The 288,358-nt window shown below is 44.1% G+C and overlaps 1 protein-coding gene across 1 annotated transcript; it reads left to right on the top strand.

Annotated features, from left to right (window-relative positions):
• Positions 1–56,028: 56,028 nt before the first annotated feature.
• On the top strand, positions 56,029–187,354 carry CLVS2 (clavesin 2). The gene is made up of 5 exons (XM_069726127.1): positions 56,029–57,306; positions 133,192–133,366; positions 151,178–151,288; positions 168,895–169,118; positions 182,855–187,354. Exons 1-5 carry the CDS (start codon positions 56,918–56,920, stop codon positions 182,943–182,945), a joined length of 990 nt encoding a protein of 329 aa, XP_069582228.1. The 5' UTR covers positions 56,029–56,917; the 3' UTR covers positions 182,946–187,354.
• The last annotated feature ends 101,004 nt before the right edge of the window (positions 187,355–288,358 follow it).

Genomic DNA, 288,358 nt, shown 5'->3' with positions numbered 1-288,358 from the left:
CAACTTTTAACCCTTATAACTCCCTAACAAAAAAAAATTTTGTTTCCAAAATTGTGCTGATGTAAAGTAGACATGTGGGAAATGTTATTTATTAACTATTTTTCGTGACATATCTCTCTGATTTAAGGGCATAAAAATACAAAGTTTGAAAATTGCAAAATTTTAAAAATTTTCGCCATATTTCCGTTTTTTTCATAAATAATCGCAAGTAATATCGAAGAAATGTTACCACTAACATAGTTAGTTAAAATAGTCTCAGAATCAGCGGGATCCGTTGAAGCGTTCCAGAGTTATAACCTCATAAAGTGACAGTGGTCAGAATTGCAAAAATTGGCCTGGTCATTAAGTACCAAATTGGCTCTGTCACTAAGGGGTTAAGGTACACAAATGTGAAGTGTTTGTCATCAAGGATGTGGTTTCACCAATGGGGAGTAACTTTTTTAAAAATATACTATTGCCATGACAGCCCCCCCTGCCCAAACTTCACGGGCCTATAACAGTACAAAGCATGTTCACCCAGGTCATGTCATCGGATATAAGGAAGAGACATTGCAGGAGACAGAATTAAGAATTAGGGCCAATGTAGTGGTGTGGGTCTCTGAGACTTGTAATGCAGTGCATGATCTGCCAAACAATTCCCCTATGGGGGCACCTTTTTTAAAAATACACTAGTGCCATCGCATGCCCCTAGCCCAAACTTCAACGGCCTATAACAGTACTGAGCACGTCACCCTGGTGATCTAGGGGCAGGTACATTTTAGATTGCAGGAGACCAAGTTAAGAAGTCGGCCCAATGGAATGTCATGCCCAATTCCCCAATTTGGGATCCTTTTTTTTAAAAAATAAAAGAGTGCCATCACATCCCCCTTAACTAACATGCACCGTACAGAGCACGTTCACCATGGTGATCTACTGGCAGGTACAGGACAGATTGCAGGCGACCGAGTTAAGAAGTAGGCCCAATGTAATGTCATGCCCAATTCCCCAATGTGTTGTCCCTTTTTTAAAAAAAGAGTGCCATCACAGCACCCTTGGTCAAAATGCACCTTACAGACCACGTTCACCCTGGTGATATAGTGGTTCTGGATGAGGAGGATGAGAATAAGGAGGAAGATAAGAACAAACAGACCAAATCTGGAAGCGTATACCCATTTGTGGTTGTGAAGAGGTGCATGAGAATACACCTCCCCAAAAGCGAAATAGTGCTGTATAGAATTTGAGTATCACACAGCCAAAAAATAAGTACACCGGCCTACAATGTCCAAACTTGGAGCAGAGATATATGAGGACTCTCACAGAAATACCACACTGGCAAATCTATGGCCTATCAATTTTTTTATGCTAAATAGCGCTGTATAGAATTTAAGTATCACAAAGCCAAAAAATAAGTACACCGGCCTCCAATGCCCAAACTTGGAGCACAGAGATATATGACGGCTGTAATGGAAATACCACACTAGCAAATCTGTGGCATTTGAATTTCTTTTATGCAAAATAGTGCTGCATAGAATTTGAGTATCACACAGCCAAAAATAAGTCCACCGGCCTCCAATGACCAAACTTGGAGCACGCAGATATATGAGGCCTTTTTCAGTGAATTTAAAATGCCAAAAAAAAAGGGGCACAAGGGTAGCACACACAACTATGCTACGTATGCCTGACAAACTATAACTTTTCAACTGGCCTCAGTCTGACAGAAAAGACTGTATTTTTTTTGCGGGGTGGGGGGGAATGTATATAGACAGTAAATAAGCTGCAGCAGCAGGCAGTTATGGAGCTTTGGGAAGGATGCAGTGGGACCAATGGACGCACATACAGTGCCTGCAGGCCTTGCACTGATCTGGATATGCTGTGCCCTGCCTACCTAGAGCTGCAATCTCAGGACCCACGAATTAGCCCTAAAAAGGACTTTTGGTTTCTGAGGAGTTGTGGATGTAAGAGTTGCAGACCTACAACTAACTCTAAAACCACGATTCTGACCCTATCTCAGCAGTAGCTCTCCCTACTCTCGCTAAAACAGGAACAGAATGCGGCGAGCAGGGCAGCGCCAGGTCTCTTACTCGAGATGATGCTGTACGGCCCAGCCAATCACTGCACAACCACAACAAAGATGGCTGCACCATTTCATGGCCTGGCAGACAATCCCTGCACTGTGATTGGGTCTCTAAAGTCTGCCAAAACTGCTGGGTGGAGACTGCAGTTACCGCCGAATAACGCCGGAAATGCTCGCTGCTCGCCAAGTACGCCGAGCATAGCGATACTCAGGAGAGTAACGAGTAGTCGCGAGCACGTTCGCTCATCACTAGTTAAATCATGATCTAACTTAACAAACTTGCTAATGCCGGGTCACCATGGCAACGACTTGACCAATTCAGGGGCAGAGGGGCATTTTTCCCTCTGCTTGCTGGCTAAATGATGTGATTGGAACAATTGCAGTATTTAGGGGTTAAAGTGTCAGGAGCGGTACTGAGACCCGGGTGTTAGCTGCGCGCAAAATCACCATGATGTAACCATAAGTCCAAGATCGTTAAATGCCATGCTACCTGGATGTATAAATAAGTATGAAATCATAAAGGGGTTAAAATTGTTAATTTTGAAAATGAAAATTCACTTGTGGAGTTCAAATATTTGGTTTTAAAAATTTTAAACAATTGCCTAAACAGTAGAAACTCCCCACAAGTGTTCCCATTTTGTAAACTATACCTCTCAAGGAATTTACCTGTTGCAATCTCCTTGAGATCCCAGGTTCTTCACAGAATTTTATAACGCTGATCCATGGAAATGAAAAAATAAATTTTTCCCACAAAAATTTACATCTAGTCCCAAATTTTTCATTTTCACAAGGATAACAGGAGAAAATGGTCCATTCAATTTGTGGCGTAAATTCTCCTGAGTATGCCAATACCCAATATGTGGTGGAAAACTACTATTTGAGCGCACGGTAGGACTCAGAAGGAAAGGAGCGCTATTTACACCATGTTGCATTTGCGGGGTCCCTGATGCTTCTAAACAGTGGAACCTCCCACAAGTGACTCCACTTGGGAGGAAATTACACAATCAAACATTAGACCATGAAAATTAAAAATTACATTTCTTCCCCAGAAATGTTGTTTTAGCTCTTTGGTTGTTCAAGGTACTCTGACCTTTACCGCCTGTGTTGTCAGATGGAAATTTTTTTAATAATTCCTCAACTAGGGCCTCCTGGTACTGCAACATTTTATTAGACCTCTCCAACATGGGAAGAAGAGATAGAAAGTTCTTCTTGTCGCATGGGTCTAGAAGGGTGACCATCTTGTAGTTAGTGTTGGCCATAATGAGTACAATTCTAGGGTCATGGGAAAAGCAGAACATAAACTCAGGCAAGTGTGCCAGATTGCCAACTGGCAAGACTTCCTTGTCTCCACTAATAGGACCACAGTCCATCTTCTCCTTGTCCTTGCCCTCCTCCTTGTCCTCCCTCTCCTTCTTGACGTTATGCCCTTCACGCTGAACAGACGGGATGCAGCTGTAGCTGACTTGCTACGGCAGACTTTCACAAATAGCTCAGGCAGATCTAGATAGGTTTTGAGAAACCTCTGAACCACTAAGTTGAGCACGTGGGCCAGGCATCATACGAGTGCGAGGTTGTTTCTGTCATGATTCATTTTTGGATTCATGGCAGCTCTGGTTCCACTATGATATAAATGTAGCTTATTTCCTTTTAGGCCAGCAAGGGTTAATGCTAGTTTCCTTGCTGGCAGCTGACTTATTGCTAGTCAGCTGATGTGAGTGTTGATCACATCCACCATCCTGTAAAAAGTCACATGACCCATTAGCTGACTGTCAGTGATAGAGTAATCTATGATGACAAGCCTGGAGTAAAGAGCCCTCTGGTTTCAGTGGTGAATCTGATGTTTTCATGGAGTTTGCGGTCCTGGTGCCTTATCCTCTGCTGTGTGGTGCTTTACAGCAGGGACAGTTAAGTACTATTTCCCCTTTTTCTGTCCGTCTTGTTGTTATCCCTCTCCCTATGTTTTTCACCATTTACAGTGGTGTGGGGTTAGTTCCCTTGCCAGCCAGTGCACTAGCCAGGGAATAGTGAGGAGACAATCAGGGACTTGGCACATGATGGTGGTGGGGGAATGACATGCTTAGGGTTTTAGGGGAGTTTAGAGACAGGCACAGGTTGGTGTTCAGGAGGTGCCCCATCCCTCGTTTCCTACGGTTAGAGCCTTCCCCATCCCATTCTATCCCATTGTTGGCATATGATGTGTCATCCGCTTGACTTAACTGTGTTGGTCATGACAGTTTCAGAGTCGCCACCAGGTTACAGCCATACACACACGACCATGCCTGATTGTAGGTTAAGGGGCAGCAGCCACATATCAGTCTGCTCTGTTAGACATTTTAACTAGAGATGGGCGGACACTTGGATGTTCGGATCCTGCGGGTTTGGCTGAAAAGTTATAAAAAGTTTGGGTTCGGGTACCAGAACAGTACCCAGACATAAACCCGAACATGGATCCATTTCACTTGAATGGGGACCCAAACATCCAGTATTTGTCACGCTGTCATGTGCATGACAGTGCGGTCAACTTCTGATCGGTGGTAAAATCATCACCACAGCTGAGCATGAGCACAGCTGTGATCAGAGGTATAAAGTTTACCTCCAGTCACTGCTGTCAGCTGATGAGACTACTGCTCCCATCAGCTGACATCTGCTGCCACTAATAACAGTGAAAGTAGGAGTACCTGATGGAAGTATTCATCAACCAGCATCTGCACTATAAATAAATAATTTAAAAAAAACGCAGTTTATCGGGAGAATTTCACTGCGGTGAACTCGCATCTGCTGCTTGAGACTTTCTCACGGTGCTAGAGGGGATCTCACCGAGGTCACTGAAGTTCAGCCCAGCTGGGAATACAGCCTCAGTGACCTGTGGTAACCTTGATGACATCACCACCAGTCACTAAGGCTTCACTTGCAGCAGTTCAGCCACCAGTGGTTCTTAGCATGGATGGTCGCATCTCGGCACCGTCCACTTTGAAACATTTTTATACCGCTGATCCATGGATTACAGTGTGGGAAAGAATGACAGATAGGTGAGGGATATTTTTGTTTTTTTATTTTTGTTTTATTATAGGAGAAGAGGGATTCAGAGGAATTAGGCGTTAGATGAGTATAACTCTTTTTGTTATTTTTAAATAAAAAAGTAAAAGTGTTTTGATTTATATAAATAAAAGACTTTATTCAGACTGTGTCTTTGTTTACCATATAACTATAGGATAAGTAATGGACAGATGTCTTATAGGTGCCTCTCCATTACTAAACCATGGGCTTGATGTCACTTGACAATACAAAGGACATCAACCCCATAAATATGAACCCCACTTGCCACCGCTACACGGCAAGTGGGAAGAGCATGGAAAAGTGCCAGAATTGGTGCATCTAATAGATGTGCCTTTTGTGGGTGGCTGCAGGTAGCAATCTTTAAGCTGGGGGGGGCAATATCCATAGTGTCTTACCAGCCTGAGAATTCCAGCCCCCAGCTGTGTGCTTAAGCAAGTTTGGTTGTCGAAAATGCGAGGACTCCACATCAATTTTTTTTACTTTTAAATAATAAAAAAATACAGCTCTCTATTCTTGATAACTAGCATTACTGAAGATAACAGCTGAGTGTTGCAACCCCCAACTTTGAGTTTTGCTTGGCTGATTATCAAAAATACAGGGGAACCCATGCCTTTTTTAAATGTATTTACAGTGCAGGAGCCAACTGATGAATTCTTCCATTAGCCGCTCATGCTCTCATTGTTATTAGAGGCAGCAGGCGTTGGCTGATGGGAGCAATAGTCCCATCAGCTGACAACAGTGACCAGATGTAAACTTTATACCTTCGATCACAGTCATTTGACAGCATGGGAACTGCAGCTGTCTGATCAGCGGTGATGATTTTACCACCATGACAGCAACACCCAGTTTACAGGGTCCTGAACTCGAACAGTAACAAGGACTTCCTGGAGAAGTCCGTGTTCAGTGTCCGTGCCCGAACAGTAAGCATTCGGTATGGACGCCGATCTTTACTGTTTGAGTTTGCCCATCTCTAATTTTAACAACTCTCTGGCAGTGTGTGGTTTGTCACCTACGCAGACTAGCTACAGCAAAGCTTGTTGCTAATTGGCCCAGGCAGTGTTGCAGTGCTTCCAGCTTGTGACTGATGTTAACGTTTCTGAGATGGAGAGTGATGAGGAGGAGTAGGAGGTTCAGGAACTGCTGTAGAAAGTGGTGGAAACCCTTACTGAACCAGGACCCGCAACTTGCGATATCGGTAAAACGTATTCCGTCCCAGGGTCTGACTGGGTCCCGGCTTCCACAATGTACACACAATGTTAGGAAAATTTAGCATCCCTGACCACAATCACTTGTCCATGTCTCCGTAGATAAGTAGACCTTCGCAGCAACAGTGTTGTTCAGGGCACAGCGAGTGTTGCGAGTGTACAACGACAGGTGAAGGGTAGGAGACATCTTTGCCTGCATCATGGACAGATGATTGGCATGCACATAGAACAGCAGAAGAGGCAGTAATGTCACATGCAGACACTATTTCTGGCGTTCTGCCCAACTAGTTGGGTGCTTTGCTGTTATGTGTCTTAGCAATCTGGTGGTGTTCAGGCTGGTAGTAGTGCAGCCCCTGCTGATGCTGGCATGGCAAATGTTGCAAATAGTCTTTTTGGGTTAACTGGCTTGTCTTTAAAAAAGCACCAGACTTGGGAACACCTATCCCTTGCCTGGCAACTTCACCAGTGTTGACGCTCTGGGTAGCAGTTGCCTGCCATGTGTCTCTAGCAACCCCACAGCCTCTTCCTACCTGTTTTGGTGCTGCAGATACCTCCCCATCTGCACTACTGTCCTCGCTCTGCATGTCACCTTCCCTGGTTGGGTCAGTAACTTCATCATCCACCACCTTGTCTTCCACTTGCACACCCTGGTCATCCTCCTGACTTAACATCACTTGTTGACAATTGTGTCTCATGGTCATCCAACTCTTCTGACAGTAATTGCATTTTACCACCGTCGTCTTCTTGTGAGTGTGGCTGCTCAAATATTTGGACATCCCTATATGCAATCTTCACATGTCCTACTCGAAGCGGATCAGGGCTTGAGGCCAGAATCTTTAAATGGAAATGTGAACAGCTCCATGTGTGGGATCACTTGTTTCCAGGCACTCGGCATGGTGGGAGGAAGGAGAATCACGGTGAGGATTATGTGGTCCAGAATCACAGCTACTGAGACTGGACCTTGCGGAAGATGGTGGTGCTGGCAAAATAACTGGAAGCATTATCTGATATCCATCCAAAACCCTTTTCACACTGGTCTGGCTTCAAGAGTGGTGTTCCATGCCCCAGGAAGCTAGGTCGACGTGATGTGTGTGTTTGTTGTGCTCCCGCAGCAGGCACAGTTTCACCTTGCCCACGGCCTCGGCCTCTGCGCACACCATCACCATCATCATATAGACCTAATGATGCTATGAGGCCAGCCAATTACAGTAATGCCACAACCAATATGGCAGTGGTATTATAGTGACTGGCAGGCAATCCCCACATATTTATTGACTGTCTATCAAGTGCCAAACAGGAGGGGCAAGGAATCGAGCTTGCGTGCGAGCATTAAAAAATGATCACCGAATAACGAACATCTTGAGCACAATGATGCTAGAACGAATAACAATCACTGATGAGCACACTTGCTCATCACTAATAATTTTCTTTACACATCAGAAACACTTGTTACTTTGTGTGTTGGTATACCACATAAAATTGAAATAAAATACATTTAAGTTTGTATATGTAATGTGAAAAAATGTGGCAAAGTTCAAGGGTATGAATCCTTTTTGAAGGCACTGTAGGCTTTGTAAATTTCATTGAAAAAAATGGAAACTTGATGCTTTTAACCCATTTAACAACCAAACAAATAAAAACATATTTAAAGAAAGATCCTGTTTAGGGATGAGCGCGCACTAAAATGCTTGGGTGCTCCTTGCGCAAACCGAGCAATTCTTAGTAACTGCATGCTCGTTTCGAGTAACGAGTATAATGGGAGTCAATGGGAAAGTCAAGCTTTTTTTCCAGCAGACCCTAAAAGAAGTCTGGGGGCAGTGAAAATGTTCAAATGGATGGGAAAAGTGCTGAATAGAAGGAGAACAGCACTAGTCACCAGAAAAAAGAAATGGGGTATGCAAACTTTGATCAGGGTCATTTGGATGTTTTGGGTTGTCATTAGTGTTGAGCGATACCTTCCGATATCGGAAAGTATCGGTATCGGATTAGATCGGCCGATATTCAAAAAATATCAGATATTGCCGATACCGATACCCGATACCAACGCAAGTCAATGGGATGAAAATATCGGAATTAAAATAAACCCTTTCTTTCCTTGTAGGTTCATTCTACATGAAGGAAAACAACTAAGATTAATGTAGGATGTATTGGGGGAGGTGGTGGAGACATTAAAGGCATAGAGATTTAGCCAAATCAAATAGAATAGCAGGAATTTTTTTTTAAGACGTTCGGAGTTACAAAGATATTGACTATGTTAGGATTTTTTTTATTTTGTCAGATATTGTTGTTTCACTACTTCCACGCCCTTCACCTTTTTTTTACTTCTCCCACACTTTCTTCCTCATCATCATCAGCATCTTTGACATCAACTTCTTCTTCACCTTATTCATCTTCTTCTTCATCTTCTACCTATTTTTTTTTTTGTTACATTCTTCATATTCTTTTTATTCAACTATTATTCTTCTTTATTCTACTTCTTCATCATATTCTTATTTGTGACAGGTATTCCTGTAGTTGTTATCTATAAAAGTTTGAAGATTACTGTTACAGAACCCCCAACACCAAGAATATGTTATGGAGTATATATTATGTATAATAGGTTCCATGTGAAATGCATCAGTCCACAGGCTGCGCCCATGGGCAGAGGGGACACGATATTCCCCTTTGTCCTCCCCCACCTTTGTAATTCCCACAGTAAATATCAGCAGGCTCCGGCCCCCTGCGGCTATTGTAATGTATGTCTGGCCTGCTTTTTCTATTGGCCTGCCCTGTGTATCTGTGTTATATATTCTGTGTGCTGAAAATAAAGTGTGTTCTTTTAGACTGGAAATACCTGGAGTAGCAGTCAGCTTTTTTATGCTCTCACGTAATCAAGGAATTCCAGCCAGCGTCCTTCATTCAGAATCCAGCAAAAGTGGACCTCCTGAAACACGGGGTGGTACTGAAAGAGGTAACCCAGCTTGGTAGACCCCGTTACACTGGTGGCAGACAGCGGGATGTGATATCCCTTCTACAGGAGGAAAGGAATGAATGGAAGACAACTACCAGAAGTTAAAGAGGACTACATTAAAAGATCTGGTGGAAGCCCGAGGCTTAATCGCCAGCAACACAACAAAAGCGGATTTGATAGCAGCCATCATGGAACATGACAGTGCAGCGCCCCCCAATGTGAACGTGGAGAAGACTGAATTCCAGAGGGAGGTAAAGAACAGACTGGCGTTCTATGGCCCAAACCCTGCAGTAGAGATCATACGAGAGGTGATGGCTGATGTGCGTACTGATCTGAAGGAAAAGATGGCCGAGCGGACCATGATAGAGCTAGCCAAGATGGAGATGGCAGAGCGGACGAAAGAGGAGCTTGCCAACATGGAGATGGCAGAGTGGAGAGAGGAGAGTCAGCGAGCAAGGGGAGCTCTGGCCTCCGCCCAGGTACCTTCAACAGTAAGCCACAAAAAGATCCAGTATAATGCCTTCCGACAGTTGGGGGAGGCAGAGGAAGACATTGATGGCTTTCTGCAGGACTTTGAGCGGCAGTGTGCCCTTCATCAAGTGAAGCCGGAGGAACGGGTTTAGATTCTGGCCAGCAAGCTGACAGGCCGGGCAGCAGACGCCTATCGCACGGTACCTGATGAGGACTGTATGGACTATGAGCAGATCAAAGATAGCAGATAAAACGAGTAACCGATACCCACGCTGAATGGGCCTGTAAATTACGGCGGTCACTGCTACAGTGGGTACAAGGCAGCCAAGCAACCACTAAGGAGGATGTCCTCCAGCTCTTCTTGTTAGAATGATTCTTTAATGGACTAAACCCCGAGACACAGGAATGGCTTTGGGACAGGCGGCCAATGACTCTTGAGGAAGCCGCTCATCTGGCCGATGAACATCATGATGCCAGGAGGCCTCAGTTGTCCGGATCAAAGATGGTCACTAGGGGTCCTCCCATGGACCTGGAGGGCCCCAAACCACCGAAGATTGTAGGGGGACCAGCTAGAAACCCGGCCTACCACAGTTTCCCTGGGGCGCGATGCCACACCTGCCGTCAGCTGGGCCACCTGCAAAGACAATGTCCCAACCGGACTCAGCATACCCAGTGACCAAAGGCGGGAACAGCTACCTTCCGCCGGGCCGCTGTACACTGCTACCAAGGCGAAGCTGACCCAGCATTGGGGGCTACAACTAACCAAGGGGTGGAAGACATGGAGGAAGTGCTGCATGAAGTAGACCCCGTGCAGGCAGCCCGGGCAGATAATCGACAACAGCATCGACAGGTTGTGTGGGTTAATGGGAAACGTATGCAGGGACTAAGAGATTCCGGAGCAACTTTGACCAACCAACTGTGGAAGCTGTGCGGCGTAAAGTCCATTAAAAGTGCCCGTACCACCCGCAAACCAATGGGTTGTGTGAACGCTTTAACGGGACGTTAAAACAACTCATTGGGACTTTTACCAGGACCTACAGGGACTGGGAGAAATTCTTGCCTCACCTCCTGTTTGCGGAGAGGTGCCCCATTCGAACTGGTATACGGGAGACGGGTAAGGGGACCCCTACACTTAGTGCTAGAACACTGGGAAGGGGAGGGCATCATAGAAGGGGTACCTATTGTACCCTATGTGCTGGAATTCTGGGACCGCCTACAGGAGCTGACCCAGGCTGTACGTGGGTACATGCAGGTGGCCCAGCGGCGCCAGCGCGTAAGTTACGATCGGAGGGCCAGAGAGTGCAACTTGGAAATATGGCAGAAGGTCCTGGTGTTAGAGCCCGCTAGGCAGAACAAGTTCCAAGCTGCATGGCAGGGGCCCTACCAGGTAGTGGGGAAAATAGCTGACACCACCTATAATGTCGCTGATTGTGACGACCCCAGGGTTATCCGCATGTTCCACGTGAATATGCTGAAGCCCTACCGGGAGCGCCCGGAAGAGGTAGTGGCCATCTGTGCACCTGAAGCAGAGGAATTAGCCGGACTTCCCTTGCCTGATGTCTTAGGGGAGAAGACTCAGTCTAAAACATGGGACCAGATACACTGGGGTGAAGACTTAGGTCCCCGGGAGAGACAGCAGGCGCAGAAGTTGTTGAGGCAGCGACAGAGGATGTTTTCGGGGAAACCCGGGTACACTCACCTGGCACAACACAAGGTTGAGACCCAGGATCAGACCCCCCTGCGACAACCTCCCTTCCGCATCCCTGAGTCTGTACGAGAAGGGATGCGACAAGAGATACAAGAGATGTTGCGTTTAGGGGTCATTGAAGAGTCAGATAGTCTCTGGGCATCCTCCGTAGTGTTAGTGCCCAAGAAGGATGGGACTACACGGTTTTGCATAGACTATTGTAAGCTCAATGAGAAAACAGTGACGGATGCGTATCCCACGCCACGTGTGGATGACTTGTTAGACCGGCTGGCAGGGGCAAAGTATTTGACCACCATCGATCTATGCAAAGGCTACTGGCAGATTCCCCTTAGTCCTGATGCTATTCCCAAGTCGGCATTTGTCACCCCGTTTGGCTTATTCCAGTTTTGAGTTATGCCAAACAAGTGTCACGTGGGCAAAGCAGAGGTTCAGTATTTAGGGCATTGGGTGGGAAGTGGGAAACAGAGACCAGAAGCAGCCAAGATTGAGGCCATAGCCAAATGGCCCACCCCACGCACTAAAACCCAGGTCATGGCGTTTCTAGGGACAGAGGGGTATTATAGGAAATTCGTTCCCAATTACAGCAGCGTGGCCAAGCCGCTCACTGATCTGACCCGTAAGAACCAACCCCGCCAGGTAACCTGGACCCCAGAGTGTGAGGAAGCCTTCCACCAGCTAAAGGACGTCCTCACCAATACCCCTGTATTGGCCGCACCCGATCCAACTAAACGTTTCCTTGTTCACACAGACGCTTCTATGTTTGGATTGGGGGCAGTACTAAGCCAAGTCGGGCCGGACGGCCAAGAACACCCGGTAGCTTAACTGAGTCGGAAACTACTGGCCCATGAAGTGAGCTATGCGGCCCATCGAGAAGGAGTGCCTGGAAATAATATGTTGGTGGAACTCGGATACCCAGAAGGAGGCACCTAAGCCAAAGGCTCTGCCCGGAACCAGCTGACGGTACTGGAACCAGGATGGGGAGCAGAAGGTACAAGAGCAAAAGACACTGCCGAGAACCAGCTGACGGTACTGGAACCCGGATGGGTAGCCGAAGGTCCAAGAGCCAATGGAACTACCAAGGACCAGCTGACGATACTGGAACCCGGTTACTAAGCAGGAGGTACCCGTGCCTGAAAGCACTACCAAGGACCACATGACATTGGTGGAACTCGGATACCCAGAAGGAGGCACCTAAGCCAAAGGCTCTACCCGGAACCAGCTGACGGTACTGGAACCAGGATGGGGACCTATTCAAGATTGTCTTCCTAGAGCCCCAACTAGTGGTCTTGGAGCAAAGGGTCAGCAGGGGGAGCAGAGTGTAGGCCGAAGCCTGCACTGGAGGCAGCTTTGTGTCTGCGTGGCGTTTGCAGGACACGGTGCCATCTACACAGCAGAGGAACAGCTGGCATTGCTGAACCCTACTGACACATTGGCGGGTGTTTTTCTCTGTGCAGCCAGCACTTCCGGGCACCAACTGGCAGTGTTAGAGCCCAGGGTCAGCAGTACGAGCAGAGGAGCAGAGTGTAGGCCGAAGCCTGCACTGGCGGCAGCTTTGTGTCTGCGTGGCGTTTGCAGGACACATTGCCGGCTACACTGCAGGGGAACAGGTGGCATTGGTGAACCCCAATGACACATTGGCTGGTGTTTTTCTCTGTGCAGCTGGCACTTCCGGGCACCAACTGGTGGTGTTAGAGCCCAGGGTCAGCAGGAGGAGCAGAGGGAGCAGAGTGTAGGCCGAAGCCTGCACTGGAGGCAGTTTTAGGTCTGTTGTGTCTGCGTGGCGTTTGCAGGACACGATGCTAGCTACACAGCAGGGGAACAGCTGGCATTGCTGAACCCCACTGACACATTGGCTGGTGTGTTTCTCTGTGCAGCCAGCACTTCCGGGCACCAACTGGTGGTGTTAAAGCCCAGGGTCAGCAGGAGGAGCAGAGGAGCAGAGTGTAGGCCGAAGCCTGCACTGGCGGCAGTTTTGTGTCTGCGTGGCATTTGCGGGACACGTTGCCGGCTACACAGCAGGGGAACAGCTGGCGTTGCTGAACCCCACTGACACATTGGCGGGTGTTTTTCTCTGTGCAGCCAGCACTTCCGGGCACCAACTGGTGGTGTTAGAGGCCAGCGTCTGCAGGAGGAGCAGAGTGTAGGCCGAAGCCTAATTGAACCAATTTTAAAGGGAACCGTTAACCCCTTTACCCCCAAGGGTGGTTTGCACGTCAATGACCAGGCCAATTTTTACAATTCTGACCACTGTCCCTTTATGAGGTTATAACTCTGGAACGCTTCAACAGATCCTGGTGATTCTGACATGTTTTTCTCGTGACATATTGTACTTCATGATAGTGGTAAAATTTCTTTGATAGTACCTGCGTTTATTTGTGAAAAAAACGGAAATTTGGCGAAAATTTTGAAAATTTAGCAATTTTCAAACTTTGAATTTTTATGCAATTAAATCACAGAGATATGTCACACAAAATACTTAATAAGTAACATTTTCCACATGTCTACTTTACATCAGCATAATTTTGGAACCAAATTTTTTTTTTGTTAGGGAGTTATAAGGGTTAAAATTTGACCAGCAATTTCTCATTTTTACAACACCATTTTTTTTTTAGGGACCACATCTCATTTGAAGTCATTTTGAGGGGTCTATATGATAGAAAATACCCAAGTGTGACACCATTCTAAAAACTGCACCCCTCAAGGTGCTCAAAACCACATTCAAGAAGTTTATTAACCCTTCAGGTGTTTCATAGGAATTTTTAGAATGTTTAAATAAAAATGAACATTTAACTTTTTTTCACAAAAAATTTACTTCAGCTCCAATTTGTTTTATTTTACCAAGGGTAACAGGAGAAAATGGACCCCAAAAGTTGTTGTACAATTTGTCCTGAGTACGCCGATACCCCATATGTGGGGGTAAACCACTGTTTGGGTGCATGACAGAGCTTGGAAGCGAAGGAGGGCAATTTGACTTTTCAATGCAAAATTGACAGGAATTGAGATGGGACACCATGTTGCGTTTGGAGAGCCACTGATGTGCCTAAACACTGAAACCCCCCACAAGTTACACCATTTTGGAAAGTAGACCCCCTACGGAACTTATCTAGAGGTGTGGTGAGCACTTTGACCCACCAAGTGCTTCACAGAAGTTTATAATGCAGAACCGTAAAAATAAAAAATCATATTTTTTCACAAAAATTATCTTTTCGCCCCCAATTTTTTATTTTCCGAAGGGTAAGAGAAGAAATTGGACACCATAAGTTGTTGTCCAATTTGTCCTGAGTATGCTGATACCCCATATGTGGCGATAAACCACTGTTTGGGCGCATGGGAGAGCTCGGAAGTAAAGGAGCGCCGTTTGACTTTTCAATGCAAAATTGACAGAAATTGAGATGGGACTCCATGTTGCGTTTGGAGAGCCACTGATGTGCCTAAACATTGAAACCCCCCACAAGTGACACCATTTTGGAAAGTAAACCCCCTAAGGAACTTATCTAGAGGTGTGGTGAGCACTTTGACCCACCAAGTGCTTCACAGAAGTTTATAATGCAGAGCCATAAAAATAAAACAATTTTTTTCCCACAAAAATTATTTTTTAGCCCCCAGTTTTGTATTTTCCCTAGGGTACCAGGAGAAATTGGACCCCAAATGTTGTTGTCCAATTTGTCCTGAGTACGCTGATACCCCATATGTGGGGGGGGAACCACCGTTTGGGCGCATGCGATGGCTCGGAAGGGAAGGAGCGCCATTTGGAATGCAGACTTAGATGGAATGGTCTGCAGGCGTCACATTGCGTTTGCCGAGCCCCTAATGTACCTAAACAGTAGATACCCCCCACAAGTGACAACATTTTGGAAAGTAAACCCCCTAAGGAACTCATCTAGATGTGTTGTGACAGCTTTGAACCCCCAAGTATTTCACTACAGTTTATAACGCAGAGCCGTGCAAATAAAAAATATTTTTTTCCACAAAAATTATATTTTAGCCCCCAATTTTGTATTTTTCCGAGGGTAGCAGAAGAAATTGTACCCTAAATGTTGTTGTCCAATTTGTCCTGAGTACGCTGATACCCGATATGTGGGGAGGAACCACCGTTTGGGCGCATGGGAGGGCTCGGAAGGGAAGGAGCATCATTTGGAATGCAGACTTAGATGGATTGGTCTGCAGGCATCACATTGCATTTGCAGAGCCCCTAATGTACCTAAACAGTAGAAACCCCCCACAAGTGACCCCATACTGGAAACTAGACCCCCCCACAAACTTATCTAGATGTGTTGTGAGAACTTTGAACCCCCAAGTGTTTCACTACAGTTTATAACGCAGAGCCGTGAAAATAAAAAATCTTTTTGTTTTCCCACAAAAATTATTTTTTAGCCCCCAGATTTGTATTTTCCCAAGGGTAACAGGAGAAATTGGACCCCAAAAGTTGTTAGAGCAAAAAAAGGGGAGAAGCCAGCGCAGCCTAAGGTTAAGACGCAATACATTAAGTGCAAATGCACATAATAATTTCTAACTGTATTTTCAAAATGAGACATTTAGCAAACAATTGATCAATTCTTTGAGCCACCCCGCCTCTTCACGGCAATCTCATATTGGGGCAGTCCTACACTACGTTTTTTATATTCGCTGTGCGATAAAGGCCTCCTAAATGAACTAAATGCAAGACCACATTAAAAACATGCTGTACCTGGAGCATATACTGAGTCACCCCCATGGCGCCAGAGTAGGCAAGCGAGGATAAAGGTTGACCAGGTCCAGACAGACATTTCGGATCCAACCTCCACACTGCCCATCCAGAGCCACAGATGAAGAGTGAAACAGGCTGAGGCACAGGTGCATAATTAAACAAAGCCTGAGGCAGGGCCATGGGGGTGACTCAGTATATGTTCCAGGTACAGCATGAGTGGTACTTCGGCTGGTTCTGTCTATGAGCTTCCTCTGGTGGATGTGAGTGGGGCTGCGGCTTCTGAGTTTCCTTCCTCAGGTGACGAGGTTAAGTCGTTAGGTGCTGCTCTATTTAACTCCACCTAGTTCTTTGTTCCTGGCCTCCAGTCAATGTTCCAGTGTTGGTCTTGTTCTCTCCTGGATCGTTCTTGTGGCCTGTCTACCCTGCATAACCTAAGTTTTGCTGGTGTTATTTTTGTTTGCTATTTTTTCTGTCCAGCTTGCTATATTGGTTTTTCTTGCTTGCTGGAAGCTCTGAGACGCAGAGGGAGCACCTCCGTACCGTTAGTCGGTGCGGAGGGTCATTTTGCGCCCTCTGCGTGGTTGTTTGTAGGTTTTTGTGCTGACTGCAAAGCTATCTTTCCTATCCTCGGTCTATTCAGTAAGTCGGGCCTCACTTTGCTAAAATCTATTTCATCTCTGTGTTTGTATTTTCATCTTTACTCACAGTCATTATATGTGGGGGGCTGCCTTTTCCTTTGGGGAATTTCTCTGAGGCAAGGTAGGCTTATCTTTCTATCTTCAGGGCTAGCTAGTTTCTCAGGCTGTGCCCGAGGCGCCTAGGACTGGTCAGGAGCGCTCCACGGCTACCTCTAGTGTGGTATGATAGGATTAGGGATTGCGGTCAGCAGAGTTCCCACGTCTCAGAGCTCGTCCTATGTTATTAGTAACTATCAGGTCACCTTGTGTGCTCTTAACCACTAGGTCCATTGTGGTTCTGAATCACCAGTTCATAACAGTACTGGAGGCCCAAAGTAATAATGCTTCTCAATAGAGGGAAAAGAGAAGTTCTGAGACCATTTTTTTTTCTCTGCACTGTGTTTTGTCTTTCTTTTCCCCTAGACATTTGGGTGGTTCAGGACACAGGTGTAGTGATGGACATTAAAGGTCTGTCTTCTTGTGTGGATCATCTCACCTCAAGAGTACAAAATATTCAAGACTTTGTGGTTCAGAATTCTATGTTAGAACCAAGAATTCCTATTCCTGATTTGTTTTCTGGAGATAGAGCTAAGTTTCTGAGTTTTAAAAATAATTGTAAACTGTTTCTGGCTTTGAAACCCCACTCCTCTGGTGACCCAGTTCAACAAGTTAAGATCATTATTTCTTTATTACGTGGCGACCCTCAGGACTGGGCATTTTCCCTTGCGCCAGGAGATCCTGCATTATGTAATATTGATGCGTTTTTTCTGGCGCTCGGACTGCTTTATGATGAACCTAATTCAGTGGATCAGGCAGAGAAAAATTTGCTGGCTCTGTGTCAGGGTCAGGATGAGGTAGAGATATATTGTCAGAAGTTTAGGAAGTGGTCTGTGCTCACTCAATGGAATGAATGTGCGCTGGCAGCAATTTTCAGAAAGGGTCTCTCTGAAGCCCTTAAGGATGTCATTGTGGGATTTCCTATGCCTGCTGGTTTGAATGAGTCTATGTCTTTGGCCATTCAGATCGGTCGACGCTTGCGTGAACGTAAAACTGTGCACCATTTGGCGGTATTATCTGAGCATAAACCTGAGCCTATGCAGTGCGATAGGACTTTGACCAGAGCTGAACGGCAAGAACACAGACGTCAGAATGGGCTGTGTTTCTACTGTGGTGATTCCACTCATGCTATCTCCGATTGTCCTAAGCGCACTAAGCGGTTCGCTAGGTCTGCCACCATTGGTACGGTACAGTCGAAATTTCTTTTGTCTGTTACTTTGATCTGCTCTTTGTCATCCTATTCTCTCATGGCATTTGTGGATTCAGGCGCTGCCCTGAATTTGATGGACTTGGAGTATGCTAGGCGCTGTGGGTTTTTCTTGGAGCCCTTGCAGTATCCTATTCCATTGAGAGGAATTGATGCTACGCCTTTGGCCAAGAATAAGCCTCAGTACTGGACCCAGCTGACCATGTGCATGGCTCCTGCGCATCAGGAGGATATTCGCTTTTTGGTGTTGCATAATCTGCATGATGTGGTCGTGTTGGGGTTGCCATGGCTACAAGTCCATAACCCGGTATTGGATTGGAAATCAATGTCTGTGTCCAGCTGGGGTTGTCAGGGGGTACATGGTGATGTTCCATTTCTGTCTATTTCATCATCCACCCCTTCTGAGGTCCCAGAGTTCTTGTCGGATTACCGGGATGTATTTGATGAGCCCAAGTCCAGTGCCCTACCTCCGCATAGGGATTGCGATTGTGCTATCGATTTGATTCCTGGTAGTAAGTTTCCTAAAGGTCGACTGTTTAATTTGTATGTGCCTGAGCACGCCGCTATGCGGAGTTACGTAAAGGAATCCTTGGAGAAGGGTCATATTCGCCCGTCGTCGTCGCCATTGGGAGCAGGGTTCTTTTTTGTGGCCAAGAAGGATGGTTCGCTGAGACCTTGTATTGACTACCGCCTTCTAAATAAAATCACGGTCAAATTTCAGTACCCCTTGCTGCTGCTGTCTGATTTGTTTGCTCGGATTAAGGGGGCTAGTTGGTTCACCAAGATAGATCTTCGTGGTGCGTATAATCTTGTGCGTATTAAACGGGGCGATGAGTGGAAAACAGCATTTAATACGCCCAAGGGCCATTTTGAGTACCTGGTTATGCCATTCGGGATTTCAAATGCTCCATCAGTGTTTCAGTCCTTTATGCATGACATCTTCCGAGAGTACCTGGATAAATTCCTGATTGTATACTTGGATGATATTTTGGTCTTCTCGGATGATTGGGAGTCTCACGTGAAGCAGGTCAGAATGGTGTTCCAGGTCCTGCGTGCGAATTCTTTGTTTGTGAAGGGGTCAAAGTGTCTCTTTGGTGTTCAGAAGGTTTCATTTTTGGGTTTCATTTTTTCCCCTTCTACTATCGAGATGGACCCTGTTAAATTTCAGGCCATTTATGATTGGACTCAGCCGACATCTCTGAAGAGTCTGCAAAAGTTCCTGGGCTTTGCTAATTTTTATCGTCGCTTCATCAATAATTTTTCTAGTATTGCTAAACCGTTGACTGATTTAACCAAGAGGGGTGCTGATGTGGTCAATTGGTCTTCTGCTGCTGTGGAGGCTTTTCAAGAGTTGAAGCTTCGTTTTTCTTCTGCCCCTGTGTTGTGCCAGCCGGATGTTTTGCTCCCGTTCCGAGTCGAGGTTGATGCTTCTGAGATTGGAGCAGGGGCTGTTTTGTCGCAAAGAAGTTCTGATGGCTCGGTGATGAAACCATGCGCCTTCTTTTCCAGGAAGTTTTCGCCTGCTGAGCGTAATTATGATGTTGGCAATCAAGAGTTGCTGGCCATGAAGTGGGCATTCGAGGAGTGGCGTCATTGGCTTGAAGGCGCTAAGCATCGCGTGGTGGTCTTGACTGATCACAAGAACTTGACTTATCTCGAGTTTGCCAAACGGTTGAATTCTAGACAGGCTCGTTGGTCGCTGTTTTTCTCCCGTTTTGACTTTGTGGTTTCGTACCTTCCGGGCTCTAAAAATGTGAAGGCGGATGCCCTGTCTAGGAGTTTTGTGCCCGACTCTCCGGGTTTGCCTGAGCCGGCGGGTATTCTCAAAGAGGAGGTAATTTTGTCTGCCATCTCCCCTGATTTGCGGCGGGTGCTGCAAAAATTTCAGGCTAATAGACCTGACCGTTGCCCAGCGGAGAAACTGTTTGTCCCTGATAAATGGACGAGTAGAGTTATCTCTGAGGTTCATTGTTCGGTGTTGGCTGGTCATCCTGGAATCTTTGGTACCAGAGATTTGGTGGCTAGATCCTTTTGGTCGCGGGATGTGCGTTCGTTTGTGCAGTCCTGTGGGATTTGTGCTCGGGCTAAGCCCTGCTGTTCTCGTGCCAGTGGGTTGCTTTTGCCCTTGCCAGTCCCGAAGAGGCCCTGGACACATATCTCTATGGATTTTATTTCGGATCTCCCCGTCTCTCAAAAAATTTCGGTCATTTGGGTGGTTTGTGATGGCTTCTCTAAGATGGTCCATTTGGTACCCTTGTCTAAATTGCCTTCCTCCTCTGATTTGGTACCATTGTTCTTCCAGCATGTGGTTCGTTTACATGACATTCCGGAGAACATCGTTTCTGACAGAGGTTCCCAGTTTGTTTCGAGGTTTTGGCGAGCCTTTTGTGCTAGGATGGGCATTGATTTGTCTTTTTCCTCGGCTTTCCATCCTCAGACAAATGGCCAGACTGAACGAACCAATCAGACCTTGGAAACATATCTAAGATGTTTTGTTTCTGCTGATCAGGATGATTGGGTGTCCTTTTTGCCTTTGGCTGAGTTCGCCCTTAATAATCGGGCCAGCTCGGCTACTTTGGTTTCGCCGTTTTTCTGCAATTCTGGTTTCCATCCTCGTTTCTCTTCAGGGCAGGTTGAGTCTTCAGACTGTCCTGGTGTGGATACTGTGGTGGATAGGTTGCAGGAGATTTGGACTCATGTAGTGGACAATTTGACATTGTCCCAGGAGAAGGCTCAACGTTTTGCTAACCGCAGGCGCTGTGTGGGTCCCCGACTTCGTGTTGGGGATTTGGTTTGGTTGTCATCTCGTTATATTCCTATGAAAGTTTCCTCTCCTAAGTTTAAGCCTCGTTTCATTGGTCCGTATAGGATTTCTGAGGTTCTTAATCCTGTGTCTTTTCGTTTGACCCTTCCAGCTTCTTTTTCCATCCATAACGTATTCCATAGGTCATTGTTGCGGAGATACGTGGCACCTGTGGTTCCATCCGTTGATCCTCCTGCCCCGGTTTTGGTTGAGGGGGAGTTGGAGTATATAGTGGAGAAGATTTTGGATTCTCGTATTTCGAGACGGAAACTCCAGTACCTGGTTAATTGGAAGGGTTATGGTCAGGAAGATAATTCCTGGGTCTTTGCCTATGATGTTCATGCTGCCGATCTGGTTCGTGCCTTTCATTTGGCTCGTCCTGGTCGGCCTGGGGGCTCTGGTGAGGGTTCGGTGACCCCTCCTCAAGGGGGGGGGGTACTGTTGTGAATTCTGTGGTCAAGCTCCCTCCTGTGGTCATTAGTGGTACTTCGGCTGGTTTTGTCTATGAGCTTCCTCTGGAGGATGTGAGTGGGGCTGCGGCTTCTGAGTGTCCTTCCTCAGGTGACGAAGTTAAGTCGTTAGGTGCTGCTCTATTTAACTCCACCTAGTTCTTTGTTCTTGGCCTCCAGTCAATGTTCCAGTGTTGGTCTTGTTCTCTCCTGGATCGTTCTTGTGGCCTGTCTACCCTGCATAAGCTAAGTTTTGCTGGTGTTATTTTTGTTTGCTATTTTTTCTGTCCAGCTTGCTATATTGGTTTTTCTTGCTTGTTGGAAGCTCTGAGACGCAGAGGGAGCACCTCCGTATCGTTAGTCGGTGCGGAGGGTCTTTTTGCGCCCTCTGCGTGGTTGTTTGTAGGTTTTTGTGCTGACTGCAAAGCTATCTTTCCTATCCTCGGTCTATTCTGTAAGTCGGGCCTCACTTTGCTAAAATCTATTTCATCTCTGTGTTTGTATTTTCATCTTTACTCACAGTCATTATATGTGGGGGGCTGCCTTTTCCTTTGGGGAATTTCTCTGAGGCAAGGTAGGCTTATCTTTCTATCTTCAGGGCTAGCTAGTTTCTCAGGCTGTGCCCGAGGCGCCTAGGTCTGGTCAGGAGCGCTCCACGGCTACCTCTAGTGTGGTATGATAGGATTAGGGATTGCGGTCAGCAGAGTTCCCACGTCTCAGAGCTCGTCCTATGTTATTAGTAACTATCAGGTCACCTTGTGTGCTCTTAACCACTAGGTCCATTGTGGTTCTGAATCACCAGTTCATAACAGCAGCCCTGCCCTGCCTCAGGCTTTGTTTAATTATGCACCTGTGCCTCAGCCTGTTTCACTCTTCATCTGTGGCTCTGGATGGGCAGTGTGGAGGTTGGATCCGAAATGTCTGTCTGGACCTGGTCAACCTTTATCCTCGCTTGCCTACTTGTTTTTAATGTGGTCTTGCATTTAGTTCATTTAGGAGGCCTTTATCGCACAGCGAATATAAAAAACGTAGTGTAGGACTGCCCCAATATGAGATTGCCGTGAAGAGGCGGGGTGGCTCAAAGAATTGATCAGTTGTTTGCTAAATGTCTCATTTTGAAAATACAGTTAGAAATTAATATGTGCATTTGCACTTTATGTATTGCGTCTTAACCTTAGGCTGCGCTGGCTTCTCCCCTTTTTTTGCCCAAAAGTTGTTGTCCTATTTGTCCTGAGTACGCTGATACCCCATATGTTGGGGTAAACCCCTGTTTGAGCACACGGGAGAGCTCGAAAGGGAAGGAGCACTGTTTTACTTTTTCAACGCAGAATTGGCTGGAATTGAGATCGGGCGCCATGTCGTGTTTGGAGAGCCCCTGATGTGCCTAAACAGTGGAAACCCCCCAATTATAACTGAAACCCTAATCCAAACACACCCCTAACCCTAATTCCAACAGTAACCCTAACCACACCTCTAACCCTGACACACCCCTAACCCTAATCCCAACCCTATTCCCAACTGTAAATGTAATCTAAACCCTAACCCTAACTTTAGCCCCAACCCTAACTGTAGCCCCAAACCTAGCCCTAACCCTAACCCTAGCCCTAACCCTAGCCCTAACCCTAGCCCTAGCCCTAACCCTAACCCTAGCCCTAACCCTAGCCCTAACCCTAACCCTAGCCCTAATCCTAACCCTAGCCCTATCCCTAGCCTTAATCCTAGCCCTAACCCTAACCCTAACCCTAGCCCTAACCCTAGCCCTAACCCTAGCCCTAATGGGAAAATGGAAATAAATACATTTTTTTTATTTTTCCCTAACTAAGGAGGTGATGAAGGGGGGGTTGATTTACTTTTATAGCCAGTTTTTTAGCGGATTTTTATGATTGGCAGCCGTTACACACTGAAAGACGTTTTTTATTGCAAAAAATATTTTTTGCGTTACCACATTTTGAGAGCTATAATTTTCCCATATTTTGGTCCACAGAGTCATGTGAGGTCTTGTTTTTTGCAGGACGAGTTGACGTTTTTATTGGTAACATTTCCGGGCACGTGACATTTTTTGATCGCTTTTTATTCCGATTTTTGTGAGGAAGAATGACCAAAAACCAGCTATTCATGAATTTCTTTTGGGGGAGGCGTTTATACCGTTCCGCGTTTGGTAAAATTGATAAAGCAGTTTTATTCTTCGGGTCAGTACGATTACAGCGACACCTCATTTATATCATTTTTTTATGTTTTGGCGCTTTTATACGATAAAAACTATTTTACAGAAAAAATAATTATTTTTGCATCGCTTTATTCTCAGGACTATAACTTTTTTAATTTTTTGCTGATGATGCTGTATGGTGGTTCATTTTTTGCGGGACAAGATGACGCTTTCAGCGGTACCATGGTTATTTATATCTGTCTTTTTGATTGCGTGTTATTCCACTTTTTGTTTGGCAGTATGATAATAAAGCGTTGTTTTTTGCCTCGTTTTTTTTTTTTTTCCTTACGGTGTTTACTGAAGGGGTTAACTAGTGGGCCAGTTTTATAGGTCGGGTCGTTACGGATGCGGCGATACTAAATATGTGCACTTTTATTGGTTTTTTTTTATTTAGATGAAGAAATGTATTTATGGGAATAATATTTTTTTTTTTTTTTCATTATTTAGGAATATTTTTTTTAATTTTTTTTTTACACATTTGGAAATTTTTTTTTAAACTTTTTTACTTTGTCCTATAGGGGGACATCACAGATCGGTGATCTGACAGTTTGCACAGCACTCTGTCAGATCACTGATCTGACATGCAGCGCTGCAGCCTTCACAGTGCCTGCTCTGAGCAGGCTCTGTGAAGCCACCTCCCTCCCTGCAGGACCCGGATCCGTGGCCATCTTGGATCCGGGCCTGGAGCAGGGAGGGAGGGAGGTAAGACCCTCGCAGCAACGCGATCACATCGCGTTGCTGCGGGGGGCTCAGGGAAGCCCGCAGGGAGCCCCCTCCCTGCGCGGTGCTTCCCTGCACTGCCGGCACATCGCGATCATCTTTGATCGCGGTGTGCCGGGGGTTAATGTGCCGGGGGCGGTCCGTGACCGCTCCTGGCACATAGTGCCGGATGTCAGCTGCTATAAGCAGCTGACACCCGGCCGCGATCGGCGGCGCTCCCCCCCCGTGAGCGCTGCCGATCGCTATGACGTACTATCCCGTCCAGGGTCAGATAGGCCCGGGGCACCTCGATGGGATAGTACGTCTAAAGTCACAGAGGGGTTAAACCCCCCTCAGGTGTTACAAACTAGAAGAGCCACCTTGTGCAGCAGTAATGATGCACAAGTCAAAGGTTGCTCTTTTAATTTTGTTCCTTGCACACGCTGAATGAAACACGTACAAAATTTAGCCCTTTATACAGTCAAACTGTCTTGGAGGCGGGAGTCTCCTTCTTAATGAGACGCAGCACAGCTGTCAAAAATACCACCTTGGTGCTGGGCGCGGCCTCCTGAGCGTTGCTTTTTGCTGTACAGGAGTCTGAGCTGTTGTGTTATACCTTGGCCATGCGCTGTTAGCGCTGCCTGTCTTCATTTGATTTTGGCCGGTGCGGTTCGCGATGCCCATGAATCCCAGCCCCGCAGTGTCTTTTCATTTATTCACACTGCGGGGCTGGGATTCATGGCCTTGCGCAGTAAATATGTTCGCCTCTCACTCATGTCCTTACACCTGCTTCAGACTGTGCGGCGTCAGCTGATTCCTTATCGCATGCCATGGCCATAAAGCCGCACAGTCTGAAGAAGGTGGAAGGAGATGAGTGACAGTCGAAGATATGCACTGCTCATGCCCATCAATCACACCCTCACAGTCCAAATAAATAAGACACTGAGGGGCGTTGTGTCGGGCAGGGCAGCCGCAGAGGCGCAGCCAGCCAACCAATGATGTCAGAAGACGAGCAGCGCTACTAAGGGGGTTGCTGCATGTCATTACAAAGGAAAGTCACACCTCAGAGACGGTTTAATGGTCTCAGGGGACACATTTTATACGTGTTGAGTTCGACGTGTGCAAGGAGAATAACTTAATGAGCCACCTTGTACAAATGCAGCATTACTGCTGTACAAGGTGGCTGTTATACATACAAACGCCTGGGGGGGATAGGTTCCTTTTAATATCAGTTGTTGTGTCTGCGTGGCGTTTGCAGGACACGATGCCGGCTACACAGCAGGGGAACAGCTGGCATTGCTGAACCCTACTGGCTGGTGTTTTTCTCTGTGCAGCTAGCACTTCTGGGCACCAACTGGCAGTGTTAGAGCCCAGGGTCAGCAGGAGGAGAAGAGGGAGCAGAGTGTAGACCGAAGCCTGCACTGGAGGCAGTTTTAGGTCTGTTGTGTCTGCGTGGCGTTTGCAGGACACAATGCCGGCTACACAGCAGGGGAACAGCTGGCATTGCTGAACCCCACTGGCTGGTGTTTTTCTCTGTGCAGCTAGCACTTCCGGGCACCAACTGGCAGTGTTAGAGCCCAGGGTCAGCAGGAGGAGCAGAGGAGCAGAGTGTAGGCTGAAGCCTGCACTGGCGGCAGCTTTGTGTCTGCGTGGCATTTGCAGGACACATTGCCAGCTACACAGCAGGGGAACAGCTGGCATTGCTGAACCCCACTGACACATTGGCGGGTGTTTTTCTCTGTGCAGCTAGCACTTCCGGGCACCAACTGGCGGTGTTAGAGCCCAGGGTCTGCAGGAGGAGCAGAGTGTAGGCCAAAGCCTACTTTGAGCAAGTTGAAAGGGAACCTTTAACCCCCCCAGGCGTTTGTTGCTGAAAGAACCAAATTGTGCATCACAAATGCTGCGAAAAGAAAAGATGGCTGTTTTAATTATGCTCCTTGCAAATGCGGAACTAAACACTTATAAAATGTGTCCCCTCATACCGTGAAATCGGCCCGGAGGTGGGACTTTCCTTCGTGGTGGGGCGCAGCACCGACGTTCTTCCTACCCCCTTGGCGGCGTGCGCAGCATCCTCAGCGTTGTTGGAATCTGTCACCGAGCCGGCGCTATTATGCTCAACCTCGGTCATGCGCAGTTAGCGCTGCCCGTCTTCTGACATCACTTGGTGTCAGGCGGGCTGTGCCTGTGCGGTCGCGCTGCCCGTGATCCCACCTTGCTGTGTCATCTAATGTAATCCCATTGCGGGCCTGGGATCCATGGGCATGCGCAGTGCATAGCCTCGTCTCACACTCTCCTCCTTCCGGCTTCTTTAGACTGTGCGGCGTCATGGCCATGGCATGCTATTAGGGATCAGCTGACGCCGCACATTCTGAAGAAGCTGGAAGGAGGGGAGTGTGAGGCGAGGATATGCACTGCGCATGCCCATTAGGGATCAGCTGACGGTGCACAGTCTGAAGAAGGCGGAGGGAGATGAGTGAGAGCCTGAGGTGAAGATATGCACTGTGCATGCCCATGGATCCCAGGCACGCAGTGTGATTAAATCAGAAGACACTGCGAGGCGGGATCTCGGCCAGCGTGGCCGCACAGGCGCAGCCAGCCTTACACCAAATGATGTCAGAAGACGGACAGCGCTAAGCGTGCATGGCCAAGGGATAACATAACAGCACAGGCTCCGGGACAGATTCAAATAACAGTGAGGAGGCGGCGCACGGCACCAAGGGGGTAGGAATGACGGCTGTGCTGCGTCCCATTACGAAGGAAAGTCCCTCCTCCGGGACGGTTTTACTGTATCGGTGGACACATTTTATAAGTGTTAAGTTCTGTGTGTGCAAAGAGCTAAACTAAAAGAGCTAGCTTTTCCTTGTGCAGCATTACTGCTGAATAGAGTTGAGCGAAACGGGTCGTTCATTTTCAAAAGTCGCCGACTTTTGGCAAAGTCGGGTTTCATGAAACCCGATCCGACCCCTGTGCGGGGTCGGCTATGCGGTACGCGACTTTCGCGCCAAAGTCGCGTTTCAATGACGCGAAAAGCGCCATTTCTCAGCCAATGAAGGTAAACGCAGAGTGTGGGCAGCGTGATGACATAGGTCCTGGTCCCCACCATCTTAGAGAAGGGCATTGCAGTGATTGGCTTGCTGTCTGCGGCGTCACAGGGGCTATAAAGGGGCGTTCCCGCCGACCGCCATCTTACTGCTGCTGATCTGAGCTTAGGGAGAGGTTGCTGCCGCTTCGTCAGAAGCAGGGATAGCGTTAGGCAGGGTCCATTAACCACCAAACCGCTTGTGCTGTAGCGATTTGCACTGTCCAACACCACCTTCGGTGTGCAGGGACAGTGGAAGCTACATTTTTTTTTTTCCTCAGCGCTGTAGCTCATTGGGCTGCCCTAGAAGGCTCCCTGATAGCTGCATTGCTGTGTGTACGCCACTGTGCAAACCAACTGCTTTTTTCAAAGCACAAATCCTCTTGTTCCTTCCTTTCTGCACAGCTATCTTGTTTGTTTGTCCACACTTTTTATTTAATTTGTGCATCAGTCCACTCCTTATTGCTGCCTGCCATACCTGGCTGAGATTACTGCAGGGAGATAGTAATTGAAAAACAGTTCCTTTTTTTTTTTTTTTTTTTTTTGTGGGAGATTAAGATTGGCATTTCTGCTAGAGTGCCATCCCTGTCTGTGCCATCTCTCAGTCAGTGGGCCATAGAAAGCCTATTTATTTTTTTTGCTTGATTTGGGTTCCAAAATCTACCTGAAAAAATCACTACATCAATCAGTGGGAGAAAAATATTGGCCTCAGGGCTTGTGTGCCACTCCTGACTCCTGTGTGCATCATCACTCACTCAGTGGGCCATAGAAAGCCTATTTTTTTTTTTGCTTTATTTGGGTTCTAAATTCTACCTGAAAAAATCAATAAATCAATCAGTGGGAGATTAATATTGGCCTTTGGGCTTGTGTGCCAGTCTTGACTCATGGGTGTGCCATCTCTCTCTCTCTCTCCAATTGTGGGCCATAGAAAGCCTATTATTTTTTTAGCTTGATTTGGGTTCCAAAATCTACCTGAAAAAATCACTACATCAATCATTGGGAGAACAATATTGGCCTCTGGGCTTGTGTGCCACTCCTGACTCCTGTGTGCGTCATCTCTCACTCAGTGGGCCATAGAAAGCCTATTTTTTGTTTTATTTGTTTTCTAAATTCTCCCTGAAGAAATCATTTTATTTTATTTGGTTTCTAAATTCTTCCTGAAAAAATCATTTTATTCTATTATTTTTTTTTTCTAAAGTCTCCCTGAAAAAAAAAACAAAATCAGTGGGAGATTAATATTGCCCTTTCTGCTTGTGTGCCAGTCTTGACTCCTGGGTGTGCCATCTCTCTCTCTCTCTCCAATTGTGGGCCATAGAAAGCCTATTATTTTTTTTGCTTGATTTGGGTTCCAAAATCTACCTGAAAAAATCACTAAATCAATCAGTGGGAGATAAATATTGGCCTCTGGGCTTGTGTGCCACTCCTGACTCCTGTGTGCGTCATCTCTCACTCAGTGGGCCATAGAAAGCCTATTTTTTGTTTTATTTGTTTTCTAAATTCTCCCTGAAAAAATCATTTTATTTTATTTGGTTTCTAAATTCTTCCTGAAAAAATCATTTTTTTTTATTATTTTTTTTTCTAAAGTCTCCCTGAAAAAAAAAAAAATCAAATCAGTGGGAGATTAATATTGCCCTTTCTGCTTGTGTGCCAGTCTTGACTTATGGGTGTGCCATCTCTCTCTCTCTCTCTCTCTCCAATTGTGGGCCATAGAAAGCCTATTATTTTTTTTAGCTTGATTTGGGTTCCAAAATCTACCTGAAAAAATCACTACATCAATCATTGGGAGAACAATATTGGCCTCTGGGCTTTTGTGCCACTCCTGACTCCTGTGTGCGTCATCTCTCACTCAGTGGGGCATAGAAAGCCTATTTTTTGTTTTATTTGTTTTCTAAATTCTCCCTGAAGAAATCATTTTATTTTATTTGGTTTCTAAATTCTTCCTGAAAAAATCATTTTATTCTATTATTTTTTTTTTCTAAAGTCTCCCTGAAAAAAAAAATCAGTGGGAGATTAATATTGCCCTTTCTGCTTGTGTGCCAGTCTTGACTCCTGGGTGTGCCATCTCTCTCTCTCTCTCCAATTGTGGGCCATAGAAAGCCTATTATTTTGTTTGCTTGATTTGGGTTCCAAAATCTACCTGAAAAAATCACTACATCAATCATTGGGAGAAAAATATTGGCCTCGGCTTGTTTGCCACTCCTGACTCCTATGTGTGGCATCTCTCACTCAGTGGGGCATAGAAAGCCTTTTTTTTTTTTTTTTTTGGTTTCAAAATTGTCATTGGAAAAATCATTTTATGTTATTTGGTTTCTAAATTCTTCCTGAAAAAATCATTTTATTTTATTTTGTTTCTAAAGTCTCCCTGAAAAAAAAAAAAAAAAAAAAAAAAACAGTGGGAGATTAATATTTACATTTGTGCTTCAGTGACAGTCCTGCGTGTGTGGCATCTCTCTCATTTGGTGCCACCAAAAACAGAGTGTGTAACATTGTGCCTGATTTTCGTTGTGGTCTCACCCACCTGTAAAGGGGTAGCTAAATCATACTGAAGTTATAGCTCACCGTGTAAGTTGTGTGACAGCAACAAATACCGTTAGTTTGGTTACGTTTTTAAAACAATGAGGAAGTCTGGTGGAAGAGGTCGTGGCCGGGGGCGTTCATTGTCAGCTGGTAATGAGGGTAGTGGTAGTGGTGGAGCATCAGGTGGTCGTGGGAAAAAAATATTGCACCTAAGTCTGGAGCTGTGGAGCCAGGTTCGTCGTCTGGCTACACAAGGCCTTGAACGCTCCTTTTTCTGGGAGTAGGAAAACCGCTTTTAAAGCCGGAGCAGCAAGAGCAAGTTTTGGCTTATCTTGCTGACTCAGCCTCTAGCTCTTTTGCCTCCTCTCGTGAAACTGGTAAATGTAAAAGCAGCGCGTCGTTAGTGGATGTTCACGGTCAGGGACAAGTCGCTTCCTTGTCCTCTTCAGCAAAAACAACAACAGAGAAGAATGCAGCAGGCGACACAACGGGTTACTCCATGGAGCTCTTTACACATACCGTCCCTGGCTTAGAAAGTGAAGCAGTTAACAGTCCATGCCCATTACAAGTTGAATCTGACATGGAGTGCACTGATGCACAGCCACAGCTAGACTACTATGCTGGTCCATTGACTCAGACCACAACATTGCCCTCGCAGGGTAATGATCAAGAATCAGACCCTGATGAGACTATGTTGCCCCATCACGAACGCTATACCACCGACCGACACGGTGACACAGACGAAGTTGCACACGAGCTACAAGAAGAGGTAATAGATGACCCAGTTCTTGACCCCGATTGGCAGCCATTGGGGGAACAGGGTGCAGGCAGCAGCAGTTCTGAAGCGGAGGAGGAGGGGCCGCAGCAGGCATCAACATCGCAACAGGTTCCATCTGCCGGGCCCGTATCTTGCCCAAAACGCGTGGCAAAGCCAAAACCTGTTGGAGGACAGCGTGGCCATCCGGTTAAAGCTCAGTCTGCAATGCCTGAAAAGGTATCCGATGCTAGAAAGAGTGCAGTCTGGCATTTTTTTAAACAACATCCAATTGATCAGCGCAAAGTCATCTGTCAAAAATGTTCAACTACCTTAAGCAGAGGGCAGAATCTGAAAAGTCTCAATACAAGTTGCATGCATAGACATTTAACCACCATGCATTTGCAAGCTTGGACTAACTACCAAACGTCCCTTAAGGTTGTAGCACCCTCGGCCAATGAAGCTAGTCATCAACGCAACATCCCTTCCGGCAGTGTAGGGCCACCATTTTCCGCACCACCTGCAGTATCTGTGCAGGTTTCTTTGCCAGGCCAAAGCAGTCAGGGTCAGGGAATCACCAGTTTCGTAGTAGGAAACACTGCATCTAGGGCACCGGCGGCAACAATACCATCTCCCACCGTCTCTCAGTCTGCCATGTCCACCGGCACCCCCGCTAGTTCCACGATCTCCAGCTCTCCAGTCCAGCTCACCCTACATGAGACTATGGTTAGATAAAGGAAGTACTTAGCCTCGCATCCGCGTACACAGGGTTTGAACGTCCACATAGCTAGACTAATCTCGTTAGAGATGATGCCCTACCGGTTAGTTGAAAGCGAAGCTTTCAAAGCCCTGATGGACTACGCTGTACCACGCTACGAGCTACCCAGTCGACACTTTTTTTCCAGAAAAGCCATCCCAGCCCTCCAGCAGCATGTTAAAGAGCGCATCGTCCATGCACTCAGGCAATCTGTGAGCACAAAGGTGCACCTGACAACAGATGCATGGACCAGTAGGCATGGCCAGGGATGTTACGTGTCCATCACGGCACACTGGGTGAATGTTGTGGATGCAGGGTCCACAGGGGACAGCAAGTTTGGGACAGTTCTGCCTAGCCCACGGTCTAGGAAACAGTTGGCTGTAGCCGTTCGCACCCCCTCCTCCTCCTCGTCCTCCTGCAGAAGCGAGAGCTCGTCCACAGACTGCAGTCGCACAACCACTCCATCCGCAGCTGCCACTGTTGCACACCAGGTCTCCCATTATGGGGCAGCTACTGGCAAACGTCAGCAGGCTGTATTGGCTATGAAGTGTTTGGGCGACAACAGACACACCGCGGAAGTTCTGTCTGAGTTCTTGCAGAAAGAAACGCAGTCGTGGCTGGGCACTGTAGATCATGAGGCAGGCAAGGTAGTGAGTGATAACGGAAGGAATTTCATGGCTGCCATCTCCCTTTCCCAACTGAAACACATTCCTTGCCTGGCTCACACCTTAAACCTGGTGGTGCAGTGCTTCCTGAAAAGTTATCCGGGGTTATCCGACCTGCTCCTCAAAGTGAGTGGACTTTGCTCACATATCCGCCGTTCGCCCGTACACTCCAGCCGTATGCAGACCTATCAGCGTTCTTTGAACCTTCCCCAGCATCGCCTAATCATAGACGTTGCAACAAGGTGGAACTCAACACTGCACATGCTTCAGAGACTGTGTGAACAGAGGCGGGCTGTTATGTTTTTGTGGGAGGATACACATACACGGGCAGGCAGTAGGATGGCAGACATGGAGTTGTCAGGTGTGCAGTGGTCGAAGATTCAAGACATGTGTCAAGTCCTTCAGTGTTTTGAGGAATGCACACGGCTGGTTAGTGCAGACAACGCCATAATAAGCATGAGCATCCCCCTAATGCGTCTGCTGATGCAAAGTTTGACGCACATAAAGGATCAGGCGTCTACAGCTGAGGAAGAGGAAAGCCTTGATGAAAGTCAGCCATTGTCTGGCCAGGGCAGTGTACAGGACGAGGTAGCGGGCGAAGAGGAGGAGGAGGACGAGGAGGATGATGGGGATGATTATATTTTTAATGAGGAAGCTTTTCCGGGGCCACTGGAAATTGTTGGCGCGGCAAGGCCGGGTTCTGGTTTTTGGAGGGACACAAGTGACGTGGATTTGCCTGAAACTGCCCCTCAACCAAGCACAACCGCAGATTTGAGAACTGGAACTTTGGCCCACATGGCGGATTATGCCTTACGTATCCTCAAAAGGGACACACGCATTACTAAAATGATGAACGATGACGATTACTGGTTGGCCTGCCTCCTTGATCCTCGCTATAAAGGCAAATTGCAAAATATAATGCCACATGACAACTTGGAAATAATATTAGCAACCAAACAATCAACTCTTGTTGACCGTTTGCTTCTGGCATTCCCTGCACACAGCGCCCGTGATCGTTCTCACACGAGCTGCAGGGGCCAGCAGACCAGAGGTGTTAGAGGGGCAGAAATCAGAAGTGGCGTTGGCCAGAGAGGTTTTCTGACCAGGTTGTGGAGTGATTTTGCTATGACCGCAGACAGGACAGGTACTGCAGAATCAATTCAAAGTGACAGGAGACAACATTTGTCCAGTATGGTTACAAACTATTTTTCATCCCTTATCGACGTTCTCCCTCAACCGTCATTCCCATTTGATTACTGGGCATCCAAATTAGACACCTGGCCAGAATTGGCAGAAAATGCATTGCAGGAGCTTGCTTGCCCGGCAGCTAGTGTCCTATCAGAAAGAGTATTCAGTGCTGCAGGTTCAATACTAACAGAAAAAAGGACTCGTCTGGCTACCCAAAATGTAGATGATCTAACCTTCATTAAAATGAACCACAACTGGATTTCGAAATCTTTTGCCCCACCTTGCCCGGCTGACACCTAGCTTTCCTATGAAAAGGTCTTGCCTGTGGACTATTCTGAATGACTTTTCCAATCTCGTAATTTTCTGCACCTGATTGTCCAGCATACGACATGTTTACACCTCACTAAATGGCCAAACTCCCCACACGGGGCCGTGGTATCGCCACTTGGCGCCAGCACCTGTGAGAGTGCTGTTTGTCTGAAGAGGTGGGTGTGCCCGCTTTTGGTCGACGGCACTGCCACTGGGTCCCTCATAGTACAATAAAGTGTCTCTGGCGGTGGTGGTGCGCACCCAACGTCAGACACACCGTTGTAATATGAGGGGCCCTGGGCCTGTACCGCCGGCCACAAGACAGTTCCCCCCCCAGCTCAAACAGTGCTCTACCACTTGCAAAATTATCTCTCACAGCTCCACCAATGTTTAGTCTATGCGCTGACATCCTTCAATGCCTGGCACTGACAATACCATTGTATTGACATTTTTGTTATGTTAGGCCTTCGAAGCCTGTCTGCGGTCCCTCCTTCCACTAGGCCTCCACTGACCATTGTACTGCTGCCCGTGTACCCCTGGAACCAATTTTAAATTGCCAACAGCCCTATTTTGTTATGTTAGGCCTTCGAAGCCTGTCTGCGGTCCCTCCTTCCACTAAGCCTCCACTGACCACACCACTGCTGCCCGTGTACCCCTGGAACCAATTTAAAATTGCCTACAGCCATCTGTTATTATGTTAGGCCTTCGATGCCTGTCTGCGGTCACTCCTTCCACTAGGCCTCCACTGACCACACCACTGCAGCCCGTGTACCCCTGGAACCAATTTAAAATTGCCTACAGCCAGCCCAATTTTATTATGTTAGGCCTTCGAAGCCTGACTGTGGTCCGTTCTTTCTACTACTACTACACTGACCAGGCCACTGCTGCCCGTGTTCCCCTGGAACCAATTTAAAATTGCCTACAGCCATCTGTTATTATGTTAGGCCTTCGATGCCTGTTTGCGGTCACTCCTTCCACTAGGCCTCCACTGACCACACCACTGCTGCCCGTGTACCCCTGGAACCAATTTAAAATTGCCTACAGCCAGCCCAATTTTTTTATGTTATGCCTTCGAAGCCTGTCTGTGGTCCGTTCTTTCTACTACTACTACACTGACCAGGCCACTGCTGCCCGTGTTCCCCTGGAACCAATTTAAAATTGCCTACAGCCATCTGTTATTATGTTAGGCCTTCGATGCCTGTTTGCGGTCCCTCCTTCCACTAGGCCTCCACTGACCATTGTACTGCTGCCCGTGTACCCCTAGAACCAATTTTAAATTGCCAACAGCCCTATTTTGTTATGTTAGGCCTTCGAAGCCTGTCTGCGGTCCCTCCTTCCACTAAGCCTCCACTGACCACACCACTGCTGCCCGTGTACCCCTGGAACCAATTTAAAATTGCCTACAGCCATGTGTTATTATGTTAGGCCTTCGATGCCTGTCTGCGGTCACTCCTTCCACTAGGCCTCCACTGACCACACCACTGCTGCCCGTGTACCCCTGGAACCAATTTAAAATTGCCTACAGCCATCTGTTATTATGTTAGGCCTTCGAAGCCTGTCTGCGGTCCTTCCTTCCAATAGTTCTCCACTGACCAGACCAATGCTGGCCGTGTACCCCTGGAACCAAGCTGAAAGTGCATGTAGCCTCCTTTTTTTCTTTGTTTTATATTTAGAAAGCCCAGATGAACTACGCTGTGCAACGGTTCAAGCTACCCAGTCGACATTTCTTTTGCGAGAAAAGCCATCCCAGCCCTCCAGCGGCATGAAAAAGTCTGCATTGTCATAGCACTCAGGCAATCAAACAGTAGAAAGGTGCACCTGACAAGAGACGCATGGACCAGTAGTAATGTCCACAAAAAGTTGCGTGTCCATTACGGCGCACTGGGTTAATGTGTTGGATGCATGGTCCACAGGGGACAGCCTACAAAGTCTGTCTGCAGTCCCTAATTCCAATTTTCCTCCGCTGACCACACCACTGCTGCCCGTGTACCCCTGGAACCAATTTTACAGTGTCTACAGCCTAATTTTGTTATGTTAGGCCTACTACGCCTGTCTGCGGTCCCTCCTTCCAATACTCGTCCACTGACCACACCACTGCTGCCCGTGGACCCCTGGAACCTATTTTTAATTGCATAGAGCATCCTTTTTTTAAGAGTAGGCGTACAAAGTCTGTCTGCGGTCCACTATTGAAATTGTCCTCCACTGCCCAGAGCACTGCTGCTTGTGTACCCCTGTAACTTTTTTAAGCTGCAGTGAGCCACATTTTTGGTTTAAGTCCTACTACCTGTGTCTGTCTGCGCCACTCAATTCAGCTGTGTTCCTTTGAAAAAAGCTGAGCGTCAATAGTCTTGTTTTCAGCCTCTAGGAATTTTAAAACTGCATTGGGGGTACAACTTTGGTAGGGCCTACTAACGGTGTCTGCCTCCCCAAGGTGTGCCCCAGGTTTCCTCGCCATTGCTTCGATCTTAATGCTCTCGTTTAGTAGTTGTTGGAAACTACACTGCATTAGGCCTACAAATTGGGTATGGGGTGTAGAGAGATGGTGTGTTCCACTCCAAGGTGTTCCCCAGGTTTCCTCTCCATTGCTTCGATCTTCATGCTCTCGTTTAGTAGTTGTTGTAAACTACGCTGCATTAGGCCTACAAATTGGGTATGGGGTGTAGAGAGATGGTGTGTTCCACTCCAAGGTGTTCTCCAGGTTGCCTTTCCTGAGCTTCGATCTTCATGCTCTCGTTTAGTAGTTGTTGGAAACTACACTGCATTAGGCCTACAAATTGGGTATGGGGTGTAGAGAGATGGTGTGTTCCACTCCAAGGTGTTCCCCAGGTTTCCTCGCCAATGCTTCGATCTTCATGCTCTCGTTTAGTAGTTGTTGGAAACTACACTGCATTAGGCCTACAAATTGGGTATGGGGTATAGAGAGATGGTGTGTTCCACTCCAAGGTGTTCTCCAGGTTGCCTTTCCTGAGCTTCGATCTTCTGGCTCTCGTTTAGTAGTTGTTGGAAACTACACTGCATTAGCCCTACAAATTGGGTATGGGGTGTAGAGAGATGGTGTGTTCCACTCCAAGGTGTTCCCCAGGTTTCCTCTCCATTGCTTCGAGCTTCATGCTCTCGTTTAGTAGTTGTTGGAAACTACACTGCATTAGGCCTACAAATTGGGTATGGGGTGTAGAGAGATGGTGTGTTCCACTCCAAGGTGTTCCCCAGGTTTCCTCGCCAATGCTTCGATCTTCATGCTCTCGTTTAGTAGTTGTTGGAAACTACGCTGCATTAGGCCTACAAATTGGGTATGGGGTGTAGAGAGATGGTGTGTTCCACTCCAAGGTGTTCACCAGGTTTCCTCTCCATTGCTTCGATCTTCATGCTCTCGTTTAGTAGTTGTTGGAAACTACGCTGCATTAGGCCTACAAATTGGGTATGGGGTGTAGAGAGATGGTGTGTTCCACTCCAAGGTGTTCCCCAGGTTTCCTCTCCATTGCTTCGATCTTCATGCTCTCGTTTAGTAGTTGTTGGAAACTACGCTGCATTAGGCCTACAAATTGGGTATGGGGTGTAGAGAGATGGTGTGTTCCACTCCAAGGTGTTCCCCAGGTTTCCTCTCCATTGCTTCGATCTTCATGCTCTCGTTTAGTAGTTGTTGGAAACTACGCTGCATTAGGCCTACAAATTGGGTATGGGGTGTAGAGAGATGGTGTGTTCCACTCCAAGGTGTTCCCCAGGTTTCCTCTCAATTGCTTCGATCTTCATGCTCTCGTTTAGTAGTTGTTGGAAACTACGCTGCATTAGGCCTACAAATTGGGTATGGGGTGTAGAGAGATGGTGTGTTCCACTCCAAGGTGTTCCCCAGGTTTCGTCCACATTGCTTCGGTCTTCCGACTCTCGTTTAGTAGTTGTAGAAAACTACACTGCATTAGGCCTACAAATTGGGTATGGGGTGTAGAGAGATGGTGTGTTCCACTCCAAGGTGTTCCCCAGGTTTCCTCTCCATTGCTTCGATCTTCATGCTCTCGTTTAGTAGTTGTTGGAAACTATGCTGCATTAGGCTTACAAATTGGGTATGGGGTGTAGAGAGATGGTGTGTTCCACTCCAAGGTGTTCCCCAGGTTTCCTCTCCATTGCTTCGATCTTCATGCTCTCGTTTAGTAGTTGTTGGAAACTACGCTGCATTAGGCCTACAAATTGGGTATGGGGTGTAGAGAGATGGTGTGTTCCACTCCAAGGTGTTCACCAGGTTTCCTCTCCATTGCTTCGATCTTCATGCTCTCGTTTAGTAGTTGTTGGAAACTACGCTGCATTAGGCCTACAAATTGGGTATGGGGTGTAGAGAGATGGTGTGTTCCACTCCAAGGTGTTCCCCAGGTTTCCTCTCCATTGCTTCGATCTTCATGCTCTCGTTTAGTAGTTGTTGGAAACTACGCTGCATTAGGCCTACAAATTGGGTATGGGGTGTAGAGAGATGGTGTGTTCCACTCCAAGGTGTTCCCCAGGTTTCCTCTCCATTGCTTCGATCTTCATGCTCTCGTTTAGTAGTTGTTGGAAACTACGCTGCATTAGGCCTACAAATTGGGTATGGGGTGTAGAGAGATGGTGTGTTCCACTCCAAGGTGTTCCCCAGGTTTCGTCCACATTGCTTCGGTCTTCTGACTCTCGTTTAGTAGTTGTAGAAAACTACACTGCATTAGGCCTACAAATTGGGCATGGGGTGTAGAGAGATGGTGTGTTCCACTCCAAGGTGTTCCCCAGGTTTCCTCTCCATTGCTTCGATCTTCATGCTCTCGTTTAGTAGTTGTTGGAAACTACGCTGCATTAGGCCTACAAATTGGGTATGGGGTGTAGAGAGATGGTGTGTTCCACTCCAAGGTGTTCCCCAGGTATCCTCTCCATTGCTTCGATCTTCATGCTCTCGTTTAGTAGTTGTTGGAAACTACACTGCATTAGGCCTACAAATTGGGTATGGGGTGTAGAGAGATGGTGTGTTCCACTCCAAGGTGTTCCCCAGGTTTCCTCTCCATTGCTTCGATCTTCCTACTCTCGTTTAGTAGTTGTTGGAAACTACGCTGCATTAGGCCTACAAATTGGGTATGGGGTGTAGAGAGATGGTGTGTTCCACTCCAAGGTGTTCCCCAGGTTTCCTCTCCATTGCTTCGATCTTCATGCTCTCGTTTAGTAGTTGTTGTAAACTACGCTGCATTAGGCCTACAAATTGGGTATGGGGTGTAGAGAGATGGTGTGTTACACTCCAAGGTGTTCTCCAGGTTGCCTTTCCTGAGCTTCTATCTTCAGGCTCTCATTAAATTGTAGTTAAATGGAACAACTGCATTTGGCGTACTAGTTGGTTTGGGGCCTACTATCGGTGTCTGCCACTCCTTGCTGTTCTCCTGGTTCCCTGTCCTGAAATTCCATTTTCAGGCTCTCGTTAAGTAGTTGTTAATGTTAGACTGCATTTGGCCTACTAGTTGGGTTGGGGCCTACTATCGGTGTCTGCCACTTCTTGCTGTTCTCCTCCACTGAACAAAGCTGTGCCGCCTGTTTACTACGGTTGCCAATTTTGAACTGCATTTCGACTACTTACTGATTTGGGCCTACTCTCTGTGTCAGCCTCTCATTCCAGTTGTCCTCCACTGCAATGCCCCCTGGTTAGTCCTGTGTTACCAATTTTGAACTGCATTTAGCCAACTTTATTCTTTGGGCCTATATCTGTGTTTCCTCCTCATCCTGCCCATTGCCCAGCCAGTGATAGATGAGTCTGCTGGTACATTGACCCATAACGCAAAATTCCCCGTGCACGCTACACAGCAAGATTGTGACCCTGCTGAAAGTCAGGTTCCTCTTCCCGCATACCATACCACCTTACACGGGGACAAAGAGGAAGGTGCAGATGAAAGTGCAGGTTCCTTCATCAGGTGGGGGGAGGAATACTAGTTGGCGACGTCACTGGCACAGGGCCTCTCATAGTACGCAAAAGTGTTGCTGCCGGTGGGAGGCGCCCCCGCCGTGCAAACACACCGCTGTACTTTGAGGGGCCCTGTGCCAGTGCCAATGCCAACGAGTGGGCCCCCCCTGCTTGCTCAGGATCACAGCACTTGCAAAGTTGAAATACTTACCTCTCCCTGCTCCACTGCCGTGACGTGGTCCAGATTTACTGCGCCCACTAATTACTTGAACCAGCCCTACCCCCCACAACTTTAGCCAAATGACCCCCAATTTCAAATGCCTTCCAATTGTTATAAGCTAAATTACGATTGACAAGCTTCTGTAACAAGAATGGATGTTTTTGCCATTAAAATGGGCAGTGTAGGTGTTTTCCTGGCCTCCACTCACTGCCGACTATGCTCCCCCATTGACTTGCATTGGGTTTCGTGTTTCGGGCGATACCCGACTTTTCGCCATAATCGGCCGATTCCACTCGACTCGACTTCTAAGATAGTCGGGTTTCGCGAAACACGACTCGACTCTAAAAAGGTCAAGGTCGCTCAACCCTACTGCTGAACAAGGTGGCTCTTTCAGTAACAAACGCCTGGGGGAGGACAGGTTCCCTTAAATTTCAGTTGTTGTGTCATCGTGGCGGTCACAGGACACATTGCCGACTACACAGCTGGGGATCAGCTGACGTTACTGAAACCCAATAACACTGGGTCGTATGTTTTGACTGTGCAGACGGCACTTCTGAGCTTCAAATGGCGGTGTTAGAGCCCAGGAATTACAGTTCAGGTGGTAGAAAATTGAATACAACAGGAGACCTGGATACTGTAGACACCCAATTATTTAATCAGGAAGAGGAGTGGCAAATTCCTGCGAGATCCAGGCCTGGTTCATTTTCAGAAAAGTAAGCCGGTCAACGTTATCGGAGGATAGTCGCATGCGACGGTCTGTTAGTACACCACTTGCGGCACTAAAGACGATAATACACTAGCCGCAGGGCAAGCCAGCACCTCCAATGCATACTGGCTTAGCTCTGGCCATGTATCCAGCTTAGAGACCCAAAACTTGAAAGGGGAAGAGCCGTCTGGGAGTACAGTAAGAGGGCAAGACATGTAGTCTGTCACCATCTGACGGAACCGTTGCCTCCTACTGAATGGAGCCGCTGGTGATGGTGTAGACATTTGGGGCGGGCACACAAAAGTTTGCCACAGTTGTGCCATACTGGTCTTGCCTTGGGCAGAGGCTCTGCTTCTGCTCCCTCTTTGTGCAGAGCCTCCTCCACTGCCTTGACGCACTGAGCTGCTTTGTAAAGCACTAGCAGCACTGCTCTCAGTTGGACTCAGTTGGAAGATGATGGAATTCACAAGTGTGTCTTGGTACTCCCGCATTTTACACTTTCGGGTCAATGGTGTGATGAGATTTTGTGCGTTGTCCCGGTAGCGAGGATCGAGGAGGGTGTACACCCAATAATCAGCCATGTTGAGAATGTGGGCGATGCGGCGGTCGTTTCTCAGGCACTGCATGCATGTAATCAACCATGTGCTGCAGACTGCCAACTGGCCAAGAAACGCTGTCCCCTGCTTGAGGCGTGATCTCTGCCCACTCTTCATCACCCCACCCTCGCTGTACACACTGACTACTGGACAATTGTGTAACTCTCTCCTCTGGACAGATGTCTTCCTCCTCCATTGACTCCTCCTCATCCTCCTCACAAAGTGTCCCCTGCCCAAGCCTTTGTGAGGAACCACGTGGCGCTGACTGTCCAGAAGCTGATGAAAATGGTGACTCCTCATCCTCCACCTCTTCCACAACATCATCCCTTAGCGCTTGCAGTGTTTGTTGAAGCAAGCAGATAAGGGGGACTGTTGTGAGTTCTGTTTTTGGGCTCCCTCTGGTGGTTACTGATGGTACTGGGTGACTTGTCTTTCCTGGGTCTCTGGGTTCCACCTGTTCCATCAGGATATGGGAGTTTCCTATTTAACCTGGCTTTGCTGGCATTTCCTCGCCGGTTATCAATGTATCCAGTGTGTCTTGTTACCTCTGCTCCCTGCTCCTAGAACCTTCTGGTCAAGCTAAGTTTGGATTTTCCTGTTTTGGTGTTTTGCTTTATTTGGTTTTTAGTCCAGCCTGCAGATATGTGATTCTTGCTGCTGGTTGCTCTAGTGGGCTGAAATTGCTCCTCATGTACCATGAGTTGGCACATGAGTTCAAGTAATTTCAGGATGGTTTTTTGAAGGGTTTTTCGCTGACCGCGCAGTTCACTTTTGTATCCTCTGCTATCTAGCTTTAGCGGGCCTCATTTTGCTGAAACTGTTTTCATACTGCGTATGTGCTTTCCTCTCATTTCACCGTCATTATATGTGGGGGGCTGCTATTTCTGTGGGGGATTTCTCTGGAGGCAAGAGAGGTCTGTGTTTCTTCTAATAGGGGAAGTTAGATCTTCGGCTGGAGCGAGACGTCTAGGATCATCGTAGGCACGTTCCCCGGCTACTTTTATTTGTGTGTTAGGTTCAGGGTCGCGGTCAGCTCAGGTTCCATCGCCCTAGAGCTTGTTTGTATCTGTGCTTGTCCTTTAGTGATCCCCTGCCATTGGGATCATGACACTATAACCGGCCCACAAAGTGTTAATTGTATTGGCTGAAGTAGGAGGATAAGTAGTCTGAGGAAGTTTTTTTTTTTTTTTTTTTTTCTTTTTCCCTCAGAGTTCGCTGCCTAGCCTTATTGCAGCCTGGCTACTTCCTCCTCCTCTTAATCTTTGAATGGCTCTGATCCCAGCTGTTTATCATGGACGTCCAGAGTTTGGCTTCCAGCCTGAATAATCTTGCCACTAAGGTTCAAAATATACAGGATTTTGTTGTACATGCTCCTATGTCTGAACCTAGAATTCCTGTCCCAGAGTTTTTTTCTGGAGATAGATCTCGTTTTCTGAATTTTAGGAACAATTGCAAGTTGTTTCTTTCTTTGAAATCTCGCTCCTCTGGAGACCCTGCTCATCAAGTCAAGATAATTATATCTTTCCTGCGGGGTGACCCTCAGGATTGGGCATTTGCATTGGCACCAGGGGACCCTGCGTTGCTTAATGCGGATGCGTTTTTTCTGGCATTGGGTTTGCTCTATGAGGAACCTAACCAAGAGATTCAGGCTGAAAAAGCTTTGTTGGCCCTCTCTCAGGGGCAAGATGAAGCAGAAATTTATTGTCAAAAATTTCGGAAGTGGTCGGTGCTTACTCAGTGGAATGAGTGCGCTCTGGCTGCAAAGTTCAGAGATGGCCTTTCTGAGGCCATTAAAGATGTTATGGTGGGGTTCCCTGCGCCTGCTGGTCTGAATGAGTCTATGACTATGGCTGTTCAGATTGATCGGCGTTTACGGGAGCGCAAACCTGTGCATCATTTGGCGGTGTCGTCTGAACCGTCACCTGAGATAATGCAATGTGATAGAATTCAGTCCAGAAGTGAACGGCAAAAGTATAGGCGGAAAAAAGAGTTGTGCTTTTATTGTGGTGATTCAGCTCATGTTATATCAGCATGCTCTAAACGCACAAAAAAGGTTGATAAGCCTGTTGCCATTAGTACTTTACAGTCTAAGTTCATTCTGTCTGTGACTCTGATTTGTTCATTATCATCCATTTCCGTCGATGCCTATGTGGATTCAGGCGCTGCCCTGAGTCTTATGGATTGGTCATTTGCCAATCGCTGTGGGTTTAGTCTGGAGCCTCTGGAAGTCCCTATTCCTTTGAAGGGAATTGACTCTACACCTTTGGCTATGAATAAACCTCAGTACTGGACACAAGTGACCATGCGTATGACTCCCGTTCATCAGGAGGTGATTCGCTTCCTGGTACTGTATAATTTGCATGATGTTCTAGTACTTGGTCTGCCATGGTTACAAACTCATAATCCAGTCCCTGACTGGAAATCAATGTCTGTGTTAAGCTGGGGTTGTCAGGGGGTTCATGATGATGCACCTCCGATTTCTATCGCTTCATCTACTCCTTCTGAGATTCCTGTGTTTTTGTCTGACTATCGGGATGTTTTTGAGGAGCCTAAGCTCAGTTCGCTTCCTCCTCACAGGGATTGCGATTGTGCTATAAATTTAATTCCAGGCAGTAAATTTCCTAAAGGTCGTTTGTTCAATCTGTCAGTGCCAGAGCATACTGCTATGCGGGATTATGTTAAGGAGTCCTTGGAAAAGGGACATATCCGTCCATCTTTGTCCCCTTTGGGAGCAGGTTTTTTTTTCGTGGCCAAAAAAGATGGTTCCTTGAGGCCTTGTATAGATTATCGTCTTTTGAATAAGATTACCGTAAAATATCAGTATCCTTTGCCATTGTTGACTGATTTGTTTGCTCGCATTAAGGGGGCTAAATGGTTCACTAAGATTGATCTTCGGGGTGCGTATAATCTTATACGAATAAAGCAAGGTGATGAGTGGAAAACCGCATTTAATACGCCTGAGGGCCATTTTGAGTATTTGGTAATGCCTTTTGGACTTTCTAATGCTCCTTCAGTCTTCCAGTCCTTTATGCACGATATTTTCCGTGAATATCTGGATAAATTTATGATTGTGTATTTGGATGATATTTTGTTTTTTTCTGATGACTGGGAGTCTCATGTTCAGCAGGTCAGGAAGGTGTTTCAGGTCCTGCGGGCCAATTCCTTGTTTGTAAAAGGCTCAAAGTGTCTCTTTGGAGTCCAGAAGATTTCTTTCTTGGGGTATATTTTTTCCCCTTCTACTATTGAGATGGATCCCGTCAAGGTTCAGGCTATTTGTGACTGGACGCAGCCTACATCTCTTAAGAGTCTACAGAAGTTCTTGGGCTTTGCTAATTTCTATCGTCGTTTTATAACTAATTTTTCTAGTGTTGTTAAGCCTTTGACGGATTTGACTAAGAAGGGTGCTGATGTTGCTAATTGGTCTCCTGCGGCTGTGGAGGCCTTTCAGGAACTTAAGCGCCGGTTTTCTTCTGCTCCTGTGTTGCGTCAGCCAGATGTTTCGCTCCCTTTTCAGGTTGAGGTTGATGCTTCCGAGATTGGAGCGGGGGCGGTTTTGTCACAGAGAAGCTCCGATGGCTCAGTGATGAAGCCATGCGCGTTTTTTTCTAGAAAGTTTTCGCCGGCTGAGCGGAATTATGATGTTGGTAATCGGGAACTTTTGGCCATGAAGTGGGCATTTGAGGAGTGGCGTCATTGGCTAGAGGGTGCTAGACATCGTGTGGTGGTCTTGACTGATCACAAAAATTTGATTTACCTTGAGTCTGACAGGCGTCTGAATCCTAGACAGGCTCGTTGGTCACTGTTTTTCTCTCGTTTCAATTTTGTGGTTTCATACCTGCCAGGTTCAAAGAATGTGAAGGCGGATGCTCTTTCTAGGAGTTTTGTGCCTGACTCCCTTGGAAATTCTGAGCCCTCTGGTATCCTTAGGGATGGGGTGATTTTGTCGGCTGTCTCCCCAGACTTGCGACGTGCGTTGCAGGAGTTTCAGGCGGGTAAACCTGATCGTTGTCCGCCTGAGAGACTGTTTGTTCCGGATAATTGGACCAGTAGAGTCATCTCCGAGGTCCATTCTTCTGCGTTGGCAGGTCATCCTGGAATATTTGGTACTAGAGACTTGGTGGCCAGGTCTTTTTGGTGGCCTTCCTTGTCGAGGGATGTGCGTTCTTTTGTGCAGTCTTGTGAGGTTTGTGCTCGGGCTAAGCCTTGCTGTTCTCGGGCCAGTGGATTGTTGTCACCTTTGCCTATCCCGAAGAGGCCTTGGACGCACATTTCCATGGACTTTATTTCGGATCTCCCTGTCTCTCAAAAAATGTCCGTCATCTGGGTTGTGTGTGATCGCTTTTCTAAAATGGTTCATCTGGTACCCTTGCCTAAGTTGCCTTCCTCCTCTGAGTTGGTCCCTCTGTTTTTTCAGAATGTGGTTCGTTTGCATGGGATTCCTGAGAACATCGTTTCTGACAGGGGATCCCAGTTTGTGTCTAGATTTTGGCGGACGTTCTGTGCTAAGATGGGCATTGATTTGTCCTTTTCGTCTGCATTCCATCCTCAGACGAATGGCCAGACTGAACGAACTAATCAGACCTTGGAAACTTATTTAAGGTGTTTTGTTTCTGCTGATCAGGATGACTGGGTTACCTTTTTGCCGCTGGCCGACTTTGCCCTTAATAATCGGGCTAGTTCTGCTACCTTGGTTTCTCCTTTCTTTTGTAATTCGGGGTTTCATCCTCGTTTTTCCTCTGGTCAGGTGGAACCTTCTGATTGTCCTGGAGTGGACATGGTGGTGGATAGGTTGCATCGGATTTGGAGTCATGTGGTGGACAATTTGAAGTTGTCCCAGGAGAAGGCTCAGCAGTTTGCTAATCGCCGTCGCCGCGTGGGTCCTCGACTTCTTGTTGGTGACTTGGTGTGGTTGTCTTCTCGTTTTGTTCCTATGAAGGTCTCTTCTCCTAAGTTCAAGCCTCGGTTCATCGGTCCCTATAGGATCTTGGAAATTCTTAACCCTGTGTCGTTTCGTTTGGATCTCCCGGCATCGTTTGCTATTCATAATGTGTTCCATCGGTCGTTGTTGCGGAAGTATGAGGTACCTGTTGTTCCTTCGCTTGAGCCTCCTGCTCCAGTGCTGGTGGAGGGAGAATTGGAGTATGTTGTGGAGAAGATCTTGGATTCTCGTGTTTCCAGACGGAAACTCCAGTATTTGGTCAAGTGGAAGGGTTATGGTCAGGAGGATAATTCTTGGGTGGTTGCCTCGGATGTTCATGCTGATGATTTGGTTCGCACTTTTCATAGGGCTCATCCTGGTCGCCCTGGTGGTTCTCGTGAGGGTTCGGTGACCCCTCCTCAAGGGGGGGGTACTGTTGTGAGTTCTGTTTTTGGGCTCCCTCTGGTGGTTACTGATGGTACTGGGTGACTTGTCTTTCCTGGGTCTCTGGGTTCCACCTGTTCCATCAGGATATGGGAGTTTCCTATTTAACCTGGCTTTGCTGGCATTTCCTCGCCGGTTATCAATGTATCCAGTGTGTCTTGTTACCTCTGCTCCCTGCTCCTAGAACCTTCTGGTCAAGCTAAGTTTGGATTTTCCTGTTTTGGTGTTTTGCTTTATTTGGTTTTTAGTCCAGCCTGCAGATATGTGATTCTTGCTGCTGGTTGCTCTAGTGGGCATGTACCATGAGTTGGCACATGAGTTCAAGTAATTTCAGGATGGTTTTTTGAAGGGTTTTTCGCTGACCGCGCAGTTCACTTTTGTATCCTCTGCTATCTAGCTTTAGCAGGCCTCATTTTGCTGAAACTGTTTTCATACTGCGTATGTGCTTTCCTCTCATTTCACCGTCATTATATGTGGGGGGCTGCTATTTCTGTGGGGGATTTCTCTGGAGGCAAGAGAGGTCTGTGCTTCTTCTAATAGGGGAAGTTAGATCTTCGGCTGGAGCGAGACGTCTAGGATCATCGTAGGCACGTTCCCCGGCTACTTTTATTTGTGTGTTAGGTTCAGGGTCGCGGTCAGCTCAGGTTCCATCGCCCTAGAGCTTGTTTGTATCTGTGCTTGTCCTTTAGTGATCCCCTGCCATTGGGATCATGACAGGGGACAGTCACGCTGACTAGTGCATCATCTGCACTCGCCATCCGCATGGAATAATCGAAGGGACGCAAAACCTGGCAGACGTCCTTCATAGTGGCCCACTCTGTGGTTTTGAAGTCTGAACGGCGCGGAGTGCGACTTCTTTGCGCCTGATGCAGCTGGTACTCCATTACTGCTTGCTGCTGCTCACACAACCGCTCCAACATATGTAACGTGGAATTCCACCTGGTAGGTAGGTCACATATCATGCGATGTTCCGGAAGGCGGAATCGGCGCTGCAGAGCTGCAATGTGCGATCTTGCCGTGCTGGAACGCCTCAAGAGAGCACACTCTAGGCGGACCTTGTGCAGCAGTGCATCAAGATCCGGATAGTCCCTCAGAAAACTCTGCACAACCAAATTGAGCACATGTGCCAGACATGGGATGTGAGTGAGGTTGCCAAGGGCCAAAGCTGCCACCAGATTTCGGCCATTGTCACACACTACCATGCCTGGCTGGAGATTTGCTGGCACAAAACACACATCGCTCTCTGTTATGACCTGGTGGTTAGGACAATAATGGACCTGGTGGTTAAGAGCACACGGAAAGACCTGATAGTTACAATAACACAGGACAAGCTCTGGGACGTGGGAACTCTGCTGACCGCAATCCCTAATCCTATCACACACACTAGAAATAGCTGTGGATTGCTCCTAACGCTCTCTATGCAACTCGTCACAGCCTCAGAACTAGCTAGCCCTAAAGATTGAAAAATAAGCCTACCTTGCCTCAGAGAAATTCCCCAAAGGAAAAGGCAGCCCCCCACATATAATGTCTGTGAGTTAAGATGAAAATCACAAACACAGAGATGAAATAGATTTTAGCAAAGAGAGGCCCAACTTACTGAACAGACAGAGGATAGGAAAGGTAACTTTGCGGTCAGCATAAAAACTACAAAAAACCACGCAGAGGGCGCAAAAAGACCCTCCGCACCGATTCACGGTGCGGAGGCGCCCCTCTGCATCCCAGAGCTTTCAGCAAGCAAGACAAAAATCAAAATACCAAGCTGGACAGAAAAATAGCAAACAAGAGAAAAACAAGCAGGAACTTAGCTTCTGCTGGAGAAGACAGGTCACCAGAACGATCCAGGAGCGAACAGACCAATACTAGAACATTGACAGGTGGCATGGAGCAATGATCTAAGTGGAGTTAAATAGAGCAGCCAGCTAACGAATTAACCTCGTCACCTGTGGAAGGAAACTCAGAAGCCACAGCCCCACTCACAACCACCAGAGGAAGCCCGTGGACAGAAACAGCCGAAGTACCATTCATGACCACAGGAGGGAGCTTGACAACAGAATTCACAACAGCTCTCCTGCTTGATGGCATTCCAGAGCTCCTGCGCTGTGTGGCTTTGATTCCCCAAAGAAATTACTTTCAAGACGGCCTATTGACGTTTGGCCACGGCTGTGCTCATGTCGGTCGTATCAGGTAAACATTCACGGGTCCATGTGGAGGTTGACTGTGACGGCTCCTGCAGCGATGATTCTGAGGAACTTGTGTATGAGGAGGAGTCCATGCGTACAGACTGGATTCCTGCAATCCTTGGAGTGGGCAGGACACGTCCTGCGCCACTCGCATGATCTGTACCCGGCTCAACAACATTAACCCAAAAGGCAGTGAGGGAAAAGTATCGCCCCTGTCCATGTTGACTGGTCCACGCATCGGTGGTGAGGTGGACCTTGCTACTGACGGTGTTCAGTAGCGCGTGTTTTATGTATCCCTCCACATGCTTGTACAGGGCAGGGACGGCTTGCTTGCTCAAATAAAAGCAGCTGGGCACATTGTACTGTGGGACTGCCAATGCCATCAAGTCAGGAAGCTGTCAGTCTCCACCAGCCTGAATGAGAGCATTTCAAGGGACAGTAATTTTGCAATGCCAGCATTCAGAGCCTGTGCTCGGGGGTGGTTTGCCAAGAATGGCCACCTTTTCTCCCATGCCTGTACTACCGATGGCTGTAGACTGGGCTGGGAGTGTGAGGATGACTGGGAACGGGGTGCTGTGGGTGGAATTACAGTGGGTCTCTGGACAACAGTGCCAGAGGTTCTTCCATGGCGATCCTGGGAGGAAGCCGAATCAGCTGTGTGTGAGCTGGAGGAAGAGGCAACACGAGCTGAAGAGGTGGTAGCTGCCGCTGTTGGTTGGCCTAGGTCTTCAGTGTGTTTTTGTAACTCCACCGTGTGCCTGTTCCGCACATGTTTCCACATATTTGTGGTATTGAGGTTGCTGACACTTTTCCCTCTTTTGACTTTCTGATTACACAGCTTGCATTTGACAAAGCAAATGCCATCTGCAACTGTGTCAAAAAAGGACCAGGCACTGCAAGTCTTGGGAGCTCCCTTTTTGGCTTTTGGAAGAGACATGCTCCTAACGGGTGCCAAAGTGGAGGCTACAGGCTCCGCAGTCTTCCCCCTCCCTCTCCCTCTTTGGCCCGTTCGGGGAATCTCTTCCTCAGAGCTGCTCCCACCACCTTCCTGTACCTCATGCCACGATGGGTCAAGGACCTCATCATCTACACTACCCTCTGCCACCAACTGCTCCTCCTGGGTAGTCTCGGCAGCACAGTACGAACCAGAAAATGGCACCTGAGTCTCATCATCAGATGCGTACTGCGGTGTGGTGACCGGAGGCACTGGCCCACCCGCCTCTTCAGAGTCAGAGAGACAAAGCTGTCGGGCATCACTGCACACTGCCTCTTCTTCCATTTCTCCAATGCTGCTTGGCTGGCCCCCTGTTTCCAAGCCAAGAGATTCAGAGAACAGAAGTAGAGACGGCTCCTGTCCTGGGCTCTCTGACTGCCTGGGCAAGTGGTGTAGAGACAGATGGGTGCTCTCCAGTGCTCTGTGCCTGAGAGGAGGTGGCACTAATTGAAGTCAATGCGTTAGCTGCCAGCCATCCATCCGTCAACGGCTTCAATTTGATCTTCACGCAGCAGCGGTGTACGGCGCTCTCCTACAAAGCTGCGCATGAAGGACTGTTCCCTGCTGAAACTGGGTGATGATGAGTCACCGGTGCCCGCAGCAGGCACAGAATCACCACATCCCCTCCCTGCTCCATGCCCATGCCCACGTGCCTTACTCCCTGCCCTCTTCATCTTGGTTGACTGATAAAGATAAGCAGAAAAGTACTAAGGGCTTAGTGTGCTTATTCCTGAATAGCTCCTAACAGGTATAAGAAACATTAATTTTCTAAAGTGTGGACTAGACTTTAATATGAGCTTATGTGGCCTACACAACTGTAAAGTGGTGTGTTTGGTAAACTTTATTATTTTAATTTTTTGGGGGGCAGGTCTGACTACAGGGCGAGCTGCACTCACATGGAGATCGTGCAGACAGCCGTAAACGGCGCTGCAAGGCCCCAAAAACCTCCTCTATGTTATCCTATGTAGTGTTTTTCCACAATTTAGCTGGATACGGGTGGAAAGCCACTAATAGGAAATTTTTGAAAAAATGTGCAGCAGGCTGCACTATTAGCAAAAAAGGACAATGTTTTTTTCGGTATGAGTCAGTAACGCACCCTGAGCTGAATAGAACTGACTGTGGCTGCACACAGACTACAGGGCGAGCTGCACTCACACGGAGACCGTGGAGACAGCCGTATGTAGTGTTTTTCCACTATTTAGCTGGATACGGGTGGAAAGCCACTAATAGGAAATATTTGAAAAAAATGTGCAGCAGGCTGCACTAATAGCAAAAAAGGACAATGGATAGAACAGTATGAGGCAGTGTGAACCACCCTGAGCTGAATACATCCGGCTGTGGCTGCACACAGACTACAGAGTGAGCTGCACTCACACACACACACACACACACAGAGACCTTGCAGACCGCTGTGAAAACAGCGCTGCAAGGCAAAAGCAAGGTTCTCACGCAGCGGTTGCTAAATTAGCCTGGGAAAAGCGCAATGAAGCAAATCGCTATCTCAACTGGCCCTCAGTCAGAACACAGCGTCCTGTCCCTAACTTAAATCACAGCAGAGTGAGCCCAAAATGGCGGCAGCGTTTTTTTATAGTGCATCATGACATCATTTCAGCAGCCAATCACAGCCTTGCCAGTAGTTACGTGCCCACCATGCTGAACAGGATGTGCCCACACTTGTAATCATTCCTCATTGGCTGAATTCGTGCAGTTTGAATTTTGGGAACTTCCGATTCCGGTGTCCGATAGGCGGTAAATATCGGAACTCGGTATCGGAATTCCGATACCGCAAATATCGGCCGATACCCGATACTTGCGGTATCGGAATGCTCAACATTAGTTGTCATTATGATTCAAAAAGAGAAAACACTGTAGTTTGACAATAAATGGCTTCACCCAACCACTAACCATAAATGGAGTAAAAGCTTGGGTGTAATCATTCATATTCTCTGAAAAAAGGCCAAAAATGAAAAGGTTCTGCCGGGTATGTAAACTTTTGAGCACTACTGTACATGTCTGTTCACAAATTGTTAGTTAGATAGGGCATACATATTCATTAGCACTTTACATTGTACAGTGCTGGATAAAGACCATTGTTGTCTACTCAAGGCTCCTAAATGAGCCTTATGTCTCTTTATTAAACTGTCGCTTCCCTTATATTTTCTAAATTTGTGTCCTTACAAAAAAGTGGTGGTGGGGTGTTGGCCAATTTCTGTACATTTTAAACACATCTAAGAGACTGGGTTAATACGCTCCACAGACCTATTCAGGCTGCAGCCTTACATATATTGGAACATGGTCATTGCCATGCTAAGGCCTTTACCTGAGCTCTGTAGCACTGCCTGTCACCTGAGTAATACACTCTGCTCAAAACCATGCAAAAGATGCATTCTGCCTGGTTGTTTAATTTCCAGAAGAAGTGCATAGGCACATGCAGACAGGTCAATGGCACTCCTGTCTCTTTACCTTGAGGAGACTGATCCAAGTAAAATTATGCTTGTACATGTTCCTGACATAGGTTTCAGGCCTGACAGACTGACTACAATACAGGCCCTCGCTTGCATGCACTGTATTCAGAATTTAATTCTAATGCTTTTGGTGTCTGGTAGAATCCAATTTACTGACATTGATCATACAGCTCCTCCAGCTCCTGTATTATATTCACCTTACAGCGGCTTCACCTGCTATGACAGTGGTTCCATTGGAATTCGGTGGCAAAAATGAACTGTTGAGCTTACAAAAAGCAGGTTTCACAGCACCTGCTGGCTCTCTGAAAATATGAAGCAGAGGCCGCATAGTGAGATTGCGGTGGACATGGTGGTGGTGGTGGCCGGTGAAGCCCAAAATTCAAATGGGCATGTTTGAAATGGCATTGTAAAAGGATGGGGAATACGTATTCCATTATCTTGCTATTTGGCATGAGGGAGGGATCTCCCAAATGTAGGAGTGAGAGACCTCACAAATGTTAAAGGAAAAACTAAAGCCAAAATGCTACCTATGAATATATGCTAAAGGTGAGATATCATTTTTTGGGGGGATGATGATTTTTATTTTGCGTTCTATATATGTAATTCTGAAAGAAAAAAAGTTTCTCAGCATTTTTCCTTTAGAAAAAATGTTGGTTTGGTTGTTTTTTAAAAATCCATAAAACCGGCGCAATAGTCTGACGACATTATTCATAGATACCATATGTGAGTCAGAAAGGCATGCAGGCTTCTTCTTAATTTAGTTTTAGCTCTTTCCCGTCCATTTCAGCTTTTTTCCTATGCCCCCAGACCTGTTTGCGGCTTTCCCATTGATTTGCATTGGATTTGTTATTCGGTACGAATACACAGATATTAGAAATTATCTGTGCCTATTTTCCCGTATCCGAATATTTCACTATTCGATCATCACTGTAGATCAGTTATTTGACTCCCACTGTGTTAGGGACTGGCGGAACGCACCAAGAATCAGATGTTATGGTATTAGGTGCGTTCGCAGTCCGAGGTCCACCGTGCAGGTAAAAGACCCTGCTGCTAGTAAGACGGACTATATGGCGGTACTAAGCATACACACATGGGTTAACTTCACCCTGCGTGAAGGAAGCGATCCTGTTGCGTCACAGGACCGCAGTACCGCACATAAAGCGCGAGCAAGAAGTCAGCGGACTCAACCCCTACACAGGATTGAAGTCCGATTAGACACTTGCTGGCACAACACCGCAACTGGGTGTGTCAGAGGAACATAAATAATAATATTAAGGCACAAGAGTGCGTGCGGTGCCGCACTGACGGACGCCACTAACCACCCAGGCTTGGGTCAGGAAAGCACAGAGCAAGCGCACAGCGCCGTACTGGCGGACACAGCAACTGGTAGCTGTAATGTGTGTTTCGTGCTGTTGGATAAGTCAGGCGCTAGACAGCAAACATACACCTTCCGCGAACAGACATTCAATAGGGAGGGTTATTTAAAGAGTGACTTTCACTCACAACACACACACATATTTACAAGACAATACTAGCGCATGGCCGTGCGGTCATGCGCAGTTTATATAGCTGCAGCACAGGAAACAGCTACAGCAGTTTTGCCCTTTCAGGATCTGCCAAAAGGACCAATGGGATGTGCTGCAGTACCTGAGCATGTGACCCTCGATCTCCAACGGGAGATCCTGCCCTGGACATGCTCAGACAGAGAAAAGCAGGACTTAGATCCAGAAACGTCCACTCGCCGCTGCCCAGCACTGGCTTCAATGGCAGAAGCAGGAAAAGCAGCAGTAACTCTTTGCACAGAGTCAGACTGAGCGAGACGCTGGGATCAACGTCCCTGCTGAGCAGACTCCACTGCGACTGGAGAAGAATGGGAGACTGCAGCGGAGACGGATCGAGATTCAACCTGTGCAGCAGAGGAAACTCGACTCCTAACACACTGAACCTGTAATAATGACCTATACGATTATTAGGGCATTAGAATAAGTGCTCCTTCACATGACCATATTTTTGGTTAATCACTCATCTGCCCTACCTCATTGAAAAACAGTGCAGTGCATTTTTTTTTCATATATAGCACTCAGACCATAGTTTACAGTGACAGAGAGAGGCCAGAAAACAGCAGTGTCTGATTTCAGTTACTCCATTAGAAGCACTTCACCATCTTATTAAACATGCAGGTTTCTGTAAGCAGCGCATGGGTTATTCTGTTCAGTTGAGAGCTCCTGGTGCTTTCCTGCTTTGATGTGCTCAGCTGTTCAGTGTTGGCCACTCTCCTCTGCTATATTTAGTCCCCTCTGGCAATCAGTGATTCATTCTTATTCATATTTTCATACTACTTTGGTCATGAGTTGGAGGTGTTGGTTGTTTGATGAGGTGTTTGGAGTGTTGTGCATATCCTTATCCTCCCATATTTGTTTTTATCCTTCCTTTACTTCCTGGTGTTCTACTCTGTTGTTCTGTTGTTTATGAGTGTATTTTTGTATGTTTGGTATTTTCATTTATCCCTTTACGTCTTCCCTTGTTCGTCTAGTTTGTGTATTCTTATACACTAAATATCCCCACTACCCTGGGTGGGAAAGGGGACAGATAATTGCTGATTTAGAAGTAATTGGGGCAACAGGGATAACTAGGATGGCCCTAGTTTTAGGACAGAGAAAGAGCCCCTAACCCCAGAATATCCTGCAACAGTGCCATGACATATTGCTATTCAATGAGGAAGGGCAAATTTGTTTTTCTCTCTGACAGAATCTGTGTGTGAAAAAAAATCACAACTTGCTCTAATTTCATCCATAAATTAGATGAGACACGTATTCAAGTCTATGGCTGCGCAAAATAAATTGGATGCCACACGGAGCCACAGTATAGCACCCGATTTTTATGGATACATTGCAATTTTGTAACATGGGAAACTGTAAATGGTACTGTAAATAATTAATAGCTGCTGCTGTAAAAAACAGATTGTATACAGACTACACAGGGATGACAAGGGAGAAAAAAATCATCCCAATTTTCTGTAGGAAACTGTGACCCATCTTTTGTACGCTTGTGTGTACCTGTCCTCACGGCTTTCACATGACCATATTTTCAGTCCGAGTGCTATTTTTCTTTGATTGAATATTTGTGTGGAAAAAATCATAGTATGCACTAGTTTCTTCTGATAATTGGATTAGTCTTGGCCAATGGCCATTCAAATCTATACATGCGCAAAAAAAAATCAGATTTATTTTTATACGGTCATGTGAACCTAAACTAACACCAGTGGACAACCTCTGTAATAGAGATGCAATGCCACTGTTGCTAATACAAATTACATTTGTGGTTTTCGTCTTCACAGACATTTTTCAGAAAATCAATGCTTTTTGTACCCTTTCTTCCAGGTTTTTTTTTTTTAGCTTTTTGCTAATAACGAAAAAAAAAAACTTTGGTTACATGTTAGGTGGAAGTTAGTAGAAAAATAAAAAATGCATTTATGAGCTATTGTTGCTTATATTTGGTTCATTTGTTGTGTCCATTGTTTCATCAAAATGTAGCATAAGCTATTTATGGTGTTTTTTTCCCTATAGGGTTTCTAAAAAAAAAAGTTTGCAATTAATAATAATAATCTTGTAAAATTGCATTGAAATTACCATTTTTTATGCAAGCATAAAAAATGCTGCGATAACGAGGTATGAAGAGATTGTAGCTTTGCAGTTAATGCAATTTCACCATCAATCTTCATAGCCTACAAATGTGTGCAATTATAAATTGAGATACGCTGCAAGATTTCTTCAATTCAGGGAAAGAAAAGGCATCGCGAACAGCTAAAATGAGTTTGTATATTTTGGGCTCGACTGTATGTATTTCTCCGAGATACCAGGGGCATCTTGCAAGTCGTTCTCTGAGTCTTCACACATGCTGTAACCTCATGGTGGGCTTGAAACAGTGCAAGGAGGGGCTGTTCAGTGAGTGGGACCACAAAGAAAAAGACAGCAGGTGCAGGATTCAATAGAGATCTCTAACAAAGAATTGTGAGTGGCATGTTGGGGGGAGATAAGAGCAGGGAGGATGCTGCATCCTGCTCCTAGCTGCATAGGACTGGCTGGGCCAAGGCTGACGTCACCCAGCTTCCAGCAGCAGCAGGACCACAAGTGATTGAATGCACAAAACAGACTGGCAACCTCTCATCTCATTTCCATCCAGCCCACAGCAGCTGCAGCCCAGGAGCAGAAGCTATGGAGGCAGGCTGGTCACTGGTGATGGGAGCTGGTTTCTGAGGAGCAGGAGCATATGATCCAAGGTGGTGTGACAAATAAGGAGGAAGTGGAGCTACTGGACCAGCCCTTATACAGAACCCTATTGCATGGGAAGGGACTGTCATCCAGATCAGCTGCAGTGATCCACATGTCCAGGAGCCTCCAGCCTCCTCCTTGATGTTCTGCTGGAGAAGGCTTGTCTCAGGTACTGCAGGTGGGCGCATCCTTCATACCATGAGATGTGTACAGCCATCTATTTGTAGAGGATGGGATTTATGTAACCATTGAACATGCACAAAACCCCCCCTGCTGGGTGTCTGTCAGGGTTTATGGTACATAATCACTAAGATAACAGAGCACATTGGATATCTGCATGCACAGATCCAAAGAGATTTCATCAGGAAGAGGAGATGCTATTGGTTTGGGATAAATACACTTACAAATCATGGGCAAAATGCTGAGGATACTCAATGCTTTTGAATGTTAGTGCCGCCTGGGGGCACTCTACTCATCTGTTCAATTGTTATCCTCCAGCCTGGAAGATAAAGCAACAAGGGCTTACATTTGCTATTGCTTCATTCCTAATGCTGGGGAAAAAAGCAAGGATTCAGTGATTTTACAGAGCTGTAAAGGAGATCTTTATACAATTTTTTCTTGTGTTTGAATTATTCATACAAAGCTGTGTTGTGCATTTTTTTTTGCTGGGCACAACTTGCATTCTGGGCCTCTCAGGAACATAAGGAGAACTGTGCTTGCCCAGTCAATATGACTCACTTACAGGCTGGCCTGTCTCCTGAGACTCTGGAGAAGGCTCGATTAGAGCTGAATGAGAACCCAAATACCCTGCATCAGGATATCCAGGAGGTAAGAGACATGGTTATTACTCGACCAGATATTGGTTTCCTCAGGACAGATGATGCCTTCATCTTGAGGTTCTTGAGGGCAAGGAAATTTAACCATTTTGAAGCCTTCCGCTTGTTGGCCCAATACTTTGAGTACAGACAACAAAACCTGGATATGTTCAAGAACTTCAAGGCCACTGATCCAGGTATAAAACAAGGGCTCAAGGATGGATTCCCAGGAGTACTCTCTAATCTTGACCACTTTGGCAGGAAGATACTGGTATTATTTGCTGCTAACTGGGACCAGAGCAGGTAAATGTGGCATGCTAACAATAATGGATTTACATGAATTTAACAAGTGTTGCGATGATTGCTTTTACATGGTACATAGATTGGATGCAGCTTTTCTGGTTCTGATAATGCCATATATATTAATTTCTGGCTTTGCTAACACCATACAGTATTTTTAGGTTTTGGTGGGAGTATTGAATTGTTACTCCGTAGACGTTTCATATCTATTACATTTTCAAGTCAATGGGCAAGTTTTGAGCATGGTTCATATTTAGAATCAGTAATCTACGGCACACTATGTGCAGTGTTTCACATATAATGTAAAACTGTAAGAAAAGCGGAAAAATGGTGTAAAGATCCACTTCTATTGTTCGAATAGGTCGGTATTCTTTTGATTTATTATTGCATCTCATTAACATGCAGATCTTAGTTTTTTGTGTTACCAAACAACCAGCAGATATTGATTTTTGCGGCAGGTACGCGACAGTCGGTTTTGATGCTGTCTCAATATTTTGATGCAGAATTTCTATTACAATAATGGTGCATTAACAATTTATTTGTTGTACAGCGTGTGTGACATTCATTACATTTCTCCTCCCGTGCTCTGAAGATATACTGGCAGTACACTGTATACTGGGCATGTGTGCACATTGCTTCCATGTCAACAGATGGCTTTGCTCTAGAGTGTTCTGGTGAATTAGGTGGTTTTGGTATATATTATGTTTTTACATCCACTTAGCAGATTGTGTTCTTTGATACCCAGTACATCATTTTTTCTACTTGGAGGAAACAGAAAAGATATATTTTGGTAAGTCAACATTTACTAACAATAGGTCCAAATAGAATGTAGCAAGTTAGAGTCTTTTCAAGTTGTATCTTCAGGAGCACACCGCTACTGGTCCTATGTTTGGTCAGGGGCAGTACGCTCCTGAAGATTGGCAGAGTGGAGCAGCGACTTAGAATCATAAAATGTAAGAGTTGTAAGAGACCTCCAGGGTCATCATGTCCAACCCCCTGCTCAATGCACGATTCACTCCACCATCTCTGACAGATATCTGTCCAGCCTCTGTTTGAAGACTTCCATTGAAGGAGAACTCGCCATCTCTCGTGGCAGCCTGGTCCACTCATTGATCACCCTCATTGTCAAAAAGTTTTTTCTAATATCTAATCTGATATTAGATCTTGCTTGGTGTTTTTGTATGAACTGTGCTCCCTCCCAGGCTGCGCTAGCATGGGAGAAGCCCAGGCGCACTAAGGCTAGTCTGATCACGCAATCTGGTCCACTTGAATGGGCATATAGTCTGCTTACGCCTTGTGCACCATATATAGGTTACTAGACAGCGTGGGATTGCAGGGTGGTCGGTTACTTAGGCAATGAACTGTACATTATAGAAATAAAAATGCCTCTGTTCTTGAGAATGGGGAGGATTTTTAACCTGAAGTAAATTGGTTTGTTTTTAAAAAACACTTTGCAATTTTGCTTGCTTACGAACTCCCTTTAAGTGGCCTAAAGTTATAGTGGTGTGAGAATTTTCAGTGAAGGGCTTTATAATTGTTTAAGGAATGGAGCATATAATGAACAGCTGAGAGGTACAAATTTTTTTTTTTAAGGAAGACAAAAGGTCAACATTTGGAGAAATGGTGCCGTCACAGTTGAAGCCATCTGCTTTATACTGTAGGTCTTCAGCAAGAGACAGATTGGCAGTGCCTTGAAGGGTTTGGCACACTAATAGGGGTCATTTAGAGAAACAGTCTGCTGCATCTTCTCCATTTTTTTTCTAAATTTCATAATTTATTTTTTTTTTTATTGGAAACTATTTTGCTCTACACCAAGACTCAATTTCCAGAGATCCATGTAAGATTTAGGCTACATTCCCACGATGAACTTTTGGTGAGTTTTTGATGTTGCAGATTTTATGCACCATTTTTGTACCTATTAAGTAAAAAAGGGTACTTGCATTTTTTTCTAAAACTGCAACATAAAAACGCACCAACTTCTCATCTTGGGAACGTAGCCTAAATGTTAGACACGTAATGCGTGGGAGGTTTGGACAGTTTGAACAGCAGTTAACCAAGTTTCAAGATCTGAGAATATCATATTTCTTTTTAGAACAGATATAAGATTAATCTCCCCTCCAGTTGTCTTTCATTGTTGCACATGAATAAGCACATTTTACATCAAATTAACTCTCCAAATTATACCGAGCATTTGCTTGCACTAGATGTTAATGTCTATTAGTTGCAATGCAGCTGGGTAATTTGGTCTTTGCTGGTTTATGTGCTTGCACATTTTCTGTTTCCATGCTTGCTGAATAGGGTGGGTGCTGCCTGGTGCGAAGTGAGAGGTGCAATATATACTCTGAGCCAGTCACGTGTATCCCTTTGCCATTCCACTCCCCTCATGCTGTTTTTATATAATGTAAATAGATTTGTCTTTAGCAACAGGAAATTTCTGTACATTTATCGAGAGTATGCAGACAGTGAAAATAAGACATCAGTCTACTCTAGGTATGAAAGATGGCACTTTTCTGAACCTACAGAAGATGATTACATACACAATATATGCTATCAATATACTTTATTTTTCAAAAAAATCAGGGTATACATGACAAAAATTATACATTAAAGAAGTGGTCCATTTTTCCAAAATACCAAAGAAGATATTAGGAGGGATAGAATTAATATACCTAAGCTATGTAGATTACATACATCTGGACATTAATCTTTATTAAAGTGTATTGTTATTTTCAAAATAGTTGTAACTTATCAACTCTATAATTCTACAATTGTGTGCCGACAAATGATCTTTTAAGGGTAAGTTCACACTGGGCATTTTGCTGCATTTTTTTTCTGCAGCAAAACCTGATTTTTTTGGCAGGGAAGAAGCTGCGGCAAAAACGCATGTTTTTTATGCATTTTTTGGTGCATTTTTGTTTGCATTTTTGTTGCGGTTTTGGTGGGTTTTTCATGCGGTTTTGGGGATAACTTGAGTCTCTTTCTGCATGCTAATAAACTTGAGTGCCCCCAGAGAAAATAAAACTACTTCCTGTAGAACCATACGTCTAGATCCTTTGAAAAGCCAGTATTTCATGTGTCGCTCATTCTGCCCATTCTGAAAATTCAGAGTGGCGATCTGAGTCATTCTCGTTGAGATGCTGCAGCAGCTGGATTTTGTAATGGTGCCATTTGTGAGTAGCTAATATCCGTCGAAAGGATATTCAACTGATGCCAGATCGGGGCGCTGAATTTGCAGAATGGGCAAAACAAAAATTGGAACAGGACCCTCACATGTTCAGTGATGAGGCAAACTTTTTTGGGTGGGCCATTTATATGGATACACCTAAATAAAATGGGAATATTGACAGTTTTCTTGGGTAGGGTGTCTTGCATTGAAATCTGCTGCAATGACACGGGTATTGCATTCACCAGACATCAACACAATTTCTATCCGCTCCTCACGTTAACCTCTGCACATGTCAATGGCTGTAAACAAAGAGAAACTTGTAAACAACTCATGAAAGAATAAAGTTACCTTAAAACAAAGCACACCATTGTTTTTCTTGAGAAATTCTCAATAAGTTTGATGTATCACATGACCCTCTTCCCACTGGAAAAAAAATCAAATTGCATCCAAAATGGCTGAATTCAAAATGGCCACCATGATCACCACCCATCATGAAAAGTTTTCCCCTCCCATATACTACTATGCCATAAACAGGAAGTTAATATCACCAACCATTCCCATTTTCTTTAGGTGTATCCATATACATGGCCTACCCAGGTCTATCTACTGTATATAAATGGCCCACCCTATATATACAGCTCTGGCAAAAATGAAGAGACCACTGCAAAATGTTCAGTTTGTCTGATTTTTCTCTTTATAGGTATATTTTTGAGTAAAAAGGAGAAATGGTCAAAATTAAAAAAAAAAAAGCCAGTGCTTTCAGACCTCAAATAATGCAAAGAAATTTATAACCATTTAGAAACAATACTAATGTTTTAACTCAGGAAGAGTTCAGAAATCAATATTTTGTGGAATGACAATGATTTTTAATCACAGCTTTCATGCGTCTTGGCATTCATTCCCCCAGTCTTTCACACTGCTTCCTGTGCAAAAATCTAAGCAATTCTTCTTTGTTTGATGGCTTGTGAGTGACTATCCATCATCCTCTTGATTACATTCCAGAGGTTTTCAATGGGGTTCAGACCTGGGGATTGGGCTGCCCATGACAGGGTTTTGATGTGGTTGTCTCTTAATTTTTGCCAGAGCTGTATATGTATATACACTGTATATATACTGTATATATACAGTGGGTAAAAAAAATATTTAGTCAGCCACCAATTGTGCAAGTTCTTCCGCTGAAAAAGATAAGAGAGGCATGCAATTGACATCATAGGTAGACCACAACTATGAGAGTCAAAATAAGGAAACAAATCCAGAAAATCACCTTGTCTGATATGGCAAGGTTTATTTTGCAAATTATGGTGGAAAATAAGCATTTGGTCACCTAAAATCATGCAAGATTTCTGGCTCTCACACACCTGTAACTTCTTCTTCAAGGGGCTCCTCTGTCCTCCACTCATTACCTGTAGTAATGGTACCTGTTTGAACTTGTTATCAGTATAAAAGTCAACTGTGCACAACCTCAAACAGTCACACTCCAAACTCCACTATGGTGAAGACCAAAGAGCTGTTGAAGGACACCAGAAACAAAATTGTAGCCCTGCACCAGGCTGGGAAGACTGAATCTGCAATAGGCAAGCAGCCTGGTGTGATGAAATCAACTATGGGAGCAATAATAAGAAAAAAGAAGACTTACAAGCCCCCTGATAATCTCCCTCGATCTGGGGCTCCACCCAAGATCTCACCCCGTGGGGTCAAAATGATCACAAGAACGGAGAGCAAAAATCCTAGAACCACACAGGGGAAACTAGTGAATGACCTGCAGAGATGGGACCACCATAACAAAGGCTACCATCAGTAACACACTATGTCGCCAGGGACTCAGATCCTGCAGTGCCAGACGTGTCACTCTGCTTCAGCCAGTACATATCTGGGCCCGTCTGGAGTTTGCTAGAAAGCTTTTGGATTATCCAGAAGAGTATTGGGAGAATGTCATATGGTCTGATGAAACCAATATGGAACTGTTTGGTAGAAACAAAACTCATTGTGTTTGGAGGAGACAGAATGCTAAGTTGCATCCAAAGAACACCACACCTACTGTGAAGCATGGGAGGCAGCAACATCATGCTTTGGGGCTGTTTCTCTGCAAAGGGACCAGGACGACTCACCCATGTACATGAAGGAATGAATGTGGCTATGTATTGTGAAATTTTGAGTGCAAACCTCCCTCCATCAGCAAGGGCATTGAAGATGAAGCGTGGATAGGTCTTTCAGCATGATAATGATCACAAGAACACTGCCAGGGCAATGAAGGAATGGCTTTGTAGGAAGCATATGAAGGTCCTGGAGTGGCCTAGGCAGTCTCCAGATCTCAACCTCATAGAAAACATTTGGAGGGAGTTCAAACTCTGTGTTGCCCAGCGACAAGCCCAAAACATCACTGCTCTAGAGGAGATCAGCATGGAGGAATGGGCCAACATACCACCAACAGTGTGTGCCAACCTTGTGAAGACTTACAGAAAACGTTTGACCTCTGTTATTGCCAACAAAGGATATATAACAAAATATTGAGATGAACTTTGGTTGATGAGGCCTCTCTCATCTTTTTAAGTGGGAGAACTTGCCCAATTGGTGGCTGACTAAATACTTTTTTTCCCTACTGTATATACAATATATATATATATATATATATATATATATATATATATATATATATATATATATACACACACGCACACACACACACATATACAGCTCTGGCAAGAGTTAAGAGACCACCACATCAAAACCCTGTCATGGGCAGCCCAATCTCCAGACCTGAACCCCATTGAAAACCTCTGGAATGTAATCAAGAGGATGATGGATAGTCACAAGCCATCAAGGAACTGCTTAATTTTTTGTGTGAGAAGCAGTGTGAAAGACTGGAGGAAAGCATGCCAAGAAGCATGAAAGCTGTGATTAAAAATCATGGTTATTCCACAAAATATAGATTTCTGAACTCATCCTCAGTTAAAACATTAGTATTGTTGTTTATATATAATTATGAACTTGTTTTCTTTGCATTATTTGAGGTCTCAAAGCACTGTTTTTTTATTTTGACCATTTTTCTTTGTCAGAAAAAAAAATACAAAATTTATTGCCTGGAAATTTGGAGACATGTCAGAAGTTTATAGACTAAAAGAACAATTTACATTTTACTCAAAAATATGCCTGTAAAGACAAAAATCAGACAAACTAAACAATTTGCAGTGGTCTCTTAATTTTTTGCCAGAGCTGTATATATATATATTACATAGCACTCCATAGACTTTAAGTGAAAAAAATGGGATTTTATTCAGACCCACATGGCATGACAACGGTTCGGCTCACACTGAGGCTTTTTCAAGGCTTGAAAAAGTGAAATTTTCTGGGTGAGATTCTCCCAGTGAACTCGACTGCACCATGCGACTTTCTCATGGTAGTAGCGGGGATCTCACCAAGGTCACCGCAATTCAGCCCAGCTGGGAATGGACCCTCAGTGATGTCACCGCTAGTCACTGAGGCTGCGGTTGCAGCATCTCATTCACTAGTGGTTCTCAGCCTGGATGGTCGCATCTTGGCACCATCCAGGTTGAAAACTAATTATCCCCCAGACATGGCTTACGGGACAGAACGACAGACAGGTATGGTATATTGTTGTTTCTTTATTTTAGATTTACTACAGGATATCGAGGGCTTCAGTGGAATTAGGTGAGGTCGTAAGTATGGTTTAATTGAGATTATTAAAGGAGTTTGTGTTATTTTTTCAATTAAAGGACTTTATTCTGGCCGTGACTTTATTTACTATCATGATCCAGGCGGGGGTTTGTTTTTTGTTATTCTTTCCCCTGTCTGGTCATGCAGAGGTTAACCTTCTCTGCCTCATTTTCGATTCTGTGTGGCTATTTCTGTCTGTTGTGGCCTGCAGACCAATGTCAGGCCAGTCTCACACGTCCAGATAATTCCGGTACCGGAAAAATCGGTACCGGAGTTATCCGTGTCCGTGAGCTCACGTAGGCCATCCGTGTGGCACACGAGCGGCACACTTGTGCCGCCCATGTGCCGACTGGGTACCACACGGATCGTACAGGAGACAGCGCTATAGATAAGCGCTGTCCCCTGCATCTGGTGCTGAAGCCGCCATTCATATCTTCCCTCCAGCAGCGTTCCTTTTTTTTTTTTTCGTGTTTAAAATAAAGATCCCTGTCCCCACCCCCTCCCACCCCCTATGCCCCCCCCTCGCTGTTAATAAAATACTCACCCAGCTCCCTCGCAGCATCCTGCCCTCGCCGAACCTTCTCCTGTATGAGCGGTCACGTGGGGCTGCTGATTACAGTCATAAATATGCGGCTCCACCCCTATGGGTGGAAATTCATGGGGATATTTAGCACACTGTTGCTTTACGTTTTAAATGCAATATTGGAGATTTTTTGCAAAAAAAAAACGTGTGTGCATGAGATTTCTGAAATCTCATAGGCTTTGCTGGTACTATAAAAAGGAGCTCAAAATTAGCATACAAAAATGCAGCAAAAATGTCCAGTGTGAACTTACCCTTCCTTGATAAGAAAAAAAAATGCCTAAAAAGACTGTCTAGAGGGTAACTGATACTTAGTGCATAGAGAGAGATATTAATGCGTTGCTGATGTAACAACTATACATGACCATCAATTTTTAAGTTACACAAAGGTTTATATCAATATACAGTGTAAATAAATCTAAAATGCTGAGTGCAAAACACCATATAGGTTGGTTCAGTACTCCCCAAAACACAAATTGTGTCCTGCACAGTCAGTATATACAGTATATATATAAATACTAGATGGTTGCCCGATTCTATCGCAGCGGGTATTCTAGAATATGTATGTCCACGTAGTATATTGCCCAGCCATGTAGTATATTGCCCAGCCACGTAGTATATTGCCCAGTCACGTAGTATATTGCCCAGCCACGTAGTATATTGCCCAGCCACGTAGTATATTGCCCAGCCACGTAGTATATTGCCCAGTCACGTAGTATATTGCCCAGCCACGTAGTATATTGCCCAGTCACGTAGTATATTGCCCAGCCACGTAGTATATTGCCCAGCCACGTAGTATATTGCCCAGTCACGTAGTATATTGCCCAGTTACATTGTATATTGCCCAGTGACGTAGTATATTGCCCAGTGACATAGTATACAGCAGAGCCACAAAGTATATTGCACAGCCCATGTAGTATATTGCCCAGCTATGTAGTATATTGCCCAGCCATGTATGACACAGGTTAAAAAAATAAAAAATAAACATATACTCACCTTCCGCAGGCACGTTGTAGCACTGTCGCCTGTGTGGGGTGCAGTCGGCATCTTCCGGTCCCAGGGTGTGCTGACGTCGCGGTCACGTGACCGTGTCGCGGTCACATGACCGTGAAGTCACGGCAGGTTCTTTCCGCGCAGGCGCGCAGGACTTGTGATGACGTCGCGGTCACATGACCGTGACGTCATGGCAGGTCCTTCTGCCAGACCATCCGTGCGACCGGAACGTGCCGGTTGCATCGCAAGGAGCCGGAAAGGCGGCGTAGGTGAGTATATAATCATTTTTTAGTTTTTTTATTATTCTTAACATTCGATCTTTTTACTATTGGCGCTGCATAGGCTGTGTCAATAGTAAAAAACTTGGTCACACAGGGTTAATAGCAGCGGTAACGGACTGCATTACACCGCGGCATAACGTGGTCCGTTACCGCTGCCATTAACCCTGTGTGAGGGCAGACTGGAGGGGTGTATGCGGGAGCCGGGCAGTGAGTGCAGGGAGTAAGGAGCAGCCATTTTCTTCTGGACTGTGCGCGTCGCTGATTGGTCGCGGCAGCCAAAACAGGCAGCTGCCGAGACCAATCAGCGAACGAATAACCGTTACAGACAGAAGGACAGACGGAAGTACCTTAGACAATTATATAGTGTTAAGGACTGGCGGAACGCACCAAGTATAGATGATATGAAACTAGGTGCGTTCGCAGTCCGAGGTCCACCGTGCAGGTAAAAACCCTGCTGCTAGTAAGACGGACTATATGGCGGTACTATAAGTATACACGCACGGGTTAACTTCACCCTGCGTGAAGGAAGCGATCCTGTTGAGTCACAGGACCGCGGTACCGCACATAGAGCGCGAGTAAGAAGTCAGCGAACACAACCCCAACACAGGATTGAAGTCCGATTAGACCACTTGCTGGCACAACACCGCAACTGGGTGTGTAAGGAAACTATTAAAATAGTATATAAAGGCACGAGAGTGCATGCAGTGCCGCACTGACGGACGCCACTAACCACCCAGGCTTGGGTAAGGAAAGCGCAGAGGAAGCGCATGGCGCCGTACAGGCAGTCACAGCAACTAGACGCTGTTATGTGTGTAACGTGCTGTTGGATAAGTCGGGCGCTAGATAGCAAACATACACCTTCCGCGAACAGTCAACCAATAGGGAGGGTATTTTAAAGAGCGACTTTCACTCACAACACACACATATATTATCAAGACAATACTAGCGCATGGCCGTGCGGTCATGCGCAGTTTATATAGTTGCAGCACAGGAAGCTACTACCGAAGTTTTGCCCTTTCAGGACCTTCCTGGAGGACCAATGGAATGTGCTGCAGTACCTGAGCATGTGACCCTTGATCTCCAACGGGAGATCTTGCCCTGGGCATGCTCAGTGTGTGAAAATAAGGACTTAGTCCCAGAGAAGCCTGCTCGCCGCAGATCAGTGCAGGGTACAACAGGAGAGCCAGAAAAGGCAGTAGTAACCTTCTGCACAGAATCAGTCCCAGCAAGACGCTGGGAGCGACGCCTCCGCTGAGCAGACCCCACTGCGGCCGATGCAGAATGGGAGACCGCAGCAGACACGGATCGAGATTCCTCCTGTGCAGCAGAGGAAACTCGACTCCTAACATTACCCCCCCCCTCCTAGGGCCCCCCCTTGAGCCTCACTACGCTCAAAAGCTGCAATAAGCAGCGGAGCCCGAATGTGCTCTACAGGCTCCCAGGTTCTTTCCTCTGGGCCGTGACCCTTCCAGTCCACCAGATAAAATTTCTTGCCACGTACCACCTTGCACCCCACAATAGCATTCACCTCAAACTCATCCATGGATGAACCCGATGTCCCAGCAGATGACTCAGAAAACCGGGATAAACGAATGGGCTTTAAGAGGGAAACGTGAAAAGTATCGGTGATACCAAGGTGTGGAGGAATAGCCAAACGGTAGACCACAGGGTTGACCTGTTCCAGAACCTTAAACGGGCCAATGTAGCGAGGAGCAAACTTAGTGGACTCAACTCGCAGCCTGATGTTACGGGCAGAGAGCCACACTAAGTCGCCAGGAGCAAAGACCGGAGCGGGGCACCGGTGTGTATCAGCCAAAACCCTCATTCTCTCCTTGGAGGCCCGGATGGCATCCTGTGTGCGGTCCCAGATGTCACGTGCCTCCACCGCCCAGTCTGCCACCCTAGAATCGGTGGATGACACGGGCATGGGCACAGGGACACGCGGATGCTGGCCGTAATTAAGGAGAAAAGGAGTCTGACCAGTGGAATCAGCTACGGCGTTGTTCAAGGCAAATTCCGCCCAAGGTAGCAAAGATGCCCAGTTGTCCTGCCTAGCAGAGATGAAATGACGCAAATATGTCACCAGAGTCTGGTTGGTTCTCTCCACCAGCCCATTCGTCTCGGGATGGTATGCAGAGGAGAGGTTTAACTCTATGCTGAGTAAACGGCAGAGCTCTCTCCAAAACCGAGACGCGAACTGGGGACCCCGATCGCTGACAATCTTATCAGGCATACCATGCAATCGGAAAACGTGCTTAATGAACAACACCACCAAGGCCCGTGCTGAAGGTAACCGAGGAAGCGGCACCAAATGCACCATCTTAGAGAAATGGTCGGTGACAACCCAAATAATGGAGCAGCCACGCGACTTGGGTAAGCCCACCACAAAGTCCATCCCGACCATCTCTCAGGGCCTGTCTGCCACCGGTAGAGGGTAAAGCAACCCAGCAGGCTGTTGCCGAGGAGACCGATTCTGGGCGCAGGAAACACACGCCTGAATATAGTCCCTGACATCCAGGGCCATATGCGGCGACCAGTATGTTCTCGCCAAAAGCTCAGATGTCCTCTTGGTCCCAAAATGCCCACCGACTCTGGAGGAGTGAGCCCAAGAGAGAACCTCCGGTCGCAAGTTAGCTGGCACGAAAGTCTTGCCCGGGGGCACAGACTCTGGCGAAACCGGAGCTACAGTTCTCAGGCTCTCAGAAGGGACAATAAGCCGAGTGTTATGAATTCTGTGGCCAAGCTCCCTCCTGTGGTCGTGAGTGGTACTGCGGCTGGTTCTGTCTATAAGCTTCCTTTGGTGGATGAGAGTGGTACTGCGGCTTCTGAGTTTCCTTCCTCAGGTGATGAGGTTAAGTCATTAGGTGCTGCTCTATTTAACTCCACCTGGTGCTTTGATCCTGGCCTCCAGTCAATGTTCTAGTATTGGTCTTGCTTCCTCCTGGATCGTTCCTGTGGCCTCTCTATCCTGCATAAGCTAAGTTCTGCTTGTGTTATTTTTGTGTGCTGTATTTTCTGTCCAGCTTGCTATTTTGGTTTTTCCTTGCTTGCTGGAAGCTCTGAGACGCAGAGGGAGCACCTCCGTACCGTTAGTCGGTGCGGAGGGTCTTTTTGCCCCTCTGCGTGGTTGTTTGTAGGTTATTGTGTTGACCGCAAAGCTATCTTTCCTATCCTCGGTCTATTCAGTAAGTCGGGCCTCACTTTGCTAAATCTATTTCATCTCTGTGTTTGTATTTCATCTTTACTCACAGTCATTATATGTGGGGGGCTGCCTTTTCCTTTGGGGAATTTCTCTGAGGCAAGGTAGGCTTATTTTTCTATCTTCAGGGCTAGCTAGTTTCTCAGGCTGTGCCGAGTTGCATAGGGAGCGTTAGGCGCAATCCACGGCTACCTCTAGTGTGGTGTGTTAGGATTAGGGATTGCGGTCAGCAGAGTTTCCACGTCTCAGAGCTTGTCCTATGTTTTTGGTAAATGTCAGGTCACCTTGTGTGCTCTGAACTTCAAGGTCCATTGTGGTTCTGAATTATCATGGGATCATGGGGTGCATTAAAAGAGGTCTGGATACACATGATGAGAGCATTATACTGCCTCTGTACAAATCCCTAGTTAGACCGCACATGGAGTACTGTGTCCAGTTTTGGGCACCGGTGCTCAGGAAGGATATAATGGAACTAGAGAGAGTACAAAGGAGGGCAACAAAATTAATAAAGGGGATGGGAGAACTACAATACCCAGATAGATTAGCGAAATTAGGATTATTTAGTCTAGAAAAAAGACGACTGAGGGGCGATCTAATAACCATGTATAAGTATATAAGGGGACAATACAAATATCTCGCTGAGGATCTGTTTATACCAAGGAAGGTGACGGGCACAAGGGGGCATTCTTTGCGTCTGGAGGAGAGAAGGTTTTTCCACCAACATAGAAGAGGATTCTTTACTGTTAGGGCAGTGAGAATCTGGAATTGCTTGCCTGAGGAGGTGGTGATGGCGAACTCAGTCGAGGGGTTCAAGAGAGGCCTGGATGTCTTCCTGGAGCAGAACAATATTGTATCATACAATTATTAGGTTCTGTAGAAGGACGTAGATCTGGGTATTTATTATAATGGAATATAGGCTGAACTGGATGGACAAATGTCTTTTTTCGGCCTTACTAACTATGTTACTATGTTACTATGTTACCTGTTCATAACAGTACTGGAGGCCCAAAGTACTAATGCTTCTCAATAGAGGGAAAAGAGAAGTTCTGAGACCATTTTTTTTCCTTTGCACTGTGTTCTGTCTTTCTTTTCCCCTTTACATCAGGGTGGTTCAGAACACAGGTGTGGACATGGATATTCAGGGTCTGTCCTCTTTGATGGATAATCTCACTATAAGAGTACAGAACATTCAAGATTTAGTGGTTCAGAATTTTATGTTAGAACCTAAAATTCCTATTCCTGAGTTATTTTCTGGAGATGGAGCTAAGTTTTTGAATTTTAAAAATAATTGTAAACTGTTTCTGGCTTTGAAACCCCGCTCCTCTGGTGACCCAGTTCAACAAGTTAAAATCATTATTTCTTTATTACGTGGCGACCCTCAAGACTGGGCATTTTCCCTTGCGCCAGGAGATCCTGCATTATGTAATATTGATGCGTTTTTTCTGGCGCTCGGATTGCTGTACAACGAACCTAATTCAGTGGATCAGGCAGAGAAAAATTTGCTGGCTCTGTGTCAGGGTCAGGATGAGATAGAGATTTATTGTCAGAAGTTTAGAAAGTGGTCCGTGCTCACTCAATGGAATGAACGTGCGCTGGCAGCTATTTTCAGAAAGGGTCTCTCTGAAGCCCTTAAGGATGTTATGGTGGGATTTCCTATGCCTGCTGGTCTGAATGAGTCTATGTCTTTGGCCATTCAGATCGGTCGACGCTTGCGCGAGCATAAATCTGTGCACCATTTGGCGGCATTATCTGAGCATAAACCTGAGCCTATGCAGTGCGATAGGACTTTGACCAGAGCTGAAAGGCAAGAACACAGACGTCAGAATGGGCTGTGTTTCTACTGTGGTGATTCCACTCATGCTATCTCCGATTGTCCTAAGCGCACTAAGCGGTTCGCTAGGTCTGCCACCATTGGTACGGTACAGTCGAAATTTCTTTTGTCCGTTACTTTGATCTGCTCTTTGTCTTCCTATTCTGTCATGGCATTTGTGGATTCAGGCGCTGCCCTGAATTTGATGGACTTGGAGTATGCTAGGCGCTGTGGGTTTGTCTTGGAGCCCTTGCAGTGTCCTATTCCATTGAGAGGAATTGATGCTACGCCTTTGGCCAAGAATAAGCCTCAGTATTGGACCCAGCTGACCATGTGCATGGCTCCTGCGCACCAGGAGGATATTCGCTTTCTGGTGTTGCATAATCTGCATGATGTGGTTGTGTTGGGGTTGCCATGGCTACAAGTCCATAACCCAGTATTAGATTGGAAATCTATGTCTGTGTCCAGCTGGGGTTGTCAGGGGGTACATGGTGATGTTCCATTTCTGTCTATCTCATCATCCACCCCTTCTGAGGTCCCAGAGTTCTTGTCTGATTACCGGGATGTATTCGATGAGCCCAAGTCCAATGCCCTACCTCCGCATAGGGATTGTGATTGTGCTATCGATTTGATTCCTGGTAGTAAGTTTCCTAAGGGTCGACTGTTTAATTTAGCTGTACCTGAGCATGCCGCTATGCGGAGTTACGTGAAGGAGTCTTTGGAGAAGGGTCATATTCGCCCGTCATCGTCGCCATTGGGAGCGGGTTTCTTTTTTGTGGCCAAGAAGGATGGTTCGCTGAGACCTTGTATTGATTACCACCTTCTAAATAAAATTACGGTCAAATTTCAGTACCCCTTGCCGCTGCTGTCTGATTTGTTTGCTCGGATTAAGAGGGCTAGTTGGTTCACCAAGATAGATCTTCGTGGTGCGTATAATCTTGTGCGTATCAAACGGGGCGATGAATGGAAAACAGCATTTAATACGCCCGAAGGCCATTTTGAGTACCTGGTTATGCCATTCGGACTTTCTAATGCTCCATCAGTGTTTCAGTCCTTTATGCATGACATCTTCCGAGAGTACCTGGATAAATTCCTGATTGTATACTTGGATGATATTTTGGTCTTCTCGGATGATTGGGAGTCTCATGTGAAGCAGGTCAGAATGGTGTTCCAGGTCCTGCGTGCTAATTCTTTGTGAAGGGGTCAAAGTGTCTCTTTGGTGTTCAGAAGATTTCATTTTTGGGGTTCATTTTTTCTCCTTCTACTATCGAGATGGACCCTGTTAAAGTTCAGGCCATTTATGATTGGACTCAGCCAACATCTCTGATGAGTCTGCAGAAGTTCCTGGGCTTTGCTAATTTTTATCGTCGCTTCATCGCTAATTTTTCTAGCATTGCTAAACCATTGACTGATTTGACCAAGAAGGGTGCTGATGTGGTCAATTGGTCTTCTGCTGCTGTGGAAGCTTTTCAGGAGTTGAAGCGTCGTTTTTCTTCTGCCCCTGTGTTGTGCCAACCAGATGTTTCGCTTCCGTTCCAGGTCGAGGTTGATGCTTCCGAAATTGGAGCAGGGGCTGTTTTGTCGCAGAGAAGTTCTGATTGCTCGGTGATGAAACCATGCGCCTTCTTTTCCAGGAAATTTTCGCCTGCTGAGCGAAATTATGATGTTGGCAATCGAGAGTTGCTAGCCATGAAGTGGGCATTCGAGGAGTGGCGTCATTGGCTTGAAGGAGCTAAGCATCGCGTGGTGGTCTTGACTGATCACAAAAACTTGACTTATCTCGAGTCTGCCAAATGGTTGAATCCTAGACAGGCTCGTTGGTCGCTGTTTTTCTCCCGTTTTGACTTTGTGGTTTCGTACCTTCCGGGCTCTAAAAATGTGAAGGCGGATGCCCTGTCTAGGAGTTTTGTGCCCGATTCTCCGGGTTTGTCTGAGCCGGCGGGTATTCTCAAAGAGGGGGTAATTTTGTCTGCCATCTCCCCTGATTTGCGGCGGGTGCTGCAAAAATTTCAGGCTAATAGACCTGACCGTTGCCCAGCGGAGAAACTGTTTGTCCCTGATAGGTGGACGAATAAAGTTATCTCTGAGGTTCATTGTTCGGTGTTGGCTGGTCATCCTGGGATCTTTGGTACCAGAGATTTGGTGGCTAGATCCTTTTGGTGGCCGTCTCTGTCGCGGGATGTGCGTTCTTTTGTGCAGTCCTGTGGGATTTGTGCTCGGGCGAAGCCCTGCTGTTCTCGTGCCAGTGGGTTGCTTTTGCCCTTGCCGGTCCCGAGGAGGCCTTGGACACATGTCTCTATGGATTTTATTTCGGATCTCCCCGTCTCTCAAAGAATGTCGGTCATTTGGGTGGTTTGTGATCGCTTCTCTAAGATGGTCCATTTGGTGCCCTTGTCTAAATTGCCTTCCTCCTCTGATTTGGTGCCATTGTTTTTTCAGCATGTGGTTCGTTTACATGGCATTCCAGAGAACATCGTTTCTGACAGAGGTTCCCAGTTTGTTTCGAGGTTTTGGCGAGCCTTTTGTGCTAGGATGGGCATTGATTTGTCTTTTTCCTCTGCTTTTTATCCTCAGACAAATGGCCAGACTGAACGAACCAATCAGACCTTGGAAACATATCTGAGATGTTTTGTTTCTGCTGATCAGGATGATTGGGTGTCCTTTTTGCCTTTGGCTGAGTTCGCCCTTAATAATCGGGCCAGCTCGGCTACTTTGGTTTCGCCGTTTTTCTGCAATTCTGGGTTCCACCCTCGTTTCTCTTCAGGGCAGGTTGAGTCTTCGGACTGTCCTGGTGTGGATACTGTGGTTGATAGGTTGCAGCAGATTTGGACTCATGTAGTGGACAATTTGACTTTGTCCCAGGAGAAGGCTCAACGTTTCGCTAACCGCAGGCGCTGTGTGGGTCCTCGACTTCGTGTTGGGGATTTGGTTTGGTTGTCATCTCGTTATATTCCTATGAAGGTTTCCTCTCCTAAATTTAAGCCTCGTTTCATTGGTCCATATAGGATTTCTGAGGTTCTTAATCCTGTGTCTTTTCGTTTGACTCTTCTGGCTTCTTTTTATCCATCCATAACGTGTTCCATAGGTCATTGTTGCGGAGATACGTGGCACCTGTGGTTCCATCTATTGATCCTCCTGCTCCGGTTTTGGTTGAAGGGGAATTTGAGTATATTGTGGAGAAGATTTTGGATTCTCGTGTTTCGAGACGGAAACTCCAGTATTTGGTTAAGTGGAAAGGTTATGGTCAGGAAGATAATTCCTGGGTCTTTGCCTCTGATGTCCATGCTGCCGATCTGGTTCGTGCCTTTCATGTGGCTCATCCTGGTCGGCCTGGGGGCTCTGGTGAGGGTTCAGTGACCCCTCCTCAAGGGGGGGTACTATTGTGAATTCTGTGGCCAAGCTCCCTCCTGTGGTCGTGAGTGGTACTGCGGCTGGTTCTGTCTATAAGCTTCCTTTGGTGGATGAGAGTGGTACTGTGGCTTCTGAGTTTCCTTCCTCAGGTGATGAGGTTAAGTCATTAGGTGTTGCTCTATTTAACTCCACCTGGTGCTTTGATCCTGGCCTCCAGTCAATGTTCTAGTGTTGGTCTTGCTTCCTCCTGGATCGTTCCTGTGGCCTCTCTATCCTGCATAAGCTAAGTTCTGCTTGTGTTATTTTTGTTTGCTGTATTTTCTGTCCAGCTTGCTATTTTGGTTTTTTCTTGCTTGCTGGAAGCTCTGAGACGCAGAGGGAGCACCTCCGTACCGTTAGTCGGTGCGGAGGGTCTTTTTGCCCCTCTGCGTGGTTGTTTGTAGGTTTTTGTGTTGACCGCAAAGCTATCTTTCCTATCCTCGGTCTATTCAGTAAGTCGGGCCTCACTTTGCTAAATCTATTTCATCTCTGTGTTTGTATTTCATCTTTACTCACAGTCATTATATGTGGGGGAGAGTAAATGGAGAGTAAAATGGAACCGGGAGAAGAACAGGGACTATCTAGCCTGGCGAGAATTCAGCCGCTGGGCCGTTTGTAGATATACCAAGTTCTTGTGGTCAGTGAAGACTTGGAAGGGAAAGCGAGCTCCCTCCAAGAGATGTCTCCACTCTGAAAAAGCCAACTTCATGGCTAGCAACTCCCTGTCCCCGATGGAATAATTCCTCTCCGCTGGTGTGAAGGTCTTAGAGAAGAAGAAGCAAGGATGCTTCCGACCTTGAGCATCCTTTTGGAAAAGGACTGCTCCAGCACCAACAGATGAGGCATCCACCTCCAAGATAAATGGTTTATCAACATCGGGGCGATGTAGGATGGGAGCGCTAGCGAAATGAGACTTGATCGAGAGAAAGGCTTTGGAGACCTCCTCTGACCGCAACTTGGGATTTGCTCCCTTTTTGGTGAGGGCAACCAAGGGAGCTACCAAAGTTGAGAAGTGTGGAATGAACTGGCGATAGTAATTAATGAACCCCATAAAGCGCTGCACCGCATTAAGAGAATGGGGTTCCTGCCAGTCCATTACAGCCTGTAGCTTGGCAGGATCCATAGCCAAACCCTGGGCAGAGATGATATAACCAAGGAATGGCAAGGACTCCTGCTCAAACACACACTTCTCCAACTTGGCGTAGAGGGAGTTTGCCCGTAAGAGGTCGAAGACTTTGCGAACATCTCTCCGATGGGAGTCAATATCTGGAGAGAAGATCAGAATATCATCCAGATAGACTACGACCGAGGTGGTGAGCATATCTCAGAAGATGTCGTTCACAAAGTCTTGGAAAACGGCTGGGGCATTACAGAGCCCGAAGGGCATCACCAGATATTCATAGTGCCCATCCCTGGTGCTAAAAGCCGTCTTCCATTCATCCCCCTCACGGATGCGAATCAGGTTGTAAGCACCCCGCAGATCTAAATTTGTAAATACCCTCACTCCCCGTAGCCTATCAAACAGCTCAGATATCAGGGGTAATGGGTATTTGTTCTTAACGGTGATGGTGTTAAGACCCCTGTAGTCTATGCATGGACGTAAGTCTCCAGTCTTCTGGAGTACGAAGAAGAACCCAGCCCCTGCCGGTGACACTGACTTCCTAATGAATCCTCTTGCCAGATTCTCTTGGATATACTGAGGCATTGCCTCCGTCTTCGGGAGAGATAACGGATAGACTCGACCCCGGGGAGGCTCAGCACCAGGCAAGAGGTCAATAGGACAGTCATAGGGGCGGTGAGGCAGAAGGGTCTCCGCAGCTCTTTTGGAGAACACGTCTGCATAGGGCCAATAGTGCTTGGGGAGAGAGGAAAGATCTGCGGGTACCTGTGTAGTAGCAACCTGAACGCACTCCCTCTGACATCTACCCTCGCAGGATTTACTCCATCCCAAAATTCTCCCAGAGGACCACTCAATATGAGGAGAATGGTAGCGAAGCCATGGTATTCCCAACAGGACCTCATCAATTCCCTCAGGAATGACTAATAGGGAGATTATCTCCTGATGTGATGGAGACACAGAAAGCGTGAAATGAATGGTTTGGTGGGTAATCTGTGAGGGTAGTGTTGACCCATTTACCACCCCAACGGTTACTGGCTTGGCGAGCATCGCCAAGGGTATTGCGTGACGCTGGGCAAAAGCGGAAGACATAAAGTTACCCTCTGCCCCAGAATCCACGCATAGCTCGACCATAAGAGTGGATGGGCCTATGGTAATTGTCCCCTTGAAGGACAACTTTGAGGCAAACGTCGCCGTGTCTAGTGTACCTCCTCCAACTGCCACTAGACGCTGACGTTTCCCCGACCGCTGAGGACCCTTGGAGGCAAGATGTCCTGACTGCTGGCAAACATGACGGACCTTATGTGCACGGGTGGACAGAGATTTGGATCCCGCTCGTGTCACCTCTAAGGCCTCATGTGATTTGGATGCCTGGATTGGAGATTCCAAAGGTTTGGCGAAGGTGGGAGCCAGCTGAAACCTCTGCCTACACTGGGCTCGCTCTAACCTCCGCTCGTTAAAACGGAGGTCAATACGAGTAGAGACAGTTATTAATTCCTCCAGTGTGGCAGGAATCTCCCTAGTGGCCAGAGCGTCCTTAAAGTGATCAGCCAGGCCCCTCCAAAATATGGGGATAAGGGCCTTATCCGACCACTCCAGCTCGGAAGCTAAAGTACGGAAGCGGACGGAAAAATGGCTGACCAAGGACTCACCCTGAGTTAAAGCCAGTAGTTGGAGCGCTGTGTCATGGGTGACTTGAGGTCCTAAAAAGACCTTTTTCAGAGTGCTCAGGAACAACGGAGCACTCTGCACCACATGATCACCACGCTCCCACAGCGGCGTAGCCCACTCCAACGCCCTGTCCGACAAGAGAGAGACAATAAATCCCACCTTAGCCCGCTCTGTAGGAAAACATGCAGCCAGGAGCTCGAGATGGATAGAGCACTAACTCACGAATCCCCTATAAGTTTTGCAATCTCCAGAAAATTTCTCTGGCAACGGGAGGCGGGATAATGTCGGAACTGGGGTGGCAGTGGACAAGGTTGCTGCAGCCACGCTAGCAGCCTGTACAGCAACTGCGGCAACATCCACAGCTGAGGTTGAGCTCTCGAGAGCCGTCAACCTACCCTCCAGCTGCTGGATATACCGCAAAGATTGCTGAATGTCCGCCATTTACTAGCCAGACCTTGGCTCTAGTATTAAGTTAAGGACTGGCGGAACGCACCAAGTATAGATGATATGAAACTAGGTGCGTTCGCAGTCCGAGGTCCACCGTGCAGGTAAAAACCCTGCTGCTAGTAAGACGGACTATATGGCGGTACTATAAGTATACACGCACGGGTTAACTTCACCCTGCGTGAAGGAAGCGATCCTGTTGAGTCACAGGACCGCGGTACCGCACATAGAGCATGAGCAAGAAGTCAGCGAACACAACCCCAACACAGGATTGAAGTCCAATTAGACCACTTGCTGGCACAACACCGCAACTGGGTGTGTAAGAAAACTATTAAAATAGTATATAAAGGCACGAGAGTGCATGCAGTGCCGCACTGACGGACGCCACTAACCACCCAGGCTTGGGTAAGGAAAGCGCAGAGGAAGCGCATGGCGCCGTACAGGCGGTCACAGCAACTAGACGCTGTTATGTGTGTAACGTGCTGTTGGATAAGTAGGGCACTAGATAGCAAACATACACCTTCCGTGAACAGTCATCCAATAGGGAGGGTATTTTAAAGAGCGACTTTCACTCACAACACACACACATATTATCAAGACAATACTAGCGCATGGCCGTGCGGTCATGCGCAGTTTATATAGTTGCAGCACAGGAAGCTGCTACCGAAGTTTTGCCCTTTCAGGACCTTTCTTAGAGGAACAATGGAATGTGCTGCAGTACCTGAGCATGTGACCCTTGATCTCCAACGGGAGATCTTGCCCTGGGCATGCTCAGTGTGTGAAAATAAGGACTTAGTCCCAGAGAAGCCTGCTCGCCGCAGATCAGTGCAGGGTACAACAGGAGAGCCAGAAAAGGCAGTAGTAACCTTCTGCACAGAATCAGTCCCAGCAAGATTCTGGGAGCGACGCCTCCGCTGAGCAGACCCCACTGCGGCCGATGCAGAATGGGAAACCGCAGCAGACACGGATCGAGATACCTCCTGTGCAGCAGAGGAAACTCGACTCCTAACATATAGTAGATAATATGTATAATTATAGATAAACTTTCACTAGAAAGCCTAAAATTTTACTTTTATTATTAACAGTGTTAAAAATTAACTAAAGGGTATAAAGATATATCCCTATTCAGCCTAAATCTGTTTAAATTAAATTCTTCATTGCTCTCTTTCTTATGCATAATGAGTAGCACCCCGGGGAGCCAACCCTTATCTGGCAGAATGGGACATAGACAATTAGAGCACTTGTCCCCCCAACATGTTTCACCGCATTTGCGGCGTCATCAGGGTATGGACACTAGTTCATTAAAGCATGTTTATTTTGGCTGTCTAACAGTCATGAAACATGTGGGACGGAGACTTGAACATGTCACTCGAGCATCCGTCATACTTGGTGCATACCCGAGCACCCGATGCAAACTCGACTAGCGAGCACTTGCGTTCAACGCTAATGACAACATATTCAATATGATTACCTAATGTTATCAAATTCCGTGTGGTACCTTTTGATTCAATATCCTCACTATTTTGATCCTTACTATACCCATGAACAAAATCCTTGAGTTTACGAAATGGGGTCACTTGTGGGGAGTTTAAAAAATTCAAAAGGTGTTCTTTCACTTCTGAGCCTTGACATGCAGTCAAACAGTAGTGTGGTTTTCTCCCACAAACAGATTATCAGCGTACTCAGGAGAAGTTGCACAACAAAATTTTTTTTTTTTTCTCCTGTTACCCTTTTGAAAGTAAAAAATGTGGAACTAAAATAAAGTTTTTCTATAAAATGTGTATTTTTTTCCCACATTCCATTAATTCCTGTGAACCACCTGAAGGGTTAATAAATTTCTTGAATGTGGTTTTCAGCACCTTGAGGGGTGCAGTTTTTAGAATCTTGCCACTTTTGGGTATTTTCTGTCATATAGTCTCCCCAAAGTCTCTTCAAATATGACGTGGTATAATTATCTGATTTAAACGCATAAATACTTAACCACTTACCTACCCTAACCTACTGTTTTCTCACCCATCCCTTGTAGATTGTGAGCCTTCGCGGGCAGGGTCCTCATTCCTCCTGTACCAGTTATGACTTGTATTGTTTAAGATTATTGTACTTGTTTTCATTATGTATACCCCTCCTCACATGTAAAGCGCCATGGAATAAATGGCGCTATAACGATAAATAATAATAATAATAATAACCACTTAACGACCGCCGATACGCCTTTTAGCGGCGACAGTTAAGGAGCCTTATTCCTCAGCGCCTGAGAAATAAGGGTATGACTCCCCCCCTGCATTGGAAAATCACCGCAGTCTTGGCTATCAGGGGTAGTTGATACCCTGGAGAACATGATTAGGGCTGGTTTTTACCGTCCCCAAGGTTGTGATAGTTATTATTCACTGAATAAAGGCATCTGAAAAAAAGTCAGATTTCCCATTTATTTTTCTTTCCTCTGATATGATCTAGCATAGCAGAGGAGAGAGATATGGGGTCCCTTGAGTCCCTCCAATACCTCCAGCATCTCCGGACCCTCCGGCTCAGTCCCGAGGCCCTTCACGTCATCTTCCTAGAAGAAAATGGCGAGCGCATGCGCTGTGCCCCAGCCGAGGTCAGTCAGCCGGCACCTGGCAACAATAGGAGATTTTACCTATTGGTTCATTTTGATCACTGTGATAGACCATGTCACAGTGATCAAAATAAAAAAATGTAACTGAAACCCCCCATTATCATCCCCTTAGTTAGGCAAAAATACTAAAATTTAAAAAATGCAAAAAAATGTGTTCCCATTTTTCCATTAGGGTTAGGGTTGTGATTAGAGCTAATAGTAGGGTTGGGCTAGGGTTAGGGTTGGGGCAAGGGTTAGAGCTAGGGTTAGGGGTGTGCTAGGGTTAGGGTTGAGGCTAGGTTTAGAGCTAGGGTTAGGGTTTGGCTAGGGTTATGGTTGGGGCTAGGGTTAGGGTTGGGACTAAGGTTAGGGTTGGAGTTAGGGTTGGAATAAGGGTTGCGTTGGGGTTAGGGTTGTGGTGATGGGGTTAAGGTGGTGTTGGGGTTAGGATTGTGGTTAGGGTTATGGTTGTGGTTATGGTTGGGATTACGGTTAAGGTTGGAATTAGGGTTAGAGTTGTGTTGGGTTTAGGGTTGTGGTTAGGGTTATGGTTAAGGCTGGGATAAAGGTTAGGGCTGTGTTAGGGTTGGAGTTAAAATTGTGTGGTTTTGAGCACCCTGAGGGGTGCAGTTTTTAGAATGGTGTAACTTTAGGTTATTTTCAGTCATATTGACCCCCCCAAAACTCACTTAAAATGTGAGGTGGTCCCTAAAAAAATGCTTTTGCAAATTTTTGGGGAAAAATTAGAAATTGCTGGTTAACTTTTAACCCTTTTAACATCCTAAAAGATAAAATTTTGTTTTCAGAATTGTGCTGATGTAAAGCTAACATGTGGGAAATGTTCATTATTAACTATTTTGTGTGACATGACTCTCTGATTTAAGGGCAATATAATTAAAAGTTTGAAAATCGCAACATTTTCAAAATTTTTGCCAAATTTCCATTTTTTTCATAAATGAATGCAACTCATATCAAATACATTTTACCACTAACATCAAGTACAATATGTTGCAAAGGAATATTCTCAGAATCAGTGGAATCCATTAAAGCATTCCAGAGCTATAACCTCATAGTGACAGTGGTCAGAATTGTAAAAATTGGCTTGGTCATAAAGTACAAAATTGACTCAGTCACTAAATGGTTAACCCCTTTCCAACATCAGGCATAACAGTTCGCTGATGTTGGACTCCCTTTGATGTGGGCTCTGGCAATGAGCCCACATCGTTCCTGGCACATGTCAGCTGTTTTGAACAGCTGACATTTGCCTGGAACAGCTGCGGGTGGAATCACGATCCACTCGTGGCTATTAACCCATCGTGTGGAAATCCGCTCATCACGTGATCGCAGGTCACCGATGGGTTGGCATGACAACCAGAAGTCTTCTGCAGACCTCTATGGTGTCACTGCCAGATTGCTAACAGCGCCATCCGGTGGTTGGCGCTCATAGCAAGTGAGTAATTCTGCTGCTACATACAAGCGATTTGATCATCGCCTGTATCTAATGGAGGTGATCGTGTTCTGGCAGCTTCTACTCTCCCTTGGAGACTGTTGTCAAAAGTAAAAAAAATGTTTTTAAAAGTATAAAAAAAGAAAAAAGTATAAAAGTACATATCACCCCCTTTCACCTCATTAAAAAAACAATAAAAAGAAAATCCAACATACATATATTTGGTATCGCCGCTTTCAGAATTGCCCGCTCTATAAAAAAAAAGGATTAACCTGATCACTAAACAGCGTAAAGAGAAAAAACATAAAAACACTAGAATTATGTATTTTTGGTCCCCGCAACATTGCATTAAAATACAGTAATGAGCGATCAAAATATTGTATTTTTTTAATATTAACTAGGTAAATACCACTGTCAAATGTTGACAGTAGCATTTAAATGGTGCTTTCGGTAATCGCCCCAGAAATACGCACACCGGTGACCCGTGTCACGTGATCACGGTTCACCGATGTGTCAGCATGACAAAACGAGGTCTCCTGGAGACCTCTATGGTTGTCACTGTCGGATTGCTGGGAGCGCCTCCCAAAAAAAGTGTTTAAAAATATATATTAAAAAATATAAAAAAGTTCGAATCACCCCCTTTTCGCCCCATTCAAAATTAAAAAAAAGTAAAAAAAAAAATCAAACATACACATATTTGGTATCGCCGAGTTCAGAATCTCCCTATCTATCAATAACAAAAGGATTAACCTGATTGCTATATGGCGTAGCGAGAAAAAAGTCAAAACGCCAGAATTATATTTTTTTGGTCGCCGCGACATTGCATTAAAATGCAATAACGAGTGATCAAAAGATCGTATGCCAATCGATATGGTATCATTAAAAATGTCAGCTTGGCACGCAAAAAATAAGCCCTCACCCAACTCGAGATCACGAAAAATGAAGTTGCTAAGGGTATCGGAATGTGGCACAATTTTTTAAAAAAATGTAGCGAAGTTTGGAATTTTTTTTTCACCTCTTAGATAAAAAAGAACCTAGACATGCTTGGTGTTTATGAACTCGTAATGACCTGCAGAATCATAATGTCAGGTCAGTTTTAGCATTTAGTGAACCTAGCAAAATAGCCAAACAAAAAACAAGTGTGGGTTGCACTTTTTCTGCAATTTCACCGCACTTGGAATTTTTTCCCGTTTTCTATTACACAACATTGTAAAAATGGTGTCATTCAAAAGTAAAACTTGTCCCGCACAAAACATGCCCTCTGACGGCCATATTGACAGAAAAATAAAAAAGTTAGGGTTATGGGAAGGAGGGGATAGAAAAACAAAAACACAAAACCGAAAAGAGCTCCGGTCATGAAGGGGTAAATACAAACCGATGTGTTCACTTTTAACTATTCTTGAACAGCATAGTTATCAAATTTGTAAAGCAACTATTTAAGACAATCTTGGGCCATATAATAAAAAGTAAACCCTATGACTGATAGATGTAATTTTGGATGGCTATTCAGGTCAAAACTTTTTTCTGTTTCAATCACTTCTTTCTCTGTGTCATAGGATATGTGGGGTTATACATAAAATTAGGAAGAACACATCTGTGCAATAAATATCTGTGGCTGCCAACAGGAGATACCCTTGTATACACCAGTATATGGTGAGATATGAAATAGAGATGGTCAGATCAATTTGCAGGACTTCGGTCCATCGACGAGGTCAGTCGTCAATGGCCAATGGAAGGGAGAGTTGCAAATCTCTTCCATCCCCGGAATGATGCACGGATAACTTCGCACTATCCTGGCTAATCAAAAGCTCTTGGGATCCCGGAAAGTAAGAGATTTCTGAGCCTCCCATCTAGTGGCTGATGTACAGGAGTCTTGGGAAGAGATCCATCTCAAAGAGATGTTTTTTTCTGCTTTCTCCCTCAGAACCTTTCTTTCTATTTAGCCTTGAAGCCATTTACCACTATAAATCTAAGACTGTTTTGCAACAGGTCATAGAGTACATTTGTTCCAAACACTGGCAGACCATCCACACTAGATATCCTCAATATCTGCCATACTAGTCAATGATTCAGTTTATAGTGAGATATTTATTGTTTAATTTTATTCTAATAACCATATAAGCAATTTTGTGGGGTGTTGGTGTTCTAAATTTCTACAATTAAAAGGGTTGTCGACTTTTTCTATCAACAAATTTATGTTTAAATTTACTTTAAAGGGAATGTCAGTGTTCTCCTATATGAGCACTTGTATTGAGCGAGGCCTCTCCCACCAGATGGATTCTAACCGGGAGTATGAATATCACATACTTGACCGCCGTTTCGGGAGTAGACATCAGCGCTTGGAGGATTTACAAGTCTGCAGTCACATAATAGGGACTAAAGACTTTTTATTCTAGACCAGACAACCCCTTTAAGGCAATCAGATAATCAGATAATTATTTATTTTTTGCCCTAAAGCTCTGCTTTTCACGATTATACCACTAGATGGTGCTGCAGCTGCTCTAGCACCATCTAATGGTATAGAGTTGGAAAAAAACACAGCTTTAATCCTTTCTATGGCTGCAGAAATCGCTAGTTTAAGGCTATGTGCACACGTCCGGAATTCCCGTGGAATTGGCATGCGTTTACCCTCTAAACACTAGCGTTTTGCTAGCGTAATAAGCTTGTAGAATGCTAGCGTTTTCCAAGCGATCTGTAGCATCGCTTGGAAAACTGATTGACACGTTGGTCACACTTGCTAAACATAGTGCTTGACAAGTGTGACCAACTTCTTACTATTGATGCTGCCTATGCAGCATTAAAAGTGAAAAGATATAATGTTAAAAATATAATCAAAACCCCTGATCTCAGCGGTGCACGTGGCGGCTTCCGTTCCCATGGATGCTTTGCGTGAAGGACCTTTGTGACATCACGTGACCGCGACGTCATCCCAGGTCCTTCGCACAAAGCATCCATGGGAACGGAAGCCGCCGCATACACCACTGAAAGGCGGGAGGACTCCAGGGGCCATTGGAAGGTAAGTATATCACTATTTTTTATTTTAATTCTTTTTTTTAACAATTATATGGTTCTCAGGGCCTGGAGGAGAGTCTCTTCTCCTCCACACCCGGGTACCATCCGCACATGATCTGCTTACTTCCTGCATGGTAGGCATAGCTCCATGCGGGAAGTAAGCGGATCAATGCATTCCTATGTGTGCGGAATCCCCGCGATTCTGCAAAATTAATGAACATGATGCGCTTTTTTCCGGAATGCGTTTCCGCTCCTGAAAAAAACGCAGCATGTTCACAAAAATTGTGGATTGCATTCTAATAATAGGATGCTTAATGTATGCTTTTTTTTATAGCGAAAAAAACGCGAAAAATCCGGAAAGTGTGCACACAGCCTAACAATGTAATTTCCTATTATGTACTTATTCAATTTGTTCGGAAACGCAAGCAGCAGTTACAGCCAAACTGTGAGGCCACATACATAATTTGAGATTACTTTGCATTTCCCATTCTGCAAATCACTGGTTTGAAAATCTGCAACAAATACGTTTGTTCATTGTTCTGGATTTAGCTTTCATCCATGTTTGTCTGGTGTCTCCATTTTTATCATCTGTGTAACATCCCCTTTTCTTGCATGGAAATAAAAAAATAAAAGAAAAAACCCATATAAAAGGATATGCTTTTTTGATAATGGTTAAAAGTAAAAGAAAAAAACACAAATATTTCCAATACAATATACCACTTGTTGGTAAAGATGGTCATAATTGATTTGCTCCAATTCACCAAAACGAGATAACAGGGTAACGTAAAAGGAGGTAGTGGTACAAAAAAGGGGGGAGACAAAAAAATGATATCACTATTTACTCTTTATGTCATAATCCCTATTGATAACCCTGTTTAACTGGGGAGGTTGGCACCCTGGATTAACACCCAAGATAGGCACCCCCACTCATCTTAGTCTTACCTTAGGAGACCCTATGGTCCCCTATTGTAAACTAACCCATGTATATGGTAAACCTCCCCTGATGTAAAGAACACAGAACAATATCCATTAAATATGGATCAAAAATGACTACCCCTTAATGTTGCAAATCCAACAATAAAAAACATAAAGTGCCATCAGAGCAAAAGTCAAATAAAAAACATACATAAAGTGCTGTAAGTGCTCAATAATTACTTTCTTAGACCAAGATTGGTGTACAAATTATTCAACTGGATCAGTAAAAAAAGCTATGATTGAAACGCAAAGTTAGGTATATCACTAATAAGAAATTAGAGGGGTCATCATATAGCCACCAATCCACTACAACCTCAACACATTTCCCTATCATTGTTACTAGTTTAGTAGGCTCAAAAGGTGGTCCATCAAATGAAGCTTGTGGGAATCATGTCCTTTATTTTTTGTTAGTCCAAAAAAATGAATACATAAATTGTCAAAGTTTCTCCTACCCAATGAACAGAAACTCGGATGACATATGGAAAATATCCTTATGCTTCCAAATTTTTTCATAAACCAATTCCATTTCATAGATGAGTTTGATTTGCCAATTTGATAAAAAAATTAAATTGTCTACGTTTCTCTTCTTCTTGCAAAGAATTGGTACACACACAAGAAAAGAAAACAATGGACATGTGAACAAGTCCATAGGCTATAATGTTGTAACTGAGAAAAACACAGAATACATGCAGTATGTGAAATGTGGACATCTGAATTAGGCAAAAGCGGGTTTAAAACTCCCCTTGACATGTAGCAAATTTTTGCATCACAGATTTAAAGATTTTAAATAGAGAGATTACAGACACTCAACACTATTACAGTCCTAATGGTGTCATAAAAAAACTCACAGACCATCGGTTTTGCATTAATGCTAACACTTAAGATGCTATTTTATAAATACCCTATATATCCAGTCTAGGATAATATAACCATACTCTGAGTGTCCTCCCCAAAACTTTACATTTGCATCTTATGTACAGTTGTGCTTAAAAGCTTACATACTTCGGCAGAATTTTTGTTTTCTTGGCCTTTTTTTTCAGAGAATATGAATGATAACTAGTGTTGAGCATTCCGATACCGCAAGTATCGGGTATCGGCCGATACTTGCGGTATCGGAATTCCGATACCGAGATCCGATACTTTTGTGGTATCGGGTATCGGTATCGGATCAATAGGGATGTGTAAAATAAAGAATTAAAATAAAAAATATTGATATGCTCACCTCTCCGGCGGCCCCTGGACATCACGCTGGTAACCGGCCGGCTTCAATGTTTAAAATGAGCGCCTTCAAGACCTGCGAATGACGTTGCGGCTTCTGATTGGTCGCGTGCCGCCCATGTGACCGGCACGCGACCAATCAGAAGCCGCGATGTCATTCTCATTCACAAAACTCCTAATTCTAGGAATTAAGGACCTGCGAATGACGTCGCGGCTTCTGATTGGTCGCGTGCCGGTCACATGGGCGGCACGCGACCAATCAGAAGCCGTGACGTCATTCGCAGGTCCTGAAGGCGCTCATTTTAAACAAAGAAGCCAGCCGGTTACCAGCGTGATGTCCAGGGGCCGCCGGAGAGGTGAGCATATCAATATTTTTTATTTTAATTCTTTATTTTACACATCCCTATGGATCCCAGGGCATGAAGGAGAGTTTCCTCTCCTTCAGACCCTGGGAACCATGAGAATACCTTCCGATACTTGATGTCCCATTGACTTGTATTGGTATCGGATATCGGTATCGGCGATATCCGATATTTTTCGGGTATCGGCCGATACTATCCGATACCGATACTTTCAAGTATCGGACGGTATCGCTCAACACTAATGATAACACCAAAACTTTTTCTCCACTCATGGTTAGTGGTTGGCTGAAGCTAATTATTGTGAAACTACTGTTTTCTCTTTTTAAATCATAATGACAACCCAAAACATCCAAATGATTCTGATCAAAAGTTCACATACCCCATTTCTTAATACCGTGTATTGCCCCCTTTAACATTAATGTCAGCTTGAAGTCTTTTGTGGTAGTTGTGGATGAGGTTCTTTATTTTCTCAGATGGTAAAGCTGCCCACTCTTCTTGGCAAAAAGCCTCCAGTTCCTGTAAATTTCTGGGCTGTCTAGCATGAACTGCACTCTTGAGATCTCAACAGAGTGGCTCAACTATATTGAGGTCAGGAGACTGAGATGGCTACTCCAGAATATTCACTTTGTTCAGCTGTAGCCAATGACAGGTCGACTTGGCCTTGAGTTTTGGATGAAAAATAGGCCAAGAAAACAAAAATTCTGCCGGGGTATGTAAACTTTTGGGCACAACTGTATAATATTGTGGATTTTCACATTAAACTTCACCCTTTGCATTGCAAAATTGAAGCAAATTCCACAGTACACTTAGCATTTAGAACATTTTGAAGATTACACAGTTGTTTAATTACAGATTTTTATTCTATTTGTTATTTTTTGGACAGTAAACTTCTTTTTTTCTTCAGTCACCTGTCACCGTGTAAAGAAAGATCCATGTAAGATCTACTGTAAGTCAGGCTGTTACGATAATGAAAATATTTGTAGGCTTAGGAAAAAGAAGGGTGTCAGTAAGGGGTTAAAAAATAGAATTGCTTGTTAAAAAAATCATGATGAGTAAAGTGAAGCTGACTGGCTATGACATGACTGACATTTGACAGATCATATTTGCTGGTATAAAACAAACCTATGAGATTACCAGAAGACACAGAAAAGCCTCCAGTTATCCTGCTGTAAGTTATAATTAAAGAAAATATGATTTATATCAGGTCACACTACATTGAGATCTCTTCTGAAAATAGTACGTTTATATGTATAGTACAGAACAATGGCAGTCATTCAAATGGATATGTAGAATTATGAATAAGACAAGTTGGAAATTTCATATTGCCGAGAAAGAAGCGGTCCTACTAACCCCTTCACGCCAAAGCCAGATTTCATCTTCCTGACCAGGCTACATTTTACAATTGTGACCAATGTTACTTATGTGTGGTAATAACATTGGAAAGCTTCAACATATCCCAGTGATTCTGAGACTGAGATTTTCAGAATATATTGTACTTTATGTTACTGGTAAATTTATTTGAAATTTGACAACAATGTTGAAAAAATAGCAATTTTTAATTTTGGAATTTTTAAAAAAAGTAATTTAAAATAGTTTTTAAATAACTTTTATCATGTGTCTAGTTTACATTAGTATAAGCTTTTGAAACTTCTTTTTATTTTCTTAGGATGTTAGAAAGGTTAATAGTTTATCAGCATGTTTTCATTATTTTCAACAAACTTTATAAAAACCTGTTTTTTAGTGACTACTTCACTTTCAGTGACTTTGAGGGGCTATATTTCAGAAACCCCCCAATCAAGACCACATTTTAAAAACTGTACCCCACACAGAATGCAAAGTCACATTCAGGAACTTTGTTAACTTTTCAGGTGCTTCATAACAATTAAAGCAGTGTTAAGTGAAAAACAATTATAAAAGTTATTTTTTTTCTGCTAAATTCTCTTTGGTATCTTAGCACCAGATTTTTCATTTACATAAGAGATAATAGGTGAAAATGTACCACAAAATTATTCAATTCATCCCAAATGTTGCAATGCCTTATATGTGGTAGTAAACTACTGTTTGAACTTGTAAGGAAAAAGCTCTATTTGGCTTTTGAAACATAGATTTTCCTGGATAAGTTTGTGAGTGCCATTGGCAGATCTCTTAATTGACAGAACATTACGCGAATGAAGGTAACTATAGGTCATTGACCTACATTACCTTAATTCGCTGGGGTTTACAGCCACAAGCACAGCTGCATTAGCAGAGCTTGTGGCTGTAAAATATTTTAACCCCTTCAGATGGATTTACAATGTGGGACGTTACAGATCTACGGAAGGTATGGATATTGTTGGTTTATTATTTTTTATTTGTTACAGAGCGAGGGTCTTCAGTGAGTGGATTGAGCGTACATTAAAATATTAAAACAACCTGTGTTTTTATTTCATTAAAATACTTTTGAATAATGTGTGTGTTTTTTTTTAACCAGTTAATGCAAATGGATTAATAATGGATAGGTGTCAGAATTGACACCTCTCCATTATTAATCTGGCTTAATGTCACCTTACAATAGCAAGGTGGCATAAACCCTTCATTACCCCATATCCCACCGCTACACGGGAATGGGAAGAGAGTGGCCAAGTGCCAGAATAGGCGCATCTTACAGATGTGCCTTTTCTGGGGTGGCTGGGGGCAGATGTTTTTAGCCAGGGGGGGGCCAAAAACTGTGGACCTCTCTAGGCTATTAATATCTGCCCTCAGTCACTGGCTTTACTACTCTGGTGAGGAAAATTGTGCGGGAGCCCACGCCAATTTTTTCCGTGATTTAACCCTTAAATTTAATAGCTAGAGCACCGAAATTTTGCATATACACACTACTAACAGTAGTGTGGAATATGCAAAAAAAAGGGGGCTATGACATGGTTTACTGTATGTAAACCATGTCTCAAATCATGTCGGGTTTTGGCAGGAGAAATGAAAAGCCGGTAATTGAATTACCGGCTTTTCTGCTATATCACCCTGAAGGAAATGTAAAAAAAAACAAAAACCCCCATGGACTTACATTGGGTTTCGAGTTTCGGCTGATCCCCGACCTCGACTTTTCAATAGGATCGGCCGATTTCACTCGACCCGACTTTTGAGAAAGTCGGGTTTCGTGAAACCCGACTCGACCCTGAAAAACTAAAAGTCACTCAACCCTACTTCCAACTATAGTAATGCCATACATGTGGGGACTAAAGTGAAGAAATTTCAGCATACTATGAAGCTCAGAAGGGAGGGGGCCATTTGGCCTGGGGAGCATGAATTTTGTCTTTGAGACAACTTAGAAAATTCTTATATTTCTGTTGACTGATGATGGACCTGAGCAGGAAGTTGAAGCTTTTATTGGTAGCATTTTGTGGTAAATAACTTGTTTGATCACATTTAAGGCTATGGTCACAGTTATCCTTGTGTTTTACAATGAGCACTTGATCAGGGGTTTATGTAATTCAGATTAAATTTCTGATATAGCCATAGAATGTACTAAGGCTACTTAAAGTCATTCTTCATGACCTCTTTGCCTGGAGTGTTCATCTTTATATAGTTGTACAAAAGCATGTTCGAATACACTTTTGTGTATGCCAAAAAAAAATAATGCAAATAGTCGTCACTCCATACTGTGGTGGTGTGTTGTGAATTCTGTGGCTGAATTCACTCCTGTGGTCACAAGTGGTACTGCAGCTTCTGAGCTTCCTCCCTCAGGTGTTCTGGTGAGCTCGTTAACTGCTTCATTACTTAACTCCGCCTGATGCTGCTATCCTTGCTCCTTGTCAATGTTTCAGTGTTGGATCTGAGCTTCTCCTGATTGTTCCTGTGACCTGCTGCTCTGTATAGCTAAGTGCTTTTTGCTTTTTTGTTGCTTTTTTTCTGTCCAGCTTGTCTTTTGTTTTGCTGGAAGCTCTGAGACGCAAAGGGTGTACCGCCGTGCCGTTAGTTCGGCACGGTGGGTTTTTTTTGCCCCCTTTGCGTGGTTTTGCTTTAGGGTTTTTTGTAGACTGCAAAGTTCGCTTTACTGTCCTCGCTCTGTCCTAGAATATCGGGCCCCACTTTGCTGAATCTATTTCATCCCTACGTTTTGTCTTTTCATTTTACTCACAGTCATTATATGTGGGGGGCTGCCTTTTCCTTTGGGGAATTTCTCTGGGGCAAGTCAGGCCTATTTTTCTATCTTCAGGCTAGCTAGTTTCTTAGGCTGTGCCGAGTTGCCTAGGTAGTTGTTAGGCGCAATCCACAGCCGCTTTTAGTTGTGTTTAGGATAGGATCAGGTGTGCAGTCTACAGAGTTTCCACGTCTCAGAGCTCGTTCTTGTATTTTTGGGTATTTGTCAGATCACTGTGTGCGCTCTGATCGCTAAGCACACTGTGTTTCTGGATTGCCTTCATAACACCTGTCATTAGCAAACATAACAGTACAAGGAGCCAAAACTAATGATTCTCAATAGAGGGAAAGAAAAAGTTCTGACATCATTTTTTTTTTTTTCCTGCTCTGTGTTCACTTTTTTTTTTTCCCCTAGACATTTGGGTGATTCTGGACACAGGTGTGGACATGGATATTCAGGGTCTGTGCTCTTCAATGGATAATCTCGTTATAAATGTACAAAAAATTCAAGATACTATTGATCAGAAATCTATGTTAGAACCAAGAATTCCTATTCCTGATTTGTTTTTTGGAGATAGAACTAAGTTTCTAAGTTTCAAAAATAATTGTAAGCTATTTCTGGCCTTGAAACCTCATTCTTCTGGTAATCCTATTCAACGGGTTTTGATTATTATTTCTTTTTTGCGCGGCGACCCTCAAGACTGGGCATTTTCTTTTGCGCCAGGAGACTCTGCATTGAGTAGTGTCGATGCGTTTTTCCTGGCGCTCGGATTGCTGTACGATGAGCCTAATTCAGTGGATCAGGCTGAGAAAAATTTGCTGGCTTTGTGCCAGGGTCAGGATGATATAGAAGTATATTGTCAGAAATTTAGGAAATGGTCAGTACTCACTCAGTGGAATGAATCTGCGCTGGCAGCTTTGTTCAGAAGGGGTCTCTCTGAGGCTCTTAAGGATGTCATGGAGGGATTTCCTATGCCTGCTGGTTTGAATGAGTCTTTGTCTTTGGCCATTCAGATCGGTCGACGCTTGCGCGAGCGTAAATCTGTGCACCATTTGGCGGTACTGCCTGAGGTTAAACCTGAGCCTATGCAGTGCGATAGGACTATGACTAGAGTTGAACGGCAGGAATACAGACGTCTGAATGGTCTGTGTTTCTACTGTGGTGATTCCACTCATGCTATTTCTGATTGTCCTAAGCGCACTAAGCGGTCCGCTAGGTCTGCCGTCATTGGTACTGTACAGTCCAAATTCCTTCTGTCCATTACCTTGATATGCTCTTTGTCGTCGTTTTCTGTCATGGCGTTTGTGGATTCGGGCGCTGCCCTGAATCTGATGGATTTGGATTATGCTAAACGTTGTGGGTTTTTCTTGGAGCCTTTGCGGTGTCCTATTCCATTGAGAGGAATTGATGCTACACCTTTGGCCAAGAATAAACCTCAATACTGGGCCCAGCTGACCATGTGCATGGCTCCTGCACATCAGGAAGTTATTCGCTTTCTGGTGTTGCATAATCTGCATGATGTGGTCGTGTTGCGGTTGCCATGGCTACAAACCCATAATCCAGTATTGGATTGGAATTCCATGTCGGTATCCAGCTGGGGTTGTCAGGGGGTACATGGTGATGTTCCATTTTTGTCGATTTCGTCATCCACCCCTTCTGAGGTCCCAGAGTTCTTGTCTGATTATCAGGATGTATTTGAAGAGCCCAAGTCCGATGCTCTACCTCCGCATAGGGATTGTGATTGTGCTATCAATTTGATTCCTGGTAGTAAATTCCCTAAAGGTCGATTATTTAATTTATCCGTGCCCGAACACGCCGCTATGCGCAGTTATGTGAAGGAATCCCTGGAGAAGGGACATATTCGCCCATCGTCATCACCACTGGGAGCAGGGTTCTTCTTTGTAGCCAAGAAGGATGGTTCGCTGAGACCGTGTATTGATTACCGCCTTCTTAATAAGATCACTGTTAAATTTCAGTATCCCTTGCCATTGTTATCTGACTTGTTTGCTCGGATTAAGGGGGCTAGTTGGTTCACTAAGATAGATCTTCGTGGTGCGTATAATCTGGTGAGAATCAGGCAAGGAGATGAATGGAAAACTGCATTCAATACGCCCGAGGGTCATTTTGAGTATCTAGTGATGCCGTTCGGACTTGCCAATGCTCCATCTGTGTTTCAGTCTTTTATGCATGACATCTTCCGTGAGTATCTGGATAAATTCCTGATTGTTTACTTGGATGACATTTTGATCTTCTCAGATGATTGGGAGTCTCATGTGAAGCAGGTCAGAATGGTTTTTCAGGTCCTGCGTGCTAACTCTTTGTTTGTGAAGGGATCAAAGTGTCTCTTCGGTGTGCAGAAAGTTTCATTTTTGGGGTTCATCTTTACCCCTTCTACTATCGAGATGGATCCAGTTAAGGTCCAAGCCATCCAGGATTGGATTCAGCTGACATCTCTGAAAAGTCTGCAAAAGTTCCTGGGCTTTGCTAATTTTTATCGTCGCTTCATCTGTAATTTTTCTAGCATTGCCAAACCATTGACCGATTTGACCAAGAAGGGTGCTGATTTGGTTAATTGGTCTTCTGCTGCTGTGGAAGCTTTTCAGGAGTTGAAGCATCGTTTTTGTTCTGCCCCTGTGTTGTGTCAGCCAGATGTTTCTCTTCCGTTCCAGGTCGAGGTTGATGCTTCTGAGATTGGAGCAGGGGCGGTTTTGTCACAGAGAGGTTCTGATTGCTCAGTGATGAAACCATGTGCTTTCTTTTCCAGGAACTTTTCGCCCGCTGAGCGTAATTATGATGTGGGCAATCGAGAGTTGCTGGCCATGAAGTGGGCATTCGAGGAGTGGCGTCATTGGCTTGAAGGAGCTAAGCATCGCGTGGTGGTATTGACTGATCATAAGAACTTGACTTATCTTGAGTCTGCCAAGCGCTTGAATCCTAGACAGGCCCGTTGGTCGTTATTTTTTGCCCGCTTCGACTTTGTGATTTCGTACCTTCCGGGCTCTAAAAATGTGAAGGCGGATGCTCTGTCTAGGAGTTTTGTGCCCGACTCTCCGGGTTTATCTGAGCCAGCGGGTATCCTCAAGGAAGGAGTCATTGTGTCTGCCATCTCCCCTGATTTGCGGCGGGTGCTGCAAAAATTTCAGGCGAATAAACCTGATCGTTGTCCAGCAGAGAAACTGTTTGTCCCTGATAGGTGGATGAATAGAGTTATCTCTGAACTTCATTGTTCGGTGTTGGCTGGTCATCCTGGAATCTTTGGTACCAGAGAGTTAGTGGCTAGATCCTTCTGGTGGCCATCTCTGTCACGGGATGTACGTACTTTTGTGCAGTCCTGTGGGATTTGTGCTAGGGCTAAGCCCTGCTGTTCTCGTGCCAGTGGGTTGCTTTTGCCCTTGCCGGTCCCAAAGAGGCCTTGGACACATATTTCGATGGATTTCATTTCTGACCTTCCCGTTTCTCAAAAGATGTCAGTCATTTGGGTGGTCTGTGATCGCTTTTCTAAAATGGTCCATCTGGTGCCCTTGGCTAAATTGCCTTCCTCCTCTGATTTGGTACCTTTGTTCTTTCAGCATGTGGTTCGGTTGCATGGCATTCCTGAGAATATTGTTTCTGACAGAGGTTCCCAGTTTGTTTCAAGGTTCTGGCGAGCTTTTTGTGGTAGGATGGGCATTGACCTATCCTTTTCCTCGGCTTTCCATCCGCAGACTAATGGCCAGACCGAACGAACCAATCAGACCTTGGAAACATATCTGAGATGTTTTGTTTCTGCAGACCAGGATGATTGGGTGTCCTTTTTGCCGTTGGCTGAGTTCGCCCTTAATAATCGGGCCAGCTCGGCTACCTTGGTTTCTCCATTTTTTTGCAATTCTGGGTTCCATCCTCGTTTCTCTTCAGGACAGGTTGAGTCTTCGGACTGTCCTGGTGTGGATTCTGTGGTGGATAGGTGTTGTGAATTCTGTGGCTGAATTCACTCCTGTGGTCACAAGTGGTACTGCAGCTTCTGAGCTTCCTTCCTCAGGTGTTCCGGTGAGCTCATTAGCTGCTTCGTTACTTAACTCCACCTGATGCTGCTATCCTTGCTCCTAGTCAATGTTCCAGTGTTGGATCTGAGCTTCTCCTGATTGTTCCTGTGACCTGCTGCTCTGTATAGCTAAGTGCTTTTTTGCTATTTTGTTGCCTTTTTTCTGTCCAGCTTGTCTTTTGTTTTGCTGGAAGCTCTGAGACGCAAAGGGTGTACCGCCGTGCCGTTAGTTCGGCACGGTGGGTCTTTTTGTCCCCCTTTGCGTGGGTTTTGCTTTAGGGTTTTTTGTAGACTGCAAAGATCGCTTTACTTTCCTCGCTCTGTCTAAGAATATCGGGCCCCACTTTGCTGAATCTATTTCATCCCTACGTTTTGTCTTTTCATCTTACTCACAGTCATTATATGTGGGGGGCTGCCTTTTCCTTTGGGGTATTTCTCTGGGGGCAAGTCAGGCCTATTTTTCTATCTTCAGGCTAGCTAGTTTCTTAGGCTGTGCCGAGTTGCATAGGTAGTGGTTAGGCGCAATCCACAGCCACTTTTAGTTGTGTTTAGGATAGGATCAGGTGTGCAGTCTACAGAGTTTCCACGTCTCAGAGCTCGTTCTTTTGTTTTTGGGTATTTGTCAGATCACTGTGTGCGCTCTGATCGCTAGGCACACTGTGTCTCTGGATTGCCTTCATTACACCTTTCATTAGCAGACATAACAGATAGATTGCAGCAGATCTGGACTCAGGTAGTGGACAATTTGATCTTGTCCCAGGAGAAAGCTCAACTTTTCTCTAATCGCAGATGCCGTGTGGGTCCCCAACTTCGTGTTGGGGATCTGGTTTGGTTATCTTCTCGTCATATTCCTATGAAGGTTTCCTCTCCTAAATTTAAACCTCGTTTTATTGGTCCGTATAGGATTTCTGAGGTTCTCAATCCTGTGTCTTTTCGTTTGACCCTCCCAGACTCCTTTTCCATACATAATGTATTCCATAGGTCGTTGTTGCGGAGATACGTGGCACCTATGGTTCCATCTGTTGAGCCTCCTGCCCCGGTTTTGGTGGAGGGGGAATTGGAGTATATTGTGGAGAAGATTTTGGATTCTCGTGTTTCTAGACGGAAACTCCAGTATCTGGTTAAATGGAAGGGTTATGCTCAGGAAGATAATTCCTGGGTTTTTGCCTCTGATGTTCATGCTTCCGATCTTGTTCGTGCCTTTCATGCGGCTCATCCTGGTCGGCCTGGGGGCTCTGGTGAGGGTTCGGTGACCCCTCCTCAAGGGGGGGGTACTGTTGTGAATTCTGTGGCTGAATTCACTCCTGTGGTCACAAGTGGTACTGCAGCTTCTGAGCTTCCTCCCTCAGGTGTTCTGGTGAGCTCGTTAACTGCTTCATTACTTAACTCCGCCTGATGCTGCTATCCTTGCTCCTTGTCAATGTTTCAGTGTTGGATCTGAGCTTCTCCTGATTGTTCCTGTGACCTGCTGCTCTGTATAGCTAAGTGCTTTTTGCTTTTTTGTTGCTTTTTTTCTGTCCAGCTTGTCTTTTGTTTTGCTGGAAGCTCTGAGACGCAAAGGGTGTACCGCCGTGCCGTTAGTTCGGCACGGTGGGTTTTTTCTGCCCCCTTTGCGTGGTTTTGCTTTAGGGTTTTTTGTAGACTGCAAAGTTCGCTTTACTGTCCTCGCTCTGTCCTAGAATATCGGGCCCCACTTTGCTGAATCTATTTCATCCCTACGTTTTGTCTTTTCATCTTACTCACAGTCATTATATGTGGGGGGCTGCCTTTTCCTTTGGGGAATTTCTCTGGGGCAAGTCAGGCCTATTTTTCTATCTTCAGGCTAGCTAGTTTCTTAGGCTGTGCCGAGTTGCCTAGGTAGTTGTTAGGCGCAATCCACAGCCGCTTTTAGTTGTGTTTAGGATAGGATCAGGTGTGCAGTCTACAGAGTTTCCACGTCTCAGAGCTCGTTCTTGTATTTTTGGGTATTTGTCAGATCACTGTGTACGCTCTGATCGCTAAGCACACTGTGTTTCTGGATTGCCTTCATAACACCTGTCATTAGCAAACATAACAGTGGTGCACGTGGGGAAATGATAGAAGACAAAAAGAAAAGTCCCGGCACCAATGTGTTGGTTATTGCCTCATTTAATCGAAAACCACACAAGACGTTTCGGCCCATCCCATGCTTTGTCAATTGACAAAAGGCTGGGACCGGCTGAAATGTCTTGTGTGGTTTACGATTAAATGAAGCAATAACCAGCATGTGAGTGCCGGGACTTTTCTTTTTGTCTTGTGCCAAAGCAGAGGCCAGATACAGTTCAAAGTGAGTAATATCACCTGAATTTAACCATGAAAGGTTTTGACAGGAGATTCATCTGAATACTGTTTATCAGAACTCTACATGGAAAACATGAACTTAGATTTAGGCTTGAGTCAAATAACTGTAATGCAACTGCGGAGCAGTTGCGCTCAGCCACCACCAGAGGGTGATGTTACGGGGAAAAAAGGTTGCACTTACTGTGTAGCACTTCGGTGCACAAGTGCAGGCCACCACTGGGAGGCGGCAGAGTAGTCAGACAGGCCAAAGTCAGTAACAAACAGGGAGATGAAGTACCTGAGGTAACAGCAAAGCACAAGGTCAGAGACGAGCCAAAAGTCAGGGCCAGATGGGAGCGCGATATCCAAAACGTCAGGCGAAAAGATTAGTCAAGGTACAAGCCAGAGGGTCAATAGCCAGTTGGGGAATGCAGTGCCAGAGACAGAAAAAACGGATGCAGAGTTCAGAGTTCAAGCCGAGTCATACACTGTAGGGAAATCAAACATACACTGAGTCAGGGATAGGAAGCAGGTTGGACACACACGCAGGAAGTCAGAGGCAGAAGGATCACTAGGGTATACTGATCAGCTGTTCTAGCCTGGAAGCATGAACTATCACTGACAAAGGCTACCTAAAATAGCACAATAGCCACCCAAGAACCAAAGAGAGGCAGGAAAAGTTAACCCTTCAATGAACAGGCCAGGGAAAGAAAAGCAAGAAGCAAACTCCGACCTGTATCATGACAATAACCATTTCTCTCTGGTTCACTGTTTTACTACTTTTATACATTAAAAAATATTTTTTATTTACCATTAAAATGTATTTCACATTTTGAGAGCAATACATTATTCTACCAACTAAGCTGTATGAGCACTTGCTTTTTTGTGGAATGAGTCTAAGTTTATATTGGTATTGTTTTGGGTACAAATATTGTTTGAGATTGTCTTACAAGGCAGAATAAAAAAAACAGAGATTCAGAAATTGTCTTTATATAATATTTTAATGCCATTCACCATTCGGTAACATAAGACAGCTGATAAATCAGCTTTTTATATGTCAGTGCAATTTTTTTTTCACGAAGTCCACCTTAGGGGTTAAATAATGTGAGTTTTATAGCTCTGTTCATTAGAGACATGTCAATACCAACTATATGTACACTTTTTATTTTTTGTGTTCACATAAAAAAATGTACTTTTAACCCATTCACCCCCAAGCCCAATTTCACCTTCATGACCCAGCCAAATTTTAAAATTCTGACCAGTGTTACTTTATGGGGTAATAATAACTCTAGAAGGTTTCAACGGATCCCACTGATTCTGAAATTGTTCTTTCGCGACATATTGTACTTCATGATAGTGGTAAAATTTGTTCAATAAGACTTGGAAATTTGGCAAAAAGTTAGCAATTTTCAAACTTTTAATTTTTATGCCACTAAATCACAGTTATGTGACACAAAATAGTTAATTATTTACATTTCCCATATGTCTACTTTACATCTGCATCCGTTTTAAACATAATTTTTTTTGTTAGGAAGTTAGAAGAGTTAAAAGATGATCTGTAATTTCTAATTTTTGTAACAAAATATATTTTTTTAAACGGCATTCATCAAAGTACTCAAAACCACATTAAAAAAAAAAAGTTTAACCCTTGAGGGACTTCACAGAAATTAAAATTATTTAGAAGGAAAAAATTAACATTTTACCTTTTTTCACAAAAAAAACACATGTTCCTCATGAAAATTTATACCATTGGGTGGAGAAGAAAGAATAATTACATTTTTACCACTGAAATGTTGTTTTAGCCCAAATTTTTAATTTTTATAAGGGCTATATGGAAAAAATTAAACTCAGTTTGTTACGCCAATACCCTGCATGTAATCGGGAACTACGTTTGAAACACAGTGCAAAACTCAGAAGGGAAGGAGCACCGTAATATATTGTTATGGCTTGTGGGTACTATGACTTACTGGGAGAGCCCCTGATCTTCCGGAAGAGCAGAACCCCCCATAAGTGACCCCATTTTACAAACTATACCTCTCAATGAATTCATCTAGGGGTGCAGTGATCATATTAACATTATGTGTGTGTCAGAGAATTTTATGACATTGGACAGTGTAGAAAAATAATTAAATTTTTACCACGAAAATTTTGCTTTAGCCCAGATTTTACATTTTCACAAGGGAAAATGGGTAAAATGGCACCAAAATTTGTCCCACAATTTCTGCTGAAAGTAGAAATACCCTATATACAGGTATGGATGTTGCCATGTGAAAATTGCAAATTTGCTATTGTAGTGCTTGTACATTGTAGTGTTTAGTATGTTGTAGTGACCAGTACATTATGCCCAGCTCATGCTTCTGGAGACATGCACCAGTAAATTTAGCGGGCTCTCATTGATATAGAAATGCACATCATGTGGACGCTAAATGTGAGTTAGGCACACTGTGGGGCTTGGAAGAAAGGGGGGCATTTGGATTTGGGAGTTTGGAATTTTCTAGATTTCTTTTGGGGATGGTCAGCCATAATTTTTTTCCAGATATTTTGTACGATTAAAAATCAAAAAAATGCGTTAAACCGCACCTTACACCCATACGGCCTTAATAGGCTTAGTGGCGCACGTCACTGCCAGGGGGTCAGCCCAGCTACAAAGTCCAATCCATAACAAAGAAGAAGACAGCGCCACACCGGTCAGTGAAAAATGACTTACAGATTTAATCTGCCATCTGCGGCGACGTTTCGGTACAATGACCTTTATCAAGCACAGTCTGACACATGTTCCAACCACCATTATATACTACTAGCACCACCCCTCATTACATAATCCACCAATAGGAGTATAGCACCATAAAGGTAAACACAAATGAATACACATAAATACATTTACATATATAGAAAATACATTACAAACACATAGAAACAATGCTGCATCATCTAACAAAGACATACTAGCCCTGATTGCCAAAAATCCAAAGAACCAGCCCACTACAATGTAATCCAGACCCCCCACATGGTGATATAAACAAACTGCAGTCCTCCAATAGATCAGTAGCATGCCCCGTAGCGCCCCTATGTTTGACATGGGGGACGCGTGGGTTTTTTTGTTTTTTTTTGCATTTTCCGACGCGTGCGTCGTTTCCGGCGCTAGCGTCGGACGCGGGAAGGTGCAACAAGTTGCATTTTTCGTGCGTCCGATTTTCGTCGAGGGGCGTCGCGCGCGTCGCAGGGCGCAGCGTTTTTGCGTGCGTTTGCGCGCTTTTTTTGTGCGTCGTGCGTTGCGTCGCCGGCGCAGCGGCGCGCAGCGCTAATGTGGACGTGGCCTAAGGGATTTGTGTTATGTTATATATAGCTGCTTTTTTCCTAATTATCTCATGAGTCTCAGCTTTGAATCAATAGACTTTTTTATATTGGCGGATTGCCATATATTATGGAGAAGTATCTACAATCGTCAGCGCATGGAAGTCTTGTGGGACATGGATGTCACTGCCCCTGTATGGCTGATCAAGCAACCGCTGTTGGAAGATGGTGAATCTGCACAGTGCTGTTACATCTGCGGACTTCTTCTTGGAATTTGTCTGTGTTATACGCAGGAGAGATCAGATTGGACTTACATGGCTATTGTTTTTACCCCTGCGATCATGTGAAGGACGTTCGAGTATTTGATTGGACGACGGTTACCATGGCTTCATTCTGGGGGTGGAGTTATGTCCTGGAGTTTGTGGCCGTCATGCTCAGTGGGGTTTTATTGCAGGAATGAACTGGACTTGCGCAGCAATCTTATCCACCCCTGTGTTCACATGACTCTTGATCGACTTCCAATTGGACTATGGCCGTGATGACATCATTCGGAGGGTTGACCTGTATCCTAGCTACGGGGCATGCTACTGATCTATTGGAGGACTGCGGTTTGTTTATATCACCATGTGGGGGATCTGGATTACATTGTAGTGGGCTGGTTCTTTGGATTTTTGGCAATCAGGGCTAGTATGTCTTTGTTAGATGATGCAGCATTGTTTCTATGTGTTTGTAATGTATTTTCTATATATGTAAATGTATTTATGTGTATTCATTTGTGTTTACCTTTATGGTGCTATACTCCTATTGGTGGATTATGTAATGAGGGGTGGTGCTAGTAGTATATAATGGTGGTTGGAACATGTGTCAGACTGTGCTTGATAAAGGTCATTGTACCGAAACGTTGCCGCAGATGGCAGATTAAATCTGTAAGTCATTTTTCACTGACCGGTGTGGCGCTGTCTTCTTCTTTGTTATGGATTGGATTTTGTACGGTTAGTTACGTGGAAGCCCCCTATATATCAGTTAACAAATAGCGGACCTGAGTGGGGAATTGCTTTTTTGTGGATTCAGTTGAAGCTTTTATTGGTAGTATTTTACAAACCGTTTGGGATCACATTTATTCTGCTCTATACGCTGAACACTTACAGCTTTGCTTCCATTTAAATCTCCAAATGATGTGATTCAGATGACATCCCTGAGGGGTTCATTCAGTATAATAAGGCTGCAGGGTTACTCTGGACCCTGTGTGTCCAGTGTTTAGTGGCGGTCTTGTTTTCAAATGTGCACAAAACTGTGGCTGCCTCATTATAGGGAATCTTCGTTCATTGATCAGACAACTTTATTCTTCGGGCCGGTGCGATCACAGATACATCATATTTGTATTATTTTTTATGTTTTGCTGATGCTGTGACACGCTATAAGACCTTTGTTCTTTTTTTCAAAAACAATTTGCATCGTTATACTTGAAAGCTTTAATTTTTCCATTTTTTTTTGCCAACAGTCATGTGACAGCTTGTTTTTTGCAGAATGAGTTGATGTTTTAATTGGCACCATTTTTGGGAACAAGACATTTTTTAATCGCTTTCTATAATGATTTTTGGGAGGCAGAATAAGCAAAAGCCAGCAATTCAGGAACTGTTTTTTCTGGGTTTTGTTATGCCGTTCCACGTGTAGTAAAATTGGTAAGGCAGCTTTATATTTTTGCACTTTTACACAATAAAAACTATTTTATAAAAAAAAGGAATTATTTTTGCATTGCTATATTCTGAGAGCTATAACTTTTTTTTATTTTTCTGCTGATGGAGCTAATTTCAGCTTGTTTTTTTGGAGGAAAATATGACGTTTCAGCTATACCATTTTTATTTACATTCATCTTTTTTAATGTGTTTTATTCCACTTTTTGTTCGGCAGTATGGCGAAAAATATTGTTTTTGCCTTGTTTTTTATTTTTTTTGTACCAAATGTGTATACGTTTTTGGTTTATTTTTTTCACAAAAACACATTCATTAGTTTACCATATTTTTTTTTACTTTTTTACTTAGTACCTCTATGAGACGTTCACTTTTTGCAGTCTGATCGCAATTATAAAGCATTGCAATGCACCAATATTGCAATGCTTAATAACTTTCAGTGCTGCACTGACAGAAGCTGGTTAGACCATGCACTGCGCATGGTTTAACCCCTTCATGACATGACCATTACTAGTACGGCGCATGTCGTGTCTCCCCCTTTGATATGGGCTCCGGCGCTGAGCCCACATCAAAGTCGCGACATGTCAGCTGTTTTGTACAGCTGACATGTGCACGCAATAGCGGCAGGTGGAATCGCGATCCAACCACCGCTATTAACTAGCTAAATGCCGCTGTCAAACGCTGACAGCGGCATTTAACTACCACTTCCTGCCATCGGGCCGGAAATGCGCGCATCACCGACCCCGGTCATGTAATCAGGGCTCAGTGATGCGTCAGCATGACACCCTGAGGTCTCCTTGAGACCTCTATGGTTGTTGATGCCAGCTTGCTGTGAGCGCCACCCTGTGGACGGCGCTCATAGCAAGTCTCTAATTCAGCTGCATAGGAGCGATCTCATGATTGCTTTTACATAGCAGAGCCGATCCAGTTGTGCCAGCTTCTAGCCTCCCATGGAGGCTATTGAAGCATGGCGAAAGTGAAAAAAAAGTTTTAAAAAAATATGAAAAAATTTTTAAAAAAAGTTTAAATCACCCCCCTTTCGCCTCATTCAAAATAAAACAATAAAATAAGAATCAAACATACACATATTTGATATATTTGGTTTTTTTTGTTCTTTATTTTGTGGTTTTATATTTTTAGTAACTTTTGGAAACTTATTTTTCCTTTTTATTTAGTTTCTATATGAGCCTTGAACACTTTTATCACTGGTCTAATGCAGTGCAACAAGCCACCATACCTGACAGATCCAAAGGAAATAGTTATCATTGCAACCGGAGGTTAAACAATGAGCACCCTCATAGCATACATAATTTTAACCCCTTTACCCCCAAGGGTGGTTTGCACGTTAATGACCGGGCCAATTTTTACAATTCTGACCACTGTCCCTTTATGAGGTTATAACTCTGGAACGCTTCAATGGATCCTGGTGATTCTGACATTGTTTTCTCGTGACACATTGTACTTCATGAAAATGGTAAAAATTATTTGATAGTACCTGCGTTTATTTGTGAAAAAAACGGAAATTTGGCGAAAATTATGAAAATTTCGCAATTTTCCAACTTTGAATTTTTATGCAATTAAATGACAGAGATATGTCACACAAAATACTTAATAAGTAACATTTCCCACATGTCTACTTTACATCAGCACAATTTTGGAACCAAAATTTTTTTTTGTTAGGGAGTTATAAGGGTTAAAAGTTGACCAGCAATTTCTCATTTCTACAACACCATTTTATTTTAGGGACCACATCTCATTTGAAGTCATTTTGAGGGGTCTATATGATAGAAAATACCCAAGTGTGACACCATTCTAAAAACTACACCCCTCAAGGTGCTCAAAACCATATTCAAGAAGTTTATTAACCCTTCTGGTGCTTCACAGGAATTTTTTGAATGTTTAAATAAAAATGAACATTTAACTTTTTTTCACAAAAAATTTAATTCAGCTCCAATTTGTTTTATTTTACCAAGGGTAACAGGAGAAAATGGACCCCAAACATTGTTGTACAATTTGTCCTGAGTATGCCAATACCCCACATGTGGGGGTAAACCACTGTTTGGGCGCATGGCAGAGCTCGGAAGCGAAGGAGTGCCATTTGACTTTTCAATGCAAAATTGACTGGAATTGAGATGGGACGCCATGTTTCGTTTGGAGAGCCCCTGATGTGGCTAAACATTGAAACCCCCCACAAGTGACACCATTTTGGAAAGTAGACCCCCGAAGGAACTTATCTAGAGGTGTGGTGAGCACTTTGACCCAACAAGTGCTTCACAGAAGTTTATAATGTAGAACCGTAAAAATAAAAAATCATATTTTTTCACAAAAATTATCTTTTCGCCCCCAATTTTTAATTTTCCCAAGGGTAAGAGAAGAAATTGGACCCCAAAAGTTGTTGTACAATTTGTCCTGAGTACGCTGATAGCCCATATGTGGGGGTAAACCACTGTTTGGGCGGATGGGAGAGCTCGGAAGGGAAGGAGCGCCGTTTGACTTTTCAATGCAAAATTGACAGGAATTGAGATGGGACGTCATGTTGCGTTTGAAGAGCCACTGATGTGCCTAAACATTGAAACCCCCCACAAGTGACACCATTTTGGAAAGTAGACCCCCTAAGGAACTTATCTAGAGGTGTGGTAAGCACTTTGACCCACCAAGTGCTTCACAGAAGTTTATAATGTAGAACCGTAAAAATAAAACAAAATTTTTTTCCCACAAAAATTATTTTTTTAGCCCCCAGTTTTGTATTTTCCTGAGGGTAACAGGAGAAATTCGACCCCAAAAGTTGTTGTCCAATTTGTCCTGAGTACGCTGATACCCCGTATGTTGGGGGAAACCAACGTTTGAGCGCATGGCAGAGCTCGGAAGGGAAGGAGCGCCATTTGGAATGCAGACTTAGATGGAATGGTCTGCAGACGTCACATTGCGTTTGCAGAACCCCTAATGTACCTAAACAGTAGAAACCCCCCACAAGTGACCCCATATTGGAAACTAGACCCCCCAGGGAACTAATCTAGATGTGTTGTGAGAACTTTGAACCCCCAAGTGTTTCACTACAGTTTATAACGCAGAGCCGTGAAAATAAAAAATCTTTTTTTTTCCCACAAAAAATGTTTTAGCCCCGAGTTTTGTATTTTCCCAAGGGTAGCAGGAGAAATTGGACCCCAAAAGTTGTTGTCCTATTTGTCCTGAGTACGCTGATACCCCATATGTTGGGGTAAACCCCTGTTTGGGCACACGGGAGAGCTCGGAAGGGAAGAAGCACTGTTTTACTTTTTCAACGCAGAATTGGCTGGAATTGAGATCGGACGCCATGTCGCGTTTGGAGAGCCCCTGATGTGCCTAAACAGTGGAAACCCCCCAATTATAACTGAAACCCTAATCCAAACACATCCCTAACCCTAATCCCAACAGTAACCCTAACCACACCTCTAACCCTGACACACCCCTAACCCTAATCCCAACCCTATTCCCAACCGTAAATGTAATCTAAACCCTAACTGTAACTTTAGCCCCAACCCAAACTGTAGCCCTAACCCTAATCCTAACCCTAGCCCTAGCCCTAACCCTAACCCTAACCCTAGCCCTAGCCCTAGCCCTAGCCCTAGCCCTAACCCTAACCCTAACCCTAGCCCTAACTCTAACCCTAGCCCTAATGGGAAAATGGAAATAAATACATTTTTTTAATTTTTCCCTAACTAAGGGGGTGATGAAGGGGGGTTTGATTTACTTTTATAGCGGGTTCTTTAGCGGATTTTTATGATTGGCAGCCGTCACACACTGAAAGACGCTTTTTATTGCAAAAAATATTTTTTGTGTTACCACATTTTGAGAGCTATAATTTTTCTATATTTTGGTCCACAGAGTCATGTGAGGTCTTGTTTTTTGCGGGACGAGTTGATGTTTTTATTGGTAACATTTTCGGGCACGTGACATTTTTTGATCGCTTTTTATTCCGATTTTTGTGAGGCAGAATGACCAAAAACCAGCTATTCATGAATTTCTTTTGGGGGAGGCGTTTATACCGTTCCGCGTTTGGTAAAATTGATGAAGCAGTTTTATTCTTCGGGTCAGTACGATTACAGCGACACCTCATGTATATCATTTTTTTATGTTTTGGCGCTTTTATACGATAAAAACTATTTTATAGAAAAAATAATTATTTTTGCATCGCTTTATTCTCAGGACTATAACTTTTTTATTTTTTTGCTGATGATGCTGTATGGCGGCTCGTTTTTTGCGGGACAATATGACGCTTTCAGCGGTACCATGGTTAGTTATATCTGTCTTTTTGATCGCGTGTTATTCCACTTTTTGTTCGGCGGTATGATAATAAAGCGTTGTTTTTTGCCTCATTTTTTTTTTTTTTTTCTTACGGTGTTTACTGAAGGGGTTAACTAGTGGGCCAGTTTTATAGGTCGGGCCGTTACGGACGCGGCGATACTTAATATGTGTACTTTTATTGTTTTGTTTTTTTTATTTAGATAAAGAAATGTATTTATGGGAATAATATTTTTATTTTTTTTTTCATTATTTTGGAATATTTTTTTTTATTTTTTTTTACACATTTGAAATTTTTTTTTTTTACTTTGTCCCAGGGGGGACATCACAGATCAGTGATCTGACAGTTTGCACAGCACTCTGTCAGATCACTGATCTGACATGCAGCGCTGCAGCCTTCACAGTGCCTGCTCTGAGCAGGCTCTGTGAAGCCACCTCCCTCCCTGCAGGACCCGGATCCGCGGCCATCTTGGATCCGGGGCTGGAGGGAGCAGGGAGGGAGGTGAGCCCCTCGCAGCAACGCGATCACATCGCGTTGCTGCGGGGGGCTCAGGGAAGCTCGCAGGGAGCCCCCTCCCTGCGCGGTGCTTCCCTGCACCACCGGCACATCGCGATCATCTTTGATCGCGGTGTGCCGGGGGTTAATGTGCCGGGGGCGGTCCGTGACCGCTCCTGGCACATAGTGCCGGATGTCAGCTGCGATAAACAGCTGACACCCGGCCGCGATCGGCGGCGCTCCCCCCGTGAGCGCTGCCGATCGCATATGACGTACTGTTGCGTCCTTGGGAAGTAAAGCCCACCCCACATGGACGCAATAGTACGTCTAATGGCAGAAAGGGGTTAAACAACCACAATCTCTGCTGGTATGGACCCTGGCTGCTGTTAGTTTACCTGAACTCCTGCGGGGATCGCATCATCCTAAGTTCATGTTCCCACACAATCACCTGTGTGTAATAGTGCATTAATAAGGAACACCTATCAAAATTGGCAGTGTTATTAAGAGGTATATATACAGTGTATACACACATGCAAATATATACAGTGGAAGAAATAATTATTTGATCCCCTGCTGATTTTGTAAGTTTGGGCAGCACGGTGGCGCAGTGGTTAGCACAGCAGCCTTGCAGCGCTGGAGTCCTGGGTTCAAGCCCCACCAAGGACAACATCTGCAAAGAGTTTGTATGTTCTCTCCGTGTTTGCGTGGGTTTCCTCCGGGCACTCCAGTTTCCTCCCACATTCCAAAGACATACTGATAGGGAATTTAGATTGTGAGCCCCATCGGGACAGTGATGATAATGTGTGCAAACTCTAAAGCGCTGTGGAATATGTTAGCGCTATATAAAAATAAAGATTATTATTATTAAGTTTGCCCACTGACAAAGACATGAACAATCTATAATATTAAGGGTAGGTTAATTTTAACATTGAGAGATAGAATATCAAAAATAAAATCCAGAAAATAATTTTGTATAAATTAAATAAATTTATTTGCATTTTGCAGTGAGAAATAAGTATTTGATCCCTCTGGCAAACAAGGCTTAATACTTGGTGGCACAACCCTTGTTGGCAAGCAGAGTAGTCAGACGTTTTGTAGTTGATGATGAGGTTTGCGCACATGTCAGGAGGAATTCTCGTCCACTCCTCTTTGCAGATAATCTCTAAATCATTAAGATTTTGAGGCTGTCGCTTGGCAACTCAAAGCTTCAACCCCTTCCATAAATTTTTAATGGGATTAAGGTCTGGAGACTGGCAAGGCCACTTCATGACCTTAATGTGTTTTTTTATAAACACTCCTTTGTTGCCTTGGCTGTAAGTTTTGGGTCATTGTCTTGCTGGAATACTGAGTCACGACCCATTTTTAACCCCTTCCCGACCTTTGACGCCATGTAGGCATCATGAAAGTTGGTGCCAATCCGACATGTGACGCCTATGTGGCGTCATGGAGGGATCGCGACCCTGCAAATTGGGTGAAAGGGTTAACTCCAATTTCACCCGACCTGCAGGGACAGGGGGAGTGGTACTACAGCCCAGGGGGGTGGCTTCGCCCCCCCCCCCCGTGGCTACGATTGCTCTGATTGGCTGTTTCACTTTCAACAGCCAATTAAAGCAATCTGTAATATTTCACCTATGAAAATTGGTGAAATATTACAATCCAGCCATGGCCGATGCTGCAATAGCATCAGCCATGGCTGTAGACCCCGATCTGGCCCCCCACGACTGACGGCAGCGATCTGCAGCCGACGTCAGTGTTCCGTACCCCTCCGTCCTGTCCTAAGTGCCTTCCTCTCCCCTCCGACCCTCCCCCGTCCTCCTCTCCGCCCCCCTGCTGTCCGATCGCACCCCCCATACTTACCTAGTCCCGGTGTCCCTCCCGGTGTCCACGGTCTTCTTGCATGGGCGCTGCCATCTTGGAAAATGGCGGGCGCATGCGCAGTGCGCCCGCCGAATCTGCCAGCCAGATTCGTTCCCTGTACATTTTGATCGCTGTGATAGGTTCTTTCACAGCGATCAAAATAAAAAAAATAGTAAATAAACCCCCCTTTATCCCCCCCATAGGTAGGGAAAATAATAAAATACAGAAAATATATTTATTTTTGTTTTTCCGTTAGGGTTAGGGGTAGGGTTAGGGTTGCACTTAGGGTTAGGGTTGCACTTAATGTTGCACTTAGGGTTAGGGTTGCACTTAGGGTTAGGGTTGCAAGTAGGGATAGGGTTGCACTTAGGGATAGGGTTGCACTTAGGGTTAGGGTTGCACTTAATGTTGCACTTAGGGCTAGGTTTGCACTTAGGGCTAGGTTTGCACTTAGGGTTAGGGTTGCACTTAGGGTTAGGGTTGCACTTAGGGTTAGGGTTGCACTTAGGGATATCGTGGCACTTAGGGTTGCACTTAGGGTTGGGGTTGCACTTAGGGTTAGTGTTGCACTTAGGGCTAGGGTTGCACTTAGGGTTAGGGTTGCACTTAGGGATATCGTTGCATTTTGGTTTGCACTTAGGGTTGGGGTTGCACTTAGGGTTAGTGTTGCACTTAGGGCAAGGGTTGCACTTAGGGCTAGGGTTAGTTTTTAAACGCATGCATTTCAATAGAAAAACACAAGAATACACACTGATAAGCCACCCCCCAACCCTAACCCTAACCCTAACCCTAGGGTTCCTAACCCTAACCCTAACACTAGGGATCCTAACCCTAACCCTAACGCTAGGGATTCTAACCCTAACACTAACCCTAAGGGTTAGGATCCTAACCCTAACCCTAGCTCAGTACAGCTGTCCTCCATTGAACAAAGATAAGCCGCCTGTTTACTCCTGTTACCAATTTTGAACAGCTTTGAGCCTACTTTTTTATTTTAGGCCTACTAAGTCTGCACCACTCATTACAGTTGTCCTCCACTGAACAAAGCTATGCCTCCTGTTTAGTCCTGTTACCAATTTTGAACTGCTTTGAGCCTACTTTTTTATTTTAGGCCTACTAAGTCTGTCTGCGCCACTCATTACAGCTGTCCTCCATTGAACAAAGTTATGTCGCCTGTGTACTTCAGTTACCAATTTTGAACTGCATTTAGCCTACTTACTTATTTAGGCCTACTAACTGTCTGCCTCTCATTACAGTTGTCCTCCACTGAACAAAGCTGAGCCGCCAGTTTACTCCTGTTTCAAATATTAAACTGCATTTGGCCTACTTGTTTGGTTGGGCCTACTAACGGTGTCTGCTGCTGCTTGTTCTTCTCCACTGAACAAAGCTGAGCCTCAATTTTCATCCTGTTTCAGATATGAAACTGCATTTGGCCTACTTGTTTGGTTTGGCCTACTAACGGTGTCTGCCGCTGCTTGTTGTTCTCCTCCACTGAACAAAGCTGAGCCTCAATTTTCATTCTGTTTCGGATATTAAACTGCATTTGGCCTACTTGTTTGGTTGGGCCTCCTAACGGTGTCTGCCGCTGCTTGTTGTTCTCCTCCAATGAACAAAGATAAGCCTCAATTTTCATCCTGTTTGGGATATTAAACTGCATTTGGCCTACTTGTTTGGTTGGGCCAACTAATGGTGTCTGCCACTGTTTGTTGTTCTCCTTCAAGTGTACAAAGCTGAGCCTCAATTTTCATCCTGTTTCGGATATTAAACTACATTTGGCCTACTTGTTTGGTTGGGCCTACTAACAGTGTCTGCCGCTGCTTGTTGTTCTCCTTCAACTGAACAAAGCTGAGCCTCAATTTTCATCCTGCTTCAGATATTAAACTGCATTTGGCCTACTTGTTTGGTTGGGCCTACTAACGGTGTCTGCCGATGCTTGTTGTTCTCCTCCACTATACAAAGAGCAAGGATAGAGAGGGGCGCACCAATATATATTATGTCACAGTAACCATGAAGGGGTGCAATACCTAGTCTACATGTGAGAACATGACAAAAGAAGAGAGAAAGAGTAGACTAAACTGGTATGCACAACCCTAAATATAAAGACAGTTTATAATTCCATATAACAAAACACCTTTATTAAACACCTCAAAAACATATTAAAAACATTTAAAATCGAATATCAAGATCCACACACCCACCATATCCCACAATAAATGACAGTGCCATAATACAATTAGTTGTAGGTAAAGATATACTGCCCTAAATGCACCTAATCGGATGTACTGTCCTGCAAAACATGCCCATGCAGGCTGCAAAAGACCTAACCTCAATATGTCGGTATCCACCGCTAATAGCCTGAAGATGAAACGTCCATGCTGTACATAGTCCTAAGATCAAAGTGTGGTGGCATGCTAGGTAATAGCCGTGGATACAACCTGTCCTGAATAGAGTCTGGTACGTGAAGATGCAGTAGAAGCGAGTAGCACAGGGCTATACCGCAGGGGTTAAATCCCCATAGAGCCAGGGTACAAAAGAGCCCAAAATAGCCCTGAGATAAGAGGAGGATATGGTGGGAGCGCACCCCACGCGTATCGCTGCCGCAGCAGCTTCGTCAGGGGAAATGAAGACAAAGGTGCAACAGTGTGTTATAAATAATGAAACCAATGAAGTAGATTACATACCGCTGTGGGAGAAGGAGATGGCGGTAGAGGCCGGGAGGCGCCAGCCGCGAATTAGCAGCAGCCGCACAGTGAGCGGCGATCATGGAGCGTCCAGTGGGTCACATGCGCATGCGCAAACCGCGGTATCCGATAGGACCACGTTGCGCACGCGCAGTGCCAGCCGGCTAGGTTGACGCGTCATAGAGAACAGGGCAGCAGTACGAGATGGGGAATGGAGAGGGCGGGATTAAGTCAGAGGGCCGACGTCAGCTCAAGGAAGGGGGGAGGAGAAAGAGAAGGAGGGGGAGGAGAGAACACAGTACAAAGAACCCGGGAGGCAAAACATATATAAACCAGCAGGGTGCCAGGAAATGTCCCAAACATGAATATGCTAATGACTCACAGAGAAACCCCCAAAAGAGCCAAAAGAGCCAAAGGGCAATGCGTGTAGATCCACCCAGAACGTCTAAAGGGGAGGAAAAAATTGTTATTATTGTTGATAAGTGCACAAAAATAAGTGCACATAAATACCCATGCAACAGCCATATGCGGTATACAACAACATAGAGCAAGGAGCACATATATAAATATATACGGGCAAATGCCCATTGAGTCCGTGAGCATATGTAAGAGTTTTCTTTAGGTGCCGCTATATGAATTCCTATCGTCCCGAACTTATAGTCCCATAATCGATGAAGCAGACACCATCCAGATCCATGCGAAAGGAAAGGCTCTTCATCACGGAGCCCCTATCCAACTTGCCAAAGCATGTCAAATGCGCATCCAAGCCCACAATCCATAATAGGAGTTTGCCATAAAGTCCGCATTGTGGCTGTAAGAGAAAGATTTCTTCCACATAAGATGTCCTTCCGTTCGCTGTAATGGCATTCCCCACATCCACCTTCCAAGGTCCGCTCCATTATCTGATGTGTCAAGGCGACATGCGCCCATGTTGACCCCCACAATGAGCCCGTAGTTTCCATATCAAAATTCCCAGGGATAAGCATCACCCATTTGGGTGCGTCCTCGGCCTTCCTGAATAGAAACAAATGCAGAATTAGATATGAAAGACAATCGAAGGGAGCCAAATCAGATGTCCAGGAAACTAAAAATACCCCAATGAGTCCACATGCCATCTACCCCAGGAACCCCGTAAAGAGCAGTTCTTCATTAAGGCCCATAGGTGCGACCACCTGAAGATCGAAAATCCATCTGGACTCCGCACGCAAAAGATGGCTAGATATATCGCCACCCCTTTCGCCACAGAACACCCTCTGTACCCCCACAACTTGCAGATTAGTGGGCGAACCCCTATGTTTCAGCAAAAAATGCGCCGCCACGGGAGTCAGGATTTTACCTTTGCCTTGATCCGTGGCTGCCAGGCGTATGGTTGATACATGTTTTTGAAACCTCTTGCGTAGTTCTTGGGATGTTTGCCCTACGTAAATCATGTTACAAGGGCAAATTAACACATAGATGACATTTCTAGTCCTGCAATTAATGTAGGCCTTTAACGCATGTCTGCTAGAGTTCGTGGAGTGTACAAATGTGTCCCGGGTAGGTATCATGATGGGGCAAACATTACATTCCCCACAAGGGAATGATCCCTTAAGGACAATACCCCTATTTAGTTTAATCGTGGGCCTAGAGAAATGGCTCCTGGTCAACAGCTGCCTCAGGTTCGGGGCTCATCTAGATGTTAAAAGCGGCCTATTACTGATAATTTGCGTGGTTTGCATATCTGTTTGCAGTATCGGCTAATGTCTGGTAAGAATATGTCTTACCTGCCCCCAGTTGTCATTATAGTCTGTAATAAATCTCGTCTGCGATTCTCGGGAACGTCCCACAGGGATCAAGAGTGAAGCCTGATCACGTTGTCTTGCTCGCTGGAAAGCAGTGGCAACCACCCGTTTGGGATAACTCCTCTGTCTGAAGCGGTCCGTCAGATCCCGAGCTCGCATCAGAAAATCTTGATCCAGGTTGCAATTACGTCTGATGCGTAAAAATTGTCCCGTCGGGACGCCCACCTTTGTATGCCAGGGGTGAAAACTGTTGAACTCCAAAAGGGCATTGGTGGCGGTGGGCTTCCGGAAGAGATCCGTCGCCAGCCGGTTCCCTTGCACGAAGACTCTCAAATCCAAAAAACTGATCGAACTGTTGGAAATAGAGTGGGTTAAAAAGATGTTGTGGGGGTTGGAATTGAGGCTGTGGATGAAATCAATACAACCCTCCCTGGTACCCGACCAAATAAAGAATACGTCATCGATAAATCGATGCCAATTCCGGACCTGATGTTGAAATGTCAGGGATGGGTACACAAACACCTCCTCCCACCAACCTAAAAAGATGTTTGCATAGGTCGGTGCGCATTTCGCCCCCATTGCCCCTCCCCCTGTCGGTAAATAAAATGTTCTATCAAACAGAAAAAAGTTGTGATGGAGAACAAATTTGAGCAGATCCAACAGAAAAGAATCATGCCCCCGATCTGAGTGTGAAAGTCTGTCTAGAAAAAAAGTCACCGCATTCAGGCCATCGCTATGCTTGATGTTGGAGTACAAAGACTCCACATCACAAGTCACCAGGTAGAATTCTCCCGGCAACTCTATCCGTCCACAAACCTCAATGAAATGGGCAGAATCTCTTATGAAGGAGGGCAAAGCCGTGACTATTGGCTGGAAGAAGAAGTCTAAATACTCACTTGCCCGCTCACAGATGCTGCCGATACTAGAGACAATCGGCCTTCCTGGTGGTTTCTTCTCGTCCTTATGTATCTTCGGCAACATATAAAATGTTGCCGTGAACGGATGTTCCACCCATAGATATTTTTTCTCTTGGGGCGAGATGATGCCAAAACGTAGCGTCCTGCAGAGTAAAGAGTCAAATTTAGATGCAAAAATTTCTGTAGGATCCGAAGGTAGTTTTTGGTAGCACCTGGGGTTAGTGAGCTGTCTATTGGCCTCCTCCAAGTATGCTTCTACTGACCACAGCACAACGTTGCCCCCCTTGTCCGCCTCTTTGATCACAAATTCCTTGTTATTTTGTAAATCCCGCAAGGCCCGTTTTTCAGCAAGATTGATGTTAGAAGATCTACCCACCTGTATTGGCATTGCCAGAATATCTCGTTTAACCAGCTCAAAAAATATCTTGATTGCGGGTACCAAGGAAAAGGAAGGCGTTTTGAGGGATCGATTTCTGCCCGGGAATCTTCTTCTGGTACACCCCGATTAGTTTTCCTCCAATAGGGCTAGTAGATCTGGAAAAGCTTGGCGCTCATCCTCGGGTATTGATTGCAGGATGTCCGGTTTTTTGTAGATAACCTGAAATGTGAGGTTCCTACAAAACAAATAGAGCTCCTTGACCAGAGTAAATTTGTCAGCCATATGCGTGGGAGCAAAAGTTAAACCCCTCTTCAAAACAGCAAGTTCCACAGCAGTGAGTTCATGTTTGGAAATATTTATTACCTGGAGGGTGGATGTGGAGGCTCCAGAGGTCTGTTCCATACCAGGGGGGGAGAATGCTTGATTTATTTCCGTCTGGTTGAGTACTTGTGGGGATAGGTCGGATTGCGGTCCCTGTAGCGTGTTATACGTTTTCTTGTTCCCCCCCCCGTCTCCTCCCACGCCTGGTCCGTGGTCTACCTCGCTTCCGTTGGAAGATAAAAAATCGTCACTGGAGCTCTCTTCACCACGAGGTAGAGTGGTGGATGTTGTGGCTGAAGGTGCATTTAGGGCAGTATATGTTTACCTACAACTGATTGTATTATGGGACTGTCATTTATTGTGGGATATGGTGGGTGTGTGGATCTTGATATTCGGTTTTAAATGTTTTTAATATGTTTTTGAGGTGTTTAATAAAGGTGTTTTGTTATATGGAATTATAAACTGTCTTTATATTTAGGGTTGTGCATACCAGTTTAGTCTACTTTTTCTCTCTTCTTTTGTCATCTCCACTATACAAAGCTGAGCCTCAATTTTCATCCTGTTTCGGATATTAAACTGCATTTGGCCTACTTGTTTCGTTGGGCCTACTAACGGTGTCTGCCACTGCTTGTTGTTCTCCACTGAACAAAGCTAAGCCTCAATTTTCATCCTGTTTCAGATATTAAACTGCCTACTTGTTTGGTTGGGCCTACTAACTGTGTCTGCTACTCATTACAGTTTTCCTCCACTGAGCAAAGCAATGCCGCCTGTTTAGTCCTGTTACCACTTTTGAACTGCATTTAGCCTACTTTATTATTTGGGCCTATATCTGTGTTTCCTCCTCATCCTGCCCATTGGCCAGCCACTGCTAGATGAGTCTGCTGGTACATTGACCCAGACCACTACATTCCCCTTGCACTCTACACAGCCAGAATCTGACCCTGCTGAAAGTCAGGTTCCCCTTCCCGCATACTATACCACCTTACACAGGGATAAAGAGGAAGGTGCAGAAGAAAGTGCAGGTTCCTTCATCAGGTGGGGGAGCATACTCATTGGCACTGGCACAGGGCCCCTCATAGTACACAAAAGTATCTCTGGCAGTGGGAGGCGCCGCCCGCCGTCAAACACACCGCCATACTATGAGGGGCCCTGTGCCAGTGCCAACTAGTGGGCCCCCCCTGCTTGCTCAGGATAGCAGCACTTGCAAAGTTCAAATACTTACCTCTCCCTGCTCCACCGCCGTGACATATTCCGCGTTTCCCGGGCCCACGAAAATCTTGAGCCAGCCCTACCCCCCCACAACCTTAGCCAAATGAGCCCCTGTTTTCAATGCCTAACTATTATTATAAAGTAAATTAAGATTGACAAGCTTCAGTAATACGAATTGATGTTATTGGCATTAAAATGGACACTGTAGGTGTTTTCCTGTCCTCCACTCACTGCCGACTTTGATTCCCCATTGACATGCATTGGGTTTCGTGTTTCGGCCGACCCCGACTTTTCGCAATAATCGGCCGATTTCACGCGACCCGACGTTTGAGAAAGTCGGGTTTCACGAAACCCGACTCAATCCTAGAAAAGTAAGAGTCGCTCAACTCTAACTTGTACCATGGAAAGCTGAAAAATAAAACAAAAAACCCCAAAAAGAGGATCCACACCCGTTTGTACAAAAAAAAAAATAGACTAAAACCCAAAAAATTGAGCCAGAGCAAACAGGTGCATCTCACAAAATTAGAATACCATCAAAAAGTTAATTTTATTTCAGTTCTTCAATACAAAAAGTGAAACTCATGTATTAGATCGAGTCATTACAAATTAAATTATGCATTTCAAGTGTTTATTTATGTTAATGTTGATGATTATGGCTTACAGCCAATGACTTCCCAAAAGTCACGATCTCAGTAAATTAGAATACTATATAACACCAGATTAAAAAATGATTTTAACTTTGGAAATGTTGGCCTACTGAAATGTAAGCTCAGTAAATGCACTCAATACTTGGTCGGAGCTCCTTTTGCATCATTTACTGCATCAATGTGGTGTGGCATGGAGGCAATCAGTCTGTGACACTGCTGAGGTGTTATGGATGGTTGCTTTGATAGCAGCCTTCTGCTCATCTGCATTGTTGGGTCTGGTGTCTCCCATATTCCTCTTGACATTACCCCATAGATTCTCTATGAAGTTAAGGTCAGATTAGTTAGCTGGCCAATCAAGCACAGTGATATTGTTGTTTTTAAACCAGGTATTGGTACTTTTGGCAGTGTGAACATGTGCCAAGTCCTGATGGAGAATTAAATTTCCATCTCCAAAAAGCTTGTCGGCAGAGGGAATCATGAAGTGCTCTAAAATTTCCTGGTAGACAGCTGCGCTGACTTTGGTCTTGATAAAACACAGTGGACCTATACCAGCAGATGACATGGATCCTGAAACCATCATTGATTGTGGATACTTCACACTAGACCTTGGAAATCAAGGTCCCAGAGTCTGGAGGAACAGTGGACAGACAGACAATCTAAGCTGCTTGAGGTCTAGTGTGACGTTTCCACAATCAGTGATGGTTTGGGAAGCCATGTCATCTGGTATAGGTACACTGTGTTTTATATAGTATATACCTGTATATCATCATCTTCTCTCCTCCTGTATATAATATATACCTGTATGTCATCTCCCCTGTATATAGTATATACCTGCATGTCATTTCCTTCTGTATATAGTATGTACCTATGTGTCAGCTCCTCCTGTACATAGTATGTACCTGTTTGTCATCTCCTCCTGTATATAATGTATACCTGCATGTCATCTCCTCCTGTATATAGTATATATCTGTATATCATCTCTTCCTGTATATAGAATGCACCTGTATGTCATCTCCTCCTGTAAATAGTATGTACCTGTATGTCATCTCCTCCTGTATATAGTACGTACCTGTGTGTCATCTCCTCCTGTACCTAGTATGTACCTATGTGTCATCTGCTCCTGCATATAGTATACATCTGTAAGTCATCTCCCTCTGTCTATAGTATATACCTGTATGTCGTCTTCTCCTCTGTATAGTATATACCTGTATGTCTTCTCCTCCTGTATATAATATATACATGTGTGTCATCTCCTCCTGTATATAGTATGTACCTATGTGTCATCTTCTCCTGTATATAGTATACACCTGTATGTCATCTCCCTCTGTCTATAGTATATACCTGTATGTCATCTTCTCCTGTATATAGTATAAACCTATGTCTTCTCCTCCTGTATATAGTATATACCTGTATGTCATCTCCTCCTGTATATAGTATATACCTGTATGTCATCTCCCCTGTATATAGTATATATCTGTATGTCATCTCCTTCTGTATATAGTATGTACGTATGTGTCAGCGCCTCCTGTACATAGTATGTACCTGTTTGTCATCTCCTCCTGTATATATTGTATACCTGTATGTCATCTCCTGTATATAGTATATACCTGTATGTCATCTCCTTCTGTATGTAGTATACTGTATACCTGTGTGTCATCTCCTCCTGTATATAGAATGAACCTGTATGTCATCTCCTCCTGTAAATATTATGTACCTGTGTGTCATCTCCTCCTTTATTAGACCTTGTTCACACATTATTTGGTCAGTATTTACACCTTAGTATTTGTAAGTTAAAACTTGGAGTAAACAATCAGAGGAAATATTAGAAACACATCACCACTTCTGTTATTTTATCCCACTCGTGGTTTTGGCTTATAATTACTGAGGTAAAATACTGACCAAATACTGAAAGTGTGATTGTGGCTTTATACACAGCCTCCACCTGCAGTGCCTCAGTATTCTCTATACACAGCTTTATATTGCAGCTACACCGCACTTCTCTCATTTTCCCCCTGACATCTCTCATTTTCCCCCACACATTTCTATGTATGAGTCTCCTCCCTTTCCCTTGACATCATACCTCACAGGAGCAACTCCATTCTAGACACGACGGAGCTTGATGTGGCAGCTAGATGTGGCCTGTGCCTGATATGTTGAGTGGGCGTGGCGCAATACATACACACACATACATACGCTCCACTGTATATACTGTATATAGATTAGCATTGCTTAAGTCAGTACAAGCATAACTTGAATCACTGTGTGTTTTAACTTTCTGTTGGGGATATCGGTATACCTTTATATTAATGTTGCAACAAATGCAGCTATGGCAAAAATTAAGAGACCACCACATCAAACCCTGTCATGGGCAGCCCAATCTCCAGATCTGAACCCCATTGAAAATCTTTGGAATTTAATCAAAAGAATGATGGATAGTCACAAGCCATCAAACAAAGAAGAACTGCTTACATTTTTGCGCCAGAAGGAGTGTGAAAGACTGGTGGAAAGCATGCCAAGACGCATGAAAGCTGTGATTAAAAATCATGGTTATTCCACAAAATATTGATTTCTGAACTCTTCCTGGGGTAAAACATTAGTATTGTTGTTTTTACATGATTATGAACTTGTTTTCTTTGCATTATTTGAGGTCTGAAAGCACTGTTTTTTTTTTTTTTATTTTGACCATTTCTATAAGAATTTCAGAGGTTATCTTTAGGAAAATGTGCCAATTCATCTAGAAGAGCATTTATGAAGTCCCACATTGATGTTTGATGATGGCCTAACAATCTCAGAAAAAGACCTTGAGCTTGGTGATATAAGGCTTGCTTTCAGGTACTTGGCTAAGAACACCTATGTCATAAAGCTCCTGGGCACAGCTTTATTTACTGCTAATGCTGGAGGTTTGGAACCTGGCACTTACTGAGTCAACAGAGCTTAGGATATTTTAATGCTATTGACTATTGATGACCGAATATACTCATTACTCGAGATTTCCCGAGCACGCTGGGCATCCTCCGAGTACATGTGGGGGTTGCCTGGTTGCTAGGGAATCCCCGCATGTACTTATGCTGGCTAACAGATGTAAATCATTCAGCTTCGGCAATAAAAACTAAATGTCCAAGCACTAAAAAATACTCGGAGGACACCCGAGCGTGCTCTGGAAATCTTGAGTAACGAGCATATTCGCTCATCACTACTATTGACCACACTGCTATTTAACATTACGTGTTTTGTACACTGTGGCTGATTTGGTGTGGTTATACAATGCTACTTTACTTTGGCTGTCGAATATTTCGGAGGAAAGATATTTCACAACACATTGGAATTGAGAGTGTTTATTTCCTGAACAGTCTTTTTGATGGTTATTGTACTTTTCCTAGAGCAGTTTGCAAACATTCTTCTGTTTTTTTTTTAGCATTATTTTGGCGGTGTCTTCTGAAGTTTTTTTGGCTTTCCGTTGACTACACTGTAAATTATAGAGCATCGTGCAAATGAAATACGCCCCATATTTCGCAACACTTTTTTTAGATGGGTTTCAGGACTGACTCATTTTTATGGCTAAAAGCTTGATTTAACCCCTTAGTGACCGAGCCAATTGTGACTTTAATGACCAAGCCAATTTTTACTAATCTGACCATTGTCACTTTATGAGGTTATAGGTTCCACAGATTCTAAAATAGTTTTTCCGTGACATATTGTACTTCATGTTAGTGGTAAAATTTCTTCGATATCACTTGCATCTATTTAGGAAAAAAAACAATTTGGCAAAAATGTAGAAAATTTAGCAATTTTCAAACTTTTAATTTTTGTGCGCTTAAATCAGAGTCATATTGCACAAAATCCTCCCCTACTATGGGTAAGCAGCATCATTTATAACCTATTTTCTCTGTCTCCCCTATGTCTATGGCTATTATGCTTGATACTATACATGGTGCATTGAGACTGGTTGTATGGGTGTTTTGCACATTCAGTGTTAACCCCTTCATGACCCAGCCTATTTTGACCTTAAAGACCTTGCCGTTTTTTGCAATTCTGACCAGTGTCCCTTTATGAGGTAATAACTCAGGAACGCTTCAACGGATCCGAGCGGTTCTGAGATTGTTTTTTCGTGACATATTGGGCTTCATGTTAGTTGTAAATTGAGGTCAATAAATTCTGCGTTTATTTGTGATTAAAACGGAAATTTGGCGAAAATTTTGCAAATTTTCACATTTTGAATTTTCATTCTGTTAAACCAGAGAGATATGTGACACAAAATAGTTAATAAATAACATTTCCCACATGTATACTTTACATCAGCACAATTTTACAACGAAATTTACAAAACCATTTTTTTTAGGAACCACCTCACATTTGAAGTCAGTTTGAGGGGTCTATATGGCTGAAAATACCCAAAAGTGACACCATTCTAAAAAATGCACCCCTCAAGGTGCTCAAAACCACATTCAAGAAGTTTATTAACCCTTCAGGTGCTTCACAGCAGCAGAAGCAACATGGAAGGAAAAAATGAACATTTAACTTTTTAGTCACAAAAATTATTTTTTAGCAACAATTTTTTTATTTTCCCAATGGTAAAAGGAGAAACTGAACCACGAAAGTTGTTGTCCAATTTGTCCTGAGTACACTGATACCTCATATGTGGGGGTAAACCACTGTTTGGGCGCACGGCAGGGCTTGGAAGGGAAGGAGCGCCATTTGACTTTTTGAATGAAAAATTGGCTCCACTCTTTAGCGGACACCATGTCACGTTTGGAGAGCCCCCGTGTGCCTAAAAATTGGAGCTCCCCCACAAGTGACCCCATTTTGGAAACTAGATGCCCCAAGGAACTTATCTAGATGCCTAGTGAGCACTTTGAACCCCCAGGTGCTTCACAAATTGATCCGTAAAAATGAAAAAGTACTTTTTTTTCACAAAAAAATTATTTTAGCCTCAATTTTTTCATTTTCACATGTGCAACAGAATAAAATGGATCCTACAATTTGTTGGGCAATTTCTCCTGAGTACACCAATACCTCATATGTGGGGGTAAACCACTGTTTGGGCACACGGCAGGGCTCGGAAGGGAAGGCGCGTCATTTGACTTTTTGAATGGAAAATTAGCTCCAATTGTTAGCGGACACCATGTCGCGTTTGGAGAGCCCCTGTGTGCCTAAACATTAGAGCTCCCCCACAAGTGACCCCATTTTGGAAACTAGACCCCCCAAGGAACTTATCTAGATGCATATTGAGCACTTTAAACCCCCAGGTGCTTCACAGAAGTTTATAACGCAGAGCAATGAAAATAAAAAATAATTTTTCTTTCCTCAAAAATGATTTTTTAGCCTGGAATTTCCTATTTTGCCAAGGGTAATAGGAGAAATTGGACCCCAAATGTTCTTGTCCAGTTTGTCCTGAGTACGCTGATACCCCATATGTGGGGGTAAACCACTGTTTGGGCGCACGGCAGGGCTCGGAAGGGAAGGCACGCCATTTGGCTTTTTAAATGGAAAATTAGCTCCAATCATTAGCGGACACCATGTCACGTTTGGAGAGCCCCTGTATGCCTAAACATTGGAGATCCCCTACAAATGACCCCATTTTGGAAACTAAACCCCGAAAGGAACTAATCTAGATGTGTGGTGAGGACGTTGAACCCCCAAGTGCTTCACAGAAGTTTATAACCCAGAGCCATGAAAATAAAAAATAAAAATTATTTTCTCAAAAATGATCTTTTAGCCTGCAATTTTTTATTTTCCCAATGGTAACAGGAGAAATTTGACCGCAAAAGTTGTTGTCCAGTTTCTCCTGAGTACGCTGATACCCCATATGTGGGGGTAAACCACTGTTTGGGCACATGCCGGGGCTCGGAAGTGAAGTAGTGACGTTTTGAAATGCAGACTTTAATGGAATGCTCTGTGGGCGTCACGTTGCGTTTGCAGAGCCCCTGATGTGGCTAAACAGTAGAAACCCCCCACAAGTGACCCCATTTTGGAAACTAGACCCCGAAAGGGACTTATCTAGATGTGTGGTGAGGACTTTGAACCCCCAAGTGCTTCACAGAAGTTTATAACGCAGAGCCATGAAAATAAAAAATAATTTTTCTTTCCTCAAAAATGATGTTTTAGCAAGCATTTTTTTTATTTTCACAAGGGTAACAGGAGAAATTGGACCCCAGTAATTGTTGCGCAGTTTTTCCTGAGTATGCTGGTACCACATATGTGGGGGTAAACCACTGTTTGGGCACACGTCGGGGCTCGGAAGTGAGGGAGCACCATTTGACTTTTTGAATACAAGATTGGCTGGAATCAATGGTGGCGCCATGTTGCGTTTGGAGACCCCTGATGTGCCTAAACAGTGGAAACCCCTCAATTCTACCTCCAACACTAACCCCCCCACACCCCTAACCCTAATCCCAACTGTAGCCATAACCCTTTTCACAACCCTAACCACAACCCTAATTCCAACCCTAACCCTAAGGCTATGTGCCCACGTTGCGGATTCATGTGAGATTTTTCAGCATCATTTTTGAAAAATCCGCGGGTAATAGGCATTGCGTTTTACCTGCGGATTTACCATGGATGTCCAGTGTTTTTTGTGCGGATTTCACCTGCGGATTCCTATTGAGGAACAGGTGTAAAACGCTGCAGAATCCGCACAAAGAATTGACATGCTGCGGAAAATACAACGCAGCGTTTCCGCGCGGTATTTTCCGCACCATGGGCACAGCGGATTTGGTTTTCCATAGGTTTACATGGTACTGTAAACCTGATGAAACACTGCTACGAATCCGCAGCGGCCAATCCGCTGCGGATCCGCGACCAAATCCGCACCGTGTGCACATAGCCTAATTCTAAAGGTATGTGCACACGCTGCGGAAAACGCTGCGGATCCGCAGCAGTTTCCCATGAGTTTACAGTTCAATGTAAACCTATGGGAAACAAAAATCGCTGTACACATGCTGCAGAAAAACTGCACGGAAACGCAGCGGTTTACATTCCGCAGCATGTCACTTCTTTGTGCGGATTCCGCAGCGGTTTTACAACTGCTCCAATAGAAAATCGCAGTTGTAAAACCGCAGTGAAATGCGCATAAAAAACACGGTAAATCCGCCATAAATCCGCAGCGGAAAAATCCGCAGAGGACCAGAATACGTGTGCACATACCGAATCCCTAACCCTAACCCTACCCCTAACCCTACCCCTACCCCTAACCCTACCTCTAACCCTAACCCTAACACTACCCCTAACCCTATTCTAACATTAGTGGAAAAAAAAAATTCTTTATTTTTTTATTGTCCCTACCTATGGGGGTGACAAAGGGGGGGGGGGGTCATTTATTATTTTTTTATTTTGATCACTGTGATAGATTATATCTCAGTGATCAAAATGCACTTTGAACGAATCTGCCGGCCGGAGATTCGGCGGGCGCACTGCGCATGCTCCCGCCATTTTGGAAGATGGCGGCGCCCAGTGAGAAGACAGACGGACCCCGGCAGGATCGGTAAGTATGATGGGGTGGGGGGGAGCACGGGGGGGGATCGGAGCATAGGGGGGTGGATCGGAACGCGGGAGGGGTGGAACGGAGCACCGGGGGGTGGAACGGAGCACGGGGGGGGTGGAACGGAGCACGGGGGGGTGGATCGGAGCGCAGGGGGGTGATTGGAGCACGGAGGGTGATTGGCGCACGGGGGTGAGCGGACAAGAGCACGGGGGGAGCGGAGCACAGGACGGAGGGGAGCGGGGCAGTGTACCGGACAGATCGGAGGGCTGGGGGGGCGATCGGTGGGGTGGGGTGGGGGCACATTAGTGTTTCCAGCCATGGCCGATGATATTGCAGCATCGGCCATGGCTGGATTGTAATATTTCACCCGTTATAATAGGTGAAATATTACAAATCGCTCTGATTGGCAGTTTCACTTTCAACAGCCAATCAGAGCGATCGTAGTCACGGGGGGGTGAAGCCACCCCCCCTGGGCTAAACTACCACTCCCCCTGTCCCTGCAGATCGGGTGAAATGGGAGTTAACCCTTTCACCCGATCTGCAGGGACGCGATCTCTCCATGACGCCACATAGGCGTCATGGGTCGGATTGGCACCGACTTTCATGATGCCTACGTGGCGTCAAAGGTCGGGAAGGGGTTAATATGCTAGATCTATTTGCTGCTCTCCATCTTTACTCCTCCTTTTTTGACATACAGTTGGTACGGAAAGTATTCAGACCCCTTTGCATTTTTCACTCTTTGTTTCATTGTAGCCATTTGGTAAATTCAAAAAAGTTCATTTTTTGCACAATCATGAATACTCTGCACCCCATCTTGAATGAAAAATAAACAGAAATGTAGTAATTTTTGCAAATTTATTAGAAAAGAAAAATATCACATGGTCATAGATATTCAGAGCCTTTGCTCAGGTGTGTACAGGAGGAGATGATATACAGCTATATACTGTGTACAGGAGGAGAAGACATACAGGGATATACTATATACAGGGGAGATGACATACAGGTATATACTATACACGGAGATGACATACAGGTATTTACTATATATAGGGGAGAGGACATACAGGTATATACTGAGGGGAAAATGAGAGGTGTGATGCGAAAATGAAGAGGTGTGAGTGCAAAATAAGAGGAGAGAGGGGAAAATAGTGGAGTGATCTGAAAATGACAGGTGTGAGGTCAAAATGACAGGTGAAAATGAGAGGAATGAGGGGGAAAATGAGAAGAATGAGGGGGAAATGAAAGGAGTGAGGGGGAGAATGAGAGGTGTGAGGGGAAAATGGTAGAAGTGAGGGGAAAATGAGAGGTGTGAGGGGGAAAATGAGAGGAGTGAGGGGAAAATGAGAGGTATGAGGGGGAAAATGAGAGGTGTGATGGGAAAATGAGAGAAGTTAGTTACTATGCCACAGGCAACACTGGGCTCTTCAGCTAGTAAATAATAAAATAAGGAAATGTGATGGTAAAACACTTTTTAGTAATCTTAATGGATGAGATATATATATATATATATATATATATATATATATATATATATATATATATAACTTCATTTTGTTATGATTTGACATGAATTTATTATACTGTATTAGGATTTAACTGATTTATTTCTTTGGGAAGATATATTCATTCAGTAGCAAAATGTAAAAACATATTTAGGCAAGCTTTTAAACTGATGTCCAAGGAATTTTTATCTTATTCACAATATTAGGCTACTTCTGGCCTCACATAGAATATTTTATATTCGGTGTGATCTTGTCTTGTCCATTTGTAATCTGTTTTTTTTTTCTATATAATGCAAATGTCAGTTGATTTTGTGTACAAAACCTTCCTGAGAATATATAATTTTGTTTACAGTTTAATTCCATTTCAAGGGCACCAAGTTTGCTTCCCTGTCTGATGGCATGATAAAGCTGTATGAAGAAATGCTTTCAAAACAATTATTATTTCCTCTTTAGCTAATGTGAAGAGACCTTCAATCATAACCTTTAATTCCCCATGATTGTTAAGAGCTGCCTGGCCATATGCTGAAGTACTTTAATAGAACCATCTGTTAGGGGTCGAGTTCCCGCCTCTGCACAGAGGGAATCTCGGACCATCTCCGCTGCGGTCTCCCATTCTTTTCCTGCCGCAGTGGAGCCTGCTCAGTGGAGACGTCAGTCATAGCATCTCGCTCAGTCTGACTCAGTACAAAGAGTTACTGCTGCTTTTCCTGCTTCTGCCATTGAAGCCAGTGCTGGGCAGCGGCAAGCAGATGCTTCTTAGACTAAGTCCTGCTTTTCTCGTTCTGAGCATGCCCAGAGTAAGATCTCTCAGTGGAGATCGAGGGTCACATGTTCAGATACTGCAGCTAAATCCATTGGTCCTCCAGGAAGGTCCTGGAGGTGCTCAGGCTCTGTAGCAGCCTCTCATTGGTCCTTTTAGGAAGGTCCTGTACGTGTTGCAACTATTTAAGGCTCGCATGGCCGCACGGCCATGCGCTAGTATCTTTCTAAGTTATGTGCTTTGTGCAAGTGTCGTCATGTAAGATTGTGTTCAGGGACTCGGCTGAAATAAGCCCCTAGAATGCTGACACCTCAGACGAGGAGATTGTGTGTTTGTATGTATTCAGGGACCTGGCTGAAATAAGCCCCTAGAATGCTGGCACCTCCGGCGAGGAGTTTTGTGTGCATGCATGAGTATTGACTGCTCTCTGTTGGGCAGTTAGCCTGTGCCTCTGTGAAGTCTAACAGGGCACAGTGCTTGCTTTCACGGCTACTCTGTGAAATAACAGAGCTAGTTCATACCACCATATAGTGCCGCCGTTACTACCAGCAAGTTCTCCTGCATGGTGGACCTTGGGCTGCGAACGCATCAATTACAATAAAACATCTATATTTACTCGGTGCGTTCCACTAGCCCTAACAGAATACTAGCGCCAGGGTCTGGCTAGTAAATGGCGGACATACAGCAGTTCTTGCGGTATATCCAGCAGCTGGAGGGTAGGTTGGTGGCTCTCAAGAGTACAACCTCAGCTGTGGATGTTACCGCAGTAGCTGTACAGGCTGCTAGCATGGCTGCAGCAACCTTGTCCACTGCCACCCCTGTTCCGACTTTATCTCGCCTCCCGATGCCAGAAAAATTTTTCTGGAGATAGTAAATCTTGTAGGCGGTTTGTGAGTCAGTGCTTTATTTACCTCAAGCTCCTGGCTGCATGTTTTCCCACAGAGCGGGCAAAGGTGGGATTTATTGTGTCTCTCTTGTCAGACAGGCTGCTGGAATGGGCTACGCTGCTGTGGGAGCATGGAGATCATCTGGTGCAGAGTGCTCTGCTGTTCCTGAGCACTCTGAAACAGGTCTTTTTAGGACCTCAAGTCACCCATGACACGGCGCTCCAACTGCTGGCATTGACTCGGTTTGTCCTTGGTCAGCCATTTTGCCGTCCCCTTCCGTACCCTAGCATCTGAGCTGGAGTGGTCAGATAAAGCCCTTATCCCCATATTTTGGAGGGGGCTGGCTGATCATGTGAAGGACGCTCTGGCCACTAGGGAGATTCCTGCCACACTGAAGGAGTTAATAGCTGTCTCCACTCGTATTGACCTCCATTTTAACAAGCGGAGGTTAGAGCGAGCCCAGTGTAGGCAGAGGTTTCGACTGGCTCCCACCTTCGCCAAACCTCTGGAATGTCTGATCCTGGTCCCTGAGTCACATGAGGCCATGGAAGAGTCACGAGCGGGATCTAAGTCCCGGACCACTAGTGCACTCAAGGTCTGTCATGTTTGCCAGCAGTCAGGACATCTTGCCACCAGATGTCCCCAGCGGTCGAGGAAACGTCAGCGTCTAGTGGTAGTAGGTGGAGGTACACTAGACACGGCGATGTTTGCCTCCAAATTGTCCTTTAAGGGGACAATTACTATAGACTCATCCACCCACTCGGTAGAGCTCTTCGTGGATTCTGGGGCGGAGGGCAATTTTATGTCTTCTGCCTTCGCCCAACGTCATGCAATACCCCTGGTTATAGCTCAACCAGTAACGGTACGAGTGGTGAATGGGTCGACACTGCCCTCACAGATCACACACCAGACCATCCCTTTTACTCTGTCCATGTTGCCATCCCATCAGGAGATTATATCTCTGCCTTTTTATTCCTGAGGGAATTGATGAGGTCCTGTTGGGGATACCCTGGCTACGGTACCACTCTCCTCATATCGAGTGCTCCCCAGGCAGAATTCTGGGATGGGGTGTATCTTGTGGGGGTAGGTGTCAGAGGGAGTGCGTTCAGGTTGCTACTACTGAGGTACCCGCAGATCTATCCTCTCTCCCCAAGCAATATTGGTCCTATGCGGATGTGTTCTCCAAAAAGGCGGCGGAGACCCTTCCGCCCCACCGCCCCTATGACTATCCTATTGATCTCTTGCCTGGTGCTGAGCCTCCCCGGGATCGAGTCTATCCATTATCTCTCCCGGAGATGGAGGCAATGTCTTAGTACATTCAAGACAATCTGGCAAGAGGGTTCATCAGGAAGTCAGTGTCACCTGCTGGGGCTGGGTTCTTTTTCATGCAGAAGAAGAATGGGAAACTACGTCCATGCATAGATTACAGGGGTCTTAACGCCATCACCGTTAAGAATAAGTATCCTTTGCCCCTGATATATGAGCTTTTTGATAGGCTTCGGGGAGCAAGGGTATTTACTAAATTAGGTCTGCGGGGTGCTTACAACCTGATTCGCATCCGTGAGGGGGACGAGTGGAAGATGGCTTTTAACACCAGGGATGGGCTCCATGAATATCTGGTGATGCCCTTCGGGCTCTGTAATGCCCTAGCCATTTTCCAAGACTTTGTGAATGACATCTTCCGGGATAGGCTTTCCACCTCGGTCGTTGTCTATCTGGATGATATTCTCATCTACTCTCCAGATATTGACTCCCACTGGAGAGATGTTTGCAAAGTCTTCGACCTCCTATGGGCAAACTCCCTCTATGCCAAGTTGGAGAAGTGTGTGTTCGAGCAGGTGTCCTTGCCTTTCCTACGCTATTCAATCTCTGCCCAGGAATTGGCTATAGATCCTGCCAAACTACAGGTTCTGATGGACTGGCAGGAACCCCATTCTCTTAAAGCGGTGCAGCGCTTTGTGGGGTTCATTAATTACTATCGCCAGTTCTTTCCACACTTCTCAACTTTGGTAGCTCCCTTGGTTGCCCTCACCAAGAAGGGAGCAAATCCCAAATTGTGGTCTGATGAGGTCTCCATGGCCTTTAACTTCATTAAGTCACACTTTGCTAGCGCTCCCATCCTACATTGCCCTGGTGTAGATAAGCCATTTATAATGGAGGTGAATGCCTCATTTGTTGGTGCTGGAGCAGTCCTTTTCCAAAAGGATGCTCAAGGTCGGAAGCATCCTTGCTTCTTCTTCTCTAAGACCTTCTCACCAGCAGAGAGGAATCATTCCATCGAGGACAGGGAGTTGCTATCCATGAAGTTGGCTTTCTCGGAGTGGAGACATCTCTTTGAGGGAGCTCATTTTCCTTTCCAAGTCTTCACAGATCACAAGAATTTGGTATACCTGCAGACAGCCCAGCAGTTAAATTCTCGCCAGGCCAGATGGTCCTTGTTCTTCTCCCGCTTTCATTTCACCCTCCATTTTCTTTCTGGGGAGAAGAACATTCGTGCCGACACTCTCTCTCGCTCCGTTGTATCATCTGAGGAGGAGGAAGAGGAGTCTCGGCTTATTGTCCCCACCGAGAGCCTGAGAACTGTGGCCCTGGTTTCGCTAGAGTCTGTGCTTCCGGGCAAGACTTTTGTACCATCCAGTTTGCAACCGGAGGTTCTCTCTTGGGCACACTCGTCCAGAGTGGGTGGACATTTTGGTTCCAAAAGGACATCTGAGTTACTGGCGAGGACATACTGGTGGCCGCATATGGCTCGTGATGTCACAGACTATGTTCGGGCGTGTGTCTCTTGCGCCAAGAACAAGTCCCCTCGGCAACGGCCAGCTGGGTTTCTTTACCCCCTGCCGGTGGCGGACAGGCCTTGGGAGATGGTCACGATGGACTTTGTGGTAGGCTTACCCAAGTCTCGTAGCTGCACCATTATCTGGGTGATCACCAACCATTTTTCCAAGATGGTTCACTTGCTTCCTCTTCTACGGCTACCTTCTGCATGGGCTCTGGCAGCGTTGTTCATGAAGCACATCTTTTGCCCACACGGTATGCCGGACAAGATTATCATTGACCGGGGTCCCCAGCTTGCGTCTCGATTCTGGAGAGAGCTTTGTCGTCTACTCAGTATTGAGTTGAATCTCTCCTCGGCTTATCATCCTGAGATGAATGGGTTGTTGAAAGGGCCAATCAGACCCTGGTCACATATTTATGACATTTTTTTTCTGCCAGGCAGGATGCTGTAGCTGACTCCACAGGTCAGACTCCTTTCCTCCTTAGTTACGGCCAGCATCTGCGGGTTCCTGTGCCTATGCCCGTGTCTTCTGCTGACTCCAGGGTGGCAGACTGGGCAGTGGAGGCACGGGACATTTGGGACCGCACTCAGGATGCCATCCGGGCCTCCAAGGAGAGAATGAGGTCGTCCGCCGATGCACATCGGCGCCCTGCCCTGACCTTTGCTCCTGGCGACTTAGTGTGGCTCTCCGCCCGTAACATCAGTCTGCGTGTTGAGTCTACTAAGTTTGCACCTCGTTTCTTGGGTCCCTTCAAGGTCCTCAAACAGGTTAATCCTATGGTCTACCATCTGGCCCTTCCTCCACGCCTAGGTATCACTGACACCTTTCATGTGTCCCTCCTTAAGCCTGTATATATGTCCCGGTTTTCTGAGTCATCTGCCGGGACATTGGGTTAGTCTACGGACGATTACGAGGTGAACGCTATTTTGGGGTGCAAGGTGGTACGTGGCAAAAAAATTGTATTTGGTGGACTGGAAGGGTTATGGTCCTGAGGACAGGTCCTGGGAGCCTGCTGAGCACATTCAAGCTCTGCAGCTCATTGCTACCTTCGAGCGTAGCGAGGCCCAAGGAGGGGGGCCCTAGGAGGGGGGGTAATGTTAGGGGTCAAGTTCCCGCCTCTGCACAGGGGGAATCTTGGGCCATCTCCACTGCGGTCTCCCATTCTTTTCCTGCCACAGTGGAGCCTGCTCAGTGGAGACGTCAGTCCCAGCGTCTCGCTCAGTCTGACTCTGTGCTAAGAGTTACTGCTGCATTTCCTGCTTCTGCCATTGAAGCCAGTGCTGGGCAGCGGCGAGCAGACGCTTCTAGGACTAAGTCCTGCTTTTCTCGTTCTGAACATGCCCAGAGTAAGATCTCTCAGTGGAGATCGAGGGTCATATGTTCAGATACTGCAGCTAAATCCATTGGTCCTCCAAGAAGGTCCTGTAGGTGCTCAGGCTCTGTAGCAGCCTCTTATTGGTCCTTCTAGGAAGGTCCTGTACGTGCTGCAACTATTTAATGCTCACCTAGCCACACGGCCATGCGCTAGTATCTTTCTAAGTTATATGATTTGCGCCAGTGTGGTCATGTACGATTGTGTTCAGGGACTCGGCTGAAATAAGCCCCTAGAATGCTGGAACCTCCGGTGAGGAGATTGTGTTTGTATGTATTCAGGGACCTGGCTGAAATAAGCCCCTAGAATGCTGGCACCTTCGGTGAGGAGTTTTGTGTGCATGTATGACTACTGACTGCTCTCTGTTGGGCAGTTAGCCTGTGCCTCTGTGAAGTCTAACAGGGCGCAGTGCTTTGCTTTCACGGCTTCTCTGTGAAATAACAGAGCTAGTTCATACCGCCATATGATGCCGCCATTACTAGCAGCAGGTTCTCCTGCACGGTGGACCCCGGCAAACACCTCAATTTCAATAAAACATCTATATTTACTCGGTGCGTTCCGCTAGCCCTAACACCATCCACATTAGCTGTACCATTAAATATGTTCTGTTGTATGTTATAAATATTTTTCTTGTTTTGAGAATAATTAATTTCAAAAGTTTTAGAAATTAAAAATATTATTGAAAACATAAAATCTCACATTTCTATTCTTCAAGAGTACACGATGATTAAATTTACGTAGTTTGCAAATACTTCTAATAACTAAGTACATTACCATATTATGAGATCAAGTCATGCTTCTGACTGTTTTTCATTAAAAATGTAATATGATCTGTATTTGTGCACTATTTAGGTTCTTTGATGCTATAATTTATTGAGTTTACAGTCAATCTAGACTCAAATATTTTATTAAATCTAAAGTTGTATTGTTGATATTCTAGGAACTAGTGCATCACTTGAATTAATGGTACAGGGAAGCAAAGAACCCCAAAGTGGGAATCCTAGTGTCATGCATTGCCCCTCAGTCTACCCTCTGCATTACAAAATCTATCGTTTTAAGTCCCTAATGTTCCTTCAATTACTGTATATAGATAAAATACTGTTTCTAGTGTCTATAAAGGTTAATGGATAAAAACTGTTGAGAAACATTTCAAATGTTGTTTAAACATTTTTCTTCTTTTATAGATATACACTCGTAGACATTCTGCGTGCCATATTGCTTTCTCTGGAGGCTATGATAGAAGATCCTGAACTCCAGGTGAATGGATTTGTACTGATTATAGACTGGAGCAACTTTACTTTTAAACAAGCTTCAAAATTGACCCCAAGCATGCTAAGACTAGCAATTGAAGGGCTTCAGGTAAGAACACTGTTAAATTCTGTGTTTTAAAACTTTAGGCATTTGTGGAAAAATACTGAAAATTAATAATGCTTTCAATAATAAAGGTGTTAATAGTTTTTTCTTAGCAATTAAACTTCAAAGTGAATGAGTAAAAAATAAATTTAAATCAAATAATTATTTGGTGTGGTTACTCTGCCTTCAAAAGTGCTTCAGTTCATCTAGTATATTTGCACACAATTTGAAGAAACTCAACAAGAAGGTTGTTCCAAACATCTGTGAGAACAAACCACAGATCTTCTGTGAATGTAAATTTATGCAAATCCTTCTCTCACTTTGTGTAATCCCAGACAGACTTGAAGATGTTGACATTAAGAAGAGGCCAAATCATCACTTCCAAGACTTCTTGTTTTTTACACTGAAGATAGTTCTTGCTGACATTGGCTGTATGTTTGGGGTTGGTTTCCTGCTGCAGAATAAATTTGCAACCAATCACACGTCTCTCTGATGGTATTGCATGTTGGATAAGTGTCTGCCAATAATTCTCAACATTGAGGACACCATTGATCATGATTGAATTCCCAAACCTGCAAGGAACATCCACTATTCTTCACTGTCACATGTAGACACTCATTACTGTACCGGTCTCCAGCCCTTTGGCAAACAAACTTCCTTTTGCTGCAGCAAAATATTATACAATTTGACAAAAATGTCCGGAGTACATGCTATTATTTTTCTACATGCAAGTTAAAATTATTATTGTTATTATATATAGACAGGGAGGACCATTTATATGGATACACCTAAATAAAATTGGAATGGTTGGTGATATCAACTTCCTGTTTGTGGCACATTAGTATATGGGACTGGGAAATTTTTTCAGGATGAGTGGTGACCATAGCGGCCATTTTGAAGTTGGCCATTTTGGATCCAACTTTATTTTTTCTAATGGGAAAAGGGTCATGTGACACATCAAACGTATTGAGAATTTCACAAGAAAAACAATGGTGTGCTTGGTTTTAACGTAACTTTATTCTTCCATGAGTTATTTGCAAGTTTATGACAACTTATAGATTGTAAGCTTGCGAGCAGGGCCCTCATTCCTCTTGGTATCTGTTTTGATCTTTTGTGTTTATTGTTATGCTGTAATGTCTATTGTCTGTACAAGTCCCCTCTAAAATGTAAAGTGCTATGGAATATGTCGGCGCTATAAAAATAAAATAATTATTATTATTATTAACTTATAAAATGTGTTCAAAGTGCTGCCCATTGTGTTGGATTGTCAATGCAACCCTCTTCTCCCACTCTTGACACACTGATAGAAATACCGCAGAAGAAATGCTAGCACAGGCTTCCAGAATCCGTTGTTTCAGAAGCTGCACATCTCGTATCTTCACAGCATAGACAATTGCCTTCAGATGACCCCAAAGATAAAAGTCTAAGGTGGTCAGATCGGGAGACCTTTGTGGCCGTTCAACTGGCCCACAATGACCAATCCACTTTCCAGGAAACTGTTCATGTAGGAATGCTCAGACCTGTCACCCATCCCTTTTTTAGTGCTCTGGGGATTATTTATGAAAATCATTTATAACATTATGCCCTGGCTGAATCCAAGCTATGTCAGCATCAGCAGGGAGACCAGCCAGCAGAAGAATTCTGCTCTGAGATCCACAGATTGTGCACAGACATCAGGTGGAATATTCCCGCCCTCCAAGGTAATTTTTGTCAGGGTCTTTCTTGGAGAGTAAAGGATGCCTTGGTCATGTACAAAGGCCGTCAAGTCCTTAGCTATCTGTGTGAATCATCGTCTTCGAAAAAGACCAAAGGAGACACCATTATCTACTGGGGTCTTGTACTTAATAAACTTAGGTTGGATCATTGTACTGGTCCACCAGTGATTTGGGGCAAAACAAGAGTTTTTTTGTGGTCAGAAAGGTAATTTTGTAGATACAAGCCCCTCAATATCTGGAGAATAGCAACTTGGATGTACATATCTCATCTACTTGTAGGTTGCAATTTTTCTTGCCCGCTGAAGTCCTATTAAGTGGAAAATACATGTTTATTTCCACATTTTTGGATAGTGGGGTGGAATCCAATCTTATTGGCGTACTCTTCGTCCGGTTCCAGGGTGTAATTCCTTAAAAGTTGCCTAAGCCTATTCCCATAATCGCTATAGATTCTGCATATCTGAGTCAGTGGCATTTCACTTAGAAAATTCAAGATTTATGTCTTCAGGTAGGGGCTATGCACACTGAATCCATTAATTATTATGTATTACAGCGTTTGCCCTCCCTGATGGTTCTAGGTCTTCCTTGGCTGACTTGAATTAATCCAGTGGTGAACTAGCAGGCACAGAAGGTAGTGAGGTGCAGCAATTACTGTATAGCCACGGTCTCTACCAAGTCCATGTCTGATTTTGAGTATTTTTTTCAGAGCAAAGGTGTCAGGAGTTGCCACCTTATCACCCTTATGATTGCTCAGTCAATTTAATTCCAGGGGCAAAGTTGCCAAAACGCACGTTATATAACATTTCAGTTCCTGAGAGGCAGGCCATGAAACGTTATATTACAGAGAGCTTTGCTACGTGGGAGACCGACCTCATCCCTCATGGTAGCAGGGCTTTTCTCTGTTAAGAAAAAAGATGGGGGATGCTACCTTTCTAGGACTTCTGCAAACTTAATCGGATTATGGTTCTTGCAGCCCCATGCACTAGCCTGGGCCATATTTAAGGCAAGAAAGTGATAGGAACGGGCACAGGATGAAAGAACCCCATCTATTGACATCAGGGATCTCAGGGTTGCTCAGAACAAGTTTCAGGTATCGTCCCTCTAATCTTACCCTAGTGGCAGTGCTCCCCTTCCCATCTGTCTTGCCGTGCCTCATCTGGCTTCTTAATGGAGCGTGACATCTGTATTAAACCCTACCGGTTGATCAAATCTCCCTTTATGAACATTTTTATACCTTTAAAAGACCCTATGTGCACTATTCTCATTCTAGTTTAGCTACCCATTTTTGAGCTCTTGACACTGCTCAACATCTTCTGGTTTCCAAAGGCTATAAGTATGTGTCATTCATTTGTTTTCTTGACTGATCACTGCTTCTGTGGTCCTCACGTTTTCATTTCTTGATTCTTCAAAAGTGTTTGAACAGAGTGTATTGAAAACCCAGTTTGCTTTGAAATCTTTGCCTGGTGGAGACCATGTTGCTGCAATATAACCACCTTGTATTCTTGTTTCTGTGCTGTCTTACCATGGTATATGACCTGTGGCATGAAACTGTCTTCCACAACCTCACCTTTGTAGGAGCTTCACAGCTGTTTTGTTTCAGTTAATTACTCTGTTTTAACCTAAATATGAAAATGATGACCATTATTGTGTGCTTGATATAATTATTTACTGATTTACCTGACTATAATCCTAAATAATCCTTGATTTTGGACACGTTTAAATGGGAGAATTGATATTGTATTGAAGGCAAAGAATGGTACCACTAATTATTGATTTGATTTAGATTTTTCTTCAGTTTGTTCACTTTGCATTTTCTTGTATATGAAATATAATCTGTTACCATTTCTATTTTTTAAAGCATTCTTACTTTGCAGCATTTTGTCCACATCTGCATAAACTTTTGCACAGTACTATACGTGGATGATCTTTTAGTCTGTTTTGATTGAGAAGCGATTGATACAGGAATACAGCAAATCCTAAATCAGAATTTTGAAAAAAATGATAATAAACACAGCAGTTTTCTGCTGAACCAAATGCGCAAGATACAAGAAATAATTGAAGCTTTTGAATTCAAACATGCAAAACCAATGGAAGTCAACTACCTGACGGAGATAAACAAAGTAATTAGCAGCCAAATGACAATCAGTTCAGTAAGGCAGTAGGAAAATGTTTATACATAACAACTGCTAAAAGACCCGATATTTCAGCAATATTAGGAATATTGTATACTATATCTGATATTTGTGTTTTATAAAGTTCTCAATGTCAAGCCAGATTACTGGAATGCTTTAAAGAGAATTAGAGAAAATAAATCTTTGTACTTTGTTAGCCAGCAGATAAAAAAATATAAAAAATTGAGAGTCTTCAGTGGTTGATACCTTTTATCAATTTTCCGATGTTGGGCCTTTGACGTGGGCTTCGGCATTGAGCCCACATTTTTCCCGGCATGTCAGCTGTTTTGAACAGCTGACATGTGCCTCTAACAGCCGCAGGTGGAATCGTGATCCACCCGCGGCTGTTAACCTGTTAAATGCCGCTGTCAATCTCTGACAGTGGCATTTAACTTACGCTTCTGGTAAGAGTGCCGGAAATCCCACCCATCTGTGAACCCATCACATGATCGCAGGTCATGCTGGGTCGGCATGACAAGCAGAGGTCATCAAGAGACCTCTATGGTTGTCATAGCTGGATTGCTATGAGAGCAATTCTCATAGGAACTGAACATTTCTGCTACATACTAATGATCTGATCATAGCCTGTATGTAGCAGAGCCAATCAAAGTACTGCCACTTCTAGTCTCTCATGGAGACTATTGAAGCATGCAAAAAGTAAAAAATGTTTTTAAAAACATAAAGAAATATATAAATGTTCAAATCACCCCCTTTCACCCCATTAAAAAAAACAATGAAAAATAAAACAAATTTACACCTATTTGGTATCGCCGCGTTCAGAATCATCAGAATCACCCGATCTTTCAATATAAAAACAGAGTTAACCTGATCAGTAAACAGCATAACGAGAAAAAATCAAAACACCAGAATTAGGTTTTTTTGGTCGCCGCTACTCTGCAATAAAATGCAATAATGGATGATCAAAAGATCATGTCTACATCAAAATGGTATCAATAAAAACATCAGTTTGGCACACAAAAAATAAGCCCTCACCTAGCCCCAAATAACAAAAAATGGAGACGCTACAGGTCTCGTAAAATGTTTTTTTTTTAAACAAAATTTGGATTTTTTACCACTAGACATATTGTTTATGAAATCATATTGACCTGGAGAATCATAATGGCAGGTCAGTTTTAGCATTTAGTGAACATGGTAAAAAATAAAATACAACTGTGGAATTTCACTATTTTTTGCAATTTCACCACACTTGGAATTTTTTCCCATTTTCCAGTACCTGATATGTTAAAACCAATGGTGTCGTTCAAAAGTACAACTTTTCTCACAAAAATACAAGCCCTCACATGGCCATTTTGACAGGAAAATAAAAAAATGTATAGGCTCTACGAAGAGGAGGAGCAAAAAAAAAAAAATGAAAATACCTCTGGTCATGAATGACTAACTGAAAAGATGGTAATATAGCAGCTTTCCTGAATACTCAGGTCTCTATCAGGCATAGTATAACACACTATCTGAAGAGGCACATATTTTATGAGAATGAAAATGAGAACTCATCTTTGCTCTGAGTTTTTATCCAGTCTCCCCCTACAAACAGACCCCCAGTCGGACATTTGGTGCATATAACTAAGTACACTACATTACATTTGATGCATCTGAAAGTACCTATGATATTGTAGTAATGATGTGAGTTGGGAATCTTTATCTTGTCCATTGTCGTTATTCAGACTAACAAGCTAGGCCTAAGGGACTGATCCTTAATAAGAGGTGCTTAATAAGAGGTGCTGGGTGCTGGAAGAGTATCAAAAGCTGCAGCTATCCTGGAGGTCAATTTATCAAAAAATGCTCAAATGCTATCAGACAATGGCACTTTGCATCAATATGTAATCCACGAACCTCAGTATAAATAAACACAGGGGAGTGAAGAAATCCATTAGAATAAAAATTAACTTGTATTAACAATTTAAAAGAAGAAAATACATGAGCAATAATTAAAAAGCAGAGTGCCTCACCAATGAGATGGCCCAGACTTCCAATAGATAACAATCTAAAATTATGAAAATATATGTATATGTAACAGTGATAGGGATTATACCGTTCTCAAAACAAATGAGGTCACCCAATTCAGAAATATGCCTGGATTTGAAGTTTAACCAGTAACAAAGAGTAACTTAAGGTAAGTCACTGAATATCTACCTATCATCAATGCATATCAATAGATCATGGTAGCAGGTCTAAGTAATCCTATAGCGTGTAAGATAATACCTAATAGTGAGGAGTGAAACAAGTGGCCATAGAAAATACAATGCTCGCAAAGTAAAGGAAACGGATTCACCTTGGAGAGTCTGGAGTAGTGTCTCCTTACCCCAACGCGCGTTTCACCAAGATTAGCTATTCAGAAGGGCATGCAGATGATACTGTGTGTACTTTCTGAAGTTTGTTAACATATGTAGTTCCTCTAAACTATCTTAAATGACTTCACAATGTAATTTGTGTCAGTTCTTTTTCTGTAATGCTTGTTATTGTGACATTAGAGATAATCGTAGCTGTATGTCTCAGTTATCTCTTGCAATTTCTAAGTGCTGATATAATTCTGCTGAAAGCTGAGATCTGCAATGTTATTCTCTACCCAAAGACACTTTTCCCGAGGCATTGGTTTGGGGGGATATATTATTTTTAGTAATTTTACCTACAACTACATCATCACTCTTGTATCTCTAAGAGGCATATCCTGTTGCATCACACAAATGCTAATGTCATTAGTCACTTTCTACATAGCATTGCTGTAAAAACCTAACTTCAAGTATGTAATATTACCTATCAACATTACTTTTCTGGTGAAATGAAGCACAAAAGAGCATAGGATAACATTACATAGAAGCATCAGGAAATATACATACAGAGCCATGTTGTATTTCCCTGTAAAAGGGTGAATGATAGCATATGGTTCACATCATTGAATGGTAGCCTATGGCATAAAAAATCCATGATGGTTCAAAATGTACTGTTTCAGTTTTAGAACTTTTATTCTTGAAACAAAGTGGTAAAACAATTTTCAATTCACTAACAAGTATGTTACAGGTTGTTCTACCTGTGGCCAAAGTGGCTCAAAAACATGTTGAGCAGTTTGGCTAGTCGGAGTGATCAATAAATACAAATTGGGCCGTTGTCACCTTTCTCCTGACTCCTGACTATACATTGATACACAGCAGCCAATAAGTCACTATTGAGAAGAGTAGAGAGACACATTCCCTTATAAATACAGAAGACTTATAGCTGAGTTCACTGTTTTTTGCTTGTAATATCATCTATTTGCTAATGGCACACTATTTTGTATGCCATTGTGGATGTGCCCTCAGAGTATGCTGCCATGATCAGGTGGCAGACATGCTTTAAATATTTAATAGAAAATATAATTCCTGACTTTCAAATGATACTTGATTTTTCAGTCTCCACTAAATGAAGACAGATTTGAAGCATTTCCAATGGGATTTGTCTTGTGGTTGCCATTTGGTCTATCGCATTTTTCATTACCATTTAATAAGCGCTTTTGTTTTAACGTAACTCAGCCTGCGCCATTAAATAGACCTGATTTATTGTTACATTTTGCATCAGTGAGAAGATAATCTTCCACAATGGTTTCCCGCAACATTAACAGCCATATTATTCGAACCAGATACGTATTGAATTGGAAACAGAATTGTGAAATCATAGATAAGGCTTCAAGTTCCTTTGTGCAAAACATTTTAGTAATTTGTGCTGCACTGTACTAGAACTGTGAAGTGTGAAATGTCTTTCCTGTGACACTTTAAAATTAGATTGCTAAACTTTCCTTTTGTCAATGAGACACTGATAATGTTAGCTTCCAATGCATTTAATGTAATCTGTAGACCAACATGACCCACTGCTGATATATTATTTCACTAGGAGCACTGTCGCATCATTTTCATTTAGCAATAAAACCAAAGCTACTAAGGATATTGTTGTAAAATTTTTATGTAATTTATTTTCCCTTTGTGCCCCTAGATAATAAAAATGTCCACATCCATTCATTTCTAAGGAAGGAAAAGAGGTCCCTATTTGGTACTATTATTTTTTGAGGTACTGATTGTTTCATTTTTTAAAGAATGTCTATATTTATTACCCCATTATTTCTGAGATACAATATTTGGAGGCATTGGGCATAATAGGAAGTACGGTAAAAGAGGCATTTGAGGCAGCAAACAAAACAAGATCAGAGGAATGTTAGAGGATATGACGATTGTGTAGGTCGGATAAATGTAAGGCATCAAAAATGTCTAACAAGTAAACTTGTATTTTGTGTCTGCTAAATTTACTGGTGTCGGTAGAAGTTTTCATGGAAATCTGGGCCAGATGGAAAATTGATCAGCTCAGACTTCACTTGGGAGCAACTGAATTAAACTGAGCTGTATTTTCTTAAATGATCTGTAGAGTGTCTTAGTAGAACTGGTATCTACCTGCTATGACTGCTAAAGCATATTCCGATGTGTAACGAACAAACCAGGAAGACAAATACGTGAACCTGACAGGTCCTTGTTCAGACTAGGAAAAGCCGTTTTCTGACCCTGGTCCTCCCCTGCCTGACCACAGAGATTAATCAATGTAAACCTAGCACTCAGCTTAAATGCGTTGAGACAAAATTTATTGTAGTACACGAAAAACGTTTCGGTCGTAATAGAACCTTCTTCACACATGTAGGGTACGTGGTTCTCAGATTAAAGTCTGGATATGCTGGGCATTGTAATGGAAGCCTGCAGTGAATACAACATGGAAACTGATTTGTGCGTATGAGTCAGGTATTCGTGCCACTGGAATCCACCGCGTGAGCTGTGCTCTCGGTGTTTTCTTATTTGACCACAGAGCTTGCACCCTAAGGTAATGCAATGTCTACCCCACTCGACGATGGCTTACCCTGAATTTCCTTAGCAGCTCCTAGGATCGCTAGAGTAGCAGTTCCCTATGGAGATAAGAAGTCACATACAAAACTTTCTGCAACCAACATAAACTACTCAAAGGGAATGAATCCAAAAAAGTCTATCACCAGCAGGAAACACGAGTAGGGAAAGGTACTTCAAGCTGCACCTGAAAAGTGGTAGGACACACAAACAGAGCAAATAAAAAACACCTGTTACCTAAAACATTAAGAAAACATCTACAGAAAAGGTGTATCAGTTGTGGCTCCGTGAAAAGAAAAGCTTACCACAGAGCACAGAATCAAGGGTTCGAATCCAGAAGCATGACAGCACCATTATATGGTCATTATAAAGTAGTACTATAGTCTTTGTATTGTGGTTTTAATTCAGAAACAATATGGTAACATTAACTATTTCAGGACCGTCCACAGCCAAAAAATGTCCTTGTGGTCGCCAATAAACTTCTTCTACAGAGATGTTCTGAAATAGCATAATAGAGCAGCTGCAGCCATACTCTTCAAAGAGAAGGCAGAGATGGGTGGTTACCATCTCTGCCTTCCCTATTACTGTATACATCGTGCTGAACAAAGGCTGTGTATACAGGATTGGAAGTACTCTACTCTATGTGTAGTGAAGAAGCAAGAGCTGCTAGGTCTTGGGGGCTGAAATCCTGCTGCAACTGGGGCTACTATATCAGCCCCAGTTTCAGAGGAGATCAGATTATAATAAGTATTGAAATTTTGAAATGTCCCCTAAAGGTCTTTTGTGAATTTATGGAACATTATGTAAAATAAATGAAAAATAAATTAAAATAATGTCACTACCAGACTAAATTGCTGTTGTCCGATATATACAAAAATTGTTACAGAAAGATGAACAAATTTTAAAATGTATTTCTGTGGTCCTAAATGGTCTTTAACAAATAAAAAAAAGTATGAAAAATAACTTAAAAATTAGACCCTATGTATCACGATGAAAAGTTGCAAAAATGATTTGAATATCAGAATTACAAAAATATTTACAGCTCTTAAACCTGCATTATTTAAAAATGTTCTGGATCATGAGCAGGGGTTTATGGCCTGGTCTTGAACTATATAAAACAATGGAAGTAGCACACCATCTTGAGGTCAAATCACGCGCATTTTAATTGCCCATCTGGTGAGAAAAATCCACATTCCTGGACCGAAACATCGCCAGATGGTCAATTAAAATGTACATGATTTGACCTCAAGACGGTGTGCTACTTCCATTTTTTAAATATATTTACTAGGTTTGGTACATACCTGGGAAGCTTTTGAACCCCACCAAGAATTTTTGTGCTGCTTTTTGTTCTTTTTTCTAGTCTTAAACTAGTTAGTGAATTGTATAGTGGTTTTAATTGACTATTAAATTATACAAAACAAATTAAATTGCTGTAATATGGCTGAACAGAGAATTTAGTAGATATGTGATAGTGCAAGTGCAAGTATATGTGCATTTTAAATGGAGCCAAATAATAATTTTCAATTGATTGAATTTTGCCTCATCCATAAGAGGGGTTACTAAATATGTTTTGGAACATACAAATGTTGCTATCTTATATATAGCCATTTACAGTACATCGTAAAAATATATCATGTAATTGCAATAGTGCTTAGACATACTTTGTATGATGGGATTTAGTTTGTCACTTTGATGGCTTATTGATTTCCATGGAAAAGTCACAATTACTTAGTGACCTTTTTTTTGAACCATCTTCTAATAGTTATGTCAGCTATCAATTAAGTCTAGTGACAGTCTAATACAAGACTGTCGTACTGAATAAAGCCTTGATGACTGTCATATGTTTTAACATTCCCCCTGTCATCTCTCTCACCACTTACAAGGTAACAGAATTTTCATGTGTTTATTACACAGGGCACATAATTCTTGCTCAGTAGAACGCACAGAATTTTGGATTGTGACTTTGGTTTAATTTTTTCAGCATGGTGTGAGCTCTAGAAATGTTGCTTTCTCTAGTTTAATATGACTTAAACACATTAGAATGCACCAATAAAAATGCCATAAAAAGTCCTCCCATTACCACTGTACCCCCAAGGGTGGTTTTCACGTTAATGACCAGGCCAAATTTTACAATTCTGACCACTGTCCCTTTATGAGGTTATAACTCTGGAACACTTCAAAGGATCCCAGTGATTCTGACAATGTTTTCCTATGACATACTTTACTTCATGATAGTGGTAAAATTTCTTTGATATCGCCTGCGTTTATTTGTGAAAAAAACGGAAATTTGGCAAAAATGTAGAAAATTTTGCAATTTTCCAACTTTGAATTTTTATGCAATTAAATCAGAGATATGCCACACAAAATACTTAATATGTAACAATTTCCACATGTCTACTTTAGATCAGCACAATTTTGGAACAAATTTTTTTGTTAGGGAGTTATAATGGTTAAAATTTGACCAGCAATTTCTCATTTTTACAACACCATTTGTTTAGTGGCCACATTTCATTTGAAGTCTTTTTGAGGGGTCTATATGATAGAAAATATCCAAGTGTGACACTATTCTAAAAACTGCACCCTTCAGGGTGCTAAAAACCACATTCAAGAAGTTTATTAACCCCTCAAGTATTTCACAGGAATTTTTGGAATGTTTAAATAAAAATGAACATTTAACTTTTAATCACAAAAAATTTACTTCAGCTCCAATTTGTTTTATTTTACCAAGGGTAACAGGAGAAAATGGACCCCAAAAGTTGTTGTACAATTTGTCTTGAGTACGCCGATACCCCATATGTGGGGGTAAACCACTGTTTGGGCACATGGCAGAGCTCGGAAGCGAAGGAGTGCCATTTGACTTTTCAATGCAAAATTGACTCGAATTGAGATGGGACGCCATGTTGCGTTTGGAGAGCCCCTGATGTGCCTAAACATTGAAATCCCCCACAAGTGACATCATTTAGAAAGTAGACCGCCTAAGGAACACATCTAGATGTGTGGTGAGCACTTTGACCCATAAAGTGATTCACAGAAGTTTATAATGCGGAGCCATAAAAATAAAAAATCATATTTTTTCACAAAAATGATTTTTCGCCCCCAATTTTTTATTTTCCGTAGGGTAAGAGAAGAAATTGGACCCCAAAAGATGTTGTACAATTTGTCCTGAGTACGCTGATACCCCATATGTGGGGGTGAACCACTGTTTGTGCACATGGGAGAGCTCGGAAGGGAAGGAGCGCCGTTTGACTTTTCAATGCAAAATTGACAGGAATTGAGATGGGACGCCATGTTGCGTTTGAAGAGCCACTGATGTGCCAAAACATTGAAACCCCCCACAAGTGACACCATTTTTGAAAGTAGACCCCCTAAGAAATTCATCTAGATGTGTTGTGAGAGCTTTGAACCCCCAAGTGTGTCACTACAGTTTATAACGCAGAGCCATGAAAAAAAACATTTTTTTTCCCACAAAAATTATTTTTTAGCCCCCAGTTTTGTATTTTTCGGAGGGTAACAGGAGAAATTGGACCCCAAAAGTTGTTGTCCAATTTGTCCTGAGTATGCTGATACCCCATATGTGGGGGGAACCACCATTTGGGCGCATGGTAGGGCTCGGAAGGGAAGGAGTGCCATTTGGAATGCAGACTTAGATGGAATGGTCTGCAGGCGTCACATCACATAGAAACCCCCCACAAGTGACCTCATATTGGAAACTAGACCCCCTAAGGAACTTATCTAGATGTGTTGTGAGAACTTTGAACCCCCAAATGTTTCACTAAAGTTTATAACGCAGAGCCGTGAAAATAAAAATTCTTTTTTTTCCACAAAAATTTTTTTTTAGCACCCAGTTTTGTATTTTCCCAAAGGTAACAGGAGAAATTGGACCCCAAAAGTTGTTGTTCAATGTGTCCTGAGTTTGCTGATACCCCATATGTTGGGGTAAACCCCTGTTTGTACGCACGTGAGAGCTCGGAAGGGAAAGAGCACTGTTTTACTTTTTCAATGCAGATTTGGCTGGAATTGAGATCGGATGCCATGTTGCATTTGGAGAGCCCCTGATGTGCCTAAACAGTGGAAACCCCCCAATTATAACTGAAATCCAAACACACCCCTAGCCCTTATCCCAATGGTAACCCTAACCACACCCCTAACCCTGACACACCCCTAACCCTAATCCCAACCCTATTCCCAGCCTTAAATGTAATCCAAACCCTAACTTTAGCCCCAACCCTAACTGTAGCCTTAACCCTAGCCCTAACCCTAGCCCTAACCCTAACCCTAATGGGAAAATGGAAATAAAAACATTTTTTAAATTTTTTAATTTTTCTCTAACTAAGGGGGTGATGAAGGGGGGTTTGATTTACTTTTATAGCGGGTTTTTTAGCGGATTTTTACGATTGGCAGCCGTCACACACTGAAAGACGCTCTTTATTGCAAAAAATATTTTTTGCGTTACCACATTTTGAGAGCTATAATTTTTCCATATTTGGGTCCACAGAGTCATATGAGGTCTTGTTTTTAGTTGGACGAGTTGATGTTTTTATTGGTAACATTTTCGGGCACGTGACATTTTTTGATCGCTTTTTATTCCCATTTTTGTGAGGCAGAATGACCAAAACCAGCTATTCATGAATTTCTTTTGGGAGGCGTTTATACTGTTCCACGTTTGGTAAAATGGATAAAGCAGTTTTATTCTTCAGCTCAGTATAATTACAGCGAAACCTCATTTATATTTTTTTATGTTTGGCGCTTTTATACGATAAAAACTATTTTATAGAAAAAAATAATTATTTTTGCATCGCTTTATTCTGAGGACTATAACTTTTTTATTTTTTATTTGATGATGGTGTATGGTGGCTTGTTTTTTGCAGGACAAGATGATGTTTTCAGCGGTACCATGGTTATTTATATCAATCTTTTTGATCGTGTGTTATTCCACTTTGTGTTTGGCGGTATGATAATAAAGCGTTGTTTTTTGCCTCGTTTTTTTTACGGTGTTCACTGAAGGGGTTAACTACTGGGACAGTTTTATATGTCGCGTCGTTACGGATGCAGCGATACTAAATTTGTGTACTTTTATTTTTTTTATATAGATAAAGAAATGTATTTATAGGAACAACATATTTATATATTTTGTTTTTGGATTTTTTTTAAATTTGTTTCACACGTGAATATTTTTTTACACTATAACATTGCCCCAGGGGGGGGGGGGACATCATGTTATAGTGTAAGATCGCTGATCGGACACTTTGCTGTGCACTGTGTCAGATTAACGATCTGACGTGCACTCCTGCAGGCTTACCAGCGCTTGCTCTGAGCAGGCGCTGGTAAGCCACCTCCCTGCAGGACACGGATGGAGCCCCGCAGGCATCTTGGATCCAGGCCTGCTGCAGGGACGAGGAGGTAAGAGACCCCCGCAGCAACGTGATCACATCACGTTGTTTTGGGGGTCTCAGGGAAGCACGCAGGGAGCCCCCTCCCTTCGCGATGCCTCACTATACTGCCGGGACACTGCGATCATGTTTGATCGCAGTGTGTCGGGGGTTAATGTGCCGGGGCGGTCTGTGACCGCACCTGGCACATAGTGCCGGATTTCAGCTGCGATAGTCAGCTGATACCCAGCCGCGATCGGCCGCGCTCATGTCCCCCGTGAGCGCGGCCGATCGCATATGACGTATTATCCCGTCGGTGGTCATACGGTCCCACCCCACCTCGACAGGATAGTACATCTAATGTCAGTCATCATATTATATAGCACTGTGTACTTACAATTACTTATTTTGTCTTTTCTACCCAGCTAATTCTTCTCTTTCTTTGCTCTATGCAGAAACAAGAAGTCTCTTTTCCCCTCTTCAATTCCTGACCCAGCTGCTCTGTTCCTCCCCCCTGCCAGGGACTTTTGCAGTGACTCATGAGATGCAGGGAATATTGACCTCCTGTTTCTAGTTATAGCTAAGAAGGACTCATTTAGTCAGTTTTTAATCAAATGATGTCACAGATCGAATGGAAAGCAGAATAATTAGCTGGGTAAAAATGCAAAATGAGCAATTGTAAATACAAAGGGCTATATAATATGATAATTGCAATATACAGTATAAAGAGGATAACATTTTTGATGGGAGTGCTTCTTTAGAAAACAACCATGGGGATTTTTGTGGGCATGTGAGGCCTGTTTTCATGCATATTTTTTTTTTTTTTTGCTTCTAGTGTTTCTCATCTGGTAACGTGATTTGTAGGCAAGTTTTGCAAATTCACATTTTACAAAAAATGGAATACTCATCTACACTTTCACTGTACACTAAAAATGTACTGTACATCATTCTACTTTCGAGTAGTTTTGAAAATCATAGAGAATGGTTTGGTTAATTATCTGAAAGCTCATGATCACCACTGTATGCTGCTTCTGTGTCATTGCCTTCATACCCTTCATAGGTATTATTTAGGGTCCATTTATTACTCCTTTTACTACATTTTTAAAATAATTTTCACCTTTTCACATGAACGTATTAAAAATTGACAAATGTTTATCCAGATAAACAGGCATTTTTCGCATCTATATTGTCATCCATATGCAATTCTTATGTACTCTGTATGACATCAATTTTTATCAGCAGTTTTTGAAATGTACAACAGTTTCCTATGTTAAAAAAAACCTCAGTGTATATATAAAAACTTGAAGACACAAAAGAGCATAGTAGAACCAAAAACACTCAGTTTAAAAAAATCACAGTAATCCGCAAGTGCTAGTAAAAAGATGTAAAAAACAGGGTATTTGGTTGATACGTTTTTTGCAAAAAATGTATACTAAGCTGCTCCACCAAACGTCAAGGTATACCCATATCAAAGCAAATTTCTACTTTTTTTTATATATGTGACCTATATACAGCATTTCTGGATTTTATTTTTATTTGTTTTACTTTATGGCGTTCACAATTAGTGTCAGGTAATGTGGTACCATTAAGGATAAGGAAATAAAAATATATAATTGTCTGTCTTCTCTTGCTGGCTATATTTTTCTGTATCTATAGTTAATCTGTCATATATCCTCTGTCTAAAGGTGTGCACACTACCAGAAAATGCTTCTGTCTCTCCTGTTATAAGTACTTCTGTTTTTCTAATTCACACTACATTGAGTGACAGTTTGATAAAATAATGAACTTGCTTTCAGTCAGTGTCAAGAGTGTGGCTACAGATGCTCAATATGGACAGAGGACTGACTGGAACTGTGCCAGTGGCACTCCTCTGACTGGAAGCCAAACGCTACCGGCAGGAATAAAGTTCATTTCCTTCTGGCAGTAGAGCTCTCAGTACGGCTGCTGCACAGTGTCAGAATGCTATTAACCTGATTGATAATGTTATTATATTTGACAGGTTCCCTTTAAAGGGGTTGTCTGACAGAGTTTGAGCCAGGTGTCATTAGCAGTATCTGCCTGATGCTCTCACATGAGAGAACCTACAGTCGACTGACCGCAGAGGAAGCAAAAGAGTATACAGACATTGCAGCACGGGATAACAGGTGATTCTTTTTGTCAGGAAAACATGTATAAAAACAAGCTGTAAAAGATTTACCTCACAAAAAGAGTCAGCTGTGATCCCATGCTGTAATGTCTGTATACGCTTTTGCCTCCTTCCCTCCCCAGGAACTGTGGTATAATCAGACGGTGTTCCTGCACAGCCAGACGCAGCCAGGCTTGGACTGGCCAACAGGAGAATAATCCGGTGGGCCCCTGCAAAAGAGTGGGCCCCCAGCTTCTTATTTGAGAAGTACTTGACACAATATGCTTGAATTAATATATACAGATAAAGGCAGCATCGTATTTATTTACCAATCTACATCGTTTATTGTTATATAAAGTTTTGATTGAGGATAATGTCACATTTGCATATAGCTGAAAAGTGGGGCCCTGGCAAGTGCTTTGTTTTCAACATATCCAATTTGTGGAACTTATTTTTATTCTAATATGTATTGGTTGAAATGTACTCTATTCATGGGAAAACCGCTTTATATCTAAATTCCCTCAAAATTCACAGCGAATTGCTGTCAGATTTTTGATTCGATAGCACTCACGCAGAACACTGATCCATGTTATTCAATAGGGCTGTTCAGATGAACTGTTTTTCTCTCCATCCAAATGTCTGTGGGAATAAAATCACATTATGAAATACTTTTGTTTGATTCATGGACCAGAATAATGCATGTAATGGCTGTAGCTCTTGCACTCGTTGAAAATTTGGAAGAACACAGAGACCTGCACTCGGATGAAGTCATGTTGGAGATTTGCAGAGGTGACGGGCCCAATTTTTCATACACTTGGCTTGACTTCTTTGGGCCTATATTTTATAGAAATACTTTGTTTTAGTTCCATCAATGGCACCTTAAAGCAATCCTCCACTCTTGGACTGAAAAGTGACTAATCGGAACATCAATTTCCACCGAGGAGACAACAGAGGCAAATAGAGGACGCTAGTCAGATTGAGTATACATTAGAAATGAGAAATCACTTTTTAGTGTCGGGATGGAGGGTCACCTTAAACCATTGCCAGTCTTGGCTAGGTCTATGAATTAATGCTGCAATGTTCCTAATGATTTTTCCCACAGGGAAGAACAGAATTGCTTGTTAAAACAGACTGTCTTATAAAGTGTCTTATTTTTTACTCCTTGAGGACTCTGACTGGAGCCAGTGTTTTCCAATTAATTACTATTTAAGTCTGTATTTGGGGAAAATATCTTTAATTACTGACTTCAGTGTGTTTCGCACCCATGGCCAGTTATTTAGCAACTAAGGGCAGATGAAATGAACTAGATAAGACAAAAATAGCCTTTACTTACACATAGCATGTGCCATCCAGAAAGAAAACCCAGAGGCTGATATAAATGATATATTAAGCTGGATTTTCAATTACACCATTTTTTTGTAAACTGATTGCCGCTGAGTGAAAAGTCACAGGGTTTTTAATTTCTCATTATCTTGCTTATAACCATAAATACCTTGTTTTTTTTTTACAAATACTGTACATGTTTTCAGTGTCTTGTTCTTTAGCTTACCATATTTTTCTATTTTACAGGATAGTTTTCCAGCTCGCTTTGGAGGAATCCATTTTGTCAATCAACCATGGTACATTCATGCCCTTTATACAGTCATAAGGCCCTTCTTGAAAGAAAAGACAAGGAAAAGGGTATATTTATTTTTCCAATGTAGAATACATTTACAAAAATCAGATCACATTGATAGTTTTAACAGTACGGAATAATACTATAAGTCATAATATACAATGTGATACCTTATTAAAGGGATTATCTGGACTTTACTTAATTTTTGCTATGGGGCTAATATCTTACAGTCAGGTAGTTGCTAACTACATGCCGGTTCTCCCTGTCACTGATCTCTGCCGGCTTAGATCAGGCACGGGACCCTTCTGCCGGTGATTCTGCAACTCTTGGTGGTTTTTTTTGCTAAAGCATCTTATTCCCTCATCTGTTCTGTTCTTGGAGTGTCTCTACCAATGTCATGTCATTGCCGGCCAACTCCCGGTAACTGAAGGGATCCAGCAGTCAATCAGCAAAAAGTCTGCAGTGACGCCCCAATGACAGAGCGGACCGGAAGAGGAAGAACTTCTCTGTTCACATGAGGTCTAAGGAAGCACAATTGTTTGTAGGACTGGTTCTTGACGGCACTAAGTCTGCAGAGATCGGCACCAGGCAGAACAGGCAGATAATTAGCAACTAGCTGCCTGTAAGACCTTAGCACTACTCCTCCTTGGTCAGGTTCATCTAGGATACTGTGTCCAGTTCTGGGCACCACATGATAAAAAAAGACAATTAAAAACACAAGAAAGTTCAGAAAAGAGCTACCTGGGTAGTGAGCGGACTACAAATTATGTCCTACGAGGAACAGTTAAAGGATCTGGGAATGTTTAGCTTGCAAAAAAGAAGGCTACGAGGAAACAATAGCCATCTCCAAATATCTGAAGGGATGTCACAGTGTAGAGGGATCACCATTATTCTCACTGGCACATGGAAAACCAAGAAGCAATGGAATGAAACTGACAGGGAGAAGATACAGATTAGATATTAGGAAAAACTTTTTGACAGTGAGGGTGATCAATGAGTGGAAAAGGCTGCAACGAGAGGTGGAAGGCTTCAAACTGAGGCTGGACAGACATATGTCTGAGATGGTTTCGTGAGTATTGCACTGAGCAGGGGGGTTGGACACAATGACCCTGGAGGTCCCTTCCAGCTCTAACATTCTATGATTCTATGATTCTGTGATCACCATAGCAAAAAATAAGCAAAATCCAAAATAACCCTTTTAAGTTTTGTGGTTTTATTTTTATGTAATACATGTTTATTCTGTGTAGACAAGTCTGGATATTATCATTGCATATATTTGCCTGAAAATTGAAAAATTACATAATTTTCACTGTTCTACTTACTGTATTTTCAAAAGATGTCAGGTTCAGTTATGAAATTAACCATTTGCTAATGATTTTGACCCCCTGAATGCAAATCTAATAATGGAAATTTTAGGTCGACTCTTGTTTTTATATCAGAGAATTTTCTTTTATTGCTACATAGCCTTTACTATTTACTGGACCTGTGTTTCAACATGTTAGATCTCTAAAGCAGCTATGAATATCTCTCACTCTTTAGATACTCAGTGAGAAAACTTGAACGAGATTGGGAAATTAAAGACACTAATGTGTTTTTATTGCATTTCTGGTATAGAAATGCTATAAAAATGTGAGCCACATATGATGTTAGCAAAAAAGTTCTAGCAAAGATAACAATTACCAGGAAATTTCCAAAACAAAGCATGATGAAAAAGCAATTATAAATTTCATGTAAACACTTACTCAAGAGCACGCAAGTAACCTAATTTAGCTATCTGGTGTAGAAATGTTGCCGGAAACCGGCAGCATCAAAAATGCCCCAAACACTCATTATGGAATATAATCTAAAAGGTTTAAAGAATTTGTCCAGTCTAAACTGATAAGTCTGCAGTCACTTTCTGTGGCTGCAGACCTATGAATCCCTCCTGCACATGCACTTTGCAATTCGGGGATTCGTCGGCTTCAGACCTGGAAACAAAGGGTATGTATGAGTTATACCAAGTGGGCCATGTATATGGATACACCTAAATACAATGGAAATGGTTGGTGATATCAACTTCATGTTTGTGGCATATTAGTATATGGGAGGGGGAAAACTTTTCAAGATGGGTGGTGACCATGGCGGCCATTCTGAAGTCAGACATTTTGGATCCAACTTTATTTTGTCCAATGGGAAGAGGGTCATGTGACACATCAAACTTACTGAAAATTTAACAAGAAAAACAATGGAGTGCTTGGTTTTAACATAACTTTATTCTTTCATGAATTATTTAAAAGTTTCTCTTTGTTTACAGTTTATTGCGTTGATGTCTGGTGAACGCAGTACCCTGGTCATTGCAGCAGATTTCAATGCAAGACACCCTACGCAAGAAAACTGTCACCATGTTATTTAGGTGTATCCATATAAATGACCCATCCAAATAAGTTTGCCTCATCACTGAACGTAATGTTCTGTTTAAACTGAGGGTCCTGTTATAATTTTTGTTTTGCCCATTCTGCAAATTCAGCGCACTGATCTGGCATCAGACGAACATTCCTTCGGCGGATATTAGCTACTCACATATGGCACCTTTACAAAATCCAGCTGCTGCAGCATCTCAATGAGGATGACCCAGATCGGAGCACTGAATTTGCAGAATGGGCAAAACAAAAATTGGAACAGGACCCTCAGTTTCTACAGAACATTATGTTCAGTGATGGGCCATTTACAGTGGGGCAAAAAAGTATTTAGTCAGTCAGCAATAGTGCAAGTTCCACCCCTTAAAAAGATGAGAGGCGTCTGTAATTTACATCATAGGTAGACCTCAACTATGGGAGACAAACTGAGAAAAAAAAATCCAGAAAATCACATTGTCTGTTTTTTTAACAATTTATTTGCATATTATGGTGGAAAATAAGTATTTGGTCAGAAACAAAATTTCATCTCAATACTTTGTAATATATCCTTTGTTGGCAATGACAGAGGTCAAACGTTTTCTGTAAGTCTTCACAAGGTTGCCACACACTGTTGTTGGTATGTTGGCCCATTCCTCCATGCAGATCTCCTCTAGAGCAGTGATGTTTTTGGCTTTTCGCTTGGCAACACGGACTTTCAACTCCCTCCAAAGGTTTTCTATAGGGTTGAGATCTGGAGACTGGCTAGGCCACTCGAGGACCTTGAAATGCTTCTTACGAAGCCACTCCTTCGTTGCCCTGGCGGTGTGCTTTGGATCATTGTCATGTTGAAAGACCCAGCCACGTTTCATCTTCAATGCCCTTGCTGATGGAAGGAGGTTTGCACTCAAAATCTCACGATACATGGCCCCATTCATTCTTTCATGTACCCGGATCAGTCGTCCTGGCCCCTTTGCAGAGAAACAGCCCCAAAGCATGATGTTTCCACCACCATGCTTTACAGTAGGTATGGTGTTTGATGGATGCAACTCAGTATTCTTTTTCCTCCAAACACGACAAGTTGTGTTTCTACCAAACAGTTCCAGTTTGGTTTCATCAGACCATAGGACATTCTTCCAAAACTCCTCTGGATCATCCAAATGCTCTCTAGCAAACTTCAGACGGGCCCGGACATGTACTGGCTTAAGCAGTGGGACACATCTGGCACTGCAGGATCTGAGTCCATGGTGGCGTAGTGTGTTACTTATGGTAGGCCTTGTTACATTGGTCCCAGCTCTCTGCAGTTCATTCACTAGGTCCCCCCGCGTGGTTCTGGGATTTTTGCTCACCGTTCTTGTGATCATTCTGACCCCACGGGGTGGGATTTTACGTGGAGCCCCAGATCGAGGGAGATTATCAGTGGTCTTGTATGTCTTCCATTTTCTAATTATTGCTCCCACTGTTGATTTCTTCACTCCAAGCTGGTTGGCTATTGCAGATTCAGTCTTCCCAGCCTGTTGCAGGGCTACAATTTTGTTTCTGGTGTCCTTTGACAGCTCTTTGGTCTTCACCATAGTGGAGTTTGGAGTCAGACTGTTTGAGGGTGTGCACAGGTGTCTTTTTATACTGATAACAAGTTTAAACAGGTGCCATTACTACAGGTAATGAGTGGAGGAAAGAGGAGACTCTTAAAGAAGAAGTTACAGGTCTGTGAGAGCCAGAAATCTTGATTGTTTTGTTTCTGACCAAATACTTATTTTCCACCATAATATGCAAAAAAAATGATAAAAAAACAGACAATGTGATTTTCTGGATTTTTTTTTCTCAGTTTGTCTCCCATAGTTGAGGTCTACCTATGATGTAAATTACAGACGCCTCTCATCTTTTTAAGTGGTGGAACTTGCACTATTGCTGACTGACTAAATACTTTTTTGCCCCACTGTATATGGATACACCTAAATAACATGAGAATGGTGACAATTTTCTTTTGTAGGGTGTCTTGCATTGAAATCTGCTGCAATGACCCGGGTACTGCATTCACCACACATCAACACAATTTCTATCAGCTCCAAACGTGTTAACCTCTGCGACATGTCAATGGCTGTAAACAAAGAGAAACTTGTAAATAATTCATGAAAGAATAAAGTTATGTTAAAACCAAGCACACCATTGTTTTTCTAGTGAAATTCTCAATATGTTTGATGGAGAGAGGGTCCTCTCTCCTCCTGTACCAGTTGTGACTTGTATTGTTCAAGATTATTGTACTTGTTTATTATGTATACCCCTCCTCACATGTAAAGTGCCATGGAATAAATGGCGCTATAATAATAAATAATAATAATAATAATAATAATAATAATAATAATGTGTCACATGACCCTCTTCACATTGGAAAAAATGAAGTTGGATCCAAAGTGGCTGACTTCAAAATGGCCGCTATGGTCACCACCCATCTTGAAAAGTTTTCCAACTCCCATATACTAATGTGCCACAAACAGGAAGTTGATATCACCAACCATTCCCATTTTATTTAGGTGTATCCATATACATGGCCCACCCTGTACATGCCCCTGGCCATACACTGATATGGAGCGAGGCCACAAAGTAGCAGACATTTAGTTGGACACGCCCACTTTCCATCCACATCACTGGTCGGGGCTCGACCTTGCTCCATACATGTGCATGGCCAGGAGTATGTATAACTCATACGTACGCTCTGTTCCTGGGTCTGAAATCGGTGAATCCCCACAGCACACAGTGCTTCCGCTGGAGGGATTCATAAGTCTGCAGACACAGAGAGTGACTGCAGACTTATCGGTTTTGACTGAACAACCTATTTAATATGAGTCTATTACAGGAGGTGAAGCTGTGGCAGGATTGCAATAGCTGTTTCTAACCTCCTCCTGCTGGTTGGTAACACAGAGGAATACATCTTGTATCTCTACTTACTGAATGTCATTCAGTATGCCCATAATAGCTCCTTCCCTGTGTATAAACATAGCAGCATCTCCAATGTATTCATATGCTGCACACTCCCAGTCTCCACTACACAGTATTATCTGCCAGCTGAGAAACAGGAAGTCTCAAACAGGTGTCAAATAGTGTGATAGCAGAGAGCCTCAACTTTCAGCTAGCACACTTTCAGTTATCACAGTTTTTTTTCTATTTATGGGAACCTGTCACCAGATTTTCCTCATGAAAAGTATAGCCAGCACCGTTAAGAGCTCTTTCACAGCATTCTAGTATGCCCAATGCAAGACACAAAAAGACCTTTTATTATACTCCCAGATGGAATGGTCTGCTCCGATGGTGTCTCTGGTCTTGATCTAGGCACCTCTATAGTGGAGTTTGGAGTGTGACTGTTTGAGGTTGTGGACAGGTGTCTTTTATACTGATAACAAGTTCACACAGGTGCCATTACTATAGGTAATGAGTGGAGGGCTGAGGAACCTCTTAAAGAAGAAGTTACAGGTCTGTGAGAGCCAGAAATCTTCATGTTTTTAGGTGACCAAATACTTATTTTCCACCATAATTTGGAAAATAAATCTTGCCAAATCGGACAAGGCGATTTTCTGGATTTGTTTTCTCATTTTGACACTCATAGTTGTGATCTACCTATGATGTTAATTACAGGCCTCTCACATCTTTTTAAGTGGGTGAACTTGCACAATTCGTGGATGACTAAATACTTTTTTCCCCACTGTACATAATGGACTTGCGTCCTCCCGACTGTTGAGACAGTCCTGCCTTTACCAGGTTGAAAACCCCTCAGTTTTTTGTGAAAAGGAATCACGGGCACACCAGCAATCACCCTATTTACATGCTGCTGTCAGTGATAGATATCAGCATCTTAATTGCTGAACAGCACTGATAAGTAGGGTTGAGCGAAACGGGTCGTTCATTTTCAAAAGTCGCCGACTTTTGGCAAAGTCGGGTTTCATGAAACCCGATCCGACCCCTGTGCGGGGTCGGCCATGCGGTACGCGACTTTCGCGCCAAAGTCGCGTTTCAATGACGTGAAAAGCGCCATTTCTCAGCCAATGAAGGTAAACGCAGAGTGTGGGCAGCGTGATGACATAGGTCCTGGTCCCCACCATCTTAGAGAAGGGCATTGCAGTGATTGGCTTGCTGTCTGCGGCGTCACAGGGGCTATAAAGGGGAGTTCCCGCCGACCGCCATGTTACTGCTGCTGATCTGAGCTTAGGGAGAGGTTGCTGCCGCTTCGTCAGAAGCAGGGATAGCGTTAGGCAGGGTCCATTAACCACCAAACCGCTTGTGCTGTAGCGATTTCCACTGCCCAACACCACCTTCGGTGTGCAGGGACAGTGGAAGCTACATTTTTTTTTTTTTCCCCCTCAGCGCTGTAGCTCATTGGGCTGCCCTAGAAGGCTCCCTGATAGCTGCATTGCTGTGTGTACGCCGCTGTGCAAACCAACTGCTTTTTTCAAAGCACAAATCCTCTTGTTCCTTCCTTTCTGCACAGCTATCTTTTTTGTTTGTACACACTTTTTATTTAATTTGTGCATCAGTCCACTCCTTATTGCTGCCTGCCATACCTGGCTGAGATTACTGCAGGGAGATAGTAATTGAAGGACACTCCCTGTTTTTTTTTTTTTTTTGTGGGAGATTAAGATTGACATTTCTGCTAGAGTGCCATCCCTGTCTGTGTCATCTCTCACTCAGTGGGCCATAGAAAGCCTATTTATTTTTTTGCTTGATTTGGGTTATAAAATCTACCTGAAAAAATCACTACATCAATCAGTGGGAGAAAACTATTGGCCTCAGGGCTTGTGTGCCACTCTTGACTCCTGTGTGCATCATCACTCACTCAGTGGGCCATAGAAAGCCCATTTTTTTTTTTTTGCTTTATTTGGGTTCTAAATTCTACCTGAAAAAATCAATAAATCAATCAGTGGGAGATTAATATTGCCCTTTCTGCTTGTGTGCCAGTCTTGACTCCTGGGTGTGCCATCTCTCTCTCTCTCTCCAATTGTGGGCCATAGAAAGCCTATTATTTTTTTAGCTTGATTTGGGTTCCAAAATCTACCTGAAAAAATCACTACATCAATCAGTGGGAGATAAATATTGGCCTTTGGGCTTGTGTGCCAGTCCTAAGCGTGCCATCTCTCTCTCTCAGATAGTGGGCCATAGAAAGCCTATTTATTTTTATTTTTTTATTGGGTTTATAAATTTTCCCTGGAAAAAAAAAAAAAAAGTGGGAGATTAATATTGGCCTCTGGGCTTGTGTGCCAGTCCTGAGCGTGCCATCTCTCTCACAAATAGTGGGCCATAGAAAGCCTATTTATTTTTTTTGCTTGATTTGGGTTCTAAAATGTACCTGAAAAAATCACTACATCAATCAGTGGGAGAAAACTATTGGCCTCAGGGCTTGTGTGCCACTCTTGACTCCTGTGTGCATCATCACTCACTCAGTGGGCCATAGAAAGCCCATTTTTTTTTTTTTGCTTTATTTGGGTTCTAAATTCTACCTGAAAAAATCAATAAATCAATCAGTGGGAGATTAATATTGGCCTTTGGGCTTGTGTGCCAGTCCTAAGCGTGCCATCTCTCTCTCTCAGATAGTGGGCCATAGAAAGCCTATTTATTTATTTTTTTTTTTTATTGGGTTTATAAATTTTCCCTGGAAAAAAAAAAAAAAAGTGGGAGATTAATATTGGCCTCTGGGCTTGTGTGCCAGTCCTGAGCGTGCCATCTCTCTCACAAATAGTGGGCCATAGAAAGCCTATTTATTTATTTTTTTTGGTTTTATAAATTCTCCCTTAAAAAAAAAGGGAGATTAATATTGGCCTGTGGGCTTGTGTGCCAGTCCTAAGCGTGCCATCTCTCTCTGTCTCTCAGATAGTGGGCCATAGAAAGCCTATTTATCATTTTTTTTATTGGGTTTATAAATTTTCCCTGGAACAAAAAAAAAAGTGGGAGATAAATATTGGCCTCTGGGCTTGTGTGCCACTCCTGACTCCTGTGTGCGTCATCTCTCACTCAGTGGGCCATAGAAAGCCTTTTTTTGTTTTATTTGTTTTCTAAATTCTCCCTGAAAAAAATCATTTTATTCTATTATTTTTTTTTCCTAAAGTCTCCCTGAAAAAAAAGAAAAAAAAAAAAAAAATCAGTGGGAGATTAATATTGCCCTTTCTGCTTGTGTGCCAGTCTTGACTCCTGGGTGTGCCATCTCTCTCTCTCTCTCCAATTGTGGGCCATAGAAAGCCTATTATTTTTTTAGCTTGATTTGGGTTCCAAAATCTACCTGAAAAAATCACTACATCAATCAGTGGGAGATAAATATTGGCCTCTGGGCTTGTGTGCCACTCCTGACTCCTGTGTGCGTCATCTCTCACTCAGTGGGCCATAGAAAGCCTTTTTTTGTTTTATTTGTTTTCCAAATTCTCCCTGAAAAAATCATTTTATTTTATTTGGTTTCTAAATTCTTCCTGAAAAAATCATTTTATTCTATTATTTTTTTTTCCTAAAGTCTCCCTGAAAAAAAAAAAAAAAAAAAAAATCAGTGGGAGATTAATATTGCCCTTTCTGCTTGTGTGCCAGTCTTGACTCCTGGGTGTGCCATCTCTCTCTCTCTCTCTCTCCAATTGTGGGCCATAGAAAGCCTATTATTTTTTTAGCTTGATTTGGGTTCCAAAATCTACCTGAAAAAATCACTACATCAATCAGTGGGAGATAAATATTGGCCTCTGGGCTTGTGTGCCACTCCTGACTCCTGTGTGCGTCATCTCTCACTCAGTGGGCCATAGAAAGCATTTTTTTGTTTTATTTGTTTTCTAAATTCTCCCTGAAAAAATCATTTTATTTTATTTGGTTTCTAAATTCTTCCTGAAAAAATCATTTTATTCTATTATTTTTTTTTCCTAAAGTCTCCCTGAAAAAAAAAAAAAAATCAAATCAGTGGGAGATTAATATTTACATTTGTGCTTCAGTGACAGTCCTGCGTGTGTGGCATCTCTCTCATTTGTTGCCACCAACAACAGAGTGTGTAACATTGTGCCTGATTTTCATTGTGGTCTCACTCACCTGTAAAGGGGTAGCTAAATCATACTGAAGTTATAGCTCACCTTGTAATTTGTGTGACAGCAACAAATACCGTTAGTTTGTTTACGTTTTTAAAACAATGAGGAAGTCTGGTGGAAGAGGTCGTGGCCGGGGGCGTTCATTGTCAGCTGGTAATGAGGGTAGTGGTAGTGGTGGAGCATCAGCTGGTCGTGGGAAAAAAAATATTGCACCTAAGTCTGGAGCTGTGGAGCCAGGTTCGTCGTCAGGCTACACAAGGCCTCGAACGCTCCCTTTTCTGGGAGTAGGAAAACCGCTTTTAAAGCCGGAGCAGCAAGAGCAAGTTTTGGCTTATCTTGCTGACTCAGCCTCTAGCTCTTTTGCCTCCTCTCGTGAAACTGGTAAATGTCAAAGCAGCGCGTCGTTAGTGGATGTTCACGGTCAGGGACAAGTCGCTTCCTTGTCCTCTTCAGCAAAAACAACAACAGAGAAGAATGCAGCAGGCGACACAACGGGTTACTCCATGGAGCTCTTTACACATACCGTCCCTGGCTTAGAAAGTGAAGCAGTTAACAGTCCATGCCCATTACAAGTTGAATCTGACATGGAGTGCACTGATGCACAGCCACAGCCAGACTACTATGCTGGTCCTTTGACTCAGACCACAACATTGCCCTCGCAGGGTAATGATCAAGAATCAGACCCTGATGAGACTATGTTGCCCCATCACGAACGCTATACCACCGACCGACACGGTGACACAGACGAAGTTGCACACGAGCTACAAGAAGAGGTAATAGATGACCCAGTTCTTGACCCCGATTGGCAGCCATTGGGGGAACAGGGTGCAGGCGGCAGCAGTTCTGAAGCGGAGGAGGAGGGGCCGCAGCAGGCATCAACATCGCAACAGGCTCCATCTGCCGGGCCCGTATCTTGCCCAAAACGCGTGGCAAAGTCAAAACCTGTTGGAGGACAGCGTGGCCATCCGGTTAAAGCTCAGTCTGCAATGCCTGAAAAGGTATCCGATGCTAGAAAGAGTGCAGTCTGGCATTTTTTTAAACAACATCCAATTGATCAGCGCAAAGTCATCTGTCAAAAATGTTCAACTACCTTAAGCAGAGGACAGAATCTGAAAAGTCTCAATACAAGTTGCATGCATAGACATTTAACCACCATGCATTTGCAAGCCTGGACTAACTACCAAACGTCCCTTAAGGTTGTAGCACCCTCGGCCAATGAAGCTAGTCAGCAACGCAACATCCCTTCCGGCAGTGTAGGGCCACCATTTTCCGCACCACATGCAGTATCTGTGCAGGTTTCTTTGCCAGGCCAAAGCAGTCAGGGTCAGGGAATCACCAGTTTCGTAGTAGGAAACACTGCATCTAGGGCACCGGCGGCAACAATACCATCTCCCACCGTCTCTCAGTCTGCCATGTCCACCAGCACCCCCGCTAGTTCCACGATCTCCAGCTCTCCAGTCCAGCTCACCCTACATGAGACTATGGTTAGAAAAATGAAGTACTTAGCCTCGCATCCGCGTACACAGGGTTTGAACGCACACATAGCTAGACTAATCTCGTTAGAGATGATGCCCTACCGGTTAGTTGAAAGCGAAGCTTTCAAAGCCCTGATGGACTACGCTGTACCACGCTACGAGCTACCCAGTCGACACTTTTTTCCAGAAAAGCCATCCCAGCCCTCCACCAGCATGTTAAAGAGCGCATCGTCCATGCGCTCAGGCAATCTGTGAGCACAAAGGTGCACCTGACAACAGATGCATGGACCAGTAGGCATGGCCAGGGACGTTACGTGTCCATCACGGCACACTGGGTAAATGTGGTGGATGCAGGGTCCACAGGGGACAGCAAGTTTGGGACAGTTCTGCCTAGCCCACGGTCTAGGAAACAATTGGCTGTAGCCATTCGCACCCCCTCCTCCTCCTCTTCGTCCTCCTGCAGAAGCGAGAGCTCGTCAACAGAGCGCAGTCGCACAACCACTCCATCCGCAGCTGCCACTGTTGCACACCAGGTCTCCCATTATGGGGCAGCTACTGGCAAACGTCAGCAGGCTGTATTGGCTATGAAGTGTTTGGGCGACAACAGACACACCGCGGAAGTTCTGTCTGAGTTCTTGCAGAAAGAAACGCAGTCGTGGCTGGGCACTGTAGATCTTGAGGCAGGCAAGGTAGTGAGTGATAACGGAAGGAATTTCATGGCTGCCATCTCCCTTTCCCAACTGAAACACATTCCTTGCCTGGCTCACACCTTAAACCTGGTGGTGCATTGCTTCCTGAAAAGTTATCCGGGGTTATCCGACCTGCTCCTCAAAGTGCGTGGACTTTGCTCACATATCCGCCGTTCGCCCGTACACTCCAGCCGTATGCAGACCTATCAGCGTTCTTTGAACCTTCCCCAGCATCGCCTAATCATAGACGTTGCAACAAGGTGGAACTCAACACTGCACATGCTTCAGAGACTGTGTGAACAGAGGTGGGCTGTTATGTTTTTGTGGGAGGATACACATACACGGGCAGGCAGTAGGATGGCAGACATGGAGTTGTCAGGTGTGCAGTGGTCGAAGATTCAAGACATGTGTCAAGTCCTTCAGTGTTTTGAGGAATGCACACGGCTGGTTAGTGCAGACAATGCCATAATAAGCATGTGCATCCCCCTAATGCGTCTGCTGATGCAAAGTTTGACGCACATAAAGGATCAGGCGTCTGCAGCTGAGGAAGAGGAAAGCCTTGATGACAGTCAGCCATTGTCTGGCCAGGGCAGTGTACAGGACGAGTTAGCGGGCGAAGAGGAGGAGGAGGACGAGGAGGATGATGGGGATGATTATATTTTTAATGAGGAAGCTTTTCCGGGGCCACTGGAAATTGGTGGCGCGGCAAGGCCGGGTTCTGGTTTTTGGAGGGACACAAGTGACGTGGATTTGCCTGAAACTGCCCCTCAACCAAGCACAACCGCAGATTTGAGAACTGGAACTTTGGCCCACATGGCGGATTATGCCTTACGTATCCTCAAAAGGGACACACGCATAACTAAAATGATGAATGATGACGATTACTGGTTGGCCTGCCTCCTTGATCCTCGCTATAAAGGCAAATTGCAAAACATAATGCCACATGAGAACTTGGAACTAATATTAGCAACCAAACAATCAACTCTTGTTGACCGTTTGCTTCTGGCATTCCCTGCACACAGCGCCCGTGATCGTTCTCACACGAGCTGCAGGGGCCAGCAGACCAGAGGAGTTAGAGGGGCAGAAATCAGAAGTGGCGTTGGCCAGAGGGGTTTTCTGACCAGGTTGTGGAGTGATTTTGCTATGACCGCAGACAGGACAGGTACTGCAGCATCAATTCAAAGTGACAGGAGACAACATTTGTCCAGTATGGTTACAAACTATTTTTCATCCCTTATCGATGTTCTCCCTCAACCGTCATTCCCATTTGATTACTGGTCATCCAAATTAGACACCTGGCCAGAATTGGCAGAATATGCATTGAAGGAGCTTGCTTGCCCGGCAGCTAGTGTCCTATCAGAAAGAGTATTCAGTGCTGCAGGTTCAATACTAACAGAAAAAAGGACTCGTCGAGCTACCCAAAATGTAGATGATCTAACCTTCATTAAAATGAACCACAACTGGATTTCGAAATCTTTTGCCCCACCTTGCCCGGCTGACACCTAGCTTTCCTATGAAAAGGTCTTGCCTGTGGACTATTCTGAATGCCTTTTCCAATCTCGTAATTTTCTGCACCTGATTGTCCAGCATACGACATGTTTACACCTCACTAAATGGCCAAACTCCCCACACGGGGCCGTGGTATCGACACTTGGCGACCGCACCCATGAGAGTGCAGTTTGTCTGAAGAGGTGGGTGTGCCCGCTTTTGGTCGACGGCACTGCCACTGGGTCCCTCCTAGTACAATAAAGTGTCTCTGGCGGTGGTGGTGCGCACCCAACGTCAGACACACCGTTGTAATATGAGGGGCCCTGGGCCTGTACCGCCGGCCACAAGACAGTTCCCCCCCCAGCTCAAACAGTGCTCTACCACTTGCAAAATTATCTCACAGCTCCACCAATGTTTAGTCTATGCGCTGACATCCTTCAATGCCTGCCACTGACAATACCATTGTATTGACATTTTTGTTATGTTAGGCCTTCGATGCCTGTCTGTGGTCACTCCTTCCACTAGGCCTCCACTGACCACACCACTGCTGCCCGTGTACCCCTGGAACCAATTTAAAATTGCCTACAGCCATGTGTTATTATTTTAGGCCTTCGATGCCTGTCTGCGGTCACTCCTTCCACTAGGCCTCCACTGACCACACCACTGCTGCCCGTGTACCCCTGTAACCAATTTAAAATTGCCTACAGCCATGTGTTATTATTTTAGGCCTTCGATGCCTGTCTGCGGTCACTCCTTCCACTAGGCCTCCACTGACCACACCACTGCTGCCCGTGTACCCCTGGAACCAATTTAAAATTGCCTACAGCCATGTGTTATTATTTTAGGCCTTCGATGCCTGTCTGCGGTCACTCCTTCCACTAGGCCTCCACTGACCACACCACTGCTGCCCGTGTACCCCTGTAACCAATTTAAAATTGCCTACAGCCATGTGTTATTATTTTAGGCCTTCGATGCCTGTCTGCAGTCACTCCTTCCACTAGGCCTCCACTGACCACACCACTGCTGCCCGTGTACCCCTGGAACCAATTTAAAATTGCCTACAGCCATGTGTTATTATTTTAGGCCTTCGATGCCTGTCTGCGGTCACTCCTTCCACTAGGCCTCCACTGACCACACCACTGCTGCCCGTGTACCCCTGGAACCAATTTAAAATTGCCTACAGCCATGTGTTATTATTTTAGGCCTTCGATGCCTGTCTGCGGTCACTCCTTCCACTAGGCCTCCACTGACCACACCACTGCTGCCCGTGTACCCCTGGAACCAACATCAGAAAATATAAAAATAAGTATTTTGCTTATAAAAAAGAAAATACTGGAGAGATATCAAATGCAGACATTTTAACATTAAAAACAAACACATACAACAAAAATCTGGTACAGTACTAAAAATGGCCACCAGCTACAATAACTTTCTCCTGCAAGTAGTTAACTGAAAGGTTTTTTCAATTTTAAACACAGATATGGCATCCACCGAGTGTTGTCCTGTCGCGTCTTCTTTATATTATTGCCAAGAAGATGCAAAACAATGAAAATAATAAAATCATAATTTACCAAAAAAATAGAGTAAGTCAAAACCACATTGCAAATAAACATTCATTACAAATAAAGAAGCAGGGCGCGTCCGAGGGTGAGTATATACCTAATAAGAATATAATCACCCTCGGACGCGCCCTGCTTCTTTCCGACAGCCTTCCTTCCTAAGAATCAGCCCTTCCGTGGTGTAGAGAGAGGGTTTGTTACACTCCAAGGTGTTCCCCAGGTTGCCTTTCCTGAGCTTCGATCTTCCGGCTCTCGTTTAGTAGTTGTTGGAAACTCCGCTGCATTAGGCCTACAAATTGGGTATGGGGTGTAGAGAGATGGTGTGTTCCACTCCAAGGTGTTCTCCAGGTTGCCTTTCCTGAGCTTCGATCTTCCGGCTCTCGTTTAGTAGTTGTTGGAAACTACGCTGCATTAGGCCTACAAATTGGGTATGGGGTGTAGAGAGATGGTGTGTTCCACTGTAGAGAGATGGTGTGTTCCACTCCAAGGTGTTCCCCAGGTTTCCTCGCCAATGCTTCGATCATCATGCTCTCGTTTAGTAGTTGTTGGAAACTACGCTGCATTGGGCCTACAAATTGGGTATGGGGTGTAGAGAGATGGTGTGTTCCACTCCAAGGTGTTCCCCAGGTTGCCTTTCCTGAGCTTCGATCTTCCGGCTCTCATTTAGTAGTTGTTGGAAACTACGCTGCATTAGGCCTACAAATTGGGTATGGGGTGTAGAGAGATGGTGTGTTCCACTCCAAGGTGTTCTCCAGGTTGCCTTTCCTGAGCTTCGATCTTCCGGCTCTCGTTTAGTAGTTGTTGGAAACTACGCTGCATTAGGCCTACAAATTGGGTATGGGGTGTAGAGAGATGGTGTGTTCCACTGTAGAGAGATGGTGTGTTCCACTCCAAGGTGTTCCCCAGGTTTCCTCGCCAATGCTTCGATCATCATGCTCTCGTTTAGTAGTTGTTGGAAACTACGCTGCATTAGGCCTACAAATTGGGTATGGGGTGTAGAGAGATGGTGTGTTCCACTCCAAGGTGTTCCCCAGGTTTCCTCGCCAATGCTTCGATCATCATGCTCTCGTTTAGTAGTTGTTGGAAACTACGCTGCATTGGGCCTACAAATTGGGTATGGGGTGTAGAGAGATGGTGTGTTCCACTCCAAGGTGTTCTCCAGGTTGCCTTTCCTGAGCTTCGATCTTCCGGCTCTCGTTTAGTAGTTCTTGGAAACTACACTGCATTAGGCCTACAAATTGGGTATGGGGTGTAGAGAGATGGTGTGTTCCACTCCAAGGTGTTCTCCAGGTTGCCTTTCCTGAGCTTCGATCTTCCGGCTCTCGTTTAGTAGTTGTTGGAAACTACGCTGCATTAGGCCTACAAATTGGGTATGGGGTGTAGAGAGATGGTGTGTTCCACTCCAAGGTGTTCCCCAGGTTTCCTCGCCAATGCTTCGATCATCATGCTCTCGTTTAGTAGTTGTTGGAAACTACGCTGCATTAGACCTACAAATTGGGTATGGGGTGTAGAGAGATGGTGTGTTCCACTCCAAGGTGTTCTCCAGGTTGCCTTTCCTGAACTTCTATCTTCAGGCTCTCATTAAATTGTGGTTAAACGGAACAACTGCATTTGGCGTACTAGTTGGTTTGGGGCCTACTATCGGTGTCTGCCACTCCTTGCTGTTCTGCTGGTTTCCTGTCCTGAAATTCCATTTTCAGGCGCTCGTTAAGTAGTTGTTAATGTTAGACTGCATTTGGCCTACTAGTTGGGTTGGGGCCTACTATCGGTGTCTGCCACTCCTTGCTGTTCTCCTCCACTGAACAAAGCTGTGCCGCCTGTTTACTACTGTTGCCAATTTTGAACTGCATTTCGACTACTTACTGATTTGGGCCTACTCTCTGTGTCAGCCTCTCATTCCAGTTGTCCTCCACTGCAATGCCCCCTGATTAGTCCTGTGTTACCAATTTTGAACTGCATTTAGCCCACTTTATTCTTTGGGCCTATATCTGTGTTTCCTCCTCATCCTGCCCATTGCCCAGCCAGTGATAGATGAGTCTGCTGGTACATTGACCCATAACGCAACATTTCCCGTGCACGCTACACTGCAAGATTGTGACCCTGCTGAAAGTCAGGTCCCCCTTCCCGCATACCATACCACCTTACACGGGGACAAACAGGAAGGTGCAGATGAAAGTGCAGGTTCCTTCATCAGGTGGGGGGAGGAATACTAGTTGGCGACGTCACTGGCACAGGGCCTCTCATAGTACGCAAAAGTGTTGCTGCCGGTGGGAGGCGCCCCCGCCGTGCAAACACACCGCTGTACTTTGAGGGGCCCTGTGCCAGTGCCAATGCCAACGAGTGGGCCCCCCCTGCTTGCTCAGGTTCACAGCACTTGCAAAGTTGAAATACTTACCTCTCCCTGCTCCATTGCCGTGACGTGGTCCAGATTTCCTGGGCCCACTAATTACTTGAACCAGCCCTACCCACCACAACTTTAGCCAAATGAACCCCAATTTCAAATGCCTTCCAATTATTATAAGGTAAATTACGCTTGACAAGCTTCATTAAGAAGAATGGATGGTTTTGACATTAAAATGGGCACTCTAGGTGTTTTCCTGGCCCCCACTCACTGCCGACTATGCTGCCCCATTGACTTGCATTGGGTTTCGTGTTTCGGTCGATCCCGACTTTACGTCATAATCGGCCGATTTCACTCGACCCGACTTTTGAGATAGTCGGGTTTCGCGAAACCCGGCTCGACTCTAAAAAGGTCAAGGTCGCTCAACTCTACTGATAAGAGCTCCAGATGTTGCTGTTCACAACAAGATGCTGGCATTGTAAAGCAGCTCATGTGTATGGTGCGTGCTCAGCCTCTGAATCTGCATCAAGCTCGTGCATTCGACATGTGACATACAATAACATAAATATCAGGAAAGGAAATTTCTTCTTAATGAATTGTAAAATGAATATTTGCTGTATTATTCAAAGGATGTAAACTTTTTTTTATTGTGGAATGTGACATCTAAGTGAAAATAATGAGCTTCCTTTTGCATCTTTCTTTGCTAGATATTTTTACATGGTAATAATCTCAATAGCTTACATCAGCTGATCCACCCAGAGATTCTGCCATCTGAGTTTGGAGGAATGTTGCCACCATATGACATGGGAACATGGGCAAGAACACTCTTAGACCACGAATATGATGATGAAAATGAATACAGTGTAGATTCATATAGTATGCCAACAAAAGTGGACATGGAAAAGGATTTGTCTCCTAAAACGATGAAAAGGTAAACTGCACTTATAGCATACCTGTTGTTTTACGTGACTATTCATACTAAGCTGTCATCGGTACATTCTAAATAACACTATACACTAACTGGCTTTTATATGACTTGTATACTGCTATTTTTCCTATTTTTCACATTTTTCTCCTCTTAGGCCTTTTTAATAATCTTCAGCAGTCTTTGGTGAAAAGCTACATCCATACAGAGTACAGAAACATAGGGTTTTCTTGTTCAGCGTCAAATCAAAATATAATATCAGGGAAAAAAATCAAAACCGTGTATCGGTATTAGGTATATACTCACCCTCGGACGCGCCCTGCTTCTTTCCGGCAGCCTTCCTAAGAATCAGCCCTTACAGGACCGGTGACGTCGCGGTGACGTCGTGGCTTGTGATTGGTCGCGCGAGCGGTCACATGGGTGACCGCGCGACCAATCACAAGCCGCGACGTCACTGCGACGTCACCGCAAGGTCCTGGAAGGCTGATTCTAAGGAAGGAAGGTTCCCGGTTAGTACCAGGGCGCGTCAGAGGGTAAGTATGGCGATATTTTTTATTTTAATTCTTTATTTTACACTTAAATCTGAATTCCGATACCAATTCCCGATATCTTAAACATATCGGGAATCGGTATCGGAATTCCGATTCCAGATTCAGAAGATCGCCGACTTCATGACCGACCCCACATAGGGGTCGCGTCGGGTTTCATGAAACCCGACTTTGCCAAAAGTCGGCGACTTCTGAAAATTGCCGACCCGTTTCGCTCAACCCTACCATTTGACTTTTCAATGCAAAATTGACTGGAATTGAGATGGGACGCCATGTTGCGTTTGGAGAGCCACTGATGTGCCTAAACATTGAAACCCCCACAAGTGACACCATTTTGGAAAGTAGACCCCCTAAAGAACTTATCTAGAGGTGTGGTGAGCACTTTGACCCACCAAGTGCTTCACAGAAGTTTATAATGCAGAACCGTAAAAAATAAAAAATCATATTTTTTCACAAAAATTATCTTTTCGCCCCCAATTTTTTATTTTCCCAAAGGTAAGGGAAGAAATTGACCCCAAAAGTTGTTGTACAATTTGTCCTGAGTACGCTGATACCCCATATCTGGGGGTAAACCACTGTTTGGGTACATGGGAGAGCTCGGAAGGGAAGGAGCGCCGTTTGACTTTTCAATGCAAAATTGACAGGAATTGAGATGGGACGCCATGTTGCATTTGGAGAGCCCCTGATGTGCCTAAACATTGAAACCCCCCACAAGTGACACCATTTTGTAAAGTAGACCCCCTAAGGAACTTATCTAGATGTGTGGTGAGCACTTTGACCCACGAAGGGCTTCACAGAAGTTTATAATGCAGAGCCGTAAAATAAAACAAAAATTTTTTCCCACAAAAATGATTTTTTAGCCCCCCGTTTTGTATTTTCCCGAGGGTAACAGGAGAAATTGGACCCCAAAAGTTGTTGTCCAATTTGTCCTGAGTATGCTCATACCCCATATGTGTGGGGGGTAACACCATTTGGGTGCATGGGAGGGCTCAGAAGGGAAGGAGCGCCATTTGGAATGCAGACTTAGATGGAATGGTCTGCAGGCGTCACATTGCGTTTTCAGAGCCCCTAATGTGACACCATTTTGGAAAGTAGACCCCCTAAGGAACTCATCTAGATGTCTTGTGGGAGCTTTGAACCCCCAAGTGTTTCACTACAGTTTATAACGCAGAGCCGTGCAAATAAATTTTTTTTACAAGGGTAACAGGAGAAATTGGACGCTAAATATTGTTGTCCAATTTGTCCTGAGTACGCTCATACCCGATATGTGGGGGTAACCACCATTTGAGCACATGGCAGAGCTCGGAAGGGAAGGAGCATCATTTGGAATGCAGACTTAGATGGATTGGTCTGCAGGCGTCACATTGCGTTTGCAGAGCCTCTAAAGTACCTAAACAGTAGAAACCCCCCACAAGTGACCCCATATTGGAAACTAGACCCCCCAAGAAACTTATCTAGTTGTGTTGTGCGAACTTTGAACCCCAAAGTGTTTCACTACAGTTTATAACGCAGATCCGTGAAAATAAAGAAAAAAAAAATCCCCAAAAAGTTATTTTTTAGCCAGCAGTTTTGCATTTTCTCAAGGGTAACAGGAGAAATTGGACCCAAAATTTGTTGTCCAATTTGTCCTGAGTACGCTGATACCCCATATGTAGGGGGGAACCACCGTTTGGGCGCATGGGAGAGCTCGGAAGGGAAGGAGCACCATTTGGAATGCAGACTTAGATGGAATGGTCTGCAGGCGTCACATTGCGTTTGCAGAGCCCCTAATGTACCTAAGCAGTAGAAACCCCCCACAAGTGACCCCATATTGGAAACTAGACCCCCCAAGGAACTTATCTAGATGTGTTATGAGAACTTTGAGCCCCCAAGTGTTTCACTACAGTTTATAACGCAGAGCCGTGAAAATAAAAAATCCTTTATTTTCCCACAAAAATTATTTTTTAGCCTCCAGTTTTGTATTTTCCCATGGGTAACAGGAGAAATTGGACCCCAAAAGTTGTCCAATTTGTCCTGATTACGCTGATACCCCCCTGTTTGGGCGCATGTGAGAGCTCAGAAGGGAAGGAGCACTGTTTTACTTTTTCAACACAGAACTGGCTGGAATTGAGATCGGACGCCATGTCGCGTTTGGAGAGCCCCTGATGTGCCTAAACAGTGGAAACCCCCCAATTATAACTGAAACCCTAATCCAAACACACCCCTAACCCTAATCCCAACGGTAACCCTAACCACACCTCTAACCCAGACACACCCCTAACCCTAATCCCAACCCTATTCCCAACCGTAAATATAATTCAAACCCTAACTTTAGCCCCAACCCTAACTGTAGCCCTAACCCTAGCCCTAACCCTAGCCCTAAGCCTAACCATAGCCCTAACCCTAACCCTCGCCCTAACCCTAGCCCTAACCCTAGCCCTAACCCTATCCCTAGCCCTAATGGGAAAATGGAAATAAATACATTTTTCCCTAACTAAGGGGGTGATGAAGGGGGTTTGATTTACTTTTATAGTGTGGTTTTTAGCGGATTTTTATGATTGGCAGCCGTCACACACTGAAAGACGCTTTTTATTGCAAAAAATATTTTTTGGGTTACCACATTTTGAGAGCTATAATTTTTCCACATTTGAGGTCATGTGAGGTCTTGTTTTTTGTGGGACGAGTTGACGTTTTTATTGGTAACATTTTCAGGCAAGTGGCATTTTTTGATCGCTTTTTATTCCGATTTTTGTGAGGCAGAATGACCAAAAACCAGCTATTCATGAATTTCTTTTGCGGGAGGCGTTTATACCGTTCCCCGTTTGGTAAAATTGATAAAGCAGTTTTATTCTTCGGGTCTTTACAATTACAGCGATACCTCATTTATATCCTTTTTTTTATGTTTTGGCGCTTTTATACGATAAAACTATTTTATAGAAAAAATAATTATTTTTGCATCGCTTTATTCTGAGGACTATAACTTTTTTATTTTCTGTTGATGATGCTGTATGGTAGCTCGTTTTTTGCGGGACAAGATGTCATTTTCAGCGGTACCATGTTTATTCATATCTTTTTTGATCGCGTGTTATTCCACTTTTTGTTCGGCGGTATGATAATAAAGCGTGACCGCTTACTACAGGAAGAAGCTGCGGTCGCCGGAGATCATCTGTCCGGGAGAAGCTGCCAGGGACCACGCCGACGCAGGTGAGTATTTCATAGTCACCTGTCCGCGTTCCACCCGCCGGGCGCCGCTCCGTCTTTCCGTCCTCTTGCTGTGACTGTTCAGGTCAGAGGGCGCGATGACGTATTAGTGTGCGCGCCGCCCTCTGCCTGAACAGTCAGTGCGGTTAGACAGGACGCTGAGGAGCAGCGGGCAGCAAGCAAGGAGAGGTGAGTATGTCTTTTTTTATTGCAGCAGCAGCATTACATGTGGCACCGCTATATATGGATCATCTTATGGGGCTATAATGAAATGTATGGAGCATTCTATATGGCACAGCTATATATGGAGCATCTTATGGGGCAATAATGAAATGTATGGAGCATTCTATATGGCACAGTTTTAAATGGAGCATCTCATGGGGCCATAATGAACTGTATGCAGCATTACAAGGGGTACATTTTTATATGGAGCATCTTATGGGGCCATAATGAACTTTAATGCAGCATTACATGGGGCATATTTTTCTATGGAGCATCTTATGTGCACATCATCAACTTTATGGAGCATTATATGTGCCCATCATCAACTGTATGGAGCATTATATGGGCCCATCATCAACTTTATGGAGCATTATATTTTTGCAATTTACCAGTAGCTGCTGCATTTCCTACCCTAGGCTTATACTCGCATCATTAAGTTTTTCCAGTTTTTTGTGGCAAAATTGGGGGGGGGTCGGTTTATACTCGGGTCGGCTTATACTCGAGTATATACGGTATAATAATTAGGGATTTTCATATAGAGCTGCATGATCCGGTCATCAGCCCGTGTGTTTAAGTGCAATTGTCAAGTATTAAGTGCAGCTATCGTATGCATCGAGGGTGTGGAGACAGATGAATAGTAGGGTGCAGATTCAGAATAATATTTGGAAGGAGGGAACAGGGCAAAGTTAGTTTACTGAGTAGTTGATGTGGTAGGCTTGTTTGAAGATATGGGTTTTCAAAGCACGCTTGAATAGGTCGGGGCTAGGTATCAGTCTGATCGTCTGGGGAAGTGCATTCCAGAGAGCTGGCGCAGCATGAGAGAAGTCTTGGAGATGGAGCTGCGAGGTTCGGATTACGGGAATGTTAGTCTTAGGTCATTTGTAGAATGGAGGGCACGTGTAGGGCGATAGACAGAGATGAGAGAGGAGATATAAGGCGGTGCAGAACTGTGGAGAGCTTTGTGGGTGAGAGAGATGAGTTTATACTGGACCCTGTAGTGAATGGGTAGTCAGTGTAATGAATGGTACAAGATGGAGGCATCGGTGAAGCGGCTGGACAGAAATATGACCCTGGCTGCCGCATTCAAGATGGATTGGAGGGGAGAAAGTTTGGAAAGAGGGAGACCGATCAGAAGAGAGTTGCAGTATTCCAGACGGGAATGAATAAGAGCGACACTAAGAGTCTTAACAGTTTCAAAAGTGAGAAAAGGTCGGATTCTGGAGATGTTTTTAAGATGCAGGTGACAAGAGCGAGTGAGTGATCGGATATAGGGAGTAAAGGAACCTTTGGTGTCGAATATGACCCCAAGACAGCGGGCATGCTGCTTGGGAGTTATGGTTGAACCCTCCAGGGTAATTTCGATGTTAGGTAGAGTGAGGTTAGTAGAGGGGAGAAACACAAGAAGTTCAGTTTTGGAGAGATTTAGTTTCAGATAGAGGGAGGACATGATGTTAGAGACAGCAGACAGACAATCCTTGGTATTTTGAATTAGGGTAGGGGTGATGTCGGGGGAAGAAGTGTATAATTGGGTGTCGTCAGCATAGAGATGATACTGGAACCCAAATCTGCTGATTGTTTGTCCAATAGGGGCAGTGTATAGAGAGAAAAGGAGGGGGCCTAGGACTGAGCCCTGCGGAACCCCGATAGTATGGGGATGAGGAGTAGAAGAGGAGCTGGCAAAAGATACAGGGAAGGAGCGGTCAGAGATGTAGGAGGAGAACCAGGAGTGGGCTGTGTCTTTGAGGCCTATAGAACGGAGCATAATGAGGAGGAGCTGTTGATCCACAGTATCAAATGCGGCAGAGAGATCCAGGAGAATCAGCAGGGAGCAATGACTTTTGGATTTAGCTGTTATTAGATCATTAGAGACTTTAGTGAGGGCAGTTTCAGTGGAGTGTAAAGAGTAGCAGTAGCATGGAGGACATTGCATATTTGTACTGAACAGCGTAGCTGTGCAGCTAGCAGTGGTGTGAGATAAAACACTTACTAGAAAGCAGTAGCCAAATCTCTGTTTTATTAAATGGCTGGAGTTTCAAATGTTTATGCTTGCTTTGTAGTGACTCCACTACAAAAATGTGTACAAAATTTTGCTTTAAGATTGATCTCTAACTACCCATTAGTATTCTGTATACTGACATTACTTAAGTCAATAAGTGCATATCCTATGCTGATCCTTGTTGTCACCAGAGTCTAATCATAGATTCAAGTTTGAGACTCTGATGACTTTTGTTGGTCTTTTTTTATAACAAGGATAGTGATCCTTTATATGAATGCATATACTCCCCACAGAATTCCCTAACAATTTAAGGATTGGCTCAACATATGCAGGGAATCCCTAACAAAAAGTCTCAAATATATACATATAATCCTTAAATATGTATCCTTATATATTTATAGACCATTGACTTCTGAAGAATGAAGTAAGGATCTGAATTGTATTAGTATTAGCTCGTTCCTGGTGCACTCAGGAGAAAGACACTGGGACACTAAAAATATTTTCTATTGATGCATATCCTGAAATTGTATTATTATAACACATTCTGTGAACTAATGCAGAAGAAAATGCAGATTTCAGACCAAATAATAACCCAAACGTTATGGATAGTCAGGTATTTACAGAATGAAAAGTCTAAATAGGCGATACACAAGAGCTTCCCACTAAATTAGAATATCATCAAAAAGCTCATTTATTTCAGTTCTTCAATACAAAAAGTGAAACTCATATTATATAGAGTCATTACAGAGTGATCTATTTCAAGTGTTCATTTCTGTTAATGTTGATGATTATGGCTTGTAGTCAATGAAAACCAAAAAGTCATTATATCAGTAAATTTTGTGAGAAGCACCTGTACGTTAAAGAGGATCTGTCCCAGATATCACAATGTAAACTGCAAACATTAATACATTGATTGATATGAGATGTGCTAACTTTTAGGATCCATGAAAGAATGTCTGTATTATATGTGAATTTTCCTTGCCTAATATTAAAATGAGAATTTCATGAGTCCAGAAGCTGGACTTTAAGAAAAGCTCACCATAAAGGTAATTTTCACCAGATTTTTGCTACCAAATCTGAGACAGCAGTATAATATAGAAGCAGATGCCTTGATTTCATTGACAATTTACTGAGGTGCTTGCTGTAGTTTTGATAGAATCATTGCTCTGAATGTTGAGCTCTGTATAACTCCGCCCACACCACACATTGGCAGAAAGCAGCCATTCAATGGTCGGAGCGGGGTTATACAAAGCTCATGAATACAGAGGATTACATAACAGCAGGTTTACTAGTCTTCTTGTTAAAATCGCCTGCTGATAAAACAGTGATTTTATTAAAACTATAAAAGCAGCCCAGTAAGTGACACATCGCCGGAATAATGGTCTCTGTCTCTACATTATGCTTCTCTCAGATTATGTGGCTAAAACCTGTTGACAGGCTCCATTTAATTTGAGAATCGAATACCCATTCTATCACAGATTCACAAAGTAAGTACACCAGCTTCATCAGCTTAACTGTTGTGTTAACCAATTCAGTATCACAATGGACATGGAGATCAGAGCACATACAGTGATCTGACAATAACCCAAAAATAAGAACGAGCTCTGAGACGTGGGAACTCTGCAGACCGCAATCCCTGATCCTATCAAACCACACTAAAGGTAGCCGTGGAGCGCTCCTGACCAGAACCTAGGCGCCTCGTCACAGCCTGAAAAACTAGCTATTCCTGAAGATAGAAAAATAAGCCTACCTTGCCTCAGAGAAATTCCCCAAAGGAAAAGGCAGCCCCCCACATATAATGACTGTGAGTAAGATGAAAACACAAACATAGAGATGAAACAGATTTAGCAAAGTGAGGCCCGACTAGCTGAATAGAACGAGGATAGAGAAGATAACTTTGCGGTCAGCACAAAAACCTATAAATAACCACGCAGAGGGGACAAAAAGACCCTCCGCACCGACTAACGGTACGGAGGTCGTCCCTCTGCGTCTCAGAGCTTCCAGCAGGCGAGAAAAACCAATTAAGCAAGCTGGACTGAAAAATAGCAACAAAATAACAAAAGCAAAACTTAGCTTTGCAGAGCAGCAGGCCACAGGAATGATCCAGGGTAAAAACCAGTCCAACACTGAAACATTGACAGGAAGCATAGATCAAAGCATCAGGTGGAGTTAAGTAGAGAAGAAGCCAACGAGCTCACCAGATCACCTGAGGGAGGAAACTCAGAAGCTGCAGTACCACTTTCCTCCACAAACGGAAGATCCCAAAGAGAATCAGCCGAAGTACCACTTGTGACCACAGGAGTGAACTCTGCCACAGAATTCACAACAGTACCCCCCCCCTTGAGGAGGGGTCACCGAACCCTCACCAGAGCCCCCAGGCCGACCAGGATGAGCCACATGAAAGGCACGAACAAGATCGGGAGCATGGACATCAGAGGCAAAAACCCAGGAATTATCTTCCTGAGCATAACCCTTCCATTTAACCAGATACTGGAGTTTCCGTCTTGAAACACGAGAATCCAAAATCTTCTCCACAATGTACTCCAATTCCCCCTCCACCAAAACCGGGGCAGGAGGCTCAACAGATGGAACCATAGGTATCTCCGCAACAATGACCTATGGAATACGTTATGTATGGAAAAAGAATCTGGAAGGGTCAGACGAAAAGACACAGGATTAAGAACCTCAGAAATCCTATACGGACCAATAAAACGAGGTTTAAACTTAGGAGAGGAAACCTTCATAGGAATATGACGAGAAGATAACCAAACCAGATCCCCAACACGAAGTCGGGGACCCACACGGCGTCTGCGATTAGCGAAAAGTTGAGCCTTCTCCTGGGACAAGGTCAAATTGTCCACTACCTGAGTCCAAATCTGCTGCAACCTGTCCACCACAGTATCCACACCAGGACAGTCCGAAGACTCAACCTGTCCAGAAGAGAAACGAGGATGGAACCCAGAATTGCAGAAAAACGGTGAAACCAAGGTAGCCGAGCTGGCCCGATTATTAAGGGCGAACTCAGCCAAAGGCAAAAAGGACACCCAGTCATCCTGATCAGCAGAAACAAAACACCTCAGATAGGTTTCCAAGGTCTGAGTGGGTCGCTCGGACTGGCCATTGGTCTGAGGATGGAAAGCCGAGGAAAAAGACAAGTCAATGCCCATCCTACCACAGAAGGCTCGCCAAAACCTCGAAACAAACTGGGAACCTCTGTCAGAAACAATATTCTCTGGAATGCCATGCAAACGAACCACATGCTGGAAGAACAAAGGCACCAAATCAGAGGAGGAAGGCAATTTAGACAAGGGTACCAGATGGACCATCTTAGAAAAGCGATCACAGACCACCCAAATGACTGACATCTTTTGAGAAACGGGAAGGTCAGAAATAAAATCCATAGAGATATGTGTCCAAGGCCTCTTCGGGACCGGCAAGGGCAAAAGCAACCCACTGGCACGAGAACAGCAGGGCTTAGCCCAAGCACAAATCCCACAGGACTGCACAAAAGTACGCATATCCCGCGACAGAGAGGGCCACCAAAAGGATCTAGCCACTAACTCTCTAATACCAAAGATTCCAGGATGACCAGCCAACACCGAACAATGAAGTTCAGAGATAACTCTATTCGTCCACCTATCAGGGACAAACAGTCTCTCCGCTGGGCAACGATCAGGTTTATTAGCCTGAAATTTTTGCAGCACCCGCCGCAAATCAGGGGAGATGGCAGACACAATTACTCCTTCCTTGAGGATACCCGCCGGCTCAGATAAACCCGGAGAGTCGGGTACAAAACTCCTAGACAGAGCATCCGCCTTCACATTTTTAGAGCCCGGAAGGTACGAAATCACAAAGTCAAAACGGGCAAAAAACAACGACCAACGAGCTTGTCTAGGATTCAAGCGCTTGGCAGACTCGAGATAAGTCAAGTTCTTATGATCAGTCAATACCACCACGCGATGCTTAGCTCCTTCAAGCCAATGACGCCACTCCTCGAATGCCCACTTCATGGCCAGCAACTCTCGGTTGCCCACATCATAATTTCGCTCAGCAGGCGAAAACTTCCTGGAAAAGAAAGCGCATGGTTTCATCACTGAGCAACCAGAACCTCTCTGCGACAAAACAGCCCCCGCTCCAATCTCAGAAGCATCAACCTCGACCTGAAACGGAAAAGAAACATCTGGCTGACACAACACAGGGGCAGAAGAGAAACGACGCTTCAATTCTTGAAAAGCCTCCACAGCAGCAGAAGACCAATTGACCACATCAGCACCCTTCTTGGTCAAATCGGTCAATGGTTTAGCAATACTAGAAAAATTGCAGATGAAGTGACAATAAAAATTAGCAAAGCCCAGGAACTTTTGCAGACTTTTCAGAGATGTCGGCTGAGTCCAATCATGGATGGCTTGGACCTTAACAGGATCCATCTCGATAGTAGAAGGGGAAAAGATGAACCCCAAAAATGAAACCTTCTGCACACCAAAGAGACACTTTGATCCCTTCACAAACAAAGAATTAGCACGCAGGACCTGAAAAACCGTTCTGACCTGCTTCACATGAGACTCCCAATCATCCGAGAAGATCAAAATGTCATCCAAGTACACAATCAGGAATTTATCCAGGTACTCTCGGAAGATGTCATGCATAAAGGACTGAAACACTGATGGAGCATTGGCAAGTCCGAACGGCATCACAAGATACTCAAAATGACCCTCGGGCGTATTAAATGCAGTTTTCCATTCATCGCCCTGCTTAATTCGCACCAGATTATACGCACCACGAAGATCTATCTTTGTGAACCAACTAGCCCCCTTAATCCGAGCAAACAGATCAGATAACAATGGCAAGGGGTACTGAAATTTAACCGTGATCTTATTTAGAAGGCGGTAATCTATACAAGGTCTCAGCGAACCATCCTTCTTGGCTACAAAAAAGAACCCTGCTCCTAATGGCGACGATGACGGGCGAATATGCCCCTTCTCCAGGGATTCCTTCACATAACTGCGCATAGTGGTGTGCTCAGGCACGGACAAATTAAACAATCGGCCTTTTGGGAATTTACTACCAGGAATCAAATTGATAGCACAATCACAATCCCTATGCGGAGGTAGGGTATCGGACTTGGGCTCATCAAATACATCCCGGTAATCAGACAAGAACTCTGGGACCTCAGAAGGGGTGGATGACGAAATTGACAGAAATGGAACATCACCATGTACCCCCTGACAACCCCAGCTGGAAACCGACATGGATTTCCAATCTAATACTGGATTATGGACTTGTAGCCATGGCAACCCCAAAACGACCACATCATGCAGATTATGCAACACCAGAAAGCGAATATCCTCCTGATGTGCAGGAGCCATGCACATGGTCAGCTGGGTCCAGTACTGAGGCTTATTCTTGGCCAAAGGTGTAGCATCGATTCCTCTCAATGGAATAGGACACTGCAAGGGCTCCAAGAAAAACCCACAACGCTTAGCATACTCTAAGTCCATCAAATTCAGGGCAGCGCCTGAATCCACAAATGCCATGACAGAATACGATGACAAAGAGCAGATCAAGGTAACGGACAGAAGAAATTTTGACTGTACTGTACCAATGGTGGCAGACCTAGCGAACCGCTTAGAGCGCTTAGGACAATCAGTGATGGCATGAGTGGAATCACCACAGTAGAAACACAGACCATTCAGACGTCTGTGTTCATGCCGTTCAACTCTGGACAAAGTCCTATCGCACTGCATAGGCTCAGGTTTAAGCTCAGGTAATACCGCCAAATGGTGCACAGATTTAAGCTCACGCAAGCGTCGACCGATCTGAATGGCCAAAGACATAGATTCATTCAGACCATCAGGCATAGGAAATCCCACCATGACATCTTTAAGGGCTTCAGAGAGACCCTTTCTGAAAATCGCTGCGAGCGCAGCTTCATTCCATTGAGTGAGTACAGACCACTTTCTAAATTTTTGACAGTATACCTCTATCTCATCCTGACCCTGACACAAAGCCAGCAAATTTTTCTCTGCCTGATCCACTGAATTAGGCTCATCGTACAGCAATCCGAGCGCCAGAAAAAACGCATTGATATTACTCAATGCAGGATCTCCTGGCGCAAGAGAAAATGCCCAGTCCTGAGGGTCGCCGCGCAAAAAAGAAATAATAATCAAAACCTGTTGAACTGGATCACCAGAGGAACGAGGTTTCAAGGCCAGAAATAACTTACAATTATTTTTGAAACTCAGAAACTTAGTTCTATCTCCAAAAAACAAATCAGGAATAGGAATTCTTGGTTCTAACATAGATTTCTGATCAATAGTGTCTTCAATCTTTTGAACTCTTGCCGAGAGCTGATCCACAAATGAAGACAGACTTCTAATGTCCATCGCTACACCTGTGTACTGAACCACCCAAATGTCTAGGGGAAAAAAAAGACAAAACACAAAGCCAAGAAAAAGAAATGGTCTCAGAACTTCTTTTTTCCCTCTATTGAGAATCATTAGTACTTTTGGCTTCCTGTACTGTTGTGTTAACCAATTCAGTATCACAATGGACATGGAGATCAGAGCACATACAGTGATCTGACAATAACCCAAAAATAAGAACGAGCTCTGAGACGTGGGAACTCTGCAGACCGCAATCCCTGATCCTATCAAACCACACTAAAGGTAGCCGTGGAGCGCTCCTGACCAGAACCTAGGCGCCTCGTCACAGCCTGAAAAACTAGCTATTCCTGAAGATAGAAAAATAAGCCTACCTTGCCTCAGAGAAATTCCCCAAAGGAAAAGGCAGCCCCCCACATATAATGACTGTGAGTAAGATAAAAACACAAACATAGAGATGAAACAGATTTAGCAAAGTGAGGCCCGACTAGCTGAATAGAACGAGGATAGAGAAGATAACTTTGCGGTCAGCACAAAAACCTATAAATAACCACGCAGCGGGGACAAAAAGACCCTCCGCACCGACTAACGGTACGGAGGTCGTCCCTCTGCGTCTCAGAGCTTCCAGCAGGCGAGAAAAACCAATTAAGCAAGCTGGACTGAAAAATAGCAACAAAATAACAAAAGCAAAACTTAGCTTTGCAGAGCAGCAGGCCACAGGAATGATCCAGGGAAAAAACCAGTCCAACACTGAAACATTGACAGGAAGCATAGATCAAAGCATCAGGTGGAGTTAAGTAGAGAAGAAGCCAACGAGCTCACCAGATCACCTGAGGGAGGAAACTCAGAAGCTGCAGTACCACTTTCCTCCACAAACGGAAGATCCCAAAGAGAATCAGCCGAAGTACCACTTGTGACCACAGGAGTGAACTCTGCCACAGAATTCACAACACTTAACAGATCTATTTATAAATATATGAGAGTTTGCATTGTGAAATTTAGTAATTGATCCGCCTTATATAACAAGACATATATAGGTGTGGAATAAGTAAATGTCAATGTATGATCAGCAGAGTATAAATAACATAACCTAAATTATTATTATTCATAATTGATAAACTGTATTCATTAATAGACCTAAATATAGTTTTTCTTGGAGGATGCAGGAGAGATGTTTGAATTCTCAGAGCATAGTATCTCATTTTGCCTAGCAACATGCATATGAATAAGGAACAGCTAAGGAATATTGTAGCGTGTAGCGTTGCTCTGCTCCTTCCAGGGTATGAATATGTATCAAATATGAAATGTTTTCCATTGCAAATTGTAGACATTATTGAAAGTCAAGACATTGTCCCTTGGGAACATTGTGCTGTGAATCTAAAAATTATTCTTTTTTTTTTTGTTCTTGGTTTCCAGATCTCAGTCAGTCGTCGATCCTGGGGTGTTAAAACACAATGTCAAAAATAAAGACGACAACACACAGCAGCCCTTACTGTCACTCGACTAGTCGGATATCTGCATTGCTCATGATTTAGAGGAGGAAGGATCATTTCCCTAAAATAACTAAACACGCTACAGGAATGTACCAAGTGGAAATGTATCATATGTTATTGTTGCATAATGTAATATTATTAAAGGTTTTCGCTACTGTACAAGTGTGAATGGGGACACCGATTATTGCTTCTATTCTGTGAGTGCCAATTTGTGGTTTGTAAATAGAATCCAAAATATCTCTCTGTAGATTTCTAAATGCTCATTTGAACACTTCTATGAAAAATGATGTTCCACCAATCCATATTTAAAGTTGTGTAATGTATAAAAACATGAAAGTATGTTATTATAGTAGGTTCCATCCTTTTCTATGAAGCCATATAGCAGCCACCACGCTGCGACTTATTCTGAATATATCATAAAGATGTTTCATTATTAGTGATGAACGAACGTGCTTGGATAATGTCTTATCCGAGCATGCTCTGGTGTTATCCAAGTATCTTGGGCATGCTTGTATATTATGTCCTAGTCCTAGCGGCTGCATGATTTGTGGCTTTAAGACAGCCTGAATACAGGCGGGTATTGTCTTACATACAAACAGCCTCAAAACATGCATGGATTCCTTAACAAACAGCCTCAACACATGCGGGGATTCCCTAACAAACAGTCTCAAATAATGCGGGGGTTCCCTAATAAACAGGCAGCCTCAACACATTCAGGGATTCCCTAACAGGCTGGCTCAACATATGCAGGGAATCCCTAACAAACAGTCTCAAATAATGCGGGGGTTCCCTAATAAACAGGCAGCCTCAACACATTCAGTGATTCCCTAACAGTCAGCCTCAACACATGCAGGGATTCCCTAATAAACAAGCAGCCTCAACACATGTGGGGATTCCCTAGCAAACAGGCAGCCTCAACACACATGGTGATTCCCTAACAAAAAGGCAGCCTCAACACACGTGGGGATTCCCTAACAAACAGGTAGCCTCAACACATGCAGGGATTCTCTAACAGGCAGCCTCAACACATTTGGAGATTCCCTAACAAACAGGCATCCTCAACACATGAGGAGATTCCTAACAAACAGACAGCTTTAACACATGCGGAGATTCCCTAAGAAACAGGTAGCCTCAACACATGCAGTGATTCGCTAAAAAACAGGCAGCCTCAACACATGCATGTGGGGTTTCCCTAACAAACGGGTAGCCTCAACACATGTGGGGTTTCCCTAACAAACAGGCAGCCTCAACACATGTAGGGATTCCCTAACAAAAAGGCAGCCTCAACACATGTGGAGATTCCCTAACAAACAGGGAGCCTCAAAACATGTGGGGATTCCCTAACAAACAGGTAGCCTCAACACATGCAATGATTCACTAACAATCAGGCAACCTCAACACATGTGGGGTTTTCCTAACTAACAGGCAGCCTCAACACATGTGGAGATTCCCTAACAAACAGGCAGCCTCAACATATGTGGAGATTCCCTAACAAACAGGCAGCCTCAACACACGTGGAGATTCCCTAACAAACAGGCAGTCCCAACACATGTGGGGATTCCCTAACAAACAGGCAGCCTTAACATATGTGGAGATTCGTTAACAAAAAGGCAGCCTCAACACATGTGGAGATTCCCTAAGAAACAGGCAGCCTCAACATATGTGGAGATTCCCTAACAAACAGGCAGCCCCAACACATGGAGGGATTCCCTAACAAAAAGGCAGCCTCAACATATGTGGAGATTCCCTAACAAACAGGCAGCCTCAACACATGTGGAGATTCCCTAACAAACAGGCAGCCCCAACACATGGAGGGATTCCCTAACAAACAGGCAATCCCTGCATTTTTTTGTGTCTAATGGCCGCAAAACATGCTGCTGCAAGGACTCAAATATAATATACGAGCACACCCAAGATACTCGGATAGCACCGGTGCGTGCTCAGATAATACATTATCCGAGCACGTTTGCTCATTTCCATTCATTATATAATTGCTTTATTTAAATCTGGGAGACAGTAGATTTCGTTACTGTTAGAAGGAGATGTCCCAGAAAGACACAGAAAACCGCGATGGCTTTATAAGATGAAAGAACCAAGCCTATTTGTAATGTGCCAAACTGGTTTGTTATTGCATTTTGTGCTGATAGATTTCCTTATCATAGATCTTTAGCTTTTTTTTATTTTTATTTTTTTGCATTACTAGTATTATTTTCCTCGATTGGATCACGGAGTGTATAAACCAGTGCTATGGATTAGAATTATTTTTGGAATCTCAGATTAATTTGTTAAAAAAGTGCTTCTCAAAAAAGCAACTATTTCATTGTGGATACTAGTTATGTCATCAGTATTGTACATTGATTAAAGGTTGATGTGTTCACAGACAACAAGCTACAACACCCTCTAAATTTAGCCGAAGTTACACTCTTGTGTTTTTACAGTGGTTTTGATCAGTGTCCAAACTGTTCTTCACTTCTTTGTTGATGAGTATTTCATTCTATGGGATGGAAGAGATGTTGTCATAGCGCCTTCTTTCAGTTATTTGTATATGGTGCATTCATTTTGTCATTGATAGCTATTGTATCTTGTGGTTTCCTACATTTTCAAGTATTATTTCCACTAATTGAACAAATTAAAGTCACCAGGGTCTAAAAAAATCAATTCCTACCAAATTTGCGCTCTGTTTTTCAAAATGATTTTATTCTTAATATATGCTGTGATTGTGTATATTCTATATGTGTTTTGTATCATATTTATTTCACAACACCAATAGGTTAGCAAATACTGGTGTATTCCTATAGGAGATGACTGATGTAGTGTGGTTTGGAGACCTCCAATAGTTTGGATACTTTGGATTAGTTTTTATCAGTATTTTAGAAGGTTACTTCGGATCCATGCTATTTAGTGTTATAGCCTGTATAACATAACAGTATTTGTTTATTACATGGTATCTTCAGAGGATCTGTTTTTAATGGCTTGACTTCACTACTGTAGTGACTGGAGAATTAAAGAGGTTGTACAGCACCTTCCATTTCCGCATTGAGAGATCCTGCTGCATTCTGGGGCGAGTAAGTTGTCGAGTAGACTGCCGGCAGGCATTGAAGGTTTTGAGAAAGTGACCTATTAGTATAAGACACTTGCACTATATCTGCCACTCTTTGGATGGTTGCGTCTTCAGCTGCCCTGGATCAAATGAATATATAGTGAATATATAAATACATGTGTAAGTTGTCATGCACATAACTATATTATGATGTTGCATAGATTATTAACACTGCACCTGTACATTGGTATGGTCCATAATCTAGCTGAATGTGCTTCTACAAGGACACACGTTGCAGGCTGTTTTGTTCAGGTTTCAGGTTTGCCAACACTTTACTGTTTTGGTGACCATTTCAGTATACATATATCTTGAATTAGTCGTAGCAAAAGAGAAGATCACAATTTACCAGTAGACCTCACGAACAATGTTGGGTTTCCAGACTGTTGTCTTTCTGTCTTTAATATAGAAGTGGAAAAAAAGACATACCTCATAGATTCTTGTTTCTAGGTGCCTGATTATGAACTTTTGAGATAATGAAACAATATGTTTCCTACACAGTTAGTTGGAAAACATTGTAGGAAAATGTTAAGTTATGTAATCAGGAGCAGACACAGACAGAAGAAGGCCTCTTTGCAAGAACAATATTTGGGCCCTTTGCAGCCTAATATCTCTTCATTATGCTCACATTCGCCTGATTTGGAGGTGGGAGTGGGCCCACCTTACCTCTTGGGCCATGGCTGAACCAATGGTATTTTCTCCTTTGTATGTAATATCTGTATACTAAGTGGGAGGTTTTAGAGATTGTATATGTAAATGAAGATAAGACTTAAAGGGTATATCTTATTAAAATGCAGGTCCGCTAAGGAAACTGATGAGGCAGCCATTATAATACTTGTAGATGGACGTTTTGACCACCTTGTTTAAGTTTGCACCACTTACTGTTTGGTTTATTCTGCTCCAATAATTGAGCTAATCTTTTGGTATTTTAGAGCACAGTTTTGCATATCAATCCATGCAATATTTGGGGAAGCCACACCCCTATTATATTGAGACAAATTGCGCCAAAGTTCTAGTGCAGTTAACTTAGTAAATCTCCCAATGTTATCATAATTGTATTATAGATATGCACAGAATCATACTAGCAATGATGCTGTGCCAAACTCCCACTTTTTTATGAAACAAATAGTATAATAAAGATGTAAAAACGTAATAAAGAAATTAAATTGTCAAAACACGATATTAGGTGAAGGGATAACTTAACTTTTCAATATCTACACAAAATTAAAGTGACTCCATAACCGATTTAACAGTAAGCTAACAATGTAATAGAGGACAAAAGGACTGTGGGCACTAGTGAACCTAATTGACCAATGCAATTTATTGAAAATTAAAGAAAATGAAAAAAAAAATGTCACTGGCCTTGAATTAAAATATCGTACAATTTTATGCCAGTGGAAGGTGCACATATGTTTTAAGAAATTTATGGCTTGATTGTAATCAGATTCAGTTAGTAAAAATGAGAGGATTCAAATTCACAAAATTGCTTGGACTCAATGTGAATTTAATTACCCTTTTTATGCTCGGGAATCTGATGCCCTCAGACCATAATAAGCATCAGATAAAAAAACAAAACTCACCACTCATCTTTCTGGCCTTCCCTCATACAGTCCCCAGTGCTTCTTACCGCCGCCGTGAGTTGAAACTTTAGGCCTCTATATGCCATGCAATGGGCATGTGCAGAGAAGTTGCAGGCCTTGTTGCGGTCAGAAGTTCTTGAACTAGCTTGGAAAGGCCCAGGGTTTCAGGACATGGCGGCAGCAATGAAAGGCACTGAGGACCGTACCGGGAAGCAGCAGAGGTGGCCAGAGAGTTTACCTTTTGCTAGCTCTCTATGGAACGTGCAGAATTAATTACAAAAATATCTATTCTAAAACAAAAATATATTTTTGTAAAATTCAATTCTACTCAAATAAATGTGCTCTTCTCTTATCATTGATGCCACTAGGGATAATAATGTTATAGCCAGTGTTTGGTTTTTTTTCTGATATGAGCTCATGCCAGATTTATACTCGCCAATTCATGCAGTTGAATGATTGACAATATAAATGTCGAATGGTGCTAGAGGGAAGAGAAGAGTCAGGCAGTATAACTTTAAATGCCTTACCCTTCTTTTCTCCCTGAGCATAAGCAGCGACTGTAGGAGTCTGGCAGAGGCTTTCTCCTCTCTCCCTTTTAAAAGTGCATGGATGCTCTTGTGATTCTAATGTTCATGTTTACAGGAATGTTGGAAGAATTAGTTGTCAGCTGAACAAATGTTTAGCTAAAAAAAGTTGTACAGTATGTCCACCTCTAGTGCAGTCAGCATATCGCTGGTGCAATAAGTATCGAACATGTCATCAATTTTCAAACAAAATATATTTCTAAAAGTGCGATTGATGTGTAATTATCACCAGATGTCGGTAACAACCCATCTAATTCACACAGGCATAACCATAGATATCCATAAATTAAGTTATGTGTAATAATGAGGAATGACACAGAGAAAAAATATTAAACAAGCTTACTGAAATATATTTAGTACTTTGTACATAAGCCTTTGATGGTGAGTATGCATTGCTCAGGTGAGATTTTGGACCATTCTTCCAAACAGACACTCTTTGCCTGAAGGTTCTGTGGGCTCCTTCTGTGAACTCTAAGCTTTAGTTCCTTGCATACATTTTCTATTGGATTTAGGACAGGTGACTGGCTGGGCCAATCTAGCAGCTTTATTTTTTTTCTTTTAAGCCAATTAAGAGTTTCCTTGGCTATGTGTTGGGATCATTATCTTGCTGAAATGTCCACCCTTATTTCATCTTTATTATCCTGGTATATGTCAGCAGATTTTTATCAAGAATAATTCTTTTCACTCCTCTGAAATCTTGCGAAGACCACCTGGTCATGGCCGGTTTATGGTGAAATTATGTTCTTTCTACTTCCAGATTATGGCCTCAATAGTGCTCACTGGAACCTATAGTATTTTAGAAATTCTTTTGTAACCAATGCCATCAGTATGTTATGCAACAATAAGGTTACAAAGGTCTTGAGACAGCTCACTGGTGTTACCTATAATGAGCTGTTTCTTGTGTGGCACCTTGGTAATGATGCACCTTTTTATAGGCCATCACTTGATCCAGCTGATATTATTTTTCATTAAGTGGCAGAATTGTTTTCTAATTACTCATAGATTTCAGGTAGTGTCTTGGCTTTCCATGGCTTTTAGCTGCTCTTCATGTGTTCAATACTTTTTCCCTGTGGCATTTCTCATTAATTCACATAAATATATTTGTGTGGATTGGATGGGTTGTTACCAACATCTGGTGAGAATTTCCTGTCAATAGTACCTTTAGACATATATTTACTTAGAAAATTGGTGACGTATTCACTACTTATTTAACTTGATGTATCATTGCATGCCAGTTGCCTACTGCATTGCTGATGCAAAACATCAGTGTGTTCATGCAATTGCACACTTATGCATCTAATTTGATATACCGAAAAAAGCTAGACTCCACTGCACATAAACGTCTTTTCTGGGTTGCGATGCACACACTGTCATGATCTTCAGGTATGCATGTGAAAGCAGGCAGTCAATGTGCTTTTGAGAAAAATGCAGCAGAAACTAGTCAGCATATGACTACAAGTCTGCAAATAGGCTACATGTGGTCACGTGGCCACTAATTTGTTTGGATAATACAGGGGGATTGTGATAGTGTCTGTATCACACACTGTAACAATTGGGCAGTCTGTAGTCAAATAGAGTGACTGCAGACTTTTCTTCTCATCCTGAAAAAATTCTTACTACACAAACATTTCACCCTGCAGCTGGCCTTTTCTTAGATTCTGCAGGCTATGTTATTTAGGGTTCCCTAAAATTTACTATTCAGTCTAGATGACAGAAATTTGTGAATAATTTATTTTGAATAACATATATAATTGCAGTTAGGTATTTCTGCAATAAAAATGAACTACATGAAAATAACAAAAATGTCTTCATGTAATATGCTAGCTGAGAGTTAAGCTTTGGGGGAGACATTGCTAGCCGACATAGGCTCTAAAATGCAATGGCTGCCATAGGACACCTCTACAAGTGATGCATTGGTGATTGTATATGCACCAAATAGTTAAACAGTAGCTGAAAATGGACTATATGCCTGTTGTCGATGTGTATGAAAGCTATTCCTTATGAGAGACCTTCCGAAACATTCTTTGGTCATGAAATAATTAATCTTTTCCAGAGATGAGCTAATCTATTAATATCTGAATTTACCAAATTCACACTAATCTTCTTCACAGTTGTGCGGTCGCATACACAATATTTCGCCTGCGCTCACATGTGGCAGCTCAGTTGTTTTGTCATGATTACACATCTGCACCAATATTTTATAACTGCAGTTTATTTAAAACTGTAAAGTTTTTTTTTCTGTGTTTTATGGCTTTTTATACTTACCGAATCCTTATGGCTGATCTATGAGCTCTGTTGCTAACTACATGAATCCATCAAAAAATGGCAGCTGCATTCCCTACTTAGGATATTTTACTGACTATGATATTCCCTTTTGATTGGATGTGCTTGATTGGATATGATAGCTGCAAGGCATTATGAGAATTCTCGCCTAGCCACGCCGAAGGTCCTAATTCTTCTTTGGCTGATTTAATTTTACGTAATGTGTAAAATGACAGTAGCTATTTCAAGCAAATTGTGTAAAGTAAATTGCAAATTGTTCTAAACAAATTGTTAAAAATTTTACACAGTTTCAATTAGATTTGCCATTCACGCCATTTCCAATAATAGCAATTGCTTACCTATAACTCATGACTGACTGTTTCTTTCAGAATGAATGCACCTATATCTGAGTTATATGTTCACAAAGTAGAAATTCCAACGTTAAGAATGTTATTGAGTAATATAGTATTTAATACTGGCTAATTTGTAAATGTATTAAGAACAGAAGACCACCTAACAAGGAGACTCATACTGTGCACACAATCCATAAGCAAACCCAAGCATCATTCATCTAAGATCTTATTAATTTGATTTATTTTTAAAGCCTGTATCATCCAGTATTTGAGATCATACATCTGATTATCGCAGGATGAAGAAATAAAGCTTCATTTGGCTTCTGAACCCTTATTCTATGATATATTATGGCACATTCAGCGCACACCGGCTGTCTTACATGACGACGAGACACACTCCAGAGAGACGGTGGGCCTTAGAGTGTAACTATGGTAACTGAGTGATTCCTACTCTTGCTGACGCTCCACTTCTCCTATACATTATAAATATTTCATGTACGAAAGGGTCTCTGTGCTGCCATCCTTACGAAAAAATATGCTGTCCTTAATTTTTGCTTTAACAAATATGTATTTTTTTCCCCCAGAGCTTGTGAAAACTAAGTCTTTGTTTGTATTTATTATGTGGGAATAGAGGAAGGAAGAAAAGTGGCAAATGCTGGCATCTTTTTGTCAGTATTAAATGTCTTGTACATATATTTATACAATATAGAGCCTCCCATGTAGCTCTGCTGCGCAGGGACCCACTTCATGTGAAGAGGCGTAATTGGGTACCAGAGGAGAGCAAGTGCAGAGGTCACATTTCATTAGAAAGTTCCTCTTGGTTCAATAGCATAGATAGATAGATAGATAGATAGATAGATAGATAGATATGGGATAGATAGATATGGGATAGATAGATATGGGATAGATAGATAGATAGATAGATAGATAGATAGATAGATAGATTGATAGATGAAAAATTTCAAAAAAATTGGTTTCATGCGCATTTGCCCAAATTTCTCATCAGGCTTGATTCGGTCTGAATAAGTTTCTATGCCAAGTTTTGAAATTGGCAGTGAAAAGATGTGTATAATTCTTTGAGTGAGGTCAATCCAGACCCAAAAGAATTATAATCGGAGACACGTTAGTAAAAAAAAAAGATTTTATAATTATAATCGTGCCGCCTCTACATGTTCCCTGGTCCTCCGCTTTAGTTTTAAGTTCCCTTGCAACCAAGGTCCAAAAAGTCTGGTGGGAGGGAGGTGTTGCATCTCTTTAATTTCAATGAAAGGCATCACCCCCCTTGTGATGATATAGGCCCTAGCGTAGAAGAAAACAAAGATCTGTGCTGAGGACCAGGAAAGGTATGGTGGAGGTGATATAAAGAGTGAGGTGATGGCCTAGGATGGGTGAGTATAAAGTCTTTTTTTTTAACCTCTTCCCGACCCTCATAAGAATCCGGCAAAATGGTGGCCATATTAGTGCCTGTATGGTGTTGACAGCACCAAAAAATACAGGTGACAAAAATTTGATGATTGCTTTCTTCCCCATTACCCCAATTATTCCTGCTCATAAATGGAGTGATATATGTATGAGGCATATATTGTGACAAAAAACAGTCAATGCAGTTACTTGGATTTAAGCAAGTATAAAGTAGTACATCACTTTTAGTTATTTAGACATTACCATGCTCAAACGCAGCTTTTGGTTCTGTGCAAAGGTCTCCTATATTGTATGCTAAACACATCCTATTAGTAAAAATGAACTGGTTCTAAAGTGAAATTGACATGAAAAATCCCAAAATTGATGCGTCTAAACATGCTGAGATACGGGGAAAGCTCATCAAAGCTTCATTGTGCTTTAGTCACGGTCTGCGATATAGTCTTCTGCACAAAACCTCTCAATATCCACTCTCTCTAGCAAAAACCATCACAAGCGGGCTGTGTCTTTGTTATTTAGTTTTTACAATTGTAAGTATTCATGTAATAGCTGTCATTTGTGTAATGCTTGTGAATCATGCTAACTGAAAAGGAATATTTTTACAAAAAATTGAAATGACCTGTTTAAATACAACAGAAAATGTTAGGAGAAATATTTTATTTTATTTATTTGTATTTATTTAACTTATTTTATCAAGAATAAACTTATAAGCATTCTGCCAATTTGTGTCTCTTGAAATATTTTTTTAAAATATAGCAGCTGCTTCTTATAAAAAAAATCAAGCACTCTAGAGATAATGACAAATCTGGTCATTGATGGTTAGTCATTTAGATGAAAGGGGTTGACTGATTTAGAAAACTCAATCTCTATTCTGAGTTCCCTCATCTTTTGTTGGAACTGAAGATGGCCTAAAGAGTGTACCTCCTGCTCCGGAGGATTCAAACTATCCTATATTTTATAGGAAAGCCACTCATTTCATATGGTTTTGTGTAATGTAAAAGACGGAGGCTATCTGAACTTGTATCTGATAGCACTCAAACCAATGATATGTAATGAGGCAGTGCTGATCAATTTTTTTTTCTCATATTGATTCGGCATGAGTAAAAAAATCATACCATGCTCCTTTTGCATCAATTACTGCATCAATGCGGTGTGGCATGGAGGTGATCAGCCTGTGGCACTGTTGAGGTGTTATGGAAGCCCAAGTTGCTTTGATAGCAGCCTTCAGCTCGTCTGCATTGTTGGGTCTGGTGTCTCTCATCTTCCTCTTGACAATACCCCATAGATTGTCTATAGGATTAAGGTCAGACAAGTTTGCTTGCCATTCAAGCACAGTGATGCTGTTGTTTTAAACCAGGTATTGGTACCCGGGCTGTCGAGTCAGTAAGCCAAACCTCCGACTTAGACTATTGAATTTCCTTGACTCTGACTCCAACTCCACCAAAATGGGCTCCGACTGCATGATGCTGACTTCACAGCCCTGACAGGGCTGTGGAGTCATAAGCCAACTCCGACTCCGACTCCTCAATTTCCATGACACCGACTCTGACTCCATCAAAATGAGCTCTGACTCCACAGCCCTGATTGGTACTTTTGGCAGTGTGGACAGTTGCCAAGTCATGCTGGAGAATGAAATTTCCATCTCCAAAAAGCTTTTCAGTAGAGGGAAGCATGAAGTGCTCTAAAATTTCCTGGCAGACAGCTGCGCTGACTTTGGTCTTGATGAAACACAGTGGACCTACACCAGCAGAAGACATGGCTCCCCAAACTACCACTGATTGTGGAAACTTCACACTAGACCTCAAGCAGCTTGGATTGTGTGCCTCTCCACTCTTCTTCCAGACTCTGTGTCCTAGATTTCCAAATGAAATGCAAAATATACTTTCATCTGAAAAACACCTTGGACCACTGAGCAACAGTCCAGTTCTTTTTGTCTTTGGTCCAGGTAAGATGCTTCTGGCGTTGTCTATTGGTCATGAGTGGCTTGACAAAAGAAATGCAACCTTTTTAGCCCATGTCCTGGACATGTCTGTGTGTGGTGGCTCTTGAAACAATGACTTCAGCAGCAGTTCACTCCTTGTGAAACTTCGCCAAATTTTGGAATGGCCTTTTCTTAAAAATCTTTTCAAGGCTGCGGTTATCCCAGTTGCTTGTGCACCTTTTTCAACCACACTTTTTTCTTCCACTCACCTTTCCATTAATATGCTTGGATACAACACTCTGTAAACAGCCAGCTTCTTTAGCAATGACATTTTATGGCTTACCTTCCTTGTGGAGTGTGTCAGTGACTGCCTTCTGGACAGCTGTCAAGTCCGCAGTCTTCCCCATGATTGTGGAGCCTGCTGAAACAGAATAAGGGACCTTTTCAAATGCTTAGGAAGCTTTTGCAGGTGTTTTTTGTTATTTTTTTCTAATTTACTGAGGTAATGACTTTTGGATTTTCATTGGCTGTAAGCCATAATCATCAACATTAACAGAAATAAATACATGAAATAGATCACTCTGTTTGCAATGACTATATAATATGAGTTTCACTTTTTTATTGAAGAACTGAAATAAATTAACTTTTCGATGATATTCTATTTTAGTGAGAAGCGCTTGTACATACATACACACACATAGATACACATATACATATTCTATACGTACATACACAGATGCACACACATACATACACACATAGATACACATATACATATACTGTACATACACTCACATATATACATGTACATACACATACATATTAATCTACAGTATCATACTAATCTATGACATCAGGTGTTTAGGTGAGCCATGGAAGAGGTAGGCCTCATAGTTCAGAGATCAGCTAGAGAAGGCTGCAGAACTCACTATGAGGGATGGGGCACAGCAGACAGGACTGATAAAAGCTCCCTGCTGCTGCTGCTGTGCTGTCCCATTAAGGGAGCCCTCCTCCCCCGACCTCAATTCTGCTGGGAATGGAACAGTGGAGGGAGCAGAAGACACAACGTAAGTCCTGCTTCGCCTCCACTATGATTCCCTGTGTGCTGTGCAGCCTGGGCCCCTGACTACAGGTGAACATTCACCATTATGATGCGCCATGCATGAGGACACAGACCGCAGTCAGTGAGCGCTTTCTCCAGTCTGGTGGGGAAAGCGTTCATTGGCCAGCATCTCTTCTTGCATGACATGCCTTCTTTCTGAACTCCTGCACTCTGTGCACCGCGCTCTCCCCAGCATTGTGTATTCACTTGATTACATGAGGGAGTGAGAGCATCCTGAAGCTGCAGGGCACCGAGCCCCTCTCATTCCTTCCCATCATTTTGACTGAGTGACCCCATAGCGACTGCATGATCTGCCGCTATGGGCAGTACACCCCTGCCTTCAAGGGCCCCCTCCACCTCCGGGCTCTGGTGCAGTTGCACTAGCAGCACCGACAGTGTGTCTGCCCCTGCATCTATCATTTATCTAAATCAGTATATTAGATTGTTTTATTAGTTAGAAAACTAGCTTGAAATGACATAGAGAATTATTTTATGTAAAAGTTGATGTTAAAATGGCATTGCATATGGATGGCATACACATACGGATGCTAGGTGAGGAAAAAAGTACACTCGCATAGTGTTCGCATGGCATACGGATGCTAGGTGAGAAAAAAAACACATGATGTTCCCCTGACACTCTCAAACATTTATGGCTGAGAGTCTCAGCTACTTTACATAGAGGTGAGCATACCTTTAGGATTAGAAATAGTCTAGATATTCAGATTTATTTTCACTATTTTATATTTTTGTAATTTAAAACATAACCTTTTTATATTCAAAGCAACTGTTAAAATAACAATATTGAGAAACATGATGTTGAAAAGAAAACACCTGAAATGGCTGGTTGTGGCAGCTCAGAAGAATAGATTATTACAAGGTGTGATGTGTGAGCAATTCCCCTGCAACCAAAGCTGTGTCTTGATTGATATTAAAGTTCTAGCTTACAGGTCTGTAGAAAGTAAGAATGTAGAAGGCCATGAAAGATGACAGAGTGCATTGATGCAATTATATAAAATTGACTTCTGTGAACATTTTCGCTGAACTGTGAGATGCATGAGGAAGAGTTCATATGCAGGACATGGATCAGCGAAAATGATGTGTTTCAGAAAAACATTTTCACTTTGTGGTACAAAACTGCAGCAAGGTGCTCTGCTGAAATGAGTTTGGTTTGTGTTAGGAGTCGAGTTTCCTCTGCTGCACAGGGGGAATCTCGATCCGTCTCCGCTGTGGTCTCCCATTCTTCTCCAGCCGCAGTGGAGTCTGCTCAGCAGGGACGTCGATCCCAGCATCTCACTCAGTCTGACTCTGTGCGAAGAGTTACTGCTGCTTTTCCTGCTTCTGCCATTGAAGCCAGTGCTGGGCAGCGGCGAGTGGACGTTTCTGGATCTAAGTCCTGCTTTTCTCTGTCTGAGCATGCCCAGGGCAGGATCTCCCGTTGGAGATCGAGGGTCACATGCTCAGGTACTGCAGCACATCCCATTGGTCCTTTTGGCAGGTCCTGAAAGGGAAAAACTTCTGTAGCTGTTTCCTGTGCTGCAGCTATATAAACTGCGCATGACCGCACGGCCATGCGCTAGTTTTGTCTTGTAAATATGTGTGTGTGTTGTGAGTGAAAGTCGCTCTTTAAATAACCCTCCCTATTGAATGTCTGTTCGCGGAAGGTGTATGTTTGCTATCTAGCGCCCGACTTATCCAACAGCACGTAACACACATTACAGCTACCAGTTGCTGTGTCCGCCAGTACGGCGCTGTGCGCTTGCTCTGCGCTTTCCTGACCCAAGCCTGGGTGGTTAGTGGCGTCCGTCAGTGCGGCACCGCACGCACTCTTGTGCCTTAATATTGTTATTTATGTTCCTCTGACACACCCAGTTGCGGTGTTGTGCCAGCAAGTGTCTAATCGGACTTCAATCCTGTGTAAGGGTGGAGTCCGCTGACTTCTTGCTCGCGCTTTATGTGCGGTACTGCGGTCCTGTGATGCAACAGGATCGCTTCCTTCACGCAGGGTGAAGTTAACCCATGTGTGTATACTTAGTACCGCCATATAGTCCGTCTTACTAGCAGCAGGGTCTTTTACCTGCACGGTGGACCTCGGACTGCGAACGCACCTAATACCATAACATCTGATTCTTGGTGCGTTCCGCCAGTCCCTAGCAGAATACTAGCGCCAAGGTCTGGCTAGTAATGACGGACGATCAGCATTCACAGCGGTACATCCAACAGCTGGAGGGTAGGTTGGCGGCTCTAGAGCGTGCAACCTCAGCTGTGGACGTTACTGCTGTCGCTGTTCAGGCTGCAAGTGCAGTTGCAGCCAGTTTGTCTGCTGCCACCCCTGCTCCGACCTTATCCCATCTCCCGCTTCCAGACAAGTTTGCTGGTGACAGTAAGCTATGTCGGGGATTCGTGAGCCAGTGCTCCATATATCTCGAGCTGCTGGCTGCACGTTTTCCTACGGAACGGGCGAGGGTGGGATTCATCTTGTCTCTTTTGTCGGGCAGGGCGTTGGAGTGGGCAACGCCGCTTTGGGAACATGGTGATCGTGTGGTACAGAGTGCTCCTATCTTCCTGGACACTCTGAGGCAGGTCTTTTTGGGACCCCGTGTCACCCACGATACTGCGCTCCAATTGCTGGCAATTACTCAGGCTTCGTCCATGGTCAGCCAGTTCGCCATCCTATTCCGGACTCTAGCTTCTGAGCTGGAATGGCCGGATAAAGTCATTATTCCGGTGTTCTGGAAAGGACTGGCAGATCATGTAAAGGACGCCTTGGCCACCAGGGAGATTCCCGCCACACTGGAGGAGCTTATTACTATAGCTACCCGCATCGATCTCCGTTTTAACGAGCGGAGGTTGGAGCGGACCCAGTGTAGGCAGAGGTTTCGGCTGGCTCCCACCTTTGCCAAACCTCTAGAATCTCCTGTTATGGCGTCTGACTCCCATGAGGCCATGGAGGTTTCTCGAGCGGGACCTAGGTCTCAGACCGCTCGAGTACTTGTGGTGTGTAAAAATTGCCAGCAACCGGGACATTACGCTAATAAATGTCCACGGCGGTCGGGAAAACGATCGCGTCTAGTGACCATTGGAGTAGGTTCACTGGACACAGCGGCATTTTCCTCCAAATTGTCCTTTAAAGGGACAATCCTGTTAGGCACATCCACTCTTACAGTAGAGCTTTGTGTGGATTCAGGAGCAGAAGGAAATTTTATGTCTTCTGCTTTTGCTCTGCGCCACGCAGTACCTCTGGTTATGCTTGCCAAACCAGTAACCGTTAGAGTGGTGAATGGGTCGACACTTCCGCTACAGATCACACATCAGACTGTCCCTTTCACGTTAGCCATGTCCCCATCCCACCAGGAGATTATTTCCCTTCTTGTCCTTCCCGAGGGAATGGATGAGATTCTGCTGGGAATACCCTGGCTCCATTTCCACTCCCCACATATTGAGTGGACCTCTGGGAGGATATTGGGTTGGAGTGAATCCTGTAAGGGCAGATATGTGAAAGAGTACGTTCAGGTTTCCACCACTGAGATGCCCGCAGATCTCTCTCCCCAAATACTATTGGTCTTATGCAGACGTCTTCTCCAAAAAGGCCGCGGAGACCCTTCCGCCTCACCGTCCCTATGACTGTCCTATAGATCTCTTGCCTGGAGCAGAACCTCCTCGGGGACGTGTCTATCCCCTCTCTCTCCCGGAAACGGAGGCTATGTCCCAGTACATCCAGGAGAATTTGGCAAGAGGGTTTATTAGGAAGTCAGTGTCACCAGCAGGGGCAGGGTTCTTCTTCGTACAGAAGAAGAATGGAGAGTTGCGTCCTTGCATAGACTACAGGGGTCTTAACGCCATCACCGTTAAGAATAAGTACCCGCTGCCCCTGATTTCTGAGCTTTTTGATAGGCTACGGGGAGCTAAGGTATTTACCAAATTAGACCTGCGGGGAGCTTATAACCTGATTCGCATCCATGAGGGGGACGAATAGAAGACGGCGTTTAACACCAGAGATGGGCACTATGAGTATCTGGTGATGCCCTTCGGGCTCTGTAATGCCCCAGCCGTTTTCCAAGACTTTGTCAATGACATCTTCCGGGATATGCTTTCCACCTTGGTCGTAGTCTATCTGGATGATATTCTCATCTTCTCTCCAGATATTGACTCCCACCGGAGAGATGTTGGCAGAGTCTTCGACCTCTTACGGGCAAACTCTCTTTACGCAAAGTTGGAGAAGTGTGTGTTTGAGCAGGAGTCTTTACCTTTCCTGGGCTATATCATCTCTGCCCAGGGATTGGCTATGGATCCTGCCAAACTACAGGCTGTGATGGACTGGCAAGAACCCCATTCACTTAAAGCGGTGCAGCGCTTTATGGGGTTCATTAATTATAACCGCCAGTTCATTCCCCATTTCTCAACTTTGGTAGCTCCCTTGGTAGCCCTCACCAAGAAGGGAGCAAATCCCAAAGTGTGGTCTGAAGAGGTCTCCAAGGCCTTTTCTTCTACTAAGTCTCATTTTGCTAGCGCTCCGATCCTACATCGTCCCGATGTCGATAAGCCATTTATAATGGAGGTGGATGCCTCTTCCGTTGGTGCTGGAGCAGTCCTCTTCCAAAAGGATGCTCAAGGTCGGAAGCATCCGTGCTTCTTCTTCTCCAAGAGCTTCACACCAGCGGAGAGGAATTATTCCATCGGGGACAGGGAGTTGCTAGCGATGAAATTGGCATTCTCATAGTGGAGACATTTCTTGGAGGGGGCTCGTTTTCCCTTTCAAGTTTTTACAGACCACAAAAATTTGCTCTATTTGCAAACAGCCCAGCGGCTAAATTCTCGCCAGGCCAGATGGTCCTTATTCTTCTCTCGATTCCACTTCACCCTTCATTATCTCGCTGGGGAGAAGAATATTCGAGCTGATGCTCTTTCTCGCTCTGTTGTGTCATCTGAGGAGGAGGAAGGAGAGCCTCGGCTTATTGTTCCTTCTGAGAGCTTGAGAACCGTGGCTCCGGTGTCGCTTGAGTCTGTGCCTCCGGGCAAGACTTTTGTGCCCATAAATTTGCGACCGGAGGTTCTCTCTTGGGCTGATTCCTCCTGGGTGGGTGGACACTTTGGGACAAAAAGGACATCTGAGCTGCTGGCGAGGACGTACTGGTGGCCGCATATGTTCCGAGATGTCAGAGATTACGTTCTGGCGTGTGTCTCATGCGCCAAAAATAAGTCTCCTCGACAACGGCCGTCTGGGTTACTCTATCCCTTGCCGGTGGCAGACAGGCCCTGGGAGATGGTCGGGATGGACTTTGTAGTGGGTTTGCCCAAGTCTCGCGGCTGTACCATCATTTGGGTTATTACCGATCATTTCTTGAAAATGGTGCATTTGGTGCCGCTCCCACGGTTACCTTCTGCACGGGCCTTGGCAGCGTTGTTCATAAGACACATCTTCCGCCTACACGGCATGCCAGACAAAATTGTCAGTGACCGGGGTCCCCAGTTTGCGTCTAGGTTCTGGAGAGAGCTTTGTCGTCTTCTCAGCATTGAGTTAAATCTCTCTTCCGCATATCATCCCGAGACGAATGGGTTGGTAGAGAGGGCCAATCAGACTCTGGTCACATATCTACGACATTTTGTTTCTGCCAGGCAGGATGACTGGGCATCTTTATTACCATGGGCAGAGTTCGCCCTTAATAACGCTGTAGCCGACTCCACCGGTCAGACTCCTTTCCTCCTTAATTACGGCCAGCATCCACGGGTTCCTGTGCCTATGCCCGTGTCCTCTGCTGACTCCAGGGTGGCAGACTGGGCAGTGGAGGCACGGGACATTTGGGACCGCACTCAGGATGCCATTCGGGCCTCGAAGGAGAGAATGAGGTCCTCCGCCGATGCACATCGGCGCCCTGCCCCGACCTTTGCTCCTGACGATTTAGTGTGGCTCTCCGCCCGTAACATCAGGCTGCGAGTTGAGTCCACTAAATTTGCTCCTCGCTACTTGGGCCCATTCAAGGTCCTCGAGCAGGTTAATCCTGTGGTCTATCGTTTGGCCCTTCCGCCACGCCTGGGTATCACCGACACCTTTCATATGTCCCTCTTGAAACCCGTGTATATGTCCCGGTTTTCCGAGTCATCTGCTGGGACATCGGGTTCGTCTACTGACGATTATGAGGTGAACGCTATTTTGGGGTTCAAGGTGGTACGTGGCAAAAAATTTTATTTGGTGGACTGGAAGGGTTATGGCCCCGAGGACAGGTCCTGGGAGCCTGTTGAGCACATTCGGGCCCCGCAGCTCATTGCTGCCTTCGAACGTAGCGACGCCCAAGGAGGGGGGGGCCATGTTGGGAGTCGAGTTTCCTCTGCTGCACAGGGGGAATCTCGATCCGTCTCCGCTGCGGTCTCCCATTCTTCTCCAGCCGCAGTGGAGTCTGCTCAGCAGGGACGTCGATCCCAGCGTCTCGCTCAGTCTGACTCTGTGCGAAGAGTTACTGCTGCTTTTCCTGCTTCTGCCATTGAAGCCAGTGCTGGGCAGCGGCGAGTGGACGTTTCTGGATCTAAGTCCTGCTTTTCTCTGTCTGAGCATGCCCAGGGCAGGATCTCCCGTTGGAGATCGAGGGTCACATGCTCAGGTACTGCAGCACATCCCATTGGTCCTTTTGGCAGGTCCTGAAAAGGAAAAACTTCTGTAGCTGTTTCCTGTGCTGCAGCTATATAAACTGCGCATGACCGCACGGCCATGCGCTAGTATTGTCTTGTAAATATGTGTGTGTGTTGTGAGTGAAAGTCGCTCTTTAAATAACCCTCCCTATTGAATGTCTGTTCACGGAAGGTGTATGTTTGCTATCTAGCACCCGACTTATCCAACAGCACGAAACACACATTACAGCTACCAGTTGCTGTGTCCGTCAGTACGGCGCTGTGCGCTTGCTCTGCGCTTTCCTGACCCAAGCCTGGGTGGTTAGTGGCGTCCGTCAGTGCGGCACCGCACGCACTCTTGTGCCTTAATATTATTATTTATGTTCCTCTGTCACACCCAGTTGCGGTGTTGTGCCAGCAAGTGTCTAATCGGACTTCAATCCTGTGTAGGGGTTGAGTCCGCTGACTTCTTGCTCGCGCTTTATGTGCGGTACTGCGGTCCTGTGACGCAACAGGATCGCTTCCTTCACGCAGGGTGAAGTTAACCCATGTGTGTATACTTAGTACCACCATATAGTCCGTCTTACTAGCAGCAGGGTCTTTTACCTGCATGGTGGACCTCGGACTGCGAACACACCTAATACCATAACATTTGATTCTTGGTGCGATCCGCCAGTCCCTAACAGTTTGTTGATGTTTGTCAGTGATATCTATGTTAATGGGATTTGTATTTATCTATTATTCTATAAAAATGTGGAAATATGTGAATAAGAGAATTGTTTTTGTCTCATTTAGTCCTATTGCCATAGGTAAATAATCAAGTACCTATCACAGCAGTCTCTTAAAAAAAAATTAAGAGAATGAGTCGTTCTAAAGAGGTACCGTATATACTCGAGTATAAGCAGATATTTTCAGCCCACTTTTTTGGGCTGAAAGTCCCCCTCTCGGCTTATACTCGAGTCATACCCAGGGGTCGGCAGGGGAGGTGGAATGGGGGCTGTCTAGTTATACTCACCTACTCCTAGCATGGTCCCTGCAGGTCCCCGGTTCCCTGGCACCCCAGTTTCTTCCTGTTCTGAGCGGTCACATGGTACCTCTCATTACAGTAATGAATATGCGGCTCCACCTCTGTGGGAGGTGGAGCCGCATATTCATTACTGTAATTAGCGGAAATGGTGACAGCTCAGTACAGGAGGAAGCTGCGGCGCCAGGAAGCAGGGACTGCACAGCGCCAGGAGAAGGTGAGTATAATGGTGAGGGGAGCACGCGCTGCGTGATATTCACCTGCTCCCCGTTCCAGGTGCCGCTCTATCTTTAGCGTCTTCTGCAGTGACGCTCAAGTCAGAGGGCGCGGTGATGTGGTTAATGCGTGCCCTCTGCCTGAACGTCAGTGCAGAAGACGCTGAAGATGGAGCGGCGCCGGAATGAGGAGCAGGTGAATATTGAAAGTGCTGGGGGCCTGAGCAACGGAGAGGTGAGTATGTGATTTTTTTTTTAATCGCAGCAACAGCAAATGGATCAAGTGTCTGTATGGAGCATCTATGGGGCCATAACGTTTGTGCAGCACTATATGGGGCAGGTGTCTGTATGGGGCCATAATGTTTGTGCAGCACTATATGGGGCAAGTGTCTGTATGGGGCCATGATTAACGTTTGTGGAGCACTATATGGGGCAAGTGTCTGTATGGGGCCATAATTAACATTTGTGCAGCACTATATGGGGCGAGTGTCTGTATGGGGCCATAATTAATGTTTGTGCAGCACTATATAGGGCGAGTGTCTGTATGGGGCCATAATTAACATTTGTGGAGCATTACAGTATATGGGGCAAGTGTCTGTATGGAGCATCTTATGGGGCCATAATCAAGGTTTGTGTAGCATCATATTGGGCAAATGTGTCTATGGAGCATCTTATGGGGCCATTATTAACCTTTATGCAGGATTATATGGGGCATATTTTAATATGGAGCATCTTATGGGGCCATCATAAACTTTATGGAGCATTATATTCTTTAACTACGTAAATAGTACGAAACTAAAAAATGATAGTGTTGGCCCCCTTAAAAATAGTCTGGGTGAAATGGTGGATGAGGATGAGGAAAAAACCAATGTGCTAAATGACTTTTTTAAATTAGTATTTACACAAGAAAATCCCATGGAAGACAAAATGACTAGTGATAAAAATTCCCCATTAAATGTCACCTGCTTAACCCAGCAGGAAGTACGTCGGCGTCTATAAATCACTAAAATTGACAAATCTCCGAGCCCGGATGGGATACACCCCCGAGTACTGCAGGAAATAAGTACAGTCATTGATAGACCATTATTTTTAATCTTTAAAGACTCCATAATAACAGGGTCTGTACCACAGGACTGGCGTATAGCAAATGTGGTGCCAATATTCAAAAAGGGGACAAAAACTGAACTCGGTAATTATAGGCCAGTAAGCTTAACCTCTACTGTAGGTAAAATCCTGGAGGGCATTCTAAGGGATGCTATACTGGAGTATCTGAAGAGGAATAACGTAGTGTATATGGACTTTTCAAAAGCTTTTGATACGGTGCCACACAAAAGGAAAATATGTGTAAGTGGGTTAAGAGCTGGCTCAGTGATAGGAAACAAAGGGTGGTTATTAATGGAGCACACTCGGACTGGGTAGCGGTTAGCAGTGGGGTACCACAGGGGTCAGTATTGGGCCCTCTTCTTTTTAACATATTTTTAATGACTTTGTAGGGGGCATTCAGAGCAGAATTTCAATATATGCAGATGATACTAAACTCTGCAGGGTAATCAATACAGAGGAGGACAATTTTATATTACAGGATGATTTATGTAAACTAGAAGCTTGGGCTGATAAATGGAAAATGAGCATTAATGGGGATTAATGGGGATAAATGTAAGGTCATGCACTTGGGGAGAAATAATAAGATGTATAACTATGCACTTAATTCTAAAACTCTGGGCAAAACCGTCAATGAAAAAGACCTGGGTGTATGGGTGGATGACAAACTCATGTTCAGTGGCCAGTGTCAGAAAGCTGCTACAAAGGCAAATAAAATAATGGGATGCATTAAAAGAGGCATAGATGCACATGAGGAGAACATAATTTTACCTCTATACAAGTCACTAGTTCGACCACACTTAGAATACTGTTCACAGTTCTGGTCTCCGGTGTATAAGAAAGACATAGCTGAACTAGAGCAGGTGCAGAGAAGAGCGACCAAGGTTATTACAGGACTGGGGGGTCTGCCATACCAAGATAGGTTATTACACTTGTGGCTATTTAGTTTGGAAAAATGAAGACTAAGGGGTGATCTTATTTTAATGTATACAGTAAATATATGAGGGGACAGTACAAAGACCTTTCTGATGATCTTTTTAATCATAGACCTGAGACAGGGACAAGGGGGCATCCTCTACATCTGGAGGAAAGAAGGTTTGGGCATAATAACAGATGCAGGTTCTTTACTGTTAGAGCAGTGAGACTATGGAACTCTCTGCCGTATGATGTTGTAATGAGTGATTCATTACTTAAATTTAAGAGGGGATTGGATACCTTTCTTGAAAAGTATAATGTTGCAGGATATATATACTAGATTCCTTGATAGGGCGTTGATCTGGGAACTAGTCTGATTGCCGTATGTGGAGTCGGGAAGGAATTTTTTTCCTTAAAGTAACATAGTAACATAGTAACATAGTTAGTAAGGCCGAAAAAAGACATTTGTCCATCCAGTTCAGCCTATATTCCATCATAATAAATACCCAGATCTACGTCCTTCTACAGAACCTAATAATTGTATGATACAATATTGTTCTGCTCCAGGAAGACATCCAGGCCTCTCTTGAACCCCTCGACTGAGTTCGCCATCACCACCTCCTCAGGCAAGCAATTCCAGATTCTCACTGCCCTAACAGTAAAGAATCCTCTTCTATGTTGGTGGAAAAACCTTCTCTCCTCCAGACGCAAAGAATGCCCCCTTGTGCCCGTCACCTTCCTTGGTATAAACAGATCCTCAGCGAGATATTTGTATTGTCCCCTTATATACTTATACATGGTTATTAGATCGCCCCTCAGTCGTCTTTTTTCTAGACTAAATAATCCTAATTTCGCTAATCTATCTGGGTATTGTAGTTCTCCCATCCCCTTTATTAATTTTGTTGCCCTCCTTTGTACTCTCTCTAGTTCCATTATATCCTTCCTGAGCACCGGTGCCCAAAACTGGACACAGTACTCCATGTGCGGTTTAACTAGGGATTTGTACAGAGGCAGTATAATGCTCTCATCATGTGTATCCAGACCTCTTTTAATGCACCCCATGATCCTGTTTGCCTTGGCAGCTGCTGCCTGGCACTGGCTGCTCCAGGTAAGTTTATCATTAACTAGGATCCCCAAGTCCTTCTCCCTGTCAGATTTACCCAGTGGTTTCCCGTTCAGTGTGTAATGGTGATATTGATTCCCTCTTCCCATGTGTATAACCTTACATTTATCATTGTTAAACCTCATCTGCCACCTTTCAGCCCAAGTTTCCAACTTATCCAGATCCATCTGTAGCAGAATACTATCTTCTCTTGTATTAACTGCTTTACATAGTTTTGTATCATCTGCAAATATCGATATTTTACTGTGTAAACCTTCTACCAGATCATTAATGAATATGTTGAAGAGAACAGGTCCCAATACTGACCCCTGCGGTACCCCACTGGTCACAGCGACCCAGTTAGAGACTATACCATTTATAACCACCCTCTGCTTTCTATCACTAAGCCAGTTACTAACCCATTTACACACATTTTCCCCCAGACCAAGCATTCTCATTTTGTGTACCAACCTCTTGTGCGGCACGGTATCAAACGCTTTGGAAAAATCGAGATATACCACGTCCAATGACTCACCGTGGTCCAGTCTATAGCTTACCTCTTCATAAAAACTGATTAGATTGGTTTGACAGGAGCGATTTCTCATAAACCCATGCTGATATGGAGTTAAACAGTTATTCTCATTGAGATAATCCAGAATAACATCCCTCAGAAACCCTTCAAATATTTTACCAACAATAGAGGTTAGACTTACTGGCCTATAATTTCCAGGTTCACTTTTAGAGCCCTTTTTGAATATTGGCACCACATTTGCTATGCGCCAGTCCTGCGGAACAGACCCTGTCGCTATAGAGTCACTAAAAATAAGAAATAATGGTATTCTATTACATTACTTAGTTCTCTTAGTACTCGTGGGTGTATGCCATCCGGACCCGGAGATTTATCTATTTTAATCTTATTTAGCCGGTTTCGCACCTCTTCTTGGGTTAGATTGGTGACCCTTAATATAGGGTTTTCATTGTTTCTTGGGATTTCACCTAGCATTTCATTTTCCACCGTGAATACCGTGGAGAAGAAGGTGTTTAATATGTTAGCTTTTTCCTCGTCATCTACAACCATTCTTTCCTCACTATTTTTTAAGGGGCCTACATTAATACATTAAACATTAAACATTAATAGTAAGTGGAGCTTACTATTTGCCACATGGGGATTTTTGCCTTCCTCTGGATCAACATGTTAGGGCATGTTAGGTTAGGCTATGGGTTGAACTATATAACACTGGAGTGACCACTGAATAAGTGGTCAGCTCAATGAAGCTCACCAATCAAAAAGTCATTAAAAATATAACATTTATTTAGAAATATATAAAAGATCCAAATAGCCACTTGCAAAATACTCAGACACGAACAATAGCCCCAAATCAGAGGGGAACTTCCACCCACAGGTCAACACATATGAGTTAATAAGGCAATCTATGAATATACTGGCAAAGAAAGCTGTCTCATGAAATTAGCCCGGACTGGAACACCTCAATCACATAAGCACACCCCTATAGTACCCATCAAAACTCTATATATAATGAGTGCAAGAACCGCATCCCAATAGTAATGAACCGATGAGAACCGCTATGAGGGCCAAGGAAACGGCATAGTGACAGCCCTGGGCGATGTATTAAACAGCCAACACCTTACCAGATGAATGCCCGTATAGTGGATGTCCTCCTCCGGCACCCCGACGGGCGTTTCGCCCTCTGCTTCTTCCGGGGGTGTGACTACAGAGGTGAGGAGGGTTTATTTAAATAAGGTTGTGGCCAATGAAAGTGCCGATAATGTGGGGAGGGTTGGTACGACGGAAGTCCAGAGAAGGTTCAACGGCGCATGCGTCTGTCACAAACCACCGTATGTGAAAGACACTTCCTGACTTGCGCCAGAAGGACCGCATGTGGAATGCATGCAAGCCCATAATAGGCGCCGTCAGAAGTGTACGGGGTACGGACAGACAGCGCAAGCGCACCACCTCCGTGGAGTACTAATAGAGATATAAAAGCGCCGTCCCAAGTCCGTACAAAACAGACAGACAGCACATACGTACCCATATCAGGAGTTAACCTTTATATAAAAATAGCAGATGGGGGGGTTTTAATTAAACCAATGAAATAAAGATAAAAAATAGGATAAAAAAAGGAAAAGGGAAAAAGTGCACCGATGAGGACACAGGAAGTGCTGCAAAAATGCAGATCAGTTGCACCATTGAATAAATAAATAAAACCGGTGCCAGTGATTACTGTGCATAAAAGAGTGCAAGTGAAAGGAAGAAATGACATAAAGTGCCTAGAAACAGAGATCTTTTTTTGATTTAAATAGATTTTTATTGAGAATAAACATGAACATTACATTTTATCCATCTTCCAGTGTATTACATACAAAGTTTCTTCATTTTCCAAACCCCCAACAATCCCAACAAACCCCAAACCCCCCCCCCCTTCCCCATGACAGCTCCTTCCCCATGATACTTTTATTACTAGTATTGATGGCTCTTTGAGCCGCTTGACTCACTTATGACCGCTTATTCCTCTAGCAATCTCCTCCCTTCAAAGGCCCTCATCCTCCCATTTCCTATACCTAATCATCCCAGCTCGAGCCACGGAGACCACATTTTGTCAAACATTTCTGTTTTTCCACGTCTTTTGTAGACCCCCTTTTCCAGATAGAAACAGAGATCTTTAACCCCTTTCTGCCATTAGACGTACTATTGCGTCCATGTGGGGTGGGCTTTACTTCCCAAGGACGCAATAGTACGTCATATGCGATCGGCAGCGCTCACGGGGGGAGCGCCGCCGATCGCGGCCGGGTGTCAGCTGTTTATCGCAGCTGACATCCGGCACTATGTGCCAGGAGCGGTCACGGACCGCCCCCGGCACATTAACCCCCGGCACACCGCGATCAAAGATGATCGCGATGTGCCGGCGGTACAGGGAAGCACCGCGCAGGGAGGGGGCTCCCTGCGGGCTTCCCTGAGCCCCCCGCAGCAACGCGATGTGATCGCGTTGCTGCGAGGGTCTCACCTCCCTCCCTGCTCCCTCCAGCCCCGGATCCAAGATGGCCGCGGATCCGGGTCCTGCAGGGAGGGAGGTGGCTTCACAGAGCCTGCTCAGAGCAGGCACTGTGAAGCAGCCTGCACTCCTATCAGATCAGTGATCTGACAGAGTGCTGTGCAAACTGTCAGATCACTGATCTGTGATGTCCCCCCCGGGACAAAGTAAAAAAGTAAAAAAAAAAAATTTCAAATGTGTAAAAAAAAATTAAAAAAAATATTCCAAAATAATGAAAAAAAAAATAAAAATATTATTCCCATAAATACATTTCTTTATCTAAATAAAAAAAAAAAACAATAAAAGTACACATATTTAGTATCGCCGCGTCCGTAACGGCCCGACCTATAAAACTGGCCCACTAGTTAACCCCTTCAGTAAACACCGTAAGAAAAAAAAAAAAAAAAAACGAGGCAAAAAACAACGCTTTATTATCATACCGCCGAACAAAAAGTGGAATAACACGCGATCAAAAAGACAGATATAACTAACCATGGTACCGCTGAAAACTTCATCTTGTCCCGCAAAAAACGAGCCGCCATACAGCATCATCAGCAAAAAAATAAAAAAGTTATAGTCCTGAGAATAAAGCGATGCAAAAATAATTATTTTTTCTATAAAATAGTTTTTATCGTATAAAAGCGCCAAAACATAAAAAAATGATATAAATGAGGTGTCGCTGTAATCGTACTGACCCGAAGAATAAAACTGCTTCATCAATTTTACCAAACGCGGAACGGTATAAACGCCTCCCCCAAAAGAAATTCATGAATAGCTGGTTTTTGGTCATTCTGCCTCACAAAAATCGGAATAAAAAGCGATCAAAAAATGTCACGTGCCCGAAAATGTTACCAATAAAAACATCAACTCGTCCCGCAAAAACCAAGACCTCACATGACTCTGTGGACCAGAATATAGAAAAATTATAGCTCTCAAAATGTGGTAACGCAAAAAATATTTTTTGCAATAAAAAGCGTCTTTCAGTGTGTGACGGCTGCCAATCATAAAAATCCGCTAAAAAACCCGCTATAAAAGTAAATCAAACCCCCCTTCATCACCCCCTTAGTTAGGGAAAAATTAAAAAAATGTATTTATTTCCATTTTCCCATTAGGGCTAGGGTTAGAGTTAGGGCTAGGGTTAGGGCTAGGGCTAGGGTTAGGGCTAGGGCTAGGGTTAGGGCTAGGGTTAGGGCTAGGGTTAGGACTAGGGTTAGGGTTAGGGCTAGGGTTAGGGTTAGGGCTAGGGTTAGGGCTAGGGTTAGGGCTAGGGTTAGGGCTAGGGTTAGGGCTAGGGTTAGGGCTAGGGTTAGGATTAGGGTTAGGGCTAGGGTTAGGGCTAGGGCTACAGTTTGGGTTGGGGCTAAAGTTACAGTTAGGGTTTAGATTACATTTACGGTTGGGAATAGGGTTGGGATTAGGGTTAGGGGTGTGTCAGGGTTAGAGGTGTGGTTAGGGTTACTGTTGGGATTAGGGTTAGGGATGTGTTTGGATTAGGGTTTCAGTTATAATTGGGGGGTTTCCACTGTTTAGGCACATCAGGGGCTCTCCAAACGCGACATGGCGTCCGATCTCAATTCCAGCCAATTCTGCGTTGAAAAAGTAAAACAGTGCTTCTTCCCTTCCGAGCTCTCCCGTGTGCCCAAACAGCGGTTTACCCCAACATATGGGGTATCAGCGTACTCAGGACAAATAGGACAACAACTTTTGGGGTCCAATTTCTCCTGCTACCCTTGGGAAAATACAAAACTCGGGGCTAAAACATATTTTTTGTGGGAAAAAAAAAGATTTTTTATTTTCACGGCTCTGCGTTATAAACTGTAGTGAAACACTTGGGGGTTTAAAGTTCTCACAACACATCTAGATTAGTTCCCTGGGGGGTCTAGTTTCCAATATGGGGTCACTTGTGGGGGGTTTCTACTGTTTAGGTACATTAGGGGTTCTGCAAACGCAATGTGACGTCTGCAGACCATTCCATCTAAGTCTGCATTCCAAATGGCGCTCCTTCTCTTCCGAGCTCTGCCATGCGCTCAAACGTTGGTTTCCCCCAACATACGGGGTATCAGCGTACTCAGGACAAATTGGACAACAACTTTTGGGGTCGAATTTCTCCTCTTACCCTCGGGAAAATACAAAACTGGGGGCTAAAAAATAATTTTGGGGGGAAAGATTTTTTTTTTTAATTTTCACGGCTCTGCGTTACAAACTGTAGTGAAACACTTGGGGGTTCAAAGCTATCACAACACATCTAGATGAGTTCCTTAGGGGGTCTAGTTTCCAAAATGGTGTCACTTGTGGGAGGTTTCTACTGTTTAGGTACATTAGGGGCTCTGCAAATGCAATGTGACACCTGCAGACCATTCCATCTAAGTCCTCATTCCAAATGGAGCTCCTTCCCTTCCGAGCCCTCCCATGCGCCCAAACATTGGTTCCCCCCCACATATGGGGTATCAGCGCACTCAGGACAAATTGGACAACAAATTGTGGGGTCGAATTTCTCCTTTTACCCTCGGGAAAATACAAAACTGGGGGCTAAAAAATAATTTTTGTGGGAAAAAATTTTTGTTTTATTTTTACGGCTCTCCATTATAAACTTCTGTGAAGCCCTTGGTGGGTCAAAGCGCTCAGCACACATCTAGATAAGTTCCTAAGGGGGTCTACTTTCCAAAATGGTGTCACTTGTGGGGGGTTTCTACTGTTTAGGTACATTAGGGGCTCTGCAAACGCAATGTGACACCTGCAGACCATTCCATCTAAGTCTGCATTCAAATGGCACTCCTTCCCTTCTGAGCCCTCCCATGTGCCCAAACAGTGGTTCCCCCCACATATGGTGTATCATCGCACTCAGGACAAATTGGGCAACAAATTTTGGGGTCCAATTTCTCCTGTTACCCTCAGGAAAATACAAAACTGGGGGCTAAAAAAATAATTTTTGTGGGAAAAAAATTTTGTTTTATTTTTACGGCTCTGCATTATAAACTTCTGTGAAGCACTTGGTGGGTCAAAGTGCTCACCACACCTCTAGATAAGTTCCTTAGGGGGTCTACTTTCCAAAATGGTGTCATTTGTGGTGGGTTTCAATGTTTAGGCACATCAGTGGCTCTTCAAACGCAACATGGCGTCCCATCTCAATTCCTCAATTCCTGTCAATTTTGCTTTGAAAAGTCAAACGGCGCTCCTTCCCTTCCGAGCTCTCCCATCCACCCAAACAGTGGTTTACCCCCACATATGGGGTATCCGCGTACTCAGGACAAATTGTACAACAACTTTTGCGGTCCAATTTCTTCTCTTACCCTTGGGAAAATAAAAAATTGGGGGCAAAAAGATAATTTTTGTGAAAAAATATGATTTTTTATTTTTACGGTTCTACATTATAAACTTCTGTGAAGCACTTGGTGGGTCAAAGTGCTCACCACACCTCTAGATAAGTTCCTTAGGGGGTCTACTTTCCAAAATGGTGTCACATGTGGGGGGTTTCAATGTTTAGGCACATCAGTGGCTCTTCAAACGCAACATGACGTCCCATCTCAATTCCTGTCAATTTTGCATTGAAAAGTCAAACGGCGCTCCTTCCCTTCCGAGCTCTCCCATCCGCCCAAACAGTGGTTTACCCCCACATATGGGCTATCAGCGTACTCAGGACAAATTGTACAACAACTTTTGGGGTCCAATTTCTTCTCTTACCCTTGGGAAAATAAAAAATTGGGGGCGAAAAGATAATTTTTGTGAAAAAATATGATTTTTTATTTTTACGGTTCTACATTATAAACTTCTGTGAAGCACTTGTTGGGTCAAAGTGCTCACCACACCTCTAGATAAGTTCCTTAGGGGGTCTACTTTCCAAAATGGTGTCACTTGTGGGGGGTTTCAATGTTTAGCCACATCAGGGGCTCTCCAAACGAAACATGGCGTCCCATCTCAATTCCAGTCAATTTTGCATTGAAAAGTCAAATGGCGCTCCTTCGCTTCCGAGCTCTGCCATGCGCCCAAACAGTGGTTTACCCCCACATGTGGGGTATTGGCATACTCAGGACAAATTGTACAACAATGTTTGGGGTCCATTTTCTCCTGTTACCCTTGGTAAAATAAAACAAATTGGAGCTGAATTACATTTTTTGTGAAAAAAAGTTAAATGTTCATTTTTATTTAAACATTCAAAAAATTCCTGTGAAGCACCAGAAGGGTTAATAAACTTCTTGAATATGGTTTTGAGCACCTTGAGGGGTGTAGTTTTTAGAATGGTGTCACACTTGGGTATTTTCTATCATATAGACCCCTCAAAATGACTTCAAATGAGATGTGGTCCCTAAAATAAAATGGTGTTGTAGAAATGAGAAATTGCTGGTCAACTTTTAACCCTTATAACTCCCTAACAAAAAAAAATTTTGGTTCCAAAATTGTGCTGATGTAAAGTAGACATGTGGGAAATGTTACTTATTAAGTATTTTGTGTGACATATCTCTGTGATTTAATTGCATAAAAATTCAAAGTTGGAAAATTGCGAAATTTTCATAATTTTCGCCAAATTTCCGTTTTTTTCACAAATAAACGCAGGTACTATCAAATAATTTTTACCATTGTCATGAAGTACAATATGTCACGAGAAAACAATGTCAGAATCACCAGGATCCATTGAAGCGTTCCAGAGTTATAACCTCATAAAGGGACAGTGGTCAGAATTGTAAAAATTGGCCCGGTCATTAACGTGCAAACCACCCTTGGGGGTAAAGGGGTTAATAAAATCCCACTTATATAAATAACAGTTGGAACACTAATACAAAGAAAAAGTACTAGAAAAAACCTTCCCTAACCAGGAGAATTATAAGGACCCCTAGCAATTATATATATATATATGTATATATATATGTATATTTATATATATATATATATATATATATACAGTATATATATATATATATATACAGTGGGGCAAAAAAGTATTTAGTCAGTCAGCAATAGTGCAAGTTCCACCACTTAAAAAGATGAGAGGCGTCTGTAATTTACATCATAGGTAGACCTCAACTATGGGAGACAAACTGAGAAAAAAAATCCAGAAAATCACATTGTCTGTTTTTTTAACATTTTATTTGCATATTATGGTGGAAAATAAGTATTTGGTCAGAAACAAACAATCAAGATTTCTGGCTCTCACAGACCTGTAACTTCTTCTTTAAGAGTCTCCTCTTTCCTCCACTCATTACCTGTAGTAATGGCACCTGTTTAAACTTGTTATCAGTATAAAAAGACACCTGTGCACACCCTCAAACAGTCTGACTCCAAACTCCGCTATGGTGAAGACCAAAGAGCTGTCAAAGGACACCAGAAACAAAATTGTAGCCCTGCACCAGGCTGGGAAGACTGAATTTGCAATAGCCAACCAGCTTGGAGTGAAGAAATCAACAGTGGGAGCAATAATTAGAAAATGGAAGACATACAAGACCACTGATAATTTCCCTCGATCTGGGGCTCCACGCAAAATCCCACCCCGTGGGGTCAGAATGATCACAAGAACGGTGAGCAAAAATCCCAGAACCACGTGGGGGGACCTAGTGAATGAACTGCAGAGAGCTGGGACCAATGTAACAAGGCCTACCATAAGTAACACACTACGCCACCATGGACTCAGATCCTGCAGTGCCAGACGTGTCCCACTGCTTAAGCCAGTACATGTCCAGGCCTGTCTGAAGTTTGCTAGAGAGCATTTGGATGATCCGGAGGAGTTTTGGGAGAATGTCCTTTGGTCTGATGAAACCAAACTGGAACTGTTTGGTAGAAACACAACTTGTCGTGTTTGGAGGAAAAAGAATACTGAATTGCATCCATCAAACACCATACCTACTGTAAAGCATGGTGGTGGAAACATCATGCTTTGGGGCTGTTTCTCTGCAAAGGGGCCAGGACGACTGATCCGGGTACATGAAATAATGAATGGGGCCATGCATCGTGAGATTTTGAGTGCAAACCTCCTTCCATCAGCAAGGGCATTGAAGATGAAACGTGGCTGGGTCTTTCAACATGACAATGATCCAAAGCACACCGCCAGGGCAACGAAGGAGTGGCTTCGTAAGAAGCATTTCAAGGTCCTGGAGTGGCCTAGCCAGTCTCCAGATTTCAACCCTATAGAAAACCTTTGGAGGGAGTTGAAAGTCCGTGTTGCCAAGCGAAAAGCCAAAAACATCACTGCTCTAGAGGAGATCTGCATGGAGGAATGGGCCAACATACCAACAACAGTGTGTAGCAACCTTGTGAAGACTTACAGAAAACGTTTGACCTCTGTCATTGCCAAAAAAGGATATATTACAAAGTATTGAGATGAAATTTTGTTTCTGACCAAATACTTATTTTCCACCATAATATGCAAATAAAATGTTAAATAAACAGACAATGTGATTTTCTGGATTTTTTTTTCTCAGTTTGTCTCCCATAGTTGAGGTCTACCTATGATGTAAATTACAGACGCCTCTCATCTTTTTAAGTGGTGGAACTTGCACTATTGCTGACTGACTAAATACTTTTTTGCCCCACTGTATATATATATATATATATATATATATATATATATATATGTACACCTTAATAAAACTAGGGGTACCTAAATAAAATAAGAGTGTCTATTAAATAAACACACAATTACTGAAGAATAACCCCCCACAGTAATATATGGCCCACAGGGCTGGAGCACAATAAAATCTATGCTTTAAACCCCATGTGCTTAATAATGAGCTCACAGTGCAAGATACAAAAAAATAAAAATAAAAACGACCTCCCATAGCAGCTATACATCACATCCGAAATGTAGATACAGAAAATCCTTGTATAAAAATTGCATATTATATAGAGTCCATATAACAATTATAAAAGCTTCTTGGGTAAAAGGAGGAATCAAGGTCCCCATCTGTATTCCCTGGCTCTTCTCCTTGATGGGATAAGAAAGTCCTCCACACATGTATGGTCATGATGAAACGACAACCAGCACAAATAACTAGACCACGACCCCCTCAAAATAATGGAAACTAATAAAGAGAAAAAAAAGTTAGTACAATAAAACAAAACCAATAAAAACAGATTAGTTAAAAGAATGTTAAAACAAACAACCCAACCACCCCTAAAAGGATAACTCCTCCCCCTCAGGGATATAATGCACAATAAACAACTCAAAAATACCGCAAAACCCAGAAACATTTACAGGAAGGCTGAAAATCCCAAGGTTTCATTCAAACCATTGGGACATAAAGTACCCAATCGGTAGATCCACCTACTCTCAACTTGGGCCAAAACCTGTCAGGCCTGAATGACAGGGTCGATATGTCAGTGTTCTTGTGAACTAGCATGGTGTGTTGTGCTATCTTGTGGTTATCTAGTACCAACAATAGGGAGGAGGATATGGACAGGGAAAAATAAACTAAATGCCAGAGCCAGGGAGCAGGAGATAAATACACATGTACCACCATAAACCACAGAAAACTACCGCAACAACTCTTCTCCAACCACTTACCATTAGCACACAGCCCAGGAAGACAAAACTTTTACTGACAGTGACAAGAAAGTCTAACAAGTTTTTATAGAAAGAGGTAATGATCAGATCAGAAGCAGCTAACATGGAGCTGCATATTTCTGACCAGCAAGGAAAGGGTCATTAGCCTCTACAGCACCAGAGGAAACTAAATCTATTTAATATAGGACACAAAGCATACCATCCCTAAAGAAGACCTGCAATCTATTACCAGACATGAACATCTAACTCCAGGTTTTCCAAGGGGATGTGAAACCCTTGTGACAGACAGTCAGAGTTACTTTGGACTCAGTCTGGCCTTTCTTCAGTGGTGTTCTTCAGTTCAGACATTCAAAAAACTGTAGCTGACCTTGCTTTTATGCATGCTTAAAAAGGCAGACACCACTGGATCACAGACCAGACAGTGTCCACAATATCTCCGTCTACCCTATTACAGAGCATCTTCCACCTTAGATTCCTTCTGAATCATGTATTTTAGAGACATATACGGAAACCCTGGTGTAAGTGACCAGCGAAGAGGACAGGATAAATGTGAGCTGAGCTTTACTGTGATCTTTGGGAGGTAGAGTAAACAAATCAACAGCAGGTCAAGAACAGGTTTTATTTTGTTGCGCAGTTTCTTATGCGATAGAAGTGATTAGTCGACTTCATTCTTCAGGTTGGTGTGATTATATCGATACCAAATTTATTTCTTGTTTTTTATATTTGGTGACTATCACACATTAAAAACGTTATTTTTCTTCACAAGGTTTTGCATTGCCATATTTTCAGAGCTACAATTTTTTTATTTCTGCCAGCAGAGTCATGTTAGGGCTTGGTTTTTGCTGAACAATTTGACATTTTTATTGGTACAATTTTACAGCATATAACATTTTTTTATTGCTTTCTATTCTGATTTTTGAGAGGAAAAATGAACAAAAAACAGCAATTCCGAATTTTTTTTATGCTGTTCACCTAATGATAAAAGTGTTATAGTAACTTTATTCTTTGGGTAAATACAATTATAGCGATACCACATTTATTTATTTTTTATGTTTCAACACTTTTTCACAATAAAAACTGATTTACAGAAAAAAGAATTGTTTTTGAATCGATATATTCTAAGGGTATGTTTCCACGGTCAGGATGGCCGGCGGTATCGCCGGAGCGGCTTAGCCGCTCTGCGGTAGCCCCGCCCCCTTTCTGGGATGCGATGATGCCGGATGTGTTCACAGCACACATCCGGCATCATCGCTCCCCACCATAGGGCCCTGTGCTATATCTTGCGGCGACGCAGCGTTGCCGCAAGATATACGGACATGCTGCGATCTGAAAAGACGCACAGCATGTCCGGAGTCGCAGGGCCGCCGCGTGCGTGTTACCACGCATAGTGGAGACGGGATTTCATTAAATCCCCTCCACTATGCTGTAACATCTGGACGCTGCGTGTCTGACGCTGCGGCTCTATGCAGCGTCAGACACGCAGCGTTTCCTGATCGTGGAAACAGACCCTCAGAGACTTAACTTTGTTATTGCTTTGCTGACAGAGCTGTGTGGTAGCTTATTTTTTGTGGAACAATGTGACATTTTCAGATACACAATTTTATTGCCATTTGATTTTTTTAATCGCATTTTCCCACTTTTTATTCAACAGTATGATGAAAAATCACAGTTTTGTATTTTTTTTTAACGGTGCTCACTGAAGGGATTAACTAGGTTGTTCCGGATGCAGTGATATAAAAAATGTGTACTTTTTTTTGTCTATTTGGTTTTCACATATATTCACCTTTTTATTTGTGTAATATTATTTTATTATTTTAATTTTTTTCATTTTGTGATTTAAAAAAAAACAGTTTTCTGTATTTACTTTTTTACTCTATGGGACTTTAACTTTTATCACTTTGATCGTTGATATAATGTATTGCAATGCAATGCTCCTATGCTGTCACAAGATTGCCTTGCGCAGGCGTGTACTACAGAGGACAGAGAATGAACTTCAATCCAATATTGCGGCCAGCATGCAGCCAGCGGGTAAGGAAAGGGTGAATCAAACACCCGAAAACTCCGCCCATATGACCGAAAACCGGTCCCCCCAAATTCAGGTGACAGGTTCCCTTTAAAAGGATTAACCACTGAGGACTCTCAAATCTCAATTTTTTTTGCAAAATGTTGCTAATATTTTTTAGAAAAAACTAAACTTTCCATCAGCTAAGATTTTTTTTAATACTTCATTGATTCAGTTTCTTAGACTTTGTGTTTTGAGATGGAAAGATTTTTACCCTTGGCTGTCATACTTGTACACTTGTCTCTACAACTAGAAATGGTTGAAAGCTTATCAAACTGTACAAATATCCTTTATATTTCAAAGTAATTGTCCTTACTTTCCTGCTGCCTTGAGATTCAAAATCCTAGCAATAATTTCTTATTCTTATTTGTTATGTATGTTTTTTTATCTGGAAAATATAATCTTTATTGCAACTATTTTGAAGAAATTAAGTTATTGTAATTATTGTATTTATTAAACAGGAAAATAAATGAACAGATTCCAAATCCAAAGTGTGAGTTAAGGACTAAATAATACCTGTATATCACTTAAAAAGCCCATCATTTCCATGAACTTTTCTCGGCTCCAGAAGTGCAGCTATAATGGCTACAAAGTCAGCAGTTGCAAAAAGGCCCTGTTGCTTGATGGGGCAAAGATAACACGACATCAGTATGGTTTTTTTTATTGAAGACCAGAATCTTCCATTCTGCCCTCACTCATACCCACAGCTGCTTTTGAGCAAGGTATCAGAAGATAAAACCTTCTAGCAAAGAGAAGAGCTATGCTAGCTATTAAATTCTGAATGGATTTCTGACATAATGTAGAATGCTATTTATTATGCATAGTTTGTATCCTTGAATTTAAGTGCTCAGTGGCGTAGAGAATTCTTCCAATCAATATCATACACTACTTATATTGTGAATTTGGCTTATGTATTTACATGAAAAGGTCAAAGAAAATTGTCAGATTACTTGAAACTGTATTTTATATTTCAGTTCTCATGGGCCATATTCATGAATGTATTCTGTAATAGTAAAGGAACGAATATCAGAAAACTAGCTGAAGAGTTCGGCGTTGCCTGGGCATAGTAAATATCTGTGGTTAGTTATAGCACCTCACTTCTCCTATTTTCCCATCAGGCCTCTCATTTAGCACCTCACTTCTCTCATTTTCCCATCACGCCTCTCATTTTCCCCCTCACATCTTTCATATTCCCCATCACATATCTCATTTTCTCCCTCACACCTCTCATTTTCCCCCTCATTCCTCTCATTTTTCCACTCACTCCTCTCATTTTCCCCCGCACTCCTCTCATTCCCCCTAACACTTGTCATTTCGACCTAACATTTGTCATTTTCCGATCACTCCACTATTTTCCCTCACTCCTCTCATTTTCCCCCTCTCATCACGCCTCTCATTTTCCCCCTCACATCTTTCATATTCCCCATCACATATCTCATTTTCTCCCTCACACCTCTCATTTTCCCCCTCATTCCTCTCATTTTCCCCCTCACTCCTCTTATTTCCCCCTCACCCCTCTCATTCCCCCTAACACTTGTCATTTCGACCTCACATTTGTCATTTTCCGATCACTCCACTATTTTCCCTCACTCCTCTCATTTTCACCTCACACCTCTCATTTTCCCCTCAGTATATACATGTTTGTCATCTCCCTTATATATAGTATACACCTGTATGTCATCTCCTGTATATAGTATATACCTGTATGTCATCTCCCCTGTAAATAGTATATACCTGCTGTATGTCATATGTCATCTCCCTTGTAAATAGAATATACCTGCTGTATGTTATCTCCTCCTGTATATTGTATATATCTGCTGTATGTCATCTCCTCCTGTATATACTTTTGAGTCATCTCCTCTTTTATACAGTATATACCTGTATGTCATCTCATCTTGTATGTGTCATCTCCTCCTGTATATAGTATATACCTGTATGTCATCTCTTCTGTATATAGTATATACCTGTATGTCATCTCCTCCTATATATACTATATACCTGTATGTCATCTATATATAGTATATGCCTGTATGTCATCTCCCCTGTATATAGTATATACCTGCTGTATGTCATCTCCTCCTGTATATACTTTTGTGTCATCTCCTCTTTTATATAGTATATACCTGTATGTCATCTCATCTTGTATATACCTGTATGTCATCTCCTCCTGTATATAGTATATACCTGTAAATCATCTGCTCCTGTATGTAGTATATACCTGTATGTCATCTCCTCTTATATATAGTATATTATTATGACCTGGTGGTCAGGACAATAATGGACCTGGTGGTTAAGAGCACACGGAATGACCTGATAGTTACTGATAATAAAGACGAGCTCTGGGACGTGGGAACTCTGCTGACCGCAATCCCTAAACCTATCAAACACACTAGAAATAGCCGTGGATTGCGCCTAACGCTCCCTATGCAACTCGGCACAGCCTAAGAAACTAGCTAGCCCTGAAGATAGAAAAATAAAGCCTACCTTGCCTCAGAGAAATTCCCCAAGGAAAAGGCAGCCCCCCACATATAATGACGGTGAGTAAAGATGAAAATACAAACACAGAGATGAAATAGATTTAGCAAAGTGAGGCCTGACTTACTGAACAGACCGAGGATAGGAAAGGTTACTTTGCGGTCAGCACAAAAACCTACAAAAAGACCACGCAGAGGGCGCAAAAAGACCCTCCGCACCGACCCACGGTGCGGAGGCGCTCCCTCTGCGTCCCAGAGCTTCCAGCAAGCAAGACAACAAATTAAATAGCAAGCTGGACAGAAAAATATCAAACCCAAGAAATACAAGCTGGAACTTAGCTTCTGATGGGAAGACAGGTCACAAGAACGATCCAGGAGTGAACTAGACCAATACTGGAACATTGACAGGTGGCATGGAGCAAAGATCTAAGTGGAGTTAAATAGAGCAGCAGCTAACGAATTAACCTCGTCACCTGTGAAACTCAGAAACACCCACCAGAGGAAGTCCATGGACAGAACCAGCTGAAGTACCATTCATGACCACAGGAGGGAGCCCGACAACAGAATTCACAACAGTACCCCCCCCTTGAGGAGGGGTCACCGAACCCTCACCAGAGCCCCCAGGCCGACCAGGATGAGCCAAATGAAAGGCACGAACCAGATCAGCAGCATGAACATCAGAGGCAAAAACCCAGGAATTATCTTCCTGACCATAACCCTTCCACTTGACCAGGTACTGGAGTTTCCGTCTCGAAACACGAGAATCCAAAATCTTCTCCACCACATACTCCAACTCCCCCTCAACTAACACCGGGGCAGGAGGATCAACGGATGGAACCACAGGCGCCACGTATCTCCACAATAACGACCTATGGAACACATTATGGATGGCAAAAGAAGCAGGAAGGGCCAAACGAAATGACACAGGATTGATAACCTCAGAAATCTTATACGGACCAATGAAACAAGGCTTAAACTTAGGAGAGGAAACCTTCATAGGAACATAACGAGACGACAACCAAACCAAATCCCCAACACGAAGTTGGGGACCCACACAGCGCCGGCGGTTAGCGAAACGTTGATCTTTCTCCTGGGACAATGTCAAATTGTCCACCACATGAGTCCAAATCTGCTGCAACCTATCCACCACAGTATCTACACCAGGACAGTCTGAAGACTCAACCTGCCCTGAAGAGAAACGAGGATGGAAACCAGAATTACAGAAAAACGGCGAAACCAAAGTAGCCGAGCTGGCCCGATTATTAAGGGCGAACTCAGCCAACGGCAAAAAGGACACCCAATCATCCTGATCAGCAGAAACAAAGCATCTCAGATATGTTTCCAAAGTTTGATTAGTTCATTCGGTTTGGCCATTTGTCTGAGGATGGAAAGCCGAGGAAAAAGACAAATCAATGCCCATCTTAGCACAAAAGGATCGCCAAAACCTTGAAACAAACTGGGAACCTCTGTCAGAAACGATGTTCTACAGGATACCATGTAAACGAACCACATGCTGGAAAAATAATGGCACCAAATCAGAGGAGGAAGGCAATTTAGACAAAGGTACCAAATGGACCATCTTAGAAAAGCGATCACAGACCACCCAAATGACCGACATCTTTTGAGAGACGGGGAGATCCGAAATAAAATCCATAGAAATATGCGTCCAGGACCTCTTCGGGACCGGCAAGGGCAAAAGCAACCCACTGGCACGAGAACAGCAGGGCTTAGCCCGAGCACAAGTCCCACAGGACTGCACAAAAGAACGCACATCCCGCGACAAAGACGGCCACCAGAAGGATCTAGCCACCAAATCTCTGGTACCAAAGATTCCAGGATGCCCAGCCAACACTGAACAATGAATCTCAGAGATAACTCTACTAGTCCATCTATCAGGGACAAACAGTTTCTCCGCTGGGCAACGGTCAGGTCTATCAGCCTGAAATTTTTGCAGCACCCGCCGCAAATCAGGGGAGATGGCAGACAAAATTACCCCCTCTTTGAGAATAACCGCTGGCTCAGGAACACCCGGAGAGTCAGGCACAAAACTCCTTGACAGGGCATCAGCCTTCACATTCTTAGAGCCCGGAAGGTACGAAACCACAAAATCAAAACGGGAGAAAAATAACGACCATCGAGCCTGTCTCGGATTCAACCGTTTGGCAGACTCAAGATAAGTCAAATTCTTGTGATCTGTCAAGACCACCACGCGATGCTTGGCTCCTTCCAGCCAATGACGCCACTCCTCGAATGCCCACTTCATGGCCAACAATTCACGATTACCAACATCATAGTTACGCTCAGCAGGCGAAAACTTTCTAGAAAAGAAAGCACATGGCTTCATCACTGAGCCATCAGAACTTCTCTGCGACAAAACAGCCCCTGCTCCCATCTCAGAAGCATCAACCTCAACCTGAAACGGAAGCGAAACATCTGGCTGGCACAACACAGGGGCAGAAGAAAAACGACGCTTCAACTCCTGAAAAGCCTCTACAGCCGCAGAAGACCAATTGACCAGATCAGCACCCTTCTTGGTCAAATCAGTCAACGGTTTAGCAACAGTAGAAAAATTAGCGATGAAGCACCGATAATAATTAGCAAAGCCCAGGAACTTTTGCAGGCTCTTCACAGATGTCGGCTGAGTCCAATCGTAAATGGCCTGGACTTTAACAGGGTCCATCTCGATAGTAGAAGGGGAAAAAATGAACCCCAAAAATGAAACCTTCTGAACTCCAAAGAGACACTTTGACCCCTTCACAAACAAGGAATTCGCACGAAGGACCTGGAACACCATTCTGACCTGCTTCACATGAGACTCCCAATCATCCGAAAAGACCAAAATATCATCCAAATACACAATCAGGAATTTATCCAGGTACTCTCGGAAGATGTCATGCATAAAGGACTGAAATACTGATGGAGCATTGGAAAGCCCGAATGGCGTAACCAGGTACTCAAAATGGCCCTCGGGCATATTAAATGCTGTTTTCCATTCATCGCATTGTTTAATACGCACAAGATTATACGCCCCTCGAAGATCTATCTTGGTGAAACAACTAGCCCCCTTAATACGAGCAAACAAATCAGACAGCAACGGCAAAGGATACTGAAATTTGACTGTAATTTTATTAAGAAGGCGGTAATCAATACAAGGTCTCAAAGAACCATCCTTCTTGGCCACAAAAAAGAACCTTGCTCCTAACGGTAATGACGACGAGCAAATATGGCCTTTCTCCAAGGATTCCTTTATATAACTCCACATAGCGGCGTGTTCTGGCACAGATAAATTGAACAATCGACCCTTAGGAAACTTACTACCAGGAATCAAATTAATTGCACAATCGCAATCCCTATGAGGAGGTAGGGCACTGGCTTTGGGCTCATCAAATACATCCCGATAATCCGACAAAAACTCTGGAACTTCAGAAGGAGTGGAAGACGAAATAGACAAAAATGGAACATCACCATGTACCCCCTGGCAACCCCAGCTGGACACAGACATAGATTTCCAGTCCAATACTGGATTATGAACCTGTAGCCATGGCAACCCCAAAACGACCACATCATGCAGATTATGCAACACCAGAAAGCGGATATCCTCCTGATGTGCAGGAGCCATGCACATGGTCAATTGGGTCCAATACTGAGGCTTATTCTTGGCCAAAGGCGTAGCATCAATTCCTCTCAATGGAATAGGATACTGCAAGGGCTCCAAGAAAAAACCACAGCGCCTAGCATACTCCAAGTCCATCAAATTCAGGGCAGCGCCTGAATCCACAAATGCCATAACAGAATAGGATGACAAAGAGCAAATCAGAGTAACAGACAATAGAAATTTAGACTGTACCGTACCAATGGTGGCAGACCTAGCGAACCGCTTAGTGCGCTTAGGACAATCGGAGATAGCATGAGTGGAATCACCACAGTAAAAACATAGCCCATTCCGACGTCTGTGTTCTTGCCGTTCAGCTCTGGTCAAAGTCCTATCACATTGCATAGGCTCAGGCCCATGCTCAGATAGTACCGCCAAATGGTGCACAGCTTTACGCTCACGCAAGTGTCGATCGATCTGAATGGCCAAGGACATAGACTCATTCAGACCAGCAGGCATGGGAAACCCCACCATGACATCCTTAAGGGCTTCAGAGAGACCCTTTCTGAAAATTGCTGCCAGGGCACATTCATTCCACTGAGTGAGCACAGACCACTTTCTAAACTTCTGACAATATATCTCCGCTTCATCCTGACCCTGACACAGAGCCAGCAAGATTTTCTCTGCCTGATCCAGTGAATTAGGTTCTTCATAAAGCAATCCAAGCGCCAGGAAAAACGCATCAACATCACGCAATGTCGGATCTCCTGGCGCAAGGGAAAATGCCCAGTCTTGAGGGTCACCACGTAACAAAGAAATAATGATCTTTACTTGTTGAACAGGGTCACCTGAGGAGCGAGGTTTCAAGGCAAGAAACAATTTACAATTATTTTTGAAATTCAAGAACTTAGATCTATCACCAAAAAACAAATCAGGAATTGGAATCCTAGGCTCTGACATCGGATTCTGAACCACAAAATCTTGAATGTTTTGTATCCTTGTAGTGAGATTATCCATCCAAGAGGACAGACCTTGAATGTCCATGTTTACACCAGTGTCCTGAACCACCCAGAGGTAAAGGGGAAAATAGAGACAAAACACACTGCAAAGAAAAAAAAATGGTCTCAGAACTTCTCTTATCCCTCTATTGAGATGCATTAGTACTTTGGGCCACCTGTACTGTTATGACCTGGTGGTCAGGACAATAATGGACCTGGTGGTTAAGAGCACACGGAATGACCTGATAGTTACTGATAATAAGGACGAGCTCTGGGACGTGGGAACTCTGCTGACCGCAATCCATAAACCTATCAAACACACTAGAAATAGCCGTGGATTGCGCCTAACGCTCCCTATGCAACTCGGCACAGCCTAAGAAACTAGCTAGCCCTGAAGATAGAAAAATAAAGCCTACCTTGCCTCAGAGAAATTCCCCAAAGGAAAAGGCAGCCCCCCACATATAATGATGGTGAGTAAAGATGAAAATACAAAGACAGAGATTAAATAGATTTAGCAAAGTGAGGCCCGACTTACTGAACAGACCGAGGATAGGAAAGGTTACTTTGCGGTCAGCACAAAAACCTACAAAAAGACCACGCAGAGGGCGCAAAAAGACCCTCCGCACCGACTCACGGTGCGGAGGCGCTCCCTCTGCGTCCCAGAGCTTCCAGCAAGCAAGACAACAAATTAAATAGCAAGCTGGACAGAAAAATAGCAAACCCAAGAAATACAAGCTGGAACTTAGCTTCTGATGGGAAGACAGGTCACAAGAACGATCCAGGAGTGAACTAGACCAATACTGGAACATTGACAGGTGGCATGGAGCAAAGATCTAAGTGGAGTTAAATAGAGCAGCAGCTAACGAATTAACCTCATCACCTGTGAAACTCAGAAACACCCACCAGAGGAAGTCCATGGACAGAACCAGCTGAAGTACCATTCATGACCACAGGAGGGAGCTGTTATGGCTGGCAATCAGGCAACACAGCGTGCAGTAATCAGCGCACATACAGAGATCTGGCAATAACCAAAAACAATAGGACGAGCTCTGAGACGTGGAATCTCTGTAGACTGCAGTACCTGATCTATCCTCACACAACTATAAGCAGCAGTGGATTGCGCCTAACAACTACCTATGCAACTCGGCACTGCCTGAGGAGCTGACTAGCCTGAAGATAGAAATACAAGCCTGACTTACCTCAGAGAAATACCCCAAAGGAATAGGCAGCCCCCCACATATAATGACTGTTAGCAAGATGAAAAGACAAACGTAGGAATGAAATAGATTCAGCAAAGTGAGGCCCGATATTCTAGACAGAGCGAGGATAGCAAAGAGAACTATGCAGTCTACAAAAAACCCTAAAACGAAAACCACGCAAAGGGGCAAAAAGACCCACCGTGCCGAACTAACAGCACGGCGGTGCACCCCTCTGCTTCTCAGAGCTTCCAGCAAAAGACAATAGCAAGCTGGACAGAAAAAACAGAAAACAAACTAGAAGCACTTATCTAGCAGAGCAGCAGGCCCAAGGAAAGATGCAGTAGCTCAGATCCAACACTGGAACATTGACAAGGAGCAAGGAAGACAGACTCAGGTGGAGCTAAATAGCAAGGCAGCCAACGAGCTCACCAAAACACCTGAGGGAGGAAGCCCAGAGACTGCAATACCACTTGTGACCACAGAAGTGAACTCAGCCACAGAATTCACAACAGTACCCCCCCCTTGAGGAGGGGTCACCGAACCCTCACCAGAACCCCCAGGCCGACCAGGATGAGCCACATGAAAGGCACGAACAAGATCTGGGGCATGGACATCAGAGGCAAAAACCCAGGAATTATCTTCCTGAGCATAACCCTTCCATTTGACCAGATACTGGAGTTTCCGTCTAGAGACACGAGAATCCAAAATCTTCTCCACAATATACTCCAATTCCCCCTCCACCAAAACAGGGGCAGGAGGCTCCACAGATGGAACCATAGGTGCCACGTATCTCCTCAACAACGACCTATGGAATACATTATGTATGGAAAAGGAGTCTGGGAGGGTCAGACGAAAAGACACCGGATTGAGAATCTCAGAAATCCTATACGGACCAATAAAACGAGGTTTAAATTTAGGAGAGGAAACCTTCATAGGAATATGACGAGAAGATAACCAAACCAAATCCCCAACACGAAGTCGGGGTCCCACACGGCGTCTGCGATTAGCGAAAAGCTGAGCCTTCTCCTGGGACAAGGTCAAATTGTCCACTACCTGAGTCCAGATCTGCTGCAACCTGTCCACCACAGAATCCACACCAGGACAGTCCGAAGACTCAACCTGTCCTGAAGAGAAACGAGGATGGAACCCAGAATTGCAGAAAAATGGAGAGACCAAGGTAGCCGAGCTGGCCCGATTATTAAGGGCGAACTCAGCCAACGGCAAAAATGACACCCAATCATCCTGGTCAGCGGAAACAAAACATCTCAGATATGTTTCCAAGGTCTGATTGGTTCGTTCGGTCTGGCCATTAGTCTGAGGATGGAAGGCCGAGGAGAAAGATAGGTCAATGCCCATCCTACCACAAAAGGCTCGCCAGAACCTCGAGACAAACTGGGAACCTCTGTCAGAAACAATATTCTCAGGAATGCCATGTAAACGAACCACATGCTGGAAGAACAAAGGCACCAAATCAGAGGAGGAAGGCAATTTAACCAAGGGCACCAGATGGACCATTTTAGAAAAGCGATCACAGACCACCCAAATGACCGACATTTTTTGAGAAACGGGAAGGTCAGAAATGAAATCCATCGAAATATGTGTCCAAGGCCTCTTCGGGACCGGCAAGGGCAAAAGCAACCCACTGGCACGTGAACAGCAGGGCTTAGCCCTAGCACAAATTCCACAGGACTGCACAAAAGCACGCACATCCCGTGACAGAGATGGCCACCAGAAGGATCTAGCAACCAACTCCCTGGTACCAAAGATTCCTGGATGACCGGCCAGCACCGAACAATGAAGTTCAGAGATAACTTTACTAGTCCACCTATCAGGGACGAACAGTTTCTCGGCCGGACAACGATCAGGTTTATTAGCCTGAAATTTCTGCAACACTCTCCGCAAATCAGGGGAGATGGCAGACACAATGACTCCTTCCTTGAGGATACTCGCCGGCTCAGATAACCCCGGAGAGTCGGGCACAAAACTCCTAGACAGAGCATCCGCCTTCACATTTTTAGAGCCCGGAAGGTATGAAATCACAAAATCAAAACGAGCAAAAAATAACGACCAACGGGCCTGTCTAGGATTCAAGCGCTTGGCAGACTCGAGATAAGTCAAGTTCTTATGATCAGTCAATACCACCACGCGATGCTTAGCACCCTCAAGCCAATGACGCCACTCCTCGAATGCCCACTTCATGGCCAGCAACTCTCGGTTGCCCACATCATAATTACGCTCAGCAGCAGAAAATTTCCTGGAAAAGAAAGCACATGGTTTGAACACTGAGCAACCAGAACCTCTCTGTGACAAAACCGCCCCTGCACCAATCTCAGAAGCATCAACCTCGACCTGGAACGGAAGAGAAACATCAGGTTGACACAACACAGGGGCACAGCAAAAACGACGCTTCAACTCCTGAAAAGCTTCCACGGCAGCAGAGACCAATTAACCAAATCAGCACCCTTCTTGGTCAAATCGGTCAATGGTCTGGCAATGCTAGAAAAATTACAGATGAAGCGACGATAAAAATTAGCAAAGCCCAGGAATTTCTGCAGACTTTTTAGAGATGTCGGCTGAGTCCAATCCTGGATGGCCTGAACCTTAACCGGATCCATCTCGATAGTAGAAGGGGAAAAGATGAACCCCAAAAATGAAACTTTCTGCACACCGAAGAGACACTTTGATCCCTTCACGAACAAGGAATTAGCACGCAGTACATGGAAAACCATTTTGACTTGCTTCACATGAGACTCCCAATCATCTGAGAAGATCAAAATGTCATCCAAGTAAACAATCAAGAATTTATCCAGATACTCACGGAAAATGTCATGCATAAAAGACTGAAAAACAGATGGAGCATTGGCAAGTCCGAACGGCATCACCAGATACTCAATGCAGAATCTCCTGGTGCAAGAGAAAACGCCCAGTCCTGTGGGTCGCCGCGCAAAAAAGAAATAATAATCAAAACCTGTTGAATAGGATTACCAGAAGAATGAGGTTTCAAGGCCAAAAATAGCTTACAATTATTTCTGAAGCTCAGGAACTTAGTTCTGTCACCAAAAAACAAATCAGGAATCGGAATTCTTGGTTCTAGCATCGATTTCTGATCAATAGTATCTTGAATCTTTTGTACATTTACAACGAGATTATCCATTGAGGAGCACAGAGCCTGAATATCCATGTCCACAGCTGTGTCCTGAAGCACTCTAATGTCTAGGGGAAAAAAAAGACTGAAGACAGAGCTAAGAAAAAAAAATGATGTCAGGATTTCTTTTTTCCCTCTATTGGGAATCATTGGTGGGCTCCTTGTACTGTTATGGCTGGCAATCAGGCAACACAGCGTGCAGTAATCAGCGCACATACAGAGATCTGGCAATAACCAAAAACAATAGGACGAGCTCTGAGACGTGGAATCTCTGTAGACTGCAGTACCTGATCTATCCTCACACAACTATAAGCAGCAGTGGATTGCGCCTAACAACTACCTATGCAACTCGGCACTGCCTGAGGAGCTGACTAGCCTGAAGATAGAAATACAAGCCTGACTTACCTCAGAGAAATACCCCAAAGGAATAGGCAGCCCCCCACATATAATGACTGTTAGCAAGATGAAAAGACAAACGTAGGAATGAAATAGATTCAGCAAAGTGAGGCCCGATATTCTAGACAGAGCGAGGATAGCAAAGAGAACTATGCAGTCTACAAAAAACCCTAAAACGAAAACCACGCAAAGGGGCAAAAAGACCCACCGTGCCGAACTAACAGCACGGCGGTGCACCCCTCTGCTTCTCAGAGCTTCCAGCAAAAGACAATAGCAAGCTGGACAGAAAAAACAGAAAACAAACTAGAAGCACTTATCTAGCAGAGCAGCAGGCCCAAGGAAAGATGCAGTAGCTCAGATCCAACACTGGAACATTGACAAGGAGCAAGGAAGACAGACTCAGGTGGAGCTAAATAGCAAGGCAGCCAACGAGCTCACCAAAACACCTGAGGGAGGAAGCCCAGAGACTGCAATACCACTTGTGACCACAGAAGTGAACTCAGCCACAGAATTCACAACAGGGAGCCCGACAACAGAATTCACAGGAAAAAAAAAACCACGATGTTCCAGCTCCAAAAGGTAAAATAAACAAACTTTATTTGGAAAATATAAAAACATGAAAAATCATGAGCTCCATGAAGACAACACCATGACCTGCGTGAGTTTGGCTACGCGTTTCGACCGGAAAGGTCTTTGTCAAAGCACATCTACCAAGATTCCTGTAAGAATATTCTTACAGGAATCTTGGTAGATGTGCTTTGACAAAGACCTTTCCGGTCGAAACGCGTAGCCAAACTCACGCAGGTCATGGTGTTGTCTTCATGGAGCTCATGATTTTTCATGTTTTTATATTTTCCAAATAAAGTTTGTTTATTTTACCTTTTGGAGCTGGAACATCGTGGTTTTTTTTTTTCCATTGGTTCGCATCGTGTCAGGACTTGGTTCCGTGCTCTGCTGGATATGGTGAGCTGGCTTTTTTTCTTTTTTCTTTGCATATATAACAGAGTTCACAACAGTATATACCTGTATGTCATCTCCTCCTGTATATAGTATATACCTGTATGTCATCTCCTCCTGTATATAGTATATACCTGTAAGTCATCTGCTCCTGTATATAGTATATACCTGTATGTCATCTGCTCTTATATATTGTATATACCTATGTGTCATCTCCTCCTGTATATAGTATATACCTGTAAGTCATCTCCTCCTGTATAAAGTATATACCTGTGTGTCATCTCCTCCTGTATATAGTATATACCTGTAAGTCATCTACTCATATATAGTATATACCTGTATGTCATCTCCTCCTGTATATATCTGAAAACGATCCTGAAGTTACTGAACCGCCGCGCAACCTGCCCTACCCTCTCCTTGTGTTTTATCACCCATCCCCTGCAGACTGTGAGCACTCGCGGGCAGGGTCCTCCCTCCTTATGTACCCGTGTGCCTGTTATCTGCTCATGTTTAATGTATTTGTCTATATTTGCCTCATATTCACATGTAAAGCACCATGGAATAAATGGCGCTATAAAAATGTATAATAATAATAATAATAATCTGTATGTCATTTCCTCTTATTTATAGTATATACCTGTATGTCATCTCCTCCTGTATATAGTATATACCTGTATGTCATCTCCTGCTATTTATACAGTACAGTATATACCTGTAAGTCATCTCCTCTTATATATAGTATATACCTGTATGTAATCTCCTCCTGTATATAGTATATACCTGTATGTCATCTCCTCTTATATATAGTATATACCTGTATGTCATCTCCTGTATATAGTATATACCTGTAAGTCATCTCCTCCTGTATATAGTATATACCTGTGTGTTATCTGCTCCTGTATATAGTATATACCTGTGTGTCATCTCCCCTGTATATAGTATGTACCTGTATGTCATCTCCTCCTGTATTAGACCTCGTTCACACGTTATTTGGTCAGTATTTTTACCTCAGTATTTGTAAGCTAAATTGGCAGCCTGATAAATCCCAAGCAAACAGGAAGCCCTCCTCCCAGGAAGTATATATTAGCTCACACATACACATAATAGACAGGTCATGTGACTGATAGCTGCCGTATTTCCTATATGGTACATTTGTGGTGCGTTTTGAGTATGTGCAAGTTTTGTGTGAGGCAACTTTTGCATGTGTTGCAAATTTTGTGCATGTTTCAATTTTTCTGCGTGTGCAAGTTTTGCGTGTGGCGAGTTTTCTAAGAGGAGAGTTTTGCACTTGTGGCGAGTTTTGCGTGAGCCTAGTTTTGCATGTGGCGAATTTTGTGCGTGGCGAGTTTTGAGTGGCGACTTTTGTGTTTTGACTTTTATGTGGCGAGGTTGGTGTATGTGTGGTGAAATGTGTGCTGAGGGTGGTATATGTGTTCAAGCACGTGGTAGTGTGTGGCGCATTTTGTGTGTGTGTGTTCATATCCCCGTGTGTGGTGAGTATCCCATGTCGGGGCCCCACCTTAGCAACTGTACGGTATATACTCTTTGGCGCCATCGCTTTCACTCTTTAAGTCCCCCTTCTTCACATCTGGCAGCTGTAAATTCGCCTCCAACACTTTTCTTTTCACTTTCTCCCCATTATGTAGATAGGGGCAAAATTGTTTGGTGAATTGGAATGCACGGGGTTAAAATTTCGCCTCACAACATAGCCTATGACGCTCTCGGGGTCCAGACGTGTGACTGTGCAAAATTTTGTGACTGTAGCTGCGACGGTGCAGATGCCAATCCCGGACATACACACATACACACATACACACACATTCAGCTTTATATATTAGATAAGAGACGGGAATAAAGTAATAATATAAACATGACAATAGTACAGAGATCCATACATATGACATATGTACATATTAACAGTACCCATAAGGATATACATACTGTATTTTCTGGCGTATAAGACTACATTTTAACCCTTGAAAATCTTCTCAAAAGTCGGGTATCGTCTTATACGCCAGGTGCCGTCTTATAGGACAGGTGCGGAGTAATCTGCGGTCGCCGCATATTGTGGGGGGAGCGACCCCAATGACAAGGAGAGGGGGCACCTCACCGGGAAGGTGTAAGTGAAGCAGAGGCAGAGAAGGAGATAATAGGATACAAGGGTGAGCCAGATTAGTGAAAGAGGAGTGTTTTTCTAGGCACAGCACCGCTCTCTCTCTCTTATTTGCATAACCCTGGCATCCCAGACGCTGACAGTTTGCTTCACTTACACCTTCCTGGTGAGGCGCTCCCTCACCTCGTCATCGGGACCACTCCCCCCCCCCCACTATATACTTCGACCGCAGATTGCTCCGCACCCACCCTATAAGACGACACCTGGCATATAAGATAACCCCTGACTTTTGAGAAGATTTTATATTTTAACTGGAAAAGTTGGGGGTCGTCTTATACGTCCAGTCATCTTATACGCCGGAAAATGCGGTATATATATTGTGATGCAGTGACCCATGTTACGGCCAGGGGCCGCTGTATTTGCTCCTCAGGATGCACTTGGAGGCGTAATTGTGATGGTGAAACAGTGACTGGCAGTATTGTGAATGGCCGGTATGTGTCACAGAGGAATTCTGCGCTGTAAGCCAGTAGTGGTGTTCTGGGACCTGTAGTCTCACAAGTAATTGCTTAGTTTTAAAGGGAGGCTTGCAGGGATAGTTTGAGAGCTTCGTGGGTCGAACTAACCACACACACCTCCCACGTATGGGAGTGGTTACAACTACATAATGTGACCAGGGTTTGGATCACATGGTTCAGAGTGTTTGCACCTTAATGGTCTGTGCTGTAGGTCCTGAAAGAGGTCAGGTCTGTGTCAGAATCTTCGGCTAGTGGAGACTTCCTTAAGAGCACGTGGAGGGACCGTGGACCTGGATGGTCGGTGTTGGAAGCTCCTGTGAGTGGAGACTTCCTGGAAGCATCTGGTGAGACCATGTACCTGCAGAGCCAGGGGCGGCTTTTGGGTTGGCGAAGCCAGGACTAATGACAAGGAGTCAGCTTGAGGAGCAGAGCCCCTGGAAAGTAACCCCAGGGGGGTTGTAATATACAGCAGAGAGGTTTATCTGCTACATCAACACACAGGTGGTCATTATATGTTCATGGATGTAACGATATGAACTTTACTTTATGTGATTTATGCGGAGGTAATAAACCAAATAGACTGATTTATGTGAGAAAACCGCTCCTGTGTGCTTTAATACCGTGCCAAGCGAGTGTCCGCAACACACTCACTATCTCACATAATATATATGCAAATATATATACAGTATATATATATATATATATATATACCACATATACTCATGTATAAGCTGAGTTTTTCAGCACATTTTTTGTTTCTTTTTGCTTCCAGCAACTGTCAGGCTCTAACGAGAGCCTGCTCATTAGGGAAGTGAATACTCATGTATAGGGTTGAGCGACCTTTACTTTTATAGGATTGGGTCGGGTTTCACGAAACCCGACTTTTTCAAAAGTCGGGTCGAGTGAAATCGGCCGATCCTATAAAAAAGTCAGGGTCGGCCGAAACCTGAAACCCAATGCAGTGCATTGGGTTTCCATGGTTCCCAGGGTCTGAAGGAGCGGAATCTCTCCTTCAGGCCCTGCGATCCATATTTTAGTGTAAAATAAAGAATTAAAATAAAAAATATCGCAATACTTACCCTCTGACGCGCCCTGCTACTAACCGGGAACCTTCCTTCCTTAGAATCAGCCTTCCAGGACCTTGCGGTGACGTCGCGGTGAAGTCGCGGCTTGTGATTGGCCGCGCGGCCGCCCATGTGACCGCTCGCGCGACCAATCACAAGTCGCGACGTCACCGCGACGTCACCGAAGGTCCTGGAAGGGCTGATTCTTAGGAAGGAAGGCTGCCGGAAAGAAGCAGGGCGCGTCCGAGGGTGAGTATATTCCTATTAGGTATATACTCACCCTCGGACGCGCCCTGCTTCTTTCCGGCAGCCTTCCTTCCTAAGAATCAGCCCTTCCAGGACCTTCGGTGACGTCGCGGTGACGTCGCGGCTTGTGATTGGTCGCGCGAGCGGTCACATGGGCGGCCGCGCCGCCAATCACAAGCCGCGACGTCACCGGAAGGTCCTGGAAGGCTGATTCTAAGGAAGGAAGGTTCCCGGTTAGTACCAGGGCGCGTCAGAGGGTAAGTATTGCGATATTTTTTATTTTAATTCTTTATTTTACACTTAAATCTGAATTCCGATACCAATTCCCGATATCTTAAACATATCGGGAATCGGTATCGGAATTCCGATTCTAGATTCAAATGATCGCCGACTTCATGGCCGACCCCACACAGGGGTCGGGTCGGGTTTCATGAAACCCGACCTTGCCAAAAGTCGGCGACTTTTGAATATTTTCTACCCGTTTTGCTCAACTCTACTCATGTATAAGCTGAGTTTTTCAGCACATTTTTTGTTTCTTTTTGCTTCCAGCAGCTGTCAGGCTCTAACGAGAGCCTGCTCATTAGGGAAGTGAATATTCACCTCTCTCCACTGCCATAGACTGAAGAGAGGTGAATAACAATGAGAGGGGACACATGTTCACCCAGCTGGAAGAGCTGCTGGAATCTGGAACGAGATACTGCAAGGGCGCGCAGGGAAGGTAAATAGGATGGTTTTATTTTAATGTTTTTCTCATGGGCGGACATACATAAAAGGATAGGGATGAGGAACCATTCATAGAAGGATGGGAATAAGGATCCATGCATACAAGAATAGGAATAAGGAGCCACGCATACAAGGATTGGAATAAGGAGCCATGCATACGAGGATGGGAATAAGGAGCCATGCATACAAGGATGACAAGGATGGGAAAAAGGAGCCATGCAGACAAAGATGGGAATAAGGAGCCATGCATACAAGGATGGGAATAAGGAGCCATGTAAATGTAAGAGGCTGTCTAAAGTCGTGATATGCGTGCTTTTTATCTACTATTTATCATAATTATGTAGGAAAAGCATAGCACCCTATACAGCCCACTAGATGGGATTATAGTTATGCTCCTAGTGTACATAGTTAATGTAGGTGGGGCTAACTGTGGTTAAGCCAGGGAGCATCTGGCATTTTTGTCAGTTGCGCCAGGAGAGCACTGACAGGGCAGTTAGCCCCGCAACGTTTGAAGACTGGAGCCCAGCCGTTCAAGGCCTGAGGGCCATAGATTGCAGCAGTGCAGATTATAGCAGTGCAGATTATAACAGAACAGATTGCAGCAAGACCGCTAGCAGCAGTAAAGCAGCACAGGTCGCTCATCATGTGGAGTATTGCTTTGTGGGCTGATGCCCTCATGTCTGTTGTGAAATAGATGAGGGAATCCAAACTGAGGTAGAGCTTAGTAGGGAGGATGCTGTGATACTGAATGGTGCGACCTGGTTACATGCTGAAGGAGGATAGGGAAAGCGCAGGGAAAGTGACTGAGGCAAACTGTGTGGTACCTGAAGTGCATGATGTAATTGAGTAGAACAGGCTGCGAACAAACAACAATAAAGTTACTTGTTTAAAGTTGGAAACGTACTGTGTCTCAATTAATGTGAAACCGATTACAAAGCATCTCTTGCAACAGAGAAGAGACCCTGATGGGGCTGAACCTGGAATAGCAGGTAGGATGAGTAATGGACACTGTATATATGTGATGGGAGGCCAGGGCACCGATATACCACAATCCTCTGCTATGACTGCGATGCTGGCTCTCCCTCACACTTGGCATAGTCGGCAGGATGCCGCTACCTTGCAAAGTGGAGAAGCTGCAGATAAGGAAGATGCTGATGATTTGAATGTCACTAATATCTGACTTGAATGACACCATTTATGTAATAAAGATGGCGGCCATGAAGATGGCGGAAAATGGTGCCAAAGAAGAAAACGACAGCTTGGACAACATTCTTCATGGGCGTGGTGATACCCAGATGGCACCAAAAAAGTACCAGGTTACATTCTTCGGACCGCACATGGTGGGCACGGATGAAGAGAAATAGGCCTTGCCCTTCCCTACAGAGTTCAAGGAAATGGGTGGAGTGGTCAGAAGTGTCCCCACCGGGAAATGGGTGGGGTCCAGAAGAAATCCCTGAGTGCAGCTGAGCGGCACCATTGTGTGATCTGAGTCCGGTAGCAATGGAGCACTAATGCACAAGACACTGCAGGGGAAAGGAGCTAAAATGGGGCAAGAAGAAGAGAGAACCCGACCTGGATGGCAAAGTGGAGTGGCGGATGAGTTTTGGACTCACTGTTTTCCTGAGCTTCCACAGGAGCTGGGTCGGTGACTGCCGGAGTCGTCGTGCCCACAGGAGTCCGGGCCTCTTCCTGTGGAGCCAGATCCTCAGCATCCCTTGGGGCCAGAGCATCACTGCAGGGAGCCGCGATGTCCGGAGAGGGAGCCTCTTTGCCAGGAGCCAGAGCTGGGCTGTCAGGAGATGGAGTTCGGTGGACCGGAAACATTGTCCGCCATGGAGGAACCTGTTCTGGAATACAAAACCAAGCCGGATCTTTACCAAAAAATGCCGGAGTGCGCAGCCGTGGAAGAATCCAGTAGTCTCAGAACAGAAACAGTCAGCGTTCTGTAACAGGAAAGGGTGAGTGCACCTCAGTCCTCGACCCCAGAGGGATGGTCCCTGTCTCGGCCTCCCCACTTTGGAAGCTGCTGTACAGTCCCTCATCTCTGAAGGGTAGTCTGTGCCCCAACCTCGTATCCCAGAGGCCTGGCTTATGTCCAGCAAAGTCATGTTCCTGGACACCTCCCATTTTCATCACCATGCAGAGGGCCCTTTCCCTACTCCTGGGCAGGCAGATTGGATAGACAAGGTCATTAGAAGTAAAAAACAGCAGAAAAAGTATGTGTGGGCAAAATTATGTCAACCTGGAAGGTGCGCTTTGCCGCCCAATGCACCCACGGCAGCTTCTATATACTGATGTTGACCGTGGATATGGATTTATCTGTGAGGATGGTACCAACGCAAAAATTTACATCCACTCTGTGTCTGTAAAATTTGGGAAACCCTTAGAAGAAGGGGACCAGGTTTTATTTTTTAGAGAGGACTGCTCCTGGGGCTATTATGCTGCAGCGATCACTTTATGCAGCGAGGATGACCTGGAACTTTACGCGGGCCTGGAGCCGACTCAGTCAGCACCTTGTACCCAGGCTGCTGCTAGGCCTAACCCTGCCTCTGCCAAATCTTGGCAACCTACGACTTCTGTGGCTGCAGAGTCGTCCTTGGCCCAAACCAGGGCATGGGATTCAGCTACCCACAAAGCGGCATGGGATGTGTGCCGTTGAACTGCCACCATTGCCAATCAAAGGACATTGTGCTCATTGCTCCTTGATATTTTCAGGACTGTTCCACATCCCTAAGAGCAGATGGAACACTGACCACCCCAAAGGATGGGGGGTAGCATGACCAGTTTGGGTCACACAGGACACGTTGGTAAATTTTTGGTGGTGTTGTTTGCTGTTTCTTTTGTTTTGCTTGTTGCGCTCTTCTGCTGGAAAGCAGGAATCTACCCTGGGACTGTTTCAGGGACTATGTGTACTGCAGCAACAGACTGTTTCTGGATAGACAATGCCATTCTTAAAGAGGATGACTTCCTCTAAAGTATCGTAGACCTTATAGATGGGTCACATTGTATATATATAGGCATGGGTCCAGTGAACGGAACCGTAGTTGATTAAACTGTGAACATCACCTGGAGGACTGTGAGCCAGGCACTCATTCTTACGAGCACGGACTCCCATGTGTCAATGTAAGGACTCGGCTCACATTGAGCCTATATAAATTCTTCTGCCTCCCTACATGGAGTATTGTTTGTATTAAATAAAAACGTTGCACAGCATGGTCGGGGACGACCACTGCTAAGGAGAGGGGGAATGTAAGAGGTTGTCTAAAGTTGTGATGTACTTGCTTTTTATCTACTGTTTATAGTATTTATGTGAAACCAAGGCCAAAGCACAAATTAAAAGAAGGAGAAATACCAGACAAGAATCAGTATATTATTAATTAATTTTTATTTATATCTATGGCAATAAGGCAAATCACAATAAAAAGTTTTAAAACCACAGTGTGCACTCTCCAGGATACCTAAAAGATATAATTAATCATTTAATTATAAATAAATAAATGCCCTTTCAGTAGATTGTTAAAAAAATCCTGATTTTTGGTTAAAAAACAAGTGTGAGTGAATAAGGTGTTGAAAATAACTAAATATATAAATACACTAGATGGTGGCTCGATTCTAACGCATCGGGTATTCTAGAATATGCATGTCCACGTAGTATATTGCACAGCCACGTAGTATATTGCACAGTCATGTAGTATATTGTCCAGCCACGTAGTATATTGCCCAGCTACGTAGAATATTGCTCAGCCACATAGTATATTGCCCAGCCACGTAGTATATTGTCCAGCCATGTAGTATATTGTCCAGCCATGTAGTATATTGCCCAGCCATGTGGTATATTGCTCAGCCACGTAGTATATTGCACAGTCACGTAGTATATTGTCCAGCCACGTAGTATATTGCCAAGACACGTAGTTTATTGCCCAGCTATGTAGTATATTGCCCAGTGACGTAGTATATTGCCCAGTCACATAGTATATTGCCCAACCACGTAGTATATTGTCCAGTGACGTAGTATATTGCCCAGCCACGTAATATATTGCCTAGTAACGTAGTATATTGTGCAGCAACGTATTATATTGCTCAGTTATGTAGTATATTGCCTATTGACATTGTATATTGCGCAGCCACGTAGTATATTGCCAAGTGACATAGTATATTGCACAGCCACTTAGTATATTGCCCAGTGATGTAGTATATTGCCCAGTGACATAGTATACAGCACAGAGCCATGTAGTATATTGCCCAGTTACGTAGTATATTGCCCAGTGACGTAGTATACAGCACAGACACGTAGTTTATTGCCCAGCTACGTAGTATATTGCCCAGTGACGTAGTATATTGCCCAGTGACATAGTATATTGGCCAACCACGTAGTATATTGCCCAGTGACGTAGTATATTGCCCAGTCACGTAGTATATTGCCCAACCACGTAGTATATTGTCCAGTGACGTAGTATATTGCCCAGCCACGTAATATATTGCCTAGTAACGTAGTATATTGTGCAGCAACGTATTATATTGCCCAGTTACGTAGTATATTGCCTAGTGACATAGTATATTGCGCAGCCACGTAGTATATTGCCAAGTGACGTAGTATATTGCACAGCCACTTAGTATATTGCCCAGTGATGTAGTATATTGCCCAGTGACATAGTATACAGCACAGAGCCATGTAGTATATTGCCCAGTTACGTAGTATATTGCCCAGTGACGTAGTATACAGCACAGAGCCACGTAGTATATTGCACAGCAAAGTAGTATACAGCACAGAGCCACGTAGTATATTGCCCAGCTACGTAGTATATTGCCCAGCTAGGTTTGTCACAGGTTAAAAAATAAAAAATAAACATATACTCACCTTTCCGAGGGCTCCTTGTAGTCCATGGCACCTTCTGGTCCCAGGGTTGGTATTATTATTATTATTATTATTATTTATTGTTATAGCGCCATTTATTCCATGGCGCTTTACATGTGAGGAGGGGTATACATAATGAAAACAAGTACAATAATCTTAAACAATACAAGTCATAACTGGTACAGGAGGAATGAGGACCCTGCCCGCGAGGGCTCACAATCTACAAGGGATGGGTGAGAATACAGTAGGTGAGGGTAGAGATGGTCATGCAGCGGTTTGGTCGATCGGTGGTAGCTGCAGGTTGTAGGCTTGTCTGAAGAGGTGGGTCTTCAGGTTCTTTTTGAAGGTTTCGATGGTAGGCGAGAGTCTGATGTGTTGTGGTAGAGGGTTCCAGAGTAGGGGTGATACGCGAGAGAAATCTTGTATACGATTGTGGGAAGAGGAGATAAGAGGGGAGTAGAGTAGGAGATCTTGTGAGGATCGGAGGTTGCGGGTAGGTAAGTACCGGGAGACGAGGTCACAGATGTATGGAGGAGACAGGTTGTGGATGGCTTTGTACGTCATGGTTAGGGTTTTGTAGTGGAGTCTCTGGGCAATGGGGAGCCAGTGAAGGGATTGACAGAGGGGAGAGGCCGGGGAATAGCGGGGGGACAGGTGGATTAGTCGGGCAGCAGAGTTTAGAATAGATTGGAGGGGTGCGAGAGTGTTAGCGGGGAGGCCACAGAGCAGGAGGTTGCAGTAGTCAAGGCGAGAGATGATGAGGGCATGGACTAGGGTTTTTGCAGATTCATGGTTGAGGAATGAACGGATTCGTGAAATATTTTTGAGTTGCAGTCGGCAGGAAGTGGAAAGGGCTTGGATATGTGGTTTGAAGGAGAGATCAGCGTCAAGGATTACCCCGAGGCAGCGAGCTTGTGGGACTGGGGAGAGTGGGCAGCCATTTACTGTAATTGATAGGTTCGTTGGGGGGGTCGCGTGAGATGGGGGAAAGATGATGAATTCTGTTTTGTCCATGTTAAGTTTCAAAAATCTAGCGGAGAAGAAGGATGAAATAGTGGACAGACATTGAGGGATTCTGGTTAGAAGGGAGGTGATATCTGGTCCAGAGATGTAGATCTGTGTGTCGTCAGCATAGAGGTGATACTGAAAGCCATGAGATTCTATGAGCTGTCCCAGGCCAAAGGTGTAAATGGAGAAGAGCAAGGGCCCAAGGACTGAACCTTGTGGGACTCCGACAGATAGAGGGCGAGGTGAGGAGGTGGTGTGTGAGTGGGAGACGCTGAATGTCCGGTCTGTTAGGTATGATGAGATCCAGGATAGGGCCAAGTCTGCGATGCCAAGGGATGAGAGGGTTTGTAATAATAGGGAATGGTCCACTGTGTCAAAGGCAGCCGACAGGTATGAGCGCAGGACCTGTGATGACGTCGCTGTCACATGACCGTGACATCATGGCAGGTCTTTCTAGCGCAGGAGCGCAGGGCCTGTGATGATGTCGCGGTCACATGACCGTGACGTCATGGCAGGTCCTTCTCGTGCAGGCGCGCAGGGCCTGTGATGACGTCGCGGTCACATGACCGTGACGTCATGGCAGGTCCTTCTCCCGTACCATCCTTGGCACCGCAACCTGCAACAGAAGATGGCGGCCGGCGCGAGCGACTACGGAAGGTGAGTATAGCAGATTTTTTTTATTATTATTATTTTTAACATTACATTTTTTACTATTGATGCCGCATAGGCAGCCTCAATAGTAAAAAGTTGGGGACACACAGGGTTAATAGCGGCGGTAACGGAGTGCGTTACCCGCAGCATAATGCGGTCCGTTGCCGCCGGCATTAACCCTGTGTTAGCGGTGACCTGAGGGGAGTATGTGGGCGACAGGCACTGACTGCAGGGAGTAAGGAGCGGCCATTTTCTTCCGGACTGTGCCAGTTGCTGATTGGTCGCGGCAGCCATGACAGGCAGCTGGCGAGACCAATCAGCGAATGAATAACCGTGACAGAAGGCCAGACGGAAGTGACCCTTAGACAATTATATATATAGATATGTGCTCCATGTGCAAACGCTAGCAACAAAGTGTCAAAATAACAGGTACATGAGTACCAATGTGCACTTTTTGGGAGGAGGAGGCACAGATCTTTTCAATAAAAAAATGGGCTGCACACTGACATGCAGATGATTAAATGCACCCTCAATAGCAATCTAAAACATTAGGATCATATTGGCTGCTCAGTCTATTATAGAAAAAAAAGCTGAAATAACAGGGAAGTGGAAGAAAAAGGTACTGTGTTTGGGAAGAAAAAAGGAAAAATAAGAAAAGAATGTGATAGTATAAAGATCAGTTTAAAAAGTGGTTAATAAATGAGTAAAAGAATCCAGGCATGTATGTTTTATTTACTTATTTTACTGTCATATAGTGCCATGAATTCCACAGTGCTTAACAGACTTTATCATCTCTGTCCCCATTGGGGTTCACAATCTAAAATCCCTATCAGTGTGTCTTTGGAGTGTGGTAGGAAACCGAAGAAGCGAGAAGAACACACACAAACACAAGGACATACAAACTGCTTGCAGATTTTGTTCTTGGTGGGAATTGATCCCAAGACCCTAGCACTACCCACTGAACCACCGTGCTCAATGTAGGTGGTAGTAGCTATGAAGGATGAGAATAAGAGGTGGGCTATATTGTGTGACACTATGGACCACATATAAGGAGTGCAGTGGAAGCTAAATATGTGATCTGTAACCTTTTACTATTTCAGAATAGTTTTTGTGAACAAGTGGCATGTAAAATCAAGGGACTGTGGGTAACTACATGATCCCTCAAACTAGAGGCACCATAGTTTATCCCTGTCCCCCAGGCTGAAGTGTATAGGAAAACACTAACCAGACAGACAGAATAAACAGACAGGGATAAAACTACAATAATACAAATACACTCACAAAAGTGGGATAGAGAGGAGGTATAGGTAGGCAGAGGCGTAGCTAGAGCTTTTGCCGCCCGGGGCTGATCCCGAGTTTGGCGCCCCCCCCCCCCCCCAGCTCAATACACACAAAGGTTACCAAAAATGGTTTTCCTGTTTTGTAGAACTTAAACTGGGCCTAATGGTGTCACCCCCACATGCCACACCTGTGACTTAATACCACCACACCATGACCAGGCCACATAGTGACCGAATAATACTACATACAAGGGACAAATACCACCGCACCATTTCCAGACCACATATTACCACCACATAGTGACTGAATACTACAATACTGATCAGTAATAAAAAAAAAACCACAATACTATCACCATAAGTGCCAGTATTCACAGGAGATCTGTACTTAGTATGCAGTGTCTGTGTAGAGGTAATACAGAGATCACTGGTGACATTGTACACAGGACCTCTGTATATAGTATACAGTGTATAGTGTCAGTGTATAGGTAACACTGACTCACCAGTGACGTCTCTAGGTGAAGTCCTTCATCTTTCATCCAGCACAGACCGCCATCATTCCTTCCAGCCAGGACTCGTTTCTGCAGGAAATAACACAGTTATCTCGAGCTCCGCTTGCAGAACACATTACTTAATTTTTCACAACTTCTACATTACACCACATGAAGAAAAAAAGGTGATATAGTGTCACTCTGCACAGTAACAGGACCGCCCCCCCATTTAAAACAGTATACTCAAAAAATAAAATAAATACATCACTGCAGTAATAATATCCCTTAATTATCCCCTATGGTAATAATATTCCCCACCCTGGCCCCGTTTATCTCATTCCTGGCTCCAGCCATATGTTGTCGTATCCTGCCCTCATGAGTATCCATTCTACCCCATATGATCTCCCCATCCTGCCCCACCAGCCTCCATCGTATCCGTCCTGCCCCATGATCCAATCCTGCCCCGTGTCTCCAATCATGCCCCGTATCTACATTCTGCCCATGCCTCAAGTCCTGCCCCCAGTGTGTCCAGCATATTACCCCCATGTTGTCCAGCAATCTGCCCCAGTGTGTCCAGCATATTACCCCCATGTTGTCCAGCAATCTGCCCCAGTGTGTCCAGCATATTACCCCCAGTGTGTCCAGCAATCTGCCCCAGTATGTCCAGCATATTACCCCCAGTGTGTCCAGCAATCTGCCCTCAGTGTGTCCAGCAATCTGCCCCAGTGTCCAGCCTTTCCCCAGTGTGTCCAGCAGTCTGCCCCAGTGTGTCCAGCATTGCCCCAGTGTGTCCAGTATATTACCCCCAGTGTGTCCAGCAATCTGCCCCAGTGTCCAGCATTGCCCCAGTGTGTCCAGAAGTCTGCCCCAGGGTCTCCAGCATTGCCTCAATGTGTCCAGAAATCTGCCCCAGGGTCTCCAGTATTGCCCCAGTGTGTCCAGGAATCTGCCCCAGGGTCTCCAGTATTGCCCCAGTGTGTCCAGCAATCTGCCCCATGGTCTCCTGTATTGCCCCAGTGTGTCCAGCATTCTGCCCCATGGTCTCCAGTATTGCCCCGGTGTGTCCAGCAATCTGCCCCATGGTCTCCAGTATTGCCCCAGTATGTCCAGAAATCTGCCCCAGGGTCTCCAGTATTGCCCCAGTGTGTCCAGCAATCTGCCCCAGGGTCTCCAGTATTGCCCCAGTGTGTCCAGCAATCTGCCCCAAGGTCTCCTGTATTGCCCCAGTGTGTCCAGCATTCTGCCCCATGGTCTCCAGTATTGCCCCGGTGTGTCCAGCAATCTGCCCCATGGTCTCCAGTATTGCCCCAGTATGTCCAGAAGTCTGCCCCAGGGTCTCCAGCATTGCCTCAATGTGTCCTGAAATCTGCCCCATGGTCTCCAGTATTCAGTGTGTCCAGCATTCTGCCCCATAGTCTCCTGTACTGCCCCAGTGTGTCCAGCATTCTGCCCCATGGTCTCCAGTATTGCCCCAGTGTGTCCAGCAATCTGCCCCATGGTCTCCTGTATTGCCCCAGTGTGTCCAGCATTCTGCCCCATGGTCTCCAGTATTGCCCCGGTGTGTCCAGCAATCTGCCCCATGGTCTCCAGTATTGCCCCAGTATGTCCAGCATTCTGCCCCATGGTCTCCAGTATTGCCCCAGTGTGTCCAGCATTCTGCCCCATGGTCTCCAGTATTGCCCCAGTGTGTCCAGCATTCTGCCCCATGGTCTCCAGTATTGCCCCAGTGTGTCCAGCATTCTGCCCCATGGTCTCCAGTATTGCCCCAGTGTGACCAGCAATCTGCCCCATAGTCTCCTGTATTGCCCCAGTGTGTCCAGCAATCTGCCCCATGGTCTCCTGTATTGCCCCAGTGTGTCCAGCAATCTGCCCCATGGTCTCCTGTATTGCCCCAGTGTGTCCAGCAATCTGCCCCATAGTCTCCTGTATTGCCCCAGTGTGTCCAGCAATCTGCCCCATGGTCTCCTGTATTGCCCCAGTGTGTCCAGCATTCTGCCCCATAGTCTCCTGTATTGCCCCAGTGTGTCCAGCAATCTGCCCCATGGTCTCATGTATTGCCCCAGTGTGTCCAGCATTCTGCCCCATGGTCTCCAGTACTGCCCCAGTGTGACCAGCAATCTGCCCCATGGTCTCCAGTATTGCCCCAGTGTGTCCAGCAATCTGCCCCATGGTCTCCTGTATTGCCCCAGTGTGTCCAGCAATCTGCCCCATGGTCTCATGTATTGCCCCAGTGTGTCCAGCAATCTGCCCCATAGTCTCCTGTATTGCCCCAGTGTGTCCAGCAATCTGCCCCATGGTCTCCTGTATTGCCCCAGTGTGTCCAGCATTCTGCCCCATGGTCTCCAGTACTGCCCCAGTGTGTCCAGCAATCTGCCCCATGGTCTCCAGTATTGCCCCAGTGTGTCCAGCATTGCCCCAGCCCCAGACAGTCAGACATAAAGAAAAAAAAAAAAAAGTAAAATCCTCACCTCTCCCGTTCCCAGCGCAGGTCCGGTGCAGTCAGCGTCTCTCCGGCTCTGCAATGCTCAGGACAGAGAGGCAGAGCGGCGCACACAGTAGTGACGTCATCGCGCCCTCTGCTCTGAGACGTCGCAGAGTCAGAGGACGCTGCAGCTGCCGGCGCCGCAGGAACCAGGAGAGGTGAGTATAGAGCGGGGGGCGGGGGCGGGGGCGGGACCCGGGACCCGGGGGTGGGGGAGCTGGCCCTGGTCGTGGCGGCGGACGGCGCCGCCCGAAGATTTAAAGGGGCGTCTTTTTTTTTTTTTTTTCATCTTTTTCTCCTGCAGCGCCGGCCGCCACCAGCATTGTGCCGCACGGGGCAGACCGCCCCCCCCCGCACCCCCCTTCCTACGCCACTGTAGGTAGGGGAAAAAAATGTGTCAGGATTAGGAAAAACAAGCAAACCAACTCCACACAGCAATCTCCAGAAAAATTTCCAATCACCAACTCCAAACACTAAACTTTCTTCTTCTCGACCAAACCAGGAAGTAGAACTATCACTGGCAACTCCCAAGTGACAGTGGCGAGCATATATACCAGAGGAGAGTGGCCAACACTGAACAGCTGAGACAATTCAGGATGCAGAACTTCAGGAGATCAACTTAACTGATTAACCCTGCAATGTTTATTAGGATGTGAAGCAGGTCTAATAAGGGCAGGAGTTTGTGTTACCAGATGGCACGTTCTTTTAGCCTCTCTCTGTCGGGGTATTCCTGTGACATTCCCCCGCTCCTGAATTTGGATCGCGATTTCCAAGAAGTAACCTTCAACTTAATGTTATTTGAGGACAACCACACCAAATTACCAACACACAGGACACCATCTTTCACAAATTATTAAGAATCCCTTGCCAGACTGATGTAATGGACAAAGAAAACCATTCCTACTCACTTATTTCTGGTGAACGATTCCTATTGAAGGAGCACAATTGAGAATGAAAATCGTATGCCCAGAAGAAGGGGAACTTGCCAGTAGATTCATGACAATGGTTATTCACTGTAAACTCAACTAGAAGTAAATGAGAAAATCAATTCTCCTGTTTCTTGGACAAAAAGCATCTAAAATATGTTTCAAGGTTCTGATTCACTCTTTCAGTTTGCCCATTAGACTGTGGATAAAAGGCGGATGAAAGTGAAAAATGAATCCCTAAGCGAACACAAAACACTTTCCAAAAATTGAAAATAAATTAAACCCCCAGTCGGAAACAGTATCAGATGGAATCCTATGTAATTTCACGCTTTCTTGAAGAAAAGTTTTCGCCAAAGTCTTTGCATTTGGTAAAGCAGGTAGCGCAATGAAATGAGCCATCTTATTAAATCTATCCACCACCTCCAGTATTACAGTGTTCCATGCTGATACGTGTAGAACAGTGATGAAATATACAGACAAATGAGTCCATAGTCTACAGGGAATCGGTTGAAGGTTGAAGAGCATTGGACAGAAAAGTATGTGGATGTCTTGGAACGCACACAAGTAATGCAGGCAGCTACATTTCTGAACATCCAGGCAGTAGGGGCATCTCCCTAAGCATCTATGACCTCCTTCTCCAGATCAGAACATATAGTAGCAATAACTACACCCTTCTGAAATATAGGAACCAGCTCGCAATTGCTTTTTGCCCCGGAATACAAAGAGATAAAGGATTCACCTTAACATTCTTATCCCCCAGCCTATATGTCACAAACAAATCTGAATCTGGTAAAGAACAATTACCATATTGCCTGCCAAGGTGTCAATACTTGGAAAATTCCAAATACAAAAGATTTTTATGATCGGTGATTTCCATGACCAGATGAACTGACCCTCTCAAAAAAATGACACCACTCCGCAAAGGCCCACTTTATTGCCAAGAGTTCCCTATTACCAATGTCATAGTCTCTCTTGGCAGATGACAGTTTATTGTAGAAGCATGCACACAGATGCCATTTACTTGGGGACAAACTCCTACGATAATACAGCCCCAACCCCAACCTCCGATGTGTCAACCTCTACAATGAATAGCTGAGTGATATTAGTCAAAAGTCCGCCAGTGGATAGCATATATACCAGGGGGGAGTGGTGAAAACTGAACGGCTGACACAAGTCAGGATGGAGAGCTCCAGGAGATCAACTAAACCTTTGCCATGATAGGAAGAAAACCTGTTTGTTTAATAGGATAGTGAAGCAGTTCTGATAAGTGCAGACGTTTGTGTATCCAGATGCCACAATATTCTGGCTCCTCCCCTTTGCGGTATCCCTATGAAAACGTTGATAAGGACATAAACACTCTCAACCGTGAGGTCAACCAGGGTAAGTTTCATTACCACACGAATTTAACCCTTGAGGAGAAATCAGCACTAGAACGGTTATCCACGGACAAATCCCTTATCATTAAACCCGCTGATATGGGTGGAGCTATAGTCATTATGGACAAGACTGACTACATGGCAGAGATTCAGAGACAGCTTAGTGACACAAGGGTATATGAAGCCATCACATACAATCCCACAAACACAATAGCTAGTAAGATTCAACCTATTGTTGACCATCACCTGCAAGAGGGCACCATCGATAGGAAGCTTAGGGACTACCTTATCAAGACAGATCCCATTATCCCCATTTTCTATGTATTACCAAAAAAGCATAAAAGTTTACAAAAACCCCCAGGCCGACCCATAGTATCATCCACTGACTCCATCCTCTCCCCTTTGGCTATGACATTGGAAAAGATTTTAACACCTCTAACCAAATGTACAAAATCATTCCTCCTGGACACTAGCGACTTTATCAGGCTGATTAAAATGCAGGGTTCGCTCCCCACAACGTCCATACTCACCACCTGGGATGTGAGCAGTTTGTACACATCCATTACACACACCAAAGGGATGAGGGCTATGGACCGACTATTGGCAGAAGCCAACACTGATCCTAGGATCAGGCAATTTTGTTCTGATTTATTGGGCCTTGTCCTTAGGGAGAACTATTTTATGTTCCAGGACACGTTTTACTTCCAGCAACAGGGGACCGTGATGGGGTCCAATGTAGCGCCCCCATATGCGGTGGCCTACATGGCGGATTTTGAGGAGGACTTCGTTTTCAACCATCCACTGATTATGCAGCATTCCAAATTGTGGCGTAGGTTAATAGACGACATCTTTTGCATTTGGGATGGACCTATTGAAACACTTCTACTTTTTGATTCTTACATCAATAGTATCTGGCCTGAACTTAAGTTCACCCTACAATATAGCACAGAAAAAATTAGCTTCCTAGACACCATGATACATAAGGACGTAAAGGGAGTTCTTTCCATAGATCTGTTCACTTAAACTACAGATAGGAACAGCTTACTGGAATACACTAGTTTTCACCCTCCGGCCATAAAGAAATCCATCCCCATATCACAATTCCAGAGGGTCAAAAGGATTGTAACCTGGGAAGACACTAGGAAGCAAAAAATAGACGAGATGGAAGATAAATTCTCCACTAGGGGCTACCCAACCAAACTCCTATCCATGGCCAGACACTCTACCCCCAAAAACAGGACCCCGATTCCACGCATACCCTTTGTGAACACCTATCATCCCTACTCCTGGTAGGTCCAGGCTTCACTCCTTAAACACTGGAATATCCTCAGTAAGAGTTATCCCAACATCCCTGAATTTCAGCATCCTTTCCTCCCTTGCTACTGTCGACCCACTAACATCAGGGACAAGCTAGTAAGGGCGGACATTGGATCCGGTGTCAGGGTACCCAAACATGTCTTTGCGTACACAGAAACAGGGTACGTTCTCGTGTCTTAATTGCCTCCAATGCAACAATATCCAGAAGGGTGATAATTTTTTTCACCCCCACATAGGTCAGGGTTTCCCGGCGAAAGGTTTTTTCACCTGTGAGTCCACATATGTGGTCTACATGATTAAGTGCCCTTGTGGCCTTGCCTACATAGGTGAAACCATGCAGGTGATACGCGATAGGATATCGCAACATAAATCCAACATAAGATGTAAGAGGAACCATCTCCCCCTTTCACACCATTTTCACAACGAAGGACACAATGTGGCCCAACTAAGGTTCCAGGTTCTGGAGCAGATTGACTCTAGCAGAAGGGGACAAAACAGGATAAGACTCTTGAAGAAATGTGAAGCTTACTGGATATTCACCTTATAGACTCTGGAGCCTAAGGGACTAAATAGAGATTATGACACCTCCAGCTTCTTGGATTACGCCAGCCTTACGGCTTACTAAGGAGTACCATTACACTATGTCTAAACCTCTGTATTGTAGTCTTCATGCCATTTTAACCCATGTTTCTCTTTTTTTCCCGTAGAATCACTAATTCACCACTTTGTCTCTCTCTTTGGGCACCCCGTGCTATCCACTGTATGGTATGATATAGTCCAGTATATAGTTTGTTTCATTTTGCATCCTTTTCCTTAGCAGCATTATATAGAATTATGCCGCAGTAGCCCACTTTCCTGTTACAGGCACCACACCATCCCCTGGAAATTTTGCCACTTCTGGGACATCATCCTCTTTTTCACATAGTGGAATGGCGGTACCACTGCACTGTGCACTTAATGTTACGGTTCAATATCCACACATAACTTCTCCTTTTTGCACTGAGCAACTAGTGCCATTGACCCGTATACTCTGGCATTCTCACACAAGCCGGCGTCACAGTGCGCCTGCGCACACTGGCATTGCGCCCACGTGACCGCAGTGAAACGTGGTATCATGTGATGCGCCCCTTTAGGTCATAAACCCGGAAGCACACACCGCACTAGCAGCGTGCTTTCCCCAGCATCCCAGCATGCCACCAGCGCTCAAGGCACACAAGCGGTAAGCATACGTGCAGTGCCCCTTAAGCTGCCCCTACATAACCGGGACTTCTCACACTGACCCACCTTTGTCTCATTATTTCAGTGTGCAGTGTAGGCTTACCACACATTCAAGCAGCAGAAGTTGCTTGATGTCAAATTCACTACAAAACGGTAAGCTCACCATGGCCACCCTGTAGGGTGGTACACATGACCTATAACCCTCTGCATATTCTTATAAACTCTTTTAAACATTACAGCTCTTTAATTGGCTACCATACGTTCCACAAGAAGGATCATTTATTTAACTACATACCCAGACCCAGTGCTCCAGGTGACTATTTCTCAACACCACTTTGCTTAGTAGTACATATTCCATAGTATGGGCATTAATCATGTTGGCATTAACCATTTGTTCCCTGTTTTTCCATAACTGGGGGTATTATTTCCCCCATATTTTAATACATTGTTTTTGACACCGTACTATTTCTTTCAGATTTTAGGATATTGGCATGATGCACCAGAACACGATTATGGGATTGTCTCTTTAGGCACGCTCTTAGTATACTTCACGATACTTCGATTTATCCACGTCACTGGCTTAGATCCACATGGAGCACATATATCCTTTGTTTTCGGCACAGAATATCCTTTTCTATTATGGTCTCTTATTGGTATTTGCAGTACTCTATACGTAGTATGCCTATTATGGTATATGTTCCCCTGGAAACCATTTATACAGCTGCAGCCACTGCCGAATAATCTTGTATTATATTATATTGATTGAAAAGTACCGTATATACTGGAGTATAAGCCGAGATTTTCAGCAGACTTTTTTGGGCTGAAAGTCCCCCTCTCGGCTTATACTCGAGTCATACCCAGGGGACGGCAGATGAGGGGGAGCGGGGGCTGTCTAATTATTCTCACCTACGCCTGGCACAGTCCCTGGCTTCCCGGCGCCGGCAGCTTCTTCCTGTACTGAGCAGTCACATGGTAGCGCTCATTACAGTAATGAATATGCGGCTCCACCTCCCATAGAGGTGGAGCCGCATATTCATTACTGTAATGAGCGGTTGCGGTGACCGCTCACTACAGGAAGAAGCTGCAGCGCCGGGGAAGCAGGGACTGCACAGCGCCAGGAGCAGGTAAGTATAACGGGGAGGGGGAGCGCTGCGCAATACTCACCTGCTCCTCGTTCCGGTGCCGCTCCATCTTCAGCAGTGGCGCTCAAGTCAGAGGGCGCGGGGTAAGTGGTTAGTGCGCACCCTCAGCCTGAACGCAAGTACTGAAGATGGAGTGGCACCAGAATGAGGAGCACGTGAATATTGAAAGTGCCGGGAGCCTGAGTGACGGAGAGGTGAGTATGTGATTTTTTTTTATCACAGCAAATGGGGCAAGTGTCTGTATGGAGCATCTATGGGGCCATAACGTTTGTACAGCACTATAAGGGGCCATAACGTTTTTTGCAGCACTATATGGGGCCATAACATTTGTGCAGCACTATAAGGGGCCATAACGTTTGTGCAGCACTATATGGGGCCATAACATTTGTGCAGCATTATAAGGGGCCACAAAGTTTGTGCAGCACTATAAGGGGCCATAACATTTGTGCAGCACTATATGGGGCCATAACGTTTGTGCAGCACTGTATGGGGCCATAACGTTTGTGCAGCACTATAAGGGGCCATAACGTTTGTGCAACACTATAAGGGGCAATAACGTTTGTGCAGCACTATAAGGGGCCATAACGTTTGTGCAGCACTATATGGGGCCATAACATTTGTGCAGCACTATTTGGGGCAAATATCTTTAGGGAGCATCTTATGGGGCCATAATCAGCATTTGTGCAGCCTTATATTGGGCAAATATGTCTATGGAGCATCTTATGGGGCCATTATTAACCTTTATGCAGGATTATATGGGGCATATTTAAATATGGAGCATCTTATGCGTCCATCATAAACTTTATGGAGCATTATAAGAGGCTCCTGATTCAATATGGATATTCAAAAACACTTAACCTACTGATGTCTCAATTAATTTTACTTTTATTGGTATCTATTTTTACTTTTGACATTTACCGGTAGCTGCTGCATTTCCCTCCCTAGGCTTATATTCGAGTCATTAAGTTTTCCTAGTTTTTTGTGTCAAAATTAGGGGGGTCGGCTTATACTCGGGTCGGCTTATACTCGAGTATATACGGTAGTTTTGTTATATGTATCATGAAAAGCATAACATGTTTTGCACATCAATGGACTTATATTTTGATCTTGAATTTCTTCTTCTTTTTTTCTTTTCTAAATAATTTTTTGCACTGCATTAGATAAACTTGCTCTGAGGAAGGTCCGTATGGGACCGAAAACATTTAGCAATTGATCTGATTGGATATGAAATAAATGACTTTACTCTTCTTCAAGAAATCATTGAATGCCATGTTTTTCTACACATTTGACTTAATGGGCTGGAAACCCTACTTGAGCACCTATACCCATTTCCCTAGAGAGTGCTGTGTAATTTTTCATAAATATGAAAACGAGGTCAGGGAGGACTGAAACATAGACTTATCATTGCCTTTGAGTATTTTTTTGTCTAGTTTTGTGGTTTACACCTTTTTTGGTTTGTATTTAATTCATTATTCTGTTTATGCAGCGTTTGAAGTCTAGTTAATATGCGCCCTCCTGTTTTTTTCTGCTTTATGGGATGAGTTTAGTGATTCCATATGTTTTATTGATCAATTACAAGATTTTTAAAAAGTTGCAAACTTTGGCACAACCCTGTTTTAGTGCCCCTCTGGTGTATATTTAAGTACGCCAGTATTTACTAAATTCTTGGATTGTGTGTGTCATTTTGAAGATTTTGGCACAAAAACAGCAATAAAACACAACAGCACAAAACAGTAAAGTGACAAAAAAATGCAAATAATGAATCGAGGCTATTGAGTTTCAATTCAGTCTACTTTCCTTATCTAAATACTGTATCAAAATATCTCTTTGATTGTTGACCTTTTCATGTCAATAAAATACCTTAATTACCAATGTTATTACTTTGGTTAATTGTGAATGATAAAACAGCATGCTGTCAAAAATATCAGATTTAATGTTTTATTTAATGTGACTTATTTGCAAAAGAATAAACTCGGTCTAATGATTTCATAGCATGAGATCACTTTTTGCTGCAAATCCATCACTGTCTGTTACTCTGTTACTTGGACTGTAATTTCAGAGCTGAAAAAATAGGTAAGAGGTCATTTCATGCAATTACATTTTTCATTTTGAGTTTTTACTCACAATTATTTATGAGCACATTTTTGTAGGAATATTTTATAAACAAATCTCAGAAAAGAAGCTTTAATTAAAGCTGTGTCAGAGGTGAGGTAAATGTTTTGTCATGTAATATTCTTGATGGTTTCTGTGAATTAATGTGCTTTGATAAATTACCAATAATTTTAATTAGCTTATTCACAAGAAAAATATATATACAGTAAATATATGTAGAACAGTGCTAACCATGAAGGATTCTCACAAAAGAACAACTCCATCCAATTACCATCCAATAACCTGCCTTACAACAACATGGAAACTCCTGTCAGGTATTGTAACCATCAAGCTACGGAACCATATAAACCAGTACAAGAATCCAGCTCAGAAAGGCATTGGGACCGACACCAGAGGCTCTAAGCATCAGCTTGTAGATAGAGCAGTTGCTCAAGACTTAAGATCCAGACAGAGCAATCTCAGCACAGCCTGGATTGAGTACAGGAAACCTATGACTCAATGCTACACACATGTATCTGTGAATGCTTGGCTCTTTGCAATGTCAACATGAAATTTAGAACCTTCCTCAGAAGCTCAATGGGGCTATGGAGAACAACATTGAAAGTCAACTCAAGACAACTAGCACAAGTGACCATCAAATGCTGCATTTACCAAGGAGATGCACTGTCCCTATTGCTGTTCTGCATTAGAAACCGTCCTGACATAGTGTCAGGATGCAAAATGCAAGCAGGAACAGCGTATACCAAATGCCACAACCAAGTAGCGAGAATTGTTTATAGGAACATCTGCACAAGATATGGGCTAAGTCCCCCAAGTCCTGGTGGGAGACCCCAGAAAAAGTGGTGGAGAATGAAAGGGCTAAAATCCTCTGGGACTTCAAGATCCAGATGGATAAGCATGATTTGGCAAACCAACCAGACATTGTGATAGTAGAGAAGAATCAGAAGACAGCAATGATAATAGATATGGCAGGGCCAAGTGACAACAACATGAGAAAGAAGGAATATGAGAAGCTGGAGAAATAATAGGGCCTCAAAGGAGAACTGGAGAAGATGTGGAAGGTGAAGGCAACAGTGATTCCAGTGGTGATAGAAGCACTTGGAGCAGTGACCGCTAAGTTGGAAGAATGGCTACAACAGATCCCAGGAACAACATCTGAGCTCTCTGTCCAGAAAAGTACAATGCTGAGAACAACTAAGATCCTGCGCAGAACCCTCAAACTCCTAGGTCTCTGGTAGAGGACCCAAGAATGAGAAAGGACTACAAAGACCACCCCCATTGGGGGATGAGAAGGACGTTTTTTTTATACAGTTGAAACTAAAAGTTTATATACACTATATAAAAATACACATATGCATATTTTTCACAATATCTGACGTGAAATCAGAATAAACCTTTCCCGTTTAAGGTCAATTAGGATTACCATAACTATGAATATTTGCCAAATGCCAGAAAACTGAGATAAATGTTTTAAGGCATTGGTAATTTCATGATACCTTACACACAATCAGGGCACCCAGTGCAAGAGGCAGGAAAATAACCCCAAAACATCTTTGAAGCTCCACTTGGCTGAAGGACTATGTTCTTTTCTTTGTAGGCCTTATTCCATTTTTGGTGATGAGTAGACTAATGTGCTTTACAAAAAAAGCTTTGTTTTGGTCACATCTGTCCACAAGATGCCTTCCCAGAGCACATTATAATTCGTCAGTCAGATTAAGACAGCAAAGTAGTGGTATTGGACAGGGCCTTGTATGAACATGAGGTTACTGTAATGTTGAATTCGGATGACACATATCAAATATTGAGTGGTGATCCAACTGCAAAATATCAGGCTGAATTGAAAAGTCTGCTGTTGGATTTGGTGGAATGCAATATCATGTCGGCTAAAGAAAATGGATATGTGTGGGTACATGATCCTAAAATACTAATATTCCATTGCATTCCCAAAACACATGAAGGAACATTTCCCCCAAAACTACGCCCTATAAAGTCTGGAATTGGATCTTTCTCTGAGAGATTATCTGCCTGGGTAGATCTCTTTATTCAACCTTTGGTATGATATACCCCCACGTATAGCAAAGATATAAAAGCCTTTTTGAATATTATTAAATAATTAAATTTTAAACAAGAATATGGATGGGTTGCTAGCGATGTCGTTTCTCTTTATTCATCTATGCCGCATCAGGAAATATTATCGGCTGTATTCGGGGTGATGAAAATGTACACTTTGGTGCCAGAGTGGATCATAGTTAAGATTGTGAATGTAGTGTCCTTTTTACTATCCCATAGTTATCTTTTATTCGATAAAAAATGCTATAAACAGGTTAAAGGTCGCCCAATGGGGGGCAAATGCTCCCCTTCTTTGGCAAATATTTACATGATATGCTGGGAATATGATTATTTGTTTTCAAAATCAAATCCATACTATGGCAGGATTGTATGGACTCGACGCTACATTGATGATTTGATTTTTATTATCAAAAAAGAAATGGCAGGAGATCATCAAGTGTTTTCTGAATTGTAATGATCGGAATTTGCAGTTTGTTTCAGAACACAAGGATCAAAGTTCCCCTTTTCTAGATGTATTTGTTGAAGGACAAGTGGACAGTGGTAAAATATATAGCAGATGATACCGTAAGCCAGCTATGGGTAATGGAGTTTTGCATGCATCCAGTGCACACCCTGTTCATACTATATAGAATCTGCCCATAAGATAATTTTTTAGGGCGAGACGTGCTTGTTCTAATGATGTTGAATTCAATCAGGAGTGCAAAGTAATTGCAAGGAGATTCAAGCAGTGAGGTTATTCACAGGCATATGTGAACAGGGCTAGAAATATAGCGTGCAGTAAAAACAGAGAACAATGTTTAATGGATCGCAGTATATGTGATTATCAATCACAAGTAGTTTTTCTACACCATTTTCCATTGAATATCCGCAAATAGTCAATATAATAAAACGGCATATTTCTTTTTTTTAGGCAGTATAAGAAAACTAACACCATCTTAGATAATGGAGTGCGATTTGTAGCCAAAAAATCCAAAACTTCAGCCAACACGTTGTCACCCAGTTTATATGTGGGATCAAATAATTCAGAAAAAAGAGCTTATTCCTGGTTAGAAAGCACGGGTAACTACAAATGCGGCATGAGTAGAAGTGGATTGTGTCAATATATGCAATAAAACACCAAATTTAGAGCAAAAGATGCACAGCATGATTATATTATCACATTTTTTGCTAATCGTAATTCCAGATCTGTAATATATTTGGTTTCTTGTCAGGCATGCAATGTGCAATATGTGGGCTCGACCACACGCAAATTAAAGCAGAGAATTAAAGAACATGTATCAGGAGCTAATAGCAATGATAAGCGCTCTTTGTCAGGAATGTCCAGACACTTCAAGGAGAGTAACTGCCATTGAAAAAGTAAAGAGGGCAGTCAGAGGAGGGGATACAGTATCTACTCTGCGAGCCAGCGAGGCAGCTTGGATCGTAAAATTAGATACTTGTTTCTAATTGTTTCATTATAGAATGCTGTAAAAAAGCCCTGAAAAGGTGGTGGCCGCATCTTATAGCGGCAAAATCTGCTGACAGTATCCCCTTAAAGGAGTCTGTGTCATTCTTACAATTAAATGACTTTATTCTTTGTGTTTTTTTATACAGTATGAATATGGGGTTAGTAATACGTATGGACGCATCTTGGCACCGTCAAGGTTGAAAACTGCTTACCCCTAGACATGGACTACGGCATGGGACAGAATGACAGACAGATAATAGATAAGGCTGTTTTTTTTTGTTTTATTACAGGAGATGAGGGCTTCTATGGAATAGTATGGTGAGAATAACTGTGATAGTTATTTCAAATAAAGGACTTTATTCTGGGTGTGTATTTATTTACAATATAACTAAAGGATTAGTAATGGAGAGGTGTCTCATAGACACCTCTCCATTACTATGCTGTGGGCTTGTTGTCACAATACAAAGGTGACATCAACCCCACAAATATGAACCCAACTTGCCACCACAGGGCAAGTGGGAAGAGCCAAACAAAGCATCAGAATTTTCTGGGGTGGCTGCAGGCTGCTATTTTTTAGGCTAGGGGCCAATATACTTGGCACCTTACCTGCCTGAGAATACCATCCCCCAGTTGTCTGCTTTAGCTTGGCTGGTTGTCAAAAGTTGGAAGAACCTGACGCCATTTTTTTTTTAAATTATTTACTTAAATTGCAGTCCGCAGCTGTCTGTTTTGCCTGGCTGGTTATCAAAAATACAGAGGAACTCCCTGTAATTTTTTGGGGTGGTCTCCCCATTTTAATAACCAGGAAAGGCTAAGTATATAACTGTGAGCTGATATTAATAGCCTGGGAACCTTGATGAATATTGTCTTTTTCCCAGAATATTAACATCAGCCCCTAGCCATCATCTTTCCCTCAGCTTTATAGGAAAATTATAGGGGACTCCACTCTGTTTTTTATTTATTGTTTTTTTATTTTTAAAAAAGTACAATAAAATACACAAGGTAACCTTAGTTCACAGCCTTCAGGTGTTCCAGCAGCTGGAGACTTCAGTAACCTTAAAATGTCCCTCAAAGTTTCGTATATGGTTTCCAGGCCTCACAGCTGCAGGATGTCCCGTTGGCTGTGAATTCTGGTTTCTTTAAAGGTTGCCTGAGTTTAAGCCACCGGGTCTCATGGTAGCTCCAGTGCTACACTGTTGAAAGCTGGTGTTCCAAGTACTGGACTATAGGCTGTTTATCAGTTCTGCACTGGTACTAGCAATGAGAAACAGCTGCTAGGAACTATTGGCAGAGGGAAAGCCGACAGCTGGAGGCTGATGTTAATATTCTGGGAATGAGACAATATTGATAAAGGTTCTCAGGATATTAACACCAGCTCAAAGCTGTATACTTAGCCTTTCCTGATTATTAAAATACGGCACCTACTCAAAAAAATGACATAGGGTCCCCTTATATTTATCAATCAGCAAAGTCTAGGCAGACAGCTGCAGGCTGATATTAATAGCATAGGAAGGGGTCATGGATACGGGCCCCCTCCCAAACTAAAAACATTAGCTCTCAGCCTCCCCAGAAATGTTGCATTCATAAGAAGCACCAAATCTGGCACTTAGCCTCGCTCTTCCCACTTGTCCTGGTGTGTTTGCAAGTGGGGTGAGAATTGGGGGGTTGATGTCACCTTTGTATTGTCAGGTGACATCAAGCCCAGAGGCTAGGAATTGAGAGGCATCTATAAAACTCACCTATTATTAACCCCATAGCCATATTGTGTAAAAAAACACACACACACACACACTCACAATAAAGTCCTTTAATTGAAAGAATGACACAGACTGCTTTAATGAATCTTAACTAAACCATACGTCATTGCCCAGTCCACAGAAGCCAATTTATCCTGTAATAGAATTAAAATAATAAGCAACAATATTCCTCACCTGTTCGCAGAGAAGATAATAATAAATTTGTCCCGTGACGGGTCTAGCTCTGCTACATATAGATGGCAGGCTACATAGTTGCATGACGCCAATATAAAGCCTGCCATCCAGCAGAGACATTTAGCATAAGCAGCACGTGCTAGCGCTGCTCAGTGTCTCACGGTGAACTTCTATGACCTGTCTGATGTCACTGCAAGCGTGAGAAAGTTCTCATGCTCGTGGTGCCATCAGAAAGATCCTGGGTGTTCACAGTTTATGAACTCAATTCAACTCACTGACAGCATGAGGACCCTTACAACCTTTTGCCATGGCACTCCCGCTGATGTCATTGAGTTGAACTGAGTTCACTGGCTGTACACATCCAGGACCTTTCTGAACTGAACAGTCTCACTCATGCGGTGCGATCAGTCAGGTTATAAGAGTTCACCACGAGACGCTGAGTATAACTGTGTTTTGCATTTAAAAAAAAAAAAAAAAGGAAAAGTGTGTTTTGTTTTTATTTTAAATAAAGGACTTTATTCTGGGTGTGTGTTTATTTGCAATATAACTATAGGATTATATTTATGGATAGTTGTATTATAGAAGCCTCTACAATACTAACCAATGAGCCTGAAGCGGCATGAGATGTGTTGTAAAAGAGTGTCATAAAGTGCAAAAAAAAAGTAGAAAATGAAAAAAAGAGTATAATTAATGGGAAGAATGAATGCAGTTATTTAGAGTATAATTGGAAGTTGATCGTTAAGGCTTGCTTCTTCACCTTTTGTATCTCAGGTATGAGTGTAAAAGATTCAAAATTTTCTTCAAATGCTTTGACAAACACTTTGAAAGAATGTAGAATTTGACATTGTGTCACTGTTTCAAGCACCATTATTATTTTTAGAGTAATATAAAACATTTCATCACGTGTCTAGTTATACAAAGCTCTTTTGCATTAATAGCTAAGGCAAAGATGTCTTAGAAAATCTAAACTTCTACTTTCATTATAGTCCTATAAATTAACAAGCGCAAACATAGTTCATTTAGAAAAGATGCTGTAAAAGATATGTCAAATCGCAAAATGTCTTGTGATTAAAGGGGTTATCCAGGAACTAAAATTAAAATTCGAAACTAAAGTAATAGAATAAATACATCATAAAAAAGCAGTACTCACCAGTTAATTTCCCTCTCCAGTGTCATCACTTACAGTTTACTTTGCCTTTTTAATCACGTGACCATTGTAGCTAATCACTTGCCTCAGCAAACTTGCTATCTTTCCCCCAAAGAATATGCTATTGATAACATTCTGCCAAAGATCCAATTGGAGGAAGAGGTGGAGGACATGGAGATGGCAGTGGAAGTTGAAGAGGCAGAGGAGGAGTTAGCCAACACAGTTTTTTTCTTCTATAATTTGGGAAGGAGGCACCCAAAGGAAACATAGTAACATAGTAACATAGTAACATAGTTAGTAAGGCCGAAAAAAGACATTTGTCCATCCAGTTCAGCCTATATTCCGTCATAATAAATCCCCAGATCTACGTCCTTTTACAGAACCTAATAATTGTATGATACAATATTGTTCTGCTCCAGGAAGACATCCAGGCCTCTCTTGAACACATGGCGAACAGAGTTGATTACTGGCTGGGTGTGTTTGTTTTTGTTATCTAGTCATCCAAAGGTATGGACAGGTCCTGTGGGATCCATGCCTAGTTAATTTTAAGGAATATTAGCTTCTACATATTGGATGTAGGCAGGCAGATGAACATATCTGTGATCAAACCCTCTGCTGTGTTAAACACGTTACAACAGTACACTTGCAGCAGGGCAGGCCAGCACCTCCAGTGCAAGCTCAGGGCAGGTGTCCTCTAGGGAGACCCTGAAGTTAAATGGAGCAGACCCATTAGTTAGTACATTTAGACGTGTGGACAGATACTCTTCCACACCTTCCGAAATGCTGGAAGTGCCCCAGCTGTTTTGCCAACTTCTTCCTCCACCTCTGCCTTGTTCTTCCCCTGATTCCCCTCTGTCAGTTGGAAACGTTATCAGTAATGTCTCTACCAGCATGTGCTTGTATTCACGCATTTTACGCTCCCACTCAAGTAATGGAAGTAATGATGGTATGCTGTCCTTGTAGCAGGGATCCAGCAGGGTTTCCACCTAGCAGTCTGCACTGGTGACAATACTGGCAACTCAGTGGTCATAGTGCAGGCACAGCTCATGTGTGCCAGGCTGTCCAGAGGCAATGACAAGCTGTCCATGGTGGGAGGGGTATCGTCTGGGATCTTTGTATCTCCCCAGCCACTGCTATAACTTTTTATAAAACTGTCCGTCTCCACCAGCCTGAATGGCAGCATTTCAAAGGCCAGTAATTTGGAAATTCTGCTGTCATTCAGGACCATGGCTCATGGGTGGCTAGGGGTGGTATCTCCTCTTTTCTCAGGGGTTTGTGGGATGGAAAACTGAACACTTCCATGGACCGGTGTGTAGATGCTCAGTGACTGTTATGAATAGGTAATTCAGAACCACAATGGACCTTGAAGTTCAGAGCACACAAAGTGACCTGACAATAACCAAAAGACATAGGACGAGCTCTGAGACGTGGTAACTCTGCTGACCGCAATCCCTAATCCTATCCAACCACACTAGAGGCAGCCGTGGATTGCACCTAACACTCCCTATGCAACTCGGCACAGCCTGAGAAACTAGCTAGGCCTAAGAAGGAAAAATAAGCCTACCTTGCCTCAGAGAAATACCCCAAAAGAAAAGGCAGCCCCCCACATATAATGACTGTGAGTTGAGATGAAAATACAAATGCAGAGATGAAATAGATTTAGCAAAGTGAGGCCCAACTTACTGAACAGACCGAGGATAGAAAAGATTGCTTAGCGGTCAACACAAAACCCTACAAACAACCATGCAAAGGGGGCAAAAAGACCCTCCGCACCGACTAACGGTACAGAGGCGCTCCCTCTGCGTCCCAGAGCCTCCAGCAAGCAAGAAAAAACAATTAAGCAAGCTGGACAGAAAAAATAGCAAACAAAAATAACACAAGCAAAGCTTAGCTTATGCAGGAAGACAGGCCACAGGAACGATCCAGGAGGAAGCAAGACCAATACTAGAACATTGACTGGAGGCCAGGAGCAAAGCACTAGGTGGAGTTAAATAGAGCAGCACCTAACGACTTCACCACATCACCTGAGGAAGGAAACTCAGAAGCCGCAGTACCACTTGTGACCACAGGAGGGAGCTCTGCCACAGAATTCACAACAGTGACACTGGTGGTGGTAGTGGAGATGCTGTGACATCCTCTCTTTTCAGAGACGCATGTGGCATTGTTCATCTTGACTGGGAGGAAGAGTCTGAGACTGCAGTAGAAGAGGTAGCAGGAGGGGGCTCAGATCTGTCATGCTTTTTGAGGAGTGTACTCTACTGCACCTTGTGCTTGGAATTCAGATGCCTCATCATGCACACCACATTTACGTGCTCAGGTTGAGAAAATGTATGCCTCACTTCAGGTTCTGACTGCACAGTGTGCAAACCACCTGTGCCTTTTTGTCAGCATATTCCCTGAAGTAATTCCACGTAGCTCTTTGTAGCTGTCTTTCATGAGCTTATTTCAGCAGCGTAGAGGGCATTAGCAACCAACATACTAACTAGGGGCCACCAGTCTTTGCACCCTGCTCCCTCTTTCACTATGCTGCTGGTCAGCGTGGCCACGTCTATTTACTCCAAGCTGCCCATGTCACAGAGATGGACTTTGCTTCATGTGGGGTCTAGGACCTCATCATCCCCCGCATCATCTTCCACCGAATCCTTAACCCTGCCTTTCTTGCCAGTCGGTATACTGCAGAAATATGTTGCAGTTGACAACTGCATTTCAACATCATCATCATCATCATCATCATCATCAGACGTACTGTGGTGGTCAGGGCCGCCATCAGGGCATTACTGCCCCGACTGGCATATGGGGCCCGGTGGGCAGAGGGGGCCCGCATCAGGTCCCGTCTCATCTGCCCATTGGGCTCGGCCCCGGGCCCCGAGATGCAGGTTCTATTGCTTTGCCGGCCTGTCCGGGCCCGCAAGACAATAGTTGAAGCCGCCAGCCAATTGGAGGCTGGCAGCTGACGTCAGCGCCCACATCGCCGGTGTATGATGTCATTATTGTCATTCGCCGGCGAGTCCGCGCTGAAATGTCTGGGATGGACGACGGCACTGGAGCCCAGCCAGGTAAGAAGAAAGCTGTTTTTTTTTTTTTTTACTGAATGCGGCAAGCCCGGGGCAGATTGGAGACACAGGGGGCAGGAATGAAGAAAACACAGGGGGCAGAATGAAGAAAACACAGGGGGCAGAATGAAAACACGGGACAGAATGAATAAAACACAGGGTGCAGAATGAAGAAAACACAGGGGGATAATGAAGAAAACACAGGGGGCAGAATGAAGAAAACACGGGGCAGAATGAAGAAAACACAGGGGGCAGAATGAAGAAACCACAGGGGGCAGAATGAAAACACAGGGGGCAGAATGAAAACAGAGAGGGCAGAATGAAGAAAACACAGGGGGCAGAAAGAAGAAAACACAGGGGGAGAATGAAGAAAACACAGGGGGCAGAATGAAAACAACACAGGGGGCAGAATGAAAACAACAGAGGGGGCAGAATGAAAACATGCAGCAGAATAAAGACAACACAGTGGGCAGAATGAAGACATCACAGGGGGCAGAATGAAGACAACAAAGGGGCAGAATGAAAACAACACAGGGGGAAGAATGAAAACACGGGGCAGGAATGGATGCAACACGGGCAGGAATGGAAACAACACGGGCAGGAATGGAAACAACACAGGGGGCAGAATTAAAACACAGGGAGAAGGAATGGAAACAACACAGGGGAAGAATGTGGGACACAGGGGGCAGAATAAGACATGGGGCAGGATGTGAGACACGGGGCAGGATGTGAGACACAGGGGGGCAGAATGTGAGACACGGGGAAGAATGTGAGACACAGGGAGGCAGGATGTGAGACACGGGAGCAGGATGGGAGACAGCAGAATGTGAGACACGGGGGCAGAATGGGAGACACGGGGGCAGGATGGAGACAGATGGGGCAGGATCATGGTGCAGGATGGATACGAGGGAGACAGATGGGGCGGTAGGATCATGGGACAGGATCATGGGGCAGGATCATGGCAATAGATGGGGCAGGATCATGGGGACAAATGGGGCAGGATCATGGAGCCAGTTGGGGCAGGATCATGGGGACAAATGGGGCAGGATCATGGGGACAAATGGGGCAGGATCATGGAGACAGATGGGCAGAATCATGGGGACATATGGGGCAGGATCATGGGGACAGATGGGGCAGAATCATGGGGACAGATGGAGCAGGATCATGGGGACAGATGGGGCAGGATCATGGGACAGATGGGGCAGGATTGATACTCATAAGGGCAGAATGGGAAAACATATGACTGGAACCAGGAATGAGATACACAGGGCCAGGCTGGGGGCTATTATTTCCATGGGGGCTAATTAAGGGATATTATTACTGCAGTGATGTATTTATTTTATTTTTTGAGGATACTGTTTTAAATGGGGGGGTTGCAGTCCTTTTACTGTGCAGAGCGACACTATGTTAAGTAAAATTAAGTAATGTGTTCTGCAAGCTCTAGATAACTGTGTTATTTCCTGCAGAGATGACTCCTGGCTGGAAGAAGTGATGGTTGTCTGTGCTGGATTAAGATGAAAAGCGAAGCTGAAGGAATACACCTAGATACGTCACAGGTGAGTCAGTGTGTTACCTGTACACTGACACTATACACTGTATACTATATACAGCGGTCCTGTGTACAATGTCACCAGTGATCACTGTATTACTTTTACACTGACACTATACATAGAGCTCCTGTGTATAATGTCACCAGTAATCACTGTATTAGCTGTACACAGACACTTCATACTTAGTACAGATCTCCTGTGTATAATGGCCCTTCTGGTGATAGTATTGTGTTTTTTTTATTAATGATCAGTATTTTAATGTTCAGTCACTATGTGGTGGTAATATGTTGTCCGGCAATGGTGTTGTGGTATTTGTTCCCTGTATGTGGTATTATTCATCACCATGTGGTGGTAATATGTGGTCTGGTCATGGTGTGGTGGTATTTGTTCCTTGTATGTGCTATTCTTCAGTTGCTGTGGTGGTAATATGTGATCTGGACATGGTGTGGCAGTATTTGTATCTTGTATGCGGTATAAGCCACTGTGGTGGTAATATGGGGTCTGGTCATAGTGTAGTGGTATTTGTCTCTTGTATCTGGTATTATTCAGTCACTGTGGTGGTAATATGTGATCTGGACATGGTGTGGCATTATTAGTTCCTTGTATGTGGCATAACAGTTCACTATGTGGTGGTAATATGTGATCTGGTCATGGTGCAGTGTATTTGTCCCTTGTATATTATATTATTGGTCATATTAAAAATTGAAAAAGAAATAAAAATATACCTAAATTGTATTGCATATTTTAACAAATTTTCAATAGGTTAGCGTAGAGTAGAGCTCGGCCAAAAGAGTCTGCCTTGTTGTGGTGGCAGATTAGAAAAATCTTTTGGCTAAAACAAAAGCTGCCAGCTATATGTGTGATCTGGTGATGGGAACTGTTATTGTGTGATGGTGAGAAGTGAAGTTTTTTCAAGAGAGAGCGGTGGGACTGTGGACAGTTTGAGGGGTGGAGGCGGGGCTGGGGTGGAGCCTGGGTGGAGTCTCAAGGGGGCCCCCAAAATTTTGCCAGTATGGGGCCCCGAAATTCCTAGTGGCAGCCCTTGTGGTGGTCCACTTACCATGTGCCTTTAGCCTACCCACGTACTGATCCTCCAATATAACAGTGGATTGGGCATCAATGCACACAGTCTCTTCCACTTCTGGGACAGGGCCAGGTGGGGTGGATGATCCACATGACCTCAGCCAGCGGAGTCATCAAAAAGCAGAAAAAACTGCTGCATGACTTGGGGCTCAGACTACTTGGCTGATTTGCAAGGGGTTGAGGTGGAAGCTGGATGACCATTTTCCTCATGTACCAACTCTGCACTTTCTGCAGGGGACCGGGTAGAAGATAATGCGAAGGAAATGGAGACACTGTCAGTCTTCCAATCTGACACATTTTCACTATCTTGTGGCTTCCCCATTTATGCAATGATATTCGGGCCTACAAAACGATGCATAATGTCCTGTTGCCTGCGTGCACCAGAGGAAGGTGTTGTATTTGGGCATATAGCAGGTACAAAACAACCACATCCTTTCCCTGCAACAGCTACACCACCACTACCATCAGCAGTAGGGTTGAGCGAAACGGGTCGAACATTTTCAAAAGTCGCCGACTTTTGGCTAAGTCGGGGTTTCATGAAACCCGATCCGACCCCTGTGCGGGGTCGGCCATGCGGTACGCGACTTTCGCGCCAAAGTCGCGTTTCAATGACGCGAAAAGCGCCATTTCTCAGCCAATGAAGGTAAACGCAGAGTGTGGGCAGCGTGATGACATAGGTCCTGGTCCCCACCATCTTAGAGAAGGGCATTGCAGTGATTGGCTTGCTGTCTGCGACGTCACAGGGGCTATAAAGAGGCGTTCCCGCCGACCGCCATCTTACTGCTGCTGATCTGAGCTTAGGGAGAGGTTGCTGCCGCTTTGTCAGAAGCAGGGATAGCGTTAGGCAGGGTCCATTAACCACAAAACCGCTTGTGCTGCAGCGATTTGCACTGTCCAACACCACCCTCGGTGTGCAGGGACAGTGGAAGTTTTTTTTTTTTTTTTTTTCCCCTCAGCGCTGTAGCTCATTGGGCTGCCCTAGAAGGCTCCCTGATAGCTGCATTGCTGTGTGTACGCCGCTGTGCAAACCAACTGCTTTTTTCAAAGCACAAATCCTCTTGTTCCTTCCTTTCTGCACAGCTATCTTTTTTGTTTGTCCACACTTTTTATTTCATTTGTGCATCAGTCCACTCCTTATTGCTGCCTGCCATACCTGGCTGAGATTACTGCAGGCAGGGAGATAGTAGCTGCCTGCCATACCTGGCTGAGATTACTGCAGGCAGGGAGATAGTAATTGTAGGACATTCCCTGTTTTTTTTTTTTTTGGTGGGAGATTAAGATTGGCAATTTGGCATTTCTGCTAGAGTGCCATCCCTGTGTGTGCCATCTCTCTCACATAGTGGGCCATAGAAAGCCTTTTCATTTTTCTGTATTTTTTTTTGTGGGGTGTATAAATTCTCCCTGATAAAAATACAGTGGGAGATTAATATTGGCCTTTGGGCTTGTGTGCCAGTCCTGAGTGTGCCATCTCTCTCACAAATAGTGGGCCATAGAAAGCCTATTTTATTTTTTTTTGGGTTTTATAAATTCTCCCTGAAAAAAAGGGAGATTAATATTGGCCTCTGGGCTTGTGTGCCAGTCCTGAGCGTGCCATCTGTGCCAGCCCTGAGCGTGCCATCTCTCTCACAAATAGTGGGCCATAGAAAGCCTATTTATTTTTTTTTTTGGTTTTATAAATTCTCCCTGAAAAAAAGGGAGATTAATATTGGCCTCTGGGCTTGTGTGCCAGTCCTGAGCGTGCCATCTGTGCCAGCCCTGAGCGTGCCATCTCTCTCACAAATAGTGGGCCATAGAAAGCCTATTTAATTTTTTTTTTTGTTTTATAAATTTTCCCTGAAAAAAGGGAGATTAATATTGGCCTCTGGGCTTGTGTGCCAGTTGTGAGCGTGCCATCTGTGCCAGTCCTGAGCGTGCCATCTCTCTCACAAATAGTGGGCCATAGAAAGCCTATTTAAATATTTTTTTGGTTTTATAAATTCTCCCAGAAAAAAAGGGAGATTAATATTGGCCTCTGGGCTTCTGTGCCAGTTGTGAGCGTGCCATCTGTGCCAGTCCTGAGCGTGCCATCTCTCTCACAAATAGTGGGCCATAGAAAGCCTATTTAAATATTTTTTTGGTTTTATAAATTCTCCCAGAAAAAAAGGGAGATTAATATTGGCCTCTGGGCTTCTGTGCCAGTCCTGAGCGTGCCATCTGTGCCAGTCCTGAGCGTCCCATCTCTCTCACAAATAGTGGGCCATAGAAAGCCTTTTTTTTTTTTTTTTTGGGTTTTAGAAATTCTCCCTGGAAAAAAAAAGGGAGATTAATATTGCCCTTTGGGCTTGTGTGCCAGTACTAAGCGTTCCATCTCTCTCTCTCTCTCAGTCAGTGGGCCATAGAACGCCTATTTTTGGTTTTATTTGTTTTCTAAATTCTCCCTGAAAAAATCATTTTATTTTATTTGGTTTCTAAATTCTTCCTGATAAAATCATATTTTTTTTATTATTTTTTTTTCTAAAGTCTCCCTGAAAAAAAAAAAAAAAAACAGTGGGAGATTAATATTGGCCTTTCTGCTTGTGTGCCAGTCTTGACTCCTGGGTGCGTCATCTCTCAGTCAGTGGGCCATAGAACGCCTATTTTTGGTTTTATTTGTTTTCTAAATTCTCCCTGAAAAAATCATTTTATTTTATTTGGTTTCTAAATTCTTCCTGATAAAATCATATTTTTTTTATTATTTTTTTTTCTAAAGTCTCCCTGAAAAAAAAAAAAAAAAAACAACCAAAAAAAACAGTGGGAGATTAATATTGGCCTTTCTGCTTGTGTGCCAGTCTTGACTCCTGGGTGTGCCATCTCTCTCTCTCTCTCTCTCTCTCTCTCTCTCTCTCTCTCTCCAATTGTGGTCCATAGAAAGCCTATATTTTTTTTCCTTGATTTGGGTTCTAAAATCTACCAGAGAAAATAACTACATCAATCATTGGTAGAAAAATATTGGCCTCTGGGTTTGTGTGCCACTCCTGACTCCTGTGTGCGTCATCTCTCAGTCAGTGGGCCATAGAACGCCTATTTTTGTTTTTATTTGTTTTATAAATTCTCCCTGAAAAAATCATTTTATTTTATTTGGTTTCTAAATTCTTCCTGATAAAATCATATTTTTTTTATTATTTTTTTTTCTAAAGTCTCCCTGAAAAAAAAAAAAAAAAAACAACCAAAAAAAACAGTGGGAGATTAATATTGGCCTTTCTGCTTGTGTGCCAGTCTTGACTCCTGGGTGTGCCATCTCTCTCTCTCTCTCTCTCTCTCTCTCTCTCTCTCTCTCTCCAATTGTGGTCCATAGAAAGCCTATATTTTTTTTCCTTGATTTGGGTTCTAAAATCTACCAGAGAAAATAACTACATCAATCATTGGTAGAAAAATATTGGCCTCTGGGTTTGTGTGCCACTCCTGACTCCTGTGTGCGTCATCTCTCAGTCAGTGGGCCATAGAACGCCTATTTTTGTTTTTATTTGTTTTATAAATTCTCCCTGAAAAAATCATTTTATTTTATTTGGTTTCTAAATTCTTCCTGATAAAATCATATTTTTTTTATTATTTTTTTTTCTAAAGTCTCCCTGAAAAAAAAAAAAAAAAAACAAACAAAAAAAACAGTGGGAGATTAATATTGGCCTTTCTGCTTGTGTGCCAGTCTTGACTCCTGGGTGTGCCATCTCTCTCTCTCTCTCTCTCTCTCTCCAATTGTGGTCCATAGAAAGCCTATATTTTTTTTCCTTGATTTGGGTTCCAAAATCTACCAGAGAAAATAACTACATCAATCATTGGTAGAAAAATATTGGCCTCTGGGCTTGTGTGCCACTCCTGACTCCTGTGTGCGTCATCTCTCAGTCAGTGGGCCATAGAACGCCTATTTTTGTTTTTATTTGTTTTATAAATTCTCCCTGAAAAAATCATTTTATTTTATTTGGTTTCTAAATTCTTCCTGATAAAATCATATTTTTTTTATTATTTTTTTTTCTAAAGTCTCCCTGAAAAAAAAAAAACAAAAACAAACAAAAAAAACAGTGGGAGATTAATATTGGCCTTTCTGCTTGTGTGCCAGTCTTGACTCCTGGGTGTGCCATCTCTCTCTCTCTCTCTCTCTCTCTCTCTCCAATTGTGGTCCATAGAAAGCCTATATTTTTTTTCCTTGATTTGGGTTCCAAAATCTACCAGAGAAAATAACTACATCAATCATTGGTAGAAAAATATTGGCCTCTGGGCTTGTGTGCCACTCCTGACTCCTGTGTGCGTCATCTCTCAGTCAGTGGGCCATAGAACGCCTATTTTTGTTTTTATTTGTTTTATAAATTCTCCCTGAAAAAATCATTTTATTTTATTTGCTTTCTAAATTCTTCCTGATAAAATCATATTTTTTTTATTATTTTTTTTTCTAAAGTCTCCCTGAAAAAAAAAAAAAACAAAAAAAAAAAACAAAACCCCCCAAAAAATGGGAGATTAATATTGGCCTTTCTGCTTGTGTGCCAGTCTTGACTCCTGGGTGTGCCATCTCTCTCTCTCTCTCTCTCTCTCTCCAATTGTGGTCCATAGAAAGCCTACATTTTTTTTCCTTGATTTGGGTTCCAAAATCTACCAGAGAAAATAACTCCATCAATCATTGGTAGAAAAATATTGGCCTCTGGGCTTGTGTGCCACTCCTGATTCCTGTGTGCGTCATCTCTCACTCAGTGGCCCATAGAAAGCATATAGTTTGTTACATTTGTTTTCTAAATTCTCCCTGCAAAAATCTATTTTTTTTTTTGGGGGGGGTTTCTAAAGTGTTCCTGAAAAAAATAAAAATAAAAAAAAAATAATAGTGTGACATTAATATTAACATTTGTGCTTCAGTGACAGTCCTGCGTGTGGGGCATCTCTCTAATTTGCAGCCACCAAAAAAAGAGTGTGTAACATTGGGCCTGATTTTCGCTGTGGTCTCACCAACCTGTAAAGGGGTAGCTAAATCATACTGAAGTTATAGCTCACCGTGTAAGTTGTGTGACTGCAACAAATAACGTTAGTTTGGTTACGTTTTTAAAACAATGAGGAAGTCTAGTGGAAGAGGTCGTGGCCGGGGGCGTTCATTGTCAGCTGGTAATGAGGGTAGTGGTAGTGGTGGAGCATCAGGTGGTCGTGGGGAAAAAAATATTGCACCTAAGTCTGGAGCTGTGGAGCCAGGTTCGTCGTCCGGCTACACAAGGCCTCGAACGCTCCCTTTTCTGGGATTAGGAAAACCGCTTTTAAAGCCGGAGCAGCAAGAGCAAGTTTTGGCTTATCTTGCTGACTCAGCCTCTAGCTCTTTTGCCTCATCTCGTGAAACTGGTAAAAGTAAAAGCAGCGCGTCGTTAGTGGATGTTCACGGTCAGGGACAAGTCACTTCCTTGTCCTCTTCAGCAAAAACAACAACAGAGAAGAATGCAGCAGGCGACACAACGGGTTACTCCATGGAGCTCTTTACACATACCGTCCCTGGCTTAGAAAGTGAAGCAGTTAACAGTCCATGCCCATTACAAATTGAATCTGACATGGAGTGCACTGACGCACAGCCACAGCCAGACTACTATGCTGGTCCTTTGACTCAGACCACAACATTGCCCTCGCAGGGTGCTGATCAAGAATCAGACCCTGATGAGACTATGTTGCCCCATCACGAACGCTATACCACCGAACGACACGGTGACACAGACGAAGTTGCGCAGGAGGTACAAGAAGAGTTATTAGATGACCCAGTTCTTGACCCCGATTGGCAGCCATTGGGGGAACAGGGTGCAGGCGGCAGCAGTTCTGAAGCAGAGGAGGAGGAGGGGCCGCAGCAGGCATCAACATCGCCACAGGTTCCATCTGCCGGGCCCGTATCTTGCCCAAAACGCGTGGCAAAGCCAAAACCTGGTGGAGGACAGCGTGGCCATCCGGTTAAAGCTCAGTCTGCAATGCCTGAAAAGGTATCCGATGCTAGAAAGAGTGCAGTCTGGCATTTTTTTAAACAACATCCAATTGATCAGCGCAAAGTCATCTGTCAAAAATGTTCTACTTCCTTAAGCAGAGGTCAGAATCTGAAAAGTCTCAATACTAGTTGCATGCATAGACATTTAACCACCATGCATTTGAAAGCTTGGACTAACTACCAAACGTCCCTTAAGGTTGTTGCACCCTCGGCCAATGAAGCTAGTCATCAACGCAACATCCCTTCCGGCAGTGTAGGACCACCATTTAGCGCACCACCTGCTGTATCTGTGCAGGTATCTTTGCCAGGCCAAAGCAGTCAGGGTCAGGGAATCACCAGTTTCGTAGTAGGAAACACTGCATCTAGGGCACCGGCGGCAACAATACCATCTCCCACCGTCTCTCAGTCTGCCATGTCCACCGGCACCCCCGCTAGTTCCACGATCTCCAGCTCTCCAGTCCAGCTCACCCTACATGAGACTATGGTTAGAAAAAGGAAATACTTAGCCTCGCATCCGCGTACACAGGGTTTGAACGCCCACATAGCTAGACTAATCTCGTTAGAGATGATGCCCTACCGGTTAGTTGAAAGCGAAGCTTTCAAAGACCTGATGGACTACGCTGTACCACGCTACGAGCTACCCAGTCGACACTTTTTTTCCAGAAAAGCCATCCCAGCCCTCCACCAGCATGTTAAAGAGCGCATCGTCCATGCACTCAGGCAATCTGTGAGCACAAAGGTGCACCTGACAACAGATGCATGGACCAGTAGGCATGGCCAGGGACGTTACGTGTCCATCACGGCACACTGGGTAAATGTGGTGGATTCAGGGTCCACAGGGGACAGCAAGTTTGGGACAGTTCTGCCTAGCCCACGGTCTAGTAAACAGTTGTCTGTAGCCGTTCGCACCCCCTCCTCCTCCTCCTCCTCCTCCTCCTCGTCCTCCTGCAGAAGCAAGAGCTCGTCCACAGACCGCAGTCGCACAAACACTCCATCCGCACCTGCCACTGTTGCACACCAGGTCTCCCATTATGGGGCAGCTACTGGCATACGTCAGCAGGCTGTATTGGCTATGAAGTGTTTGGGCGACAATAGACACACCGCGGAAGTTCTGTCCGAGTTCTTGCAGCATGAAACGCAGTCGTGGCTGGGCACTGTAGATCTTGAGGCAGGCAAGGTAGTGAGTGATAACGGAAGGAATTTCATGGCTGCCATCTCCCTTTCCCAACTGAAACACATTCCTTGCCTGGCTCACACCTTAAACCTGGTGGTGCAGTGCTTCCTGAAAAGTTATCCGGGGTTATCCGACCTGCTCCTCAAAGTGCGTGGACTTTGCGCACATATCCGCCGTTCGCCTGTACACTCCAGCCGTATGCAGACCTATCAGCGTTCTTTGAACCTTCCCCAGCATCGCCTAATCATAGACGTTGCAACAAGGTGTAACTCAACACTGCACATGCTTCAGAGACTGTGCGAACAGAGGCGGGCTGTTATGTTTTTGTGGGAGGATACACATACACGGGCAGGCAGTAGGATGGCAGACATGGAGTTGTCAGGTGTGCAGTGGTCGAAGATTCAAGACATGTGTCAAGTCCTTCAGTGTTTTGAGGAATGCACACGGCTGGTTAGTGCAGACAACGCCATAATAAGCATGAGCATCCCCCTAATGCGTCTGCTGATGCAAAGTTTGACGCACATAAAGGATCAGGCGTCTGCACCAGAGGAAGAGGAAAGCCTTGATGACAGTCAGCGATTGTCTGGTCAGGGCAGTGTACATGACGAGGTACCGGGCGAAGAGGAGGTGGAGGATGAGGAGGATGATGGGGATGAGTATATTTTTAATGAGGAAGCTTTCCCGGGGGCACGGGAAATTGGTGGCGTGGCAAGGCCGGGTTCTGGTTTTTTGAGGGACACAAGTGACGTAGATTTGCCTGCAACTGCCCCTCAACCAAGCACAACCGCAGATTTGACAACGGGAACTTTGGCCCACATGGCGGATTATGCCTTGCGTATCCTCAAAAGGGACACACGCATTACAAAAATGATGAACGATGACGATTACTGGTTGGCCTGCCTCCTTGATCCTCGCTATAAAGGCAAATTGCAAAATATTATGCCACATGAGAACTTGGAACTAATATTAGCAACAAAACAATCAACTCTTGTTGACCGTTTGCTTCTGGCATTCCCTGCACACAGCGCCCGTGATCGTTCTCACACGAGCTCCAGGGGCCAGCAGACCAGAGGTGTTAGAGGGGCAGAAATCAGAAGTGGCGTTGGCCAGAGGGGTTTTCTGACCAGGTTGTGGAGTGATTTTTCTATGACCGCAGACAGGACAGGTACTGCAGCATCAATTCAAAGTGACAGGAGACAACATTTGTCCAGTATGGTTACAAACTATTTTTCATCCCTTATCGACGTTCTCCCTCAACCGTCATTCCCATTTGATTACTGGGCATCCAAATTAGACACCTGGCCAGAATTGGCAGAATATGCATTGCAGGAGCTTGCTTGCCCGGCAGCTAGTGTCCTATCAGAAAGAGTATTCAGTGCTGCAGGTTCAATACTAACAGAAAAAAGGACTCGTCTGGCTACCCAAAATGTAGATGATCTAACCTTCATTAAAATGAACCACAACTGGATTTCAAAATCTTTTGCCCCACCCTGCCCGGCTGACACCTAGCTTTCCTATGAAAAGGTCTTGCCTGTGGACTATTCTGAATGACTTTTCCAATCTCGTAATTTTCTTCACCTGATTGTCCAGCATACGACATGTTTCCACCTCACGAAATGGCCAAACTCCCCACACGGGGCCGTGCTATCGCCACTTTGCGCTTGGACCCTTGAGAGTGCTGTTTGTCTGAAGAGGTGGGTGTGGCCGCTTTTGGTCGACGGCACTGCCACTGGGTCCCTCATAGTACAATAAAGTGTCTCTGGCGGTGGTGGTGCGCACCCAACGTCAGACACACCGTTGTAATATGAGGGGCCCTGTGCCTGTACCGCCGGCCACAAGACAGTTCCCCCCCCAGCTCAAACAGTGCTCTACCACTAGCAAAATTATCTCTCACAGCTTCACCAATGTGTAGTCTAGGCGCTGACATCCTTCAATGCCTGGCACTGACAATACCATTGTTTTGACATTTTTGTTATGTTAGGCCTTCGAAGCCTGTCTGCGGTCCCTTCTTTCTACAACTACTACACTGACCAGGCCACTGCTGGCCGTGTTACCCTGGAACCAATTTAAAAGTGCCTACAGTCAGCCCAATTTTGTTATGTTAGGCCTTCGAAGCCTGTCTGCGGTCACTCCTTCCACTAGACTTCCACTGACCAGACCACTGCTGCCCGTGTACCCCTGCAACCAATTTAAAAGTGCCTACAGCCAGCCCAAGTTTGTTATGTTAGGCCTTGGAAGCCTGTCTGCGGTCACTCCTTCCACTAGACTTCCACTGACCAGACCACTGCTGCCCGTGTACCCCTGGAACCAATTTAAAAGTGCCTACAGCCAGCCCAAGTTTGTTATGTTAGGCCTTGGAAGCCTGTCTGCGGTCACTCCTTCCACTAGACTTCCACTGACCAGACCACTGCAGCCCGTGTACCCCTGGAACCAATTTAAAAGTGCCTACAGCCAGCCCAAGTTTGTTATGTTAGGCCTTCGAAGCCTGTCTGCGGTCACTCCTTCCACTAGACTTCCACAGACCAGACCACTGCTGCCCGTGTACCCCTGGAAGCAATTTAAAAGTGCCTACAGCCAGCCCAAGTTTGTTATGTTAGGCCTTGGAAGCCTGTCTGCGGTCACTCCTTCCACTAGACTTCCACTGACCAGACCACTGCTGCCCGTGTACCCCTGGAACCAATTTAAAAGTGCCTACAGCCAGCCCAAGTTTGTTATGTTAGGCCTTGGAAGCCTGTCTGCGTTCACTCCTTCCACTAGACTTCCACTGACCATACACTGCTGCCCATGTACCCCTGGAACAAATTTAAAAGTGCCTACAGCCAGCCCAAGTTTGTTATGTTAGGCCTTCGAAGCCTGTCTGCGTCCCGTTCTTTCAACTACAACTACACTGACCAGGCCACTGATGGCCGTGTTCCCCTGGAACCAATTTTAACTTGCCTACAGCCAGCCCAATGTTAGGCCTTTGATGCCTGTCTGCCGTCACTCCTTCCACTAGGCCTCCACTGACCTGTCTATTGCTGCCCGTGTACCCCTTGAACCAACATCATTAAATATAAAAAAAATTAATTTGATTATAAAAAATAAGATCGTGTTGAGATCTCAAATGCAGACATTTTAACAATCAAAACAAACACACAACAAATATCTGGAACTGTACTACAAAGGTCCAACAGCTACAATTTCTTTCTCCTGCAAGAAGTTAACTGAAAGTTTTTTGGAGTTGTTAACACAGATATGGCATCCACCGAGTGTTGTCCTGTCGCGTCTCCTTTAAATTATTTCCAATAAGATGTTAAACTATTAATTTAATAAAATCAATAATTAAAAAAATAATTGAGTAAGTCAAAAGCACATTGCAAATAAACATTAATTACAAATCAAGAAGCATGGCGCGTCCGAGGGTGAGTAGATACCGAATAAGAATATAATCACCCTCGGACGCGCAATGCTTATTTACAACAGCCTTCCTTCCTAAGAATCAGCCCTTCCGTGGTGTAGAGAGAGGTTGTGTTACACTCCAAGGTGTTCCCCAGGTTGCCTTTCCTGAGCTTCGATCTTCCGGCTCTCGTTTAGTAGCTGTTGGAAACTACGCTGCATTAGGCCTACTAATTGTGTATGGGTGAAACAGTGGCGCATCTGCGGTCCCTCCTTCCACTAGGCCTCCACTGACCTGTCTACTGCGGCCCGTGTACCCCTTGAACCAACCTAATAAAATATTTAAAAAATTAATTTGATTATAAAAAATAAGATCGTGTTGAGATCTCAAATGCAGCCATTTTAACAATCAAAACAAACACACAACAAATATCTGGAACTGTACTACAAAGGTCCAACAGCTACAATTTCTTTCTCCTGCAAGAAGTTAACTGAAAGTTTTTTGGAGTTGTTAACACAGATATGGCATCCACCGAGTGTTGTCCTGTCGCGTCTCCTTTAAATTATTTCCAATAAGATGTTAAACTATTAATTTAATAAAATCAATAATTAAAAAAATAATTGAGTAAGTCAAAAGCACATTGCAAATAAACATTAATTACAAATCAAGAAGCATGGCGCGTCCGAGGGTGAGTAGATACCGAATAAGAATATAATCACCCTCGGACGCGCAATGCTTATTTACAACAGCCTTCCTTCCTAAGAATCAGCCCTTTCGTGGTGTAGAGAGAGGTTGTGTTACACTCCAAGGTGTTCCCCGGGTTGCCTTTCATGAGCTTCGATCTTCCGGCTCTCGTTTAGTAGTTGGTGGAAAAGTACACAGCATTAGGCCTACAAAATGGGTATGGGGTGGAGAGAGATGGTGTGTTACACTCCAAGGTGTTCCCCAGGTTGCCTTTCCTGAGCTTCGATCTTCATGCTCTCGTTTAGTAGGTGTCGGAAAGTAGGCTGCATTAGGCCTACAAATTGGGTATGGGGTGGAGAGAGATGGTGTGTTACACTCCAAGGTGTTCCCCAGGTTTCCTTGCCATTGCTTCGGTCTTCCGACTCTCGTTTAGTAGTTGTAGAAAAGTACACAGCATTAGGCCTACAAAATGGGTATGGGGTGGAGAGAGATGGTGTGTTACACTCCAAGGTGTTCCCCAGGTTGCCTTTCCTGAGCTTCGATCTTCATGCTCTCGTTTAGTAGGTGTCGGAAAGTAGGCTGCATTAGGCCTAAAAAATGGGGAATGGGGTGGAGAGAGATGGTGTGTTACACTCCAAGGTGTTCCCCAGGTTTCCTTGCCATTGCTTCGGTCTTCCGACTCTCGTTTAGTAGTTGTAGAAAAGTACACTGCATTAGGCCTAAAAAATGGGTATGGGGTGGAGAGAGATGGTGTGTTACACTCCAAGGTGTTCCCCAGGTTGCCTTTCCTGAGCTTCGATCTTCATGCTCTCGTTTAGTAGGTGTCGGAAAGTAGGCTGCATTAGGCCTAAAAATTGGGTATGGGGTGGAGAGAGATGGTGTGTTACACTCCAAGGTGTTCCCCAGGTTTCCTTGCCATTGCTTCGGTCTTCCGACTCTCGTTTAGTAGTTGTAGAAAAGTACACAGCATTAGGCCTACAAAATGGGTATGGGGTGGAGAGAGATGGTGTGTTACACTCCAAGGTGTTCCCCAGGTTGCCTTTCCTGAGCTTCTATCTTCAGGCTCTCATTAAATTGTGGTTAAATGGAACAACTGCATTTGGCGTACTAGTTGGTTTGGGGCCTACTATCGGTGTCTGCCACTCCTTGCTGTTCTCCTGGTTTCCTGTCCTGAAATACCATTTTCAGCCTCTCGTTAAGTAGTTGTTAATGTTAGACTGCATTTGGCCTACTAGTTGGGTTGGGGCCTACTATCGGTGTCTGCCACTCCTTGCTGTTCTCCTCCACTGAACAAAGCTGTGCCGCCTGTTTACTACGGTTGCCAATTTTGAACTGCATTTCGACTACTTACTGATTTGGCCCTACTCTCTGTGTCAGCCTCTCATTCCAGTTGTCCTCCACTGCAATGCCCCCTGGTTATTCCTGTGTTACCAATTTTGAACTGCATTTAGCCCACTTTCTTCTTTGGGCCTATATCTGTGTTTCCACTTCATCGTGCCCATTGCCCAGCCAGTGATAGATGAGTCTGCTGGTACATTGACCCATAACGCAACATTCCCCGTGCACGCTACACAACAACATTGTGACCCTGCTGAAAGTCAGGTTGCTCTTCCCGCATACCATACCACCTTACACGGGGACAAAGAGGAAGGTGCAGATGAAAGTGCAGGTTCCTTCATCAGGTGGGGGGAGGAATACTAGTTGGCGACGTCACTGGCACAGGGCCTCTCATAGTACGCAAAAGTGTTGCTGCCGGTGGGAGGCGCCCCCGCCGTGCAAACACACCGCTGTACTTTGAGGGGCCCTGTGCCAGTGCCAATGCCAACGAGTGGGCCCCCCCTGCTTGCTCAGGTTCACAGCACTTGCAAAGTTGAAATACTTACCTCTCCCTGCTCCACTGCCGTGACGTGGTCCAGATTTCCTGGGCCCACTAATTACTTGAACCAGCCCTACCCCCCACAACTTTAGCCAAATGACCCCCAATTTCAAATGCCTTCCAATTATTATAAGGTAAATTACGCTTGACAAGCTTCATTAAGAAGAATGGATGGTTTTGACATTAAAATGGGCACTCTAGGTGTTTTCCTGGCCCCCACTCACTGCCGACTATGCTGCCCCATTGACTTGCATTGGGTTTCGTGTTTCGGTCGATCCCGACTTTACGTCATAATCGGCCGATTTCACTCGACCCGACTTTGGACATAGTCGGGTTTCGCAAAACCCGGCTCGACTCTAAAAAGGTCAAGGTCGCTCAACTCTAATCAGCAGCTACACCAGCGAGATTTCTGATGCCAATTATCTATTTGCAACTCCACTAGAAAACACACAGCGGTCAAAAAATGCATTTATTTGTCCTACAAATGGCAACAAGATGGCTAATTATTTATTTGCCAGATTACTAAAAAAACACACAGCAGTCCAGAAAAATTATTTATTTGGTCTACAAATGGCAAAGAGATGGCTGACGCTAACTATTTATTTCCCAGACAACTAAAAAAAAACTCAGATGTCAAGATTTTTTTTTCTTTGGGCTACTGATGGCAACGAGACAGCTGATTAGTCATTTCCCAGACTACTAGAAAAGGCATAGCAGTCTTGAAATATTATTTTTTTGGCCTACAAATGGCAAAGAGATAGCTAATGCCAATTTCCCACACTAGTAGAAAAGATCCAGAAAAATTATTTATTTCACCTACAAAGTCAAGAGATGGTTGATGCCAATTATTTATTTCAAAGACTACTAGAAAAAGCATAGCAGTCCTGAAAAAATATTTATTAGGCCTGCAAATGGCAAAGAGATGGCTAATGCCAAATATTTATTTCCCACACTAGTAGAAAAGATCCAGAAAAATTATTTCTTTGTGGGGCAGCACGGTGGCTCAATGGTTAGCACTGCAGCACTGGAGTCCTGGGTTCTAATCCCACCTTGGACAACATCTGCAAGGAGTTTATATGTTCTCCCTGTGTTTGCATGGGTTTCCTCCAGGTACTCGGTTTCCTCCCACATTTCAAAGACATACTGATAGGGAATTTAGATTGTGAGCCCCATCGGGGACAGCGATGATAATGTGTGCAAAACTGTAAAGCGCTGCGGAATATGTTAGCGCTATATAAAAAATAAAAAGATTTCTTTCACCTACAAATGGCAATGAGATGGCTGATACCAATTATTTATTTCACAGACTACTAGAAAAGACACAGTGGTTGAGAAAAATTATTTATTTGGCCAATAAATGGCAGCGAGATGGCTGATGCCAATTATTGTTTGGGGGAAATACCCAGTGTTACAACCAACCTAAAAGTGACAACAAAGCGTGCTACACTCCATCTGGTTGGTGTCTTACAACCCTACCATCATTTGCAACAAGACCGGCTGCTGTCTTATCTCTGCCGAGAAAAAGAATCTCTTCACCATGTCACAAAAGTGCATTAACAATAAAACATGACAATGAGAAAATAATGCCAATGAGCTATAGTAATACAGTACCTTGTCAGTAAATCTCAGTGGATGCTATTCTTATTATGCAGGATTTACTTTGTGTGGCTGAGTTCTTTCTTCTTAATATTTTTCTTTAATAAGAATCCAAATAAAATGTCAAGAGGATTTAAGAAGAGCTTTCCAGTCCTCTTCAAGAAATGGCATTTGTTTAAATTCAAAAGTTTAATCCATGTGTGCCATGAAAAAAACTATTTAGCTTTTTTTTCTCTACTGAGGTGAAACAATTTGATTTCAATTAAAATGAAAGGAGCTTTAGTCTTATAAAAGCTAAACTGACTATGATTAAAGCAATTATTGTCTATTGTAGACTGTTAGGGTATGTGCACACGTTGCGGATTAGCCTTAGGAATTTCTGCTGCAGATTCTTCCCTATCTTGCCAGAAAACGCAGGTGCAGGTTTTGTCGCGTTTTTGCTACGTTTTTGATGCGTTTTTTCCATGCGGAATTGTATGAGTTTTTGAAAGCTAAATAAAGATCTATTATTGACAAAAAAAAAAGATTTGTGATGTCATTTCTTGTCCAACCTCCTCTTTTACATTTGACCAGCCCACACTCCATTACACACAGATAGACAGACAGATAGATAGAAATAATGAGATAGATAGATAGATAGATAGATAGATAGATAGATAGATAGATAGATTGAGGCCGGCGTCACACTAGAGAGTTTTACGGACGTATGAGAGGCGCAAAAACAACGCATTGCACACGGACCAATGATTCTCTATGGGACAGCTCCTTTCTGCCGTATATTTCGCAGCCGCATTTTACAGGCATAGAAATCGCAGCATGCTGCGTTTGTCAGCGTATTGCACAAAAATTCCGCCAATGAAAGTCTTGCCAACTTTGCCAATGGATTGCATACAGAACACTGTTTTGGGAACATTTTTTCGTATTGCACCACTAAAAAATGGACCGTATTTTCCTACGTCAAGTGTGACGCTGGCCTGAGATAGATAGATAGATAGATAGATAGAAGGAATGAGGTGGATAGATGTAGATAGATATATGGATAGTTAGGCTACTTTCACACATCAGTTTGTTTCCGTCAGACAGGATCCGGAGAATTTTTGAAAAAACGGATCCGTTGCAAATAGTGAAAAACTGATGCAACTGATCCGTTTTTTTTAAAATAAGAGAGAGCGAACGGAAAATGTGCATGATTTTAATGGAAACATGCATGAAAAAATGGATTCAGAGGTCAGATTCATCATTTAACATCTCAGTTTCATACGTTTTTCACCAAATCCGTCGCTGTGTGTTTTTTTTGTTGGACAGAAAAACCTTTCCTTTGTATGTGTTTTTCGTCCGGCGGAAACAGTTTTTTTGATGAATCTGGGAAAAAACGGATGAAACGTGTGGCCATCAGGCGCAATCCGGTGCTAATACAACTGTGACGCCCAAGAGACCGGGGTACCCAGCACCGGACCAATGGGGTCTGTCTCTTGAGGGGGGTGTCACGGGTGGCTTGACCCGGTGCTGTGGCCTCAGGCAATGCACAGTGTAAAGGGTATCGTGAGGGAACAGGCACTTACTTGATCAGCAGCAGGTTCTCCCAGCGGTGATGATCCCAATCCTGGATAGATGGCTATTGTCCAAATGAAAGACTGAGGCACTGAAACGTTTAACCAGTTTACTTTAACAAAAAAGGATTTACAACCAGTCCTGTCACCAGAGTCTGTATGGGAACTCTGAGTTACTTTGACCCTGCCGGGGTCTTCGCCTCTTATTGTACGCAATATCTGTGTGGCCCTGCTGCTGTATGTGAACTGGCTGCCGGCCCAATCTGTCCCCTCCGGGTCCTGGTTCGACGGGCAACCCGAGTCCTTTTATCGGCTTACCCCCTCCAGGAGTACCGCTGAACTCTGTGTCTGTTGCTGCGTCCGACCCTAGTGAAGCTGATATCACCTCACGTTTTTCCGGTTGCTGTATTATATGTAATGAATACAGCCACGGATCCGGTATCCGTCTTTGCGCCTGTTCTGGGTAGTGATTAATGCTACCCGGTTCTCACAATGTCCTTTTTCTCTATCCCTCTTCTCCTCAGGCCGGTGATTTAGGCCTGGTAACAGTCACAGGGCTGTTAGAGATTCAACTGTATGACCTCTCACTATCAGCTCCTTGGCCCAACTGCCAGTTCTTCTCTCAGACCAGAATGGATCAAGGGGAGTCTCTGGAGCTCCCCCCTTCTGGCCGGAGGTGGTAGTGCAGTCTTGCTATTTTAGTATTTGCATTTACTGTCAGTAACTATTTTTGTGGCAAATACCCCTAGGGGTGCCACATTCCCCCTTTGTTAAGAACAGTACTCCGGGACTGTGGGACAATAACATTTTGAAATAACAATTAATATGTACAGAGTCTTAAAAATGAAAAGTTACAAAAACCACTCGAGGAAACAAAAATATAGTTCTGTACAAAGTCACTTCAAATAGCGTCCATTAATACAGTTCTATCCTTGAAGGTATTAGGAAAGGCACTGTACTTAGTGTCCAGGAATTTAGTTCCATTTTTCCAACGGAGTTATCAATATAAAGTCTAAAGAAAGTTCAAAAAGAGCGAGGAGCAAAGTTCAAAAAGCAGTCTTTCCGGAGCTTTGATTTAGTGCCTCCGGGCTGATAAAAAGTTCAAGAATATGCAATAAGTTCATACAGACAAGTCTCTGTAGGCACTGGGCTTAAACGTTGCAGACTGATAGCAATGACTATACTACATTTTCTGTTTAACTATATACGGCATAACATATATACAATTCACATTATGAGCTTTATAGTTGGTAATCTGCATACCTGGCCGGTAATTGACCCTGGGTACTACGCTGTGATCTACGTAATAGCGGTGTCTCTTCATGTGGTGTACTACTGTCTACTGCGGATGTAGTATCTGCCCGCTCTGCTAAAGATAATTCCACAACTATGGAGTTGGCAAGTCCACCGTGAATGGGATTACTCTGACCAGGAATCTGTTCTTCCTGGCCTGGAACCTCCTGTAGTACGGGGTCAGCCTCTTCCTGTCTTGGGACTTCTGGTATTGGGTTTGGTGTTGGGTAAAAGGCCACCATGGGAACCACTACTGCACCATGGTATGTTAGTAGGGTTTTGGGAAAGTCTCCTATACAGGTGTGATACACTTCCTCTTCTTTTTCCTTTACTGGTTGAACCTGTATGGGTTGAATAACTTCTGGTTCTGGCTGGACAACGTCTGGCTCTTTCAATGCTTCCGGACATAATTTAAGATTGTCTCTTGACACTAGTACAGATGTTAAGCCTCCGTTTTTGCTAATGAGACACATTTTAGGATTATCCACTCTTGTTGGTAAAACTGTGTAGGGTACGGCTTCCCACTGATTGTCCAGTTTATTGGTTCGACGATTTCTCTTGAGCACTTGGTCACCTGGTCTTAATGGGGTCGCTAGAGCATTCTGGTTGAAAGTTCGCTCTTGTCTTTCTCTAGTTTGCTGAAGGCTTCTTTCCACACTCTCTTGCACTTGGCGATACTGCTTTTGCCGTATGATATCCCAATTGGAGTCTTGGACTTCTGCGTCTGGTTTCAGAATTCCCATTTCTAGATCGATTGGTAATTGGCCGGGTCTTGCACGCATAAGGTAAGCTGGGGTGCAATTGGTGGAACTCACCGGGACATGATTATACAGATCCACCAAGTCAGGCAATTTCTCTGGCCATTGATTCCTTTCTGCCTCAGGTAAAGTCTTTAGTAGTTCTATTACAATATGGTTCATCTTCTCGCATAAGCCGTTTGTTTGTGGATGATAGGCCGTCGTCCGGATCTTTTTGCAACCATACATATTACAGAATTCTCTGAAGATCTCTGATTCAAAGGCTGTACCTTGGTCGGTGAGAACCTGTTCCGGATATCCATGGGGTCTACAAAAGTATGTTTGGAACGCTTTGGCTGCTGTTTTTGCTGTCAGATCTTTTACGGGCACTACTACCAAGAAGCGTGAATAATGGTCCACGATGGTCAAGGCATAGACATAGCCAGACCGGCTTGGTGTCAACTTCACGTGGTCCATGGCTACAAGTTCAAGTGGTTGTTTGGTGATTATGGGCTGCAGTGGTGCTCTTTGGTTCTTTTGATCGTTTCTTCTGAGGTTGCACGAGCCACAATTTCTGCACCACTGTTCGATTGATTTTCTCATCCCGACCCAATAAAATCTTTCTCTTAGAAGTACTTCTAACTTTTTCCAACCGAAGTGACCAGCACCATTATGGTAAGCTTCGAGGACCATCTTGACATCTTGTTTAGGCACGATAATCTGCCAAACCAATTCATGTGTTTTCGGATTGGTGTACCTTCTACAGAGCTTCCCTTGATACAGGAACATTTTGCCTCTCTCTTTCCAGAGTTGATGCGTCTCTTCTGGGGCATCCTCATCGGGATATGCACTTTGCTCAGTTAACAGTTCCTTCACCAACTTCACAGCCGGATTGCTGTCTTGGGTGTCAGCCCATCTATGGTGTGCTAACGGATTTAAATTCACCTCTTGTTGTTTCTGATAGGTACTTGACTGATGATGTTTTGCCTTGGGATGATGGAAGGCTGGTAGTTCAATTTCTTCAAGCTCCCCCATTTCTTCTTCTACATCTCTCAAGTGTGGCATCCGGGATAGGGCATCGGCATTTCCATTCTTGCGACCTGCTCGATACTTGATCTTGAAGTTGTAATTAGATAACCGGGCTATCCATCGCTGTTCTAACGCACCTAATTTGGCTGTGTCCAGGTGGGTCAACGGATTGTTGTCAGTATAGACAATAAATTCTGCAGCGGCCAGATAGTGTTTCAAACGTTCAGTCACAGCCCAAACTACTGCCAGTAGTTCCAATTTGAAGGAGCTGTAATTTTCTGAATTTCTTTCAGTAGGCCGGAGCTTTCTACTTGCAAAGGCGATGACTTTCTCCCGACCTTCTTGCTTTTGTGACAGCACCGCTCCTAGTCCCACATTACTGGCATCGGTGTAGAGGATGAAAGGTTGATGGTAATCTGGGTATGCCAGAACCTCTTCTCCGGTTAGTGCCTTCTTTAGTTGTTCAAAGGAGTCTTCCCTTTCGTCGTTTCACTGAAAAGGAGGGTTTCGGTTTGAAGGTTTCTTCGTCTGCCCTACCAAGGTGTCTTGCAAGGGTGCTGCCAACTTGGTAAATCCTTTTATAAATCTGCGATAGTAACCCACCAATCCCAGGAATTGTCTCACTTCTTTTGCGCTGGTAGGTCTTGGCCAATCCCTTATGGCGCTTATTTTCTCGGGATCTGGTGCTACTCCCTCCGAACTCACGATGTGTCCCAGGTACTGTACCTTTGGCTTGAGAAGGTGACATTTGGATGGCTTGACTTTCATGCCATACCTGGATAAGGCTTCGAACACTTCTGCCAGGTCTATTAAGTGTTGTTCGTAAGTCTTTGAGTAGACGATCACATCATCTAGGTACAGGAGGACGGTCTCAAAGTTCTTGTGTCCGAGGCAGCATTCCATCAGCCGCTGGAAGGTACCGGATGCGTTGCAGAGTCCGAACGGCATGCGATTAAATTCACATAGACCCATTGGTGTGGTGAATGCCGTCTTTTCCTTATCTCGCTCAGCCACAGGGACTTGCCAATACCCGCTTGTTAAGTCTAAGGTGGAAAAATAATTAGCAGATTTCAAAGCAGTTAAGGACTCTTCTATCCTAGGCAAGGGGTAGGCGTCTTTATGGGTGATGTTATTAATCTTCCGGTAGTCTACACACATTCTCATGGTTCCGTCCTTTTTTTTGACAATCACTAGAGGGGCCGCCCAGGGGCTACAGCTGTCTCTTATTACCCCAGCCTGTTTCATCTCCCTCAGCATATCTTTTGCACATTGATAGTGAGCGGGCGGTATGGGTCTATATCTTTCTTTTATTGGGGGATGGTCACTGGTGGGGATTGTGTGTTCTACCCCTTCTATCCGTCCGAAGTCCAATGGGTGTTTACTGAAGACTTGTTCATATTCCGTCACTAGCCTATACACCCCTTGTTTTTGATGGGTAGGTGTTGAATTTATGCCCACGTGTAGCTGTTGGCACCAATCCTCCATTTCTCCATCTGAGCCATTGCCTTCCACCTGACAGGTTGGTTCTAAGGGCTCAATGGTTGTGATGGCATTGTTGTCAACAGTATATAGCTTTGCCATTGTAGCATACCTTGGCAAAGTGACCTCTTCCTCTCCACAGTTCAAAAGTCGTACCGGCACTCGTCCCCGGTGTACCTCGACTATCCCTCGTGCTGTGAGTATAGTGGGCCTGCTGTCGGTGTACACTGGTTCTATTAAGGC

The sequence above is a fragment of the Ranitomeya imitator genome, chromosome 5 (assembly GCF_032444005.1).
Source record: "Ranitomeya imitator isolate aRanImi1 chromosome 5, aRanImi1.pri, whole genome shotgun sequence".
NCBI classification, from domain to species: Eukaryota; Metazoa; Chordata; class Amphibia; order Anura; family Dendrobatidae; genus Ranitomeya; species Ranitomeya imitator.
This window is presented reverse-complemented; position numbering and strand designations above follow the sequence as displayed.

Bases quoted from the DNA above. Each gene is read 5' to 3' on its own strand.
- CLVS2 (XM_069726127.1), top strand. From the start codon at position 56,918: ATGACTCACTTACAGGCTGGCCTGTCTCCTGAGACTCTGGAGAAGGCT. The intron at 57,307-133,191 runs GTAAATGTGGCA...CTTCTTTTATAG, and splicing joins GCTAACTGGGACCAGAGCAG to ATATACACTCGTAGACATTC. The intron at 169,119-182,854 runs GTAAACTGCACT...CTTGGTTTCCAG, and splicing joins TCTCCTAAAACGATGAAAAG to ATCTCAGTCAGTCGTCGATC.